At 42.4% G+C, this 288,358-nt stretch overlaps 2 protein-coding genes and 1 long non-coding RNA gene across 4 annotated transcripts; 2 read left to right on the forward strand and 1 right to left on the reverse strand.

Moving 5' to 3' along the window:
• Positions 1–25,589: 25,589 nt before the first annotated feature.
• On the reverse strand, positions 25,590–139,335 carry LOC149975494 (uncharacterized). Of its 2 annotated transcripts, none has more exons than XR_016488451.1 (5): positions 137,298–139,335; positions 136,868–136,929; positions 44,086–44,227; positions 40,566–40,746; positions 25,590–28,248 (listed from the first exon to the last, which is right to left on the reverse strand). It is a non-coding gene; the product is annotated as an uncharacterized LOC149975494 (long non-coding RNA). The 2 variants fall into 2 exon arrangements; XR_016488452.1 differs by lacking the exon at positions 25,590–28,248 and adding an exon at positions 36,559–40,087.
• Positions 139,336–151,520: 12,185 nt separating this feature from the next.
• On the forward strand, positions 151,521–155,672 carry LOC118941129 (uncharacterized). The gene is made up of 3 exons (XM_036952478.2): positions 151,521–151,878; positions 153,355–153,696; positions 153,873–155,672. Exons 1-3 carry the CDS (start codon positions 151,794–151,796, stop codon positions 153,998–154,000), a joined length of 555 nt encoding a protein of 184 aa, XP_036808373.2. The 5' UTR covers positions 151,521–151,793; the 3' UTR covers positions 154,001–155,672.
• A 34,964-nt stretch (positions 155,673–190,636) lies between these two features.
• Positions 190,637–234,835, forward strand: LOC110495978 (cholecystokinin receptor). Its single transcript, XM_021571548.3, has 5 exons — positions 190,637–191,008; positions 213,620–213,868; positions 229,791–230,052; positions 233,718–233,845; positions 234,267–234,835. Exons 1-5 carry the CDS (start codon positions 190,837–190,839, stop codon positions 234,833–234,835), a joined length of 1,380 nt encoding a protein of 459 aa, XP_021427223.2. The 5' UTR covers positions 190,637–190,836.
• Positions 234,836–288,358: the final 53,523 nt, after the last annotated feature.

Raw genomic sequence — 288,358 nt, forward strand, 5'->3', positions numbered from 1 at the left:
TCAGTTAACTAACCTCTAGTGACTCCCAAACCCGCATGCGGGAGCGTAATTAGCATAACGCAGCGGACATAAATATCCCTAGAAAATATTCCTATTCATGAAAATCACAAATGAAACATATTGAGACACAGCTTAGCCTTTTGTTAAAATCACCCTGTCATCTCAGATTTTCAAAATATGCTTTACAGCCAACGCTAGACAAGCATTTGTGTAAGTTCATCATAGCCTAGCATAGCATTATGCCTTGCTAGCAGTAGGTAACCTTGTCACGGAAATCAGAAAAGCAATCAAATTAAATTGTTTACTTTTGATGAACTTCGGATGTTTTCACTCACGAGACTCCCAGGTAGATAGCCAAAGTTAGTTTTTTCCCAAAATATTATTTTTGTAGGCGAAACAGCTCCGTTTGTTCTTCACGTTTGGCCTAGAAATCGCCCGGAAATTGCGGTCACCACAACGCTGAAAAATATTCCAAATTAGCTCCATAATATCGACAGAAACATGGCAAACGCTGTTTAGAATCCATCCTCAAGGTGTTCTTCTAATATCTATTTGATAATATATCCGTCGGGACAATTCGTTTTTGTCTAGGACCGATTGGAGTAATGGCTACCTCTGTATTTTACGCGAGAATCTCTCTCGGAGCCACCATGTGACCATTTATGCAATGTGGTAAAACTACGTCACAATGCTGTAGTCACCTTGGGGAATACGTAGAAAGCGTAAGCTCGTTGATGGTACATTCACAGCCAATAGGGAGTCATTGGAACGCAGCGCTTTCAAAACCTGGGGCACTTGCGGATTGGATTTTTCTCAGGCTTTCGTTTGCAACATCAGTTCGGTTATACTCACAGACAATATCTTTACAGTTTTGGAAACGTTCGAGTGTTTTCTATCGAAAGCTGTCAATTATATGCATATTCTAGCATCTTTTCCTGACAAAATATCCCGTTTAAAACGGGAAAGTTTTTTTCCAAAAATGAAAATACTGCCCCCTAGCACCAACGGGTTTTAAGAACAAATTCTTATTTACAATTACAGCCTAGGAACAGTGGGTTAACTGCCTTGTTCAGGGGCAGAACAAGATTTGTAGATTTGTACCTTGTCAGCTCGGAGATTTGATCTAGCAATCTTCCTGTTTTTGTCCCAACCCTCTAACCACTAGCCTACTTGCTGCCCCAGTGGTGCACATAGCTGCATATTTGTGACGTAGTACGCATTTTTCTGGGACCACTTTTGCAAAGGTGTCAGGCTTTGAAGAGTGATGGGTGTGGAGTCAGGTGCAAAGAGCAGAGGATTCGGAAAAAACACTTTATTCCGTACAATCACAGTGCACAAAGAGGGTGACGCCGAACACAGGTGTAAAACACTCCAAAATGTACTACACTGGTACATACGCTGTACAGCGGAAAATCCAAAAGACAGGAACACTCCTGGACCAAAAACAGCAAACAAGCCCGCACTAACACAGGCAGGCTAACTGAACTTAAATAACCCCAACCCAAAACCCCAAACAAGGAACAGGTGAAACCAATTAGACCAAACAAAACGAAAAGGGGAAAAGGGGTCGGTAGTAGCTAGTAGACCGGCGACGACGACCGCCGAGCGCCACCCGAACGGGAAGGGGAGCCACCTTCGGTGTTACTCGCTCTCGTTGGCTGGCCCTCACTTCATACTCGTCGCCAAACCCACTGGCTCCAGGTCATCTACAAGACCCTGCTCGGAAAGTCCCCCCTTATCTCAGTTCGCTGGTCACCATAGCAGCACCCACCTGTAGCACGCTCTCCAGCAGGTATATCTCTCTGGTCATCCCCAAAACCAATTCTTCCTTTGGCCGGCTCTCCTTCCAGTTCTCTGCTGCCAATGACTGGAATGAACTATAAAAATCTCTGAAACTGGAAACACTTATCTCCCTCACTAGCTTTAAGCACCAGCTGTCAGAGCAGCTCACAGATTACTGCACCTGTACATAGCCCATCTATAATTTAGCCCAAACAACTACCTCTCCCCCTACTGTATTTATTTATTTATTTATTTATTTTGCTCCTTTGCACCCCATTATTTCTATCTCTATCTACCTCTTCCACTGCAAATCTACCATTCCAGTGTTTTACTTGCTATATTGTATTTACTTCGCCACCATGGCCTTTTTTTTTGCCTTTACCTCCCTTATCTCACCTCATTTGCTCACATTGTATATAGACTTATTTTTCTACTGTATTATTGACTTTATGTTTGTTTTACTACATGTGTAACTCTGTGTTGTTGTATGTGTCGAACTGCTTTGCTTTATCTTGGCCAGGTCGCAATTGTATATGAGAACTTGTTCTCAACTTGCCTACCTGGTTAAATAAAGGTGAAATAAATGGTTAGTTTTTTTAATTATCCCCATCTGATAAACATGCACACACACAGGCAATCACGCACACATGCACTGCCATTCAAAGGCGCAGACATAAAACAGAGACACACCGACACCGATACACACACACACACACACACACACACACACAACAGTTTTTCTTTCTTGTCTTCTTGATGTCTGATATCTTTAGCTCTCCTGGAAAAGGGTTCAGGTTCCACTTAGGCTGTGATAGGCATCTCCAAACCCTGGTTCTCTTTGTAATAGAACTGTGTCTGTTTCTGTCATCCCCATCCAATACAGCATCCTCTTCGGCGACATATAGCCCACAACAATCAATTTCTCATTCATTACCGATAGAGACACGGAGGTGATAGCGTGCATTTCCCTCAAACATGTTTTTGAATTACTTTTCGAAAATCATATTCCCAGAAGGAAGAATGGATCATCAGAAGTTGAACACCGTATTGGAGAGGACAAAAAATATCTGAAAGGTTCAATGTAACAGCCTAGTTAAATATTGTGTGGGGGGGTGGTGGAGTCATCACTGGCATCAGGCTGGAGATACACAGCGTCAGCGCTGGTAGAAATGAGAGCCATGGAAAGTCTGCTCAAAAAAAATACAGTTTTATATCTTTTTGTTTGAAGACTGAAATGTGGCAAAAGGTCGCAAAGTTCAAGGGGGCCGAATACTTTCGCAAGGCACTGTATATAGGACACTAAGAGTGTTTAGGTCCACCCCAATCAAGGCAGAACAAAAAGCATCATAAGCCACTTTGGGTTCCTCCTGTCGTTAACAGCACATGGTGTTGTTCTAACCCCCAATCCTGGCTTAATTTCCGTGATGCCAGGATGTCTAGGACCCTTCGTTCCAGTCCATCTCTATCCCAGTTACAACCACCTCACATCCTGTCCATGGAATACATCTCCCCAGTGCACCACTGATCACAGAATGGAATGTGGCTGTAAAGTTTTATAGCCCTCTAGTAAAACCCCATTTCCTCAATGCACAGACTCTCGCGAACATGATGGTGTTCTCCATTCTGCGGCCCCCACAAGTGTCTAGGGACTCCTCTGAAGTCGGTACAGCCAATCTGCCAGTAGCGTCCGAACAGTTTGGGCTACACCCTAATATGACCCCTCAGTGCAAAGGTGAGACTCTCACACACACGTACATATCACAGGCCTCACAAGCCTCGTCTGAAGGTCTCCAGGAGCAGTAGAAAACATTTATGGAATTACAGTATACAGTACAGTATATGGAGACTGTTTAGAGACAAAAATAAAGGGTTAAATACATGTCATTTTTTATTACAATTGTTTTGTGATGTTTCTCATTCAGCTCAGATATACAGTGCCTCGTGAAAGTATTCGCCCCCCTTGAACTTTGCGACCTTTTGCCACATTTCAGGCTTCAAACATAAAGATATAAAACTGTATTTTTTTGTGAAGAATCAACAACAAGTGGGACACAATCATGAAGTGGAACGACATTTATTGGATATTTCAAACTTTTTAAACAAATCAAAAACTGAAAAATTGGGCGTGCAAAATTATTCAGCCCCTTTACTTTCAGTGCAGCAAACTCTCTCCAGAAGTTCAGTGAGGATCTCTGAATGATCCAATGTTGACCTAAATGACTAATGATGATAAATACAATCCACCTGTGTGTAATCAAGTCTCCGTATAAATGCACCTGCACTGTGATAGTCTCAGAGGTCCGTTAAAAGCGCAGAGAGCATCATGAAGAACAAGGAACACACCAGGCAGGTCCGAGATACTGTTGTGAATAAGTTTAAAGCCGGATTTGGATACAAAAAGATTTCCCAAGCTTTAAACATCCCAAGGAGCACTGTGCAAGCGATAATATTGAAATGGAAGGAGTATCAGACCACTGCAAATCTACCAAGACCTGGCCGTCCCTCTAAACTTTCAGCTCATACAAGGAGAAGACTGATCAGAGATGCAGCCAAGAGGCCCATGATCACTCTGGATGAACTGCAGAGATCTACAGCTGAGGTGGGAGACTCTGTCCATAGGACAACAATCAGTCGTATATTGCACAAATCTGGCCTTTATGGAAGAGTGGCAAGAAGAAAGACATTTCTTAAAGATATCCATGAAAAGTGTTGTTTAAAGTTTGCCACAAGCCACCTGGGAGACACACCAAACATGTGGAAGAAGGTGCTCTGGTCAGATGAAACCAAAATTGAACTTTTTGGCAACAATGCAAAACGTTGTGTTTGGCGTAAAAGCAACACAGCTCATCACCCTGAACACACCATGCCCACTGTCAAACATGGTGGTGGCAGCATCATGGTTTGGGCCTGCTTTTCTTCAGCAGGGACAGGGAAGATGGTTAAAATTGATGGGAAGATGGATGGAGCCAAATACAGGACCATTCTGGAAGAAAACCTGATGGAGTCTGCAAAAGACCTGAGACTGGGACGGAGATTTGTCTTCCAACAAGACAATGATCCAAAACATAAAGCAAAATCTACAATGGAATGGTTCAAAAATAAACATATCCAGGTGTTAGAATGGCCAAGTCAAAGTCCAGACCTGAATCCAATCGAGAATCTGTGGAAAGAACTGAAAACTGCTGTTCACAAATGCTCTCCATCCAACCTCACTGAGCTCGAGCTGTTTTGCAAGGAGGAATGGGAAAAAATGTCAGTCTCTCGATGTGCAAAACTGATAGAGACATACCCCAAGCGACTTACAGCTGTAATCGCAGCAAAAGGTGGCGCTACAAAGTATTAACTTAAGGGGGCTGAATAATTTTGCACGCCCAATTTTTCAGTTTTTGTTTTGTTAAAAAAGTTTGAAATATCCAATAAATGTCGTTCCACTTCATGATTGTGTCCCACTTGTTGTTGATTCTTCACAAAAAAATACAGTTTTATATCTTTATGTTTGAAGCCTGAAATGTGGCAAAAGGTCGCAAAGTTCAAGGGGGCCGAATACTTTCGCAAGGCACTGTAGATAGACACTTTTAGTCCCCCCCCCCATCTGTTGTTTCATGTGGTGAATATTTTATTCAATGAGTTTGTATGGGCTAATAGCAGCAAGGACAAATACCATTTTTCATAAATACTTTTCTAAAATATATTTTTTTGATACTGCAAGGGGTCTTAAAATTCAAACTCAAATAGCAAAATGATCCTTGGTATGACCTTCTCCCCCGGCTTAGACAGGGCTTGATAACTATGCTGTGCAGGATATATTAAACCACCCAGACACATCAAACATGCAGTCATCCTTCTGAACTGAGCTGCAGGACAGGAAGGAAACTGCTTAGGTATGTCACCATGAGGCCATTGTTGATTTTAAAACAGTTACAGAGTTCAATGGCTGTGATGGGAGAAAACTGAGGATGGATCAACAACGTTGTAGTGACAATAATAATTAGAAACATTGTGAGGAGACTCCTAGTGATGGGTCGTTCTTGAGCCGTTCATTTGGCTCCCTGAATTGCATACTTCTACTACTGCTTTTTGAACTTCAAACAATGATTATCTGCAAATAAGTTACAACATTTTCACGGAAGAAACAATAAACAGTAGGGAGAGCACGTCATTTTGATCTAAGCAATTGTTTGTTGTTTACGTGAATGTAATAATCTGACATGGTAGCCTACTTGTGGCTTTACATTACAGATGAGCACATTTTTCATGCATTTTGAATGAAGAGCCGTTTTTATCAAAATGATTCGGCTCTTTTACGTGAACGGGGCCAAATGATGCGGCACATCGGAAAGACCTGGAATGCCCATCACTAGAGTACCTAAGCCATTTAAACTGGAATAACCATTTCAGTAATGTCTGAAAAAAATCTAACTGATTGGAGTTCAGAAAAATATATGGTATTTATCTTTGTGTTGCATTAGATTAATCAATCATTCAAAAACACAGATATTAAAAAAGTTTTTTAAAAATCTACCTGGAGTAGAGTATGCTGGGAAATATGATGATGATAATAATTATGGTACAAATTTGCCTTTTTTAGGGTACCACCCCAGTGACAAAGCCGTTAGTTCCTTTTAGGTGTCAAAAATGTATCATTGTACCTTATTAAGGGTATTGAGGGTACACAAAATACGTTTGTACCCTGGGAAACAGAAAGGCATCTAAACATTCTGCCTCTTTTTTTGAGACTGAGAGTGTGATGACTATACCTCTATACTCAAAATATGAGGAACAAAAATGTACCATTATACTCTTTATCCACAGATGTAACCAAAAAGGTAGCAAACAGTACGCTGTGAGATTATGGTACATTATGTGTATTTTGATATTTTTGTACCCCAGGGAACAATACCGTACCCTTATTTCTAAGAGTGTGGTGTCACTATGACCTGCCACATGTTTCAAGAACCAAACTGGTAATTTCAAGTAATTACCACAGTTATATTTGCAGGAGAGATGAGGCAGAAACATGTGATATGAAGTGTTGTTTACACATCCGTAAAGCAGCTTCCTGTATCACTGTCCCCGTTTCGTTAAATGTCTAACTATTTTGAGGCAGAGACGGCGTATAAATATTGACAAATCTGATCTGAGAGCGAGAGGGATGAGATGGGAATCGTTAATGTGTTTTATACATTGTTGTGTTTGCTCATCAACAATGTACACACAGGGAGAGGAGCTGCAGAGGGAGATGGATAAAAAGGGAGGTAGCATTGAGCTCTAGTATGATCAAGATTATAGGCCAAGAGCGTATAGACCTTGTTTAGTCCTTGTAAGTAAAAATATATATTCAATCACTTGCAATCTGAAATGTGCTTTGTATCCCTATCAAGTATATATTGTGATGAGGAGGCTTATTATTATGACTCATTTCGGTTTGCATTGAACCTCAATTTTGTAAGCGAGAATGTTGAGAGTCTTCCTGCAAACATTTTCAGTGACTCTACTGAGTTATGACAAAACAAATGATAGCAAAAAATGTAATGGAGATTCTTTAGTGAGCATGCTTTTGAGTTCAGGACCAGTTTTTTTAATCTGTGTATGTTATATCAATGGCTCTGTGGGCCTGGTGACTTTTCATCTTAAACATTCCCTAATTGGCAGGAGGTCTTAGAAGACAATCTGCTGTAAATATCTGTTGTTTACAGACTGAGCACTCGAGTGGAGATACAGGAGTTCAAAGTGGGGAAAGAGGAGATATGTGGAGACAAGATAGATGGATCGATACTGGATATGCAGCAGAGGCCACAGACAAGAGAGCTGCGCGCGTGTGTGTGTGCGTGTGCGTGCGTGTGTGTCCTTGTGTGTGTGTGTGTCCTTGTGTGTTTGCATGTGCACGAGTGCGTACGTCTGTGTGTTTGTGTGTGTGACAGAGGGATACAGTATGGCAGTTTCTACGCAGTAGGATCAGACTTGGTTTGTTACTCAGGGGTTTTAGTTGTTTGTAACCAACCATCTCGCCAGGGCTTCTGCTGACACATTTTGAAATGGAAATGCTGCCACACTGTTGGTCAGTTGGGCCGCCGTATTCACTATCATTCATTATCATTCTGTTAAATGATTCCATAAATGTTGAATTCGCGCGGCAGTGTCACAATCTGTGGAGATTAAGCTCACGCTTAAAAAATGTTGTATCGCTAGAGTGGTCTCTACAATGACGTAACACCGAGAATGGTAAATATCACTGACCCTCCCCGCCCCCTCAGCCTAGAAATAACTGTGTCTGATACTGTTGTCCATGTCTGTTTTTTGTGACATTTATAAATGTTTCATCGGTGCAATATAAAACATTACAGATGCCACCCTCATGAATCATTTGTGTTATGGATCATCGCTTCCGAGTCATACCCTAGCAACTCCATAGCCCTAACAGAAAGTAAGAAACTCTCAGTCCCAGGTTGCATCCCAAATGGTACCCTATTCCCTATATGTTGCATTACTTTTGACCAGAGCCAGTTAACATTTTTTTTCAAGAGAAATAATCCACCCTTAGCACGTAAAAATCCAATACAGATCTATACAATCTGAACCATTAGTAAGCTAGTAATTCACACATTTATAAACATCTAATTCATTAGATAATTTATACAATTTTTATAAATTATCTTTAGAAAGTGTTCATACCACTTGATTTAATCCACATTTTGTTGTGTTACCGCCTGAATTCAAAATTAATTACATGTATTATTTTCTCTCACCCATCTACACACAATACCCCATTATGACAAAGTAAAAACTTTAGTTTTGAAATGTTTGCAATTTTTGGGAAAATGAAAGATACAGAAATATTTAAAAAATTCTTCAAGCTCTTTCAAATTGGTTGTTGATCATTGCTAGACAACCAATTTCAAGTAGATTTAAGTCAAAACTGTAACTCGGCCACCAAGGAACATTCATTGTCGTCTTGGTATTATATTTATTTTATTAAAGATCCCCATAAGCAACTCCAGTACATATTTGGCCTTGTGTTTTAGGTTATTGTTCTGCTGAAAGGTGAATTTGTCTCTCAGCGTCTGTTGTAAAGCAGACTGAACAATGTTTTCCTCTCGGATTTTGCCTATCCTTTACCTCCATTTACGTTTATTTTTTATCTTGAAAAACTCCACAGTCCATAACAATTACAAGCACACCCATAACATTATGTGTCACGTGTGCTCCCTCTCCGGCCTCTAGGTCACCAGGCTGCTCATTATGGCACACACCTGTTACGCGCATCTGTGCATAATGACACTCACCTGGACTCCATCACCTCCTTGATTACCTGCCGTTTGTATGTCACTCCCTTTGGTTTCTTCCCCAGTCGTCATTGTTTCTGTTTCAGTTTCATGTCTCTATGTTGTTCCTGTTTCTTGATTTGAATCATTTATTTATTAAATGATTCAAATCCTAGAATAAGTTTGCACGCCCAATTTTTCAGTTTTTGATTTGTTAAAAAAGTTTGAAATATCCAATAAATGTCGTTCCACTTCATGATTGTGTCCCACTTGTTGTTAATTCTTCACAAAAAAATACAGTTTCATATCTTTCTGTTTGAAGCCTGAAATGTGGCAAAAGGTCGCAAAGTTCAAGGGGGCCGAATACTTTCGCAAGGCACTGTATATTTCATCCAGCACAGGCTTCATAAAATCACAAAGAGCGATTAAATAATCACTTACTTTTTGAAAATCTTCCTCTGATTTTCAATCCAAATGAACCCAGCTACAACATGCATGGTCATTTTGTTGGATAAAATCCTTCTTTATATCCCAAAAAGTCTGTTTGGTTGGCGCCATCGATTTGAGTTCAACATGCAGACAAAGGAATCCAAACAGCTACCGCTAAACTTTGTGAAAACAAATCAAACTACGTTTCTATCCAATACCTAAAATTTTATTAAACAATAATATTTCATACGGAAAAAAGTATGTTCAATAGAAAAGTAAAATTAGCAAGTGCGCACACACAGACTGATTTTCAACTGTGACTCCCTGGATCAAAACTTTAAATTCTCTCTCATTTAGGAAGTAACAAGCCTGAAACCTTCATCAAATACTGTTGACATCTAGTGGAAGCCATGGGAATTGCAATCTGGGAGCTGGAGTTGCATAGGACCCATAGCTTTCCATTGTAGAAGCTTGGGATCTAAAAAAAAACAACATTCCGATTGGTTTTTCTTTGGATTTTCTCCTACCATATCAATTGTGTTATAGTCTCATATATTATTTCTACATCTTCAAAGTATTTTCTATCCAATGGTACCAATTAACTGCATATCCTGGCTTCTGGGCCTGAGTAACTGGCAGTTTTCTTTGGGCACGTCAGTCAGGCAGAAATTTTGAATAAAGGACTCTAGCGCTAACAAGTTTTAACAAAAAGGAAAAATAAGATATTCAAACACTGTTTAATTTACGTGTAGTAGCAGTAGCAATACGGAGAGAGGGTGGTTTATGGCCTATGGAGAGAGGGAGCCATGAGAGATTATGTGGGTTGTCAACAATAGCGATATTTGAGGAAGTACTGGAATAGGACATTAAGTCCTCTATATTCTCCAGTAATACATTTGCAGACGCTATGGTATCGGTTCTAATACAAGGTATTAAGTGCTGTGATGTCACGACTTCCACCGAGGTTGTTCCCTCTCCTTGTTCGGGCAGTGTTCGGCGGTCGACGTCACCGGCTTTCTAGCTGCCACCAATCCATGTTTCATTTTTCCTTTTGTTTTTTTCTGTTTTACACACCTGGTTCCATCTCATGATTATACTGTATTCCTTATTTAACCCTCTAGTTTCCCTTTCTGTTTTGTGCGTGATTGTCTTTCTTGTGTTGGAGTTCGTATCCTGTTTTGTATTTGTTTTATAACTGGATTTTTGTTCCGTTCTCGGATGGAGTAAATACAGTGGTTTTACTCTTACCTGTGTCCTGCGCCTGACTCCTTCGCTATCCGCTAGATAGACTCTGACACGTGTCCAATTAATTATTATCCGGGGAATTGTGTAGTGCTATCTTAGAAAATAGTTAAAAGAGGGTGTGCATTATAGACGGGAGTGAAGAAATCCAAAACACACTGAACATAATTGGGAGAGGTTAGGGAATAATAACTATTGATAAGGCAACAAACATACCTGTTTCTCCCTGTAATATGGAGCTAGAGGGTTTTAATAAAGCCATGGTGGCGCTGAAAGAAGCGCACCAGAATTCTAACGATTCGGCTCGAATATGGGAAAAATTTAGCAAACTGGATAAAATTTAGCAACATTTCCCTCCTGAGAATGCAAATCAAAAAAATAATTCAGGGAGGCAATTATGACTTGGCACAAAGACATAAAACCAGAAACAAAAGCTCAATATACTAGCGTTTTGATGTCAGCATTCTATCAACAAAAAATGCATCACGATAAAACCGGAATGAGTACCAGTACACTGCCACAGAACGGGAGTGTATTGATGCAATTTTCGCTTCTGCTTTGATGGCGGGTTTGAACCCTGTGCTCAAAACGGTAATTGCAGGGAGAGTGGAATATAATACCCCTCACTTCGCAGACGTGCAAGGGGTTAATAGGGCCATAGGGAAAATCAGTAACTATAGTTTCAATGGCCAAGATAAGACAAAGAAATGTAGTGGAAAAGCATCAAAGCGTAGGGAGACAGAGTCTTGTTTAGGTGTGGGGCTATTGGTCATTGGAAAAGGGAGTGTAAAGTGGGTATGGAGCCTGCTGTATTCACAGAAAATGCTGCCAGACAAGCATTTGCATCGTTTTCAAAAGAGCAACAACAAATCCTCCGGAAAGTAGCAGGAATGGAACTTTCACACAGCGGTGTATAGTCTCTGTTCGATCAATAAGTGGTTGATAGAGATTATAGTTTCTATGTGAAGGAAGACATATGAGATCAAGTCTTACCTAACTTTTTATTAGAGGCCAGGAGAAATTATGATTTATTATCATATTACCCTCTTCCTGTCCAACCCTAAAATGTAAGGATTGGAGAGACGGAGGGATACCAAAAGTGGAGAATATATACTTACATGTATATACTATATACACTATAATATATACATTGTCTGAATACAGCTGTGTCAACCTTTGGGAAGAATTAAACTTGGTTAAGCTTCTCTCGTGTCCGTAAGTTATTTATACTGAAAGATTAGAACCTAACAACATACTGTGTCTGGTTTCCTTTCCTCTTCTCCTGTCCTTGTTCAAAGTTAATCGATTTGAGAAGATGCAACATGTGAACACACGGATTTACATGACCAGAGTTTATGAGATCTGACTCGGCAAGGTCCCATGAGGCCACACAATCTCCCTTTCATAATTTCACCTGTCTGTACCATTTCCCAAGTGATCCCCTGTCACGGTTTTCTTCGTGAGAAGGAGAGTCAGACCAAAATGCGGCGTGTCTATTGCAATCCATGTTTAATGAAGTAACACACTAAACACAAACACTACCAAAACAATAAACTTAACGAAAACCGAAACAGCCTATACTTGTGTAACCTAACACAGAATAATGACATCAGGACACTAAGGACAATCACCCACCACAAACTCAAAGAATATGGCTGCCTAAATATGGTTCCCAATCAGAGACAACGATAAACACCTGCCTCTGATTGAGAACCACTTCAGACAGCCATAGACTTAGCTAGAACACCCCACTAGCTACAATCCCCATACATACACACCACATACACAAACCCATGCCACACCCTGGCCTGACCAAATAAATAAAGATAAACACAAAATACTTTGACCAGGGTGTGACATCCCCGCGTTCCAGGATGACTACATTGCAGGTGTTGCATTGCATCAACCACGTCATTGACTGCACAGTCGGGCATCAGATTGCTATTTCATATGATGTGATTAGCTGATATATTAAGTGTTGTGGGATCTGTTGTGCACATGCAATGTAGTCAGTATGGAAAGTAGACCAAAGCCTTTACCTTGCTCCAGAGGTGGGATTATGGAGAAGCCACCATTCGTTATGTGCATAGTCTTAAAACTGGTAATGATGTACAGCTTTTAAACAGGCCTCCCAACATTGAAGACAAATTGTGAATTCGTTTAGAGTAAAGCTGCCTGATGTAATATGAGTAAGACATGAGCTTTTGAAATGGCACCATTGGTCTATTATAGCCTCTCTAACTATTCTTGAAAGCTATGAAAAATACCCCTTGATATATATTTTTAAGGTTGTCACACACTGTTAAATCTGTCAGTATGTGACTGGAGTTTGTCTTTGCCTTACCTCTGCCAGTCTAATTTTGATTGATCAAAATTTGCAAGACTGTAGCAATCTGTCCAATGTCCATCTATGTTAGGGTCATCTTCAGACAGATCCCCAAGAATGCTAGACACTCCCCACCATTTTTTTAAACCTTTATTTAACTAAGCAAGTCAGTTAAGAACAAATTCTTATTTTCAATGACGGCCTAGGAACAGTGGGTTAACTGCCTGTTCAGGGGCAGAACGACAGATTTGTAACTTGTCAAGTCGGGGGGTTTTGAACTTGCAACGCCCGTTTGTGCAGAGTCAGTCTTCCTTTTTTATAAGCTCCAAATGTGGCGGCTTGTCCAACGGTTTAGAGTTTCTACAGAACCTTATTGGTGTCATACTGAGCCCACCAGAATGGCATTTTCAACCAATAAATTAAATGTACTCAGAAATCATCTTACAATAACATTAGCTATCAAATGTTTTATTGATTTACTGTGTGCCAGTAACTCTTGATTGTCTGCTTTTTGTTGCTCAGTCAGGAAAAAAATGGTGTTTTGATCCCTCTACTTTTCAATGGATTGAGGGCACAGCTCAACGCTTTGCCTACCTTAGTCAGTCAGAATGACCTGGTCATTATCAGACTCAACCTCACCATTGAAACGTATTTCACTACTTTTGAGAGCACTCCCTGAGGGACTGGTGTATGAAAACCATTAGCATTAAGGGAAATGCAAATGAAATAGACTTGCCTCTGACATTTCTACCCTTCGCTTAAGTGCATACATATGCAAGAACACAAACACACACCGGACCACGGATAACTATAGTTTTAACTCTGCTTCGTGGAATGTAACAGTTTTTCAAGGGGAACATATAGTTACTTTGGAGGTGACTACAACTTCTTGAATAAAGATCCCAAAAAATGGTGGAAGTGACTATTTTCTGGATTGGCTGCCTTCAACAAATGACAGGGGTGTATCTAGGGCTACTGCACATGATGAAGATAGATTGTGTGTGCTCTAGTCATTATATTTATAAGGTAACACTTTAGTTAACACCGGCGCCGACAGAGATGGCCGCCTCGCTTCGCGTTCCTAGGAAACTATGCAGTTTTTTGTTTTTTTACGTGTTATTTCTTACATTAGTACCCCAGGTCATCTTAGGTTTCATTACATACAGTCGAGAAGAACTACTGAATATAAGATCAGCGTCAACTCACCATCAGTACGACCAAGAATATGTTTTTCGCGACGCGGATCCTGTGTTCTGCCTCACAAACAGGACAACGGAGTGGATACTATGCAGCGACCCAAAAAAACGACTCCGAAAGAGACGAGGCGGTCTTCTGGTCAGACTCCGGAGACGGGCACACCGTGCACCACTCCCTAGCATTCTTCTTGCCAATGTCCAGTCTCTTGACAACAAGGTTGATGAAATCCGAGCAAGGGTAGCATTCCAGAGAGGGACATCAGAGACTGTAACGTCCTTTGCTTCACTGAAACATGGCTCACTGGAGAGACTCTATCCGAAGCGGTGCAGCCAACGGGTTTCTCCACGCATCGCGCTGACAGAAACAAACATCTTTCTGGTAAGAAGAGGGGCGGGCGCGTATGCCTCATGGCCAACGTGACATGGTGTGATGAAAGAAACATACAGGAACTCAAATCCTTCTGTTCACCTGATTTAGAATTCCTCACAATCAAATGTAGACCGCATTATCTACCAAGAGAATTCTCTTCGATTATAATCACAGCCGTATATATCCCCCCCCCAAGCAGACACATCGATGGCTCTGAACGAACTTCATTTAACTCTCTGCAAACTGGAAACGATTTATCCGGAGGCTGCATTCATTGTAGCTGGGGATTTTAACAAGGCTAATCTGAAAACAAGACTCCCTAAATTTTATCAGCATATCGATTGCGCAACCAGGGGTGGAAAGACCTTGGATCATTGTTACTCTAACTTCCGCGACGCATATAAGGCCCTGCCCCGCCCCCCTTTCGGAAAAGCTGACCACGACTCCATTTTGTTGATCCCTGCCTACAGACAGAAACTAAAACAAGAGGCTCCCACGCTGAGGTCTGTCCAACGCTGGTCCGACCAAGCTGACTCCACACTCCAAGATTGCTTCCATCACGTGGACTGGGAGATGTTTCGTATTGCGTCAGATAACAACATTGACGAATACGCTGATTCGGTGTGCGAGTTCATTAGAACGTGCGTTGAAGATGTCGTTCCGATAGCAACGATTAAAACATTCCCTAACCAGAAACCGTGGATTGATGGCAGCATTCGTGTGAAACTGAAAGCGCGAACCACTGCTTTTAATCAGGGCAAGGTGTCTGGTAACATGACCGAATACAAACAGTGCAGCTATTCCCTCCGCAAGGCTATCAAACAAGCTAAGCGCCAGTACAGAGACAAAGTAGAATCTCAATTCAACGGCTCAGACACAAGAGGCATGTGGCAGGGTCTACAGTCAATCACGGACTACAGGAAGAAATCCAGCCCAGTCACGGACCAGGATGTCTTGCTCCCAGGCAGACTAAATAACTTTTTTGCCCGCTTTGAGGACAATACAGTGCCACTGACACGGCCTGCAACAAAAACATGCGGTCTCTCCTTCACTGCAGCCGAGGTGAGTAAGACATTTAAACGTGTTAACCCTCGCAAGGCTGCAGGCCCAGACGGCATCCCCAGCCGCGCCCTCAGAGCATGCGCAGACCAGCTGGCCGGTGTGTTTACGGACATATTCAATCAATCCCTATACCAGTCTGCTGTTCCCACATGCTTCAAGAGGGCCACCATTGTTCCTGTTCCCAAGAAAGCTAAGGTAACTGAGCTAAACGACTACCGCCCCGTAGCACTCACATCCGTCATCATGAAGTGCTTTGAGAGACTAGTCAAGGACCATATCACCTCCACCCTACCTGACACCCTAGACCCACTCCAATTTGCTTACCGCCCAAATAGGTCCACAGACGATGCAATCTCAACCACACTGCACACTGCCCTAACCCATCTGGACAAGAGGAATACCTATGTGAGAATGCTGTTCATCGACTACAGCTCGGCATTTAACACCATAGTACCCTCCAAGCTCGTCATCAAGCTCGAGACCCTGGGTCTCGACCCCGCCCTGTGCAACTGGGTACTGGACTTCCTGACGGGCCGCCCCCAGGTGTTGAGGGTAGGCAACAACATCTCCTCCCCGCTGATCCTCAACACTGGGGCCCCACAAGGGTGCGTTCTGAGCCCTCTCCTGTACTCCCTGTTCACCCACGACTGCGTGGCCACGCACGCCTCCAACTCAATCATCAAGTTTGCGGACGACACAACAGTGGTAGGCTTGATTACCAACAACGACGAGACGGCCTACAGGGAGGAGGTGAGGGCCCTCGGAGTGTGGTGTCAGGAAAATAACCTCACACTCAACGTCAACAAAACTAAGGAGATGATTGTGGACTTCAGGAAACAGCAGAGGGAACACCCCCCTATCCACATTTATGGAACAGTAGTGGAGAGGGTAGCAAGTTTTAAGTTCCTCGGCATACACATCACAGACAAAATGAATTGGTCCACTCACACAGACAGCATCGTGAAGAAGGCGCAGCAGCGCCTCTTCAACCTCAGGAGGCTGAAGAAATTCGGCTTGTCACCAAAAGCACTCACAAACTTCTACAGATGCACAATCGAGAGCATCCTGGCGGGCTGTATCACCGCCTGGTATGGCAACTGCACCGCCCTCAACCGTAAGGCTCTCCAGAGGGTAGTGAGGTCTGCACAACGCATCACCGGGGGCAAACTACCTGCCCTCCAGGACACCTACAACACCCGATGTCACAGGAAGGCCATAAAGATCATCAAGGACATCAACCACCCGAGCCACTGCCTGTTCACCCCGCTATCATCCAGAAGGTGAGGTCAGTACAGGTGCATCAAAGCTGGGACCGAGAGACTGAAAAACAGCTTCTATCTCAAGGCCATCAGACTGTTAAACAGCCACCACTAACACTGAGTGGCTGCTGCCAACACACTGACACTGACTCAACTCCAGCCACTTTAATAATGGGAATTGATGGGAAATGATGTAAATATATCACTAGCCACTTTAAACAATGCTACCTTATATAATGTTACTTACCCTACATTATTCATCTCATATGCATACACGTATATACTGTACTCTATATCATCGACTGTATCCTTATGTAATACATGTATCACTAGCCACTTTAAACTATGCCACTTTGTTTACATACTCATCTCATTTGTACATACAGTACTCGATACCATCTACTGTATCTTGCCTATGCTGCTCTGTACCATCACTCATTCATATATCCTTATGTACATATTCTTTATCCCCTTACACTGTGTACAAGACAGTAGTTTTGGAATTGTTAGTTAGATTACTTGTTATTACTGCATTGTCGGAACTAGAAGCACAAGCATTTCGCTACACTCGCATTAACATCTGCTAACCATGTGTATGTGACAAATAACATTTGATTTGATTTGATTTGATATTTGACACATAGTGAGACATGGTCCATTCTGTTCTACTTTTCCCAAATCTCCCATTGTATTACCACTGTAATTGTACACACATTTATGTTAAACGTGCCTAGCCCAATGCTCTGTCGCTGATGACTGGGATGAATGTAGGAGCGGGACTTATGGTCATGTACATCATAGGTCTATCTGGCTTGTATTATTTATCACGGCTCAGGCTAAGACCCAGATGCAGACACAGAAGACAGATAGTTTGGGTCTCTAATCTTATTACAGTACAAGGGGCAGGCAAAAGGTAAGTCAAGGCAGGCAAAGAGTTGTAATCCAAATCATAGTCAGGCAGGTACAGGACGGGAGGCAATCAGTAGGTCAATGCAGGCAAAGAGTCGTAATCAAAATTAGAGTCAGGCAGGTACAGGACGGCAAGCAGGATCAGAGTCAGGACAAGCAGAAAGGTCAGAACTGGGAATACTAGGAAAAACAAAAACTAGAGCACAAGAAACACTGGAACATGCTGGACGAACTGGTAACAGAAAAACAGAAAACGCCCCCCCCACCTGGTGGGGGGTGGAGACAAGACACGTGAAGCAGATCTTTGCCTGCCTTGATCAGTGACATTATTACCCTTACAACAACAAAAATGTCCTGTGATAGATTGTGTAGATTTCCATATTTTGGAATCAAAGTTTGTTTGTTAACAACATTATGATTGTAGTACAGTGGTGGCCAATAGTTTAGAGAATGACACAAATATTAATTTCCACAAAGTTCGCTCCTTCACTGTCACGTTCTGACCTGAGATCCTTTGTTTTGTCTTTTGTTTTAGTATGGTCAGGGAGTGAGTTGGGTGGGTTGTCTATGTTAGTTTGTCTTTGATTTTCTATTTCTGTGTTTGGCCTGGTATGGTTCTCAATCAGAGGCAGCTGTCAATCGTTGTCCTTGATTGAGAACCATATTTAGGTAGCCTGTTTTGTATTGTTGGTTGTGGGTGATTGTTCCTGTTTCCACGTTACGGGACTGTTTCATCGTCTGTTATTTTGTCGGTTTATTGTTTTTTGTTCATTGTTAAAGTATTCTATTAAAATTGATAATAATCACGCTGCATTTTGGTCCTCCTCTCTTTCCCCAGACGACAAGCGTTACATTCAGTGTCTTTAGATATTTTTGTCAGATGTTATGTTTCTATGGAATGCTGAAGTATAATTACATGCATTTCATAAGTGTCAAAGGCTTTTATTGACAATTACATGAAGTTGATGCAGTGTTGACCCTTCTTTTTCAAGACCTCTGCAATCTGCCCTGGCATGATGTCAATTAACTTCTGGGCCACATCCTGACTGATGGCAGCCCATTCTTGCATAATCAATGCTTGGAGTTTGTCAGAATTTGTGGGGTTTTGTTTGTCCACCTGCCTCTTGAGGATTGACCACAAGTTCTCAATGTGATTAAGGTCTGGGAAGTTTCCTGGTCATGGACCCAAAATATCAATGTTTTGTTCCCCGGGCCACTTAGTTATCACTTTAGCCTTATGGAAAGGTGCTCCATCATGCTGTTGCTCTCGGAGGATGTGTTGGTACCATTCTTTATGGTAATCCGGGCTGTATTTTTTTGAAAAATTGTGAGTGAGACCATGCCCTTGGCTGAGAAGCAACCCCACACATGAATGGTCTCAAGATGCTTTACTGTTGGCATGACACAGGACTGATGGTAGCGCTCACCTTTTCTTCTCCGGACAAGCTTTTTTCCGGATGCCCCAAACAATCGGAAAGGGGATTCATCAGAGAAAACGAATTTATCCCAGTCCTCAGAATTCCAATCCCTGTACCTTTTGCAGAATATCAGTCTGTCCCTGATGTTTTTCCTGGAGAGTAGTGGCTTTTTTGCTGCCCTTCTTGACACCAGGCCATTCTGCTGCCATTCCTGAGCAAGCTCTGTGCTGGAGCAAGCTCTGTACTGGCTGTGCCCCGATCCCGCAGCTGAATTAACATTAGGAGACGGTCCTGGCGCTTGCTGGGCTTTCTTGGGCGCCCTAAAGCCTTCTTCACAACAATTGATCCACTATCCTTGAAGTTCTTGATGATCCGATAAATGGTTGATTTAGGTGCAATCTTACTGGCAGCAATATCCTTGCCTGTGAAGCCTTTTTTGTGCAAAGCAATGATGATGGCACGTGTTTCCTTGAAGGTAACCATGGTTGACAGAGGAAGAACAATGATTCCAAGCACCACCCTCCTTTTGAAGCTTCCAGTCTGTTATTCAAACTCAATCAGCATGACAGAGTGATCTCCAGCCTTGCCTTCGTCAACACTAACACCTGTGTTAACGAGAGAATAACTGACATGATGTCATATGAACTACGCTAATGATACGCATTTTAGAAGGTTACTTTTTATTAAATGTGTATCTAACGGTCGCATGCTAGCCATACATAGCGAACTAGTTGTTTTTAGCTGTTTATGGGTTTTTGTTATATTTAATACACAGGCCTCTTCTATAAGTAATTTGTACAATTAGCACAGTATATAGAGTGAATCCGATGTACTCTTGTTGCCTCAACAATACATGGGTATAAGTAGTTGTTTTGCACACCACCATCTTTAGGGATAGGGTAGCTAACGTTAGCTAGCTTGGTAGATAGATGATTAGTTGAGGGATAGCTTTAGCTGTGTTATGAAAACATAGAGAAAACAGGATTGAAACACATTTGAGAATGTGTGAAAGTGTTTGCTGTTGCCATAATATATGTAACTCGTTTCAGGAAACTAGTCATATGTTGCATGTCACAACTTCACAGAAGAGGGATTTAAACGTAAACATAGATTTTTTTTAATCAAAATGCATTTTTTGGGGCAGAAATGCCTTCTGGAACATGTGAACTTCCATGTGCCTTAAGAAAAACGTGTATTCCATCCTTAAATATTAATACAATTGTAAATTACGAGTCTAGTTGGTTTAGCCACAGAAAAAGACAGGCAACTTCCCACTAGCAGTGATTGGCTGAGATAATGAATGGGCTGGACATGCTGGGAGAGGAGTTTGGATTGGTCTGCCATGTATTTTTTTTATTTAACTAGGCAGCATGTTTCTGTCTAATGTGAGCTGTTCAGTATGTGTTGATAATCAAGTCAAATAAAATTTTATTTTTCACATACACATGGTTAGACGATGTTAAAACTTGTTGACGCCACCCCCCAACCGTTCAGCTCAAACCGTGGCGCAGGCAATGCAAAAATATTTTTAGAAATATTTAACCTCCACACATTAACAAGTCCAATAGCTCAAATGAAAGATAAACACCTTGTTCATCTACCCAGCATGTCAGATTTTTTAAATGTTTTACGGCGAAAACACAGCACATATTCATATTAGACCACCACCGAAACGAAGACAAGAGGCAGCCATTTTGTCCCAGAAAATATAAAATTATAAAAGCAGGACCTTTTGAAAATCTTCATCAGATGACAGTAATAGGACATGTTACACAGTACTTTTTTTTCAATAATATGCCAATTATATCCATAAATGTCCATTTACATTGAATTCATGTTCAGAAAATACTCAAAAATGTCCGCAGAAAATATAGGTAGCGCGGCAAGATAACGTAAATAGACATCATAAACTTTGACTAAATATACATGTTCTACATATAGTTAGAAAGATACACTGCTTCTAATGCAATCGCTTTGTTACATTTATTTTTAACGTTACAGAAATCGCTCACTATTCAATATTCTGAGACGGGGCTCAGATATAAGCTGTATTTCTCCGCTATGTTGGAGTCAACAGAAACACAGATTTCAGCATAAATATTCCCTCACCTTTGATGGTCTTCGTTCAGAATGTACTGGAAGGGTTCATACTTACCCAAAACATTGTTTGGTTTCAAGTCTTGTGTCTTTGTATTAGCTACTGCTAACAATATCAGCTGAAATGCACCCAAAATGTCCTCTGGTCCGGAAAAGTTGCGCATCAAAACTTCAAAATTACGTATTATATGTCGACTAAACAGGTCAAACTAAGTGCAGAATCAAGCTTTAGGATGTTGTAATCATAGAAAAAATGTTCTATTCAACCGGTCATTGTTAGCTCTCCCCCGGAGTGCTGGAACAAAGGAATGGCTGGGACCAATTCGCGCCCTAACGCACAGGTATTTTCTCGCGGCACTCACTCAATTCACTCCCATTGGGCCGATTCTCGCGGGATTTGAACGATTAAACGCTCTACTGAATGAGGACATCTAGTGGAAGACATAGAAAGTGTCCCCAGATCCTGGTTGGGATAGCTGATAGCTGGTTGGGAAGGGTGGGGGCGATGACGTCAAAGTTGCCCCAACTTTCATGACCACAAAACTAGTTTGGAAGAATGCCTGCCCTGTGAGTTCTGCTATACTTACAGACATAATTCCAACGGTTTTAGAAGCTTTAGAGTGTTTTCTATCCAATAATAATTATATGCATATATTAGCAATTTTTGACAGATTTTTTTTCAGTTTACTATGGGCACGCAATTCCTCCAAAGGGGGCAGTAGTCAGCCTTGTCTTTAACAGGTTTAATGCGAATGTAGCGAAATGCTTGTGCTTCTAGTTCCGAAAAATGATCTTGTCATTTTGCCAAGACCATGGACGTAGATAGAATACAGTCCAATTAGATGATTAAGGGGGCATAACTATATTTTGTTTTGTGTATGCTTTCATTAATTTTGTTTCATTTTCTCCGGTACGTAGAAAGTGATAGAGCCATAAACAACTTCCACATACAACCATCAGTTAGTGTCACAACGCCGCTCATTTGGGAGGAAATGTAATGATATATTTCATGAGTGTGTGTGCGTTGTTAACATCTTCCTAAGTTACTGCCCAGATCTTCCAGTATGGACGACCAGACGACGGGTCCGGAACGGCGATCCCAATCCGGACATCCACTGCCCAGCCATGGAGCGGACTTCTTAATTTGCAGACACCCTACCCGTGTCGACCACCTGAGGGGGGGACTGCAACGGCACTCCCAATCCGGACATCCGCTGCCAGGCCATGGAGCGGAATTCTTCATTTGCAGACATCCTACCCGGGTCGACCACACCAGAGGGGGGACTGCAACAGCGACCACCAACTGGACAGCTGCTGTCCAGCCATGGAGCGGACTTCATTCGCAGAAACCCTACCCGGATCGACCACCAGATGGGGACCAGAACGATGGTCCACAAACAGGACAACCCACGGTCATTTTTATTTTGGTTTGTAACATGCAGGTTAATCGCAAGATTGAACCCAACATGGGGGGACTGTCATGACGTTGGCCTGGGTGGTAGGTTTATGACAGTCATAAATACCTCTTTCCCCCTTTTTCCTCTCTCTACCCTACTGATGTTACATTTGCAAAACCCTTGGTTAACATAGAGATTCTGGGAACATCAGAAGGTGTTGGGAAATTAACTATATTCTGGTAACCCAACCAATGGAACATATGCGGTGGTACTTACTGAATATGATGTCAGTTCGGTTGTCATCTGAGACATTCTCATCAATGATCAGATGACATAAATTCTACAGTGGAAAGTCTACACACCAGAGTTATCGGATTCACATGGAATCGTTGTTTGAATATTAAATTATTTGTGATGGGATGAAATGTGATTTTGGGTTTTCACAAGATAGGGCTCTGCTCAATCAGTGGCCCGCCCCTGTGAAGGGACATGGGCTATAACACGCCCTCCTCTCCCTTCCTATATAAGCCCTTGGCCACAATGTTCCGAGGACGTGAGGACGACGGTCCTATGTCAGAATGGTTCAGATATTAACTACAGCACGAAGCCAGCATCAGCGTGAGCTTTGGTTGCAAATGGTATGAACTTTGAACTCTTATTCACTACTAAGTGATAAATCCTAGTAGTTGAGTTAGCAACAGCAGAGGCAAACAAGGGTTAGGAAGGAACAGACAGAGTATACAGTCTATCACCCAACGACGTTACTAAAATGTATCCAATTGACAACCAGAGACATTCTTCAAAGGACTCGGTTGGGCAACACGGCCTTCCATCTACCACCAACCTACCGAAGCGCAGCTCAGAGTAAAAATGTATTGCATTTTCCTTTTCCAAATGGGCGGTAATTTAGAATGCATAAGATACTGTATTTACGATACCACAGCTTCTTCCCTTTGTTCCTCAGTCTTCCCGCTCTTTCACTCAAACCCAGACCCTTTTCTTTTGTGTAACAAGCTGTCATATCTGTTCTTCCCGCCAGGGACATTTTCCTTTATGACGTAATTTGTAATCAAGTTATTATTTAATTATGTGTATGTGTAATTCTGTGTGATTAGTTAGGTATTTAGTAAATAAAGAATTAAACCCAATTTTGTATTGCTGATTCAACTTGTGAGCCAGGGTAACCAAGAATAACCAAGAATTTACAACTTTCAGATGAGACTGAATTAAGATGACGATTAATATTGACTGCTATTGATGTAAAATACTACTAGGTCTGTAAGAGTTTTTTCGGGAGATAACAGCTCTATAAATATTATTTTGTGGTGCACGACTCTTAATTACATTTACATGATTAGCTCAATCAGGTGATATTAATTACGGAGAAATTATTTTATAGAATGTCATATCACTTAATCCGGCATAGCCAAAGACACGCCAAAAGGTTGCGGCATTCCAAAATCATGGCCATTTATGTGGAGTTGGTCCACCTTTTGCTGCTATAACAGCCTCCACTCTTCTGGGAAGGCTTTCCACTAGATGTTGGAACATTGCTGAGGTGATTTTCTTACATTCAGCCACAAGTGCATTCGAGTGGTCGGGCACTGATGTTGGGCCTGGCTCGCAGTCAACGTTCCAATTCATCCCAAAGCTGTTCGGTGGAGTTGATGTTAGGGCTCTCTCAACAAACCATTTCTGCATGGACCTCACTTTGTGCATGGGGGCATTGTCATGCTAAAACAGGAATGGGCCTTCCTCAAACTGTTGCCAAAAAGTTGGAAGCACAGAATCATTATTTGCTGTAGCGTTAAGCTTTACCTTCACTGGAACCAAGGGGCCTAGACGAACCATGAAAAACAGCCCAAGAACATTATTCCTCTTCCACCAAACTTTACAGTTGGCACTCTACATTAGAGCAGGTAGCGTTCTCCTAGCATCCACAAAACCCAGATTCAACCGTCGTAATTGACAGATGGTGAAGTGTGATTCATCGCTCCAGAGTCCAATGGCGGTGAGCTTTACACCACTCCAGCCGACTCTTGGTATTGCGCACGGTAATCTTAGAGTTGTGTGCTGCCGCTCGGCCATGGCCATAGTTGGGGGCTCCCGAGTGGCGCTGCAGTCTAAGCCACTGCATCTCAGTGCTAGAGGCGTCACTACAGACACCCTGATTGGGAGACCAGTAGGGTGGTGCACAATTGGCCCAGCGTTGTCCGGGTTTGGCCGCTGTATGCTGTCATTGTAAAGAATAATTTGTTCTTAACTGACTTGCCTGGTTTGCTTCCAGAGGCATTTTGGAGTTTTGCAAGCAAGGACAGATGATTTGTATGATTTGTGATTCAGCACTCAGCGGCTGAGCTGTTGTTACTCCTAGACATTTCCACTTAAGTGTTAATGCCCGAGAAGTTGGTGCTTGGAGGATATGTTGGCACAGGTGTTGTTAGGAATCCACTAATTTGAAAGGGTCTCCACATACATATAGTGTATTTCTTGATTAGATAAGTATTCAACCCCCTATGTCAATACATGTAAGAATCACCTTTGTCAGCTTTTACATCTGTGAGTCTTTCTGGGTAAGTCTTTTCACACCTGGATTGTGCAACATTGCTAGACAACTGTTTTCAGGTCTTGCCATAGATTTTCAAGCATAGATGACCAGGAATGTTCTCTTGAATGTGATTTGGACCATGTTCCTGTCCTGCTAAGCATTCAAAACGTACTTTTAGGTGTCAGGGAAAATGTATGGAGTAAAAATTAAAAAAAATTTAGGAACGTAGTGAAGTAAAAGTTGTCAAAAAAATGTAATAATAGAGTAAAGTACAGATACCAAAAAACAGTACTTAAGTAGTACTTGAAAGTATTTTTACTCAAGTAAATTACACCACTGCATTGAACTGGTTTCACATTTGTCTCCAGTGATCATAAGATAAAATAGATCTAAAACACTTGTATTTTATATTTACAATCCCATTATCCAAACTGTTTACTCATTTACCTAGCTCTTATCAATAGCTTTTATCTATTTATAAATTACAGTGCATGGAGAACAGTGCTATTTCTACTGGGAAAAAATAAATTAGTGTGGCGCAGTGATTTAAGACACTGCATCTCAGTGATAGAGATGTCACTACAGTCCCTGGTTCGATTCCAGGCTGTATCACAACCAGCCATGATCAGGAGTCTCACAGGGTGATGCACAATTGCTCCGTTGTTGTTAGGTTTTGGCTGGGAAAAGTGTATTCACTCAAGCAGAAATTAACCCCTTAGAAAATATGTGACGGTAGAACTGTTCTTGGCAACCATTATTACATGCCTTTGTGCATTTTATGTTGTGTGTTTAAAAAATATTCAATTCGCTACAGAATATATGGGCGCAAAGTACGGTTGCACATTTGGGGGAATATTTGATACAGGAACAGAAGCCTTTTACCTTATAGTAAGTAGACATAATTGCAAATGATTAAATCCTTCCAATAGAAAAAAAAAACTATTTAGTTATTGAACTTTAATAAAATTAGTTGACTCTTCACATGGGATGATTTCACTGAACAACAAACGATAGGGAATATTGAATGATCCCCAATGATCCATTGTATCTCCCAAAAACTTTTTCAAAATACATTTGTAAAATGATAGTCTAGAAACTAAACCTTTGGTTGTCTTCCTCTCAGGATTCCATGTCTTCTCCATGGACCCCCTCAATATCCACCTCTTGAACATCAGACTCTGAGGCCTCATCTTCACTGTCACTTTCCAACCTTGTTGAGGATGGCTCGTTCTCAGGCTCAAAAAGCCTCAAATTTGCCCCGATGGCCACCAATTTTTCAACCCTTGTATTGGTCAGCCTGTTCCATGCTTTGGTGTGTGTTCCCGAAACAAGGACCAGTTGCGCTCTGAGGCGGCTGATGTTGGTGGGATTTGGAGGATGATGGAGGCAACAGGGGAAAGAGCCTCAGATCCACAAAGTCCCTTCCACCAGGTGGCTGATGAGATATGTTGGCACGACTGCCATACTGCATCTCCATCCCAAAGCCCTTGCTTGGAAGTGTATTTTGCCAGACTGCCAAGAACCTTGCCCTTATTCAGGCCAAGGTGGTGAGACACCATAGGCCTTGTTGATCTCTGCACAAGACAGGACGCTCTTTCCAGCATTCTTGGGGTCCAACATGTACGCTGTGGCATGTATGGGCTTCAGGCAGAAGTCTTCACGCTTTTTGATGTATGTCAGAACTGCAGTTTCCTCTGCTTGGAGCAACAGTGAAGTGGGCAGGGCAGTGCGGATTTCTTGTTTTACATCTGCAAGCAGAGTCTGAACATCAGACGGGATGGCATTGTCTCCCTCAATCCGTGCAATGGCTACTGCTATAGGTTTCAGGAGTTTCAGGCTGCTTACCACTTTCTCCAAAAATACATCATCTAGGAGGATCCTCTTGACGTGGCTGTCCATATCAGCAGACTGTGATATGGCCATTTCTTGGAGAGACTCCTTTCCCTCCAGGAGACTGTCAGACACGATAACAACACCACGCCAATGGGTGTTGCTGGGCAGCTTCAATGTGGTGCTCTTATTCTTCTCACTTTGCTTGGTGAGGTAGATTGCTGCTATAACTTGATGACCCTTCACAAACCTAACCATTTCCTTGGCTCTCTTCTAGAGTGTATCCATTGTTTTCAGTGCCATGATGTCCTTGAGGAGCAGATTCAATGCATGAATAGCACAGCCAATGGGTGTGATGTGAGGGTAGGACTCCTCCACTTTACACCAAGCAGCCTTCATGTTCGCAGCATTGTCTGTCACTGGTGAAAATACCTTCTGTGGTCCAAGGTCATTGATGGCTGCCTTTAGCTCATCTGCGATGTAGAGACCGGTGAGTCTGTTGTCCCTTGTGTCTGTGCTCTTGTAGAATACTGGTTGAGGGGTGGAGATGATGTAGTTAATGATTCCTTGCCCACGAACATTAGACCACCCATCAGAGATGATTGCAATACAGTCTGCTTTCTCTATGATTTGCTTGACCTTCAACAAGAACTCTGAGGAACTCTGCATCCAGTAAATGAGTAGATTAAGCATGTCTGGTTGTAGGGGTGTTTTCTGGACAAAGAACATTCAAAATTATCTTCCAATGCACATTGCCTGTGAGCATCAGAGGTGAACCAGTTGCAAACACAGCTCGAGCAAGACATTCATCAGCATTTCTCTGACTGCGTTCCTCCATTGAGTCAAAATAAATTCTGATTCCAGGAGGTCCATGAGCTGTTGCTATTGATAAGGTGTCTGATTCATCATTTTCACCTCGAATAGAAGTAGAGGGACTTTTGTCAGAGGTTGCTTGTTGTGAGCGCTGAGGGAACTTTATGGACTTGGCCAGATAATTCTGCATCTTTGTTGCCTTCTTCAAATATGATTTAGCACAGTATTTGCAAATGTACACCGCTTTTCCTTCTACATTAGCTGCAGTGAAATGTCTCCACACATCAGGTCGTGCCCGTGGCATTTTCCTGTAAAGATTAGAAAAAATAAAGTAAGTAGAGTAAAGAAAGAGTAAAAAAACAAGAAATACAATTCCCTGTACAGATAAATAGCTAAGCAGTTAGATTAAACAACACTTTTGTAAGATAAATGTTTTAAAATGAAACATGTATGGAAACAGTTGAATGAACACTCTTCAGTTAGCAGGCTCAAGCAAGCTAAAACCAACATGGTAGCAAAAACTAACAGGTAGAAATTGTTAACAACTTAGAAATGATTTAAACACACTTTGCTGTAGGCTGCTATTTACTAGTTAACAAAAAATCCTGTATGTCATGTAAAATATATTCACCCCAAACAGTGTAGTAATCACAACTTACCAGAAACCATGTAGTACTTGGCTCAGACAGTATAACAGTGTGGGCTCAGTAGCAATTTCATTAGTGTGCAAGATCTTGAAAATCAGCAGTATATGTGATGGAAGAGTGCCATGCACATGTGAAGAAAGAATGCACTGTGCATGCAGAGAGTTGCAATTCCATTGAATTGGGGATATTGGGGAACTGATATTGCAGGCGAAACCCTGAGAAAAATCCAACCAGGAAGCGGCTTCTATTTTGAAAACTCCATGTTTACATAGCCTCCCATTGCTCCATTTAAAGGGATATCAACCAGAATCTTTTTCCTATCGTTCCCCAAGGTGTCAACAGTCTTCAGACATAGTTTCAGGCTTTTATTTTGAAAAATGAGCCAGAACGATAACATCGCGTCAAGTGGTCACATGAGTTTTGCTCGCGCAACAGAATTTGGACAGCTATTGTTTTTCCCTCTCCTACTGTGAAAGACATTTGCGGTTGATATATTATCGATTGTATATTTTAAAAACAACCTGAGGATTGATTATAAAAAATGTTTGTCTGCGTTGTCGTGACCGCTCTTTCCTGTGAATTTCTGAACATAATGCGCCAAACAAACGGAGGTAGTTTGGAAGTAAAAATAATCTTTATGGAACAAAAGGAACATTTGTTGTGTAACTGGGAGTTTCGTGAGTGAAAACATCCGAAGATCATCAAAGGTAAACAATTCATTTGATTGCTTTTCTGATTTTCGTGACCAAGCTACCTGATGCTAAGTGTACTTAATGTTTTGTCATGCGATCGATAAACTTACACAAACATTTGGATTGCTTTCACTGTAAAGCATAATTTCTAAATCTGAGATGACATGTGGATTAACAAAAGGCTAAGCTGTGTTTTGCAATATTGCACTTGTGATTTCATGAATATGAATATTTGTAGTAATATTATTTGACTGAGGCGCTATGCTATTCAGCGGTTGCTGATAACAATTATCCCGCTTAAGGGATGGGTAGCACCAAGAAGTTAATTGAACAAAAGGACCGTTTGTGATGTTTATGGGACATATTGGAGTGCCAACAGAAGAAGCTTGTCAAAGGTAAGGAATTATTTTTATTTTTATTTATGCGTTTTGTGTCGCGCCTGCAGGGTTGAAATATGTTTTCTCTCTTTGTTTACTATGGTGCTATCCTCAGATAATAGCATTGTTTGCTTTCGCCATAAAGCCTTTTTGAAATCTGACATGTTGGCTGGATTCACAACACGTGAAGCTTTAATTTGGTATCTTACATGTGTGATTTCATTAGATGTTTATAGTAACTTATTTGAATTTGGCGCTCTGCGCTCTGCATTTTCTCTGGCTTTTGGCGCTAGCGTCCCACATATCCCAGAGAGGTTAACTATTTTCCAAGGTAGTGCTACCCACTGCCCCGGAGAATAGTTATGTTATTTGTGCCTATTAACTGGTCACTGCACTTAATACCTTGTATTAGAACCAAATCTATTACTGGAGAATATGGATGACCTAACCCTTTCATGCGTGAGTTCCAAATATCTGTAACTGTTACGTAACAGTACATTAAATCCGTGCTGCCTTCAAACCAAAGAACGCAGCCTGTTTTTATTTATAGGCTGTTTTCATCTTGTTAATTTTTTTTCTTCTAATAACAGTTTCAATTGAGGTGTGTTCCGCCCCATTCATTCACATAAAATTAGTCATCTTTACTTTTGCGGACCAATTACATTTTTTAGACATTTCTGACCCGGACAAAATACCCCAAACACTTCCCAATTGTTTGTGCAGTTGAAGTGTGCAGACATTTGCTCATTTTCTGTCTGTTCCTGCATTGCAATCAAAGTTGTTTTTGTTACCAATAATAACTTTGGAAATGTGTGTTTCTATCAAAGTAAGTGCCGTATTACATTATAATAGTTTCTGCATGTCATTTCTACTGTAGCATAATATTTTTGTGTATATTCTTTATTACCGCGGACACACGATGCAACGTTACTCATTTCATAACATTTATGGTTGTTATACTCAATGCTTAGGTATCTAGCTACATTCTTCTATTAGTTCTGGAAAACAATGCAAATTGCATCAGAAGTATGTTGTATTTTGAAGTTACCCTGGAAAAATGGAAAAATATCTTATACCACTTGGTTGTTTTCTGAGTGCATTCCACAAAGCTGTTCGTCAGCCTTTTCCACTGCCCCCATTTTGAGGTGATAGTCAAGCACGCAGTCTGGTTTGATGTTTCTCTGTCTGGTTTGTTTCTCTCTCCTGTCAGGGGGTCCACCTTCCCTGTGGCCTGACATGGTTGCTGTATGGACAGTGGAAAGGACATGGACGTCTCGTTTGTCATGGCACTTTACTGCCAGCTGTTGACATTTCTTATTTTGTATAACGGGTCATTTAGGGTGGCAGTAGCATTGTTTATGAAATGCAGTCAAAGCAGCAGAACTAGAAAGCAGTCTTGGGAAAAGAGGTTGGCAAAGAAGGGAGTTGCAAACATAGGATCTCTGCTCCAGTATTCTCTTAGGGAGTTCTTCTTTACTATCCCCATGAGAAGGACTGTCACGAGGAAGGTATACATTTCACAAATTGTGGTTATTTCAACTGAACACTAAACAAAACAACAAAAGGAATGTCACGTTCTGAAGGCTACACAGAGCTAACAAAAAACAACATCCCACAACCTAAGGTGGCAAAACAGGCTGCCTAAGTATGATTCCCAATCAGCGACAGTGATAGGCAGCTGTCCCTGATTAAGAACCATACCCGCCCAAAACATAGAAACACAAAACCTAGAAAAACAACATAGAATGCCCACCCCAACTCACTCAAACCAAAATAGAGACATTAAAAAGGAACTGAGGTCAGGGCGTGACAACGGTGATGTTTTTATTATGCTAATTTGATTCCCAAGGGGGAAAAGAACATCAACCTTAGGGGGGTTAAAGTTATCACTCAAACTGACCCTGAGTGTGTGTGTGTGTGTGTGTGGGGGGGGGGGGGGTCCATTAAGCATACCCCCATTAAGCCACACCGGCAAAATGATTTCCCAGTGTCCCTTGCCTTTTCGAATGAATTGTATAGTTACCACCCAAGACTGTATTTGTTAGTAACAGTGACATGGTTGTTGAATTCACTCATTTTCTGTCCTGTGGCCTTCACCAAGTGAGTTCCTAGGTGTATACCATCGTTATAATTAAACTCTTTATGACAATACATATCTCATAAGGCCTTATTTTGAACACAAGCTTTACCCTAATACAGTGGCCTGAAACTCATGCCATATTAGGCACAAAGCTGAATCCCAAATTTCCCAGGTACTCTCTAATATCTACTGTTTGCATGACTGTCACTGCTATCTCAATTCATTTCCATTGACTCCTTTCTAAAGAGATGCTTGTCCGCCGCCCATCTCCCATATGTCAGGACCTATGTGGGTACAGAGAGGCTGGATTTGCATCTCAAATGGCTCCCTATTCCCTATATAGTGCATTACCTTTGAACAGGGCCCATAGGGAACCTGATAAGGCTCTGGTCAACATTTGTGCACTATATAGGGAATAGGGTGGCATTTGTGGCTGAGTGTGATGAGGCCAGACCTTTGAACATTTCTGGAGAAATAAGAGAAGGCGTCGGTCCTGAAATGGGAATGCTAGAGAGTGGGACATCCTGTCTGCCTCATCTATGCCAAGATTATCACAGAGAAGAGACAGTGTTTTTATTGGTCTGTGTATTTTCTCTCTCTCTCTACATCTCTCTACCTCCTAGACTTTCAGTCTAATAACTCAGTGACACTATCTCACTCTCTTTCATTCCCTCTATTTTGTGCTCTTTTGCCACATTCTTTCTCTTTCCCCCTCTCTCTGTCTCAATTTTCTCTCTCTTTTCTTGCACACTGTGTCCCCTCTATCTCTGACAGCTGTCAAAGTTTCACCCCTTTCATTTCTCTGTTCATTTTCCTCCGGCTTAAAACTTGTTGGGGATAGGGGGCAGTATTTTCACTTTGGATGAATTGCATGCCCATAGTGAACTGCATCCTACTCTGTCCTAGATTGCTAATATATGCATATTATTATTACTATTGGATAGAAAACACTCTGAAGTTTCTAAAACTGTTTGAATTATGTCTGAGTATAACAGAACTCATAGGGCAGGCAATCTTCCAACCAGGAAGTGAACTTCTGAATGCGTGTCTAATTTTAAGTCATCGCCTCTTCCCTTCCAAATAAGATATGGATCTGTTAGCACTTCCTACGCCTTCCACGAGATGTCCTCATTCAGTAGAACGTGGAATGGAGCCTCTGAACTTTGACCGAATGGGAGGGGAAATAGTCACTGTCCTGGCAGAATGCAATTACCCTGTGGCACATTTGTCTGTGGATGTCACCATCGTTCCATTTGGCTGCAGATGAAAACGTATGCTCCGGTTGGAACGTTATTGGATATATGAAAATAACATCCTGAAGATTGATTCTCTACTTAGTTTGACCAGTTTATTCGACCTGGAATATGGAATATATCTTTTTGAAGTTTTCGTTCGAGTTGTCCTGGACTAGCGTCAGCTTTTGGGCACGTGAGCTGAAAGTGCTAGCAAATGCAGCTAATTGGACACAAGTATTGGACATTATGGAACAAAACAACGATTTATTGTGGAACTAGGACTCCTTGCACTGCATTCTGATGAAAGATCATCAAAGGTAAGGGAATATTTATGATGTAATTTCGTATTTCTGTTGACTCCAACATGGCGGAGAAATATATTTTTGTCTGAGCGCTGTCTCAGATTATTGCATGGTAGGCTTTTTTCGTAATGTTTTAAAAAAATCTGACACAGCCGTTGCATTAAGAACCAGTGTATCTTTAATTATATGTAGAACATGTATCTTTAGTCAAAGTTTATGATGAGTAATTTCTGTTATCTGGAGTCAACATGGGCCAGAATCCCTGTGGAACGATTTCTGTACTTTGTGGAGTCCATGCCCTTAAGAATCGAGGCTGTTCTGAGGGCTAAGGGGGTGCAACTCAATATTAGGAAGGTGTATATTACATATTCTGCATTATGACATAACATAATGCAGAAGAATACCTACCTACTGTACCTTCCTAAAAATAATTAACCACCTAGAAAGTGTCTCACCCTGGAATCCTTGACAACCTGACCTACCAATTTTTTTAATCAAAATGCGTTCTTTGGCAAAAATGCCTTTTTGAACATTTGAACTTAATAACAAACTTGGATGCCATCTGTAAATATGAAAACATTTGTTCAATTACAAGCCTAGTTGGTTTAGCCACAGAAAAATACAGGAACCTTCCTGCTAGCCATGATTTCCTGTGGCAGTAATAAAGCCTCTCTTGAAAAAGCCAAACCTTGACCCAGAAAATATAAAAAACTATCGGCCTATATCGAATCTTCCATTCCTCTCAAAAATTTTAGAAAAGGCTGTTGCGCAGCAACTCACTGCCTTCCTGAAGACAAACAATGTATACGAAATGCTTCAGTCTGGTTTTAGACCCCATCATAGCACTGAGACTGCATTTGTGAAGGTGGTAAATTACATTTTAATGGCATCGGACCGAGGCTCTGCATCTGTCCTCGTGCTCCTAGACCTTAGTGCTGCTTTTGATACCATCGATCACCACATTCTTTTGGAGAGATTGGAAACCCAAATTGGTCTACACGGACAAGTTCTGGCCTGGTTTAGATCTTATCTGTCGGAAAGATATCAGTTTGTCTCTGTGAATGTAAATTTCGGTGTTCCTCAAGGTTCCGTTTTAGGACCACTATTGTTTTCACTATATATTTTACCTCTTGGGGATGTCATTCGAAAACATAATGTTAACTTTCACTGCTATGCGGATGACACACAGCTGTACATTTCAATTAAACATGGTGAAGCCCCAAAATTGCCCTTGCTAGAAGCATGTGTTTCAGACATAAGGAAGTGGATGGCTGCAAACTTTCTACTTTTAAATTCGGACAAAACAGAGATGCTTGTTCTAGGTCCCAAGAAACAAAGAGATCTTCTGTTGAATCTGACAATTAATCTTAATGGTTGTACAGTCGTCTCAAATAACACTGTGAAGGACCTCGGCGTTACTCTGGACCCTGATCTCTCTTTTGAAGAACATATCAAGACCATTTCAAGGACAGCTTTTTTCCATCTACGTACAATTGTAAAAATCAGAAACTTTCTGTCCAAAAATGATGCAGAAAAATGAATCCATGCTTTCGTTACTTCTAGGTTAGACTACTGCAATGCTCTACTTTCCGGCTACCCGGATAAAGCACTAAATAAACTTCAGTTAGTGCTACATACGGCTGCTAGAATCCTGACTAGAACCAAACAAATTGATCATATTACTCCAGTGCTAGCCTCCCTACACTGGCTTCCTGTCAAAGCAAGGGCTGATTTCAAGGTTTTACTGCTAACCTACAAAGCATTATATGGGCTTGCTCCTACCTATCTCTCTGATTTGGTCCTGCCGTACATACCTACATGTACGCTGTGGTCACAAGACGCAGGCCTCCTAATTGTCCCTAGAATTTCTAAGCAAACAGCTGGAGGCAAGGCTTTCTCCTATAGAGCTCAATTTTATGGAATGGTCTGCCTACCCATGTCAGAGACGCAAACTCGGTCTCAACCTTTAAGTCTTTACTGAAGACATCTCTTCAGTGGGTCATATGATTGAGTGTAGTCTGGCCCAGGAGTGGGAAGGTGAATGGAAAGGCTCTGGAGCAACGAACCGCCCTTGCTGTCTCTGCTTGGCCGGTTCCCCTCTTTCCACTGGGATTCTCTGCCTCTAACCCTATCACAGGGGCTGAGTCACTGGCTTACTGGGGCTCTCTCATGCCGTCCCTGGAAGGGGTGCGTCACCTGAGTGTGTTAATTCACTGATGTGGTCATCCTGTCTGGGTTGGCGCCCCCTCTTGGGTTGTGCCATGGCGGAGATCTTTGTGGGCTATACTCAGCCTTGTCTCAGGATGGTAAGTTGGTGGTTGAAGATATCCTTCTAGTGGTGTTGGGGCTGTGCTTTGGCAAAGTGGGTGGGGTTATATCCTTCCTGTTTGGCCCTGTCCGGGGGTGTCCTCGGATGGGGCCACAGTGTCTCCTGACCCCTCCTGTCTCAGCCTCCAGTATTTATGCTGCAGTAGTTTATGTGTCGGGGGGCTAGGGTCAGTTTGTTATATCTGGAGTACTTCTCCTGTCCTATTCGGTGTCCTGTGTGAATTTAAGTGTGCTTTCTCTAATTCTCTCTTTCTCTCTTTCTTTCTCTCTCTCGGAGGACCTGAGCCCTAGGACCATGTCCCAGGACTACCTGACATGATGACTCCTTGCTGTCCCCAGTCCACCTGGCCGTGCTGCTGCTCCAGTTTCAACTGTTCTGCCTTATTATTATTCGACCATGCTGGTCATTTATAAACATTTGAACATCCTGGCCATGTTCTGTTATAATCTCCACCCGGCACAGCCAGAAGAGGACTGGCCACCCCACATAGCCTGGTTCCTCTCTAGGTTTCTTCCTAGGTTTTGGCCTTTCTAGGGAATTTTTCCTAGCCACCGTGCTTCTACACCTGCATTGCTTGCTGTTTGGGGTTTTAGGCTGGGTTTCTGTACAGCACTTTGAGATATCAGCTGATGTACGAAGGGCTATATAAATACATTTGATTTGATTCGATTTGCTGAGCTAATGAATGGGCTGGACATGCCGAGAGATGAGTTTCGGATTAATCTGCCGTGTAGCATCTTCTGTCTATAAAAGCTGCTATGTGTAGATATTTAGCTGTTATGTGTAGATAATCCTTTCTACTGTAGTTTTTGCAAAGATATAGTGTTAGCAATGGAGAACTGCAAATGTGTTGCTACTGCTCTCAATAACATTGCTGCCCTGAATTTTTCACGCGCTATCGACAAAGGAACCAGCATGACTTGATACAACAGGCCAAGTAAGCTGTACAAACAAAACAGAAACGACACAGGACATTTTATTTCATGAAAGGAGTTGGAGTCTACTGTGAAGCGTTCACCCATGTAAGACTCTAGATATAGTTTCAGATATTATACGTTTCTAATTTTGTGAAAAAGTTGTTTACATTGCAAGTTAACGCCTACTGTTAGCTAGCTAGCTGACGTTAAGTGTAGGATCTGTGTAATAATATTATCACAGAAAGCCATTTGCATTGCTCGTTATAGCCTAATGTTAGCTAGCTAACTGGCTAACATTGAACCTATTTGGCTAACTTTAGCTAGCTATGACAATCGGTATGGATTGGGATTATGGTTCATAGTTTAACTAGCTAGCTCCCTAGCTACATGTCTAAACAAAAGTCCCCAAGTTTTTATTTATTTATTTTATTTCACCTTTATTTAATCAGGTTGGCTAGTTGAGAACGAGTTCTCATTTACAACTGCGACCTGGCCAAGATAAAGATGTACAGATGGGCTATGTACAGGTGCCGTGATCGGTTAGCTGCTCTGAAAGCTGGTGCTTAAAGCTACTGAGGGAGATATGTGTCTCCAGCTTCAGTGATTTTTGCAGTTCGTTCCTGGGCAGCAGAGAACTGGAAGTAAATGCGGCCAAATTAGGAATTGGCTTTGGGGGTGACCAGTGAGCTATACTTGCTGGAGCGTTTGCTATGGGTGGGTGCTGCTATGGTGACCAGTGAGCTGAGATAAGGCAGGGCTTTACCTATAAAAAAGACTTGTAGATGACCTGGAGCCAGTGGGTTTGTCAACGAGTATGAAGCGAGGGCCAGCCAACGAGAGCATACAGGTCGCAGTGGTGAGTAGTATATGAGGCGTTGGTGATAAAACGGATGGCACTGTGATACACTGCATCCAATTTATTGAGTAGAGTGTTGGGGGCTATTTTGTAGATGACATCGCCAAAGTCGAGGATCGGTAGGATGGTCAGTTTTACGAGGGTATGTTTGGCAGCATGAGTGAAGGATGCTTTGTTGAGAAATAGGAAGCCGATTCTAGATTTAATTTTGGATTGGAGATGCTTAATGCGAGTCTGGAAGAAGAGTTTACAGTCTAGCCAGACAGCTAGGTATTTGTAGTTGTCCACATATTGTAGGTCAGAACCGTCTAGAGTAGTGAAGCTGGACGGGCGGGCAGGTGCGGGCAGCGATCGGTTTAAGAGCATGCATTTTGTGTTACTTGCATTTAATGAAGAAGTACGGCCATCTTGAACGAGGGTCACTTGAAGTGTACTGTTAGATAGAGGCGCGTGACCAGAAAGCTAGCTACAGTTTGTTTTACTCCTGTATTGAACACAGATCATCCCGTCTTCAATTTTAGATTATTTACGTTAAAAAATACCTAAAGTTGAATAACAAAAGTAGTTTGAAATATTTTGGCAAAGTTTACAGGTCACTTTTGAGATATTTTGTAGTCACGTTGCTCAAGTTGAACCAGTGTTTTTCTGGATCAAACGAGCCAAATAAATGGACATTTTGGATATATATCGACGGAATTGATCGAAAAAAAGGACCATTTGTGATGTTTATGGGACGTATTGGAGTGCCAAAAAAATGAGCTCGTCAAAGGTAAGGCATGAATTATATTTTTTTTTCTCCATTTTGTGTCAATATGCTTCTCTCTCTTTGTTTACGGAGGTGCTATCCTCAGATAATAGCATTGTTTGCTTTCGCCGAAAAGCCTTGAAATCTGCCTTGAAATCTGACATGTTGGCTGGATTCACAACATGTGTAGCTTTAATTTGCTATCTTGCATGTGTGATTTAATGAAAGTTTGAATTTTATAGTAATTTATTTGAATTTGGAGCTCTACATTTTCCTTGGCTTTTGGCCAGGTGGGACGCTAGCGTCCCACATATCCCAGAGAGGTTCCTGTTGGAACTAGGGGGCAGTATTTTCATTTTTGGAAAAATAACGTTCCCAAATTAAACGGGATATTTTGTCAGGACAAGATGCTAGAATATGCATATAATTGACAGCTTAGGATAGAAAACACTCTAAAGTTTCCAAAACTGTAAATATATTGTCTGTGAGTATAACAGAGCGGATGTTACAGGCGAAAGCCTGAGAAAAATCCAATCCGGAAGTGACTCATCTTTTGAAAGCCCTGCGTTCCGATGCGTCCCTATTGAGCTGTGAATGCCCTATCAACCAGATTACGCCTTCTACGTATTCCCCAAGGTGTCTACAACATTGTGTCGTAGTTTTACGCATTTATGTTGAAATATACCCGTAGGCGGCTTCATTGCGCAAGTGGTCACCTGATGCTCCCAGAGAAATTCTTGCGTAAAATACTGAGGTAGCCATTATTCCAATCGCTTCTACTGAGAAACCAATTGTCCCGGTTGATATATTATCAAATAGATATTTGAAAAACACCTTGAGGGTTGATTATAAACAACGTTTGCCATGTTTCTGTCGATATTATGGAGCTAATTTGGAATATTTTTCGGCGTTGTCGTGACCGCAATTTCCGGTAGATTTCTCAGCCAAACGTGAAGAACAAACGGAGCTATTTTGCCTACAAAAATAATATTTTGGGAAAAAATGAACTTTGGCTATCTACCTGGGAGTCTCGTGAGAGAAAATATCCGAAGTTCATCAAAGGTAAACGATTTAATTGGATTGCTTTTCTGATTTTCGTGACAAGGTTGCCTGCTGCTAGCAAGGCATAATGCTATGCTAGGCTATCGATAAACTTACACAAATGCTTGTCTAGCTTTGGCTGTAAAGCATATTTTGAAAATCTGAGATGACAGGGTGATTAACAAAAGGCTAAACTGTGTTCCAATATATTTCACTTGTGATTTTCATGAATAGGAATATTTTCTAGGAAGATTTATGTCCGTTGCGTTATGCTAATTAGTGTCAGATGATGACAACGGTCCCGTTCACGGGATGGGGTGTCACTAGAGGTTAAACAAAGGAAAAACCTCAACCAATTTCTAAAGACTGTTGACAACCAGTGGAATCGATAGGAACTGCAAGAAAGTCCCTTAGAAATCTGGATTCCCAATGAAAACTCATTGAAAAGAGAGTGATCTCAAATCAAAAGAGATCTGAATGGTTTGTCCTCTGGGTTTCGCCTGCTAAATAAGTTCTGTTATACTCACAGACATGTTTCAAACAGTTTTAGAGACTTCAGAGTATTTTCTATCCACATCTACTAATAATATGCATATCTTATCTTCTGGGGATGAGTAGCAGGCAGTTGAATTTGGGCATGCATTTCATCCGGACGTGAAAATACTGCCCCGTCACCAAGAAATTAAGAGCAGTTGGAGGCCACGGAAGGAGAGTTGTATGGCATTGAAGCTCATCTGGAGATTAGTTAACACAGTGTCCAAAGAAGGGCCTGAAGTATACAGACTGGTGTTGTCTGCATGGAGGTGGATCAGAGAATCACCTGCAGCAAGAGCGACATCATTGATGTATACAGAGAAGAGAGTCGGCCCGAGAATTGAACCCTTTGGCTTCCACATAGAGACTGCGAGAGGTCCGGACAACAGGCCCTAAAATTTGACACATTGATCTCTATCAGAGAAGTAGTTGGTGAACCAGGCGAGGCAGTCATTCACTATTTCTCTCTCTCAAGCATAGACACATCACATGAATGCACTCACATAGGAAGAATCTCAATTGCAAACTCTTCACATCCTCTCTCCTCGCCTCCTTCTAAAAACTCAATGGATGAGAAAGCCAGAGGACCTACCCCTCTGACCTTCTCCTCCATTGGGTTATGAGAAAGAGGCGAGGAGGGAGGACGGAAGGTGTATGCAATTGAGATTCCTCCATAGTACACACATACTCTCACATACACTCCTACATCTCCTCCAAATTCCCAAGATGCCCTCACTCAACTGTGCACGGTCCACATTATGTCTCCCTGTCCGAACACAAGAATACATGCACTCTCTCTTTTACACACTATCCTTCGCACGCACGCACGCACGCACGCACACACACACACACACACACACACATACACACCTCGGTGGCTCGAGGGTGTTGAGCGTGGGCTCCATCATGGTGCACATTGGAGGGAGACTGATGGAGGTTGGCAGACAGGTATTTAGGGAGGTGTCCGTCTGCTCCTCATGGCGAGGCAGCGCCAGCATCCATCCGTCTCCATTACAGCTGGCAACATGGCAGTGGTCAAGAGAAAACTCCACTGAGACAGGCAGACAGACAGGGGGAGGGAGAGAGGGGAGGAGAGACTGTCATAAACCCTGTTTCACTGCCTATGACTTCTGTTCCTCCATCTAAATGGTGCCATTGTAGAACAGAATGGGAGGAGAGAGTGCATCCACTGGGGCCCCCACTGGATGCGTGTTTTTTGCCCTAGCTCTACATAGCTGAGTAAAATAACCAACTCATCATCAAGCTTGGATTATTTGAATCAGACGTGTAGTGTTACAGAAAAAAAATAATTGTGCACCCAGGGCAAAACAGACCAAAAGGACATCGCAAAATGCTTAGCCATTTAAGGTTACAGACTTGCTTCCAGTGCAATCTGTCCCCTATACATTTTAAATTGATGGGGCACTATAACCTATGAGTTAAATTCAGTGGTATAAATAAATAAAATAAATAAAAAAACTTTAAAGTACTACTTAAGTCGTTTTTTGGGGTATCTGTACTTTGCTTTACTATTCATATTTTGGACAACTTTTACTTCACTACATTCCTAAAACAAATAATGTTATTTTTACTCCATACATTTTCCCTGACACACAAAAGTACTCGTTATATGTTGAGTGCTTAGCAGGACAGGATTCACGCACTTATCAAGAGAACAAGTGGTCATCCCTACTGCTTCTGATCTGGCAGACTCACTAAACGCATGCATCGTTTGTAAATTATGTCTCTTGGAGTGTTCCCCTGGCGATCAATACATTTTAAAAACAAGAAAATGGTGCCATCTAGTTTGCTTTATATAAGGAATTTGAAATGATTTATACTTTTACTTTAGATACATAAGTTTATTCTAGCAATTACATTTACTTTTGATACTTAGTGCCTTGTTAAAGTATTCACCCCCTGGCATGCTTCCTATTTTTTGCCTTACAACCTGGAATGAAATTAGATTTTTGGGGGGTTGTTTGTATCATTTGATGTATTCAACATGTCTACCACTTTGAAAATGCAAAATATTTTTTATTGTGAAACAAACAAGAAATAAGACAAAAAACTGAACTTGAGCATGCATAACTATTCTCCCCCCCCCCCAAGTCAATACTTTATAGAGCCACCTTTTGCAGCAATTTACAGCTGCAAGTCTCTTGGGGTATGTCTCTATAAGCGAGGCACATCTAGCCACTGGGATTTTTGTCCATTCTTCAAGACAAAACTGCTACAGCTCAAGATTCAAGCTCAGCTTCAAGATGAATGGGTTCCCGCTTATGTAAAGCAATATTTAAGTCATACCACAGATTCTCAGTTGGATTGAGGTATGGGCTTTGACTAGGCCATTCCAAGACAATTAAATGTTTCCCCTTAAACCACTCGAGTGTTGCTTTAGCGGTATGCTTAGGGTCATTGTCCTGCTGGGAGGTGAAGTCTCAAATCTCTGGAAGATTGAAACAGGTTTCCCCTCAAGACTTTCCTTGCATTTAGCGTCATCCATCATTCCTTCAATTCTGCCCAGTTTCCCAGTCCCAGTTTCCCAGTCCCTGCCGATTACACCCCCAAAGCATGATGCTGCCACCACCATGCTTCACTGTGGGGATGGTGTTCTTGGGGTGTTGAGAGGTGTTGGGTTTGCAACAGACATAGCGTTTTCCTTGATGGCCAAATGCTGAATTTTAGTCTCATCTGACAAGAGTACCTTCTTCCATACTTTTGGTGAGTCTCCCACATGCCTTTTGGCAAACACCAAACGTGTTTGATTATTCTTTTCTTTAACCTCTCTGGGATATGTGGGACGCTAGCGTCCCATCTGGTCAAAAGCCAGTGAAAATGCAGAGCGCCAGATTTCAAAAAGAGGATAGCACCTCCGTAAACAAAGAGAGAGAAGCATATTTCACCTGCAGGTGCGACACAAAACGTAGAAATAAAAAATATAATTCATGCCTTACCTTTGACGAGCTTCTTTTGTTGACACTCCAATAAACATCACAAATGGCCCTTTTGTTCGATTAATTCCGTCGATATATATCCAAAATGTCAATTTATTTGGCGCGTTTGATCCAGAAAAAAACAGCTTCCAAAAACCGGTTCCAACTTGCGCAACGTGACTACAAAATACATCAAAAGTTACCTGTAATCTTTGCCAAAACATTTCAAACTACTTTTGTAATACAACTTTAGGAATTGTGTAACGTAAATAATCAATAAAATGTAAGACTGGATGATCTGTGTTCAATACAGGAGTAGAACAAACTGTAGCTAGCTTTCTGGTCACGCGCCTATCTAACAGTACACTTCAAGTTACCCTCGTTCAAAATGGCCGTACTTCTTCATTAAACAAAGGAAAAACCTCAACCAATTTCTAAAGACTGGTGACATCCAGTGGAAGCGATAGGAACAGCAAGAAAGTCCTTTAGAAATCTGGATTCCCAATGAAAAATCAATGAAAAGAGTGACCTCAAAACAAAAAAAATCTGAATGGTTTGTCCTCGGGATTTCACCTGCTAAATAAGTTCTGTTATACTCACAGACATGATTCAAACAGTTTTAGAAACTTCAGAGTATTTTATATCCAAATCTACTAATAATATGCACATCATATCTTCTGGGGATGAGTAGCAGGCAGTTGAATTTGGGCATGCATTTAACCCGGAAGTGAAAATACTGCCCCCTGTCACCAAGAAGCAACATGTTTTTTCTGGCCAATCTTCCATAAAGCCCAGCTCTGTGGAGTGTACGGCTTAAAGTGGTCCTATGGACAGATACTCCAATTTCCGCTGTGTAGCTTTTCAGCTCCTTCAGGGTTATCGTTGGTCTCTTTGTTGCCTCTGATTAATGCCGTCCATTTCTTAATAATGGATTTAATGGTGCTCCGTGGGATGTTCAAAGTTTTTGATATTTTTTTATAACCCAACCCAATCTGTATTCCTCCACATTTTTGTCCCTGACTTGTTTGGAGAGCTTCTTGGTCTTCATGGTGCCGCTTTCCTGGTGGTGTCCCTTGCTTAGTGGTGTTGCAAAATCTGGGGCCTTTCAGAACAGGTGTATATATACTGAGATCATGATTGCACTGAGACACTTAGATTGCACAAAGGTGGTGTTTATTTCACTTCTTATGGCCAACATCCGGTGAAATTGCAAACTACAAACTACAAACTACAGAATTATCAATATTTAACTTTCATAAAATCATAAGTGTAACGCATCAAAATAAAGCTTAAATTCTTGTTAATCCAGCCTCTGTGTCAGATTTCAAAAATACTTTACAGCAAAAGCACACCATGCTGAGGACAGCGCCCCGCAACAAAACCCATGAAAAACATATTTCAACCAGGCAGGTGCGCCACGAAAGTCAGAAATAACAATATAATAAATGCCTTACTTCCGATGATCTTCATCTGTTGGCACTCCAAAAGGTTCCAGATACATCACATCAATGGTCCTTCTGTTTGATAATGTCCTTCTTTATATCCATAAAAACTCAGTTTAGCTGGCGCGCTTCAGTCAATAATCCACCCAGTTTCCTTCAATCAAAATGAATAAAAAAATTAGTCTCAAACGTCACTAATTAAATTTTCCAAACAAATCAAACAACGTTTATAATCAAACCGCAGGTACCCTAATACGTAAATAAACTATCAAATTTAAGACGGAGAATAGTATGTTCATTTCCGGTGATAAATGACAAAGATCACGCTTTCATCCATGCGCGTGGAAACACTACAGCCAAAATGGGAGCCACTTAGAAAAACTACAACTTCTAGCTCATTTTTCCAAACACTTTCTAAAGACTGTTGACAACATCTAGTGGAAGCCCTAGGAACTGCAATCTGGGAGGACTTTGCCTCATAATAAACATGAAAGCCATTGGAAACAGTGGTAGGCTGAATCTTTTTTTTTTGGATGGTTTGTCCTCGGGGTTTTGCCTGCCATATCAGTTCTGTTATACTCAAAGTCATAATGTTAACAGTTTTAGAAACTTTCGAGTGTTTTCGATCCACATCTACCAATTATATGCATATCCTAGCTCCTAGCTGGGACTGAGTGACAGGCAGTTTACTTTGGGCCAGCTTTTCATACGGACATGAAAATACTGCCTCCTACCCAAGAGAGGTCAAATTAGAGGTTGCAATGCAACAAAATAGGAAAAACACTAAAGGGGATGAATACTTTTGCAAGGCACTGTAAGTAAATTTAGACCCCAAAACATTTAGAAATTTACTCAAGTAGTACTTTACTGGCAGACTTTAACTTGAGTTACTTCCTATTAAAGTATCAATATTTTTACTCAAGTATGATAATTGGGTAGTTTTTCCATCACTGGTTAAATTGGTACAGCATTCCAGCTCACGGGTGTAACACACTCTTACAAAGTACACTTCGAAACAACAATACCATGCACCTATTAGTGGTCAAAATGTTTTTGGCGCTCTAAAGATACGGTATGGTTATGCATTCTGTGGGGTAGTATTACAGTACCATTCGAAATACAGTCATTCTTTCCCCACACACAAATGTTTCCCACAATGCACCATCATTAACAGTATCCTGCAGTTAAATGTTTCAGAGTATTTTACTGTTGATAATACAAATAAGTATTGCAAAATGTACAGTTTTCCATTATAGTGTGTTTGCCGAGTCAAATACAGTCGTTGACTCCCTTAAGGCAGTTTAGGCTGAGATTTGAATGATTGTGTCTTTTCCCTCATACACAATGCATGCCTACCCATGAAGATGCAGAAACGTTAAGTCTAAGTCTAGAGGTTCATTATACCACAAATATGCTAATTACCGTTCGTTTGATGGGATTAATGAACATCTCAGCGGGATAATCTTCTGGGAGAAAGTGTTGACAAAACAGATGCACTAAATCACTCTAAATGATCTGTTTCTGGGGCCTGTTGATAGCTTGTTACCACGGTAATGCAGTTGTTTTCATCAGCATCAGCTTTTCCTCTGTGACAATAATGACCACTTTGGATGAGGAGGGCTAACTGAAATAACAAGCAGAATTTTTTGCAATGATAAACGTCCTGATGATGCATCCTCAAAGTAAACACCCCTGCTCTCCACTCTCCGTCACAGTCAATTTTAGGCAATGTGCGGCGATTGCGGTGCCAGCCCAAAGTGGTGTGTGTGTGTACCTTTCTGTGTGTGTGAGTGTGTGCAATACCAACCCAAAGAGGTGTGTGTGTTTGTGGATGTATGTTCCTGTGTGTGTGTGTATGTGTGTGCATTTTCCCGTGTGTACCCTCCTGTATGCCTGTGTGTGTGTTTGTTTGTGTGTGTGAGTGCATGAAATAAGGAATGGGGGCAATGGTCTTCAAACTGGGCCGTCTTCTAGTCACTCTGCCTCATTACATCCATATTTCTCCCTCGGCAGCACCGCTGGAACTCTGTAAATCTCCCCTTAGTCTAGAAAAGCCTACTGAGACAGCCACTGTGTCTCACGACACCAAACGTCTATCTCCTCCCAATGGGTCATTGCTCGTCTGTAATTTTTTTGGGGAAAATACTTAATCCGACACCTTCCATCACATCAGCATGGGAAACACTTTGGCGTGGGAGATGCTGAAAAGGAAGTTGAGTGTTTGAGCTGGAATTACATTGCAGCAAATGTTTTATGTTGAAAGTCTGCTCTAAACTCTTCTAAGAAAATCAAATTAAAAGAGGTACAGCAAGGCCTGAGAAGTTGGATCTCCTTCCTCATATGAACTTCCTGTCAGACTAACCTTTAACCCTGTTGAGGCAGGAAGTGACTCAGGCTGCCATTTTCCTAACAAAAAAAATAGATACGTGCAAGAAGTAACATTAAACTAATTTATAATCTTCAGCACGATTTACTTTGAAACTTTGCTTCAATGATTATGAGGCAAGTATTGAACCCCAGTTAGCAAACTACATTCTGGTTGAAGCATCATGACTCAACAAAATTTGACCAGCTATAACAGCTGATACCCCTGAGTTAAAACCAGGAGGGGTCGATGGAGCTGGAGGTACAGTACTTCCAATGTGCATAGCCTGGCATGATATTGACCAGTCACAAAAGCTACAAGTGAGTGAAAACAGAAAACACTCTGGAGCCAGCGCTCTACGAAACTAACCCCCCCCCCCCCCCCCCCAAACATAGGCCTTGAGTGACTAGAGTGTAATTTGGAGGGAAACCTTTTGGGCACACAAGCAGAGTAATTGCTTATGAATCGCTCTCTGCGAGTGTTTCCTTGTGTTCTGACAGTCATAATACCCTCTCCTTATTTACTCTGAAAAGCTCCCTGAGAGGCAGTCGTCCCAAGTTTTCCAATTAGCCAAAGTAGTGAATCATTAATAATGGGTTGCGATGAAAACATCATAGAGTGGGTCATCATGGTAATAGGATGGAGACACTCTCCTACTGTAAGTACCATCAATCAAACAGATTGTTTGACAGACACCGTGTAGTACTGTAGTGCAGATATTTGATAGGATAGAACATGACAGTCTTTGAAGAGGATTAGCCTGTTGACAGTGGTTTAGTTAATTTATGTGATGGGAGAAGAGCTGGAAAAGGTATAGAGAGACAGAGAGGCCCCTTGAGCAAGGTTGAGGAACTGTCTATGTTGAATTATTCAACACCCTTTCCAGTGGCGATTAGCATTTAAATCTTTGTCGGGCAAACAAACCAAAAAATGTGGGATGCATGCCAGCAAAGCCACTACAGAACACAACACTAAACAATACATTAATTGCACTATAATGGTGACAAACGGTGCCCACAAACTGTTAGAGCCTACATAAAGCTCTCCCAACAGCAGAGTCCCAAGAGCAGTCCCAACACCTTACCACTGCTATACCTGGCTGAGCCTTGTCTGGCAGCGAAACAGTTCATTCAGACACATTTACTGCCTTTAAAAACATAGCTGATATGGCTGACTTGCTTAAGCAAATGTGATTTCTACTGACAATTGAGATGTACAAACTATGGCATAAGGGGACAACAAGCGGATAAGAGGCAATCCATAATTTTGATTAAGACATTAATGGATGAGCTAGGACGGACATAGTCAATATAACTATTTATTCAGCACTTTTGAAAAGTACAGCGACAAAATTCAGAACATGGTCATCAAAGTCTGCCATTCTCTGGATTTATGGTGCTTTCAAGACAATAAGGAACAATTATTTTTTTTTAACCATGATTATGTCAGTGATCTTCAGGTTGTAGCTCTAGAAAGAGGCACGATTTCCAGATTTACAATTCCGAGATAGATGAAAGTTAAAAACTTATTTTCCCACTCATTTTCCCCCAGTTCCCAGTTGTCTTGAACTCACTGAAGTCAGATTTTTCAGTTCTGAGGTTACAGTTGTTTTGAGCGCGGCACAAATCATGCTTCATTGACAGCATGGCCAATGTTAGGAAAAGAGATCCTTAATCTTAGACTTGGGACCACACAGCCATTCCATTGAATAGCATGCTAATGATTGCTTTGCAATGCTTGCAGTTAGCCACTGATTCTTTCCAAACCACTCATTGTTGAATTTGCGATTTCCAACTTGTGGTGTAATGTTTATGGCCAATGAGCACCGATACGTTTTATCTATAATTTCTCTCCATTATTTATCTTCATATAACAAGGATTAAAAAGGGTTTGCCTATAGATTGTCAACTTGATTCATGATTTTGAAAGTCCAATCAAAGATACTAGGTATAACGTGATTTGACGTTATTTTATCTGTGGCCAATGATCTTGTGCCTTCTTGGGTGGGCACTTCTAATGTAACTATGGCAGCACCCAAGAGGCTTGAATTTTCCAGCTCTATCCTTAGACTTAGTGGTGATGTTGTGTCCCCATGAGTGAGATAACACTGAGTCAATCAAGTTGCAAAGCTCCGTATTTTCTGCTGGCTTGCCCCACCACCACAGAAACACTGAGCTAGGCTGAAACACTTGCATTTTAGGGCTGCCTTACTCAAGTAAACAAAAAAGAGACCATGTTTGTATGCGTCTTTATTAACTCCATGAAATATATATATTTTTTACATTGTTTGCAATGTAAAAATGTGGGGTTCAAACAGGTGGGACTCTGCCCCACCTGCCCTGAATGATGGGTCGCCACTGACCCTTTGCATGGGCAAAGGCATCTACTGGAGATTGTGATGAAACATATGATGTTCAGAACATCAGCATGGTGTGATGGTTTGTGAGATACTGTCTTCCAAGATCTTCTATTGCCTATGTGGAGAGTAAGTCAGACAACAGGCGAAATGGCTGAGGATGCAACCAGCCCATAACAATTAGTTGTAAACATGTAGGTTTGAACTTGGACCTTCTCCAGCTTATATGACTGTGTTAGCCCTCTGATCTAAAGCCTACTCCCTAAGCATGATTACTCAGCATTTGAGCATGGTTCACTGAACCACCTCTGTTACACACACATAAACACATTAATATAAACTAAATGTAACTAACGATTAATCCAAATTTGAACATGGAATATGATTTTGGTGTATACGGAGCAAAAGTGAAGCAAAAGTCTTGATTTAATGGTAGAGCTTGTCCAATTGTATTTGTCGCCTATGTTGTAGACCACTCTTTCCCTGCAATTTCACTGATTACTTTCGAAGTGTAACTCTCCCGCTCACAATGTACCATTTTAGAGACATCTTGTCACTGATCAAATGAATAAATGCATTACCATGACAATAGCATTTGTCTTTTCTACTTTTGATTAGGAGCTGCTTGTGTAGTGACACTGGCCTTGGCAAAATGAGCTTATATAGGATATCAGGTCAAATTTCACATATTGTATCTGTATAAAGACTGCTTTCATGCAACAGTTGTGGAGTCATATACAACACAGTGTAACAATGTAATAAAGTGACATAGTATCTTAAATATACTGTGGGAACACCTATGGTCTACCATGAAAAAGCTGTTTTTAAGCACACTATGTAGATGTTTATTTGCAGATATTAGGCTTATGTTGTGCAATATAATGCATAGCTCATAAGGTGTTATAAATGTGCTTATAATGCTTTCTGAAGATCTCTCTCTCAGCAGATTTCCCCTAAGACACATGGGGTGGAGACTGTGTCGAGGAGAGATGGGGGAGTGGGGGAGCGAGAGGTTAGAACCAGAGGCTGCCATTTTAATCTCCTTCTGTTTTAACCTCCTTCTTTGTCATGAATCTTTGTCAGAGATTCCAGCATGGGCTCTACCACCCATGACAGTTCAAGGGAGTTTGGGACGTGATTCTTGCAGCCAATAGAATGTTATATAGTATATTGGGGATATAATCTTCCCAGCTCTGCAGATTTTGCTGCGAGGAGGCAGAGTCATGAGATCATTTAGTTTGGTACTGTCCGTATGTAGCTAATTTTTGGTCATAGGTCCAGGAATGGCTGAATAATTGTAACATTTACCTAGAACTAACGCTGCAGATAGTAATACTGGGTGATTTGAAAAGTCATAGTCAATCGATCAATAATATAATAATTATTTTAGCAAAAATGTTTCTCTTTAATTTACAATCTGTTGAAGCTATGGGGAAAGAAAGGTTCAGTACTTTTGTGAAGCATCACAGCACAGTTGAAACATGTATGGCAAATGGAAAAATGAAACAAATATGGTGTTAAAAGATAGATGGGAGCGTTTGAATGGAGCTGAAGGGTGGGACTAATAAAAACAAGAGAACAAATGTAAAACATACGGGGTCTGCAAAATGAATACAGGTTTAGAAATGTAGTGAAATAGCACAGTTACAAATAGAAATCAAACTGGATTAACATCAGAAATAGAGGAAGGCCAGAACTAAAAACAAACTAAATATAACTATTATAAAATAGATTGTGTCTGTAAAATGTTTATAGTATGTACAAACTGAAAGTAGAAGCCTAAGCGTTATTGTTTATTAGTTTACTCCAATTGGGGAAGGGGTGGTAGGGTTTGCAGGGAATAATAAAGGTATAATAAAAAAAAGTATGTATGTATGTTAGTGGCTTTTTCTTTGCAACTCTGCCAAAAAGGCCAGCATCCTGGAGTCGTCTCTTCCCTATTGACGTTGAGACTGGTGTTTTGCGGGTACTATTTAATGAAGCTGCCAGTTGAGGACTTGTGAGGAGTATGTTTCTCGAACTAGACACTCTATTGTACTTGTCCTCTTGCTCTGTTGTGCACTGGGGGCCTCCCACTCCTCTTTCGATTCTGGTTAGAGTCGGTTTGGCTATGTTCTGCGAAGGGAGTAGTACACAGCGTTGTACCAGATTTTCAGTTTCTTGGCAATTTATCACATGGAATAGCCTTAATTTCTCAAAACAAGAAAAGACTGACGAGTTTCAGAATAAAGTCTTTGTTTCTGGCCATTTTGAGCCTGTAATCAAACCCACAAATACTGATGCTCCAGATATTCAACAAGTCTAAAGAAGGCCTGTTTTATTGCTTCTTTAATCATAACAACAGTTTTTAGCTGTGCTAACATAATTGCAAAAAGGTTTTCTAATGATCAATTCGTTTTTTTGAAATGCTAAACTTGGATTAGCTAACACATCGTGCCATTGGAACACAGGAGTGATTTTAGCTGATAATGGGCCTCTGTACGCCTATTTAGATATTCCATTAATCCATAAAAAATCTGTCGTTTCCAGCTACAATAGTCATTTACAACATAAATGTCTACACTGTATTTCTGATCAATTTCATGTTATTTTAATGGACAACAAATTTGCTTTTCTTTCAAAAACAAGGACATTTCTAAGTGAAACCAAACTTTTGAACGGAAGTGTATGTATGTAAGGGAGGTATGTACAGTTGAAGTCGGAGGTTTACATACACTTAGGTTGAAGTCATTAAAACTTATTTTTCAACCACTCCACAAATTTCTTGTTAACAAACTATAGTTTTGGCAAATCAGTTAGGACATCGGCTTTGTGCATGACAAAAGTAATTTTTCCAACAATTGTTTACAGACAGATTATTTCACTTACAATTCACTGTATCACATGTCATGACTGTCCTGATCAGGTCAGGTTACAGGAGACGACAACCCTACATATTATCTATCAACCACAACAGAGGAGGAGAGATCTGAAGATGTGGGGGTTTTATGCCCCTCACGCCCCTGGTAAATCTCAGGCCACAGACAAATTCCTTTGTCCTGTTACTATGGAGAATCAGCCTCAGAACATTAAACATGAAATAAAGGGACTTTGTAACAATGGTTTCCGTCAGCCACAATGGTGGTCATGACAATAGATGGAATATGAAAATGTACTGTATGTCATTTTTGTTTTGTTATTAAAGTTTAATAGGTGATGTTATTACGAAAACATTGTAACGTCAACAGTTTACCTAGTATATGTTTGATGTTTATACATTGTACATTGTATGGAAAATGTCCAAATTAAAGAGAATGTTTTGGTAAAGATGAAATGTGAAGTTAGTTGTCTAAAAATAGATTTGAGTCAAATCTAGACCTTGCCTCATAACTTGGTACGCCCAGAGAATTGCCCTAAAGGTGGTTACGCCCACTTTTGACACGAGGGTATAAAACCTATGAGTAAAGAATTTACAGATGAGACTAATTGACCCCAGCTGTAGCCGAGGTCTAAAAAGTCAACGAACCCAGAACTCAATACAAGTTTGAAGACAAAGAAATCTTTTTCTACCCAAGCTACGGATGAGTAGCTGTGTCTAAGTGGGTAAATTCAAGCCGGACCACCTAGCATCCAATTCCAGCAAATCGTGGTATCTAAACGGTTTCATTTCTATGCTGTGAGCACTGTGATACAGAGCTGTCTGTCCTCAGAAGACCCCTTCCAGAGCAAGGGTGAGGGAACAGACTCCTAAGCCAAAAGGACACTGACATCATGAGGACGACCAGAAAGGTGCGCCGGAGAAGTGCGTCATCGAGCAGCCTGAACGGTCCACGCAGAGAATCCCCGGAGACCTTCCCCACGTAATTACATCAATATATTCTGACCCATAAGAGCGGCAGTTTGGGGCAAGGCTAGGGTTAGAATAGCATAGCTGACAAATTCACCCAATGTATATTTCTCTCGTGTACTTTCTATTTCTCTCCCTCTTTGACATCCCCAATTTGGGTAACATTCACCATAGTGTGTTGGCCCGTTATACTAAGTTTGAATCAATAGCCTATAATGTGTTTTGTCTATGTGTATCTTTTATCATCATTTTAGCTTTCTAGTAAATAAATAACCTTTACATTCGTAACAATATACGGGTTGAAAATGGCAGATTTGGAAACTGATAAGCACCTACATTGGAACGCAGTGGCTATACATTAATATGATACAAAATGCATTTGGAAATTATTCAGACCCCTTGACATTGTCCACATTTTGTTACGTTACAACCTTATTCTAAAATGGATTAAATAATCTACACACAATACTCATATTGACTAAGCAAAAACAGGTTTCTAGAAATGTTAGCACATTTATAAAAATGTAGAAACTGAAATATCACATTAACTTAAGTATTCAGACCCTTTACTCAGTACTTTGTTGAAGCACCTTTGGCAGCAATTACAGCCTCGTGCCTTCTTGGGTATGACACTATAAGCTGAATTTGGGGAGTTTCTCCCTTTCTTCTCTGCAGATCCTTACAGTACACTTGAAAAATCAACAAACACTAAGTCTCGAGAACTCATTCAGGAACCGACCACACAATTCAAACTTCTGCAAAGGACAACAGAAAACATCTCTTTTAACAGTGAAATCATAATGAGTAAGTTGGACAAAGCTGAGTGTCGTTGATGTCTCTAGGACGGTATCTGCAGCCCTCTGGTGACAGGTGGAACCATGACATCTACAGACAATTCCTTCAACTTCATGTCTTGTATTTTGCTCTGACATGCACTGTCAACTCTGGGACCTCATATAGACAGGTGTGTGCCCTTCCAAATCATGTCCAATCAATTGAATTTACCATAGGTGGACTCCTATCAAGTTGTAGAAACATCTCAATGATGATCAATGGAAACAGGATGCACCTGAGCTCAATTTCGAGTCTCATAGCAAAGGGTCTAAACAGTTATGTATATTACGTATCTGTTTTTGATTTTGTATACATTTGCAAAAAAAACAAACTGTTTTTGCATTGTAATTATCGGTTATTGTGTTTAGATTGACGAGAAACACATTTTATTTAATCCATTTTAGAAAAAGGCTGTAACGTAACAAAATGTGGAATTGCTGTAAATTACGAGCACTCTATTTATTTTGAAAGATGTAGTGTTGAGATTAAAGTAAGTACCTCTTTGATGTCATGCTAGCAAGTCAAGCGCACATAAGTCGAAATGTGCACTTCACATTTCCATAACAGAAAACTAATGTAATATACAGTGTCAACTTTTATGATCTTTACGTTTGACGTACAATTACAAGATGACGTGCCGTTATATACTGCGTTGTCCTGAACAGAATGAGCCTGTTTGTTGTATTGTGATGACATTTTGGCACTGACCAGGCATTTAAATGTTGTTCCCTGCCGTGGACCACGCATCATGACCAATGTTCCCTCAAAGAAATTTAGCAACTTCTGCTGAGCACAAACTTGAAAGTTGTGAAAATTCTGTAACTTCCAGCACACATACACAGTGAACACTGAGGCTGTACCCACTTTAAGTTACAGTTTTAACAGTGGCCAAGAAGGCTACTGTGTCTATTTGATCATAATGTAGGCATACCAGAGTGGTCTACCATCAAAAACTAAATGCAGAAAAGGGAAAGATACCAAGGGAGAAGGTTGGGAGGCCTTGTTAGGATTTATAGGCGAGTGAGTAAATCGCCATTACCATTGGTTCTATTGGCCAATCTACAATCACTGGAAAACAAACTTGATGATCTACGGTCGGGACTATCCTTCCAACGGAACATTAAAACCTGTAATATCTTATGTTTCACTGAGTCGTGGCTGAACGACGACACGGATAATATAGAGCTGGCTGGTTTTTCTGTGTATCGCCAGGACAGAGTAGCTATGTCTGGAAAGATGATGGGTGGGGGTGTGTGTCTATGTGTCAATATCTGCTGGTGCACAATGTCTAATGTTTAAAGAAGTCTCGAGGTATTGCTCACCTGAGGTAGAGTACCTCATGATAAGCTGTAGATAACACTACCTACCAAGAGAGTTCTCATCTATATTATTCATAATGTCTATATACCACCACAAACTGATGTTGTCACTGAGACCGCACTCAAAAAGCTATATAAGGAAATAAGCAAACAAGAAACTGTTCATCCAGAAGGGACTTTAATGCTCCGTGATTCATCCAATGGCATTGAGAAGAAAACCACCTCAGTCACTGGCTTCATCAATAAGTGCATTGAGAACGTTGTCCCCACAGTGACTGTACGTACATATTCTAACCAGAAGCCATGGATTACAGGCAACATACGCACCACACCGAGCTAAAGACTAGAGCTGCCACTTTCTAGAAGTGTGACAATAATCCGGACACTTATAAGAAATCCCAATATTCTCACAGACAAACCATCAAACAGGCAAAGTGTCAATACAGGACTAAGGCTTAATCCTACTACACTGGAATCCTACTACACTAAAAACTATTACGGACTACAAAGGGAAACCCAGCTGCGAGCTGCCCAGTGACACGAGTCTACCAGATGCCTTTTATGCTCGCTTCGAGGCTAGCAACATTGAAGCATGAATGAGAGCACCAGCTGTTCCGGACGACTGTGAGATCATACTCTCCGTAGCCGATGTAAGACCTTTAAACAGGTCAACATTCACACTCAGAGCATGCGCTGACCAACTGGCAAGTGTCTTCACTGACCTTTTCAATCGCTCCCTGGCAGATTCTGTAATACCCACGTTTCAAGTTGATGACCATAGTCCCTGTTTCCAAGAATGTGAAGGTGACCTGCCTAAATGACTACCTCCCCGTAGCACGTTGGTAGCCATGAAGTACTTGGAAAGTCTGGTCATGGCTCACGTCAACACCATCATACCGGAAACCCTAGACCCACTCCAATTTGCATACTGCCGGTACTAAACACAGGGACTAAACACCTCCCTCTGCAACTGGATTCTGGACTTCCTGACTGGACACCCCGAGGTGGTAAAGGTAGGCAACACCACATCTACCACGATGATCCTCAAAACCGGTCCCCCTCAGGAGTGCTTGCTTAGTCCCCTCCTGTACTCTCGGTTCACCCACGATTGCGTGGCCCCGCATGACTCCAACACTATCATTAAGTTTTCTGATGACACAACAGTGGTAGGCCTGATCCCTGACAACGTTGAGACAGTCTATAGGGTGGAGGTCAGAGACCTGGCACTTTTGCGCCAGGCCAACAACCTCTCCCTCAATGTGAACAAGACAAAGGAGATGACTGTGGACTACAGGAAAAGGAGGGCCAGTGCCGAACAGGCCACCATTTACATCGACAGGGCTGAAGTGGAGCGGGTCAAGTTTCTTGGTGTCCACATCACCAACAAACTATCATGGTCCAAACACACCAAGACAGACATGAAGAGGGCACAACACATTTTCCCCCTCAGGAGACTGAGACGATTTGGCATGGGTCCCCAGATCCTCAAAGTTTTACTACTGCACCATCGAGAGCATCCTGACCAGTTGCATCACCACCTGGTATGGCAAATGCTCGGTATCTGGCCATAAGGTGCTTCAGAGGGTAGATCATATTGTCCAATACATCACTGGGGCCAAGCTTCCTGCCATCCAGGACCTATCTACCAGGCGGGTTCAGAGGAAGGCCCAAAAACCTGTCAAAGACTCCAGTAACCCAGTCATAAACTGTTCTCTCTGCTACCGGATGGCAAGCGGTACTGGAGCGCCAAGTCAAGGTCCAAAATTCTCCTTGACAGCTTCTACCCCCAAGATACAAGACTGCTGAACAATGGCCACCCGGACGATGTACATTGACCCCCCCTTTTGTTTTTACACTGCTGCTACTGGTTGTTTATCATCTATGCGTAGTAACTTTACCCCTACCAAAACCCAGCAAAAAAATAAATGTCCCTTTTTCAGGACCCTGTCTTTCAAAGATAATTTGTAAAAATCCAAATAGATCATCAAATAACTTCACAGATCATTGTAAAGGGTTTAAACACTGTTTCCCATGCTTGTTCAATGAAACATAAACAATCAATGAACATGCACCTGTGGAACGGTCATTAAGACACTAATAGCTTTCAGACGGTAAGCAATTAAGGTCACAGTTATGAAATCTTAGGACACTAAAGAGGACTTTCTACTGACTCTAAAAAACACCAAAAGAAAGATGCCCAGGGTCCCTTCTCATCTGCGTGAACGTGCCTTAGGCATGCTGCATGGAGGCATGAGGACCGCAGATGTGGCCAGGGCAATAAATTGCAATGTCCGTACTGTGAGACACATAAGACAGCGCTACAGGGAGACAGGACAGACAGCTGATCAAAAAGTGCTCTTCACTGACAAGTCACGGTTTTGTCTCACCAGGGGTGATCGTGAGATTTGCGTTTATCGTCGACTAAATGAATGTTACACCGAGGCCGGTACTCTGGAGCTGGATTGATTTGGAGGTGGAGGGTCTGTCATGGTCTGGGGCGGTGTGTCACTTCCTGCCGTAATCCCTGGACCATTACTCCTGATCTTCACAGCTAGCTAGCACCCACCGAGTTACCCAGTACCGAAGCTATCCCTGAAGCCCACCTCCCGGCCTTCTCAGTTAGTCACCCAAACACGGCTAGAACCCACTACTCCACCGGATCCTTGCTGTAAGCTCTGGACCTTGACACCGGATCACCGCTGCTACCGAGGGGCTATAGTGGCTAACGCCCCTGCCCCGAAGCTAGCACCAGTTAGTCATGACCCAGGCGCATCTCCCGGCTAGCAAACTAAATTACTACAGCTACAATACCTCTTTTGCCATCTGGCTTGGATCCTTTGTCGACCCGGCGCCCCGCCGCACCACCATGACTGTTCTGCCGATGAATACTCCATCCGCTGCGCCTTCAACCGGCCTCCGTCGGAGCAGAAGCTTCTACTAGCCCCGGCTACTGACTCTAAATGCCGTGTCGCCCGCGTGCTAGCTACTTAGCTGATGCTTAGCTGATACATAGCTGGACTGTCCATTAATCACGGTACTCCATTCTGTTTATTTTTTGTTTATCTCTCGGACCCAGCCGCGAACTCAGGCTCTGTGTGTAGTTAACCGACCCTCTCTGCCCATTCATCACCATTTTACCTGTTGTTGTTTTAGCTGATTAGCTGTTGTTGTCTTACCCATTGTTGTCTTAGCTAGCTCTCCCATTTCAACACCTGTGATTACTTTATACCTCGCTGTATGTCTCTCAAATGTCAATATGCCTTGTATACTGTTGTTTAGGTTAGTTATCATTGTTTTGGTTTACAATGGAGCCCCTAGTTCCACTCATCATACCTCTGATTCCTCCTTTGTCCCACCTCCCACAAATGAGTTGGTCTCACCCATTATAACCAGCATGTCCAGAGATACAACCTCACTTATCATCACTCAGTGCCTGGGCATACATCCGCAGTACCCGCACCCCGCCATACCCATGTCTGCACATTATGCCCTGAATCTTTTTTACCATTCCCAGAAATCTGCTCCTTCTATTCTTTGTCGCCAACACTCCAGGCGACCTGTTTTCATATCCTTTAGCTGTACCCTCATCCTACTCCTCCTCTGTTCCTCGGGTGATATAGAGGTTAACCTGTTGAGTGTAGGGGGCAGTATTTTGATGTTTGGATGAAAAACGTACCCAAATTAAGCTACCTATTTCTCAGGCCCAGAATCTAAAATATATTTAGAATTGACAAATTAGGATGGAAAACACTCTAAAGTTTCCAAAACTGTCAAAATATTGTCTGTGAGTATAACAGAACTGATATTGCAGGCGAAAACCTGAGAAAAATCCAACCCGGAAGTGCTGTTATTCCTGAAAGCTCTCTGTTCCATAGCCTGCCTTCGCTCCATTTAAAGGGATATCAACCAGATTCCCTTTCTTATGGCTTCCCCATGGTGTGAATAGTCTTTAGACATAGTTTCAGGCTTTTATTTTAAAAAAATGAGCAAGAAAGATCACTTTGCGTCATTGGATGGCTGGGTGCCAGCAGCGTTTTCCATGCGCAACAGCTTGGAGAATAAATGTTTTCTCTCTCTCTCTCTCTCTCTCTCTCTCTCCTATTGAAGAAGCTTCAGTCCCAGTTGAAGTATTATCGATTATATATTGTAAAAACAACCTGAGGATTGAAAATAAAAAACGTTTGACATGTTTCTACGAACTTTACGGATACTATTTGGAATTTTTGTCTGCCCGGTCTTGACCGCTCGAGCATGTGGATATCTGAACATAACACGACAACCAAATGCAGGTATTTTGAATATAAAAATAATCTTTATGGAAAAAAAGGAACATTTATTGTGTAACTAGGAGTCTCGTGTGTGCAAACATTCGAAGATCATCAAAGGTAAGCAATTCATTTAGTTGCTTTTCTGACTTTCGTGACCAATCTACTTGACTGCTAGCTGTTTGTAATGTTTTGTCTACTGAGAGAGATGTCCTTACATAAACGCTTGGTATGCTTTCGCCGAAAAGCTTTTTTGAAATCTGACACGCCAGATGGATTAACAACAAACTAAGCTGTGTTTTGCTATATTGCACTTGTGATTTCATGAAAATTAAATATTTTTAGTATTTTAATATTTCATTTGAATTTGGCGCTCTGCAATTCAGCGGATGTTGACGAAAATGATCCCGGTAACGGGATGTGTGAATCAAGAAGTTAACCCAGATCCTGAGTGTCCCCAGGCATTTGTTGACTTCTGTAATCGAAAAAGCCTTGGTTCCATGCATGTTAATATCAGAAGTCTCCTCCCTAAGTTTGTTTTACTCACTGCTTTAGCAGACTCCACCAACCCTGATGTCCTTGCAGTGTCTGAATCCTGGATTAGGAAGGCCACCAAAAATTCTGAGATTTCCATACCCAACTACAACATTTTCCAAGATAGAACTGCCAAAGGGGTAGGAAGCATGCAAGGTTCTGTCATACTTTCCAGGTCAGGAACCAAGACACACAGTCAGTCAGTCAGGAAAGCAAAGGCTAGCTTTTTCAAGCAGAAATGTGCATCCTGTAGCTCTAACTCCCAAAAGTTTTGGGACACTTTAAAGTCCATGGAGAACAAGAGCACCTCCTCTTAGCTGCCCACTGCACTGAGGCTAGGTAACACAGTCACCACCGATAAATCCATGATAATCGAAAATGTCAATAAGCATTTCTCAACGGCTGGCCATGCCTTCCTCCTGGCTACTCCAACCCCGGCCAACAGCTCCGCCCCTCCTGCAGCTTCTCCTTCACCCAAATCCAGATAGCAGATGTTCTGAAAGAGCTGCAAAACCTGGACCCATACAAATCAGCTGGTCTAGACAATCTGGACCCTCTCTTTCTAAAACTATCCGCCGCCATTGTTGCAACCCCTATTACCAGCCTGTTCAACCTCTCTTTCACATCGTCCGAGATCCCTAAAGATTGGAAAGCTGCCGTGGTCATCCCCCTCTTCAAAGGGGGTGACACTCTAGACCCAAACTGTTACAGACCTATATCCATCCTGCCCTGCCTATCTAAAGTCTTCCAAGTTAATAAACAGATCACTGACCATTTCGAAATCCCACCATACCTTCTCCACTGTGCAATCTGGTTTCCGAGCCAGTCACGGGTGCACCTCAGCCACGCTCAAGGTACTGAACGATATCATAACCGCCATCGATAAAAGACAGTACTGTGCAGCCATCTTCATCAACCCGGCCAAGGCTTTCGACTCTGTCAATCACTGTATTCTTATCATTAGACTCAATAGCCTTGGTTTATCTAATGACTGCCTATCCTAGTTCACCAACTGCTTTGCAGACAGAGTTCAGTGTGTCAAATCGGAGGGCATGTGGTCCGGACCTCTGGCAGTCTATGGGGGTACCACACGGTTCAATTCTTGGGCCGACTCTTTTCTCAGTATATATCAATGTTGTCCCTCTTGCTGCCGGCGATTCCCTGATCCACCTACGCAGACACCATTCTGTATACTTCTGGCCCTTCCTTGGACACTGTGCTAACTAACCTCCAAACGAGCTTCAATGCCATACAACACTCCTTCCGTGGCCTCCAACTGCTTTTAAACGCTAGTAAAACCAAATGCATGCTTTTCAACCGTTCGCTGCCCGCACCCGCCCGCCCGACTAGCATCACCACCCTGGACGGTTCCGATCTAAAATATGTGGACAACTATAAATACCTAGGTGTCTGGTTAGACTGTAAACTCTCCTTCCAGACTCATATTAAACATCTCCAATCCAAAATCAAATCTAGAATCAGCTGTCAATTTCGCAAACAAAGCCTCCTTCACTCACGCCGCCAAACTTACCCTAGTAAAACTGACTATTCTACCGATCCTCTACTTTGGTGATGTCATCCACAAAATAGCTTACAATACTTTACTCAGCAAACTGTATGCAGTCTATCACAGTGCCATCACCTTATACCACCCACCACTGCGACCTGTATGCTCTAGTTGGCTGGCCCTCACTACATATTCATCGCCAGACCCACTGGCTCCAGGTCATCTAGAAGTCTATGCTATTTAAAGCTCAGCCTTATCTCAGTTCACTGGTCACGATAACAACACCCACCCGTAGCACACATTCCAGCAGCACTGATCATCCCCAAAGCCAGCACCTCATTTGGCTGCCTTTCCTTCCAGTTCTCTGCTGCCAGTGACTGGAACGGATTGCAAAAATCACTGAAGTTGGAGACTTTTATTTCCCTCTCCAACTTTAAACATCAGCTATCTGAGCAGCTAACCGATCGCTGCAGCTATTCATAGTCCATCTGTAAATAGCCCACCCAATCTACCTACCTCATCCCCATACTGTTTTTATTTACTTTTCTGCTCTTTTGCACACTAATATCTCTACTTGCACATCATCATCTGCTCATTTATCACCCCAGTGTTAATCTGCTAAATTGTAATTATTCGCTCCCATGGCCTATTTATTGCCTACCTCCTCATGCATTTTGCACACACTGTATATAGACTTAATTTTTTCTACTGTGTCATTGATTTGTTTATTGTGTTATTGGCTTGTTTATTGTTTATTCCATGTGTAACTCTGTGTTGTCGTCTGTGTCACACTGCTTTGCTTTATCTTGGCCAGGTCGCAGTTGTAATGAGAACTTGCTCTCAACTAGCCTACCTGGTTAAATAAAGGTAAGAAAAAATAAAAATATTAAAAATCCTGATCCAGATTGCAGGCCCTGGTTACAGTTTGAAGTTTTTTCCTGAGTAGCAGCTTGATGATAGCCAGTCAATATTAAAATCACCCAGAAAATATACTTATCTGTTAATATCACGTATATTATGTAGTATTTCACACATATTATCCAGATACTGACTGCTAGCACTTGGTGTTCTATAGCAGCTTCCCAGAAGAATGGGCTTTAGGTGAGGCAGATTAACCTATAGCCATTTTACTTCAATGGGCTTTAGGTGAGGCAGATGAACCTATAGCTATGTTACTTCAACAGTATTTATCATTAGATCGTCTCTAAGCTTTACAGGAATGTGGTTCTGAATATAGACCGCAACATCGCCTCCGTTGACATTTCTGTCTTTTCGGAAGATGTTGTAACCATCTATTGCTACCACTTTATCAAATGTATTATCTAAGTGAGTTTCAGAGATAGTCAGAGTGTGAATGTCATCTGTTACAAGCAAGTTGTTGACTTCATGGACCTTGTTTCTTAGGCTACATATGTTAATATGGGATATTTGTAGCACTTTTCTGGGTTGCTTGATTGTTTTAAATGCTAAGGAAAGCTTATCAGAGGTCGACTTACTCATGTTATTTACATTGGAGCTGATAGTGCAGGGTGAGCTGCATAAAGTGGTCTTCCTACTATTGCACACCGCCTCAGTGCTAATAGTGTAACTCTGGTTTATAGGCTCATGATTACTGCTTACAATAGCTGTAGGATAAACAGATGTATCCGGTGCAATTAGGGGTACATAAATTAAATTACTTACATTGTCTTTGCTGATGCCCCTAAGATGATGTACATTTGATGCAGCATTATGACAACTCATTGTCACAATGGCAGCGATTAACTGAGCTGGTCTTGAATCATTTACCAGTCATTGTTTCAACGCAGCCTTGAAATGTGTCCAGGAGCCAAGATGATTTGGATGGACTCTGTCATTCCTGTAAAGTATCTTCTGTTTCCAGAAGGTGTCAAAGTTATTCATAAAAGTGAATCCAGCAAAGCTACAGTAGTCTTTTAGCCAGATGTGTAATGCCAGCAGTCTGCTGAATCTTTCACACCCAACGATGGTACTGGACCTGAAATTATTGGCTATTTTTTGGAGTCTTTTAAATCAGTTCTTTAAAATCAATTTTCAGATGTGCTGAGCTAGCCCTCCTGATGTCGTTTGACCCCACATGGACTACGACAGTGTCAGCTCCTGGCATCTGTTGTAGAACAGTTGGAAGCATCCTTGTTATGTCCTGTACTCATGCTCCTGGGTAGCACAGGGTTTTTGCCTTGGGGACCGAGATGTTTCTCACCATAGAGCTGCCTATGATGAATGGGCCGGTCTCTCAGGTAGCCTCACGGTCTGGTGAGGCTGGAAGCTTTGAGGATCTAAACCCGAGGTAGAAGCCACCGGAGAGGGAGAGCCCGAGGATGAAGACACAGCTATCTCTGAATCCGATCTTGATTGGGTAGCCACCAAGGATGAACGCCCCGGAACCTCTGGATCCTTTGCGGAAAAGCTGTTTCTGGTGTCAGTTCCGGGCTCAACATTTCCATGGAGACCCCTGTTGCCAGAGAATTCCTTCTTCGACTTCCACAGCAAGTGACGGCCTATCCCGGTTTGGCTGGTGTAGGCCTTGTGAAAAGCTGAACACTGTAAGATTATATTTGATCATTTAGCTAGAAATGTTGGCGATATAGAATACGCGTTCAAATTATTCTCACCTGAACCAAATTTCGATGGACCTTTTTTTGATTTCATGAACGACAAAAGTAATTGTGTAAAGGTGGGGATGCAGGGCTGTGTTCCAAACAAAACAACTACAAGTGTTGTTGCTCCTAGTTCCTCAACCGAGAGCTAAAAAAAACATTATAGTTGAAGATTTTTCTTTGAGTCATGAAAGCACATTGAAATTATCTAAATTACTTTGCACACTTTGGAGAGGTGTGTGGCCTCTTGGAGACACCAGTTAGACCTCTCATTCATAGCCTTGTCATTTTTTTGTCTTTTGTTGCACCTACACCAAATATTTCAAGAATATTCTTATCATGTTACTGAATGTATCCAGAGGATTTTCAGATTTAGTTATCAGAAAATGCTGTGAAAAGTACAGTCAATTTAAAATGCACATAACATCAACAGTGTAATGTTTGGTTTCAGTCTTGTGTCAGGTGAACTGTTGTGTGGTGAATTGTTGTACCTTTAGGATAATAACTTCACCATAATATCCATAATATCCAAACCATAATATCCAAACAGCTTTCTTTTAATTGATACTATGGTTTAGCATATGCTTTCCATATATTTCAATTTAGCCCTATCCATATTGGTCAACTCCCACAAGTGTAAGAGGTAGCATTCCTTTCACAGTTCCTCCTCTGGAGGAGTTAATTATATGGTCTATCAGCGCTGTTCCAGATTGACCCTATAACATGAAACTCCGAAACCTGTTTAAAACAGTCCTGTTCAGCACTGTGCACTCTCTTCAATGGCCTTAATTAAGAGAACTCGTTAGAATTCTCAAAACGATAAAAATGGTGCAGTTCCCTTTGATTAACCTCTGTGACTACACTTCTGTGAACGACAAATAGAGTTCAGGAATAATGAGTGCAAATGAGAGAAGATAAAGAAATAAAAATAAATTAACAGCTGTAATTGTGCATATACCATCCTTTCAAGTTCACAGTCACCATGATGAGAAGTAAGAGAGATCGAACCAATTTGCAGCGTGGTAAGTGTCCATTTTAATAAGACAAACTGAACACTACAAAAATACAAAATAACAAAGTGAAACAAACAAAACAGTCCTGTCTGGTGTAGACACAAAACAGAAAACAATCACCCTCGTCTCAAAAGTAAACCAGGCTGCCTAAATAAGGTTCTCAATCAGGGACAAAGATAAACAGCTGCCTCTGATTGAGAACCATACCAGGCCAAACACAGAAATCCCAAAACATAGAAAAGGACGGGAGATTCCGGCAGCAGCGGATGGATGGGAGATTCCGGCAGCACTGGACGCGCGGGAGACTCCGGCAGCTCCGGAGTTAAGGGCGATTCCGGCAGCTCCTGGCTGACGGGCGGCTCTGGCAGCTCAGGCCAGAGGGGAGACTCTGGCAGCTCAGGCCAGAGGGGAGACTCTGGCAGCTCAGGCCAGAGGGGAGACTCTGGCAGCTCAGGCCAGAAGGGAGACTCTGGCAGCTCAGGCCAGAGGGGAGACTGGCAGCTCAGGACAGACAGGAGACTCTGGCAGCTCAGGACAGACGGGAGACTCTGGCAGCTCAGGACAGACGGGAGACTCTGGCAGCACTGGGCAGGAGGAAGGCTCTGGCAGCGCTGGACAGGCGGAGAGATAGCCTGTTGCGGGATTCTGTCACGTGGGACTAGGTGGGTGAGGAAGGAATCAGGCGCAGAGAGTTCCACTGGGAAAAAGTGCTCTTTTAATATGGGACAAAAATTAGACAAGCTCAACAACACAGTGCGCGGACAGTAAATGTGACTACCCAAAACACAGGGTGCCAAGTCCAGAAAATTATACACCTCTACCTAAACGTACACACGTAACACAAAGACAATCCCGCACAAAACAAGGGCGGGTACACGTACTTTAAATACGGAAGCTCATTAAGCACATACAACAGGACACAGGTGAAACTAATAAGACAAAAAAAAACAGACAAACGAAAAAGGGATCGGTGGCGGCTAGTAGGCCGGTGACGACGACCGCCGAGCACCGCCCGAACAGGCAGGGGAGCCAACTTCGGCGGAAGTCGTGACACACCATTATAGCTTCAAATCACCTAAAAACATCTCTCACTACCCTTATTACATGTATTGGACCCCACAATTGCATCCAATCTTTAGAATATTATAGAAATCCTCTCTGTAGTCAGTGTATTAATCTGTCTGTCAGGACCAGTATCTGGTCCTGTAGATAGATGCCCAACAAAGATGTCATCATCACAGAGGCACTGGATCAATGGGAGAGAGTAGATCAATCTGACTGCATTATTAGACAGTCAGCCTGGGGGATTAAATGATAGAAGTCACCATTATCCATCTGCAGGCGGTGTAATTTGTCATCATCTGTCGTGAGATTGCATATTTCATCAACACACAACCAAACGATTAGCTTTCGCAGCCGGGTTCCAAACTTGTCAATGGTACATCTGTTTTCACAGTAAATTAGCAACATTAGTCACCATTGCCATTCTCGAGTCCCTCCGTGACAGGCGGACACGTCCCATTTATTTCAGTTGTTCTTTATTTACTTGTCATCTTCTTGTGACTACTTTGGAAACGGGGACTCATTATCTAATAAAATGAAATGACGTCAGAGACAGATTGGGGGCTCCAAATGATAAACAGGCTCGATGCGATTGTGTGAAACACCGGGGAGGTATAATTTCATCTCCGACATCGCCTTGTTCATTAAGATGGAGGTTTCCTGTCGTTTGTCGTGATTTATTCTATTTAAGTACAGTCCACTAATCGAGCCAATCATTTATTTTCAATCAGCATTGTCTGTAAAAGTCAAAGTCAGTTCTAAACCATTACTAAATAATGCCCACTTGGTTAGGCTGAGGTAATGGCAGTTCACAGGTGTCATGTTTTTTACTATATAGTCATACAATATGATACGCATTATGGCAATAATGGCTCTATTATTATAATTGACATTACAGTGCCGTGGCTGTCAGAGACTGTTGATTTAGTCACGGTTATTGTCAACTCCAGGGTGATGCACATCAAAAGGCACGCAGATGCTCGACAGAGGAATAAACAGGCACAAAAGGAATGAAACGTTCTCTTTGTTGCCTTTGATGTCACTTTCTTCCAAGTCAGAATGACAGTGTGACATTTTTAAAAACACATTCTCACTCGGCACTGTGTGTGCAGAGTGCAGACCTTGAGGGTTCAACTGTGGGTCTGACGGACTGAAAAACTCTCAAGACTTTTTGTCATGGGTAGAGTGAGGCATTTTCAGGCACCTGCTTTTCTGAACCGATACCGAGACTTGGTGGCTGAACTTCGGATGAGTTTCATCAGGTTAAAAGAGAAAAACAGACAGTGAGAGAGTGAGATAACGAGGTAGAGAGAAATAGAGATTGGGAGACTGCAATAATAATAGCAAGAATGAAGTATACCACATGGTGCAGTTGTTGTTTCAAAACTATTCTTTCTCACCCCTCAGAGCACTCCACACTGGAAACACCACATCATTTCAACATGGTTAACTGGGCAATATTTATTTGAGATGTTTATCAATGAGATTACAACCTAAACTCATCAATAAAAGAAAAGTCCCTTTTTCAGGACCCTGTCTGTCAAAGATAATTCATAAAAATCCAAATAGCTTCACAGATCTTCATTGTAAAGGGTTTTAACACTGTTTCCCATGCTTGTTCAATAAACCATAAACAATCAATGAGCATGCACCTGTGGAACGGTCATTAAGAAACTAACAGCTTACAGGTATTAGGCAATTAAGGTCACAGTTATGAAAACTTAGGACACTAAAAGAGGCCTTTCTACTGACTCTGAAAAACACCAAAACAAAGATACCCAGGGTCCCTGCTCAGCTGCGTGAACGTGCCTTAGGCATGCTGCATGGAGACATGAGGACTGCAGATGTGGCCAGGGCAATAAATTGCAATGTCTGTGAGATGCCTAAGACAGTGCTACAGGGAGAGAGGACGGACAGCTGATCGTCCTTGCAGTGGCAGGACTGGCAAAAAGTGCTCTTCACTGACGAGTAGCGGTTTTGTCTCACCAGGGGTGATGGTCGGATTCGCGTTTATCGTAGAAGGAGTAGCGTTACACTGTACTCTGGAGCGGGATCGATTTGGAGGTGGATGTCTGTCATGGTCTGGGCAGTGTTTCACAGCATTGTCATTGCAACAATCTCAATGCTGTGCGTTACAGGGAAGACATCCTCGTCCTTCATGTGACATGACCCTCCAGCATGACAATGCCACCAGCCATACTGCTCATTCTGTGCATGATTTCCTGCAAGACAGGAGTGTTGATGGTATGCCATGGCCAGTGAAGAGCCCGGATCTCAATCCCATTGAGCACGTCTGGGACCTGTTGGATCGGAGGGTGAGGGCTAGGACCATTCCTCCCAGAAATGTCTGGGAACTTGCGGGTGCCTTGGTGGAAGAATGGGGTAACATCTCCCAGATAGATCTGGCAAATCGGGTGCAGTCCATGAGGAGGAGATGCACTGTAGCACTTAATGCAGCTGGTGGCCACACCAGATACTGACTGTTGCTTTTGATGTTGACCCCCCCTTTGTTCAGGGACACATTATTCCATTTCTGTTAGTCACATGTATTTGGAACTTATTCAGTTTATGTCTCAGTTGTTGAATCTTGTTTTGTTCATACAAACGTTTACACGTTACGTTTGCTGAAAATAAACCCAGTTGACAGTGAGAGGATATTTCTTTTTTTGCTGAGTTTATGCAGTGGAGCAAAAATGTATTTAGTCAGCCACCAATTGTGCAAGTTCTCCCACTTACAAATATGAGAGAGGCCTGTAATTTTCATCATAGGTACACTTCAACTATGACAGGACAAAATGAGAAGAAAAAAAATCCAGAAAATCAGTTTCTAGGATTTCTAATGAATTTATTTGCAGATTATAGTGGAAAATAAATATTTGGTCAATTACAAAAGTTTATCTCAATACTTTGTTATATACCCTTTGTTGGCAATGACAGAGGTCAAACGTTTTCTGTAAGTCTTCACAAGGTTTTCACACACTGTTGCTGGTATTTTGGACCATTCCTCCATGCAGATCTCTAGAGCAGTGATGTTTTGGGGCTGTTGCTGGGCAACACGGACTTTCAACTCCCTCCAAAGATGTTTTATGGGGTTGAGATCTGGAGACTGGCTAGGCCACTCCAGGACCTTGAAATGCTTCTTACGAAGCAACTCCTTCGTTGCCCGGGCGGTGTGTTTGGGATCATTGTCATGGTGAAAGACCCAGCCACGTTTCATCTTCAATGCCCTTGCTGATGGAAGGAGGTTTTCACTCAAAATCTCACGATACATGGCCCCATTCATTCTTTCCTTTACAAGAATCAGTCGTCCTGGTCCCTTTGCAGAAAAGCAGCCCCAAAGCATGATGTTTCCACCCCCATGCTTCACAGTAGGTATGGTGTTCTTTGGATGCAACTCAGCATTCTTTGTCCTCCAAACACGACGAGTTGAGTTTTTACCAAAAAGTTCTATTTTGGTTTCATCTGACCATATGACAGTCTCCCAATCTTCTTCTGGATCATCCAAATGCTCTCTAGCAAACTTCAGATGGGCCTGGACATGTACTGGCTTAAGCAGGGGGACACGTCTCGCACTGCAAGATTTGAGTCCCTGGCAGCGTAGTGTGTTACTGATGGTAGGCTTTGTTAATTTGGTCCCAGCTCTCTGCAGGTCATTCACTAGGTCCCCCCGTGTGGTTCTGGGATTTTTGCTCACCGTTCTTGTGATCATTTTGACCCCACGGGGTGAGATCTTGCGTGGAGCCCCAGATCGAGGGAGATTATCAGTGGTCTTGTATGTCTTCCATTCCTAATAATTGCTCCCACAGTTGATTTCTTCAAACCAAGCTGCTTACCTATTGCAGATTCACCCTTCCCAGCCTGGTGCAGGTCTACAATTTTCTTTCTGGTGTCCTTTGACAGCTCTTTGGTCTTGGCCATAGTGGAGTTTGGAGTATGATTGTTTGAGGTTGTGGACAGGTGTCTTTTATACTGATAACAAGTTCAAATAGGTGCCATTAATAAAGGTAACGAGTGGAGGACAGAGGAGCCTCTTAAAGGTCTGTGAGAGCCAGAAATCTTGCTTGTTTGTAGGTGACCAAATACTTATTTTCCACCATAATTTGCAAGTAAATTCATAAAAATCCTACAATGTGATTTTCTGGATTTTTTTCTTCTCATTCTGTCTGTCATAGTTGAAGTGTACCTATGATGAAAATTACAAGCTTTAAACAGAAGATGCTGTAAATTTTGGGCCTGCTCTGAAATATGTGATAGTTGGCTTCTAAACGAGTTGGAAAAAGTGGGTTTGATGTCAGTTTGTATCAGTTTGGTGTCAGATTGATATCTAATTCACTGATGGACGGTGACTATGCTGGCTGACTTTTGTCCTTTTGCAATATGTTTAAACAGTGAGGTACCATCACCAAAATGACATTCTGTATATTCATACAGTTCTTATACATGTGTAAATGACAAAATAATCAAAATAATTTCTAAAAACGGTCCAGAAAGCACTTTAATGGGGTGTTATGTTGTTTTTTAAATTTTCAAATTTTCAAAATGTTACTCTTGGGTCTTGACTTGTGTTACATTTGCAATATGAAAACAATTTACGGTGGAGCGCACTTGCCCTCTATTGGATTTTTGCAGTGTTACACTTGGCATTTGCGATATGACATTTATAGTCAGTTTTGAATGAAACGACGTCCAATTGAGTGGTATTGTACATCGTGTATATGTTTCGTACGGTGCCAATAACATCCCATTCATTTTTGTCCATTTCAGGGGGGGTTCCCTTACAGTTTGTAGAAACATGTCAGATGATGTTTACAATCAATTCTTAGGGTCTTTTTATAATAAATCTTCAATAATATTCCAACCGGACAATAGCGTATTTATTACAGAGGAAAAGAAGGAACGGCGCGCCCCCGTGACCGCGCAGTAAACAACTGATTGGCCTCAGCCCGGTCCACTTGTTGAAACAGCTCTTATTCGACACCCTTACACAAAATAAGCCTGAAACAACTTTCTAGACAGTTGACATCTGCTGGAAGCCTTGGGAAGTGCAATCTGGCCCCATAGACACAGCATATTGGATAGGCAATCACTTAAATGAAACAGCAAACCTCAGATTTCCCACTTCCTGGTTGGATTTGTCACAGGTTTTCTGTTACGGTGCGTGAATGAGGACCCAAAAGCGAATTAACGTAAACAGAGCTTCTTTAATAAGAAAACAAACGTAGGCTCAGATGGACCGGCAGGTTCCGACAGGACAGGACAAGGTTGCAGCAAACATGACGATAGTCTGGTTCAGGCATGAACAACACAAACAAGAATCCGACAAAGACAGGAGCAGAAACAGAGAGAGATATAGAGGACTAATCAGAGGGAAAAAGGGAACAGGTGGGAAAAGGGGTGACGAGGTAGTTAGGAGGAGACAAGGCACAGCTGGGGGAAAGAGGGGGAGAAAAGGTAACCTAATAACGACCAGCAGAGGGAGACAGGGTGAAGGGAAAGGACAGAAACAAGACACAACATGACAGTACATGACAGTACCCCCCCACTCACCGAGCGCCTCCTGGCGCACTCGAGGAGGAATCCTGGCGGCAACGGAGGAAATCATCGATCAGCGCACGGTCCAGCACGTCCCGAGAGGGAACCCAACTCCTCTCCTCAGGACCGTACCCCTCCCAATCTACTAGGTACTGATGACCACGGCCCCGAGGACGCATGTCCAAAATCCTACGGACCCTGTAGATGGGTGCGCCCTCGACAAGGATGGGGGGGGAGACGAGCGGGGGCGCGAATAACGGGCTTGACACAGGAGACATGGAAGACCGGGTGGACGCGACGAAGGTATCGCGGAAGAAGAAGTCGAACTGCGACAGGATTAATGACCTGAGAAATACGGAACGGACCAATGAACCGCGGGGTCAACTTGCGAGAAGCCGTCTTAAGGGGAAGGTTCTGAGTGGAGAGCCAAACTCTCTGACCGCGACAATATCTAGGACTCTTAGTTCTACGCTTATTAGCAGCCCTCACAGTCTGCGCCCTATAATGGCAAAGTGCAGACCTGACCCTCTTCCAGGTGCGCTCGCAACGTTGGACAAAAGCCTGAGCGGAGGGGACGCTGGACTCGGCGAACTGAGATGAGAACAGCGGAGGCTGGTACCCGAGGCTACTCTGAAAAGGAGATAGCCCGGTCGCAGACGAAGGAAGCGAGTTGTGGGCGTATTCTGCCCAGGGGAGCTGTTCTGACCAAGACGCAGGGTTGCGAAAAGAAAGACTGCGTAAGATGCGACCAATAGTCTGATTGGCCCGTTCTGCTTGACCGTTAGACTGGGGGTGAAAGCCGGAAGAGAGACTGACGGAAGCCCCAATCAAACGGCAAAACTCCCTCCAAAATTGAGACGTGAATTGCGGACCTCTGTCCGAAACGACGTCTGACGGAAGGCCATGAATTCTGAAAACATTCTCGATGATGATTTGTGCCGTCTCTTTAGCAGAAGGAAGCTTAGCAAGGGGAATAAAATGAGCCGCCTTAGAGAACCTGTCGACAACCGTAAGAATAACAGTCTTCCCCGCTGACGAAGGCAGTCCGGTGACAAAATCTAAGGCGATGTGAGACCACGGTCGAGAGGGAATGGGAAGCGGCCTGAGACGGCCGGCAGGAGGGGAGTTACCGGACTTAGTCTGCGCGCAGACCGAACAAGCAGCCACGAAGCGACGCGTGTCATGCTCCCGGGTGGGCCACCAAAAACGCTGGCGAATGGAAGCAAGCGTACCCCGAACGCCAGGGTGGCCGGCTAACTTGGCAGAGTGAGCCCACTGAAGAACGGCCAGACGAGTAGGAACAGGAACGAAAAGAAGGTTCCTAGGACAAGCGCGCGGCGACGGAGTTTGAGTGAGTGCTTGCTTTACCTGCCTCTCAATTCCCCAGACAGTCAACCCGACAACACGCCCCTCAGGGAGAATCCCCTCGGGGTCAGTGGAGGCTACTGAAGAACTGAAGAGACGAGATAAAGCATCAGGCTTGGTGTTCTTAGAGCCCGGACGATAAGAAATCACGAACTCGAAACGAGCGAAAAACAGCGCCCAGCGCGCCTGACGCGCATTAAGTCGTTTGGCAGAACGGATGTACTCAAGGTTCCTATGGTCAGTCCAAACGACAAAAGGAACGGTCGCCCCCTCCAACCACTGTCGCCATTCGCCTAGGGCTAAGCGGATGGCGAGCAGTTCGCGGTTTCCCACATCATAGTTACGTTCCGACGGCGACAGGCGATGAGAAAAATACGCGCAAGGGTGGACCTTGTCGTCAGAGAGGGAGCGCTGAGAAAGAATGGCTCCCACGCCCACCTCTGACGCGTCAACCTCGACAACGAACTGTCTAGTGACGTCAGGTGTAACAAGGATAGGTGCGGATGTAAAACGATTCTTGAGGAGATCAAAAGCTCCCTGGGCGGAAACGGACCACTTAAAGCACGTCTTGACAGAAGTAAGGGCTGTGAGAGGGGCTGCCACCTGACCGAAATTACGGATGAAACGACGATAGAAGTTCGCGAAGCCGAGAAAGCGCTGCAGCTCGACGCGTGACCTAGGAACGGGCCAATCAATGACAGCTTGGACCTTAGCGGGATCCATCTTAATGCCTTCAGCGGAAATAACAGAACCGAGAAATGTGACGGAGGAGGCATGAAAAGAGCACTTCTCAGCCTTCACAAAAAGACAATTCTCTAAAAGGCGCTGGAGGACACGTCGAACGTGCTGAACATGAATCTGGAGTGACGGTGAAAAAATCAGGATATCGTCAAGGTAAACGAAAACAAAGATGTTCAGCATGTCTCTCAGGACATCATTGACTAATGCCTGAAAGACAGCTGGAGCGTTAGCGAGGCCGAAAGGAAGAACCCGGTATTCAAAGTGCCCTAACGGAGTGTTAAACGCCGTCTTCCACTCGTCCCCCTCCCTGATGCGCACGAGATGGTAAGCGTTACGAAGGTCCAACTTAGTGAAAAACCTGGCTCCCTGCAGGATCTCGAAGGCTGAAGACATAAGAGGAAGCGGATAACGATTCTTCACTGTTATGTCATTCAGCCCTCGATAATCTATGCAGGGGCGCAGGGACCCGTCCTTCTTCTTAACAAAAAAAAACCCCGCTCCGGCGGGAGAGGAGGAGGGGACTATGGTACCGGCGGCAAGAGCTACAGACAAATAATCTTCGAGAGCCTTACGTTCGGGAGCCGACAGAGAGTATAGTCTACCCCGGGGGGGAGTGGTTCCCGGAAGGAGATCAATACTACAATCATACGACCGGTGTGGAGGAAGAGAGGTGGCCCTGGACCGACTGAACACCGTGCGCAGATCGTGATATTCCTCCGGCACCCCTGTCAAATCACCAGGCTCCTCCTGTGAAGAAGAGACAGAGGAAACAGGAGGGATAGCAGACATTAAACATTTCACATGACAAGAGACGTTCCAGGAGAGGATAGAATTACTAGACCAATTAATGGAAGGATTATGACAAACTAGCCAGGGATGGCCCAAAACAACAGGTGTAAAAGGTGAACGAAAAATTAAAAAAGAAATGGTTTCGCTATGATTACCAGAAACAGTGAGGGTTAAAGGTAGCGTCTCACGCTGAATCCTGGGGAGAGGACTACCATCCAGGGCGAACAAGGCCGTGGACTCCCTTAACTGTCTGAGAGGAATGTCATGTTCCCGAGCCCAGGTCTCGTCCATAAAACAGCCCTCCGCCCCAGAGTCTATTAAGGCACTGCAGGAAGCTGACGAACCGGTCCAGCGTAGATGGACCGACAAGGTAGTGCAGGATCTTGAAGGAGAGACAGGAGTAGTAGCGCTCACCAGTAGCCCTCCGCTTACTGATGAGCTCTGGCTTTTACTGGACATGAAGTGACAAAATGACCAGCAGAACCGCAATAGAGACAGAGGCGGTTGGTGATTCTCCGTTCCCTCTCCTTAGTCGAGATGCGGATACCTCCCAGCTGCATAGGCTCAGCACCCGAACCGGCAGAGGAAGATGGTAGTGATGCGGAGAGGGGGGCAACGGAGAACGCGAGCTCCTTTCCACGAGCTCGGTGACGAAGATCAACCCGTCGCTCAATGCGAATAGCGAGTTCAATCAAGGAATCCACGCTGGAAGGAACCTCCCGGGAGAGAATCTCATCCTTTACCTCTGCGCGGAGACCCTCCAGAAAACGAGCGAGCAAAGCCGGCTCGTTCCAGCCACTGGAGGCAGCAAGAGTGCGAAACTCAATAGAGTAGTCTGTTATGGATCGATTACCTTGACATAGGGAAGACAGGACCCTGGAAGCCTCCTCCCCAAAAACAGATCGATCAAAAACCCGTATCATCTCCTCCTTAAAGTCCTGATACTGGTTAGTACACTCAGCCCTTGCCTCCCAGATTGCCGTGCCCCACTCACGAGCCCGTCCAATAAGGAGAGATATGACGTAGGCGACACGAGCAGTGCTCCTGGAGTAAGTGTTGGGCTGGAGAGAAAACACAATATCACACTGGGTGAGGAACGAGCGGCATTCAGTGGGCTCCCCAGAGTAACACGGCGGGTTATTGATTCTGGGCTCCGGAGATTCGAAAGCCCTGGAAGTGGCCGGTGGATCGAGGCGGAGATGGTGAACCTGTTCTGTGAGGTTGGAGACTTGGGTGGCCAGGGTCTCAACGGCATGTCGAGCAGCAGACAATTCCTGCTCGTGTCTGCCTAGCATCGCTCCCTGGATCTCGACGGCTGAGTGGAGAGGATCCGAAGTCGCTGGGTCCATTCTTGGTCGGATTCTTCTGTTACGGTGCGTGAATGAGGACCCAAAAGCGAATTAACGTAAACAGAGCTTCTTTAATAAGAAAACAAACGTAGGCTCAGATGGACCGGCAGGTTCCGACAGGACAGGACAAGGTTGCAGCAAACATGACGATAGTCTGGTTCAGGCATGAACAACACAAACAAGAATCCGACAAAGACAGGAGCAGAAACAGAGAGAGATATAGAGGACTAATCAGAGGGAAAAAGGGAACAGGTGGGAAAAGGGGTGACGAGGTAGTTAGGAGGAGACAAGGCACAGCTGGGGGAAAGAGGGGGAGAAAAGGTAACCTAATAACGACCAGCAGAGGGAGACAGGGTGAAGGGAAAGGACAGAAACAAGACACAACATGACAGTACATGACATTTTCGCCTGCCATATGGGTTATATTACACTCACAGACATTCATTTAACAGTTTTGGAAACGTTAGATTGTTTTCTATCCAAATATACCAACTACAGTGGGGCAAAAAAGTATTTAGTCAGCCACCAATTGTGCAAGTTCTCCCACTTAAAAAGATGAGAGAGGCCTGTAATTTTCATCATAGGTACACTTCAACTATGACAGACAAAATGAGAAGAAAACAAATCCTGAAAATCACATTGTAGGATTTTTTATGAATTTATTTGCAAATTATGGTGGAAAATAAGTATTTGGTCAACTGCAAACAAGCAAGATTTCTGGCTCTCACAGACCTGTAACTTCTTCTTGAAAAGGCTCCTCTGTCCTCCACTCATTACCTTTATTAATGGCACCTGTTTGAACTTGTTATCAGTATAAAATACACCTGTCCACAACCTCAAACAATCATACTCCAAACTCCACTATGGCCAAGACCAAAGAGCTGTCAAAGGACACCAGAAACAAAATTGTAGACCTGCACAAGGCTGGGAAGACTGAATCTGCAATAGGTAAGCAACTTGGTTTGAAGAAATCAACTGTGGGAGCAATTATTAGGAAATGGAAGACATACAAGACCACTGATAGTCTCCCTCGATCTGGGGCTCCACGCAAGATCTCACCCCGTGGGGTCAAAATGATCACAAGAACGGTGAGCAAAAATCCCAGAACCACACGGGGGGACCTAGTGAATGGCCTGCAGAGAGCTGGGACCAAAGTAACAAAGCCTACCATCAGTAACACACTACGTCGCCAGGGACTCAAATCCTGCAGTGCCAGACGTGTCCCCCTGCTTAAGCCAGTACATGTCCAGGCCCATCTGAAGTTTGCTAGAGAGCATTTGGATGATCCAGAAGAAGATTGGGAGACAGTTATATGGTCAGATGAAACCAAAATTTAACTTTTTGGTAAAAACTCAACTCATCGTGTTTGGAAGACAAAGAATGTTGAGTTGCATTCAAAGAACACCATACCTACTGTGAAGCATGGGGGTGGAAACATCATGCTTCGGGGCTGTTTTTCTGCAAAGGGACCAGGACGACTGATCCATGTAAAGGAAAGAATGAATGGGGTCATGTATCGTGAGATTTTGAGTGAAAACCTCCTTCCATCAGCAAGGGCATTGAAGATGAAACGTGGCTGGGTCTTTCACCATGACAATGATCCCAAACACACCGCCCGGGCAACAAAGGAGTGGCTTCGTAAGAAGCATTTCAAGGTTCTGGATTGGTCTAGCCAGTCTCCAGATCTCAACCCCATAGAAAATCTTTGGAGGGAGTTGAAAGTCCGTGTTGCCCAGCAACAGCCCCAAAACATCACTGCTCTAGAGGAGATCTGCATGGAGGAATGGGCCAAAATGCCAGCAACAGTTTGTGAAAACCTTGTGAAGACTTACAGAAAACGTTTGACCTCTGTCTTTGCCAACAAAGGGTATATAACAAAGTGTTGAGAAACCTTTGTTATTGACCAAATACTTATTTTCCACCATAATTTGCAAATAAATTCATTCAAAATCCTACAATGTGATTTTCTGGATTTTTTTTCTCATTTTGTCTGTCATAGTTGAAGTGTACCTATGATGAATATTACAGGCCTCTCTCATCTTTTTAAGTGGGAGAACTTGCACAATTGGTGGCTGACTAAATACTTTTTTGCCCCACTGTATATGCATATCCTAGCTTCTGGGCCTGAGTGACAGGCAGTTTAATGACAGGCATGTAAATATATCACTAGCCACTTTAAACAATGCTACCTTATATAAATGTTACTTACCCTACATTATTCATCTCATATGCATACGTATATACTGTACTCTATATCATCGACGGTATCCTTATGTAATACATGTATCACTAGCCACTTTATACTATACTATGCCACTTTGTTTACATACTCATCTCATTTGTACATACTGTACCCGATACCATCTACTGTATCTTGCCTATGCTGCTCTGTACCATCACTCATTCATATATCCTTATGTACATATTCTTTATCCCCTTACACTGTGTACAAGACAGTAGTTTTGGAATTGTTAGTTAGATTACTTGTTATTACTGCATTGTCGGAACTAGAAGCACAAGCATTTCGCTACACTCGCATTAACATCTGCTAACCATGTGTATGTGACAAATAAAATTTGATTTGATTTGATTTATTTGGGCACGCTTTTCATCCAGAGGTGAAAATAGTGCCCCCTACCCTAGAGAAGTTAAACAGCTTGGAAAATTACAGAAAAGGATGTCATGGCTTTTGAAGCATTTTAATTTGAGTCAATTGTGTCAATTCAAACTCAGTGCCTCTTTGCTTGTCATCATGGGAAAAAAAATAAGAATCAGCCAATACCTCAGAAAAAAATGTGTAGACCTCCACAAGTCTGGTTCATCCTTGGGAGCAATTTCCAAACGCCTGAAGGTACCACGTTCATCTGTAAAAACAATAGCATGCAAGTATTAACACCATGGAACCATGCAGCCGTCATACAGGTCAGGAAGGAGAAGCGTTCTGAGTCCTAGAGATGAACGTACTTTGGTGCGAAAAGTGCAAATCAGTACCAGAACAACAGCAAATGACCATTTGAAGATGCTGTAGGAAACAGGTACAAAATTATTTATATTCACTGTAAAACAAGTCCTATATCGACATATCCTGAAAGTCCGCTCAGCAAGGAAGACGCCACTGCTCCAAAACCACCATAAAAAAAGGTTTTCAACTGCACATGGGGACAGAGATCGTACTTTTTGGATAAATGTCCTCTGGTCTGATGAAACAAAAATAGGACTGTTTGGCCATAATGACCATCGACATATTTGGAGGAAAAAGGAGGTGGCTTGCAAGCCGAAGGATACCATCCCAACCGTGAAGCACGGGGGTGGCAGCATCATGTTGTGGGGGTGCTTTGCTGAAGGACATTTGTGGACCGAACTGAAAAAAGGTATGCGAGCAAGGAGGCCTACAAACCTGACTCAGTTACACCAACTCTGTCAGGAGGTAAGGGCCAAAATTCACCCAACTTATTGTGGGAAGCTTGTGGAAGGCTTTCCAGAAACGTTTGACCCAAGTTAAACAATTAAAGGCAATCCTACCAAATAACAATTGACTGTATGTAAACACTGAAAACAGGGCCTGTTGAAATCCCATTAATCACAAAGAAAACTCTTCAATGACAAAAATCCCTATTTTGGGCTTGCAAAATTTCTGTAACTTTCCCCAAGTTTTCCAGAAATCCTGGTTAGAAGATTCCTGCAATCACGAGTGAATAAGCAAGAAATCCTGAATCTTCTAACCAGAATTTCAGAAAAAAAACTTGGAATTTAGGGGATATTTTGCATCCCTACCCCTTTCCTCAACTTTTTGGAACTTTCAATACCCTTCATATTGATGGAAATCATAATGTAGTTATTTAGCACATACTCCTTTCAAATTACAGGGGTGGATTCTTTATTAATGATAGAGCTCGTGAGGTCTTACATCATAATTCAAATTTTCATGCAGACACTACTATGCATAATGGCTTTCATGAAAATGTCAAAATGTTTGCACAATGGAACTTTTCAGTGAAAGCTAATTCAGGCCACTTAAATGTTTTTCTGTGTAAAACTATATGAACAGAGGCAACCAAGTGAAAGCAATTCAAATGTCTTATTTTGACAACATGGAATTAAAATATTAAAGTTGGCATATGCACTCGCTGAAATAGTACAAGCTCCCTTAGTTCACAGCCAAACACTGACTTGGAAAACATATCCGAAGAAGACAAATAATTGTTTGGTAGAGTAGGTCTTGACTGACTTTTGTTTCAATGAACATAGGCTGTGTGTCAGTTTCTTTTATGATTGATGCATTAAAAGGTTTCAATTATGGAAATTCCAGACTGATACATGATGTGAAGCAACCTGATCTCAAAGCATTTTGTATTATTCTGTATGTGCATTTAGTACAATCCATTTAGAATGCTATATTATGTGCTTTATTATTATTTTATTATTTTATTTAACCTTTATTTATCTAGGCAAGTCAGGTAATTAGGGCTGCAATCCCGTTAACGGGATCGATATGACAACAGCCAGTGAAAGTGCAGGGCGCTAAATTCAAAACAACAGAAATCTCATAATGAAAATTCCTCAAACATAAATGCATTTTATACCGTTTTAAAGGTAATCTTGTTGTTAATCCCAACACAGTGTCCGACTACCCAGCCGACAAAGATTAGGGGAGTCCGTGAGAATCACTCCCAGTCCTCCCTCAAGATAGGGAGACCCTGGGAAGTACTCTCAGTGGCCCCCAGCCAAGGTCGGCACCGAATCTTGCTCAGACAGTCTTTTTTTAAGATACTATGATAGACATTGTTACAATTATATTGTTTTACCCTAATTCTGACTAAAACTACACACATCATGTATTATACTTTTACTCACTATTAATCAATTTCATGCAATTATATGGCTTCAGGGTGGGATATTGTAGTCATTCATTTAAACCTCTAAATTCCATTAACAGTTATGAACTTGCAAAACTTACAATATGGGGGTATTAAGATTAGGGTTATGTTAAGAGATAGGGGAAGGGTTAGCTAACATGCTAAGTAGTTGCTAATTAGCTGAAGTTGTCCGTAATGAGATTTGAACTCACAAACTTTGGGTTGCTAGACATTGCTGTTATATATACTACCGGTCAAAAGTTTTAGAACACCTACTCATTTATTAAGGGTTTTTCTTTATTTTTACACATGTAGCACTCACATCGGTAGCCATGAATTTGCTTTGAAAGGATGGTCATGGCTCACATCAACAGGATCATTTCGGAAAACTTGGACCCACTCCAATTCACATTCAGCCCTAACAGATCCACAGATGACGCAATCTCTATCGCACTCCATACTGCCCTTTCCCACCTGGACAAAAGGAACACGTATGTGAGAATGCTGTTCATTGACTACAGATCAGCGTGCAACACTATAGTACCATCAAAGCTCATCACTAAGCTAAGTACCTGGGACTAAACACCTCCCTCAGCAACAGGATTCTGGACTTCCAGACGGGCTCCCCTCAGGTGGTAAGGGTGGGCAACAACACGTCTGCCACACTGATCCTCAAAACTTGCGCCCCTCAGACATGCATGCTTAATCCCCTCTTGTATTTCCTGTTCACCCACGATTGTGTGGCCAAACATGACTCCAGCACCATCATTACATTTGCTGACGAAACAACAGTGGTAGGCCTGATTACAGACAATGATGAGACAGCCTATAGGGAGGAAGTCAGAGTGGCAGTGTGGTGCAGGCCAACAACCTCTCCCTCACTGTGAGCAAGACAAAGGAGCTGATCATGGACTACAGGAAAAGATGGGCCGAACAGGCCCCCATTAACATCGATGTGGCTTTAGAGGAGCGGGTCGAGAGCTTCAGGTTCCTTGGTCTCTACATCAGCAAAGAACTATCATGGTCCAAACAGACCAATACAGTCGTGAAGAGGGCATGACAACACCTTTTCCCCCTCAGGAGACTTAAAAGATTTGGCATGGGTCCCCAGATCCTCAAAAAGTTCTGGTTTGGCAACTGCTCGGGATCTGACCGTAATGCGCTACAAAGGGTAGGACCTATATACTAGGCGGTGTAAGAGGAAAGCCCTCAAAATTGTCAGTCTCCAGTCACCAAAGTCATATACTGTTCTCTCTGCTACCGCACGGCAAGCAGTACCGGAGTGCCAAGTCTAGGGCCAAAAGGCTTCTTGATGCACCCATCCCGTTAGCGGGATCATTTTCTTCAACATCCGCTGAATTGCAGAGCGTCAAATTCAAATTAAATTGCTAAAAATATTAAATTTTCATGAAACCACAAGTGCAATATACCAAACACAGCTTATCTTGTTGTTAAATCCACCTGGCATGTCAGATTTCAAAAAAGCTTTTCGGTGAAAGCATACCAAGCGTTTATGTAAGGACATCTCTCTCAACAGACAAAACATTACAAACAGCTAGCAGCCAAGTAGATTGGTCACGACAGTCAGAAAAGCAATAAAATGAATCGCTTACCTTTGATGATCTTCGGGTGTTTGCACTCACGAGACTCCCAGTTACACCATACATTTTCCTTTTGTTCCATTAAGATTATTTTCGTATCCAAAATACCTCCATTTGGTTGGAGCATTATGTTCAGAAATCCACAGGCTCGAGTGGTCACGACCGGGCAAAAATTCCAAATAATATTCGTGAAGTTCGTAGAAACATGTCAGAGGTTTTTTATAATCAATCCTCAGGTTGTTTTTGCAATATATAATCGATAATATTTCAACCGGACTGTAGCTTCTTCAATAGGAGAGAGAGAGAAAATGTATGCTCCAAGCTGTTGCGTATGTAAAACGCTGCTGGTACCCAGCCATCCAATCATGTGATGTGACATTTCTTGCTAATTTTTCAAAATAAAAGCCTGAAACTATTTTATTTTTTTATTTTACCTTTATTTAACTAGGCAAGTCAGTTAAGAACAAATTCACATTTTCAATGACGGCTTAGGAACAGTGGGTTAACTTCTTGCGTCGAGCAATCCCGTATCCGGGAGCGTAATCATAACCTCAAGCTCATTACCATAACGCAACGTTAACTATTCATGAAAATCGCAAATGAAATGAAAGAAATATATTCACTCACAAGCTTAGCCTTTTGTTAACAACACTGTCATCTCAGATTTTCAAAATATGCTTTTCAACCATAGCTACACAAGCATTTGTGTAAGAGTATTGATAGCTAGCATAGCATTAAGCCTAACATTCAGCAGGCAACATTTTCACAAAAACAAGAAAAGCATTCAAATAAAATCATTTACCTTTGAAGAACTTCGGATGTTTTCAATGAGGAGACTTTCAGTTAGATAGCAAATGTTCAGTTTTTCCAGAAAGATTATTTGTGTAGGAGAAATCGCTCCGTATTTTTCATCACGTTTGGCTAAGAAAAACCCCGAAAATTCAGTCATTACAACGCTGAACTTTTTTCCAAAGGAGACATTGGAACACAGCGCCTTCAAAATCTGGGGCATTTCCTGTTTGAAATGTAATCTTTGTTTCGCCTGTAGCATCAGTTCTGTGGCACTCACAGATAATATCTTTGCAGTTTTGGAAACGTCAGTGTTTTCTTTCCAAAGCTGTCAATTATATGCATAGTCGAGCATCCTTTCGTGACAAAATATCTTGTTTTTTATCCAAAAATTATAAGAGCGCCCCCTAAATCGAAGAAGTTAACTGCCTGTTCAGGGGCAGAACGACAGATTTGTACCTTGTCAGCTCGGGGGTTTGAACTTGCAACCTTCCGGTTACTCGTCCAACGCTCTAACCACTAGGCTACGCTGCCTCCCCAACTATGTCTAAAGACTGTTTACAACATGTGGAAGACATAGGAAAAGGAATGTGGTTGATATCCCTTTAAATTGAGCGAAGGCAGGCAATGGAACAGAGAGCTTTCAGGAAAACAGCACTTCCGGATTGGATTTTCCTCAGGTTTTCGCCTGCAATATCAGTTCTGTTATACTCACAGACAATATTTTGACAGTTTTGGAAACTGTAGAGTGTTTTCTATCCTAATCTGACAATTATATGCATATTCTAGATTCTGGGCCTGAAAAATAGGCCCAGGTTTCATTTGCGTACGTTTTTCATCCAAACATTAAAATACTACCCCCTATACACATCAGGTTAATATTTGAAATGCAAGAGAAAGGCCATACTTTCAGGCCATACACAGTAGTGTGTGTGCAAAGTTACAGACTGATCCAGTGAAGAATTACATTACTGCACAATATTTTCTATCAAGTATGCCAGGAGTTTGCACAAATGTGCCGAATTGGTCAATTGATACATTTTCATGTACATAACTATAGAGAACATGCAAAAATGCTATGTTAAGAAAAAATGTAAGTGTACACACTTTCAGGAATGTCAGTTCCTTAGCTTTTACACTAACTTTCACACATCTAGATGATCGGATGAGGTGGGTGTGGAGCCAGAGACAGCAGTGGGGTCAAACTGTAGACCCCAGTTCCTACATTTGAACATAAAAATGCATTTTATCAAACAAAACAATGCTACATTTTATTTCTGGGACCCTCAGGATGACAGATCAGAGCAAGAATACTGAATGTAAGTACATTATTTACCTTCAGAGGGAATGTATCAAACCAGTTGCCAAGACAAAAGTGTTTTGTTGTGAACTCTACTCAAGCAATAGCATGGTGTTTTTTCACTGTAATAGCTGCTGCTAATTGTTGGACACTGCAGAATTTAAGCTTTTTGCCCACATAAAACAAGTCTATGTCCCAGAAAGTTGGCTGTTGTATACAACGTCATTCTACTCACAGTAGCGCAAGTTAGCAACAACCGTCCCGATTTAGGGACACCCATCCCGTAAAGGGAAAAACACGTAAAAAGGTTTTTTAAAAAAAGGTAAAAAGATGTTAAAAAAAAATCACAAATCCAGAGCTCCAATCACAATATGTTTTCTGGAAAGATGCAAACGTAGGCCAATATTTGTGAAAAATGTATTTTATTTAATTAACAGAAAATAAAAGTTCCTTGCCCTGTTTGTTATTATGGACGTTGCAATGGGTGCAGATTGGGTCGTCAGCGGCAGTCCCTCGCAGCCCAGACCCAATGTGGTGGTAGAGTATTCAAAACTGTCAATGCATAAATAATGAATCAACATTGTGTCCATATTGGAAGACAATCTTGTCATTTCACATGACCATACCACAAGGTAGCTACTCTACCTGCTTCATTCATGATGAGAGAACTAACTGGAACTAGCTAGCTAGGCAAGTTGGTAGTCAGTTAGTTAGCTAGCTAGTGTCGTGTCTTTGTCATCATAAAAAGTGAAAACTGTTATTTTATCAAATCGATTCTCTAGAATTATTATTACGTGATTAAACTAAGCAAGTAAATGTAATTAACTAGGACGTCATGGCACCACAGAACCCAGCCCAAACTATGAATCATCGAAACACCAATTGGCTTAATCATTTACAGGGCCTTGCGAAAGTATTCAGCCCCCTTGAACTTTGCGACCTTTTGCCACATTTCAGGCTTCAAACATAAAGATATAAAACTGTATTTTTTTGTGAAGAATCAACAACAAGTGGGACACAATCATGAAGTGGAACGACATTTATTGGATATTTCAAACTTTTTTAACAAATCAAAAACTGAAAAATTGGGCGTGCAAAATTATTCAGCCCCTTTACTTTCAGTGCAGCAAACTCTCTCCAGAAGTTCAGTGAGGATCTCTGAATGATCCAATGTTGACCTAAATGACTAATGATGATAAATACAATCCACCTGTGTGTAATCAAGTCTCCGTATAAATGCACCTGCACTGTGATAGTCTCAGAGGTCCGTTAAAAGCGCAGAGAGCATCATGAAGAACAAGGAACACACCAGGCAGGTCCGAGATACTGTTGTGAAGAAGTTTAAAGCCGGATTTGGATACAAAAAGATTTCCCAAGCTTTAAACATCCCAAGGAGCACTGTGAAATGGAAGGAGTATCAGACCACTGCAAATCTACCAAGACCTGGCCGTCCCTCTAAACTTTCAGCTCATACAAGGAGAAGACTGATCAGAGATGCAGCCAAGAGGCCCATGATCACTCTGGATGAACTGCAGAGATCTACAGCTGAGGTGGGAGACTCTGTCCATAGGACAACAATCAGTCGTATATTGCACAAATCTGGCCTTTATGGAAGAGTGGCAAGAAGAAAGACATTTCTTAAAGATATCCATAAAAAGTGTCGTTTAAAGTTTGCCACAAGCCACCTGGGAGACACACCAAACATGTGGAAGAAGGTGCTCTGGTCAGATGAAACCAAAATTGAACTTTTTGCCAACAATGCAAAACGTTATGTTTGGCGTAAAAGCAACACAGCTCATCACACTGAACACACCATCCCCAATGTCAAACATGGTGGTGGCAGCATCATGGTTTGGGCCTGCTTTTCTTCAGCAGGGACAGGGAAGATGGTTAAAATTGATGGGAAGATGGATGGAGCCAAATACAGGACCATTCTGGAAGAAACCCTGATGGAGTCTGCAAGAGACCTGAGACTGGGACGGAGATTTGTCTTCCAACAAGACAATGATCCAAAACATAAAGCAAAATCTACAATGGAATGGTTCAAAAATAAACATATCCAGGTGTTAGAATGGCCAAGTCAAAGTCCAGACCTGAATCCAATCGAGAATCTGTGGAAAGAACTGAAAACTGCTGTTCACAAATGCTCTCCATCCAACCTCACTGAGCTCGAGCTGTTTTGCAAGGTGGAATGGGAAAAAATGTCAGTCTCTCGATGTGCAAAACTGATAGAGACATACCCCAAGCGACTTACAGCTGTTATCGCAGCAAAAGGTGGCGCTACAAAGTATTAAGTTAAGGGGGCTGAATAATTTTGCACGCCCAATTTTTCAGTTTTTGATTTGTTAAAAAAGTTTGAAATATCCAATAAATGTCGTTCCACTTCATGATTGTGTCCCACTTGTTGTTGATTCTTCACAAAAAAATACAGTTTTATATCTTTATGTTTGAAGCCTGAAATGTGGCAAAAGGTCGCAAAGTTCAAGGGGGCCGAATACTTTCGCAAGGCACTGTATTTACTAACTAACTAAATAATTACAGAAATGCATAAACAAACAAACAGTAGATATTGGTTACTAACAAGGATAGGGAAGATTCCCTACTAGGCTAAGCCGATATGATGGCTTTGTGGACAAAGGGAAGTTGGTGTGGACTGAGAAAGAAGTGAGAAAGACAAAAGGGATCACTACACACAGTTAATAATTATATTAATTGAAATGCTAATCCTATGCACATGAACGCTCACTCATTCAGGAATAATTGCAATCAATATATATTTACGCCAATCTGTCATTGTGATCTTCTCTGTTTGAATCTGGTCCATCTGCTGGAGAGTTCTTTCGAGTCTCTCTCTCTCTTTCTATTTCCCTGAAGATCAACGTTGGTCGTGGTTAGAGTGGATACTTCAGAGTACAATTCAGAACTGTTCACATATAATAGATGTTTTGGCCGTTGTCGTTATTCTCGTCCCAGGTTTACATCATTTCTAGCTGCAGACTAGTAATTAGTATCTAAGATTTGCTATTATTCTGTAGGGATTGATAGTCTCAGAGTTGAACCATTTACAGCCGTGTAGCCAATGCTCCACGTGGTATGGATAGGAATTCAACTATTCACAATCATGCTGTGGGTTTGCTTAGTCTTGGTACTCAAACCTGTGCCACCTCAGTTTACACCGAGGTATGCATAGTCTGATGAGGATTTCCTCAGGAGGGGTTTTATTCGTAACAATAGGAAAGGCGGTTCTATGCTCACGGGGGCATTATTACTTGGGCATCACGGGGGCATTTAAACTTTAAAGGGAATAATTTCACAAATAGTTTCATCTTTACTCATTCATTTTATACAATAATTAGATGCAAACCTCATAATGGAGGCACCTGTATAAACAGAGTTAGGGTAATGTGGCTGTATCGTCTTTCATGAGCTCACATACATGAAAGAAATGGACCGGGTTGTAGCTGGCTTCTCCACCGACCGTTTACACATTCTCCAAAATATGAATATTGTTCAGTTCTCAAATTCTGTGATGTAGTAGAAGTACCTTTGTTCTACTGTGAAACAGTCTCCATACTGCATGGCCAGGGAGAGTCTCTTTAAGGAATTTATGACATAGGGGTTAAGTTGTAAAACTGCCCCCACCCTCTCCCCTCCTAACAGGAGAGGGGGTTGTTTACATATCTGCGAGCCAATTCACTGAAAGGGCTAGCGTCATGACACTAGTTAGCTTATATTAACAAGTGATACAAAATACAGCTAAACATTTTAAAACGTTATCTGTCATCTTGAGGCTTGATAGGGGGTAAAACAAAAATCGCTTTAGGCTATTTCAGCTTTTTTTCTAGGGAACAAGTTAGCTTTTACCACTCTATTAAGCCTAGCTAGCTAGCCCTACTGGCTACAAGTGTCGTGGCTGAATCAGAATTAGTTGGGTAACATAGATAGATAATATGTTTTTATTGACATAATAATGCCTATATGATATTTGGCATTAGAATGTCTTCTTTTGGACTATACTGTTGGCAGTTGCAGTTATCCCTTCTCAGCTCGGGCTTAGTCACTTGGGGCCCAGAGAGGGGAGAGGTCAGGCTTGTCTTCATATGTCAATGTATCTGTTAAATCTTGTGATGCTATGAAAGATATCAGAAGGGGAGGAGGACAGAATGGAGGCTTGTCTTCTTATGGGAATGTGTCTGTAACTATTGTACGTCCCCTCTGAGGTTGCCCTTATCTTGACCTAGTATATGACCTAAAAGGCTCAGTGTCTTTTCTGATCTTGTCCAGGAGGAGGTGTATTTGAGATGGGAGTATCTAGAATTGACAATTGATATATGCCATTGGATGAGGTAATGTTTTGGTCCTAAGTGGTACCAAGAACAAGATTAGAATCTCGTCTAAAGAGACCAAACTGAGCGATAATTTATAGCTGATGCTATCTGGATGGGATACTCTTTCAAGTAAAAGGCCCTCTGTAATGTTCCTAAGATCTGTTATTCGTCATGTGAGTTGAGAGGGGTGTGTCTTGGCTATAAATGATACTAAGAATTGTTTTGTAAGCACTCTCAGAGAATTCATTTATAGACACTGAATTGATCTGAGAGTCACAGGTCTGTGGTGAAGCTCATATATAATTAAAGATGGACTTTATAATATAACTCTTGACTTGTGTGTGGTTTGCTCTCTCAATGTTTAGTAATACAGGAAATTACCACGACACAAGACAAATTAGTTAACATTCTTGATTCTAGTTACCAAGATAAAACATCTCAAATTAGCTACTCACTTTAGCGTTAACTTCTTTGAGGTACTTTCTGAACAGCTTCTCACTCCTTTGTTTCTCCTGTTGTCAGTTCGACCAACCCGTTTATACTCATTTGTCGTGCCCACATAAAAACATGACAGTTGGTTTTTGTTGCTAGGCTACCAATTACAGTGCATTTAGCTAGCAGTTTGCCTGCGCCTTTATTCAGAGGGAATACAAAATTACAGTGTCTGAAAGAATGATATGGATTTAATATTAGTCAAATTATTGAACATGTCCTCAAAACTCAAATAAGCACCAGAAATGTTCCTTATTTAGCATATCAACATGCATGTTAAGATCCTGATTTAAATCTAAAATACTGTCAGCATTTGTCAACTTATAGAGTCTCAATATATCTAATGAGTCCATATCCGGCCATACCATGTGTGATATACGGAAGGAATACAAAAATATATATGTGCATGAAAGAAAAAATGGATTTCATATTTGTCAAATTATTCAGCATAGGCTGAAAATTCAGAAATGCATCAGAAATAGTCTTTATTTTCAGCATATCAAAAAGCATATAAAGATCTGAATATGGACCTTAGCCAAGAGATGGATAACGACTCAGGATGCAGACACAGGAGATGGAAGGTTCAGTTCTCAGATAGGCAAAGGACAGGTCAAGGAAAGGCAGAGGTTCATAACCAGGTCAGAGTCCAACAGGTACAGGCTGGCAGGCAAGCTCAGGGCAGGCAGAGGTCGACAATCCAAAACAGCGTCAATAAGGGACAGAAAGGCAGGCAGGGTCAGGGCAGGCAGAATGGTCAGAACCTGGTGGACGAGAAAACAGAAACTAGAGATACTGGAAAATGGGAAAACATGCTGGTAAGACTTGACAAGACAAGATGAACTGACAACAGACCAACAGAAAATGCAGGTACAAGTACACAGGGGAAAATGGGGGGAAATGGAAGACACCTGATGGGGGTTGGAGACCAGCACAAGACAGGTGAAACAGATCAGGGTTTGACAATATACATATTTGGACTCGATATATGTAGATCCTATATTGAAAGTGCTGAGACAACACAGATATGTTATGTATACAGTCACTATTTGTCAACATGAAGAGAGAAAATATGATGTCACATGCAACATCTCAGGATGGAGAATATCTTGCCATGTCCATGTGTGACATTTAGAGGCATCCCAATATCATATGTCTAAAAAACACATCTGGATTCAGAATTGTTCAGGAAATGGCACATACTGTATCCACAAAAATCCAAATATGCATTGGAAATAGTCTGTATTCTTTAGAATACTAAAAACGTGTCAATAAAATATATCCCCTGATATGGACCCTTTTCGCCCGGTGTTAGGGAATGATAGGAATTTAAGGTCACCTCTTTTTATCTTTAGTTGATGCGGAAAAACAAACATGGTGTTGAGCACAAACTCTACCCACCGTCGGATTTATTTAGACTATTATAGTGTTTTACTCAATTATTTAGGTCAAGGTTGAGATCACCCGTGAGCTCACTCTCTAACGCATGCCCACACACAGGCACACACAGGCTAACACACATACACACACGCACACACAAGGAGAGAGAGGGTCCATGTCCTGAGGGATTAATGGTTGTTCTCAGCTCCTCGGCACCCCACACTCTCCTGCAAGCACCTAGGTGATTGATGGGCCCGGGCTCCTGACAGGTCGATGGATGCAATGTGGCAGAAAATCAGCTTGAGTGACATCTCCACAGGCCTGCCATGATCTGTATAGGCTCTTCCTGATGAACATAGCTTGGAGAAAGAGAGATGGAGCATGGGAGGGAGATGGAGAGAGGGCGGTACAAAAAGAAAGAGATGGAGATAGATGAAGAGAAGGGGATGGAAAGAAAGAGAGAGAGAGAGAGTGTTAATCATAGATCCATACAGGCCCATCATGCCCATCGTTACTGATGCGTAGTATACATCGATGCAAAGTATAGACTATAATGATAATTATACTATACTCATCACTGATTGTATTGAGTATTGTTTCATGTTCCGAATACCAAGGTAAATGTTCAAACAACCTGATCCTGTGTTCTGCCTTCCACCCAGGACAACGGAATGGATCCCAGCCTGCGACCCAAAACAAAGACGTCATAAAATAGGGAAACGTAGCAGTCTTCTGGTCAGGCTCCGGAGACGGGCACATCGCGCACCACTCCCTAGCATACTACTCGCCAATGTCCAGTCTCTTGACAACAAGTTTGATGAAATCCGAGCAAGGGTAGCATTCCAGAGGGACATCAGAGACTGTAACGTTCTTTGCTCCACGGAAACATGGCTCACTCGAGAGACGCTAATGGAATCGGTGCAGCCAGCTGGTTTCTTCACGCATCGCGCTGACAGAAACAAACATCTTTCTGGTAAGAGGAGGGGCAGGGGCGTATGCCTTATGATTAACGAGACGTGGTGTGATCACAACAACATACAGGAACTCAAGTCCTTCTGTTCACCTGACTTAGAATTCCTCACAATCAAATGTCGTCCGCATTATCTACCAAGGGAATTCTCTTCGATTATAATCACAGCCGTATATATTCCCCCCCAAGCAGACACATCGATGGCCCTGAACTAACTTTATTTGACTATTTGCAAACTGGAAACCACATGTACTGAGGCTGCATTCATTGTACCTGGGGATTTTAACAAGGCTAATCTGAAAACAAGACTCCCTAAATTGTATCAGCATATCGATTGCGCAACTAGGGGTAGTAAAAACTTGGATCGTTGCTATTCTAACTTCCGCGACGCATATAAGGCCCTCCCCCGCCCTCCTTTCGGAAAAGGTGACCACGACTCCATTTTGTTGCTCCCTGCCTACAGACAGAAACTAAAACAAGAAGCTCCCGCGCTCAGGTCTGTTCAACGCTGGTCCGACCAATCTGATTCCACGCTTCAAGACTGCTTCGATCACGCGGACTGGGATAAGTTCCGCATTGCGTTCAACAACAACATTGACGAATACGCTGATTCGGTGAGCGAGTTCATTAGAAAGTGCATTGATGATGTCGTTCCGATAGCAACGATTAAAACAATCCCAAACCAGAAACCGTGGATTGATGGCAGCATTCGCGTGAAACTGAAAGCGCGATCCACTGCTTTTAACCAGGGAAAGGTGACCGGAAACATGACCGAATACAAACAGTGAAGCTATTCCCTCTGCAAGGCAATCAAACAAGCTAAGCGTCAGTATAGAGACAAAGTAGAGTCACAATTCAACGGCTCAGACACAAGAGGTATGTGGCAGGGTCTACAGTCAATCACGGATTACAAAAAGAAAACCAGCCCCATCACGGACCAGGATGTCTTGCTCCCAGGCAGACTAAATAACTTTTTTGCCCACTTTGAGGACAATACAGTGCCACTGACACGGCCCGCAACCAAAACCTGCGGACTCTCCTTCACTGCAGCCGACGTGAATGAAACATTTAAACGTGTTAACCCTCGCAAGGCTGCAGGCCCAGACGGCATCCCCAGCCGCGTCCTCAAAGCATGCGCAGACCGGCTGGCTGGTGTATTTACGGACATTATCAATCAATCCTTATCCCAGTCTGCGCTTCCCACATGCTTCAAGAGGGCCACCATTGTCCATGTTCCCAAGAAAGCTAAGGTAACTGAGCTAAACGACTACCGCCCCGTAGCACTCACTTCCATCATCATGAAGTGCTTTGAGAGACTAGTCAAGGACCATATCACCTCCACCCTAACTGACACCCTAGACCCACTCCAATTTGCTTACCGCCAAATAGGTCCACAGACGATGCAATCTCAACCACACTGCCCTAAAACATCTGGACAAGAGGAATACCTATGTGAGAATGCTGTTCATCGACTACAGCTCAGCATTTAACACCATAGTACCCTCCAAACTCGTCATCAAGCTCAAGACCCTGGGTCTCGACCCCGCCCTGTGCAACTGGGTACTGGACTTCCTGACGGGCCACCCCCAGGTGGTGAGGGTAGGTAACAACATCTCCACCCCGCTGATCCTCAACACTGGGGCCCCACAAGGGTGCGTTCTGAGCCCTGTCCTGTACTCCCTGTTCACCCACGACTTCGAGGCCATGCAAGCCTCCAACTCAATCATCAAGTTTGCGGACGACACTACAGTGGTAGGCTTGATTACCAACAACGACAAGAAGGCCTACAGGGAGGAGGTGAGGGCCCTCGGAGTGTGGTGTCATGAAAATAACCTCACACTCAACATCAACAAAACAAAGGAGATGATTGTGGACTTCAGGAAACAGCAGAGGGAGCACTCCCCTATCCACATCAATGGGACAGTAGTAGAGAGGGTAGTAAGTTTTAAGTTCCTCGGCGTACACATCACGGACAAACTGAATTGGTCCACCCACACAGCCAGCATCGTGAAGAAGGCTCAGCAGCGCCTCTTCAACCTCAGGAGGCTGAAGAAATTCAGCTTGTCACCAAAAGCACTCACAAACTTCTACAGATGCACAATCAAGAGCATCCTGTCGGGCTGTATCACCGCCTGGTACGGCAACTGCTCCGCCCACAACCGTAAGGCTTTCCAGAGGGTAGTGAGGTCTGCACAAAGCATCACCGGGGTTAAACTACCTGCCCTCCAGGACACCTACACCACCCGATGTCACAGGAAGGCCATAAAGATCATCAAGGACAACAACCACCCGAGCCACTGCCTGTTCACCCCGCTATCATCCAGAAGGCGAGGTCAGTACAGGTGCATCAAAGCAGGGACCGAGAGACTGAAAAACAGCTTCTATCTCAAGGCCATCAGACTGTTAAACAACACTAACATCGAGTGGCTACTGCCAACACACTGACTCAACTCCAGCCACTTTAAAAATGTGAATTGATGGAAATTGATGTAAAATATATCACTAGCCACTTTAAACAATGCTAGTTAATATAATGTTTACATACCCTACATTTCTCATATGTACAGTGGGGCAAAAAAGTATTTAGTCAGCCACCAATTGTGCAAGTTCTCCCAATTAAAAAGATGAGAGGCCTGTAATTAATATCACTTCAACTATGACAGACAAAATGAGAAAAAAAATCCTGAAAATCACATAGTAGGATTTTTTATGAATTTATTTGCAAATTATAAGTATTTGGAAAAATAAGTAATTGGTCACCTACAAAAGTTTCTCAATACTTTTTTATATACCCTTTGTTGGCAATGACAGAGGTCAAACGTTTTCTCTAAGTCTTCACAGGTTTTCACACACTGGTGCTGGTATTTTGGCCCAATCCTCCATGCAGATCTCCTCTAGAGCAGTTATGTTTTGGGGCTGTTGCTGGGCAACACAGACTTTCAACTCCCAGATTTTCTATGGGGTTGAGATCTGGAGACTGGCTAGGCCACTCCAGGACTTTGAAAAGCCACTCATTCGTTGCCCGGGCGGTGTGTTTGGGATCATTGTCATGCTGAAAGACCCAGCCATGTTTCATCTTCAATGCCCTTGCTGATGGAAGGAGGTTTTCACTCAAAATCTCACGATACATGGCCCAATTCATTCTTTCCTTTACACGGATCAGTCGTCAAGCCCCAAAGCATGATGTTTCCACCCCCATGCTTCACAGTAGGTATGGTGTTCTTTGGATGCAACTCAGCATTCTTTGTCCTCCAAACACGACGAGTTGAGTTTTTACCAAAAAGTTAAATTTTGGTTTCATCTGACCATATGACATTCTCCCAATCATCTTCAGATCATCCAAATGCTCTCTAGCAAACTTCAGACGGGCCTGGACATGTACTGGCTTAAGCAGGGGGACACGTCTGGCAATGCAGGATTTGAGTCCCTGGCGACGTAGTGTGTTACTGATGGTAGGCTTTGTTACTTTGGTCCCAGCTCTCTGCAGGTCATTCACTAGGTCCCCCCGTGTGGATCTGGGATTTTTGCTCACCGTTCTTGTGATCATTTTGACCCCACGGGTGAGATCTTGCGTGGAGCCCCAGATCGAGGGAGATTATCAGTGGTCTTGTATGTCTTCCATTTCCTAATAATTGCTCCCACAGTTGATTTCTTCAAACCAAACTGCTTACCTATTGCAGATTCAGTCTTCCCAGCGTGGTGCAGGTCTACAATTTTGTTTCTGGTGTCCTTTGACAGCTCTTTGGTCTTGGCCATAGTGGAGTTTGGAGTGTGACTGTTTGAGGTTGTGGACAGGTGTCTTTTATACTGATAACAAGTTCAAACAGGTGCCATTAATACAGGTAACGAGTGGAAGACAGAGGAGCCTCTTAAAGAAGATGATACAGGTCTGTGAGAGCCAGAAATCTTGCTTGTTTGTAGGTGACCAAATACTTTTTTTCCACCATAATTTGCAAATAAATTCATTAAAAATCCTACAATGTGATTTTCTGGATTTCTTTTTTTCTCATTTTGTCTGTCATAGTTGAAGTGTACCTATGATGAAATTTACAAGCCTCTCTCATCTTTTTAAGTGGGAGAACTTTTACAATTGGTGGCTGACTAAATACTTTTTTGCCCCACTGTATATGTATATACTGTACTCTATATCATCTTCTGCATCTTTATGTAATACATTTATAACTAGCTACTTTAAACTATGCCACGTTGTTTACATACCCTACATTACTCATCTCATATGTATATACTGTACTCAATACCATCTACTGCATCTTGCCTATGCCCTTCTATGCCATCACTCATTCAGATATCTTTATGTACATATTCTTTATCCCTTTACACTTGTGTGTATAAGGTATTAGTTTTGGAATTGTTAGGTTAGATTACTCGTTGGTTATTACTGCATTGTTGGAACTAGAAGCACAAGCATTTCGCTACACTGGCATTAACATCTACTAACCATGTGTATGTGACAAATACATTTGATTTGATTTTGATTTGATTTGAAACTCCATCTGTGTGCAATCTAATTCTCACATGATCTCAGTATATACATACATAAATTCTGAAAGGCCCCAGAGTCTGCAACACCACTAAGCAAGGGGCACCACCAAGCAAGGAACCACTAAGGACCACCAAGGAGCTCTCCAAACAGGTCAGGGACAAAGTTGTGGAGAAGTACAGATCAGGTTTGGGTTATTAAAAAGTATTCAAAACTTTGAATATCCCACCGGAGCACCATTAAATCCGTTATTGAAATATGGAAAGAATATGGCACCACTACAAACCTGCGCAGAGAGAGCCGCCCACCAAAACTCACGGACAAGGCAAGGACAGCATTAATCAGAGAGGCAGCAAAGAGACCAAAGATAACCCTGAAGGAGCTGCAAAGCTCCACAGCGAAGATTGGAGTATCTGTCCATAGGACCACTGTAAGTAGTACACTCCACAGAGCTGGGCTTTACGGAAGATTGGCCAGGAAAAAGCCATTGCTTAAAGAAAATAATAAACAACATGTTTGGTGTTCGCCAAAAGGCATGTGGGAGACTACCCAAACATATGAAAGAAGGTACTCTCGTCAGATGAGACTAAAATTCAGCATTTTGGAAATCAAGGAAAACGCTATGCCTGGCGCACATCTAACACCTCTCATCACTCCGAGAACACGATCCCCACAGTGAAGCATGGTGGTGACAGCATCATCCTGTGGGGATGTTTTACATCGGCAGGGACTGGGAAACTGGTCAGAATTTAAGTAATGGTGGATGGCGCTAAATACAGGGAAATTCTTGAGGGAAACCTGCTTCAGTCTTCCAGAAATTTGAGACTGGGATGGAGGTTCACCTTCCAGCAAGACATTGACCCTAAGCATACTGCTAAAGCAACACTTGAGTGGTTTAATTAGATGTCTTGAAATGGCCTGGTCAAAGCCCAGACCTCAATCCCATTGAGAATCTGTGGTATGACTTAAATATTGTGATTGGCAAAAATCCCAGCGCTAGATGTGCCAAGCTTATAGAGACATACCCGAAGAGATTTTAAGCTGTAATTGCTGCAAAAGGTGGCTCTTTAAAGAATTGTCTTTGAAGGGGTGAATAGTTACAGTGCCTTGCGAAAGTATTCGGCCCCCTTGAACTTTGCGACCTTTTGCCACATTTCAGGCTTCAAACATAAAGATATAAAACTGTATTTTTTTGTGAAGAATCAACAACAAGTGGGACACAATCATGAAGTGGAACGACATTTATTGGATATTTCAAACCTTTTTAACAAATCAAAAACTGAAAAATTGGGCGTGCAAAATTATTCAGCCCCTTTACTTTCAGTGCAGCAAACTCTCTCCAGAAGTTCAGTGAGGATCTCTGAATGATCCAATGTTGACCTAAATGACTAATGATGATAAATACAATCCACCTGTGTGTAATCAAGTCTCCGTATAAATGCACCTGCACTGTGATAGTCTCAGAGGTCCGTTAAAAGCGCAGAGAGCATCATAAAGAACAAGGAACACACCAGGCAGGTCCGAGATACTGTTGTGAAGAAGTTTAAAGCCGGATTTGGATACAAAAAGATTTCCCACGCTTTAAACATCCCAAGGAGCACTGTGCAAGCGATAATATTGAAATGGAAGGAGTATCGGACCACTGCAAATCTACCAAGACCTGGCCGTCCCTCTAAACTTTCAGCTCATACAAGGAGAAGACTGATCAGAGATGCAGCCAAGAGGCCCATGATCACTCTGGATGAACTGCAGAGATCTACAGCTGAGGTGGGAGACTCTGTCCATAGGACAACAATCAGTCGTATATTGCACAAATCTGGCCTTTATGGAAGAGTGGCAAGAAGAAAGCCATTTCTTAAAGATATCCATAAAAAGTGTTGTTTAATGTTCGCCACAAGCCACCTGGGAGACACACCAAACATGTGGAAGAAGGTGCTCTGGTCAGATGAAACCAAAATTGAACTTTTTGGCAACAATGCAAAACGTTATGTTTGGCGTAAAAGCAACACAGCTCATCACCCGGAACACACCATCCCCACTGTCAAACATGGTGGTGGCAGCATCATGGTTTGGGCCTGCTTTTCTTCAGCAGGGACAGGGAAGATGGTTAAAATTGATGGGAAGATGGATGGAGCCAAATACAGGACCATTCTGGAAGAAAACCTGATGGAGTCTGCAAAAGACCTGAGACTGGGACGGAGATTTGTCTTCCAACAAGAGAATGATCCATAACATAAAGCAAAATCTACAATGGAATGGTTCAAAAATAAACATATCCAGGTGTTAGAATGGCCAAGTCAAAGTCCAGACCTGAATCCAATCGTGAATCTGTGGAAATAACTGAAAACTGCTGTTCACAAATGCTCTCCATCCAACCTCACTGAGCTCGAGCTGTTTTGCAAGGAGGAATGGGGAAAAAATGTCAGTCTCTCGATGTGCAAAACTGATAGAGACATACCCCAAGCGACTTACAGCTGTAATCGCAGCAAAAGGTGGCGCTACAAAGTATTAACTTAAGGGGGCTGAATAATTTTGCACGCCCAATTTTTCATTTTTTGATTTGTTAAAAAAGTTTGAAATATCCAATAAATGTCGTTCCACTTCATGGTTGTGTCCCACTTGTTGTTGATTCTTCACAAAAAAATACAGTTTTATATCTTTATGTTTGAAGCCTGAAATGTGGTAAAAGGTCGCAAAGTTCAAGGGGGCCGAATACTTTCGCAAGGCACTGTATGTACGCTCAAGTTTTGAGTTTTTTTGTCTTATTTCTTGTTGACTTCACTATAAAAAATATTTAGCATCTTTAAAGTTGTAGGCATGTTGTATAATTCAAACTATACAACCCCCCCCCCCCCCCTCCAAAAAAAAAATACTATTTTAATTCCAGGTTGTAAGGCAACTAAATAGGGAAAATGCCAAGGGGGATGAACACTTTTGCAAGGCTCGGTATGCCCTGGAAGTCCATTTATCTGAATGTCAGGCTTCATGCATATTTTCTTTAATAACCTTTTAGAGCTCCCCCCCTACTTTGTGCAATTTCCGCCTGAAGACATACCCAAATCTAACAGCCTGTAGCTCAGGCACAGAAGCAAGGATATGAATATTCTTGGTACCATTTGAAAGAAAACACTCTGACGTTTGTGTAAATGTGAATTGAATGTAGGACAATAACACACAATAGATCTGGTTTAGATAAAACAATGGAAAAAAACTGTTTTTTTATTTTTATATCATCATCTTTAAAATGAACAAGATAAAACAAACATTCAGATACGATGATGGGGACAATTTCAGTGAAAAATATAAGAGGGCAACAGTACTTGTGCAAAGTTTCATAATGATAACTTCCCAAATGAGTGTGCTACATGACATTTCTCATGAAGTCACCCAGATGTCCCACACAAGTAGCCCAAATGTACCCAAGTGGCCAAATTGGTGAAGGTATACATTTTTGAAACAAATAACTACATACAAAATACCAAAATGGTATTCTAACACACCCATGTTATTTTATAAATGTATATATATTTTTTTCATTTTTTTTTTATCAATAATTCCATTTTGGGGGGGGGGACTACATAATTATTGATTTAAAAAAAATATATATACATTTACAAAACAACATGGGTAACTATTTACACACTTTCAATATTTGGAAGACCCTCAGTCCTCTATCAAATAAAATCTATTTATACAGCCCCAGCCTAAAACCCCAAACAGCAAGCAATGCAGGTGTAGAAGCACGGTGGCTAGGAAAAACTCCCTAGAAAGACCACAACCTAGGAAGAAACCTAGAGAGGAACCAGGCTATGAGGGATGGCCAGTCCTCTTCTGGCTGTGCCGGGTGGAGATCACAGTGGTTGTAGAGGGTGCAACAGGACAGCACCTAAAGAGTAAAAATGAACAGTTTAGGGTTCCATAGCCGAAGGCAGAACAGTTGAAACTGGAACAGCAGCAAGGCCAGGTGGACTGGGGACAGCAAGGGGTCATCATGCCAGGTAGTCCTGACGCATGGTCCTAGGGCTCAGGTCCTCCTCCGAGAGAAAGAGAGAATTAGAGAGAGCATACTTAAATTCACACAGGACACCGGATAAGACTCACATTCGGAGTCAGTGTCAGTGTGAAAGAAAATGTTCAGTTAGAATAGTTTCACATATGAGCCCTTGTTCAACAGGTATAATAAACAGATATATGCTGTATATGGAGTACAGGGAACATAAGGTTGAATATATTATTATGACCTGCTAGATCTACTGTCTCTATTATATTATGACAGACCAGCTAGATCTACTGTCTTTATTATATTACAACAGACCAGCTGTATCTACTGTCTCCATTTCACTTTGGTCATTGTTGTGGGCCTGCCCTCCCCTCAACAGCCTCAAGTAGGCTATTTCATGTGGGTTGGGGTGGGGCGGCAGACACACGCATCTCACATTTCATGACATTACATGTTTATATATAGCTTCTAAAATAAAATACAAGTCACAAATAAAATGTTATATTATTAATTTCAAACAAGGGCATTTGCATGATAAGAACTTACCAGTCCAAAATGATGTCTTCTCCCGTTCAAAAATTATTCCTCCACAATCGCTAAATGAATCGTCCTACAACAATCTCTTTCACTTTCCCAATCAATTTATTCTAAATTGTGTGTACATCTGTATATCTAGACTTAGATTTAGCTTTCCCTGACTTGGTCGCCAAACTGATTGATATATAAACAGCTGAATCTGCGCGTTTACCAAACAATGCAGTGCGTAATATGTGTTTCTCCTTCCGGTATGAAACTTCAATAGCGAATGACTCTCTTTACGCTGGAGCTTACTACATGGTTAGGTCTTGCAACACACAAACTTGACCTATTGCCGTTTACCTCAGCTCATTGGCTATCTACCCAGCTAGATTTCAAGACGATCAGTGGTCATTGGGTTAATAGACAGTCAATCAACGAAACAGCGGGCAAATTATTGGTGCACAATGATGTCATGACTTGTTGTCTTCAAATTGGTTTCTTTCAGTCAATTTGTCCCGTGAAATGGCCCATCACGTTTGATCGTGTTACAAACAAACCAGTTGATTGCAGTGAAACCAAACATGACTGGAAAAGTCACGTTCTGTGTGGGTTATTTACCTGGAATGTGTCATCGAAAATGGAATGAGACGGAATTCACACACAAGCGGTTCACAAAATGTTTTGTGTTAGGCTATAAAAATTGATTTTATTAAACAAAAGATCATTCATTGTGTAACAATGAGCATTGGAATTGCAAACAGACGAAGACCGTCAAAGGTAAACAATTTATTTTAATGCAGTTTGTGATTATGTTACGCCTGTGCTGGTAAAATGTTTTGTTTTTTATGGGGCTCTATGTAAATCCTTTTTTAAATCTGACCATGCAGTTGGATTAGCAAGATTCTAGGCTTTGGATACATGTGAGACACTTGTATTTTCATGAATGTTTAATATGACTGTTTATGTAGCGATCACCGTATGTTGTGGACTTTCAGCCCGCTAGCGGGTTCCGTGCGCAAAGGGGTTAATAAACCAGTGGGCTTTCAAGTTTAGTCTAGCATGTGGTCAAATATACAGCCTAATTCAGTGCTTGAGATGAACTGCGTGACAAGACATAAAAATATGAAGGTTTGATTTTCAATATAAAAGTCAAACTTAGAAACTCCTTCAACATAATATTTGGTTGAGGAAAATAAACATTTTTGGACAGACACTTATGGCTCTGTATTGATACACATTATTTGAGCATAAACAGGATTTGGGAGAGAAAAAGGAAGTAGTGGCTGGAAATGTTTGGGGGGGGGGGGGTTGAGATGTACACATGGATACTGTAGGTAGCCTAGTGGTTAGAGTATTGGGCCACTAACTGAAAGGTTGCTGGATCAAATCCCCGAGCTGACAAGGTAAAGATTTTTCTTCTACCCGTGAACAAGGCAGTTAATCCACTGTTCCTTATAAATAAGAATGTGTTCTTAACTGACTTGCCTAGTTCAGTACTGGTTACAGTACCCAAGCAAGAGGAGTTGCATGGGCATCAATACATCAAATATCTACATTAGAAACACTGTTGTTGTGGAAAAAAATTGTCTTCAGAAGCTACCAGATGATACTCTACCCTACACATTAGAGACTGTTGCCCTATGTACATAGAGTCATTGGTAATTTTAATAATGTTTACATACTTTTTTGCCCACTTGTATACAGTGCATTCTAAAAGTATGCAAACCTGTTGACTTCATCCACATTTTGTTATATTACAGCCTTATTCTAAAATGGATGAAAAAAGATGACTCATTAATCTACGTACAATACCCCATAAGGACAAAGCGAAAACAAAAAACATAAATACTTTATTTACATAAGTATTCAGACCCTTTGCTATGAGACTCTAAATTGATCTCAGGGGCATCATGTTTCCATTGATCATCCTTGAGATGTTTCTACAACTTGATTGGAGTCCACCAGTGTTAAATTCATTTGATTGGACATTATTTGGAAAGGCGTACAGCCGTCTATATAAGGTCCCACAGTTGACAGTGCATGTCAGAGCAAAAACCAAGCCATGAGGTCAAAGGAATTGTCTCAGAGAGAACTCAGAGACAGGATTATGTCGAGGCATCGATCGGGGGATGGGTACCAAAAAATTTCTGCAGCATTGAAGGTCCCCAAGAACATAGTAGCCGCCATCGTTCTTAAATGGAAGGACTTTGGAAGCGTCAGGATTCTTCCTGACGCTTCCAAAGCTGGCCCCCCGGGCAAACTGAGCAATCGGGGGAGAAGGGCCTTGGTCAGGAGGTGACCAAGAATCTGATGGTCACTCTGACAGAGCTCCAGAGTTCCTCTGTGGAGGTGGGAGAAACTTCCAGAATGACAACCATCTCTGCAGCACTTCAACCATCAGGCCTTTATGGTAGTGGCCAGACAGACGCCACTCCTCAGTAAAATGCATATGACAGCCCACTTGGAGTTGGCAAGAAGCACCTTAAGGACTCTCAGACCATGAGAAACAAGATTCCCTGGTCTAATGAAAACAACATTGAACTATTTGGCCTGAATGCCAAGCATCATGTCTGGAGGAACCCTGGCACCATCCCTACGGTGAAGCATCATGCTGTGGATCGAGGATCGAGGGAAAGATGAACGGAGCAAAGTACAGAAAGATCCTTGATGAAAGCACTCAGGACCTCAGACTTGGGTGAAGGTTCACCTTTCCACAGGATAACGACCCTAAGCACACAGCCAAGACAACACAGTAGTGGCCTCGGGAGAAGTCTCTCAATGTCCTTGAGTAGCCCAACCAGAGTCCAGGCTTGAACAGCATCTAACGTCTCTGGAGAGACCTGAAAATAGCTGTGCAGCGATGCTCCCCATCCAACCTGACAGAGATTGAGAGGATCTGCAAAGAAGAATGGGAGAAACTCCACAAATACTGGTGTACCAGGCTTGTAGCGTCATACCCAAGAAGACTCGAGGCTGTAATCGCTGCCAAAGGTGCTTCAACAAAGTACTGAGTAAATGTTCTGAATACTTATGTAAATGTGATATTTCCATTGTTTTAAAAAATATATAAAGTAGCAACAATATCTAGAAACATGTTTTTGCTTTGTCATTATGGGATATTGTGTATAGATTAATGAGGGGAAAAAACTATTTAATCCATTTTAGAATAAGGCTGTAATGTAATGTTCTTTTTTTTTCTAAGTCATGGGGTTTGAATAATTTCCGAACGCACTGTATCAGTGCTCTACATATCATTCTTAGTATATAAGAATGATTTGTTTACTTGTTTGTCATATTACTGCATGTTTAGAAGTAACATAAGCATTTCGCTGAACAGTGACGCTTATATCTTCTGCATTTATATCATCTGCTAAACAGTGTACTCTACCAATAAACTTTTATTTGATTTGAAAGTGTCTGATAATACCTTTCAACAGTGACTACAGTGACTTGTTGTCTTCCCTGAAAATCACCCTGTGTGTGGATAGATTACCAGTGAGACATCTTCTACATGGTCACAAAATGCAACATTAATCAGGGGATAATAAAATGGTTGCCAGGACCTAAATCAGTTCCTAAATCACAACATGCTGTTTCCAGAGACAGGATTTATCCCAAACGGCACCTTATTCCTTATACAGTGCACTATTTCTGAACAAAAGTAGTGCACTACACAGGCAATAGATGGCCATTTGGGACAAAGGCTGAGACAGAGGGGTGCTGAGAGACCCCCGTATACAGACTGTGTTCTGAACCAATTCTAGATCAGGGAGTTTGAAATAAAAAATACGAGTGTGTATCAATTTCTTTCACACTTTCTGCCTAATGTTGAATATGCAAGAGTATGTACCTTAGAAATGTAATGGAAATGTATTCATTTATGCCAACATGTATAGGCACATTTGTTGTTATTATCAAACACATATACAGGCCATATGCAGTATATCACAATGTTGGCATGTGTCATTTCAAAAAGGAAACATGTTGATATTTGAATACCTGAATGACAATCCAAACTGCCTGAATTCCATTGATTATCAAAAAAACATGTTTTCATTATTTAATGGATTATTAAAAAAAAAAAAAAAAATTGGAGCACTGCACTGTTGTGCTGTAGGGCAGTAAACTCTGTCTTGGAATATCTAATCAAAGGGAAGAGAGACTGCAGATTCTTTCAAAAAACACATTATTATAAGATTTGCAAAAATTAAGCAAATCAACCATCACCAAGAATGGCTCAGAGTTGAAAGCTCAAACATAGCCGGGTCTCTGCTTTTACAGAGAAAATACAACCCCTTTCTGTATACGTGGCTGTCAGCAGATACTGTGCAAAACGTAATTAGTTGTATGTACAGACTTAAGACAGCACAAGGTTGATAGCCCGAGGGCTCGACTGTATAACTGCATTCACAACAGCAAAACACTATAATGTGCTCCTTTCTGCAAGTTCCATATATGTGACTTTCGGTAGATAGTAAACCCACGGGGTGTCACATACTGTGGTCACAGCCAAGCGGACCTTAGCAATACGCCCAGTCTTTTGACTAAGTCCCACAATGACAAGTTTGTATCAGGTTAGAGAAAATCCTAGCATATGACAAGAGACAATTCTTTAAACAGTAAAACACGGGATAGCATGACTAATTATGATATTTTCCACGATAGCTCACGTGTGATGTGATTCGGCCGCTAACGGAACGAGTGGAGTAAAAGACCAGCAACAACACCGTATTATTCAGAGCCGCATGAAATGACACCATACATGTGACATTCTAGACATTAGACATTCTACAGACCCTATTGTGATGAGACCCTCATGTGATGAGGTCACAAATCCAATTTGTTATTTCTTTTTTATTTCACCAGGTAGGCCATTTGAGAACAAGTTCTCATTTACAACTGGGACCTGGCCAAGATAAAGCAAACCAGTGAGACAAAAATAACAGAGTTACACAAAGGATAAACAAACGTCAATAACACAATAGAAAATCTGCATACAGTGTGTGCAAATGAAGTAAGGAGGTAAGGCAATAAATATGCGATAGTGGCAAAGTAATTACAATTTAGAAATGAACACTGGTGTGACAGATGTACAGATGAGGATGTGCAAGTAGAAATATTGGTGTGCAAAATACTTATGTCATGCAATAAAATGCAAATGAATTACTTAAAAATCATACAATGTGATTTCCTGGATTTTTGTTTTAGATTCCGTCTCTCACAGTTGAAGTGTACCTATGATAAATTACAGACCAAAATATTGACTATTTTGTAAATGACATCGCAGAAGTCAAGGATCGGCAGGATATTCAGTTTTATGAGGATATATCTGGCAGCGTGAGTGAAGGAGGCTTTGTTGCGAAACAGGAAGCCAATTCTAGATTTAACTTTGGATTGGAGATGCTTACTGTGAGTCTGGAAGGAGAGTTTACAGTCTAGCCAGAAACCTAGGTATTTGTAGTTGTCCACACATTCTAAGTCAGAACCGTCCAGAGTAGTGATGCTAGGCAGGCTGGCGGGTGCGGGCAGCGATTGGTTGAAGAGCATGCATTTGGAGCAGTTGGAGGCCACGGAAGGGGTGTTGTATGGCATTGAATGTTTGTTAACCTTTTTTGGATAGGGGGCAGAATTTTCACTTTTGGATGAATAGCGTGCCCAGAGTGAACTGCCTCCTACTCCATCCCAGATGCTAATATATGCATATTATTAGTAGTATTGGATAGAAAAGACTCTGAAGTTTCTAAAACTGTTTGAATGATGCCTGTGAGTATAACAGAACTCATATGGTGAAAACCTGAGAAAAAAAATCCAACCAGGAAGTGGGAAATCAGATGTTGGTCGTTTTTCAACTCATTCCCTATTGAAGAAACAGTGGGATATTGGTCATGTTGCACTTCCTATGGCTTCCACTAGATGTCAACAGTCTTTAGAACCAAGTTTGATGCTTCTACTGTAAAGTGGGGGCGAATGAGAGGGGAATGAGTCAGAGGTAGATACAGCCATGTCTCATAGTGACATCGTGAGATTTGCCAATGAAAGAGGAATATACAGAATACAGTAATAATACAAATTGAGTGGAGTTTCCCATCTTCCCTTTGTGAGTTTCCTAACTTTCTTTGTTGTTACTTTAAGGTTGGATCCAACATGCAGTACCTCCAGCAGGAAGAGAGGGAAGAACCATTTGTCCACTAGCTCAGGGAAAAGCTACACTATTCACAGCCCTGTGTAATGTTCAATGTAATTGTATTGTTCAAATAAAAGGAAATGTATGGTTTAAACACGTCTTTAATGTTTGTTTGTTTAAGCTGTTATTGATAATTCCCTAATTATTAAGACATGTGTTTACATCATTATGCCTTTATGTATGTATTATGAATGACCAAAGGTGTCTGACTTATATTAAGTATAGCGTCATATGATAAAAATAATTTATGTATGTGTTATAAATTACCAAATGGGTCTGACTTCATAGTAAGTACAACATCATATGAGATAAGGCATTAAAATATGTGTTATAAATGACCAAAGGGGTCTGACTTTTAAAGTAAGTACAGCATCAAGTGGTATAGAGTCTTCATGGATGTGAAATGAATGACCAAAGGTGTCTCACTTCAAACTAAATATTAGGACTACAGGACTCTACATAAAGTGTCAATAAATAGGTTATTAATGATTTAGGATAGTTCTCTGATTATCCTTAGGTTTCTGTAGGGTGTGATAGGTATTTAAATGTGTGGATGCAAATATTGCATTTGTGTGTGTGTTTGGGTGTGTGTGGGTATGTGTGTCAGAACAAAGATGATTTGGCATAGTCGAACCTGAGACCATCACACTAGGTATTCCTCTAATGTTGCCAAGCTGGAGACCGGGGCTTGATTACAACCTTTTGCAATGGTACCATCCTTTTGTGGCTGATCTTTCAGCAGATTTTCGGGGTGTGAATATGTCAAAGACCTGGTGGGCCCAACACCACGCGGCATGGCTCGTGTTTGCTCTGTGTGTGTTTGTTAACTGAGGAACATGTAACTTAGTTTCAGAAGAAAGCCACTTTCACTTTCTTTAGTTAGGGTGCTTTCATCAAAGTAAGTGTTTCTTGGTGTAACGTCGTCCCTATGCTATTGCACACACAGCACATATAAGCCTGGAATATCAACCATTCAAAGTTGGCCTTATTGGGAGTGACCATAGAATTCTATAGGAGTGACCTTACTAAGTAAAGTATATGCAGTGTCACTACTTAACACAGTCACGAAGTTATAATTCTTGCTAAACCCTGCCCATTTCCAAAATGTATCTTGTTCAAATTTGATTTCAAACCTAACCCTAACTAATAAATGCCAAGTTTGATGCGTTGGTCAACCAGACTTTCCACATATTTGGGTGGAAGTGTTTGGTAACGGGATTAGGTGTAATGTGACTAACATGACATCACTTTAGAGCATATGCCATCCTTCAGCACAAGTCACCCTTTAAAAAGCACATGCTTATAGTTAGCTATGTCACATTTGACATTGGTGATTACATAACACAATTATGCCACATTTATGAACATTTTATAAAGCATGACAGATGGTTATAGATACTTTGTAACACATCTATGTAGTGGTTATAACGTCTCTATAAGCTGATTGTCATTTAAAGCGGGAACCAAACGTGTGTGAGCGTAAATTTGTGAGTTCAGTTCAGTCAATTTATCCAACAAAAGAAAAAGAGAGGTAACCCCTGTTTCTGCTCTGGGAAATATTCAGTCTCCAGTCCAGAATGGTCCATTAGAACATTTACTTTGTGCATGACACAAGTAATCTTTCCAACAATTGTTTACATACAGTTTATATTGCTTATAATTCACTGTATCACAATTCCAGTGGGGCAGAAGTTTACATCCACTAAGTCGACTGTGCCTTTAAACAGCTTGGAAAATTCCAGAAAATTATGTCATGTCTTTAGAAGCTTCTGATAGGCTACTTGACATCATTTGAGTCAATTGGAAGTGTACCTGTGGATATATTTCAAGGCCTACCTTCAAACTCAGTGCATCTTTGCTTGACATGGGAAAATCAAAAGAAATCAGCCAAGACCTCAGAAAAAAAATTGTGGACCCCCACAAGTCTGGTTCATTCTTGGGAGCAATTTCCAAATGCCTGAAGGTACTACGTTCATCTGTACAAACAATAGTACGCAAGTAATAACACCATGGAACCACGCAGCCATTATACCGGGCAGGAAGGAGACGCATTCTGTCTCCTTGAGATGAACGTACTTTGGTGAGAAAAAATGCAAATCAATCCCAGAACAACAGCAAAGGACCTTGTGAAGATGCTGGGGGAAACAGGTACAACCGTATCTATATCCACAGTAAAACGAGTCCTATATCGACATAACCTGAAAGGCCACTCAGCAAGGAAGATGCCACTGCTCCAAAACCGCCATAAAAAGCCAGACTAAGGTTTGCAACTTCACGTGGGGACAAAGATCGTGTCACGTCCTGATCTGTGTCCCCTCTTCCTGTGATTGTCTCCACCCTCTCCAGGTATTGCTTATTTTCCCAAGTTTTGTTTATCCCTGTCTTTCCTGTCTCTCTCTGCCAGTTCATCTTGTATGTAAGTCAAGTCAACCAGGGTGTTTTTCCCATACTCCTTTTGCTAGTCTCTTCTTGCTAGTCTTCCCCGGTTTTGACCCCTGCCTGACTCTGGACTACTTTCCCGTCTGCCTGATCATCCTGCCTACCCTGACCTTGATTCTGCCTGTCCTTGAGTACCTTTTGGTTTTGACCCTTTTGCCTGTCCACGGCCAATCTCTTGCCTTAACCTATTGGATTAATACATATTGTAAGACTCCAACCATCTGCCTCTAGTGTCTGCATCTGGGTCTTACCTTGTGTCATGATAGTATGAACTGGACATGACAAACCAAGCAGACTTGGACCCGCTCCGCCAAGCTGTCCCTGCAGGGAGCAACCATTGGGAGACATCAGGAATTGCTACAGGGCCTTTTGGAAGGGCTCAGTACCTTGACGGAATGCCACGTCCATGGGTTAAAGGCTATTACGGAGCAAATCAGGGAGTTAGTTCAGAGACTGTCTGCCACCTCTGAAAAACCGCAATCACTCAGTCATTTTTTCCTTATCTGTGGTGAGTTTATACAGCCTATCCCGACTCCCCGTGAGCCCCGTTTCGTTCCTCCTGAGCGATATTTGAGGAATCCTGGTACCTGCCGGGGGTTTCTTTCTCAGTGCTCACATATTTTTGAGCTATAGCCATCTTCGTTTTCTTCAGACCGATCAAAGATAGTATAATTAATTACGCTAATGTCGTGACGGGCTCGCTCATGGGCTATGGAAGTTTGGGAACAACAATCTGCCATTTGTGGTCATTTAGTGGAATTCGTGGCAGAGGTGAGAAAAGTTTTGGAGTCTCCGGTATCCGGGAGAAAGGCGGCCAGCAAACTGCTTGACTTATGTCAAAACTCTCGTAGTGTGGCAGACTACGCAATGGATTTCGCACGTTGGTCGCTGAGAGTGCCTGGAATCCGGAGTCTCTTTTCGATACTTTTCTGCACGGATTATCTGAGGTGGTAAAGGATGAGCTAGCTGCTCGGGAACTGCCTGCGAACCTCAACTCCCTTTTCGCCTTAACCATTAAAACCTCTTAGGGATCCCTTAAAGCACCAATCCTGTTTCTAAAACTGTTGACATAATGTCTGTGAGTATAACAGAACTTAAATGGCAGGCAAAAACCTGAGAAAAATCCATCCAGGAAGTGGGATTTTTTTTATGTTTGTGGTTTACCATTGACTGCCTATTCAGATTCCATTGATTTAGGACTCAAATTGCACTTCCTATGGCTTCCACTAGATGTCAACAGTCTTTAGAAATTGTTTCAGGCTTGTATTCTGAGAAATTAGGAAGTAAGACCACTCTGAATGAGTGGACACTGCAGTGTACCAGAGGTTTTTCATGCGCGCGACCGAGAGTGCGTCTTTCTTTGTTTTCATTTTATATTGACAAAGCTTTTGTACGGTTGAAATGTTCTTTAATTTTATGATTAAAAACAACCTGAGGATTGATTACAAACATCGTTTGACATGTTTCTACGAACTTTACGTCTGATTTTTCGTCTGCCTGTTGCCTTTGAGCCTCTGGATTACTGAACAAAATGTGCGAACAAAACTGAGGTTTTTGGATAGATAGAGGGACTTAATAAACAAAACAAACATTTATTGAGTAAATGGGAGTCTTGTGAGTGCAACTATATGAAGATCATAAAATATAAGTGATTCATTTTATTGCTATTTCTGACTTGTGTAACTCGTCTATTTGGCTGGTAACTGTTTTGTAATGATTTGTCTGCTGGGCGCTGTTCTCAGATAATCGCATGGCATGCTTTTGCCATAAAGCCTTTTTGAAATCTGTCACCATGGTTGGATTCACAAGAAGTTAATCTATAACCTCTAGCGTGGAGCAATCCCGTATCCGGGAGCATAATCATAGCCTCAAGCTCATTACCATAACGCAACGTTTCCTATTCATGAAAATCGCAAATTAAATTAAATACATATATTCAAACACAAGCTTAGCCTTTTGTTAACAACACTGTCATCTCAGATTTTCAAAATATGCTTTTCATCCAAAGCTACTCAAGCATTTGTGTAAGAGTATTGATAGCCTAGCATAGCAGTAAGCCTAGCATTCAGCAGGCAACATTTTCACAAAAACAAGAAAAGCATTCAAATAAAATCATTTACCTTTCAAGAACTTCGGATGTTTTCAATGACGAGACTCTTAGTTAGATAGCAAATGTTCATTTTTTCCAAAAATATTATTTGTGTAGACGAAATAGCTCCGTTTTGTTCATCACGTTTGACTAAGAAAAAGACCGGAAAATGCAGTCACTTACAATATATAATATCGACAGAAACATGGCAAACGTTGTTTAGAATCAATCCTCAAGGTGTTTTTCACAGATCTATTCGATAATCTATCAGTGCTGGCAGTTGGCTTGTCATCAGAACCAAATGGAAAAATACTGCAGCTGGAGATTACGCAATAATTGCGACGGAGTACACCAAGCGACCACCTGGTAGATGCAGTCTCTTATGGTCAATCTTCCAATGATATGCCTACAAATACGTCACAATGCTGCAGACACCTTGGGGAAAACGTGGAAAACGTAAGCTGACTCCTAGCTCCTTTACAGCCATATAAGGAGTCATTGCCATGAGGCGGTTTCAAAAAATGCGGCACTTCCTGATTGGATTTTTATCTGGGTTTTTTCTGTAACATCAGTTCTGTGGCACTCACAGACAATATCTTTGCAGTTTTGGAAACGTCAGAGTGTTTTCTTTCCAAAGCTGTCAATTATATGCATAGTCATGACAAAATATCTTGTCTAAAACGGGAACGTTTTTCATCCAAAAATGTAAATAGAGCCCCCTATAGCCAAGAAGTTAAACCAATGTATTACACTTGTATGTTTTATGAATTTTATGAGTATATCTGTTTTTAAATTTGGTGCTCTGCAATTTCAGTCGATGTTGGCCAGGTGGGACCGTCCCACACGCACTAGAGAGGTTAACTTCTTGTTAACCTCTAGTAACTACCCATCCCGGGTCCGGGAGCGTAATCATCGACTAACACTAATTAGCATAACGCAACGGACATAAATATTCCTAGAAAATATTCCTATTCATGAAATCACAAGTGAAATATATTGAGACACAGCTTAGCCTTTTGTTAATAACCCTGTCATCTCAGATTTTCTAAATATGCTTACAGCCAAAGCTAGACAAGCATTTGTGTAAGTTTATCGATAGCCTAGCATAGCATTTTGTCCAGCTAGAAGCAGGTAACTTGGTCACGGAAATCAGAAAAGCAATCAAATTAAATAGTTTACCTTTGATGAGCTACGGATGTTTTCACTCACGAGACTCCCAGTTAGATAGCGAATGTTCCTTTTTTCCCAAAATATTATTTTTGTAGGCAAAATAGCTCCGTTTGTTCTATACGTTTGGCTGAGAAATCGCCCGGAAATTGCAGTCACGAAAATGCCGAAAAATATTCAAAATTAGCTCCATAATAGCGACAGAAACATGGCAAACGTTGTTTTTCAAGGTGTTTCTCAAATATCTATTCGATAATATATATTGTTTTTTCAGTAGGACCAATTGGAATAATGGCTACCTCTGTATTTTACGCGAGAATCACTCTGGGAGCCATCAGGTGACCAGTTGCGCAATGTAGCCGCTTACGGGTATTCTTCAATATAAATGCGTAAAACTCGTCACAATGCTGTAGACACCTTGGGGAATACGGAGAAAAAGTAATCTGGTTGATAGCCCATTCACTGCTCAATAGGGACGCATTGGAACGCAGAGCTTTCAAACGATGGGTCACTTCCGGATTGGATTTTTCTCAGGCTTTCGCCTGCAATATCAGTTCTGTTATACTCAGACAATATTTTTACAGTTTTGGAAACTTTAGAGTGTTTTCTATCCTAAGCTGTCAATTATATGCATATTCTAGCATCTTGTCCTGACCAAATATCCTGTTTACTTTGGGAACGTTATTTTTCCAAAAATGAAAATACTGCCCCCTAGTCACAAAAGATTAATCCAGCCGCCGTGTCAGAATTATAAAAGGCTTTACAGCGAAATCAAACTACACGATTATCCGAGGATAGCACCCCACATACAAAAACATGAAAATCATTTTTCAACCAGGCAGTGTCACTTTCTGACCTTAGTTCTTTTATCATGTCTTTGTGTAGTCCAGGATGCTGCTGAGTGTTTGTGTGCTGACTGAGTGGAATGGATGTACCAGTATAAATGCCTCAGACACTGCATGAGGAAAACTGTATCCAGAATGAGCAATGCCCTCTCCATCTGTTGTTATCCTTCCTTCTCTTACAGGGATATCCCTCTTTAGTGGCTCACATTCATTTTTTTATAAAACAATATTGTAACGTGGAGCATATTTCCTCCTGTAAAAACAAACAATGCCGCCAAAACAATCATATGTTACCTTGTTGCTGGCACATAGTGCCTGGTAACACTCTGCCTCAAAGTGGGACTTGTAAGGAGTGTGGTTAAAATTTAGGCAGGAGAGGGAGCAAGCCTGCTGTATTAGATGGGCATTTTATAAAATGACAAAATTAATCAATCTAATATCATGGTGACATTATTATTTTTGGAGAGCTCAATTGATTCTGAGTTCGGGCATATAAAGTTTATATCTGAAAACAATTTGTTAGATGCATACTTTCCGAATTCCCAAACTCACATCCTTATTTAGCCCATTACTCAGCCAATTAAAACCTGTGAGATGTCTTTGCCACTCCTGCCCACAGACTGCCATTCAAGTCTGCCATTCAAGGCGTTCTTAAACCATACGTCTCGACAGAGAGAGAGCCAGCTGGTAGGAGAGATTAAATAATATGTGACGATGTGCATAGGTGTACTGTACAGTGCACTCGGAAAGTATTCAGACCCCTTGACACTTTCCACATTTTATTACATTACAGCCTTATTCTAAAATTGATTAAATATATATTTTGCTCATCAATTTACACATAATACCCAAAAATGACAAAGCAGAAACAGAAATACATTATTTACATAAGTATTCAGACCCTTTGCTATGAGACTCAAAATTCAGCTCAGGTGTATCCTGTTTCTATTGAGTCCATCTGTGGTAAATTCAATTGATTGGACATGATTTGAAAAGGCATACACCTGTCTATAGGTCCCAAAAGTTGACAGTGCATGTCAGAGCAAAAGCCATGAGGTCTAATTAATTGTCTGCAGAGCTCAGAGACAGGATTGTGTCAAGGCACAGATCTGAGGAAGGGTACAAAAACATTTCTGTAGCATTGAAGTTCCGCAAGAACACAGTGGCCTCCACGATTCTTAAATGTAGTTTGGAACCACCAAAACTCTTCCTGGTGCTGGGAGCCCAGCCAAGCTGAGCAATCGGGGGAGAAGGGCCTTGGTCAGGGAGGTGAAAGACCTCCAGAGTTAATTGAGAACTAATCTAGGCAACCATAGACATACATAAACACCTAGAATGTAAACAACCCCATAAACCTACAAACCCCTAGACAGTACAAAAACACATACATCACCCACGTCACACCCTGACCTAACCAAAACAATAAAGAAAACTAAGACAACTAAGATCAGGGCGTGACAGTACCCCCCCCCCCCCCCCCCCCAAACCTATATGGGAGGGTGTGGGTGGGTATGACTCCGAGGTGGCGGTTCTGGTTCAGGACGTGGACCCCGCTCCACTTCACCCTTACTTAATGTCTCTGGATCGGGAACCCTCACCGCCGACCACAAACTAGAGGACGCCACTGGACTGATGGTCGAGTCTGGAGTGAGTGGCGCCTCTGGATTGGAGGGAGACTCTGACCCGTCGTGGTAGGTTCCGGACTGCGACCCGTCGTAGGAGGTTCCGGACTGCGACCCGTCGTGGTAGGTTCTGGACTGCGACCCGTCGTGGTAGGTTCCGGACTGCGACCCGTCGTGGTAGGTTCTGGACTGTGACCCGTCGTGGTAGGTTCCGGACTGCCGTGGTAGGTTCCGGTCTGCGGCCCGTCGTAGGAGGTTCCGGTCTGTAGACTGTAGCCGGACGCTCTGGACTGGGTACTGTAGCCGGACGCTCTGGACTGGGTACTGCAGCCGGACGCTCTGGACTGGGTACTGTAGCCGGACACTCTGGACTGGGTACTGTAGCCGGACGCTCTGGACTGGCGAGGCGCACTGTAGGCCTGGTGCGTGGTGCCGGTACTGGTGGTACTGAGCCGAGGACACGCACCTCAGGGCGAGTGCGAGGAGCAGGAACAGGGAGTACTGGACCCTGGTCTTGTCCCCTGCCACTACCTCCTCCCAGGTCCTGGATATTTTACCGTCCAGTATTTCGGCCCAAGTCCTCGATACCACAAAGCGCTGTTCCTCCTTATCACGCTGCTTGGTCCTTTTATGGTGGGTTATTCTGTCACGTTCGTCATAAAGAGGAGACCAAGGCGCAGCGTGATTCGAATACATAATTTATTAACAATGAAACACTTAACCAAACTACAAAAACAACAAAACGAACGTGAAGCTATATAATAATGAGTGCATATACAGGCAACTAAACATACACATAGATAATAACCGACGAAATACCCAAAGAAGATGGCTGCCTAAATATGGTTCCCAATCAGAGACAACGATAAACAGCTGCCTCTAATTGAGAACCAATCTAGGCAACCATAGACATACATAAACACCTAGAATGTAAACAACCCCATAAACATACAATGTCACACCCTGACCTAACCAAAACAAAGAAAACAAAGAATACTAAGGTCAGGGCGTGACATGGAGTTTGCCAAAAGGCACCTAAAGGACTCTCAGACCATGAGAAACAAGATTCTCTGGTCTGATGAAACCAAGACAAAAGTCTTTGGCCTGAATGCCAAGCGTCATGTCTGGAGGAAACAGTGGCAGAGACTGGGAGACTAGTCAGGATCGAGGGAAAGATGAATGGAGCAAAGTACTGAGAGATCCTTGGTGAAAACCTGCTCCAGAGTTACTTGGACCTCAGACTGGGCCAAGGATTCACCTTCCAACATGATAATGACCCTAAGCACACAGCCAAGACAACACAGGAGTGGCTTTGGGACAAGTCTCTGTATGTCCTTGAGTGTCCCAGTCAGAGCCGAACTTGAACCCTGATCGAATAACTCTGGAGAGGCCTGAAAATAGCTGTGCAGCGACACTCCCCATCCAACCTGACAGAGCTTGAGAGGATCTGCAGAGAAGATTGGGGAACACTTCCCAAATACAGGGGTTCCATGCTTGTAGCTTCATACCCAAGAAGACTCAAAGCTGTAATCGTTGCCAAAGGTGCTTCAACAAAGTACTGAGTAAAGAGTCTGAATACTTATGTAAATGTATATTTCAAAAATGTAAAAAAAAAAAAAAGGTCATTGTGTGTCGATTGATGAGGATAAAAAACTATTTAATCCATTTTAGAATAAGGCTGTAGCATAACATGTTAACATAACATACTTTCCGAAAGCACCGTAAGTAGGGGTGAAACCTAAGTCACATTTTGTCATTGTCTCTATTGACATCAATGCATTACTCAGTGGAAGTTAATTCTTGCACCATGAGTACGCAAAACAGTGAAAATAATGTTATTCTCTAGTTCTTAATGATGGAGAGCCATTATTTAAGAATCCTCCCATCAAACGATGGCGGTGCAGACAAACTATTAGTCTGGAAGCATTCATCACATTACACACACATACTGTACATACACACGTCTGCGTATCTATACAACCTCTGGTGCTCTGAACCCAAACATTGTCTTAGAAGTGTCATTAGTAGTGTCCATTATCTTAATAAGATTGGAAAACTTTGAGGGGTCGCTGTCGCAGTCAGACTGAACACTCAGTTATATCTGCAGCTTTGTAAGCGAAACATTAATGAATTATGATCACACCAGCTTGCTGTCCCGTTTAGCCCAATTGCCATCGATACATTGAGGTGGAGTCGGTCAGGGTAATTTCCATAAAACCGAAAATGTGATGCGCTAATAGTCCTTTAATAATGACCTTACTGATTGTGGTAGATGTACCACTCATCCCGTCCAACGGGGGCTTCTGACAGCTGCTGTGGCATGTTTTAGCGAGACGAATGAATGTGCCGCATGCAGCCTTGGGAGGAGACGAATGACATTGTCAGATAAACGGGTCCCTTTCTAGTTTGGACAAAACAGCAGTTTAAATGTCATCAGCAAGGTCTAACAGGCTGATTGGGGTTGTGTTTGATGCACCTTCTGCCTGATTACCAGGACTGTGTTTGATGTGCAACACGATATACACACACACAAACGCACGCAAATGTGTGTACACACACACACAGAAATTAAGTTGTCTGTTGTCGAAAGTTCCAACTGCTCCCTGCTTTGGAAGGCCCTCACACAGAGTGGCATCAAATGGATATGACGAGGGCGTAATAGGGAAAGAAACCACCTCTCTCTTTTCTCTGTCTGCACATCAAAGTTTGCCTGCCTGCTGCATTTATCAATGTTGGAATCTTATCTCCATTGTTAAGCTGGTTTAATGCACTTCTACAGCCATTATATTACATGTCAAAGATGTAGGCATTGTGAGAAATGGGACAAAAGAGTCTAACAGCGCTTAGACACACATCAATGTTCCAGTCAAACAACTTCTGCCATTGTACAATGTACATGTCAGTCAAAGGAAAGAACAGCAAGATTATTATATCTTGAATGGAAATCACAAGTTTCAGGCAAATGTTTTCTGAGTAAATCATGGAAATTATTTTAATGTCGCTCAAACTTAAAATGGCACAGCCCAATTTCTAACAAATTAACCTGATATGTGATATGGCCTGGTCCAGGGTGTGAATTCCAGGGGAGCATATCCCCCCTGAATGAGACCAAATAAAACTTTGTGTGAGGGTCTCTAAATGGTGCAAATTAAACCTTGCTTCTATTTCTATAAAATGCAGTGGTAAATATGTTTTACAGTGGTACAAAAGCTTCCAAATGAAACACACACCACCTCTCTGTCATGGTTTAAACCATTTATTGCTATGTGGCTGCACACACCGCCTCCCAGTCCACTGCACTGTCCACTCAGTAGTGCTAGATTTGGCCTCAGCTGAGCTCCTTGAAATGCCTAGATTTTCCTTTGTAGTTTCTAATTTGTGCCATTTGTTTGCCATGCACCCTGGATAAAAATAGCCTATGCCTTTATTCCAATTAATTTGATTTATCATTTGCTTTTGTCAGTCAGTTGTTTAGAGTGCTCATTGCTTTGTTTCAGGTGCGCACGAGTATTGGTGTTCTTTGTGCTGTCGGTGGCCAGAAGAACTATACCATTCATTTATTTATTTTCTGTCAATATTTGTTTTCTTTCCTGGATCAGCTGACTGATGGTTGCCAATATCACTAGATAACTAGCCTACAGCTAGACACCAATGCGTATATAATCCATCCAACATTAATGACAGTGGGCCTATAGTTGACTCTTTCCGTTAGAAGTGTTCAATTTTGCAATTGCGTAGTCCTACATTATTTTGGATTTGTGTGCCCATCAGAAATGTTTTCACGGCGAAACAAAATGAAATGTTATGTAGACAGTTACACTTACAATGTATTCTGAGATCGCCAAGATCCAGGAAACATTCAGGGTCAAAAAAATTACTTATTTCACCGCGACCGGCAATCAGAGTTTACACACCTATTTTTTTTTTTTTTAATCGCTACATCACTGGCCTCCGGTAGGCCTATTTGAAGTTCATGGTAATAGGCCTACACATTGTAGCTTAGTCTACTAAATTGATCTGTGTGTTAGGATGACCATCCTGTTTTTCACAGGATAGTTTCAGCCCCATTTCTGGTGTCACTTAAAAAAGTAGGCTAGTTGTGCATCAATTAATGTACTGTATGCCTAATCAATGGCAATTGCAGAATGTCATTAAGCACACTTTTTGGTGTGCTGTAAACAGTCTATTTCCATTCATCAAATGGCACGAGTGTATGCATTGTATTATTTGGATTATTTTGTGTGGACGAACATGCACAAGTAACCTACTTTTTTAAGTGATTTTTTTGACAATCAGATAAAAGGATCATGACTGGTTCTGTTCATGCCACATTAAATGGTAATTAATTTTTACTGTTAAATTACGTCTTCTTTATTAGGCCCATAATTGCACCAAATAGATACCCCCTCGGACATCACGGTATAATTCGAACTCTGGCCTCATCTATAACCTATTCACACGTCAAGCAGCAAATCCTTGGTCAAATGTCAAGGTAGAAATTCCCTGCCCAGTTCAATAGTTATAGTGATGCTGGTTTGTTGACAGTAAGAGAGAACCAGCGCCTCATCTGTACACAATTCCATCTTGAGTACAGATGAGGCACAATCGGCATTGATCAACACATATTAAGGCTTCTTGAGCTTGATCGCATTCACATTCCCTTGCCACTCACTTCCTGTGGCATAGCTGTGGTATTTGATGTGCTTGTCTGCATCCACTGACTCATAGCTGGGCCATCGAGCTCTCTCTCTCTCTCTCTCTCTCTCTCTCTCTGTAGCAGATTTTAGTGTGGTTTGTGTCTGTAAGCAGGAAGTATCCCACCGTGTATGAAAATGCCATATTACTGAGTCTACCGTTTAAGGTGTAAACTTGGATCAGATAGGGTATCAAAACCGAAATAGTCTATGGTCCTCAAGGTTTCTTTAAAAAAAAATTATCAGTTCTGTTAAGGGGTCCCCATTGTGGTTCTGCAAACTTTGATGTCTTTTCAGACGTCTCAAACATGCAACTTGCTTAAATAACAGATCTTTCAAAGAATGCCACACTTTTATAATGATGTATCTGGAAATTCTTTCCCTCATGCAGTTGGAGTCCAGAATGTTGAGAAAGTATGGAGCACATGCAGGGAGGTTGTTTAATTGTGTCTTTTAATCCGGTGTTGCAGTGGAATCCTTGGCTGCAATTTCAGAGAGGTAACAGACAGAGCAATAAATCATATGTCTACTGATGGCAGTTCCAAACGAGCTCTCTCATTGGGCGAGACAAGTACATCGCTTTGTGTGTTACTTACTCCAGGCTCCGCCGCACCATCTGTCTGTGCACTCCAAAACCAGTTGAGCGTACTGTGCGTGTGTGTTTGTGTTCGTGTGTGGCCCCCATATTCATTTCTAAGGACTGGCTTGCAATTTATTTTAATTATCTAAAATCAAGTTGAATTCTGTCATGTTTTAAAAGCTTTAAATGTATGTATCATCTTTAATCATCATTCCCCTTCTCTTTTATATCATATTTCACACATATCTTCTTTCTCTCCCCCTCTTTTTCTGATCCAGTCCCTTTCTTTTTTATCTGTCTTTCTTCTTTTTCATATTCCGGAACCCTGGTGCGATAGTCTTACGGCCAGTTGAACATTGCTTACTTGGCTACATACTAATATCTGCATGGGGGCAGGCGACTAGAAGGGTCTCTGATGTATGCTGGGTAGAACAGTAGCAGAAACCAATTGCGTCCCAAAAGGCCCTATGGGCCCTGATCAAAAGCAGCGCACCATATAGGGAATAGAATGCCATTTGGGATACAAGCCTTCATCTATAGCCCCTCTCGGGAGTGCACTCACATGAAGTCCAATCCCCTGGAGGGAATAGTGTAGAACTTGATGACTGATCTATTCGTGCTATATCTAAAAAAAAAAAAAATGACTCAGGTCTGAATACATTTTCTGTCATAGAATTGAATTCCAGCTGTAGGATAGTTTAAGATGTGAGAGTATCAGATTATGGGTAGTATTGGTAAAGGATAAAGTAGGTATTGTTTGAAGTCTGTGTAATGACTAGGGTTGCAAAGCTACCGGTAATTTATCAAAGTTACATGGATCTTCGGTAAAGTTACAGGTAATCTATGGTAACTTTTGTCAATTAAACTTGAATAACTTTCAAATAAATAGTAATATTCATAGAGTGTGGTGAAAAAGTATTTGCCCTCTTTCTGATTTGTTACTATGTTTGAAGATACATCCAGTATCAAAAATATGCAATCAAAACATAATATGAGATAAAGGGAACCTGAGTGAACAAATAACAAAAAAATATACTTATTTAATTAACTAAATTATGCAACATCCAATTCCCCTGTGTGAAAACATAATTGCCCCATTACACTCAAGAACTGGTTGTGCCACCTTTAGCTGCAATAACTCAAACCAAATGCTTCCTAATTGCCCCCTTAGAGAATTTGAGAAAATTAGAAAGGGTGGAAATCATTTTCAAAGCACTGTATATTTTTTTTAGATCTCTGTCCATATTGTCCTTGAGTTTGTAGTGGATAGACCATACGGTTCAAAGAGAAAATATCCGAATGAATGAAAAAGGAATCTTATCGACAATGGAATAAATTTCAATTAACTCTGCAACTCTTCCAACGATTCACTTTTTTTTTTTTTACAATGCCCAAAAGATTTACGTCAAATAAATAAGTGTGTAAAAAAATAGCATATTTCATGTTGAAACCCTCAAATTAAATACCAATGGTATTCACCAAGATGATTGTTTATATTTAGGATAACGTTTTACATATTTGTATTCACATTTTTGCTATTATTTGATTATTTTATATATTTGACATGTGATAAGGCCACACAAGTCGGAAGTTTAAATACATTTAAACTAAGTTTGACAATTCCTGACATTTAATCTTGGTAAAAATTCCCTGTCTTAGGTCAATTAGGATCACCACTTTTTTTAAATTTAGGGATAGGCGTCCCGCTAGCGGGACACAAGCGGGACACAAGCTGACAACATCCGGTGAAATTGGATGGTGCACAATTCAAATAAATAATCGTAATATTAAACATTCATGAACATACAAGTGACTTATATAATTTAAAAGCTTACATGCTTAATATAACTGCATTGTCCGATTTCAAAAATGCTTTATGGCGAAAGCCTACCATGCAATTGTCTGAGGCTTCATAAAATCACAAGTAGCGATGAAATAAATAACTTACTTATGAAGATCTTCCTCTGTTTGCAATCGCAAGGGTCCCAGCTACCACAAGAATGGTCAATCCTTCTTTGTCGCAAAAAGTCAGTTTAGTTGCCGCCATCGATTTTAGTAATCCACTCGTTCAACACGCAGACAAAGGAGTCCAAAAAGCTATCACTAAACTTCCTCCAAACAAGTCCTCAGGTACTCTAAAATGTAAATAAACTATAATATTTCATACGGAAAGTAGTATGTTCAATGGGAAAGGAACATTTGCAAGCACGCGCCCTCTCTCTACGCCCAAAGACTGATATTGTTCCGGTGCTCTTCTCACAAAAACTCCAAATACTTGTTTATTTTTCAAAAAACAAGCCTGATACTTTGAATAAACTGTTGACATCTAGTGGAAGCCATAGGAATTGCAATCTGGGAGACATATTTACAAAGAAACAATAGGTTCCCATTATAAGAGCCTGGGGGCTCAAAATGAAAAGGCTCCGGTTGGATTTTCACCTGCCATATCAATTTTCTTATAGTCTCAGACATTATTTTAACAGTTTTAGAAACTTTTAAGTGTTTTCTATCCAATGCTGCCAATTATATGAAAATTAGCAATTATATGCATATGCTAGCTTCTGGGCCTGAGTAACAGGCAGTTTACTTTGGGCACGTCAGTCAGGCAAAATACACCCTCTCTCTAAGAAGTTTTTAAGAATGTGAAATGTCAGAATAATAGTAGAGAGAATGATTCATTTCACCTTTTATTTCTTCCATCACATTCCCAGTGGGTCAGAAGTTTATATACACTCAATTAGTATTTCGTAGCATTGCCTTTAAATTGTTTAACTTGGGTCAAACATTTCAGGTAGCCATCCACAAGCTTCCCACAATAAGTTGGGTGATTTTTCTCCTGACAGAGATGGTGTAACAGTCAGGTTTGTAGGCCTTCTTGCCCACACATGCTTTTTCAGTTCTGCCCACACATTTTCTATAGGATTGAGGTCAGGGCTTTATGATGACCACTCCAAATTAAATCAAATTTATTTTTATAGCCCTTCGTACATCAGCTGATATCTCAAAGTGCTGTACAGAAACCCAGCCTAAAACCCCAAACAGCAAGCAATGCAGGTGTAGAAGCACGGTGGCTAGGAAAAACTCCCTAGAAAGGCCAAAACCTAGGAAGAAACTTAGAGAGGAACCAGGCTATGTGGGGTGGCCAGTCCTCTTCTGGCTGTGCCGGGTGGAGATTATAACAGAACATGGCCAAGATGTTCAAATGTTCTTAAATGACCAGCATGGTCGAATAATAATAAGGCAGAACAGTTGAAAATGGAGCAGCAGCACGGCCAGGTGGACTGGGGACAGAAAGGAGTCATCATGTCAGGTAGTCCTGGGGCATGGTCCTAGGGCTCAGGTCCTCCGAGAGAGAGAAAGAAAGAGAGAAGGAGAGAATTAGAGAACGCACACTTAGATTCACACAGGACACCTAATAGGACAGGAGAAGTACTCCAGATATAACAAACTGACCCTAGCCCCCCCGACACATAAACTACTGCAGCATAAATACTGGAGGCTGAGACAGGAGGGGTCAGGAGACACTGTGGCCCCATCCGAGGACACCCCCGGACAGGGCCAAACAGGAAGGATATAACCCCACCCACTTTGCCAAAGCACAGCCCCCACACCGCTAGAGGGATATCTTCAACCACCAACTTACCATCCTGAGACAAGGCTGAGTATAGCCCACAAAGACCTCCGCCACGGCACAACCCAAGGGGGGGGGGGGGGGGGCAACCCAGACAGGATGACCACATCAGTGAATCAACCCACTCAGGTGACGCACCCCCTCCAGGGACGGCATGAGAGAGCCCCAGTAAGCCAGTGACTCAGCCCCTGTAATAGGGTTAGAGGCAGAGAATCGCAGTGGAAAGAGGGGAACCGGCCAGGCAGACAGCAAGGGCGGTTCGTTGCTCCAGAGCCTTTCCGTTCACCTTCCCACTCCTGGGCCAGACTACACTCAATCATATGACCCACTGAAGAGATGAGTCTTCAGTAAAGACTTAAAGGTTGAGACCGAGTTTGCGTCTCTGACATGGGTAGGCAGACCGTTCCATAAAAATGGAGCTCTATAGGAGAAAGCCCTGCCTCCAGCTGTTTGCTTAGAAATTCTAGGGACAATTAGGTGGCCTGCGTCTTGTGACCGTAGCGTACGTGTAGGTATGTACGGACCAAATCAGAGAGATAGGTAGGAGCAAGCCCATGTAATGCTTTGCAGGTTAGCAGTAAAACCTTGAAATCAGCCCTTGCTTTGACAGGAAGCCAGTTTAGAGAGGCTAGCACTGGAGTAATATGATCAAATTTTTTGGTTCTAGTCAGGATTCTAGCAGCCGTATTTAGCACTAACTGAAGTTTATTTAGTGCTTTATCCGGGTAGCCGGAAAGTAGAGCATTGCAGTAGTCTAACCTAGAAGTGACAAAAGCATGGATTAATTTTTCTGCATCATTTTTGGACAGAAAGTTTCTGATTTTTGCAATGTTACGTAGATGGAAAAAAGCTGTCCCTGAAATGGTCTTGATATGTTCTTCAAAAGAGAGATCAGGGTCCAGAGTAACGCCGAGGTCCTTCACAGTTTTATTTGAGACGACTGTACAACCATTAAGATTAATTGTCAGATTCAACAGAAGATCTCTTTGTTTCTTGGGACCTAGAACAAGCATCTCTGTTTTGTCCGAGTTTAAAAGTAGAAAGTTTGCAGCCATCCACTTCCTTATGTCTGAAACACATGCTTCTAGCAAGGGCAATTCTGGGGCTTCACCATGTTTCATTGAAATGTACAGCTGTGTGTCATCCGCATAGCAGTGAAAGTTAACATAATGTTTTCGAATAACATCCCCAAGAGGTAAAATATATAGTGAAAACAATAGTGGTCCTAAAACGGAACCTTGAGGAACACCGACATTTACATTCACAGAGACAAACTGATATCTTTCCGACAGATAAGATCTAAACCAGGCCAGAACTTGTCCGTGTAGACCAATTTGGGTTTCCAATCTCTCCAAAAGAATGTGGTGATCGATGGTATCAAAAGCAGCACTAAGGTCTAGGAGCACGAGGACAGATGCAGAGCCTCGGTCCGATGCCATTAAAATGTAATTTACCACCTTCACAAGTGCCGTCTCAATACTATGATGGGGTCTAAAACCAGACTGAAGCATTTTGTATACATTGTTTGTCTTCAGGAAGGCATTGAGTTGCTGCGCAAAAGCCTTTTCTAAAATTTGAGAGGAATGGAAGATTAGATATAGGCCGATAGTTTTTTATATTTTATGGGTCAAGGTTTGGCTTTTTCAAGAGAGGTTTTATTACTGCCACTTTTGGTGAGTTTGGTACACATCCGGTGGATAGAGAGCCTTTTATTATGTTCAACATAGTAGGGCCAAGCACAGGAAGCAGCTCTTTCAGTAGTTTAGTTGGAATATGGTCCAGTATGCAGCTTGAAGGTTTAGAGGCCATGATTATTTTCATCATTGTGTCAAGAGATATAGTACTAAAACACTTGAACGTCTCTTGATCCTAGGTCCTGGCAGAGTTGTGCAGACTCAGGACAACTGAGCTTTGAAGGAATACGCAGATTTAAGGAGGAGTCCATCATTTGCTTTCTAATAATCATAATCTTTTCCTCAAAGAAGTTCATGAATTTATCACTGCTAAAGTGAAAGTCATCCTCTCTTGGGGAATGCTGCTTTTTAGCTTTGCGACAGTATCAAAAAGGAATTTCGGATTGTTCTTATTTTCCTCAATTAAGTTAGAAAAATAGGATGATCGAGCAGCAGTAAGGGCTCTTCGGTACTGCACAGTAAAGTCTTTCCAAGCTAGTCGAAGACTTCCAGTTGGTGTGGCGCCATTTCCGTTCCAATTTTCTGGAAGCTTGTTTCAGAGCTCGGGTATTTTCTGTGTACTCATTTCTTATGAGAAATGTTTTTAGTATTTAGGGGTGCAACTGCATCTAGGGTATTGCGCAAGGTTAAATTGAGTTCCTCAGTTAGGTGGTTAACTGATTTTTGTCCTCTGGCGTCCTTGGGTAGACTGGAAGGACATCAAGGAATCTTTGTGTTGTCTGTGAATTTATAGCGCGACTTTTGATGATCCTTGGTTGGGGTCTGAGCAGATTATTTGTTGCAATTGCAAACGTAATAAAATGGTGGTCCGATAGTCCAGGATTATGAGGAAAAACATTAAGATCCACAACAGTTATTCCATGGGACAAAACTAGGTCCAGTGTATGACTGTGACAGTGAGTGGGTCCAGAGACATGTTGGACAAAACCCACTGTGTCGATGATGGCTCCGAAAGCCTTTTGGAGTGGGTCTGTGGACTTTTCCATGTGAATATTAAAGTCACCAAAGATTACAATATTATCTGCTATGACTACAAGGTCCGATAGGAATTCAGGTTACTCATTGAGGAACGCTGTATATGGCCCAGGAGGCCTGTAAACAGTAGCTATAAAAAGTGATTAAGTAGGCTGCATAGATTTCATGACTAGAAGCTCAAAAGACGAAAACAGCATATTTTTTTTTGGTAAATTGAAATTTGCTATCTTAAATGTTAGCAACACTTCTGCCTTTGCGGGATGCACGGGGGATATGGTCACTAGTGTAGCCAGGAGGTGAGGCCTCATTTAACACAGTAAATTCATCAGGCTTAAGCCATGTTTCAGTCAGGCCAATCACATCAAAATGATGATCAGTGATTAGTTCATTGACTATAATTGCCTTTGAAGTAAGGGATCTAACATTAAGTAGCCCTATTTTGAGATGTGAGGTATCATGATCTCTTTCAATAATGACAGGAATGGAGGTGGTCTTTATCCTAGTGAGATTGCTAAGGCGAACACCGCCATGTTTAGTTTTGCCCAACCTAGGTCGAGGCACAGACACGGTCTCAATGGTGATAGCTGAGCTGACTACACTGACTGTGCTAGTGGCAGACTCCACTATGCTGGCAGGCTGGCTAACAGCCTGCTGCCTGGCCTGCACCCTATTTCATTGTGGAGCTAGAGGAGTTAGAGCCCTGTCTATGTTGGTAGATAAAATGAGAGCACCCCTCCAGCTAAGATGGAGTCCGTCACTCCTCAGCAGGTCAGGCTTGGTCCTGTTTGTGGGTGAGTCCCAGAAAGAGGGCCAATTATCTACAAATTCTATCTTTTGGGAGGGGCAGAAAACAGTTTTCAACCAGCGATTGAGTTGTGAGACTCTGCTGTAGAGCTCATCACTCCCCCTAACTGGGATGGGGCCAGAGACAATTACTTGATGCCGACACATCTTTCTAGCTGATTTACACGCAGAAGCTATGTGATTGGTGATCTCTGACTGTTTCATCCTAACATCGTTGGTGCCGACGTGGATAACAATATCTCTATACTCTCTACACTCGCCAGTTTTAGCTTTAGCCAGCACCATCTTCAGATTAACCTTAACGTCGGTAGCCCTGCCCCCCGGTAAACAGTGTATGATCGCTGGATGATTCATTTTAAGTCTAATACTGCGGGTAATGGAGTCGCCAATGACTAGAGTTTTCAATTTGTCAGAGCTAATGGTGGGAAGCTTCGGCATCTCAGACCCCGTAACGGGAGGAGTAGAGACCAGAGAAGACTCGGCCTCTGACTTAATGGGGAAAACCGGTTGAAAGTTTCTGTCGGCTGAATGAGCGACACCGGTTGAGCGTTCCTACAGCGTTCCTACAGCATTTCCTTCCAGAAACCGTGAGAAAGTTGTCCGGCTGTTGTCCTAAAGCAATTTTGCCACAACTTTGTAAGTATGCTTGAGGTCATTGTCCATTTGGAAGACCCATTTGCGACCAAGCTTTAACTTCCTGACATGTCTTGGGATGTTGCTTCAATATATCCACATAATTTTCCCTCCTCATGATGCAATCTATTTTGTGAAGTGCACCATATCCTCCTGCAGCAAAGCACCCCCACAACATGATGCTGCCACCCCCGTGCTTCACAGTTGGCATGGTGTTCTTCGGCTTGCAAGCCTCCCCCTTTTTCCTCCAAACATAGCGATTGTCATTATGGCCAAACAGTTCTATTTTTGTTTCATCAGACCAAAGGACATTTCTCCAAAAAGTACAATCTTTGTACCCATGTGCAGTTGCAAACCGTAGTCTGACGTTTTTATGGCGGTTTTGGAGCAGTAACAAATGGTTAATTTGATCAGTCTAAAACTTTGCACATACATTGCTGCCATCTAGTGGACAAAATGAAATTTGCACATGGGCTGGAATAATATGTTATGGCCTTTCTCTTGTATTTCAAAGATGATGGTACAAAAAAAAATACAAAAGAAAATTTGATTTTTTCTTTGTATTATCTCTATTCTGTTATATTCTCCTACATTCCTTTCACATTTCCAGAGACTTCAAAGTATTTTCTTTCAAATGGTACCAAGAATATGCATATCCATGCTTCAGGGCCTGAGCTACAGGCAGTTGGATTTGGGTATGTCATTTTAGGCGAAAATTGAAAAAAAGGGGTGTATCCTCTAACCTCTCTAGGTTATGTGGGACGCTAGCGTCGCATAACCCTTACCTTTGATGATCTTCATATGGTGGCAATCAGAAGACATTAATTTACTCAATAAATGTTCCTTTTGTTCGATGAAGTCTCTTTATTTCCAAAAACCTCCATTTTGTTAGTGCGTTTTCTTCAGTAATCCACAGGCTCAAACTCAGTCAAAACAATCAGACAAAAAAAATCTAAATTGTATCCGTAAAGTTCATAGAAACATGTCAATCGATGTTTATATTTAATCCTCAGGTTGTTGTTTTTTTGCCTGAATGATCTATAATATTTCAACCGGACAATAACGTTGTCAATATAAAAGGTAAACAAGAAATGCACATGGGCCTGAAAAAAACTCTGCGACAAGTTAGGGTCCACGCGTTCAGACTGGTCTTACTCCCTCATTCATAAGAATACAAGCCTGAAACGATTTCTAAAGACTGTTGACATCTAGTGGAAGGCGTAGGAACTGCAAATGGAGTCCTAAGTCAATGGATACTGTAATGGCATTTAATAGAAAACTACAAAACCAACAAAAAAAACGACTTCCTGAATGGATTTCTCTCAGGTTTTCTCCTGCTAAATCAGTTCTGTTATACACAGACACTATTTTAACAGTTTTGGAAACTTTAGAGTGTTTTCTATCCAAATCTACCAGTTATATGCATATCATATCTTCTGGGCCCGAGTAGCAGGCCGTTTAGTGTGGGCATGCTTTTCATCCAAAATTCCGAATGCTGCCCCCTACCCTAGAGAGGTTAACGAAGGATTTTTAAGCCTTAAGATAATTGAGACATGGATTGTGTATCTGTGCCATTCAGAAGGTGAATGGGCAAGACAAATTACCAAAGCGCCCTCTAATGGCCTTATTGGTGGAATGTTTTTTTAAATTTTCATAATTTCATAATAAAAAAATATATATTTTAAATAAACTGCCAAAAAATCTGGTGTTTTTATGTCAAACGGTTTTGTTATTTAATCTTCTGTGATGTATATAAAGTGTAATATTGGGATGAAAACATGAAATTGAATACATTTAAACTGCTGTCTTTTTTTAAGCCCATGACCATGTGTTTTAGCTGTGTACATTTGTTTCAATGTAGATCTGTTTGACTATGAAGAATCACTTTGTGACCCTGTCCGCTGCAGTGAAAAGTTATTAAGTGCCTTTGAACAGGGTATGGCAGTAAGTGCTGGGCGTTTGAGGGTGTCAAGAACTGCAACGCAATAGTCCACCACCCAAAGGACATCCAGCCAACTTGACACAACTATGGGAAGCATGGAACAGGATCTCTCAACAACCTTGTGGAGTTCATACCCCAACAAATTGAGGCTGTTCTGAGGGCAGAAGGGGGTGCAAAGCAATATTAAGAAGGTGTTCCTAATGTTTTGTACACTCACTGTATATTACTTGAATGCGTCCAACTATCTGTCAAGTGGTATCAATGCCTCAAGACGCTGTTTTAAATCATGGCACAAATAATACAGAAATAATCAAATCTGTATTTTCTTAGTGCTTTCCCCCAATTTTCTACGCTACGTTTAGATGATATTACAAGCCAGTCTCTGGAGGGTTCAGAAACCTGTCTCCTTAGTCCTCAACAATGAATCACAAACTTTGAATGTTGTTTCTTTGTTCTATTTTGGCAAGCCCACAATGGGTTTGGTGGGTGAAGAGTGTGTGCCTCTCTCAGACAACGGCCTGAATGGACAAGCAAGTAATTACCAAACCTGTCTAAACGACAATAGCTGACCGCCTTTCTTCCCCCAGTGCTCCGACAGTAGTGCACAGACAGGAAGTCATGTTGCATTGTTGGAGAATAAAATCTGCCTTTGTGTGAGCAGTGACTCACACTCAAGAGATTGAGGGTGGGTTTGCGGTTGAGGAGAAAGAGTGTTTAGATTTTGTTTTACACACACACACACACACACACACACACACACACACACACACACACACACACACACTGTTGGAACAACAATAATTGGTAAGTAAACTGGACAAAGAAATGTGAAAAAGTTGAGTTAAACTGTTAAAACTAATTGGCCCAACCATTTTCCCTAATATTTTGGATCATTATTGTTTTTTTTATGTGTTGGCTAAATGTGCACACCCAAGTTTCACTACAGAGGGAGGCTTTTCAACTCATTGCTCATTGATAATCTTTGTATGCACGTGTTGTGGTTGTTGCCCTGCTTCTCTGAGACTGGGTTTCCTGAACATTTGTCCGGGGTCTTCCCTTTACTAACTTGCACATTTCATACAGAACAACGTGTTTTTGCATATATTATTCAAATGATAACATTAGCTTGTGTGTCTGGAGTGGGCTGGCAAGTAATAGCTAGCACTAGCTAGCCTGTTCCGAATTGTGGAAGCGCTAACTAGCTAACTAGCTATGCATCATGGCATTTGCATCTTTCCACATTTCTCCATCTATGTGAAAGATCCAAAGGTTAGATACAAAGCTAGCAATTCCACAGTTCGTCACTGAGCTATCTAGCTAGCCAGCCCACTCCAGACATACCTAGCTAACATTAGCTAGCTAGCGGCTGAACATCAAGTGGTAACTAACTAGCTAAGCCTCTTATGCATTATTTTCTATAACATAACCAAAGGTGACAATGTAGGCCAACATGTTATGAGTGTAGTCACTAGCTAGATAACTACAGTATAATGTGCAATGGCTGAAGTGGCTAGGCTAGCTAGAATGACGAAATGATTTGAGGTTATGATGAATATATTTACTTTTTTGTGGATGTAATAGGTAAAGATGTATAGAGTTTAATTCGGTAGATGGTAACTCTTTAAAAACCTCTCGTGGTGCCTGAAATCCTAATGAGTTAATTGTTACATGAATCATTTAAAATCGGGTAACAATTAAACATAGGTAGTTGATTAGATAAATAACTGTCATCAGATTAATGAAAGTAAAATCACGACACAACATATGTGTTGTGATAATTGCGTTGTTTGCTCTATAACCTGTTAGTTCATGACCTTACGACTGTGATATGTAGGCCTAAGGCCGAGACAATAAGAAGACAAAACCGGAGAGCAACATCTGTCCGGCGGAGTCAACGAAACATGTGTTGGGGTAGGATCCTTTTTCCTTGTCAATTATTTGCTTATTGGTGAAATCAGCAATCAGACAATATCTTTAAGTAAATCAATCAAAAACCTTAATTAATGCAACTGCAGACAGAAGTTGACAACGGGAACATAGCACCCATGTTTCCGAGTAAGTTCTTCAAAATAGGCAACGGTCCTTGTTGCTTTAATATGCTTGCAGTCAACCCCTAGTGATGTAACTGCCTATGTCAACACCTTCTACTCATGAGACCAAGCCCATACATATACAGTTATACAAACCTGCAGGAGATACAATAGTTCCACAATAGTGTTTAAGGGATCAGCAGTAATGTTCAACTCCAAGTTGTTTATAGTGGTATATCTGACTAGTCTCTTTTAGCCTTGAGACTCTCTCACAGACACTCTGTTTTGACTGCAATAACGCACGCATCTCTCAGACCGTTTCTTATAAGAAGCAGAGACTAGAACAGAACTATGGAACAATATTAAACCTTATATATATATATATATAATCTGTAGTCCAGGACCCTATAGATGTAGTGAGGGAGGGGTCTTATAGCCCTCCCCCTTCTATTAACACAGCATAAACATAATCAATTATTATACATTAATACATAAAATATTTGGTGCAGCCCCTATCATGATCCCAAGGTGACCCCCCATCACATGTAACATACAGTTACATAACCTACAGTATGGTCAATCAAGTTCATGTTTCCAACATTTTCAGACTACTAAACAAATAATGATTTAGAACACTGGAGAGTTACTTTACATCAAAGAAAACAGCAGCTGGATCCATTATTCCAGCACCATTTCAACTTCAACATTTCAACATCATCAAATCACCTATGCTTAGTCTAATACAGTTACAATTGAACGAGTCCAACAACTATTTTGTGCAATTAATGTAAGCTAAAAATCATGTGCCTGTCCATTGGTACTGATTTGTGTGTGTGTGTTTGTGTGTGTGTGTGTGTGTGTGTGTGTGTGTGTGTGTGCGTGCATTAGTATAAAAAAACATGCTGACTCACTCTACTTGTAGAGAAACGCAATGGAATCCTCCTCTTTCATGTTGCCGAAACGGTCTATGACTCTGTCATACAGTACACACTTTTAGTTTTATGTCCTAGGCTACAGTGCCTTGCAAAAGTATTCATCCCCTTTGCATTTTCCCTATTTTGTTGCCTTACAACCTGATTTTGGGGGATTTTAATCATTTAATCATCAATCACACAACATGCCTACCAATTTGAAGATGCAAAATATTTTTATTGTGAAACAATAAAAGCGTGCATAACTATTCACCCACCCAAAGTCAATACTTTATAGAGCCACCTTTTGCAGCAATTACAGCTGCAAATCTCTTGGGGTATGTCTCTATAAGCTTGGCACATCTAGCCACTGGGATTTTTGCTCATTATTCAAGGCACAACTGCTCCAGCTCCTTCAAGTTGGATGGGTTCCACTGGTGTACAGCGGTCCTTAAGTCATACCACAGATTCTCAATTGGATTGAGGTCTGGGCTATGACTAGGCCATTCCAAGATATTTAAATGTTTCCCCTTAAACCACTCGAGTGTTGCTTTAGCAATATGCTTAGGATCAATGTCCTGCTGGAAGGTGATCCTCGGTCCCAGTCTCAAATCTCTGGAAGACTGAAACAGGTTTCCCTCAAGAATTCCCCTGTATTAAGCTTTAGTTTCCCAGTCCCTGCCGATGAAAAAAATCCCCACAGCATGATGCTGCCATGGTGTTCTCGAGGTGCGTTTGCCTTGATTGTCAAAAAACAGAATTTTAGTCTCATCTGACAGGAGTACCTTCTTCCGGTCACGATCGTCGTTAGAATCATCGGACCAAGGTGCAGCGTGATATGGTTTCCACATATTTAATTAGTGAAATGCACAAAAACAATAAAGAAAGAACGAAACGTGAAGTCAATGAAGTGCTAACAGGCAACAAAACATAAACAAGATCCCACACACACAGTTGGGAAAAATAACGACTTAAATATGATCCCCAATTAGAGACAATGATTACCAGCTGCCTCTAATTGGGAATCATACAAAACACCAACATAAAAAAGAAATTAGAACACAACATAGAAATACTAGATCACCCCCTATTCACGCCCTGACCTACTACACCATAGAGAAACAATGGCTCTCTATGGTCCGTGCATGACAGTACCCCCCCCCCCCCCCCCAAAGGTGCGGACTCCAGCCGCAAAACCTGAAACCAAATGGGGAGGTGATTAGTGTCGGTGGTGCCTCTGGTGCGGGACGAAGAACCCGCTCATCCCACGGATCTGCCAGCATCGGGGGGGGGGCTCATACCGCGGATCCATCCATGGACCCAGGCTGGACTGGACCTTGGTGCCGAGGAAGACTCCTGCCATGGAGCGGGACTGGACACCGGCCCTGACCTGGACATCGGCGCAGAGGAGGGCTCCTGGACGTCTCAGGAGGTTCCGGACTGTGGTCCGTCTCAGGAGGTTCTGGACCGTGGTCCGTCTCAGGAGGTTCTGGACTGTCGCCGGAAGCTCTGGACTCATTTTTCCAAAAACCAGCCTGAAACTCTTTCTGAAGACAGTTGAAATCTAGTGGAAGCCCTAGGAACTGCAAATTGGCTTATAATAAAAGTGATAATCATTGAAAATAGTGGTAGGCTGAGGAGGAGGGGGTGGTTTGACTTCTGGGTTTCGTCCTGCCATATCTGTTCTGCTATTCTCACAGAAATATTGTTAACAGTTTTTGAAACATTAGAGTTTTTTCTATCCACATCTAGCAATTATATGCATATCCTAGCTTCTGGGCCTGAGTAACAGGCAGTTTACTTTGGGCACACTTTTCATCCGGACACCAAAATACTGCCCACTACCCGAGAGAGGTTAAGCCATTTTGCCACAACTTTGGAAGTATGCTTGGGGTCATTGACCAATGGGAAGACACATGTGACCAAGCTTTAACTTCCTGACTGTCTTGAGATGTTGCTTCAATATATCCACAAAATGTTTCTACCTCATGATGCCATCTATTTTGTGAAGTGCACCAGTCCCTCCTGCAGCAAAGCACCCCCACAACATGACGCCACCCCCGTGCTTCATGGTTGGGATGGTGTTCTTTGGCTTGCAAGCCCCCCCCCTTTTACCTCCAAATGAAATGATTGTCATTACGGCCAAACAGTTCTAATTTTGTTTTATCAGACCAGAGGACATTTCTCCAATTTGTATGACCTTTGTCCCCGTGTCCAGTTGCAAACCGTAGTCTTTCTTTTTTATGGCGGTTTTGGAGAGGTGGCTTTTTCCTTGCTGAGCGGCCTTTCAGGTTGTTGATATAGGACTCGTTTGACTGTGGATATAGACACTTTTGTACCCGTTTCCTCCATCATCTTCACAGGGTCCTTTTCACACCAAAGTACGTTCATCAGATGAACGTGGTACCTTCAGGCATTTGAAATTGCTCCCAAGTATGAACCAGTGGTTCACTTTATTGAACTTGTGGTTTAATAAAGAATTCTGAGGTCCTGGCTGATTTATTTTGATTTTCCCATGATGTCAATTTTCTAAGCTGTTTTTAAAGGCACATTCAACTTAGTGTGTAAACGTCTGACCCACTGGAATTGTGATATAGTAAATTATAAGTGAAACAATCTGTCTCTAAACAATTTTTGGAAGAATTGCTTGTGTCTTGCAATGTAGATGTCCTAACCGACTTGCCAAAACTATAGTTTGTTAACAAGACATTTGTGCAGTGGCTGTTTAATAAGGCCCCTTTAAAAAATGTTTGCCTAAAATGACATACCCAAATCTAACTGCCTGTAGCTCAGGACCTGAAGAAAGGATATGCATATTCTTGATACCATTTGAAAAGAAACACTTTGACGTTTGTGGAAATTAGATCTGGTAAAAAGACAGTACAAAGAAAAAGGTTTTGTATTTTATTTAGTATCATCATCTTTGAAATGCAAGAGAAATGCCATAATGTATTATTCCAGGCCAGGCGTAATTTGGATTTTATCAGTGTATGTGCAAAGTTTTAGACTGCTCCAATGAACGATTGCATTTCTGTTATTTGTATAAATTTTGTGATTTTGTATCAAGACTGCCAGTCAATCCGTAACATGTCAAGAACTTTGAAAGTTTCTTTAAGTGCAGTCTCAAAAAACCATCAAGCGCTATAATGAAACTGGCTCTCATGAGGACTGCAATAGGAAAGGAAAACCCAGAGTTACCTCTGCTGCAGGGGATAAGTTCATTAGATTTAACTGCAACTCAGATTGCAACATCAACTGTTCAGAGGAGACTGCGTGAATCAGGTCTTATTGCTGCAAAGAAACCACTACTAAAAGGACACCAATAATAAGAAGAGACTTGCTTGGACCAAGAAACACGAGCAATGGAAATTAGCCTGGTGGAAATCTGTCCTTGGTCTGATGAGTACAAATTTCAGATTTTTGGTTCCAACCGCCATATCTTTGTGAGACGCAGAGTAGGTGAACAGATGATCTCCGCATGTGTAATTCCCACCATGAAGCATGAAAGAGGTGGTGTGGGGTTGCTTTGCTTGTGACACTGTCTGTGATTTATTTAGAATTGTATGTACACTTAACCAGCATTGCTACCACAGGATATGCAACCAACAAGTGCTCAGTATATGTGGAAACTCCTTCAAGACTGTTGGAAAAGCATTCCTCATGAAGTTGGTTGAGAGATTGCCAAGAGTGTGCTAAGCTATCATCAAGGCAAAAGTTGGCTACTTTGAGGAATCTCAAATATAAAAATGTTTTGATTTGTTTAACACTTTTTTTGGTTACTACATGATTCCATATGTGTTACTTCATAGTTTTGATGTCTTCACTATTATTCTAAAATGTAGAAAATAGTAAAAAAATAAGAAATACTCTTGAATGAGTAGGTGTGTCCAAACTTTGGACTGGTTTTGTACATTGTTATGGGTGTTTTGTAGCTAATATATTATGATATTTGTCCATGAGAGTGAGAAGATAGACAATTTACAAATACACGTGAAAGACACTTCAAATATAATATTTGCCTCTATTATGCTTGACATTTGTTGATTAACCTTTCTGATCTCCCCATCCCGGATCCGGGATCGTGAATACAGACTCAAGCTCATTACCATAACGCAACGTTAACTATTCATGAAAATCGCAAATGAAATGAAATAAATATGCTAGCTCTCAAGCTTAGCCTTTTGTTAACAACACTGTCATCTCAGATTTTCAAAATATGCTTCTCAACCATTGCAAAACAAGCATTTGTGTAACAGTATTGTAGGCTAACATAGCATTTAGCATTAGCATTCAGCTGGCAACATTTACACAAAAAAACAGAAAAGCATTCAAATAAAATCATTTACCTTTGAAGAACTTCAGATGTTTTCAATGAGGAGACTCTCAGATAGCAAATGTTCAGTTTTTCCTGAAAGATTATTTGTTTAGGACAAATCGCTCCGTTTTCTGCGTCACGTTTAGCTATGAAAAAACCCCTGTATCCAGGATTGTGTAAATCTATCAGCAAGCTCATTAGCATAACACAACGTTAACTATTTATGAAAATCGCAAATGAAATGAAATAAATATGCCATCTCTCAAGCTTAGCCTTTTGTAAACAACACTGTCATCTCAGATTTTCAAAATATGCTTCTCAACCATAGGAAAACAATCATTTGTGTAAAAGTAGCTAGCTAGCGTTAGCATTTCGCGTTAGCATTTAGCGTTAGCATTAGCGTTAGCATCCAGCACGCAACATTAACAAAAACATAAAAGCCTTCAAATAAAATCATTTACCTTTGAAGAACTTCTGATGTTTTCAATGAGGATACTCTCAGTTAGATAGCAGATGCTCAGTTTTTCCAAAAAGATTCCTTGTGTATTAGAAATAGCTCCGTTTTATACATCACATTTGGTTACCAAAAAAAATCCGAAAATTCAGTCCTCAAAACGCGAACTTTTTTCCAAATTAACTCCATAATATCGACTGAAAACATGGCAAACGTTGTTTAGAATCAATCATCAAGGTGTTTTTCACATATCTCTTCATTGATACATCGTTCTTGGACACATGCTTTCTCCCCTGAATCAAATGGTAAAGTAGAAGCAGCTGGCAATTGCGCACCGAATTCGACGCAGGACACCAGGCGGACACTTGGAAAATGTAGTCTCTTATGGTCAATCTTCCAATGATATGCCTACAAATACGTCACAATGCTGCTAAGACCTTGGGCGAACGACAGAAAGTGTAGGCTCATTCGTTGCGCAATCACAGCCATATAAGGAGAGAATGGAAAACAGAGCTTCAGAAATTCTGCTAATTCCTGGGTGTTGCATCATCTTGGTTTCGCCTGTAGAATGAGTTCTGGGGCACTTACAGACAAAATCTTTGCAGATTCTGAAACTTCAGAGTGTTTTCTTTCCAAAACTGTCAAGAATATGCATAGTCGAGCATCTTTTCGTGACAAAATATCGCGCTTAAAACGGGAACGTTTTTTATCCAAAAATGAAATAGCGCCCCTAGAGCTCTAACAGGTTAAATTGACTGAGAATGAGACAAAGACAGAATGCAAAATAAATAAAATAGGAATATAACACCCACATTTTCAGTATGAGTCAGAATAGAGTATTTGAAACCATACTGTCCCCAGGCACAATAGTCATCCTAAATCCGCACAGATGAAATGTAAAAAAATTAAAATGTTACCAACTATAATGTTTATGCTCACTGGCAGTAATATGGCAGATTGCGACTTTTTGAAAGGAACTTTTACAAAACAGGTGTAGGATCTTAATTTGAACCAGTTTGATCACCCGGTTGCAGCATTTGAGCCAGTCTGATCACCTGGTTCCAGGGTAACTTTTAAACGTGTGGTGTGTTTGAGGTTTAAAAGGCTTATGAAGTTTCTAATTTCCTCTTTGAAATGTCATACTTGATTAAAAGGTCAATGTAAAAATGTCTAAACGAGAAGAATACAATTCATACTATATGAAAAATGAAGCTGTAACAATACTGATCTAATTCATTTTGTAAGACATTCCTTCCCTTACCGGAAAACAAATAACAATTCCGTACATAGCAACTGGTCACCTTGTACAACCATCAAGAATTCTCACAAGCTTACATTCCAGTAATCCGTCTGGTAATTATGAGGTCAGGTAACTGGTATAAATATGTACAATTCCCTAAGTGTCCCATTGCAAATGAGTCTCTTTCAATGGGGTAATCTGGGATTGGTACATCCATTTTTGGAATCATACCGAATCATCAATAATTTAAAAGTCCTCAAATGGATGTATCAATTACAGATTTCCCCTTTAAAGGCATTCTGAATAACTAATTTCTCATTTCAAACTGTGTGAAGACATGTGTATAACACAGTATGATACTTCTCTCCTAAATATTCACCCTTTCCACTGCCTGCTGTGGAGTCTGATTCATTTGTGTGAATGGTGTGTGTGGGCGTGTACCCAATACAGTGCCACGATGTGAATGGCAATGGTAGTACAGTACCAATGTATCTCAGACACATACACACATGCACACAGACACACAAGCACACAGTTACACACTATCTGGGGCAGTTAGTGGCAGATTTAACTGACTCTTCTCCATGTGACATGCGGTGACATTCAAAGCGGTGAATCTGTGAATCGTGTGACATCGTACGTTTAACATCTCTGCGCTGGAGGAGATAGGCAAGAGATTACTCGTTCACCTTCACAAATCGAGAGGCAAATTACACTTGAATTTGAGATGACCAATCTCTCTCCATCTCGCTCTTTCTTTCTAAACGAGTGAAGTAAAATAATGGCCTGTGTGGGTAAATGTCCCGGGGTCTCCAGAAGATGACTGACGGGGGGAGAGATAGCGAATGAGAGAAAGATAGCGAGAGAGACAGAGACGATAATAAAAGAGACAGGAGGAAGGGTGGGGGAGGAGTGGGATAGAGGACAAATGTAGAGTGGGTGAACAGAGGCAGTGATCATATACCCATGCCAAAGATAGACTTTTTGGTTATGTGAAGAGATACATGTAGTTTAGTGTAGGAGAACCATAAGGCGGATTAGAGGAGAACACACAGAGAGAGAGAGAGAGAGAGAGAGAGAGACGGAGAGAGTGTCAGAAAGAGTACGTTAAAGAAACAGAAGATGAGAGAGAAGTGTGAGAAGGCATGAAAGAGCACGGAAAAGAGAAATAGTTCTGTCCTTCTGCCCTTACCAACTTGAATTACTACTGGAACAGTTTCTCCATCAATCACTTACTTCCTGTCAAAGTGTGCTCAGTGAAGAGGTTGCTGGAGGTCACAAATCTCCCAGGTTAAGTGAAGAACACTGGTCACTTTAATAATGTTTATATATCATTTTTCCCTATTTACAGTGGGGCAAAAAAGTATTTAGTCAGCCACCAATTGTGCAAGTTCTCCTACTTAAAAAGATGAGAGAGGCCTGTAATTTTCATCATAGGTACACTTCAACTATGACAGACAAAATGGGAGAAAAATATATCCAGAAAATCACATTGTAGGATTTTTAATGAATGTATTTGCAAATTAAGGTATTTGGTCACCTACAAACAAGCAAGATTTCTGCTCTCACAGACCTAAGAGGCTCCTCTGTCCTCCACTCGTTACCTGTAGTAATGGCACCTGTTTGAACTTGTTATCAGTATAAAAGACACCTGTCCACAACCTCAAACAGTCACACTCCAAACTCCACTATGGCCAAGACCAAAGAGCTGTCAAAGGACACCAGAAACAAAATTGTAGACCTGCACCGGGCTGGGAAGACTGAATCTCCAATAGGTAAGCAGCTTGGTTTGAATAAATCAACTGTGGGAGCAATTATTAGGAAATGGAAGACATACAAGACCACTGATAATCTCCCTCGATCTGGGGCTCCATGCAAGATCTCACCCCCTGGGGTCAAAATGATCACAAGAACGGTGAGCAAAAATCCCAGAACCACACGGGGGGACCTAGTGAATGACCTGCAGAGAGCTGGGACCAAAGTAACAAAGCCTACCATCAGTAACACACTACGCCGCCAGGGACTCAAATCCTGTAGTGCCAGACGTTTCCCCCTGTTCATGTCCAGGCCCGTCTGAAGTTTGCTAGAGAGCATTTGGATGATCCAGAAGAAGATTATGACATTCTCCCATGGTCAGATGAAACCAAAATAGAGCTTTTTGGTAAAAACTCAACTAGTCGTGTTTGGAGGACAAAGAATGTTGAGTTTCATCCAAAGAACACCATACCTACTGTGAAGCATGGGGGTGGAAACATCATGCTTTGGGGCTGTTTTTCTGCAAAGGGACCAGGACGACTGATCCGTGTAAAGGAAAGAATGAATGGGGCCATGTATCGTGAGATTTTGATAGAAAACCTCCTTCCATCAGCAAGGGCATTGAAGATGAAACGTGGCTGGGTCTTTCAGCATGACAATGATCCCAAACACACCGCCCGGGCAACGAAGGAGTGGCTTCGTAAGAAGCATTTCAAGGTTCTGGAGTGGCCTAGCCAGTCTCCAGATCTCAACCCCATAGAAAATCTTTGGAGGGAGTTAAAAGTCCGTGTTGCCCAGCAACAGCCCCAAAACATCACTGCTCTAGAGGAGATCTGCATGGAAGAATGGGCCAAAATACCAGCAACAGTGTGTGAAAACTTGTGAAGACTTACAGAAAATGTTTGACCTCTGTCATTGCCAACAAAGGGTATATAACAAAGTATTGAGATAAACTTTTGTTATTGACCAAATACTTATTTTCCAGCATAATTTGCAAATAAATTCATAAAAAATCCTACAATGTGATTTTCTGGATTTTTTTTTCTCATTCTACATACAGTAGTTATTTAAATTCTAGACTTTGGTCCTGAAGATAATTTCCTGCAATTCTATCCATTTTGCCATGTGGTTTTGTACCGTGTCTTTAAATACTGCAATCTCGATCTCATTCTAATTTTATACTACTGTACATTGCATTTTAGTTACACTGTTTATACACACCCCATATTTATTTATATACTGGATTCTTGACATACAGTAGCTCACTCTACTATCTACTGCTGTACATGTCATTCTTAGATATCTTGTGTAAATGTATCCAGTTTATATACGTATAGATTGCATTTGGATTACTGTTACAGTGCTATTTGGTTTGTTAATTGGCTTCAATCATGCTGCCAAACATACCCTTGTAAAACTGACCATCCTACTGATCCTCGACTTTGGCGATGTAGCCAAAATAGCCTCCAATACCCTACTCAATAAATTGGATGCAGTCAATCACAGTGCCATCCATTTTGTCACCAAAGCCCCATATACTACTCACCACTGTGACCTGTACGCTCTCGTTGGCTGGCCCTCGCTTCATACTCGTCGCCAAACCCACTGGCTCCAGGTCATCTACAAGACCCTGCTAGGTAAAGTCCCCCCTTTCTTCTGCCACTGTGTACTCCCTGTTTAGGGCCAAATAGCATTCTAGTTTGCTTCTAGTTTTTTTTTGTTAATTCTTTCCAATGTGTCAAGTAATTATCTTTTGTTTTCTCATGATTTGTTTGGGTTGATACACTGCTACAGTGGGTAATTTACCGGAAAAGGCCAATAAGGTCTGACCATTGGAAACTGTAAAAATGTGGTCTAGAGACCCCCCACATAAAACCCCACACTGTAACAGTTCAATATTCACCCTTGTGCAATGCCTCTTCTGAAATTCACTTTGGGGAATTTATATGTTTATATAACAAAACCTATTCAGAGTCCAGGAGGTACAGAGTGGCAGGCAGGCTCGAGGTCAGGGCAGGCGAGAATGGAGTCCAGAAAACAGGCAAGGGTCAAAACCCGATGGATTAGCAAAAGAGAAATAGAAAGCAGGAGCACAGGAAAACACACTGGTTGAACACACTTGAAAACATACAAGACGAACTGGCACAGAGAGACAGGAAACATAAGGATAAATACACTGGGGAAAATAAGCGACAACTGGAGGGGGTTGAGACAAACACAAGAAACAGGTGAAACAGATCAAGGCGTGACACTTCACCTCTTCCCCGAATATTATTATGTACCACGCCGGCATCGCAGCGTGCACCTCTTTATCTGCCGGTCAACTCTTTAGCCCTGGTTTTGCTGAGCACAGACACATGCTCCTACCCTCCCAAACATGGTCTCTCAGACACACGCTATCCATCTCTCACTCTCTCTTCACCTTCTCTTCTCCCCATGGCAAAATGTGTAGAACTATAGAGAACCTTCTTTAGAATTGCAAAAATGTATCTCTGCCCCATGGCAAAATAAGTAAAATTGCATGAAATTTGTTATAATTTAGAATGAATACTCCTCACATGACAAAATGTGTAGAACTGCAGGAAATGTACTGTGTGTGTGTGTGTGTGTGTGTGTGTGTGTGTGTGTGTGTGTGTGTGTGTGTGTGTGTGCGTGCATGCATGAATTGCGTGTGCGTGCGTGTTACATAAAGAGGGAGAAAGAGAGATGGAGGGAAAAAAGTGAGAAGAAGAGAAGCCAGATAGAGGTGCAGATTGAGATAGAGGGGAATTGGAGGGGTTTAAATGTCTGATCTTTTCATCCACTGAGAGAAAAGGTGCCTCCTCTGGCCTCAGTTGCCTGGTTGTTTAATTCCCGAAGGAAGGGTGAGGGGATCGAGACTTACTTTAACTGTGTCTGTGTCTGAGTAGTTGAGGAAATGTAATCTCCTCTGGCTGCCTGGGGTCAAGCTTATTGTAGACACAGTTTTGGGAGTGTTAGACCAGATGCCGATATAGTAAGAGTGAGATTATGTAATCAGAAGTACCTCTCCATTCACACTCAAGCACATCAATGTCACAATCCTGTGTCACAACTTAGTAATGGGAGCTGTCAATGTTAAGGACACATCATCCAAAGGGAAAAGTGACAGATATTTTCAGTTTTGCAGATTTATGTAGTTGCCTGTGATTAAATGTAGGGCTGTACTGCCCTCTGGGGGATTTACTGAATAACTGCAAAATGGAAGGTCCAGGACCATCTGCACACAGGTAAAAGGTTTTAACTTTGTGTGGCAGATGCTGAAGTGACAAATGAGTTCACTCCAGTGTTGACCTGTCATTCAGGATGGTTTTGAGCCCCACATTTTTAGCCAATGTTTTTTTTGGGTGGTCTGTCCTGTTTTGTATGTTATTTTGGCGTTAATATATGTCACATATCAGTTTGCAAACCATGTAAAAATATATATATATCAATGAGTTAATAAAGCCGCAAAAAAACATGGTCTATATACATATTTTTTGTTATTTATTTAATTTTTACCCCCCTTTTTCTCCCCAATTTTGTGGTATCCAATTGTTGTAGTAGCTACTATCTTGTCTCATCGCTACAACTCCCGTATGGGCTCAGGAGAGACGAAGGTTGGAAGTCATGCATCCTCCAATACACAACCCAACCAGCCGCACTGCTTCTTAACACAGCGCGCATCCAACCTGGAAGCCAGCCGCACCAATGTGTCAGAGGCTACACCGTGCACCTGGCAACCTTGGTTAGCACGCACTGTGCCCGGCCCGCCACAGGAGTCGATGGTGCGCGATGAGACAAGGACATCCCTACCGACCAAGCCCTCCCTAACCCGGACGACGCTAGGCCAATTGTGCATCACCCCACAGACCTCCCGGTCGCGGCCAGTTATGACAGAGCCTGGGCACGAACCCAGGGACTCTGATGGCACAGCTGGCGCTGCAGTACAGCGCCCTTAACCACTGCGCCACCCGGGAGGCCTCTTTGCCATATTTTTACGTCATTTGTAAATTGCAGTACTCTCTTTGACAGACCTCTTTGACAGACCTGTCCAATGCCAAACCCCCCCTCCCCTCTACCCCTAGTTCCTAGTCACTGTCCCCTACATCACTGGGACAGTGCTTCCACTTATCTAGGAAATCTACTTGAAATGGTGCCTGAGGGAGGAAGGCACGCATCATCATCAAGGACCCCACACACCCAAGCACAAGCTGTTCTCTCCCTTACCGTCGGGGAGACGGTATCAGAGCATGAGGTCTGATACCAACTAGACTGACCACTTGCTCTTATTCTTCGCACCTTAGCATACATGCACTCACTCATGCACACACCCACACAGACATAGACACACACGCACATATACATTCATGCTACACACACACATCACAACTGCAGCTATCTGAATCTTATTATACTGCTCAGTTTATACACTGCCCCCCATTTCCCCAATACACATGTAAATATTAAACAATACATTTTGCCTTCCTGTATTATACCGCTAAAATGTTTCTTCTATTTTACTGAGCCATTTACTTTATGTTCGTATTCTTATAATTTCTTATTGTTGTTGCATTGTCAAGAATAAATCTTTGGACGATGTATACCATGCGTATCCCATACATATGACTAATATAACTAGAAACTACCCCTTACTCCTAAGCCCCTACCCAGTGTAGATGTAGACCAACTAGAACAGTGGTCTCCAACCTTTTCTAGCATTCTACTTTTGAAAAATGTAACATGTTGCAAGCTACTCATTTGCATTTTCTAGCTTTCAAGTAGGCACATTATTCTCTTCTCCTTTCCCCTGCAATTTTTCCCCAGGTCCTTACTGTACAAGATATGTGTTTTCTGTCAATATACCTGTTCAAATAATGGTGAATAAATAACTCTGAACACTGGAAAAAGCTAACAATTTTGGATTTCTTTGTGAAATTCCCCTTCACTTCAAGTGCACACCTCGCGAGAGAGGAATGTGATTGACTAGCAATGTTTCTGTACTGCTACTGCAACTGTACATGTGATGGCAACAAATTGATACAAAGAATAATTTTATCATTATCATTCTGTCAGGTAGGCTTACTTTGAAGTAAACATTTATTTGAGAAGGTTGAGGAAAACCTTTGTCTACCCACAAGACGTTAATCATGAGCATTGCTAACTTGTTACACATAATGATAGACAGACTTACGCATCACACAGGCAGGGGCAATATTGCTGGACATTAATTGGTAGATATTATGCTTTTTAAGCCAATTGTGGCTAACCATTGGTAGTAGTGTCAATGTGGCTTTGATTGGATAGTGTCGTGTCTGGACTATCATTAAATGTGACGACTTATTTTTCTCAAATCAGTTCTCTAGGTTTAATTATTACATAATTAAACTAATCATGTAAACATTAATTGACTAGGAAGTCAGTGGCACCAGGGAAAATGTTGAGATTACAAAGCTATACATTTTCCAAATATAACACTTCAGATATTTTATTATCTGATCAATTAGTCTGTTAATTATTAATTGCCTTGTCAGCTCTCATTACTGAAAGTCACAAACCCTTGTACTGTATATCTGCACAAACCCTAGCGAAAATCATGAATCAGTGATATACAAATTGGCTTAATTATTTACTAACTAACTAATCACACAGAGTTACATAACAAACAAACAGCAGATATTGGTTACTAACAATGATAGAAAATGTCCCTTTTACGCTAAGCCGATATGATGGCTTGGTAGACATAGGAAATGGGTGGTGACTGAGAAAGAGACAAAAGACAAAACACACAGTGGATAATTATAATACTTGAAATGTCTATCCTTTGCACATGAGCGGCAGCTCATTCTGAAAGAAATTGCAATGTACATATTTACGCTTGGATGTCGTTGTTGTCTCTCCGTTGAAAACACTCGATCGGCCTGTAGAGTTCATCAGAGTCTCTGGGTAACTTTCCCAGAAGTCACAATGTCTTTCGTGGTAAGAATGGATACTTCAGAGTACCATTCGGAAATGTTCTCATAGATTAGATGCTTCGGCAGTTGTCTGTATTCTCGTTCTAGACTTACATCATTTCTAGCTGCAGACTAGTAATTGTACATCTATTGTACATCTAAGATTTGCTCTTATTCTGTAGTGATCAATAGTCTCAGATTTTAACCATTTTCAGCCATGTAACCAAAACTGCAGCTGTATGGTCTCCGTGGCCTATAGAATTGTAGCCGTTCCAACGTGGGGGACGACGTCCCGGCATTCTCTGACTTCTTAACCATTCGAGACGTCCGGCTTACCATGGGTCTCTTTGGCATAAAATGTAAATTGTCACGGGTGGTTTTATACTCTGGAGTAGAAAAGGGTGGTTCCATGACACAAACATAATGTCTATGCTCATGTGCGCATGGCCACTGACTAGTTCATCTTTATATGAAAATCCAAACTCTAATTTATAAGGTTAAAATCACATGACATCTTTTCACAAATAGTTTTATGTTTAATCACATACATTTCACAATATTTAGATGTAAACCTGACAACTGGGAAATGTACACTTTAACTTCTTATGGCTGCAATCCCGTTAACGGGAGCGATATGACAACAGCCAGTCAAAACATCAAAAATCTCATAATTAAAACTCATACCATTTTAAAGCTATACTCGTTGTTAATCCCACCACAGTGTCCGATTTCAAATATGCTTTACAGCAAAAGCACCACAAACGATTATGTTAGGTCACCACATAGCCACAGAAAAACACAGACATTTTTTTCCAGCCAAAGAGAGGAGTTTCAAAAAGCACAGAGATAAAATGAATCACTAACCTTTGATGAGCTTCATCAGATGACACTAATAGGACTTCATGTTACTGTCAGAGTCGTGTGTATAGGTGGCAGGGAAGGCGCAGGAGAGTCAAATGGAGTGTAAATGGAGTCTTTTAATATAAGTCCACTTAACATGCTCCAAACACTAAATACGTACATACATAAACGAACATGGGTACGAGGACCCGTCGCGCACCTATACAATATAAAACACTTGACATAAAACAATCTCTGACAAAGACGTGAGGGGAAACAGAGGGTTAAATATACAACAGGTAATGAATGGGATTGAAAACAGGTGTGTGAGAAGACAAGACAAAACCAATGGAAAATGAAAAATGGATCAATGATGGCTAGAAGGCCGGTGACGTCGACCGCCGAGCACGGCCCGAACAAGGAGAGGCAACGACTTCGGTTGAAGTCGTGACAGTTACACAATACATGTATGTTTTGTTTGATAAAGTTCATATTTATCAAAATATGAGTTTGCATTGGCGCGTTACATTCACTAGTTCCAAAAACATCCAGTGATTTTGCATAGCCATATCATTCATCAGAAATACTCATCATAAATGTATACACATGGAATTATAGATACACCTCTCCTTAATGCAACCGCTGTGTCTGATTTCAAAAAAACTTTACGGAATAAACCAGCAATTCAATAATCTGAGACGGCGCTCAGAAAATCTGTCACAATAGTCGTCATGTTGACGTCAACATAAACAAGAAATGTCATGATACATATTCCTTACCTTTGATGATCAACATCAGAAAGCACTCCAGGAATCCCAGGTCCACAATAAATATTTGTTTTGTTCGATAATGTCCGTTATTTATGTCCAAATAGCTTCTTTTGTTAGTGCCTTTTGTATACATATTCAAACGCTCATTCTGGTCAGCATTACATCGGACAAAAACTTCAAAAAGTTATATTACAGGTCGAAGAAACATTTCAAACTAAGTACAGAATCAATCATTAGGATGTTTTTAACATATAAAGTTCCAACCGGAGTATTCCTTCTTGTCTTCATGAGCAATAGAACGCAAGTGAATACCATGAGGAATGCGCATGATCAGAAAAATGGCTGACTGCCAGACATCTGATTGATTCTGCTATCATTCACTCCCACAACACCATAGAAGTCTCATTAAAATTTCAATTGATGGTTGACATCTAGTGGAACCCATAGGCAGTGCAACATCATTAATATCTCAAGGGGATTTCTTCGGAGACTCTGGTGAATACATACAAAGCACTTCCTGTTTTCATTTCTCCTCAGGATTTTGCCTGCCATATGAGTTCTGTTATACTCACAGACATCATTCAAACAGTTTTGGAAACTTTAGAGTGTTTTCTATCCAATACTAATAATAATATGCATATATTAGCAACTGAGACTGAGGAGCAGGCCGTTTACTTCGGGCAACTTATTCATCCAAGCTACTCAATACTGCCCCCGAACCATAAGAAGTTAATAGTGAGCAACATAAAGGCACTGTTATTACACATCGATGCCAAAAAAATGCAATTAAACCTCTTTTTATTGTCTGATACTCAGAAAGCCTTCAACTGCCTTCTTCCACACCATATGTAAAGCCACCAAAGAGCACAGGTGTGACTTTAGGAAACTTCCCAGTTGCCATGGAAATTATAAATTCAGAGTGATGACAGAGTTAGAGGGAAATACCTCCAGTTGGGCTGAAACTCCAGACTTCCCTCCTAAGAAAGGAAGTGAGTACCAATATGCACTTTTGTGAGATTGTTCTTTGTAGCTCTCTCATTCTTGACATCCTATCTTTTGACTTCCTGTATTGTGTCCCCTCAGCAGTCATTGGTCCTTCAAACGTAACCTTGGTCACCAAGGGAGGAGCTATAGGTGATGTAGAGGTAAACATTCAGAATCGGGTGCTAAAGATCTCATCGCTGAAAGAAGCCTATAGCAAAGTGGAATACAATATCAGATACTGGAAGAAAACTGACAAGAAGGATGTAAGAGCAACATATAATAGTCAAACACACACATAAACAGACATACTGTGTACACTGAGTTTACAAAACATTAGGAACACCTTTGTAATCTTGCACCACCTTTTGCCCTCAGAACAGCCTGAATTCATCGGGACATAGACTCTACAAGGTATCGAAAGTGTTCCACGGGGATGCTGGCCCAAGTTGACTCCAATGCTTCCCACAGTTGTGTCAAGTTGGTTGGACGTCCTTTGGGCGGTGGAACATTCTTGATACACACGGGAAACTGTTGAGCATGAAAACCCTAGCAGCATTGCAGTTCTTGACACTCAAACCGGTGCGCCTGGCACCTAGTACCATACCCCGTTCAAAGGCACTTAAATCTGACATCTTGCCCATTCAAACTCTGAATGGCACACATACACAATCCATGTCTCAATTGTCTCAAGGCTTAAAAATACCTTTTCACCTTTCATTCAGAACCTGCAGTGCATTCGGTATGTAATCAGACACCTTGACTTTTTCCATATTTTGTTACGTTACAGTCTTATTCTAAAATTGATGAAATCATTTTTCCCTCATCAATCTACACACTCTACCCCATAATGACAAAGGAAAAACATTTGTTCATTGGTTTACTCCAATTAGGGGAGGGGTGGTAGGTTTTTGGGAAAAAATGAAGGAAAATATTTTTTACAAAGATATGCATATATGTATGTGCATTATTATGTATGTATATATGTATGCATGTTTTTATATATATATATATATATATATATATATATATATATATATATATATATATATGTGTGGGTATGTGTATGTGTATATATATATATATATACAAATATATACATTGCCGTTCAAAAGTTTGGGGTCACGTAGAAATGTCCTTGTTTTTAAAGAAAATCACATTTTTTGTCCATTAAAATAATATCAAATTTATCAGAAATACAGTGTATTCATTGTTAATGTTGTAAATGACTATTGTAGCTGGAACGGCTGATTTTTTCAAATGTAATATCTATATAGGCGTACAGAGGCCCATTATCAGCAACCATCACTCCTGTGTTCCAACGGCACTTTGTGTTAGCTAATCCAAGTGTATCATTTTAAAAGGCTAATTGATCATTAGCAACACTATCAACAAGGCAGGTCCTACAGGCCCTAGTTTTTTCGCACCTTGACAACTGTTCAGGAACTTGGATGTACACAGAGATATAATATGAATAATAAGCATGTCAATCTCTTCTGGCTCAAAGTGGAGGAGAGATTGACTTCATCACTATTTGTCTTTATGAGAGGTTGAATGCACCGAGCTGTCTGTCTAAACTACTGGCACACAGCTCAAACACCCATGCACAACCCACAAGACATGCCAGAAGAGAGCTCTTCACAGTCCCCAAGTCCAGGAGTCTATGGGAGGCACACAGTACTACATAGAGCCATGACTACATGGAACTCTATTCCACATCAAGTAACTGATGCAAGCAGTGAAATTTGATTTTAAAAACAGCTAAGGCTTAAGAGGGTGTAGATGATGCTGAATGGATGTAGACAAAGTATTTGTGCTTTGTTCTTGAGCTATGTCTGTTTGTTTGAAAGGTGTGAGAAAATTAGCTATATTTGGAAAATTCTCAGTAATCTACAATAGCATTCTCTAATTATTTTCGGGTCTAAAGGATAAATGTGTCTAACAACATTTAAATGATGGTGAAAATAATTGACCCATTGGCAAATGCCCTTTTAATTGATGTGAACCATTTATGAACACGTTTGTGAACATGTTTTTGCAATTGGGCCTGGGCATCAGATGCCAGAGCCCTTTATTGCAGAATTGTGTCAATGAGGTGGTCGGTTTTAAAATGGCTAACACTTATCACATGAAATGTACAGGCTGAAATATGGTGCATTCGGATATATGGTTGGGATACTATCTGAAACATAACATTTGCAACATGCATGGTAACAAGCATTCATTCTTGCAGGTCTGTAATTACATACTTCAATTACCACCAGTTACATGTTTTTACAGTGTAAGTACGTACTATTACAATTAATCACAATACAGTGTAATAACATATGTAATTACATTGTGATGAGGACCCATTATCATTAAATGTTACCGAAAGATGTTTTGATTATTTTGAAAATAGAAAATACCTTTCTCTGAAATACCATCATCTTGTTCCAAATTAGAGGATGATTTTGTTCAGGCCTTTCAAATACAAATGACAAGAAACTCAAAATCAATTGAAATAATGTATTTCAAATACATGCAACAGAAATACTGCCCATCTTTGTGCGTATACTGAAATGTTAGCGTTAGCATATAACATATGTTTTTGCACAATCAGATTTGGAAGATTACTCAAAACTGGAATTGCTGGACTTGAGAAAATATACCACAGTTTCCTCAAACAAAGAAACGTGCACTAGATGAGCCCCATACACTGCTGTTCTGCTGGTTGTCAGACAGCCTCTTTCTCTCCACTGGAACTTATATCTACTCTACGCCTACACACACCCACAAGCAAGACACACACACGCTCTAACTTGCTCTATAGCCTCTTCGGTGGACAAATCTAGCAGACTGCAGATGAGAGCTTAGTTATTGTGTGTCTATGATGGTACTTTAAACTGTTGGTCATCTATAACATATAGCTCACGTGGTGTACATCAGTTTAAGAAACTTTCAGTTTCGAGAGCTTGTGTTTGGAAATGGTTTGGCTCCGTGGATCTAAAGTGCTGTCCCTGCTGTTGACAGTGTCTCTCTGTCTCTGTGTGTCACCTTCTCTAGACACAGGTGAGTACTCATGGTGCTACTAGTGGGTAATAAACAAACAAGTGTCTTGACTCAAAAGTGGGACAGGGTAAAACCCTAGGTATGATAGTTGTGTTTAGATTGGATAGTATTCAATGCTTTTAATACCCAGATATACTCAGAAATAATCCCTAATAAACTAGGAAATGTGCACTAGATGAGCCCCATGAGCCCCATTTTTCAGTCAATTTTTATTAGCAGTTACTCTAACCCACCCTTAATGAACTAGCTTGCTTACAAAAACAAAGTAGTTACAGTGAGGGGGGAAAGTATTTGATCCCCTGCTGATTTTGTACGTTTGCCCACTGACAAAGAAATGATCAGTCTAAAATGGTAGGTTTATTTGAACAGTGAGAGACAGAATAACAACAGAAAAAAACAGAAAAATGCATGTCAAAAATGTTATAAATTGATTTGCATTTTAATGAGGGAAATAAGTATTTGACCCCTCTGATGTGGTGAAGTTGTCCTGTCCCCTTAGCAGAAAAACACCCCCAAAGCATAATGTTTCCACCTCCATGTTTGACGGTGGGGATGGTGTTCTTGGGGTCATGGGCAGTATTCCTCCTCCTCCTCCAAACACGGCGAGTTGAGTTGAAAGAGCTCCATTTCGGTCTCATCTGACCACAACACTTTCATCCAGTTGTCCTCTGAATCATTCAGATGTTCATTGGAAAACTTCAGACAGGCATGTATATGTGCTTTCTTGAGCAGGAGGATCTTGCGGGTGCTGCAGGATTTCAGTCCTTCACGGCGTAGTGTGTTACCAATTGTTTTCTTGGTGACTATGGTCCCAGCTGCCTTGAGATCATTGGCAAGATCCTCCCGTGTAGTTCTGGGCTGATTCCTTACCGTTCTCATGATCAATGCAACTCCACGAGGTGAGATCTTGCATGGAGCCCCAGGCCGAGAGAGATTGACAGTTCTTTTGTGTTTCTTATATTTGCGAATAATCGCCCCAACTGTTCTCACCTTCTCACCAAGCTGCTTGGCGATGGTCTTGTAGCCATTCCAGCCTCCTTGGAGAGCTCTTTGGTCTTGGCCATGGTGAAGAGTTTGGAATCTGATTGATCGATTGCTTCTGTGGACAGGTGTCTTTTATACAGGTAACAAGCTGAGATTAGGAGCACTCCCTTTAAGAGTGTGTAAAAGTATAACCAGTATAAAAGACACCTGGGAGCCAGAAATCTTTCTGATTGAGAGGGGGTCAAATACTTATTTCCCTCATTAAAATGCAAATCAATTTGTAACATATTTGACATGCGTTTTTCTGGATTTTGTTGTTGTTATTCTGTCTCTCACTGTTCAAATAAACCTACCATTAAAATTATAGACTGATCATGTCTTTGTCAGTGGGCAAACGTACAAAATCAGCAGAGGATCAAATAGTTTTTCCCTCACTGTATATGTAGATCTGCTTTGGAGCTGAGTTATATACTTTTTCCATAAAAACTTCAGGTGCCGTAGAGTTGAAGTACACCAAGACTCCTATGGTTGGGACTGAGGGCATGCCCTTGAGGCTCACCTGTAAGGCAGTGTATGACACAAAACAATGTGGTCGTATTGATGCCTTTTGGTGTCATCACACTTTGGAAGAGTGTCCCAAGCTCATTGACCTCGGCAAGTACCTCACTGTTGTCAACGAGATGGTTATGGATGACCACAGTGTCAGACATAGACATGTTGTAACAGACTTCATAGAACTGACCCCTGCTGACCGAGGAGTCTATCAGTGCAATGCAGTATGTGAAATGGGAGGCCATACTGCCATGGGACACTACATAAATATCACAGTCAAAGGTACCATTACATTTTTCAGTTAATTTTTGTTAGCAGTTACTCTAACCCGCAGTGACTTACAATAACAACGTCCAACTAAGGTGAAACAACCATGTAGCATGATCCTCAGTCAATCAATTAAACAATCAACAAACCAACCAATTAATCACTAATTTTGATTTCTAACCCTATAACAGCAGCTCCAATAGTTGATCAAAGAAAGGCCAACAATGGTGGACTGAACTGGACATACAGCACTGGAACAATACTGTGGTCCCTTCTCCTAATACTGGAGTTACTTGAGGCAAGATCAATAACAAAGTAACACAGAAAAAATGCACTTGTACATTTATACTTCGCAGCCAATCATAACTTAATGTAGATCTTTTGGGGTGAAGTCTCTTGTCTATTAATTATTATTTGTGTTTAACAGGTTAATCATTGAGCTGGTCTGGTAGCTGATGGCAGATGGCGTCAAAAAAAAAATCAATTTCATGGAATTTCAATGGAATGGAATGCTCATTTGTTCGCTCGATCACAATTTTTTTCCAGTTGGCATGCGTGCCTATTTCTGTTTAGTTTTGTTCTCTCCCCTGTTCTTGTCACGGTGTGCTATCTCTCTACACTTCTCAGGTCTGTGTCTGTTAGAGGAAATGCCCATACAGGACAGGAAACCACACATAGCATTTGCACAAACGGAGGACTGAAGCAATGTGAACAGAGGTAGTCGCAGTCCATGTGGTTGGAAGGGTGAGGGGGAGTAAAAGGGTCTGGTAGTCTTGTGATGTTCATTATATCTCAGTTTAATTTGAAGGCGCAGGAGTGCACTGTCATACTTTTTGTTCTAGTTGTCCATACATGCCTTTTTTTTGTTTGTTTGTTTGTTCTCTCCCCTGTTCTTGTCATGGTGGGTTATCGCTCTACACCTTTCAGGTCTGGCGTCTGTTAGAATAAATGCCAATACAGGACAGGAAACCACACATAGCATTTGCAAAAACAAACGGAGGCCTGAAGCTATGTGAACAGTGCTATAGTAGCGGTCTATGTGGTTGGAAAGGTGAGGAGGAGTAAAGGGATATGCATTTCTTGTGATGTTTATCCTAAACTCAGTTAGATTTGAAGGCTCAGGAGTGCACTGTAATACTATATACTGTAGGTTTACAGTATTTTGAAAGAAGTTATTATGAATTGCGAAACTGAGCGATATTCCGTGTTGGCTAAACCACTAGGTCAGAGCTTCCTCAAATACATTTTGGTTGTATAGAGGTGTTCCCCCAGAGTTATTTTATGTGTACCCCAAAAAACACCAGATAAGAAAAGCATGGTGTGTCATACAATATATGGAAATTAGCCATTTGACCATTATAAACTGACAAACTACATAAACATTTGTGCACTATATCTGCAATCTTATAAAACAATCAAACATTATTTTGATGATTACAACTGCAATTATCAAAGCGCTTTATAAGTTTACATGTATTAATGTCTCAGCAAAACCATATCTACACATTTAAATGAGTGGAAATGACCACTTCTGCCGTAGGGTAAACTTTAAAGGTATGGAGATTTAAGGAGGAGACTACCATGCACCAGTTGTTGCCACAAAACAAGTGAAGACCGTTTTATTAGCCTCCCTTCCCAGGCTAAAGACACAAGTCTTTGAACGAGTTCTTATCACATGACAGCAAGCGCCCAGGTACTTGGAGAATTGATTATGGTTCATGTTAATATTGGTTAAGCCTTGTTTGGTATCACCATGCTGATATTAGACAAACTACTTTATTTTTCTATAATGTATTTGATGCTCATGTGTTAATTGTGTATTGGTCTTACATTAATTTCTCATGAAAGCAACAGCATATTGGCTTTTCTCTAACAATTCCTTCTTATGAGGGAACGCAAACCTTGTTACACATTTTGTTTAACATCTATTACAGATCTGTGCTTTTTTATTGTTGTTTACTGATATTAAATAGTATTTATAAAAATCTAAATCATCAGTGAGCATTGTCTTTCCTCCAGATGCTTTGGAGATGGGGTGCCCAAGGGTAGCTATCACTGGGAGAGAGGGCACGCCAATGAATCTCACTTGTAACATAAAGTATGATCCGAGAAAATGTGGTCATATTGAAACTTCCTGGTACCATCGCTTTTCAGTTGAAAAATCCTAAGCTTAGGTACTCCACTCACTAGGTACTCCACTGTCAACGAGGCAGCTATGGAGAACCCCAACATCAAAAGCAGGGAAGTCGTCACAGAGATCAAACAGCTGAATGAAAATGACCAAGGACTCTATCAGTGTCAAGAGCATTGTGAGAGCAGAAATTCTGCTATGGGACACTATAGTAGTATTACAATCAAAGGTCATTTGTGGGTCAGCTATGAGTATAAGTCAGTTAGAAGAACAAATTCTTATTTACAATGAAGGCCTACCAAATGGGAAAAGACCTCCTGCGGGGACGTGGGCTGGGATTAAAAATAAAAATAAATGTAAAAAATATATAAGACAAAACACACATCATGACAAGAGAGACAACACAACACTACATAAAGAAAGACCTAAGACAACAACATAGCATGGCAGCAACACATGGCAACACAGCATGGTAACAACACAACATGACAACAACATGGTAGCAACAAAACATGGCAGCAGTACACCATGGTAGCAGCACAAAACAGGGTACAAACATTATTGGGCACAGACAACAGCACAAAGGACAAGAAGGTAAAGACAACAATACATCACACAAAGCAGCCACAACTGTCAGTAAGAGTGTCCATGATTGAGTCTTTGAATGAAGAGATTGAGATAAAACTGTCCAGTTTGAGTGGTTGATGCAGCTCGTTCCAGTCGCTAGCTGCAGCGAACTGAAAAGACAAGCGACCCAGGGATGTGTATACTTTGGGGACCTTACCCAGAATGTGACTGGCAGAACGGTTCTTGTATGTGGAGGATGAGGGCTGCAGTAGATATCTCAGATGGGGGAGTGAGGCCTAAGAGGGTTTAATAAAAAAGTATCAACCAGTGTGTCTTGCAACGAGTATACAGAGATGACCAATTTACAGAGGAGTACAGAGTGCAGTGATGTGTCCTATAAGGCGTATTGGTGGCAAATCTTGTGGCCGAATGGACGACTAGGAGATTGATCTTCAATCTCTGAACTCTATTTTTAGCAAGAGAAAATTAACCAGTCGTAGAGCATGGTGAAGAGGATGAGTGTATGCCTTGGTACGTTATTACACATTCACTCACTCCTATATTACAAATCACCTATTCATAAAATGACAATGTACTTTTTCGATCTCACTCACGCTGGAGACTCCAGCTAAAATAATCTTAACAAACAGATGACAATATCCACAATCTTCATGTTTTACATTTCCTTTTATGTTTTGTTGTGATATTGTTTTGGAGACTTTGGCCCAATCCCAAATGGATTCCTAGACTCTATGCCCTACGCACTTGTGGAGATCTTAGATGACTTGATTGCAATAAGCAAAATTATGAAACTTCCACCTAACCTATTTGAGTGAAAGGTGAAGCTGTTACCATATTGGTTGCAAAATCTATAGGATGTAGGGTCTAGGCCTAGGCGTCCATTTGGACCCATTATGTTACTGAAAGTCACCCATGTGATCTGCAGGAAAATGCTGTCCTATGTGCATCAAACCACCAGAGGGCACCCTCTTTCCTCTGTCCTTTCTCCTCAGTGAAATCTCATGTTTATTGAATATACATTCTGTGTGTTACAGGTTCATCAAGGCAGAACATGACCTGTCAATTATCATGGAGAGACCATCTACAATACAGATTTATATTAAATCCAAACATATTGCTGAAACATTTCACATACAGTAAGGTGTTGTTACGTGGCTCAAAAGAGTAGAGTTTGTTTTCTATGGATAATAGTTCAACCCAAATTTAAGAAAAAAATACATTACTATTGACATTGTGTTATTTCCAATTTCAATCATCAATATGTACGTAGGAAAGATGGTTCGGTTTGAGCAAACAATCTTGTTGACTTGTCATTCTTACTTATTTATTTGCTCTTGTTCTCATGCGTGCTTGTTTCTTTTTTTCCCGTTCTCTCTTCTTTTCCGATCTTTTCTTGTCATGGTGGTCTCTCTAAACCTCTCAAGTCTATTTCTGTGAGAAGAAATACACATACTGAGGGTAGAGAGGTCTGCACAACGCATCACCGGAGGCAAACTACCTGCCCTCCAGGACACCTACACCACCCGATGTCCAGGAAGGACATAAAGATCATCAAGAACAACAACCACCCGAGACACTGCCTGTTCACCCTGCTATCATCCAGAAGGCGAGGTCAGTACAGGTGCATCAAAGCAGGGACCAAGAGACTGAAAAATAGCTTCTATCTCAAGGCATCAGACTGTTAAACAGCTACTACTAACATTGAGTGGCTGCTGCCAACATAATGGCTCAACTCCAGCCTTTAATAATGGAAAATTTATGTAAAACATGTATCACTAGCCACTTTAAACAATGCCACTTAATATAATGTTTACATACCCTACATTACTCATCTCATACAGTGGGGAGAATAATTATTTGATACACTGCCGATTTTGCAGGTTTTCCTACTTGCAAACCATGTAGAGGTCTGTAATTTTTTTATCATAGGTACACTTCAACTGTGAGAGACGGAATCTAAAACAAAAATCCAGAAAATCACATTGTATGATTTAAGCTCTTACAGCCACCGAGACGCCAGCGTCTCACCTAGCCAACAGGAAATGGAAATGCGCAATGCCAAATGCTAATAGTACTCGATAAAACTCAAACTTTCATTAAAACACACATGCAGGTTACTGAATTAAAGCTACACTCGTTGTGAATCTAGCCAACATGTCAGATTTTTAAAATGCTTTTCGGCGAAAGCATGAGAAGCTATTATCTGATAGCATGCAACCCCCCGAAATACCTGAAGGGGACGTAAACAAAATAATTAGCGTAGCCGGCGCTACACAAAACGCAGAAATAAAATATAAAACATTCATTACCTTTGACGAGCTTCTTTGTTGGCACTACTATATGTCCCATAAACATCACAATTGGGTCTTTTTTTCGATTAAATCCGTCCATGTATACCCAAAATGTCCATTTAGATAGCCCGTCTGATCCAGGAAAAAACTGCTTTCCAAAACGCAATGTCATTTTTTTGAATTAAAAAAGTTGCCTATAAACTTTGACAAAATGCGTCTCCTTGGGCCGGCTTACATGGCATCAGCCTTGCGCACGGTGTCCCAGGTTCGCCTGCATAGCCCAGTGCAGGCTATTCCACCTCGCCGCACTGGCAGGGCAACCGGGAGCATTCAACCAGGTAAGGTTGGGCAGGCTCGGTGCTCAAGAGCTCCAGTGCGCCTGCACGGTCCGGTCTATCCAGTACCACCTCCACGCACCAGCCCTCCGGTGGCAGCTCCAGGCTTCCTGTGCGTGTCCTCGGCCCAGTACCACCAGTGCCAGCACCACGCATCAGGCCTACAGTGCGCCTTGCCTGTCCAGCGCTGCCAGAGTCTTCCTCCTCTCCAGCGCTGCCGGAGTCTCCCACCTGTTCAACTCTGCCAGAGTCTCCCGCCTGTTCAACGCTGCCAGAGTCTCCCGCCTGTCGAGCGCTGCCCAGAGCTGCCAGTCTGCAAGGAGCCGCCAGAGCTGCCAGACTGCAAGGAGCCGCCAGATCTGCCAGTCTGCAAGGAGCCGCCAGAGCTGCCAGTCTGCAAGGAGCCGCCAGACCTGCCAGTCTGCAAGGAGCCGCCAGAGCTGCCAATCTGCAAGGAGCCGCCAGAGCTGCCAGTCTGCATGGAGCAGCCAGAGCCGCCAGTCAGCATGGAGCAGCCAGAGCCGGCAGTTAGCATGGAGCAGCCAGAGCCGCCAGTCAGCATGGAGCAGCCAGAGCCGGCAGTTAGCATGGAGCAGCCAGAGCCGCCAGTTAGCATGGAGCAGCCAGAGCCGCCAGTCAGAATGGAGCAGCCAGAGCCGCCAGTCAGCATGGAGCAGCCAGAGCCGCCAGTCAGCCAGGATCCGCCAGATCCGCCAGTCTGCCAGGATCCGCCAGTCTGCTAGGATCCGCCAGAGCCGCCAGTCTGCCAGGTTCCGCCAGAGCCGCCAGTCAGCCAGGATCCGCCATTCAGCCAGGATCCGCCAGTCAGCCAGGATCTGCCTGAGCCGACAGTCAGCCAGGATCTGCCAGAGCCGCCAGTCAGCCAGGATCTGCCAGAGCCACCAGTCAGACAGGATCTGCCAGAGCCATCAACTCGCCTGAGCTTCCTCTCAGTCCTGAGCTTTCTCTCTGTCTTGAGCTACCCTTCAGTCTTGAGCTACCCTTCAGTCTTGAGCTACCCCTCAGTCGCGAGCTACCCCTCAGTCTCGAGCTACCCCTCAGTCCCGAGCTACCCCTCAGTCCCGAGCTATCCCTCAGTCCGGAGCTACCTCAGTCCCGAGCTACCCCTCAGTCCCGAGCTATCCCTCAGTCCGGAGCTACCTCAGTCCCGAGCTGTCCCTCAGTCCGGAGCTGCCCCTCAGTCCAGTGGGCCCTTTGTTAGGGTTACTAGGCCAAGGTCGGAGGCGAGGGTCGCCAATCTAAGGACGCAAATTAAGCGGACTAATACTTTGTTGGAGTGGGGTCCACGTCCCGCGCCGGAGCCGCCACCGTGTACAGACGCCCACCCGGATCCTCCCCTATGGGTTTAGGTGTGCGGCTGGGAGTCCGCACCTTAGGGGGGGGGGGTTCTGTCACGCCCTGGTCTTAGTATTTTGTGTTTTCTTTATTATTTTGGTCAGGCCAGGGTGTGACATGGGTTATTTATGTGGTGTGTTTTGTCTTGGGGTTTTTGTAGGTTATGGGATTGTGGTATAGTATAGTAGTCTAGGAAGGTCTATGGTTGCATGGAGTGGTTCTCAATCAGAGGCAGGTGTTTATCGTTGTCTCTGATTGGGAACCATATTTAGGCAGCTATATTCTTTGTGTTTCGTGGGTGATTGTTCCTGTCTCTGTGTTTGTTTGCACCAGATAGGGCTGTTTCGGTTTTTCACGTTACGTTTAGTGTCTTTGTATTGTTCGTTATTATCTTTATTAAAGATGTATCGAAATAACCACGCTGCAGTTTGGTCCTCCTCTCCTTCGCCGGAAGAAGGAGAACTAAGCACCTTAACAGCGTGCTTAGTCCCCTCCTGTACTCCTGGTTCCCCCACGACTGTGTGGCCATGCATGACTCCAACATCATCATTAAGTTTGCCGACGACACAACAGTGGTATGCCTGAACACCAAATACGATGAGACAGCCTATAGGGAGAAGGTCAGAGACCTGGCAGTGTGGTACCAGGACAACAACCTCTCCCTCATTGTGAGCAAGACAAAGGAGCTATTGTTGACTACAGGAAAAGGAGGGCTGAACATGCCCCCATTCACATCAACAGGGCTGTAGTGGAGCAGGTCAAGGGCACAACAATGTCTATTCCCCCTCCAGGAGACTGAAAAAATGTGGCATCGGTTCCCAAATCCTCAAAAAGTTCAATAGCTGCACCCTCGAGAGCTGCACCCTGGTTGCACCCTGGTTGCATCACCCCCGTCAATGGGACAGTTGTAAATCATGCAGCACCTTGTGTCATGATCACAGATTGTAGAGAAACAACAATTATCGGTATATGTGTCTTATATCGGCTTAAAACTTCAATTCTTGTTAACATAACTGCACTGTCCAATTTATAGCAGCTATCACTGCAAAAAACATGACATTCTATTGTTTGAGGAGAATTTTAATAAATTCACCTCTGAAGGTGAAATGTGTATGTTCATTCTAAGATCTTGCTCTGATTTTATCATCCAAAGGGTCCCAGAGATAACACAAAGTGTCGTTTTGTTAGATTTACAATCCTTTTTCATATCCTAAAAATCCTTTGAATTTCTACTCGTTCAATTTGTAAAGAAAGGAATGTGTGAAAATCTAACCCTAAACATTGTTTCAACGAGTCCACCCCATTTGTATTTATTCCTCAGAGATCCTAGAACGTAACCAGACTTCACTATATCATTGGGGGTGTAGTATATCCTATAGGACACCACATTTGGTCAGAAAGCGACACCTTCATGGCACGCCGATAACGCGGGCGGTCTTCACTTGATCGACTGTAACAAAGCTAGTTCGATAGCTAATGAGCTGGGCTTTAAGGGAGTATCCGGAAAACCCATTTCTGTCACAAGATGTAGCTGCTAACCTTGTGAGATAGCAAGACTTCAAACATTATAAGAATATGGAGAGTTATGAAGTTTAAAAAACTGGTTGTTTTGCAAATGCTTAACTTATAATACGGCTTCTAATACTGGAAAAGCTGAATCAAAGTCCAAGTATACAGATTTGATGATATTCTTCCAGAAAAATGTAATGTGAATGCAAATGTCTCCTTCACGATTTGCCCAAATGTACCTGGGTGACTTCAAACTAAATGTCATGTAGTTTTCTCATACTTCAAGTTATCCATCTGAAACATGACATACGCTGCTGCCATCTTGTGGACACCATCAGAATTTCGACCAGAGTGATGGCTTGACGTGGAACCTTTCTGTTGCATTTCAAAGATGGTAGTAGAAATAAAATAGAAAAACTGTAGTTTTTTTCTTTGTATTTTCTTCTACCAGATCTATTGTGTTATATTCGTTTACATTCAATTCACATTTCCACAAATTATAAAGTGTTTTCTTTCAAATGGTACCAAGAAGATGCATATCCTTGCCTCAGGGCCAGAGTTACAAAAAAACTAATCGCATAATACGTTACATAGACTCACTCTTTGTGAAATAACATGGGTTGACATGATTTTCAAATGACTAATTCTTCCTATATCTTCCTTACATGCAACATATGTACGGTCCCTCAGTCAAGTATTGAATTTCAAAAAGATGGTGGCGTACTGGATGGCCGCAGTTTTTGCAAGCTCTGACCCAACTTTGCTATTTTTCTTACAACCAACAACGTCTTTTGAACATCACATACGCAGTTACTTACCTCAATTCCAGGTTCAAATTAGAATTCCGAACAAATTTTTGGCCTCCAAAGAGGCAAGAGAGGTGGGGGTCCTGGGGAGATTATGGCGTAGGAAAAATGTGGCACCTCCTCTCCATCCAACTAGCCAATGTACTTGAAAATAAGATGGATGACCTCCGATTGCGGATATTCTACCATCGGGATATGTCAAAACTGCAATATTCTCTGCTTTTCTGAAACATGGCTCTCGGACAAGATACCCCCATGAATGTCTAACTCGATGGATTCTCCATTCACCGTGTGAACTGGACAGTGGAGTCAGGGAAATTGAGAGGGGGAGGGGTTCGGCCTTTTCATTAACAACAGCTGGTGTGATAACTCGAGCGCGGTGAAAGTGTTGACCCATTGTTCACCAGTCTTGGAATACCTGATTGTCATATGCTGACCCTTCTACCTCCGAAGGGAGTTTTCAGCTGTTATCGTGACCCTTTGCATACATTCCACTCCAGGACAAGAAAAATAATAACCTGTCACTTACTGTACGAGAGTATAAACAAGTAGGAAACTACTTTTCTGGTTGCGGGTGATTTTAATTCCACGTCATTGACACGTGATGCCCAACTTCCATCAATACATCTCCTTTACCACTAGGGGTGATAGAGTCATAGACCACTGTTATTCTGCACACAAGCAAGCATACAATGTTACGGTGCGTGAATGAGGACCCAAAAGCGAATTAACAAACAGAGTTTCTTTAATGATGAACACACGTGGGCTCAGATGGACAGGTAGATTCCGACAGGACAGGACAAGGTTGCAGCAAACACGATGATAGTCTGGTTCAGGCATGAGACACACAAACAAGAATCCGACAAGGACAGGAGCAGAAACAGAGAGAGATATAGGGACCTAATCAGAGGGAAAAAGGGAACAGGTGGGAAAAGGGGTGAATGAGGTAGTCAGAGAAGACAAGGAACAGCTGGGGGAAAGAGGGACAGAAACGGTAACCTAGTACGACCAGCAGAGGGAGACAGGGTGAAAGGAAAGGACAGAAAGACACAACATGACAATACATGACAGTACCCCCCCACTCACCGAGCGCCTCCTGGCGCACTCGAGGAGGAAACCTGGCGGCAACGGAGGAAATCCTCGATCAGCGCACGGTCCAGCACGTCCCGAGAGGGAACCCAACTCCTCTCCTCAGGACCGTACCCCTCCCAATCTACGAGGTACTGGTGACCACGGCCCCGAGGACGCATGTCCAAAATCCTACGGACCCTGTAGATGGGTGCGCCCTCGACAAGGATGGGGGGGGGGGGGAGACGAGCGGGGGCGCGAAGAACGGGCTTGATACAGGAGACATGGAAGACCGGGTGGACGCGACGAAGGTATCGCGGAAGAAGAAGTCGAACTGCGACAGGATTAATGACCCGAGAAATACGGAACGGACCAATGAACCGCGGGGTCAACTTGCGAGAAGCCGTCTTAAGGGGAAGGTTCTGAGTGGAGAGCCAAACTCTCTGACCGCGACAATATCTAGGACTCTTAGTTCTACGCTTATTAGCAGCCCTCACAGTCTGCGTCCTATAACGGCAAAGTGCAGACCTGACCCTCTTCCAGGTGCGCTCGCAGCGTTGGACAAAAGCCTGAGCGGAGGGGACGCTGGACTCGGCGAACTGAGATGAGAACAGTGGAGGCTGGTACCCGAGGCTACTCTGAAAAGGAGATAGCCCGGTCGCAGACGAAGGAAGCGAGTTGTGGGCGTATTCTGCCCAGGGGAGCTGTTCTGACCAAGACGCAGGGTTGCGAAAAGAAAGACTGCGTAAGATGCGACCAATAGTCTGATTGGCCCGTTCTGCTTGACCGTTAGACTGGGGGTGAAAGCCGGAAGAGAGACTGACGGAAGCCCCAATCAAACGGCAAAACTCCCTCCAAAATTGAGACGTGAATTGCGGACCTCTGTCCGAAACGACGTCTGACGGAAGGCCATGAATTCTGAAAACATTCTCGATGATGATTTGTGCCGTCTCTTTAGCAGAAGGAAGCTTAGCAAGGGGAATGAAATGAGCCGCCTTAGAGAACCTATCGACAACCGTAAGAATAACAGTCTTCCCCGCTGACGAAGGCAGTCCGGTGACAAAATCTAAGGCGATGTGAGACCACGGTCGAGAGGGAATGGGAAGCGGCCTGAGACGGCCGGCAGGAGGGGAGTTACCGGACTTAGTCTGCGCGCAGACCGAACAAGCAGCCACGAAACGACGCGTGTCATGCTCCCGGGTGGGCCACCAAAAACGCTGGCGAATGGAAGCAAGCGTACCCCGAACGCCAGGGTGGCCGGCTAACTTGGCAGAGTGAGCCCACTGAAGAACGGCCAGACGAGTAGGAACGGGAACGAAAAGAAGGTTCCTAGGACAAGCGCGCGGCGACGGAGTGTGAGTGAGCGCTTGCTTTACCTGCCTCTCAATTCCCCAGACAGTCAACCCGACAACACGCCCCTCAGGGAGAATCCCCTCGGGGTCAGTGGAGGCTACTGAAGAACTGAAGAGACGAGATAAAGCATCAGGCTTGGTGTTCTTAGAGCCCGGACGATAAGAAATCACGAACTCGAAACGAGCGAAAAACAGCGCCCAACGCGCCTGACGCGCATTAAGTCGTTTGGCAGAACGGATGTACTCAAGGTTCCTATGGTCAGTCCAAACGACAAAAGGAACGGTCGCCCCCTCCAACCACTGTCGCCATTCGCCTAGGGCTAACCGGATGGCGAGCAGTTCGCGGTTTCCCACATCATAGTTACGTTCCGACGGCGACAGGCGATGAGAAAAATACGCGCATGGGTGGACCTTGTCGTCAGAGAGGGAGCGCTGAGAAAGAATGGCTCCCACGCCCACCTCTGACGCGTCAACCTCGACAACGAACTGTCTAGAGACGTCAGGTGTAACAAGGATAGGAGCGGATGTAAAACGATTCTTGAGGAGATCAAAAGCTCCCTGGGCGGAAACGGACCACTTAAAGCACGTCTTGACAGAAGTAAGGGCTGTGAGAGGAGCTGCCACCTGACCGAAATTACGGATGAAACGACGATAGAAGTTCGCGAAGCCGAGAAAGCGCTGCAGCTCGACGCGTGACTTAGGGGCGGGCCAATCAATGACAGCTTGGACCTTAGCGGGATCCATCTTAATGCCTTCAGCGGAAATAACAGAACCGAGAAATGTGACGGAGGAGGCATGAAAAGTGCACTTCTCAGCCTTCACAAAAAGACAATTCTCTAAAAGGCGCTGGAGGACACGTCGAACGTGCTGAACATGAATCTGGAGTGACGGTGAAAAAATCAGGATATCGTCAAGGTAAACGAAAACAAAGATGTTCAGCATGTCTCTCAGGACATCATTGACTAATGCCTGAAAGACAGCTGGAGCGTTAGCGAGGCCGAAAGGAAGAACCCGGTATTCAAAGTGCCCTAACGGGGTGTTAAACGCCGTCTTCCACTCGTCCCCCTCCCTGATGCGCACGAGATGGTAAGCGTTACGAAGGTCCAACTTAGTGAAAAACCTGGCTCCCTGCAGGATCTCGAAGGCTGAAGACATAAGAGGAAGCGGATAACGATTCTTCACTGTTATGTCATTCAGCCCTCGATAATCTATGCAGGGGCGCAGAGACCCGTCCTTCTTCTTGACAAAAAAAACCCCCGCTCCGGCGGGAGAGGAGGAGGGGACTATGGTACCGGCGTCAAGAGCTACAGACAAATAATCCTCGAGAGCCTTACGTTCGGGAGCCGACAGAGAGTATAGTCTACCCCGGGGGGGAGTGGTTCCCGGAAGGAGATCAATACTACAATCATACGACCGGTGTGGAGGAAGAGAAGTGGCCCTGGACCGACTGAACACCGTGCGCAGATCGTGATATTCCTCCGGCACCCCTGTCAAATCACCAGGCTCCTCCTGTGAAGAAGAGACAGAGGAAACAGGAGGGATAGCAGACATTAAACATTTCACATGACAAGAGACGTTCCAGGAGAGGATAGAATTACTAGACCAATTAATGGAAGGATTATGACAAACTAGCCAGGGATGGCCCAAAACAACAGGTGTAAAAGGTGAACGAAAAATTAAAAAAGAAATGGTTTCGCTATGATTACCAGAAACAGTGAGGGTTAAAGGTAGCGTCTCACGCTGAATCCTGGGGAGAGGACTACCATCCAGGGCGAACAAGGCCGTGGACTCCCTTAACTGTCTGAGAGGAATGTCATGTTCCCGAGCCCAGGTCTCGTCCATAAAACAGCCCTCCGCCCCAGAGTCTATTAAGGCACTGCAGGAAGCTGACGAACCGGTCCAGCGTAGATGGACCGACAAGGTAGTGCAGGATCTTGAAGGAGAGACAGGAGTAGTAGCGCTCACCAGTAGCCCTCCGCTTACTGATGAGCTCTGGCTTTTACTGGACATGAAGTGACAAAATGACCAGCAGAACCGCAATAGAGACAGAGGCGGTTGGTGATTCTCCGTTCCCTCTCCTTAGTCGAGATGCGGATACCTCCCAGCTGCATAGGCTCAGCTCCCGAGCCGGCAGAGGAAGATGGTAGTGATGCGGAGAGGGGGGCAACGGAGAACGCGAGCTCCTTTCCACGAGCTCGGTGACGAAGATCAACCCGTCGCTCAATGCGAATAGCGAGTTCAATCAAGGAATCCACGCTGGAAGGAACCTCCCGGGAGAGAATCTCATCCTTTACCTCTGCGCGGAGACCCTCCAGAAGACGAGCGAGCAAAGCCGGCTCGTTCCAGCCACTGGAGGCAGCAAGAGTGCGAAACTCAATAGAGTAGTCTGTTATGGATCGATTGCCTTGACATAGGGAAGACAGGGCCCTGGAAGCCTCCTCCCCAAAAACAGATCGATCAAAAACCCGTATCATCTCCTCCTTAAAGTCCTGATACTGGTTAGTACACTCAGCCCTTGCCTCCCAGATTGCCGTGCCCCACTCACGAGCCCGTCCAGTAAGGAGAGATATGACGTAGGCGACACGAGCAGTGCTCCTGGCGTAAGTGTTGGGCTGGAGAGAAAACACAATATCACACTGGGTGAGGAACGAGCGGCATTCAGTGGGCTCCCCAGAGTAACACGGCGGGTTATTGATTCTGGGCTCCGGAGATTCGAAAGCCCTGGAAGTGGCCGGTGGATCGAGGCGGAGATGGTGAACCTGTTCTGTGAGGTTGGAGACTTGGGTGGCCAGGGTCTCAACGGCATGTCGAGCAGCAGACAATTCCTGCTCGTGTCTGCCTAGCATCGCTCCCTGGATCTCGACGGCTGAGTGGAGAGGATCCGAAGTCGCTGGGTCCATTCTTGGTCGGATTCTTCTGTTACGGTGCGTGAATGAGGACCCAAAAGCGAATTAACAAACAGAGTTTCTTTAATGATGAACACACGTGGGCTCAGATGGACAGGTAGATTCCGACAGGACAGGACAAGGTTGCAGCAAACACGATGATAGTCTGGTTCAGGCATGAGACACACAAACAAGAATCCGACAAGGACAGGAGCAGAAACAGAGAGAGATATAGGGACCTAATCAGAGGGAAAAAGGGAACAGGTGGGAAAAGGGGTGAATGAGGTAGTCAGAGAAGACAAGGAACAGCTGGGGGAAAGAGGGACAGAAACGGTAACCTAGTACGACCAGCAGAGGGAGACAGGGTGAAAGGAAAGGACAGAAAGACACAACATGACAATACATGACATACAAGGCCCTCGCACACAAACACTCTCCCTCTACCTCTCTGCACACACTCACAATCTCTTTCGCGCTCACTCTCGCTTGCATGCACTTTCTCGCACTCTCTACCCCTCTTTCTCCCTCTCTCTCTTCATGTCCTCTCTCGCTTCTGATGATGCAGTTGACCACATCTATTCATTTATTTTCCTCCGAGTTGTGGAGGCCGGAAGTTTCAAAGTAGAGTTAGCAGACATGGTAAATACCACACATGAAAACAAGATGCTTACTGCTGATGGAAAGGGGTGGTTGGTTTTAAACTTTGTGTCCTGAAGATTCTCCATATTTTAATCCTAATGATGCTTTCACACACACATTTACATCACGCAGTACTACTTGGCATTTGATTTAGTGTTCATCTGTGTTTCTTTGTTTTATTAAACCTTACCAACACCAATGCACTACCACTTCTACTACTACCACTGTCTATGGGTTGCGGTCCAAACACTTAAAAGACACACCCTATCCCATCAGCCCTCAAATTAAGGGCTGATGACGTATCATGGCGTCTGACGAGAATACACTTGCAGGGAAAGGGGCGAGGGAGGAAGGAATGATTTTTAAATGGACCACTCTTGGAAGGAAATTCATCACTCGCTCATCCCGCAATAATTGTGATTTCACCGGTAGATTGTGGTTACTTTATATGCGCTACAGTCAATTATGAGTGCATGTCTACTTGTGTTAAATATATAGTTATTATATATGCCTACTGTATGATAGCTAGCAAATTAATTAGCTAACTAACATTGCCTAGCTGGAACTTCTGAAAAAGGAAAATGTTTATTTATACAATTTCTAAAAGATAACCAAACAAAAACATTTACTTTTTTATTTAAAAAAATAAATAGTATTTCATCTTTATTTAACCAGGTAGGCTAGTTGAGAACAAGTTCTCATTTACAACTGAGACTTGGCCAAGATAAAGCAAAGCAGTGCGACACAAACAACAACACAGAGTTACACATGGAATAAACAAACATACAGTCAATAATACAATTGAAAAAGTCTATATAGAGTGTGTGCAAATGAGGTAGGATAAGGGAGGTAAGGCAATAAACAGGCCATAGTGGCGAAATAATTACAATTAAACACTGGAGTGATAGATGTGCAAAAGATGAGTGTGCACGTAGAGATACTGGGGTGCAAAGGACCAAAATAAATAAAATAAATAACAGTATGGGGATGAGGTAGTTGGGCTAATTACAGATGGGCTATGTACAGGTGCAGTGATCTGTGAGCTGCTCTGACAGCTGGTGCTTAAAGTTAGTGAGGGAGATATGAGTCGTGTTTGTGCCGTCATGTGCATTAGTAGCACAATTTTGAACTTATTTGCATTCGCATGTTGACTTCACCATTAATGTTATTTTTATGTTTTCGCAGACTTTTTCTTAGCGGATGTACAATTGAATTATGGGGAGTTTCAGGCCCGGGAGTGAACATAATTGTACACTCGCAAATCCGACTAAAAACGAGGACTGAGGGGCTTAGGTTGCAAACTTCCCATGCTTGGCTAATCATTTGGACCACCGTCCAAGATGGCGACAGTGATTCCCCCGAGGACATAAGGCGAGGGTAAGTGGACAATGTCATGTCTTTTAATTGTTTGGACTGCAGCCTATGATTAATTTAAGTGATAATGCCCAAAAAGCCTGTGTTTAGAGGATATATTGGAATGGGTGTTGTATTGTCGCAGCAAACCGTGCCAATATATCCTGTAAAGACCGGGTTCGAGGGCATTATCACTTTCATACAACGGGTTACCAACATCTTCAAATAATGATTTACATATTTACATTAAAAACGTTATTTTGATGAATTTATTCATACTATTTCATCCTTCCACAAGATACAGTTTCGACACAAATCTAGTGTTGCCACCCAAGCCGGCTGGTCGTTCGTTCTATCGGTTTGTTTCCTAGAGACGAGATCCAGTCGTTTAGTGTTTTTACTCTGTATCTATGGACGCGACCCAGACGTTCGTTCTAAATGTTCTATTGCCATGCTGGCTGGCTGGCAACATTCTTGTCTCTTCCTTGCTAGCTAGGCAACTACAGCTAACTTACAGTCATGTCAAACAGTGCAGCTAGAATAAGAACAAAGTAGCTGCATTCGCATTTGTTTCAGCCGTTTTCTAGTGACTTTTATTTGGATACATCCATAAAAACAAGCTTATGAAGAGCCAACAACACAGCTAACACATTCACTTCTAACTGAATCTGGAAAAACTGAAAACTAGCTGCACTTAATTTCATTTTACCTGTTTTCTATTGATATTTCTTAGTATATATCCATAAAAATTATGCTGATTCGTGATTTCGACTGGCTGAGAAAAGCTGCCTGCCTGTCTTTTTCATCCCGTCTCCTGACACATTCATTTCTATGTGATAGCTGGAGATCGAATTGGAACATCGAATTGGAACATTGAAACAATGTTGCAAATGTAAGATAGACAGACAGCAAGGTTCACACAAATCTCCTCTGTTGAAAACTAAATGTTAGTCTAAAAGAAATGTGAGATAATGTCTACATGTTTTTATATTGGAGATCAAGTTGATAAGTTGCCTGGCTGGGCTGATGAGACAGTGTATTGCGCTGTCAGATGGAACAGAGTAAATAGGCATTTTAACATCATAGATTTAGCTGGAAAAGACACTAGCTGGAATGAGGTTTTAACCAATCAGCATTCAGGATTTGTCACACCCTGATCTGTTTCACCTGTTATTGTGATTGTCTTCACACTCCTCCAGGTTTCTCCCTTCTTCCCCATTGTCCCCTGTGTATTTATACCTGTGTTCTCTGTTTGTCTGTTGCCACTTCATTGCTCCAGACCAGCGCAAGGGGGAGTTAGAGCACTGATTATGCTTTTGGGTCCTACTGTATCTCTAACTGACAGTGAATGGGCGACATAAACCTAAATAGAAACTGATCATTGTGCACAAATTCACTATTACTTACTAAAACTGTTGTTACACTAAGGTTTTTATTATTTTATTTTGTTAGGATTATTTTTCTCTTACTGTAGTACTGTAGCACACTCTCGATCGGTCATGTTGTACAGCGCCTGAGTGGTGCAATGGTCTAAGACACTGCATAGCAATGCAAGCTGTGTTGCTACAGATGCAGGTTCTGTGCTGGCCTTGACTGGGAGACCCATGAGATGACTGTAGGTTTTAGGTTTCTCTCCCTCTAAAAACAGAAATTAATCATTCTAAATAACCGACTGGCTTTATTTACAAATTGGTAACAATGTCTCACCCATGTTCAAGAATTGCCTTTTTCTCGCTCATTTTATGTTATTTGAAAACAATATAATCTCCAAAATATTGTTATTTTTTAAACAAAGCGATTATTATTATTATTATACATTTAAAATGATATTGTCACAGCTATAAAATTTACCCTGTTATTAGCAGGACACTATATAGACCTGAGCCAACTCCCCGTGCTTATCGTGGGGGTAAGCGTGGTACTGGTCAGGCACCATGTTATGCGGTGGAGTGCACGGTGTCTCCAAGTGTGCCCCACGCACCAGGCCTCCTGTGTATCTCTCCAGTCCGGTGAGTCTTGTGCCTGCTTGCACAAAATAAGCCTCCAGTGATGATCCATGGCACGAAGCCTCCAGTGATGATCCATGGCAAGAAGCCTCCAGTGATGAACCATGACATGAAGCCTCCAGTGATGATCCATGGCAAGAAGCCTCCAGTGATGATCCATGGCACGAAGCCTCCAGTGATGATCCATGGCACGAAGCCTCCAGTGATGATCCATGGCACGAAGCCTCCAGTGAGGAGTCATAGCACGAAGCCTCCAACAACAGCCTCCAGTCCGGAGCCTCCAGCAACAGCCTCCAGTCTGGAGCCTCCAGCGATGGCCTCCAGTCTGGAGCCTCCCGCGACGGTCCGCACACCCCTTTTTGTTCTTGTGCTGTCTCTCCGAGTGCTCATTGACTCTGGGGGTGATGAATGTCTTATGAATGCCACGATAGCTTCGGAGTTTGGTATTCCCACTCAGCCTCTATCTGTGCCCATGGATACTAGGGCACTGGACGGCCGCTCTATAGGGGAAGTCACCCATAGTACTGTGCCCGTTCAATTACGGGTTTCTGGTAACCACAGTGAGACCATACAGTTCATCCTCATTGCTTCTCCCCATGTTCCGGTTGTGTTGTGTTGGGATTTTCCTGGCTACAAAAACACAATCCTGTGATTGACTGGACCACAAGCTCAATCCTGGGTTGGTCCTTTTTGCCATTCCCACTGCCTTCAAGCAGCATAGCCTTCCCCAAGTCGTCCTCCCCAGGATGTTAGCAAGATTGCGGATGTCTCTGCTATTCCTATTGAATACCAAGACCTCCTGGAAGTGTTCAGTAAGACACGTGCTACTTCCCTTCCCATGCACCGTCTTTATAATTGTGCCATCGATTACACCAGCTCGGGGTTGGTTTTAGTCTCTGTCAAGACCAGAGACCAAAGCTATGGAGGAGTATATAGAAGTGTCTCTGGCCACTGGGGTCGTCCGTCCTTCTGCATCTCCTGCTTGCGGAGGGGTTTTCTTGTGGAGAAGAAGGACAAGACCCTGTGCCAGTGCATTGACTACAGGAGACTTATTAACGATGTCACTGTCAAAAATCGTTATCTCTCCTCTCCTCAGCGTTTGAACCTCTCCAGGGAGCTACCATGTTTTCCAAGTTGAACCTTTGGAATGCCTACCACCTGGTTCAGATACGTGAGGGGGATGAGTGGAGGACAGCCTTCAACACAGCCGGTGGACATCATGAGTACCAGGTCATGTCATTTGGACTCACCAACGCCCCCGCTGTCTTCCAGGCTTTGGTCAATGATGTGCTTCGGGACATGCTCAAATGGTTTGTGTTCTACCTGAACGACATCCTGTTTTTTTTTCCCAATATGCCCAAGAACATGTACTCTTTGTCAGACAGGTCCTTCAGTGACTCCTGGAGATCAAATTGTTTGTGAAAGCCGAGAAGTGTGAGTTCCAACGCTCTTCTATCACCTTTCTGGTATATGTCATTGCTGAGGGCAATGTTCAGATGGATTCTGAAAAGGTCAAAGCAGTGGTGGATTGGCCTCAACCAACGTCCAAGATGCAGTTGCAACGGTTTCTGGATTTGCAAACGTCTACCTCCGTTTCATTTGGGATTACAGCACCCTGGCGGCTACCCTCTCGGCACTCCCCTTCCCTAAAAGGTACCGTTCAAATGGTCTTCAGCTGTCAACAAGGTCTTTGTGGACCTGAAGCATCGGTTCACAACAGCACCCATCCTCATCCATAAGGACCCCTCTCGTCAATTTGTGGTGGAAGTGGATGCTTCGGATGTGTGAGTGGGGGCCATCCTGTCCCAGCGATCTGCCCAGGACCAGAAGCTTCATCCCTGTGCCTTCCTGTCCCATCGTCTCAATCCTGCTGAGATCAACTACGATGTTGGCAACCGAGAACTCCTGGCGGTGAAGATGGCGTGGAGTGTAGGCACTGGCTGGAAGGAGCAGAACAGCCATTCCTGGTCTGGACCAACCATAAAACCTGGAATATCTCTGTTCAGCCAAGCACCTCAACTGAAGGCAGGCCCGGTGGGCCCTCCTGTTAACCAGATTCAACTTGACCATTTCCTACCATGCTGGGTCTAAAAATGTGAAGCATATTGCTCTCTCCCACCTACACAATTCCTCTGCCACACCCTCGACCTCTGAAACCATTCTCACTACCTCATGGCTTACTGCCACTGTGGATTGAGGTATTGAGAACCTGGTTCGCAAGGCGCAACGCTCCCAACCTGGACCTGAAGGTGGCCCGGCTAACCGGCTGTTTGTCCCTAACCCAGTCTGGTCCCGTGTCCTGGACTGGGCTCATTCCTCCAGGCTGACCTGTAATCCAGGGTCCCGTCGTACCCTAGCCTTCCTTCAACAACGTTTCCGGTGGCCTACAATGGTCCCTGACATCTCTGCCTTCATCACCGCATGTACTGTGTGTGCTCAAAACAAGACTCCACGGCAAGCTCCTTCTGGCCTCCTGCAGCCACTACCAGTTCCTCATCATCCCTGGTCTCAAATATCTCTGGACTTTGTCACTGGGCTCCCTCCGTCTGATGGCAACACTGTCATTCTAACGGTAGTCGACCGGTTCTCCAAGGCCGCCCATTTCATCCCTCTCCCCAAACTACAAGGAGACGGCCCAGCTTATTGTGCAGCATGTCTTCTGGATCCATGGACTCCCGGTAGACATGGTCTCCGCTCAGAGTTCTTGTCTCAGTTCTGGAAGGCATTCTGCACCCTTATTGTGTCGGCGACAGTCACCAGACCCAAGCTCCCTGCTACTGCATTGGGCAGAGGGTATGGCTTTCAACTCGGGATCTGCCCCTTCGGGTAGAGTCCCGCAAGCTGTCTTCCCGGGTTCATTGGTCCTTTTCCCATCTCCAGAGTCCTGAGTACCGCTGCTGTCCATCTTCTGTTACTCCGTAACCTCCGTATTCACCTTAACTTCCATGTTTCTAGGATTAAGCCTGTGTCTCACTGTCCTTTGTCTTCTGTCTCCAGGCCCATCTCTCCCCCCGGGTTATCGGTGGCCAGTAAGCGTATACGGTGAGACGCCTCCTGAAGGTTTGACCACGGGGCAGGGGTTTCCAGTACCTGGTTGACTGGGAGGGATATGGCCCGGAGGAGAGGTACTGGATTTCTGCTAAAGACATCTTGGACCCAGTCTCGAACCATCTACCTCCTGTGTCTGCATTTGGGTCTCGCCTTGATACTCATATTTGTCTTTAGGAGAAGATTATGACTGTTTCTCAGAGATTAGAGTGAAACAGAACACTGTGTGGAAGACTTCACCAGGGGATCACCTGAAGATTAACTGTGCTGTTGCTTTCTGTCCCAACTCATTATCATCATCTGTCTCATGGTGTAAATATGATGAATCAAATATATATATATATATATATATATTTTTTTACCTTTAGGCAAGTCAGTTAAGAACAAATTCTTATTTTCAATGACGGCCTAGGAACAGTGGGTTAACTGCCTGTTCAGGGGCAGAACGACAGATTTCTATGATTACCTTGTCAGCTCGGGGTTTGAACTTGCAACCTTCCGGTTCCTAGTCCAACTCTCTAACCACTAGGCTACCCTGCATTACTGCATTAATGCATTACTCTCAACATTAATGCTCCTTCCTATTCCATCATGGTGGTGAGATTTGACAAACAGTACGAGGTTGGTATTTCTAGTTTTTAGCAACATATCCAAGGCAGATGCTGGTCTATACAGGTGTGAATTTCACACAACTGTAAGTCATGCCATCAGTGTTACTGTCTCAGGTAAGTAATTCATTAATCACTGCTCTCAGCTTGTAATACATATTGCATCAGTCAAAGAAATTATGATCTTTAACTTATTTTGTCGCACACAACCTCAGCTTTACTATGGCACCATTATTTGATCCATGAGTGAGTGTTGAGTTGGTCACACTGGGCACACCATGTCAATCAACATGGAAATGTGGGTAATATTTGCTTGAGACATTGTTCAATGAGATTTCAACATTTATTAACCCGCTCAAAAAGATAGCTAGAAGTGTATGAAATTCCCAATGTGTTGTCACACTTTTAAACATCTAAAAATACAACCAAATTCGAAAAATGATGGGGGGGGGGGGGGGGGGGGGTTGCTAGTGCAAGTGATCAATGGTGTTTCAGATTCTGCACATATTGTTATAACATGATCTCCACAGAGGAGCGACCTTTGCATGCTTTCTTGAACATGCAAGCTTTCTATGATTACATAAGAAAACAGGTACAGTTGAAGTCGGAAGTTTACATTCACATATGTTGAAGTCATTAAAACTTGTTTTTCAACCACTCAACAAATGTCTTGTTAACAAACTATAGTTTTGGCAAGTCAGTTAGGACATCTGCATGACACAAGTAATTTTTCCAACAATTGTTTACAGACAGATTATATCACTTATAATTCACTGTATCACAATTCCAGTGGGTCAGAAGTTTACATACACTAAGTTGACTGTGCCTTTAAACAGCTTGGACAATTCCAGAAAATTATGTCAGGGCTTTACAAGCTTCTGATATGCTAATTTACATCATTTTGAGTCAATTGGAGATGCACCTGTGGATGTATTTAAAGGTCTACCTTCAAACTCAGTGCCTCTTTGCTTGACATCATTGGAACATCAAAGGAAATCAGCCAAGACCTCAGAAAAAAAATTGTAGGCCTCCACATGTCTGGTTCATCCTTAGGAGCAATTTCAAAAATGCCTGAAGATACCACATTCATCTGTACAAACAATAGTACGCAAGTATAAACATCATGGGACCATGCAGCCGTCATACCGCTCAGGAAGGAGACGCATTCTGTTCTCCTAGAGATGAACGTACTTTGGTGCGAAAAGTGCAAATCATTCCCAGAACAACAGCAAAGGACCTTGTGAAGATGCTGGAGGAAACAGGTACAACAATTTCTGTATCCACAGTAAAACGAGTCCCATATCGACATAACCTGAACACCATGCCAACCGTGAAGCACGGGGATGGCAGCATCATGTTGTGGGGGTGCTTTGCTGCAGGACGGACTGGTGCACTTCACAAAATAAATGGCATCATGAGAAAGGAAAATTTGGTGGATATTATGAAGCAACATCTCAAGACATCAGTCAGTAAGTTAAAGCTTGGTCGCAAATGGGTCTTCCAAATGGACAATGACCCCAAGCATTCTTCCAAAGTTGTGGCAAATTGCCTTAAGGACAACAAAGTCAAAGTATTGGAGTTGCCATCCCAAAGCCCTGCCCTCAATCCTATAGAACATTTGTGGGCAGAACTAAAAATGTGTGTGCGAGCAAGGAGGCCTACAAACCTGACTCAGTTAGACCAGAACTGTCAGGAGAAATGGGCCAAAAATGTTGACTCAAGTTAAACAATTTAAAGGCAATGTTACCAAATACTAATTGATTGTATGTAAACTTCTGACCCACTGGGAAAGTTATGAAAGAAATAAAAGCTGAAATAAATAATTCTCTCTACTATGATTCTGACATTTCACATTCTTGTTTCTCTGATTAAATGTCAGGAATTGAGAAAAAACTGAGTTTAAATATATGCACACTTCCGACCAACTGTATAACTAAACATTAACCTCAAAATGTGGCCATTGATGTGTTATTCATTTTAAGGTTGAATAAACACTGTTCAATTCGTTTTTAAGATCGCCTTATTTACTGTATTACAAAAGTAATATTGAATTCTTTGGTTGACATCGCAACCAAATCTTAACATTTAAAGGTGATGTATCTAATGACCGATCGTTTCTCCGCTGACCTTACTGAACCCATTATCTTTCTCAACCTTCATTCTCAACCTTGACTGTGATTACTCATAATTATTAATTATGTTGTTTTATTTTGCTTGTTTTTTGTTGTTGCTGTACAGCCCTTTGAGATGTTTGATTGTTATGAATAGCACTATAAAAGTCAAATCAATTGTTATTATTATTCATTTTATCTGAACCACTCTCTTAATCTTATTCTTTAACTTTTATTTTTGGTTTAGTTGGAGATGTGAATCCAACATATAATATCTTAACAAGTTAATAGGCTGTGTATTGTATTGCAATAGTGATATTGAATTGTTTTTTGTTATCAACGCAACCGAATATGTACATTTGAAGGGGACTTATGACTTAGTCTGGCTATAATTCCAGTTTGTCTACAAATAAATAATGTATATGGTGGATTCATGCCTTCATCTTAACCATACATGTAAGTTAAATAACATGACTAAATCAAATCAAACTTTACAGAAAGTGCTTGGGGGAAAAAGAAGGAAGGGAAGCGCTGCAAAGGTATACAATAGTAGGTTTTTGTAGACAGAAGGTGCTCTTTGGTAAAAGGGGTAAATTGATCAACGAAAGGAGAACCATGGCACACTTCATATAATTACTTAAAATGTATTTATTTGTATTGCATGTGGTTACAGAATTCATTGGACAACACCTAGTAAGCAATACCATACACATTAAAAAAGTATAATAGATACAGTGGTGGAAAAAGTACCCAATGTTCATTCTTGAGTCAAAGTAAAGATACCTTAAAAGAAAATGACTCAAGTAAATGTAAAAGTCACCTAGTAAAATCCCACTTGAGTAAAATCTAAAACTATTTGGTTTTTAATGTACTTAAGTATCAAATTTAAAGTATAAATAATTTAAAATTCCCTATATTAAGCAAACCAGACAGCATGATTTTCTTGTTTTGTCACGTCCTGACCTTAGTTCCTTTTTTATGTCTCTGTTTTAGTTTGGTCAGGGCGTGAGTTGGGGTGGGCATTCTATGTTGTGTTTTCTAGGTTTCTATTTCACTGTGTCTGGCCTGGTATGGTTCCCAATCAGAGGCAGCTGGCAGTCGTTGTCTCTGATTGAGAACCATACTTAGGCAGCCTGTTTTTCCACTATGATTTCTGGGTAGTTGTTTTCTGTCTCTGTGTCTGCACCAGACAGAACTGTTTCGTTATTTTTGTGATTTCATTGAATAATATGGACATATACAACGCTGCACCTTGGTCCTCTCCTTCCAACAGCCGTTACAGTTTGTTAAATTTACGGATGGATAGTCAGGGGCACAGTAAAACACACAGACATCATTTACAAACGAAGCATTTGTGTTTAGTGAGTCTGCCATATCAGAGGCAGTAGGGATGACCAGCAATGTTCTATATTAATAAGTGTGTGAATTGGCAATTTTCCTGTCCTGCTTAGCATTCAAAATATAACAAGTACTTTTGGGTGTCACGGAGTAAAAAGTACATTATTATCTGTGTTCGGCCTAGTATGGTTCTCAAACAGAGGCAGCTGTCAATCGTTGTCCCTGATTGAGAATCATACTTAGGTAGCCTGGTTTCACTTTTGAGTTGTGGGTGTTTATTTTCTGTTTAGTGTTTGTGTGACTAGTGTGTACGTTAACCTCTAATGTGTTTTCCTGTTCGTGGGTTTTTTGCTGGACTGTTTTAGTCCCCGTGTTTGGAAAAACATTTTTTTATGTGCGCCCTGTGTTTTCGTGGTGTGGCTTAAGTTCGCCGTTTGTGCATTAAATAGCATCACCCTGAACTCTCTGCTTCCTGCACCTGACTTCGCACCCACTACACCCAGATCGTTACAGTAGACTAGTGTTGAGATATGTCAACAAACCCATAAGTTGTGTAGATCCAGCTATAGGCCTCAATCACCAATGAATGGTAAAAATAAATAACTAATTTCCTAGGTTAATTTGGTGCTCATCTTTTCCATTTGTTTGGGGGTTGAGGAATATAGCTGGATCGACACAACCAATGGTCTGGGAATAGGATATTCTGTATTTTAACACTAGTTACCCTATTGACTTTGATAAACATCTGCATTCTACATGGAGCTGTATTTCTATATTGATACTTTCAACAGGAAATCTGTCTAAGGTCAAGTGTATGAAAATTACCAGTTAATCCCTGCTTATATGTCCCTGCTTTACTCATGTGCTTTTATCCATATTAAAGATTAATTAGATACATTGTCAGTTAAAATCAAATTGTTAAAGTGGTGCAGCAGAGCTTTTGTATCATTTCAGCCAGTAGTTTTGAAGTAGTGTTCACGAGTCAAAACGTGTTCACGGAAATTGTACACAATTGTGTACAACATCAACCATTTCATATGATATGTTACATACCACAAAAATATTCTATAAAATCCTGCAATTCGTATATATTACGGATTTGTAAGTGCTTAAGACCCGTTTCAATCTCTTTATTTAATAACAAGGCAACAGTAAAGGTGTCATCCCTTACGAATGATGCAGAGCCTCACCTTTGGCCACAAAGGCCACCTAGTCACAACAATTCAAGCTCAAAATGGAATAGGAGATATGCTTGTTCACAGTTTGGAATTACTAACGTACGAACAGACGGAGACAAGAGCCATAGTCTCCCCTCCAATTTCTTCGTGGTGCCAATTTACACACGAGCGAAAAGCAAGACCGATGTGCGAGTTAAATATACTCCCTTTTCACTTTTAGTATTTGTCAAAATTTGAATCCACTAGGGAAGACAGAACCTGCAAAGGAAGAAATCAACTAGGGAAGAAAGAGAAAAAGCTCAATTTGACCAGGGTGATCGCTTTGCTGTTGTCTGAATCTCAGATTGACCCTTTAATTCTGTGCTCATACATCAACTATTAATAGGTAGCTATTTATTCATGAAATCATGATTATTCAATTACATCAGAGGGATTCATTACCTTTTGCTCAAACAGCTTTTGCCACCAACAGAAAATAAGTACTCAGAAACGAACAAAGACAATCTATCCCTTCATCCACATGATAGATGGATGAATCACAGACACACAGGCGCACACACACTGCTGTGATTTACAAGGCTTCTCCGTCAGACTCCCACTCAGATTGGTCCTAAAAATGGTACAAATCAATGGCTTTCCCTTTTCATTGCTGTCACTCACCATCATTCCCCAAGATGCTTAGTGCCCTCTCTGAGTGGTCACTGAATCAACACAAAGTAGTACACAATTGGACAGACAGCAGAGTCTGTACATTCCAAATGGCACCCTATTCCCTAGACTAGTGCACCACTTTTGACCAGAGCCCTATAGGCCCTGGTCACAAGTAGTGCTCTAAATATCCATCAATCAATCAAATGTATTTATTAAGCCCTTTTTACATCAGCAGATGTCACAAAGTGGTTATACAGAAACACAGCTAAAACCCCAAACAGCAAGCAATGCAGATGTAGAAGCATAGTGGCTAGCAAAAACTCCCTAGAAGTGTAGGAACCTAAAGAGGAACCAGGCTCTTAGGGCTGGCCAGTCCTCTTCTGGCTGTTCTGGGTGGAGATTATAAGAGTATATGGCCATTAAGGTCAGCTCATTCTTCAAGATGTTAAAATGTTCATAGAATCAAGCAGAATCAAACAATAATCACAGTGGTTATAGAGGGTGCAATAGGTCATCACTTCAGGAGTAAAGGTCGGTTGGCTTTTCATAACCGAGCATTCTGAGGTTGAGACAGCAGGTACGGTAAAGAGCGAGAGAGAGATGGAGAAAGAGAGGAAAAGAGAGTCGAAAACAGCAGGATCAGGGCAAGGTAGAATGTCCGGTGAACAGGCCAGGGTTCCATGGCCGCAGGCAGAACAGTTCAAAGTGGAACAGCAGCACGACCAAGTGGAATGGGAACAGGGACAGCCAGGAGTCATCAGGCCTGGTAGTCCTGAGGCATGGTCACAGGGCTCAGGTCCTCTGGGAGAAGAGTGAGAGAGAGAGATGTACAAATTTGAGGGAGCATAGGACACCAGATAAGACAGGAGAATTACACCAGATAGTACAGACTGGTCCAAGCCCCCCTGAACATAGACTATTGCAGCATAGATACTGGAGGCTGACAGGGTGGGTTGGGGACACTGTGGCACTGTCCGATGATACCCCTGAAAAGGACCAACCAGACAGGATAAAACCCTACCCACTTTGCCAAAGCACTGCCCCCACACCACTAGAGGGATATCAACAGACCATCAGTTACTCAACCCACTCAAGTCGAGTATAGCAAAAAAAACGGCATGTGAGCACTAGTAAGCCAGTGACTCAGCCCCAGTAATAGTGTCAGAGGAAGAGAATCCCAGTAGAGAGAAGGGAGCCATCCAGAAAGAGACAGCAAGGGTGCTTCGTTACCCTGGTACCTTGCCTTTCACCTTCACACCCCTGGGCCAGACTACACTCAATCATAGGACCCACTGAAGAGATGAGGCTTCAGTAAAGATTTAAAAGTCAAGACCAGGTCTGCGTCTCTCAAATGAATAGGCAGACCGTTCCATAAAAATATAGATAAATAGGAGAAAGCACTGCTTCCAGCTGTTTGCTTACAAATTCTAGGGACAATAGGGAGGCCTACGTCTTCCTACTGTAGTGTATGTGTAGGTACAGTATGTACCGCAGAACCAAATCAGAGAACAAGTTTGGAGCAAGTCCATGTAATGCTTTATAGGTTAGCAATGAAACATTGAAATCATTCCTAGCCTTAACAGGAAGGCAGTGTAGAGAGGCTAGCACTGGAATAATATGATAGATTTTTTTGGTTCTAGTCAATATTCCATCAGCCGTATTTAGCACTAATTTAAGTGTATTTAGTGCTTGATCCAGGTAGCCGGAGAGTAGAGCATTGTAGTAGACTAATCTAGAAGTGAAAAAAAGAGTGGATTAGATTTTCTACAGAATTATTGGTGGAAAGATGGAAAAAAGCTGCCCTAGAAATATTCTTCATACTGTATGTTCGTCTAAAGAGATATCAGGGTACAGAGTAACACCGAGGTACTTCCATGTGTTATTTTAGACAACTGTACAACCATCAAGTTTAATTGTCAGATCAATTGTCTGATTATATCTTGCGACCTAGAACTATCATCTCTGTTTTGTCCGAGTTTAAAAGTAAAAAATGTGCCTCCATCCACATCCTTATGTCTGAAACACAGGTTTCCAGGGTCGGCAATTTTTTTGCCATCACTATGTTTCATCTATGTTTCATTTAAATCTGTGTGTTATCTGCATAGCAGTGAAAGTTGACATTGTATTTCCGAATGACATCACCAAGAGGTAAAATATATAGTGAAAACAATAGTGATCTTTAAACGGAACCTTGAGGAACACCAAAACCTACCATTGATTTGTCAGAGAACAAACCATCCACAGATGGAGTCAAAAGCGGCATCGATGGCGCCACCGTGTATACATTTATTTTGTCCCCCTACACAAAACGCGATCACGACACACAGGTCAAAATATCAAAACAAACTCTGAACCAATGACATTAATTTTGGGACAGGTCGAAAAAAAGCATTAAACATTTATGGCAATTTAGCTAGCTAGCTTGCTGTTGCTAGCTAATTTCTCCTGGGATATAAACATTAAGTTGTTATTTTACCTGAAATGCACAAGGTCCTCTACTCCGACAATTAATCCACACATAAAAACTGTAAACCGAATTGTTTATATTCATCTCTCCTCCTTCCAGGCATTTTCATCTTTTAACTTTAACTTTCATAGTATTAACACAATAACTGGCAACAGTTCGTCTTTCAATCACCCACGTGGGTATAACCAATGAGGAGATGGCACGTGGGTACCTGCTTCTATAAACCAATGAGGAGATGGGAGAGGCAGGAATTGCAGCATTGAGATCTGCGTCAAAAATTACAATTCTATTTTAATCCTTGGAAACGCAGACGCTCGTTGGCGCGTGCGATCAGTGTGGGTGCAATAATTGAATAACATAGATTTCTAAATGTATTTTGCTAATGCTCACACACCGTTGCGAGCGGTGTGATCAGCCTATAAGAGCACAAGGACAGACAAACCTTGGTTTGACGCCATTAAAATGTAATTTACCAACTTCACGAGTGCAGTCTCTGTACTTTGAGGGGGTCTAACACTTTTGGATACATTATTTGTCTTCAGGAAGGCAGTGAGTTGCTGCACAACAGCTTTTTCAAACAATTTTGAGAGGAATGGGAGATTCGATACAGGCTGATTGTTTTTATACATTTAAGGAGAGGCTTTATTACTGCCAATTTTAGTCAGCTTAGGAAATAGCTCTTTCAGTAGCTTTGTTGGAATAGGGTCCGGTAGACAGCTGGAAGGTTTAGAGGCCATTGTTATTTTTGTGAATGTGATGAGAGGTGAAAAAACTTGTGTCTCAATTGATCCTAGGTCCTGGCAGTTCTGTGCAGACTCAGGACAACGGAGTTTGAGAAATACGAATATTCAAAGAGGAGTCCATCATTTTATTTCTAATGATAATTATATCTTTGTTGAAGAAGTATCTTTGCGACAGTATAAAAACAACATTTTTGATTGTTTTTATTCTCCTTAATCAGGTTGGAAAAGCAGCAACGATACTGTACGTTGCTGTCTTTCCAAACTAGTCGGAAGACTTCCAATTTGGTGGAACGCCACTTCCGTTCCAATTTTCTGGAAGCTTGCTTCAGGGCTCATGTATTTTCTGTATGCCAGGGAGCAAATTTCTATTGACAAAGTTTTTTGGTTTTCAGAGGTGCGACTGCATCCAGGGTATTATGGATTCCATCGTGCCATCATGATGCACAAAACAACCATTTGATGCAATATCAGTATTATAACATATTTTTGTAATTTCTCTCACAGCCCTTGGGAAGGTGGAGGGAGTCTGAAAGGGAATCTAGGAATCTATGGGTTGTCTGAGATAGTGCGGCTTTTGATAATCCTTGCTTGGGGACTGAGCAGATTATTGGTTGCTATTGCAGACGTTAAAGATGGTGGTCCGATAGTCCAGGAGGAAAAACCTTTAGATCCACAATATGTATTCCACTGGACAAAACTAGATCCAGAGTATGATTGTGGCAATAAGTAGGTTCGGAGACAGGTTGGACAAAACCTACTGAGTTGATAATGGCTTCGAAAGCCTTTTGGAGTGAGTCTATGGACTTTACCATGTGAATATTGAAGTAACCAAAAAGTAGGATATTACCTGCCATGACTACGAGGTCCAATAGGAATTCAGGGAATTCAGTAAGAGACGCTGTATACGGCCCAGGAGGCTGAATATGGCCCAGGAGGCCTGTAAACAGTAGCTATAAAAAGTGATTGAGCAGGCTGTATAGATTGTATGACTAGAAGCTCAAAAGACAAAAACGCAGTCTTTTTTTTGTAAATTGAGATTTGCTTTCATAAATGTTAGCAACACCTCCACCTTTGTGGGATGTGAGGGAGATATGGTCACTAGTAAACCAGGAAGAGAGGCCTTAGTTAACACAGGATCTAACATTAAGTGGTCCTCTTTTGATATGTGAGATATTTTCAAATTCTCTTTCAATAATGACAGGAATGGAGTTCTTTATTCCAGTGAGATTGTTAAAGCGAACACCGCCTTGTTAAGTTTTGCCCGACCTAGAACGAGGAACAGAAACTGTCTCAATGGAGAAAGCTGAGCTGTTCTATTTATTTTATGGGCTCTTAACCAACCATGCTATTTCGTTTTTTCGCATTGTTTGTAACTTATTTTGTACATAATGTTGCTGCTACCGACTCTTATGACCAGAAAGAGTTTCTGTGGACATGAGAACAGCGATTACTCACCTTGAACTGGACAAATAATTTTCCTGTAATGTGTCGGACAAGAGGGATTAACTCCAGACACCTGAACAGGCCCTCATGCCCGTCATTCGCAGGAGAAAGAGACTGAGGTTTCGCAGAAGGAGATCGGGGTTCCTGGTGACGAGCCGGCGACGAGTGGCTAATCTGCCTTTGCCATCGGTACTATTGGCCAACGTACAATCGCTGGAAAAAGGGGATGAACTACAAGTATGTATATCCTACCAACGAGACATTAAAAACTGTAATATCCTAAGTTTCAGCGAGTTGTATCTGAACGACGACATGAAAAAGATACAGCTGGTGGGTTATACAATGTATTGGCAGGATAGAACAGCAGCCTCTGGTAAGACAATGGGTGTGGGTCTATGTATATTTGTAAACAACAGCTGGTGCATGATATCTAAGGAAGTCTCAAGGTTTTGCTTGCCTGAAGTAGAGTATCTCATGATAAGCTTTAGACCACACGATCAACCTAGAGAGTTTCCATCTATATTTTTCGTAGCTGTTTAGTTACCACCACAAACCGATGCAGGCACTAAGACCACACTCAATGATCTTTATACGGCCATAAACAAACAGGAAAATGCTCATCCAGAGGCTGCGCTCCTAGTGGCCGGGGACTTTAATGCAAGGAAACTTAAATCACCTCATTTCTACCAGCATGTTAAACGTGCATCCAGAGGGAAAAAAACTAGACCACCTTTACTCCACATACAGAGATGTGTACAAAGCTATCCCTCGCCCTCCATTTGGCAAATCTGACCACACTTCTATCCTCCTGATTCCTGCTTATAAGCAAAAATTAAAGCAGGAAGCACCAATAACTCTGTCAATAACAAAGTGGTCAGATGAAGCAGATGCTAAGCTACAGGACTGTTTTGCTAGCACAGACTGAAATATGTTCTGGGATTCTTCCTATGGCATTGAGGAGTACATCACATCAGTCACTGGCTTCATCAATAAGTGTATCGATGACGTCATCCCCACAGTGACTGTACGTCACCAGAAGCCATGAATTGCAGGCAACATCCGCACTGAGCTAAAGGGTACAGCTGCCGCTTTCAAGTAGAGGGAATCTAACCCAGAAGCTAATAAGAAATTCCACTATGACTTCCGACGGAAAGCATCAATACAGGACTAAGATCGAATTGTACTACACCGGCTCCGATGCTCGTCGAATGTGGCAGGGCTTGCAAACTATTACAGACCACAAAGGGAAGCACAGACAAGAGCTGCCCAGTGACACAAGCCTACCAGATGAGCTAAATCACTTCTATGCTGTCTTGCAAGAGAGCATCAGCTGTTTTGGATGACTGTGTGATCACGCTCTCCGTAGCCGATGTGAGTAAGATCTTTCAACAGGTTAACATTCACAAGGAAGCAGGGCCAGACGGATTACCAGGACGTGTACTCTGAACTCACACTGACCAACTGGCATGTGTCTTCAATGACATTTTCAACCTCTCCCTGTCTGTAATACCAACATGTTTCAAGCAGACCAACATAGTCCCTGTGCCGAAGAACACCAAGTTAACCTGCCTAAATGACTACCAACCCATAGCACTCACGTCTGTAGTCATGAAGTGCTTTGACAGGCTGGTCATGGCTCACATCAACACCATTATCCCAGAAACCCTAGACCAGGCCTGGGAAATTCTAGTCCTCTGGGGCCTGATTGGTGTCACACTTTTTCCCCATCTATAGCAAACACAGCTGATTTTAAACTAATTGCATTTTTAACTGAAGATCATGATTAGTCGATTATTGGAGTCAGGTGTGTTAGCTAGGGCTGGAACAAAAGTGTGACACCAATCAGGCCCCCGAGGACAGGAGTTGCCCAGGCCTGCCCTAGACCCACTTCAATTTACATACCGCCCCAACAGATCCACAGATTATGCAATCTCTATTGATCTCCACACTGCCCTTTCAAAAATGGACAAAGGGAACACCTGAGAGAATGTGAGAATGCTATTCATTGACTACAGCTCAGCGTTCAACACCATAGTTTCCTCAAAGATCATCACAAAGCTAAGGACTCTGGGACTAAACACTTCCCTCTGCGACTGGATCCAGGACTTCCTGATGGGCCGCCCCCAGGTGATAAGGGTAGGTAACAACACATCCGCCATGCTGGGTCCCCTCAGAGGTGTGTTTTCAGTCCCCTCCTGTAATCCCTGACTGCACGGCCAGGCACGACTCCAACACCATCATTAAGTTTGCCGATGACACAACAGTGGTAGGCCTGATCATCGACAACGATGAGACAGCCTATAGGGAGGAGGTCATAGACCTGGCGATGTGGTGCCAGGACAACAACCTTTCCCTCAACGTGATCAAAACAAAGGGTGATTTTGGACTACAGGAAAAGGAGGACCAAGCACGCCCTCATTCTCATCAACGGAGCTGAAGAGCTAGTGGCAGGTTGAGAGCTTCAAGTTCCTTGGCGTCCACATCAAAACAAATTAACATGGTCCAAGCACACCAAGACAGTCGTGAAGAGGGCACAACAAAACCTATTCCACCAAAGATTTGGCATGGGTCCTCAGATCCTCAAATGTTTCTAGAGCTCCACCATCGAGAGCATCCTGACAGGTTGCATCACTGCCTGGTTGCATCAACTGCTCAGCCTCCGACCGCAAGGCACTACAGACGATAGCGCACACTGCCCAGTAGATCACTGGGGCCAAGCTTCCTGCCATCCAGGACCTCTATTCCAGGCGGTGTCAGGAAGGCCCTAAAAAGTGTGACCCGATTCAGGAAACTAAGCGTATGTCGCAAGTCATGACATCACAGGAGAGCGTTTTGAACGAAAAAAAATATTTTCTTTATCAAATTGCGTTTTTTTGAAGGCTGCTGTCTATATGAGCTCCTCAGTCTGTGTTGGTATTAAAATAAAATCTAATTGTATTATTCACATGCGCCTGTAGACCTTAGAATGAAATGCTTACTTACGAGCTATTAACCAACAATTCAATTTAAAAATATGCAGATAAGAATAAGAAATAATAATATTAATCCTGTCGAACACGGCTTTACATTTTTTTTTATTGTGTACTGGAGCTGCATAAGTGTTGCTCTACACTTTCTGGAGGATCAAGTTTTGAAATCAGTGGAATTAGAGTATGATAGCTAAAGAGATGGAGAAAACACCTGTCTCCGGATTACACTTATGGCAACAATGGTATGGCGTTCATGACAGGGAGACTCATCCATCATGCAAGGGTAAGATTGTCTAGTGTTAGCTAGCTACATTTTCAGATATTACATGTTTCTAATTTTGACAGAAAGTGGTTTCATTTCAAGCAAGTGTACTGTTAGCTAGCTAGCTAACATTAGCTGGCTGGCTACCTAGCGGACATTACTATTCGTTTCCCAGAGCTGTTTGCTTTTCTAATTAGAGCCTAATGTTAGGCATTGTTGGCACATTGTTCGTTGTTAACGTTAGCTAACTAGCTAACGTTAGCTGGCTGGCTCGTTAGCTAACGTTATGTGACGTGTGTACAACACCCCTTGAATATGGTTGGTGTCAGTAAACATCTGAAAAAAGACATAATGGAATTGTTGCCAACAGAGCTGATTAGGCTGTTTTCTTGTTATCCAAAGGTAAACAAATCATCGGTCAGAGCATCAACTGTGCACTACTAGAGCGAAATGAGATGGGTGGGGCTAAAGCTTAAGAGGGTGTGAACGATGCTGAATAGTTGTAGACAAAGAAGAGCACTTCACTAGATACCAAAACATTCAAATGCGATTTTCTCAAAAGTGAGTTAACAGGTTGATCAAGTTTCAAAGCTAAATTACTTTCCATTGTTCCTCAAATGCAGTGTATGATATACAATTTTGTAGCTCTGAGTCTCTACTTTTATCCAATGTAAAAAAAAACAATTTCACATTTTACTACATAGGACCGAATCCAAGTGGTGAGTCACAATTGTAAAAGACTCCAGCCACCCTAGTCATAGACTATTCTCTCTACTCTGCTCTGTAATATTTCTAAACTTTTAAAACCATGACTAGAGAGAGACAGCAAAAAGCTGCTGTTTATGTAAGTAAGTTAATGTTTAAGTTGTTATTCAGCACTGTCAACAATTTGTTCAACACTTTTATAAGCCATAAAATGCGAGTTCTACCTACTTGCACTCACATTACAACCAGCACTGCAGCTGCAGTGAATGAGTATATAAAAGTGCTTAGATAAGCTTGCATTATTATTATTACCGGCTTGTGTCTTTTTTAATATCAAGGAATATTTCCCTGTCTCTGTTTATAGGAGGAACAATATGATTTGGTGCATGAGGCAGAATTAATGCAGTGGAGCTTGAGTTTTGCCATCAGCTGGAAGACTGTGTCCCCTTTTCTCAACAAAGGTAGGGAGAGCAGAGGGACGGTGAGTTGGATGAGTGGCAGCCTCACCACTGCTCGCTCCCTCCCCTCAGACTGACAATCAGATGCAGACCATCAGTCCAGTAACATTTAAAAAGCTAATTATTATGCTTACTCAGCTGTGCCTCACAAGAAATACAACAAATTATATTTTATCAGTGTGATCATATACCTCCAATTTTGAAATATTATTTGGCAGGGCAATTTAAGCATAGGCAATATGCCATGAAAATATATTGCGCCTATAGCCTACTGCACAAACCTCATTGCTACTTAACTGTTTTTAAGGTTTTTTAAGAAATGTTTTTTTTTTATCTGAATGGAAGATCTCGGCTTGCTTTTGGACTCAGAAAGTGATGTTGAGAAAAGGTTGGTGACCACTAGGCTAAGGTGTTATATCTTCCACTGGGAGGCAGTGTCAAGCTACAGTATATGCTACTGTGCTGCAGTTTAGTAACTGCATTGCCCCTCATCCCAAACACCCCTCCCCAACGTGTGTTTATAAAGTGATGCATTCTCTCTTACATGCCAGAAAATCTCTCCAGTCTCCACGCAACAATGATGCCAGTGTGCTCTCGTTGACTCTACGCACAAATCTGCATCTTTCTGCGGACTGTCAGTGGATTGACATATACGACAGCTCGCCTACAGAACAATTCGATGTCAAAACGACAGGAGTGTAAATTGGAAATAATCCTCTGGACCAGACTTGCTACCATGGGCATTTTTGTGATGCTCTCCACAACTGTATAATTATTTCATAGAGATACAACTGATAAGGGTGAAAAGATATTGATCTGATTAATTGTAATAGTTTGAAGAACAGAGAAAAAAACATGGCTTTACAAACTTCTAATGACACTTCTTTGTCAACATTCCTGGACTGTCTGCCACACCTGCAGAGCAACTCATCCGTGAATGCATCTGGAAATATGAGCAAGGAAGTTACCAATACCACCTGTAGCAATGCGTCTGTCATCACAAAAGCCCCATCCGTGCGGCAAAAAGGTAATACTGGAAGATTCCTAAAGATTCTCTATAACAATCTCAGTTCTTTTGAGGTTCTTGAAACCTTTTCCTATCATTAAATTAATTACATGAGATTAATTCCTACATTAAATGACATGATGGGTTGCGATTGGCACAGCAGCATAGGATTTAATTAAGTGAGAAATGCAGGTTGTTCACACCACATTGAACAATAGGGTAACTTGGAGGAAATGTATATTCTCTGACAGAAAAAAAGTTATGTTTGGTAAGATTTAGATATATTGCAAAATGCCCCCTGACGATTAGTGTGTTAATTGACTCTTAAAAGCTAAAGTCTAGGTATCTTATTTTAATTAAATAAATCAAATTTTGGAAAACAAAATGACATTGCATACGTAAACGACGTCATGTTGCTTGCTTAGAGATTACCACTTCCTCCCGATTTGGGGCATGCCTTGCACGAACTCAGGTGCTCTGCCTTGCTAGCACAGGTGACACCCTCCTGAAGTGTTTTACCAGTCAGCACCACACAAAGCTAGTTATTCAATTACGCAAGTGGGGTAACTAGTACAAAAAACTGTTTATATACAGTACCACTCAAAAGCTTGGACACGCCTAATAAAAAAGTGTTAAAGAAGTGAGATTATTCAAAGTGGCCATCCTTTGCATTGATGACAGCTTTGCACACTCTTGGCATTCTCTCAACCAGATTCCCCTGGAATGCTTTTCCATCAGTCTTGAAGGAGTTCCCACATATGCTGAGCACTTGTTGGCTGCTTTTCATTCACTCTGCGGTCCAACTGATCCCAAACCATCTTAATTTGGTTGAGGTCGGGTGATTGTGGAGGCCAGGTCATCTGATGTAGCACTCCATCACGGTCCTTCTTGGAGGTGTGATGAAAAACAAATGATAGTCCCACTAAGTGCAAACCAGATGGGATGGCGTATCGCTGCAGAATGATGAGGTAGCCATGCTGGTTAAGTGTGCCTTGAATTTAAAAAAGAATCATAGACAGTGTCACCAGCAAAGCACCCATACACCATCACACCTCCTCCACCTTGCTTCACGGTGGCAACCAAACATGTGGAGATCATCCATTCACCTACTCCTGTAGTAGTTGTTTCTTTGCAGCAATTCGACCATGAAGGCCTGATTCACACAGTCTCCTCTGAACAGTTGATGTTGAGATGTGTCTGTTACTTGAACTCTGTGAAACATTTATTTGGGCTGCAATTTCTGAGGCTGGTAACTCTATAGAACTTATGCTCTGCAGCTGAGGTAACTCTGGGTCTTCCTTTCCTGTGGCGGTCCTTATGAGAGCCAGTTTCATCATAGTGCTTGCTGGTTTTTGCAGCTGCACTTGAAGGAATGTTCTACATTGACTGACATTGATTTTAAAGTAATGATGGACTGTCATTTCTCTTTGCTTATTTGAGCTATTTTTACCATAATATGTACTTGGTATTTTACCAAATAGGTCTATCTTCTGTATACCACCCCTACCTTGTCACAACACAACTGATTGGCTCAAACGCATTAAGAAGGAAAGAAATTCCACGAATTAACTTTTAACAAGGCACACCTGTTTGATTGAAATGCATTCCACCTCATGAATTTGGTAGAGAGAACACCAAGAGCTTTCATTAATGCAAAGGGTGGGTGGCTACGTTGAAGAATCTCAAACTGTTTTCTATTGATACCCCAACCACATCGATCTCAACACATTCAAATTATATTATTCAATTAAATACATATTTATTCACACATGTACGGAAACAAGCGCGCGCACACACACACATACAGCACTGACATACCTAATGTAGACTTCATCTGCAGACTCCATGGCTAAAAGGATTTTAGTTGACTTGGCTGTCTCTGAGACAGTGTCACTAGTTCCACCAAAGTCGGCTCCTCTCCTTGTTCGGGCGGCGTTCGGCGGTCGACGTCACCGGCCTTCTAGCCATCGCCGCTCCATTTTTCATTTTTCCATTTGTTTTGTCTTGTTCCCCGCACACATGGTTTAATTCAATGTAGCAACAGGTTCCTGGAAGAACCATGGAGTGGAGGCTTGGCTTATTAGGGGCGTTGCTTTAATATATATATATTTTTTGTGCCACCCGTTAGAGTAAACATCATTCATGTAAATATTTTCTGTTATATTGTCATCAAGGTTGAATACTGACATTTTTGTAGCGTCAATGAAGCTAAAAGTGGTTTCTGAGTTCCTCAGGAGCCTATGAAAATCCCAAAGTTGGTTTAGTTACCACTTTATTACTGCATGTAATCAGCAATGTTAATATTATATTTTAATAATTGCATAAATATTCAAGGATTATTTTGTTGTTGCAGTGTACACATTTTTTAGCAGAAATGACATTTACGCTAACAGGGAACCGAAAATAACTATCTTAAAGCCACATCCTCTATATTAAAACGGTTCAACATTGAACTCCTCCATCACAAAAGGTTCTGGTTTGAACCTTTACACAGGGTTTCCTCAAATACCCTTCTCAGAGGGGTTCCTCAAGAAACCTTTTTCAACTGGAAAGGTTCCGCCAGTGTGGCAACACATAATATTCTTCCAGACAACTTTACTTCTAAGAGTGTACTTTTAACAAACCTGTTTGAAAAACTAAAACTATAATGAAACTATTATTTTTGACTCCAAAACGAACTAAAATAAAATAAAATAAAGACCATCATGAATTATGTTCAGTTTATTTTTTTTAAATGCGACACCGTCATGTATAATATCAGTCTGACAGTATTTTTGACAGTATTTCAATATGAAGACAGTATGGTTTGAAGTGACTGAAATGCATCAGAAAGGTATTGGGAAGTTCAAAAGATCATGATGTGATCCTGTGTAGAAAAGAACATTACTAACCACATTTCCATCCCACAGTTTTAATGCAAGTAATTTTATACAGTATAAACTAAAATCATGACAGCTGTGATAGAAACATTAAGTTTCAGTACAATTTTATAAATGCCGACAGATCATTTGTTAATTTGAAATGGTGGGATTTTTTTGTGTCTGTAAAATTAACTATGCACAAATTGGCTGTGGAAACTCCTTAATGTGTAAATATTGATATACTAACCATCATATTGAAGTAAACTTTGAGTCACGTGATGATATTGTGTGTGGTCTTCCCACAACTACTTGGGAAAGCATACAGTTTATTAGGCTATTACAACTGCAACCAGAGGTTACCAGAGGTTACCGTGGCAACCAGAGGTTACTGGTTACACATTTTCACTTGGGAACCAATTTTCAAATCAGGCGACTCCTAATTTGATTAACCCTGATTTTAAGGTAGACTAGGAGCAAGGACATTGCCACAAGCAGCATCGCAGTTATTGAGAGTTTTTGAGGGGTAAGGCTAAGACTAAAGCAACTAACTGTAGATGAAAGTTGAGGAATGAAGTCGGAGGAGGTGCATCTGTGACAGCCGAAAGTCGGACACTAATGTGGTTTTCCAACAGCAGGGCTCAGATTAACATGGCAGTGTTGCCATTGTTTATAAAATGTTTTCTTTATAATGTCGAAATTAACATGTATCTATGCCTCATATCACACACTCACAAACTAAAATTATAATATAATATTATACAATCACTTAGTGAGAGCCTCATATCACATTTATTTGTATATCCACTGTTGTACATATACATCTTGGCAAATTGGTTCCTGTTTGAGTTATGTCTTTGGTCACGTTCGCGTTAGTCAAACAAAACACCCTAATGATTTGTTGACAATAGATACTCCCACAATGCATGCAAAGGCTGCAGGATGAAGTTGGTGAAGGGCAACTGCAGAAGCTCAAAGTCCACTGCAGTCAAAATGTAATGAACTTTGATTACAGGATTCTTGTAAAATTCATGCAGTTGACATGTAGGTGCAAGGGGAAATTGCCCTGCGTAAGGTGCCATCTTTCGGATGGGATGTTAAACGGGTGTCCTGACTCTCTGTGGCCATTAATTATGGCAAGGCGATCCCCTAGGGGAACCACCCCCCCACCCCCCATTCAGCTGAAAAGGTGGCGCAGGGAATTCAAACATATTCTTTAGAAATATTTAACTTTCACACATTAACAAGTCCAATACAGCAAATGAAAGATAAACATCTTGTTCATCTACCCATCATGTCCGATTTTTAAAATGTTTTTCAGCGAAAACAACATATATTTATGTTAGACCACCACCAAATTAAAAAAAAAACACAGCCTTTTTTCCCAGCCAAAGATAAAGTCACAAAAGCAGGATTAGAGATCAAATGAATCACTAATCTTTTGAAAATCTTCATTAGATGACACTCATATGACATGTTACACAATACATTTATGTTTTGTTCGATAATATGCATATTTATATCCACAAATCTCGGTTTACATTGACGCCATGTTCAGAAATGCCTCCAAAATATCCGGAGGAGTTATAGAAAGCTACGCCAGATAATAGAAATACTCATCATAAACTTTGACTAAAGATACATGTTCTACATATAATTAAAGATACACTGGTTCTGAAAGCAACCGCTGTGTCAGATTTTTTAAAAACGTTACGAAAAAAGTCTACCATGCAATAATCTGAGACAGCGTTCAGACATATATATATTTCTCCGCCATGTTGGAGTCAACAGAAATATGAAATTACATCATAAATATTCCCTTACCTTTGATGATCTTTCATCAGAATGCAGAACTAGGAGTCCTAGTTCCACAATAAATCGTTGTTTTGTTCCATAATGTCCAATACTAGTGTCCAATTAGCTGCATTTGCTAGCACTTTCAGTTCACGTGCCCAAAAGCTGACCTGGAAAACCCGGACGAAAACTTCAAAAATATATATTCCAGGTTGAATAAACTGGTCAAACTAAGTAGAGAATCAATCTTCAGGATGTTATTTTCATATATCCAATAACGTTCCAACCGGATCATACGTTTTCATCTGCAGCCAAATGGAACGACGGTGACACCCACAGACAAATGCGCCACAGGGATATGGCATTCTGCTAAGACAGTGACTATTTCCCCTCCCATTCGGTCAAAGTTCACACCAGAGGCTCCATTCCACGTTCTACTGAATGAGGAAATCTAGTGGAAGGCGTAGGAAGTGCTACCAGATCCATATCTTGTTTGGAATGGAAGGGGCGATGATGTCAAATTTGACCCACATTCAGAATTTCACTTCTTGTTTGGAAGATTGCCTGCCCTATGAGTTCTGTTATACTCACAGACATAATTCAAACAGTTTTAGAAACTTCAGAGTGTTTTCTATCCAATAGTAGTAATAATAATATGCATATATTAGCAATCTAGGACAGAGTGGGATGCAGTTCACTATGGGCACGCAATTCATCCAAAGTGAAAATACTGCCCCGTATCCCCAACAAGTTAAAAATCCCATGGCACTTATCGTAAGAGTACAGGTGTTAACCCCAGTGTCATGGCTAAATTCCCAACCTTGTCCAATTCCATAATGCCCATCTAATCACCCCCCTCATCCCTACAATGCATATATCACTCCTCACCTCTCCACCTGATAGCTGATGTGTGGTGAGCGTTCTGGCACAAAAAATGAATGCCGTACATCACAGAGGTGGGTGCTGCACATTGGTGGTGGATGAGGTGAGTTTCCCCCTTACTATGTAAGCTCTTTGAGTACCTCAGTTGGTAGAAAAGCGCTATATACTGTAAATCCAATCCATTTTTATTACTAATCAAGTCTGACAGTTTTCATCCCCAGAATTCAACACACTATGAAAAGCGGTGACCAATGATGGTCCCCATCTTGACAAAAGTGATCCGCTCGAACGCGGCCGTTGAGATGAGCACAATGCAAGACTTTGCTTTCACACAGTCACACAGAGTATCTGCACATGTGCATGGGTACGACTCACACGCTGCTACAACGTCGTAACGATGTGACCAGAACAGCTGAGAGAACTAAATCATCTAAAAATGAAATATAGATATTTTTATAAAACTAGTCAAATGCATCTAAAAACTAACTGAAACTAAACTCAATTTTAAATAAAAACTGTTGAACTAATATAAATAAGTCTTACAGTATTTATTAATCCATAGGGGTAGGCAAGAGAATGGTCGTGGACAGGCAAAAAGGTCAAAACCAGATCAGAGTCCAGGCGGTACAGAGTGGCAGACAGGCTCGTGGTCAAGGCAGGTACAAAGTCCAGAAACAGGCAAGGGTCAAAACTGGGAGGACTAGAAAAAGGTGAATGCAAAAAGCATGAGAACAGGAAAAACACTGGTTGACTTGGAAACATACAAGACGAATTGGCACAGAGAGACAGGAAACACAGGGATAAATACACTGGGGAAAATAAGCGACACCTGTAGGGGGTGGAGACAAATCACAAGGACAGGTGAAACAGATCAGGGCATGACACATATAGTTAGGGAAAAAGTGACTAGGCAACAAGATAGATAATAAACTGTAGCAGCAGCAAATATGATGAGTCAAAATAGTTAGTGCAAAAAGGGTCATTGCAGATAGTTAATGTATAGCTAACTATCAGTAATATGGCTGGGGGGTAGAAGCTCTTCAGGGTCCTTTTCGTTCCAGACTTGGTGCATCGGTACCGCTTGCCGTGCGACAGCAGATAGAACAGTTTATGACGAGTGGCTGGAGTCTGACAATTTTTGGGGCCTTCCTCTCACACCGCCTGGTAAAGAGGTCCATGCGCAAAACCCTCTGTAGAGCCTTTCGGTCAGATGTCAAGCAGTTGCCATACCAACCAGTGATTCAGCCAGTCAAGATGCTCTCAATGGTGTGGCTGTATAACGTTTTGAGGATCTGAGGGCCCATGAATCATCTTTTCAGCCTTCTTAGGGGGAAGAGGCATTGCCATGCCTTCTTCACGACTGTGTTGGTGTGTGTGGACCATGATAATACCTTAATGATGGGGTGGCAGAGTAGCCTAGTGGTTAGAGTGTTGGACTAGTAACTGAAAGGTTGCAAGTTCATATCCCCGAGCTGACAAGGTACAAATCTAGCATTCTGCCCCAGGCAGTTAACCCATTGTTCCTAGGCTGTCATTGAAAATAAGAATTTGTTCTTAACTGACTTGCCTAGTCAAATAAAACAAAAATTATTTGGACACAGAGGAATTTGAAGCTCTCGACCTGCTCCACTACAGCCCTGTGGATGGGGTCATGAAGGGCGCTCCGTTTCCTGTAGTCCACGATCAGTGGTTGTCCTGGCACCACACTGCCAGGTCACTGATCAGTTTTTCACAATTCCTAAAATGTAATCCTAGTAAAAATTCCCTGTCTTTGGTCAGCTAGGATAATTAATATTAAAAATGTGAAATGTCAGAATAATAGTAGAGAGTATTTCAGAGAGTATTTCAGCTTATATTTCTTTCATCACTTTCCAAGTGGGTCAGAAGTGTACATACACTCAATTAGTATTTGGTAGCATTACCTTTAAATTGTTTAACCTGGGTCAAATGTTTCGGGTAGCCTTCCACAAGCTTCCCACAATAAGTTGTGTGAATTTTGGCCCATTCCTCCTGACAGAGCTGGTGTAACTGAGTCAGGTTTGTAGGCCTCCTTGCTTGAACACGCTTTTTCAGTTCTGCCCACAACATTTCTATAGGAGTGAGGTCAGGGCTTTATGATGGCCATTCCAACACCTTGACATTGTTGTCCCTAAGCCATTTTACCACAACTTTGGAAGTATGCTTGGGGTCATTGTCCACTTGGAAGACCCATTTGCGGCCAAGCTTTAACTTCCTGACTGATATCTTGAAATGTTGCAACAATATATCCACATAATTTCCCTCACTCCTGAAGCCATCTATTTTGTGAAGTGCACCAGTCCCTCCTGCAGCAAAGCATCCACACAACATGATGCTGCAATCCCCATTCTTTACTGTTGGGATGGTGTTCTTCGGGCTGCAAGTCTCCCCCTTTTTCCTCCAAACATAACGATGGTCATTATGGCCAAACAATTCTATTTTTGTTTCATCAGACCAGAGGTAATTTCTCCAAAAAGTATGATCTTTGTCCCCATGTGCAGTTGCAAACCGTAGTCTGGCTTTTTTATGGCGGTTTTGCAACAGTGGCTTCTTCCTTGCTGAGCGGCCTTTCAGTTTATGTCGATATAGGACTTTGTTTTACTGTGGATATAGATACTTTTGTACCTGTTTCCTCCAGCATCTTCACAAGGTTCAATCCCTGTTCTGGGATTGATTTGCACTTTTCTCGCCAAAGTACGTTCATCTCTCGGTGACAGACTGGGTCTCCTTCCTGAGCGGTATAACGTCTGTGTGGTCCCATGGTGTTAATACTTGCGTACTATTGTTTGTACAGATGAACGTGGTACCTTCAGGCTTTTGGAAATTGCTCACAAGGATGAACCAGGCTTGTGGAGGTCTACAATAATTTTTCTGAGGTCTTAGCTGATTTATTTTGATTTTCCCATGATGTCAAGCAAAGAGGCACTGAGGTTGATGGTAGGCCTTGAAATACATCCACAGGTACACTTCCAATTGACTCAAATGATGTCAATTAGCATATCAGAAGCTTGTAAAGCCATGACATCATTTACTGGAATTTTCCAAGCTGTTTAAAGGCACAGTTAACTTAGTGTATGTAAACTTCTGACCCACTGGAATTGTGATATAGTGAATTATAAGTTAAATAATCTGTCTGTAAACAATTGTTGGAAAATTACGAAGTAGATGTCCTAACCGACTTGCCAAAACTATAGTTTGTTAACAAGAAATGTGTGCAGTGGTTGAAAAACAAGTTTTAATGATTCAAACGTATGTGTATGTACATTTCCGACATCAACTGTAAGTACCTTACTTTGATTGTGTTAAATTAAAATGGCCCCAAAAAGAATAGTTTCTCAGGACAAATGCAATTTCTCAAGCAAAAATGCTGCAAGGACTGTCTGGGAGTGGTCTGAGAGAGAGGCCTAATTGGAAGAGCCTAATAGGAGGGAAGTATAACATGAAAACTAACTTTTAGAAACCTCTCTTTGTTATTGGTAAATTAACTTATACCACTTGCTGATGTCACCAGGCAGTCCAAAAAACCCAACCAGGAAAACAAGCAGACATTTTCAGGCTGTCTTTTCAAAAAAAGTTACACTAAAAGTGCATTATGATAATTTTCTCAATTTCACAGTATTATTCCAACCTCATAGTGTGGAAATATAAAACACAGAAAAATCATATTTTTACTGCACTGGAAGTCAGGATTTGTTCCGTACATTAAATAACCATGATCTGTTTACATTACAAATATACAATGCATTCTGAAAGTATTCAGACCACTTGACTTTTTCCACATTTTATTACGTTTCAGCCTCATTCTAAATTGGATGGGAAAAAAAACACATAATACCCCATAATTACAAAGCAAATACAGGTTTTTAGAAGAAAAATACCAGATTTACATAAGTATTCAAATAAAGCAGCTTTAGTATAGATGGCAGCCTCGTGTCTTCTTGGCTATGACGCTACAAGCTTGGCACACCTGTATGTGGGGAGTTTCTCCCATTCTTCTCTGTAGTTCCTCTCAAGCTCTGTTGGTTGAATGGGGAGCGTCGCTGCACAGCTATTTTCAAGTCTGTCCAGAGAATTTAGATCGGGCTCTGAATACTTTCCGAATGCACTGTTATCGATAAGGTTTTGTTTCTATTGTTTGGATATACAGTACAGCCTAGTGTACATCATATAATAATATATACCATTTAGCAGATGCTTTTATTCAAAGCAACCTACAGCAGTTTACAACAATGCATTTCAGTACATGTGGCCCCATCAGGAATCGAACACGTGCTTATGTCATTGCTAGCTCCACGCTCTTATCTACTGCGTTAAACAGGACCGGTCAAGTGTAGATTACTTTGCATTATTTGACCTTTTAAAATGTATCTAGATTCAGCTCAGTTCATTATAGAGTAGCCAGGTTTTCTTCGTGTGTTTAGCAAGCCTCATGGGTAATTGTAACGGTCTGAGTGAAGTGGGTGAGGAGTCAGGCGCAGGAAGCAGAGAGTTCAGGGGAGTGCTATTTTAATGCACTGAATAAACGCTGAACATAAGCCAACCCTCACAAAAACACAGGGCGTACTGAACAAACAAATGCCCCAAACAGGGGGACTTAAACTGTCCAGGGAAAAACCCACAAAATGGGAAACCACAAAACCCAATAGACGTGCACACAAGTACACCAAACAGACGATCACAATAATTAATCCCGCACAAGGAACCCTGCGGGCCGGCTGACTAATAAAGCCTACTACCTAACTCAAAACAGGTGCACACAATCAACACATAAGGAGGGGGAGGAAATAATCAGTAGCAGCTAGTAGGCCGGCGACGACGACCGCCGAGCGCCACCCGAACGGGAAGGGGAGTGTCCTTCGGTCGGAGTCGTGACAGTACCCCCCCCTTGACGCGTGGCTCCCGCAGCGCGCCGACACCGGCCTCGAGGTCGACCCGGAGGACGAGGCGCAGGGCGATCCGGATGGAGGCGATGGAAATCCCTCAACATTGACGGATCCAAAATGTCCCTGGTGGGTACCCAGCACCTCTCCTCCGGACCGTACCCCTCCCAGTCCACGAGGTACTGCAGGCCCCTCACCCGGCGTCTCGAGTCCAGAATGGCCCGTATCGTATACGCCGGGGACCCCTCGATGTCCAGAGGGGGAGGAGGGACCTCCAGCACCTCACCGTCCTGTAGGGGACCAGCTACCACCGGCCTGAGGAGAGACACATGAAACGAGGGGTTAATACGATAATAGGAAGGGAGTTGTAATCGATAACACACCTCGTTTATTCTCCTCAGGACTTTGAACGGCCCTACACACTGCGGCCCAAGCTTCCGGCAGGGCACGCGGAGGGGTAGGTTTCGGGTCGAGAGCCAGACCCTGTCCCCTGGTACAAACACGGGGGCCTCACTGCGGTGGCGGTCAGCACTCCTTTTCTGCCGTCCACTAGCCTGTTGAAGGGATTCCTGGACGGCCCTCCAGGTTTCTTTGGAGCGCTGCACCCATTCCTCCACCGCAGGAGCCTCGGTCTGGCTCGGATGCCACGGTGCCAGGACCGGCTGGTACCCCAACACACACTGAAAGGGGGACACATTAGTAGAGGAGTGGCGTAATGAGTTCTGGGCCATTTCCGCCCAGGGGATGTATCTCGCCCACTCCCCTGGCCGGTCCTGGCAGTACGACCGCAGAAACCTACCCACCTCCTGGTTTACTCTCTCCACCTGCCCATTACTTTCAGGGTGATAACCGGAGGTCAGGCTGACCGAGATCCCCAGACGCTCCATGAACGCCCTCCATACTCGGGACGTGAACTGGGGACCCCGATCAGAAACGATGTCCTCCGGCACCCCGTAGTGCCGGAAGACATGGGTGAATAATGCCTCCGCAGTCTGTAGGGCTGTTGGGATACCGGGCAACGGGAGGAGACGGCAGGACTTAGAGAACCGATCCACAATCACCAGAACCGTGGTGTTGCCCTGAGACAGGGGAAGGTCGGTCAGGAAATCTACGGATAGATGTGACCATGGCCGTTGTGGAACGGGGAGGGGTTGTAACTTCCCTCTAGGAAGGTGCCTAGGAGCCTTACTCTGGGCGCATACCGAACAGGAGGAGACATAAACCTTAACGTCCCTAGCCAAGGTAGGCCACCAATACCTCCCCCGAAGGCTCCCTACTGTCCTCCTCACCCCAGGGTGACCCGAGGAGGGTAGGACGTGAGCCCACCGAATCAGTTGGTCCCGAACACCAAGCGGCACGTACCTCCGCCCCGCCGGACACTGAGGAGGCGCTGGTTCAGCCCGTAACGCCCGCTCGATGTCCGAGTCCACCTCCCACACCACCGGTGCCATCAGCTTTGAGGCCGGAAGGATGGGAGTAGGTTCGGTGGACCTATCCTCCGTGTCGTAAAAGTGGGACAGTGCGTCCGCCTTCACGTTCTGGGAGCCTGGTCTATATGATAAAGTGAACCGGAATCGGGTGAAGAACATGGCCCACCTTGCCTGCCGCGGGTTCAGTCTCCTAGCTGCCCGAATATACTCCAGATTTTGGTGGTCGGTCCAGATGAGAAAGGGGTGCTTAGCCCCCTCAAGCCAGTGTCTCCACACCTTCAGAGCCCTGACCACCGCTAACAACTCCCGGTCCCCCACATCATAGTTACGCTCCGCTGGGCTGAGCTTACTCGAGAAGAAAGCGCAGGGGCGGAGTTTTGGTGGCGTACCCGAGCGCTGTGATAGCACGGCACCCACCCCAGCCTCGGACGCGTCCACCTCCACTATGAATGCTAGAGAGGGGTCCGGATGCGCCAACACGGGTGCATCCGTGAACAGCACCTTCAGCCTGTTGAAAGCTCTGTCCGCCTCTGCTGACCACTGCAACCGCACCGGGCCCCCCTTTAGCAGTGAGGTAATTGGAGCCGCTACCTGGCCAAAACCCCGGATAAACCTCCGGTAGTAGTTGGAAAAACCCAAAAACCGCTGCACCTCTTTTACCGTGGTTGGAGTCGGCCAATTACGCACGGCCTTACTGCGGTCACCCTCCATCTCCACCCCCGAGGTGGAAATGCGATAACCCAGAAAGGAGACGGCTCGTTTGGAGAACACACACTTCTCAGCCTTGACGTAGAGGTCATGCTCCAGCAGTCTACCAAGCACCTTGCGTACCAGAGACACATGCGCGGCGTGAGTGGCTGAGTAGATCAGAATGTCATCGATATAAACAACCACTCCCTGCCCGTGCAGGTCCCTGAGAATATCGTCTACAAAGGATTGAAAAATGGCTGGAGCATTTTTTAACCCATACGGCATGACGCAGTACTCATAGTGGCCCGATGTGGTACTAAATGCGGTTTTCCACTCGTCTCCCTTCCGAATACGCACCAGGCTATACGCGCTCCTGAGATCCAATTTTGTGAAGAACTGCGCTCCCTGAAAGGATTCCACTGCCGTAGCAATGAGAGGTAGTGGGTAGCTGAACCCCACTGTGATGGCATTTAGACCTCTATAATCAATACAAGGACGCAAACCTCCCTCCTTTTTCTTCACAAAAAAGAAACTCGAGGAGACGGGTGAAATGGAGGACCGAATGTACCCCTGTCCCAGAGACTCCGTGATATATGTTTCCATAGCCAACGTCTCCTCTTGGGACAATGGGTACACGTGACTCTTGGGAAGCGCAGCGTTTACCTGGAGATCTATCGCACAATCTCTTCCCGGTCGATGTGGTGGTAATTTAGTCGCCTTCTTTTTACTAAAAGCGATTGCCAAATCGGCATACTCGGGGGGAATGCACACTGTGGGACCCTGATCTGGACTTTCCACCGAGGTGGCACCGACGGAAACTCCCAGACACCTTCCAGAACACTCCTCTGACCACCCCTTGAGAACCCCCTGTCTCCACAAAATTTTAGGATTGTGCCGGGCCAGCCAGGGAATCCCCAACACCACTGGAAACGCAGGCGAATCAATAATATAGAGACTGATACGCTCCCTATGGTTCCCCTGCGTTACCATGTCCAGTGGGATTGTGGTCTCCCTGACCACCCCTGACCCTAATGGCCGGCTATCTAGGGAGTGCACGGGAAAGGGAGAATCTATCGGCACAAGCGGAACACCTAATTTAATAGCTAGTCCGCGATCCATAAAGTTCCCAGCTGCGCCTGAATCGACTAGCGCCCTATGCTGGGAAGAGGGGAAAAATTTAAGGAAAAAAATCAAGACAAACATGTGACCAACAGGGGGTTCTGGGTGAGTTTGGTGCTGACTCACCTGGGGTGATCGAGAAATGTTCCGCCTACCATCTCGACTCCCAGACGGACCCCCCCAGCACCGATCGGCCGTGTGTCCTCTCCGACCACAGTTGGTGCAGAGGGAGCCTCCTCCTCCGGTACCCCTCGGCAAAGCCCCTCCCAACTCCATCGTAACAGGAGTGGAGGTGCTGGGTGGTGGAACACACAGGACCCTCTCCGAACGCCCGCGGGCAGCCAGCAGATTGTCCAGTCGGATGGACATGTCAATTAGCTCATCCAAGGAAAGAGCGGTGTCCCGACACGCTAGCTCCCTGCGGACGTCCTCCCGGAGACTACACCTGTAGTGGTCGATAAGGGCCCTGTCGTTCCACCCGGATCCTGCTGCCAAGGTACGGAACTCCAACGCGTAATCCTGGGCGCTCCTTTTCTCCTGCCGGAGATGGAATAGTCGTTCTCCCGCCGCTCGGCCATCTGGAGGATGGTCAAACACGGCGCGGAAACGGCGAGAAAACTCGGGGTAGTGCTCCTTCGCTGAGTCTGGGCCGTTCCAAACTGCATTTGCCCACTCCAGAGCACGACCCGTGAGGCAGGAGATGAGGACATTCACCCTCTCCGCTCCCGAGGGAGTAGGTCTGACGGTGGCCAGGTACAGTTCTAGCTGGAGTAAGAACCCCTGGCACCCTGCTGCCGCTCCATCATAGACCCTTGGAAGCGTAAGACGGAGGGTGCTGGAGTCGGGAGATGGGGAGTCCTGAGGAGGGGGGGCCGAAGGTGGAGAGAGGGGGGCCGAAGGTGGAGAGAGGAGACCGCTTCTCTCCCATCGGTCCATTCTCTCCATCACCAGATCCATCGCCGTTCCGATCCGATGGAGAACGGTGGTGTGATGTAGAACCCTCTCTTCCATCGATGGGAGGGGAGTGGCTGTTGCTCCTGCTGACTCCATTCCAGGCGGTGCGGGATTCTGTAACGGTCTGAGTGAAGTGGGTGAGGAGTCAGGCGCAGGAAGCAGAGAGTTCAGGGGAGTGCTATTTTAATGCACTGAATAAACGCTGAACATAAGCCAACCCTCACAAAAACACAGGGCGTACTGAACAAACAAATGCCCCAAACAGGGGGACTTAAACTGTCCAGGGAAAAACCCACAAAATGGGAAACCACAAAACCCAATAGACGTGCACACAAGTACACCAAACAGACGATCACAATAATTAATCCCGCACAAGGAACCCTGCGGGCCGGCTGACTAATAAAGCCTACTACCTAACTCAAAACAGGTGCACACAATCAACACATAAGGAGGGGGAGGAAATAATCAGTAGCAGCTAGTAGGCCGGCGACGACGACCGCCGAGCGCCACCCGAACGGGAAGGGGAGTGTCCTTCGGTCGGAGTCGTGACAGTAATTTTATGCATTTTTGGCATGGTGCACAACAAGCAGACATTTTAAAAGTGCCAGCAATAAGACAGCAAAAAATGTTTGGGTTAGTCTTGGCCCCTCTAGGGTTTGCATCGCTCAAACACCAATTCACTTGAATACTGCTGTTTATTCTAACTTATCTTGTTAAAAAGTAGACTATAAAGATAGTTGTTTTTTTCTTCGGTGTGTTAAGCTACAGCACATTTTTTAATACTTCATCAATTAACTTAATTGTCAAATGTTGTTGTTGGCGGGCTGTCAGGCTGGCTGGCTGTAGATCAGTATATATTTATATAAACTACTGTATACTCCAAGATCGCATAGCAGTTCAGACGTCTTTTGTCCTCGTCTTGTCGTGTGTATATATATATATATATATACACATATATATATATATATATATATATATATACACATATATATATATATATATATATATACATATATATACATATATATACATACATATATATATACATATACACACACACACACACCACACACACATACATACATACATACATACATACACACACACACACATACATACATACATAGCTTCTGATTAGCTTCTGGATTAGCTTCTGGGCTAGCTCCTGGCTGCAGTCACCTATCCGGACCCGTTTTACTGCCTACGCGGAGCCCCACCGGGCCTTCACAACTGGACTGCCGACGTTATCTACCTGAAGGAGATCCGGCTGGCTCCTCCGTCGCGACGTTACCTGAACGGCCATCTGCGGCCCGCTAACCGTTAGCTGTTTTACCGGCTGCTATCTGAATAGACAATCGGACAATTTCTTTATTTTTATTATTATTATGTTTTCTTCTCAGGCCTCTATAACTATATCTATTGTTCTTATTTTTGTTGTTGTTGTGTGATTTGGATTAATCCCCTCTACCACACGGAACCCCACTAATCTACTGACCGAACGCAAGAGGTGGCTAACAACATACCTCCATCCTATGCTAGCTTGCTACCGATGGCCTGGCTAGCTGTCTAAATCGCTGTGACCCTCAACCAACCTCTCCACTCACTGGACCCTTTTGATCACTCGACTAAGCATGCCTCTCCTTAATGTCAATATGTCTTGTCCATTGCTGTTCTGGTTAGTGTTTATTGGCTTATTTCACTGTAGAGCCTCTAGTCCTGCTCACTATACCTTATCCAACCTATTAGTTCCACCACCCACACATGCAATGACATCTCCTGGTTTCAATTATGTTTCTAGAGACAATATCTCTCTCTTCATCACTCAATACCTAGGTTTACCTCCACTGTATTCACATCCTACCTTACCTTTGTCTGTACATTATACCTTGATGCTATTTTATCGCCCCCAGAAACCTCCTTTTACTCTCTGTTCCAGACGTTCTAGACGACCAATTCTTATTGCTTTTAGCCGCACCCTTATTCTACTCCTCCTATGTTCCTCTGGCGATGTAGAGGTGAATCCAGGCCCTGCAGTGCCTAGCTCCACTCCTATTCCCCAGGCGCTCTCTTTTGACGACTTCTGTAACCGTAATAGCCTTGTTTTCATGCATGTTAACATTAGAAGCCTCCTCCCTAAGTTTGTTCCATTCACCGCTTTAGCACACTCTGCCAACCCGGATGTTCTAGCTGTGTCTGAATCCTGGCTTAAGAAGACCACCAACAATTCAGACATTTTAATTCCAAACTACAACATTTTCAGACAAGATAGAACTGCCAAAGGGGGCAGGGGTGTTGCAATCTACTGCAAAGATAGCCTGCAGAGTTCTGTCCTACTATCCAGGTCTGTACCCAAACAATTTGAACTTCTACTTTTAAAAATCCAACTCTCTAAAAACAAGTCTCTCACCGTTGCCGCCTGCTATAGACCACCCTCTGCCCCCAGCTGTGCTCTGGACACCATATGTGAACTGATTGCCCCCCATCTATCTTCAGAGCTCGTGCTGCTAGGCGACCTAAACTGGAACATGCTTAACACCCCAGCCATCCTACAATCTAAACTTGATGCCCTCAATCTCACACAAATGTTCAATGAACCTACCAGGTACCTCCCCAAAGCCTTAAACACGGGCACCCTCATAGATATCATCCTAACCAACTTCCCCTCTAAATACACCTCTGCTGTCTTCAACCAAGATCTCAGCAATCACTGCCTCATTGCCTGCATCCGTAATGGGTCAGCGGTCAAACTACCTCCTCTCATCACTGTAAAACGCTCCCTGAAACACTTCAGCGAGCAGGCCTTTCTAATCGACCTGGACAGGGGTATCCTGGAAGGATATTGACCTCATCCCGTCAGTAGAGGATGCCTGGATATTTTTTTAAAATGCCTTCCTAACCATCTTAAATAAACATGCCCCATTAAAGAAATTTAGAACCAGGAACAGATATAGCCCTTGGTTCTCCCCAGACCTGACTGCCCTTAACCAACACAAAAACATCCTATGGCGTTCTGCATTAGCATCGAACAGCCCCCTTGATATGCAGCTGTTCAGGGAAGCTCTGGACCCCTACAAATCAGCCGGGCTAGACAATCTGGACCCTTTCTTTCTAAAAATTATCTGCCGAAATTGTTGCCACCCCTATTACTAGCCTGTTCAACCTCTCTTTCGTGTCGTCTGAGATTCCCAAAGATTGGAAAGCAGCTGCGGTCATCCCCCTCTTCAAAGGGGGGGACACTCTTGACCCAAACTGCTACAGACCTATATCTATCCTACCATGCCTTTCTAAGGTCTTCGAAAGCCAAGTCAACAAACAGATTACCGACCATTTCGAATCTCACCATACCTTCTCTGCTATGCAATCTGGTTTCAGAGCTGGTCATGGGTGCACCTCAGCCACGCTCAAGGTCCTAAACGATATCTTAACCGCCATCGATAAGAAACATTACTGTGCAGCCGTATTCATTGATCTGGCCAAGGCTTTCGACTCTGTCAATCACCACATCCTCATCGGCAGACTCAACAGCCTTGGTTTCTCAAATGATTGCCTCGCCTGGTTCACCAACTACTTCTCTGATAGAGTACAGTGTGTCAAATCGGAGGGTCTGTTGTCCGGACCTCTGGCAGTCTCTATGGGGGTGCCACAGGGTTCAATTCTTGGACCGACTCTCTTCTCTGTATACATCAATGAGGTTGCTCTTGCTGCTGGTGAGTCTCTGATCCACCTCTACGCAGACGACACCATTCTGTATACTTCCGGCCCTTCTTTGGACACTGTGTTAACAACCCTCCAGGCAAGCTTCAATGCCATACAACTCTCCTTCCGTGGCCTCCAATTGCTCTTAAATACAAGTAAAACTAAATGCATGCTCTTCAACCGATCGCTACCTGCACCTACCCGCCTGTCCAACATCACTACTCTGGACGGCTCTGACTTAGAATACGTGGACAACTACAAATACTTAGGTGTCTGGTTAGACTGTAAACTCTCCTTCCAGACCCATATCAAACATCTCCAATCGAAAGTTAGATCTAGAATTGGCTTCCTATTTCTCAACAAAGCATCCTTCACTCATGCTGCCAAACATACCCTTGTAAAACTGACCATTCTACCAATCCTCGACTTTGGCGATGTCATTTAAAAAATAGCCTTCAATACCCTACTCAACAAATTGGATGCAGTCTATCACAGTGCAATCCGTTTTGTCACCAAAGCCCCATATACTACCCACCATTGCGACCTGTACGCTCTCGTTGGCTGGCCCTCGCTTCATACTCGTCGCCAAACCCACTGGCTCCATGTCATCTACAAGACCCTGCTAGGTAAAGTCCCCCCTTATCTCAGCTCGCTGGTCACCATAGCATCTCCCACCTGTAGCACACGCTCCAGCAGGTATCTCTCTAGTCACCCCCAAAACCAATTCTTTCTTTGGCCGCCTCTCTTTCCAGTTCTCTGCTGCCAATGACTGTAACGAACTACAAAAATCTCTGAAACTGGAAACACTTATCTCCCTCACTAGCTTTAAGCACCAACTGTCAGAGCAGCTCACAGATTACTGCACCTGTACATAGCCCACCTATAATTTAGCCCAAGCAACTACCTCTTCCCCAACTGTATTTAATTTATTTATTTATTTTGCTCCTTTGCACCCCATTATTTTTATTTCTACTTTGCACATTCTTCCATTGCAAAACTACCATTCCAGTGTTTTACTTGCTATATTGTATTTACCTTGCCACCATGGCCTTTTTTGCCTTTACCTCCCTTCTCACCTCATTTGCTCACATTGTGTATAGACTTGTTTATACTGTATTATTGACTGTATGTTTGTTTTAATCCATGTGTAACTCTGTGTCGTTGTATCTGTCGAACTGCTTTGCTTTATCTTGGCCAGGTCGCAATTGTAAATGAGAACTTGTTCTCAACTTGCCTACCTGGTTAAATAAAGGTAAAATAAAAATAAATAAATAAATATGCAGTACCAGTCAAAAGTTGACAAACCTATTCAATCAAAGTTTTAGTTTTATTCTTACTATTTTCTACATTGCAGAATAATAGTGAAGACATCAAAACTATGAAATAATGCATATGGTATCATGTAGTAACCAAAAAAATGTTTTTTATTTTAGATTCTTCAAAGTAGCCATCCTTTGCCTTGATGACAGTTGAAGATATATGGACAGAACCTGTAACCACTACTAGTGTAGGCTACCTGCTACTTTTCCCCAATAATTTCTTATGAACAGAATTGCAAAGCGGGGCAGTATTGGTATTTCCAAGCACAAGTGGGGCATTTCGATTTGTTGTGAGCATTATGGTCGAGGAGCTTTGATTTTAGCACAGAAGTCTATTGATTGGTGAGAGAGTGTAGTGTCCATGCTGAAAGCCTTACTGGCGTAGCACCAGAGCAACGGGGAGCAGCTGGGGAGCATAAGAGCAGGTAGAGACTGATTAACTGTGGCAGCACTAACGCAGCAATTCTGAAACGGTGTAACCCTTCATTTCCACACACACCGGTTCTATTAACCCTGTGGTTCCCCCCATCACAGCCACAGACCTTACCGCAGACCAGTCTGATAGGTTACTTGTTTATTTATTTATTCATCCCATGCCTAAGGTGCAAGGAAACTAAAGTCTGATTTACCTAGCTCTCTAGCCACCAATGGAGTCTCCAGAGTTAACCAATGCATTTTAATTTTAAATCTTAACGGTAATGTTACGTAAGTCGGACGTTTGTGGCTTTGTAAACAAACAGTGCATAATAATGTCATCTATGATTTCAAAGCAGTCCAGCCAAACTTTTTGTAAAAGAATAAATTGATGAGTAACAAACTGTCTCCTTTGATAAAATGAATTGTGCCCTGAAAAACAGCATCCAAAGGTTTAGGAGTAGAGGCAGCTGCACTTTGCTAAATTGTATTACAATAATCAAGAACAGGTATACAGTGTGTGCGGAAAGTATTTACACCCCTTCAAATTATCCACATTTTGTTACGTTACAGCCTTATTTTAAAATGGAGTCAATTGTTTCCCCCCCCCCGCTTCTCAACAATCTGCACACAAAATTGCATAATAAAAAAGAGATATCACATTTAAATAAGTATTCAGCCACTTTACTCAGTACTTTGTTGAAGCACCTTTGGCAGCGATTACAGCCTCAAGTCTTCTTAGGTATGGCGCTACAAGCTTGGCTCGCCTGTATTTGTGGAGTTTTTCCTATTCTTCTCTGTAGTTCCTCTAAAGCATTGTCAGGTTGGATGGGGAGCGTCGCTGCACAGCTATTTTCAGGTCTGTCCAGAGATGTTAGATCGGGTTCAAGACCCGGCTCTGGCTGGGCCATTCAAGGACATTCATAGACTTGTCCCGAAGCCACTCCTGTGTTGTCTTGTCTGTGTGCTTAGGGACGTTATCCTGTTGGAAGGTGAACCTTTGCACCACTCTGAGGTCCTGAGCACTCTGGATACAGCTTTTCATCAATGATCTCTCTGTTCTTTTCTGCGTTCATCTTTCCTTTGATCCTGACTAGTCTCCCAGTCCCTGACGCTGAAAAACATCCCCACAGCATGATTCTGCCACCCCCATGCTTCTCCGGAAGTGGCTTCCATCTGGCCACTCGACCCTATATATATGTATATATTTTTTTAAATTTAACCTTTATATAACTAGGCAAGTCAGTTAAGAACAAATTCTGTTTACAATGACAACCTACCCCAGCCAAACACGGACGACGCTGGGCCAATTCTGCGTCCAGCGCTCCCAATCACGGCCGGATGTGACGCAGCCTGGATTCGAACCAGGGACTGTAGTGACGTCTCTTGCACTGAGATGCAGGGCCTGCTGCGCCACACATAAAGGCCTGATTGGTGGAGTGCTGCAGAGATGGTTGTCCTTCTGGAAGGTTCTCCCATCGCCATAGAGGAATTTTGGAGCTCTGTGAGAGTGACCATCGGGTTCTTGGCCCTTCTCCAACCCTTAAAAAAATAAATAATTGTAAAAATAATTTTAAAAGGCCCTTCTCTCCCGATTGCTCAGTTTGGCCCGGGAGGCCAGCTCTAGGAAGAGTCTTGGTGGTTCCAAACTTCTTCCACTTAATAATAATGGAGGCCCCTGTGTTCTTGGGGACCTTCAATGCTGCAGAAATGTTTTGGTACTTTTCCCCAGAACTGTGCCTCGACGCAATTCTGTCTCAGAGCTCTACGAACAATTCCTTCGACCTCTTGGCTTGGTTATTAATCTGACATTCACTGTCAACTGTGGGACCATATATAGACAGGGTTGTGCTTTTTCAAATTATGTCCAAACAATTGAATTTACCACAGGTGTAATCCAATCAAGTTATAGAAACATCTCAAGGATGATCAATGGAAACAAGATGCACCTGAGCTTGAAAAAAAAAAACTGTTTTCACTTTGTCATTATGGGTTATTGTGTGTAGATTGATGAGAATTTTTTAAATAACGGAACAAAATGTGGAAAAAGTGAAAGGGGCTGAATACTTTCTGAATGCACTGTAAAGGTTGATTGCACAATCTGCTTCCTGCTGACTAGAGAGAAACAAGACATGTTTCTGTAAAAAACGGCCACTTTAAATCTTAGTTTCTCAACAAGCTCATTCGTATGCTTTATAAACTATAAGTCATCGTCAAACAATAAGTATTTGAAGTATGAGTATGCATCCTGCAGACATTAACCCTTGACTTTGGGGGTGACATTACTCTTGTAATCACTCAGCTCAGCAGATTGTCAATGGTGACCTTGTCCCGTCACATGCTGTCAGCTTCAAGCACAGGGTCCGTGACAGTGTAATGACTAGCATCGACTTCACTGGCATCCTTGGAGCTCTCTGTCCTTGCAGTCATAGATGCTCAGTTGCAGACTAGCAGATTGTCTAGATGTATAGAATGTAGAATATATTCCAACTATGGTGTGTTGTGATTATGCTCCGTATAAAATGATATAATACTGATATGTTTTCTCTCTCTCTCTCTCTCTCTCTCTCTCTCTCAGAGATGGACTCGGTGCGGATCCTGCTTTACTCTCTCATCTTCCTGCTCAGCGTCTTTGGCAACCTTCTGATCATTGTGGTCCTGACGGTCAACAAGCGCATGCGCACGGTCACCAACTCCTTCCTGCTTTCACTGGCGGTCAGTGACCTGATGATGGCTGTCTTCTGCATGCCCTTCACACTCATCCCCAACATGCTGGAGGACTTCATCTTTGGAGCCGCCATGTGTAAAACGGTCACCTACTTCATGGGTAAGATTGTGGCTGTGTTCCAGACGGTCTGCAAAGCAGTTGCACTGGACAAATTCACCAATGATTGAATAGCATGTAATCTACATTGCAGCCGAGCATCAGATTGCAATATTATATTGGTGTAGTTACTGACATGGACAACACTTATCCAGGCATTATGAGATTTGGTGCAATAACAGCTTTGTAGACAGGCTGGATATTACTGGCCTGGAACTGTCACATAGCTCTGAAAGCAACGCATTACATATTTTCAGTATTCTTACTAGATATCAGAGCATAATTAGGTTCTGGAGTCAATCATCTTTAAACAGTGGTTTAAGAAGTCTCTTCCTAGTGACATCCTGTTTTGGAGTCGTAACAACAGCCAAAGGGGAATTAACTGTAGCTCATTTATGCTGAGGTCAGGGCGGACACAACCCATCATGCCAGAGCCAGTTGGACTGTCATATGTCCGCAGGAGTGTGACTGATGAGCTGGCCTTTCATCAGGCTGAGCCCAATTGACCACAATGCCTCCCTGAGTCAGAGAGAGAAAAAAGAGAGGAGAGTGAGTAAGAGGGAGTGAGAGTGAGAGAGAGGGGGGAGAGGGGCAGACAGAGAACAAGAGAGAGAGAACACGAGAGAGAGAACGCGAGAGAGAGAACGTGAGAGAGAGAGGAAGTTTCAAATTTCACATTTTATTTGTCATGTAAGGGATAAACATGGTATACACTGTCCAAGAAAATGCTTATTTGCAGATTCCTTCCTGACAATTCAACAACAATAAGAAATAAAAAATATATAATAATACGAACATGAAGTAAATGGCTCCGTAAAATATATTTTTTAAATGTATAGTACAGGACGAAACATTTTACAGTCCAACATGTGTTTTGGGGAAGGGGGGATTGGGGGGCAAGTATTTAATTGTGAATAATTTAGCAATCATAATAAGAGTCTGGTAGCAGCAGTTGTGATGTTTGTGTAGCATGAATGTGTGTTGTCGTAGAAATTCATTCTGAGAGACTGCCATTTCTTCAAACAATCAAGTTCAAGTTCAAATCCTCGAGCTGACAAGGCACAAATCTGTGGTTTTACCCCTGAACAGGCAGTTAACCCACTGTTCCTAGGCCATCATTGAAAATAAGAATTTGTTCATAACTGACTTGCCTAGTTAAATAAAGGTACAATAAAATTTAAAAAAAATGTAAACTTGTTTTTCAACACTCCACAAATGTCTTGTTAATAAACTATTGTTTTGGCAAGTCGGTTAGGACATCTACTTTGGGCATGACACAAGTAATTTTTCCAACAGTTGTTTACAGGCAGATTTTTACACTTATAAATCACTGTATCACAATTCCAGTGGATCAGAAGTTTACATACACTAAATTGACTGTGCCTTTAAACAGCTTGGAAAATTCCAGAAAATGATTCCATGGCTTTAGAAGCTTCTAATAGGCTAATTTATGTCATTTGAGTAAATTGGAAGTGTACCTGTGGATGTATTTCAAGGCCTACCTTCAAACGCAGTGCCTCTTTGCTTGACATCATGGGAAAATCATAAGAAATTGGCCAAGACCTCAGAAAAAAAATTGTAGACCTCCACAAGTCTGGTTCATCCTTGTGAGCAATTTCCAAACGCCTGAAGGTATCACGTTCATCTGTACAAACAAATGTACGCAAGTATAAACACCATGGGACCATGCAGCCGTCACACCACTCAGGAAGGAGACACGTTCTGTCTCCTAGAGATGAACGTACTTTGGTGCGAAAAGTGCAAATCAATCCCAGAACAACAGCAAAGGACCTTGTGAAGATGCTGGAGGAAACGGGTACAAAAGTATCTATATCCAAGGTAAAACAAGTCTTATATCAACATAAACTGAAAGTCCGCTCAGCAAGGAAGAAGCCACTGCTCCAAAACCGCCATTAAAAGGCCATACTACTGATTGAAACTGCACATGGGGACAAAGATCATACTTTTTGGAGAAATTACCTCTGGTCTGATGAAACAAAAATAGAATTGTTTGGCCATAATGACCATTGTTATGTTTGGAGGAGAAAGGGGAGGCTTGCAAGCCGAAGAACACCATCCCAACCATGAAGCACGGGGGTGGCAGCATCATGTTGGGGGGTGATTTACTGCATGAGGGACTGGTGCACATATATGTCAATCATGAGGGAGTAAAGTGAAGTGGCTGTATTAAAGGAACATCTCAAGATATCAGTCAGGATGTTAAAGCTTGGTCGCAAATGGGGTTTCCAAATGGACAATGACCCCAAGCATTCTTCCAAACTTGTGGCAAAATGGCTTAAGGACAACAAAGTCAAGGTATTGGAGTGGCCATCACAAAGCCCTGACCTCATTCCCATAGAAAATGTGTGAGCAGAACTGAAAAAGTGTGCGCAAGCAAGGAGGCCTACAAACCTGACTCAGTTACACCAGCTCTGTCAGGAGGAATGGGCCAAAGTTGTCCCCAACCTATTGTGAGAGGCTTGTGGAAGGCTACCCAAAAAGTTTGACCCAAGTTAAATAATTTAAAGGCAATGTTGCCAAATACTAATTGAGTGTATGTACACTTCTGACCCACTGTGAATGTGATGAAAGAAATAAAAAGCTGAAATAAATCATTCTCTCTACTATTATTCTGACATTTCACATTCTTAAAATTAAGTGGTGATCCTAGCTGACCTAAAACAGGGAATTGTTGCTAGGATTAAATGTCAGGAATTGTGAAACACTGAGTTTAAATGTATTTGACTAAGGTGTATGTAAACTTCCGACTTCAACTGTATCTATTTGTGTGATCTGCCTTATTCATATCATGCAGTTAGAAACATCACTCTGAAGCAGACAAGAAAAAGCAATGGGCAAAAGTTTCATCAGCCAAAAGCAATCAATGCATAGGGCTATTATGACTTTCTTTCTTCAGACATTGATTTTGTGCCTAGGCACAGCAAAATTGCTCATTAATGCCTGCACATAAAGAGTCGTACCATCAGTCCCAATGACTGGCTAAAGGTAGATGATTTACATTATATAGATTTCCTGTATATATTGATGAAGTGTGTTGTTAACCTCTTGATGTGTAAGTTTAAATATGAATAACGGCCCTTACAATGTGAGTTCTTCTTGCACGCAATACCATAATTCTATGTTGCATTTTGCCATTATTCTCTGCACCCCTCACTGCATCAAGACCACATTTTCCGCTTAATATTAGGCTTTACATAACCATTCAATCCCTTATCCCTTCTGCATATGGTAGTAGCAGTGAGTATATATATTATTATTGATAAATCTCTTATCATTATAATCTATATTATGTTATTATCTGAAAGAGGCTTTGGTGTTAGCCTGTCTGAGTGCGGGGACTTTGGCATGAGTGAGGCAAGTTTGTAGATATAATGAGTTATCTATGGAGCTAGACAGGATTATCTAGATTTATATTTTGGCGTCATCTATGGGCTGAATGTTATGTGGGTGGACCAGTTATCGATCTCCTTCCAAAACATGGTTACATTTGTATTAACTTAAAGTATTACTAACTACAAACCGCCCTAAAATGGTTTCACCCGAATCTGGCAACCCCATTTAGCTTTCGCACTACAGCTAGGCTAGGCAGTAGGCTTGTATTTGAGGTGATAATCTGTGAGGTGAAAACATTCATTTGCTTTGTGATTTGTTAGAAACTATAAACGACTTGTCAAGTCATGTGCCCCGGTTCTTGTATTTACTGTAACAAGCACATCTAAGATTTGTACTATGCTGAAAAGTGGCCAAACTAAATGAATCTTATTCAGGCAATGGGCGCAGCCATCTTTGACTTTGTTAATTTGTGTCTTATAATCAATGGCATTTTGGGGTTAGGGAGTTTTCATTGGTCAAACATAAACAAACATGTCTGCAATCATGAAGATTTTAGCCGCTGTTAGCTTAGTTGACACGTACCTCTATAATATTACATTTCTCCCTTGTGCTCACCAGAGATGTGGTACATTGTAAACCAGTCTAGCTGTTAGGTTGCAAATTTATGTTTCGTTTTTTTGTCAGCGCAACTTGTTTTTTTGACTGGTTTATGGAATGAGTTTGGCTGTGGATGTGTTCCGTGTGATGCTTGGATGCTAAAGTTTGCACTTACAATAAAAGGTAAAATTGAGGAATAAAGTTGTGAAAGCCTTTATTTTCCATCAGTAAGTAACATTGTTTAGATGCTTTTCAGACAACAACGCCATTTAGATATGTTTGTTATATGTAGATGTTCTGTTACTTCTGTTCCAATCACATATTTGCGATGGTACGCTGCAGGGACCAATCAAAAAATATCACAAATATGTGACCGTACGCTTGACAAGGTTAAGGGTCCAAGGAGCCATTTTTATCTCAATATCAAATAATTTCCTGGTAAGAATGAAGAAGTATCTTAATGTAATTGTTTCCAATTAAAATGAACAAAAATTCTTAGCAAAGAGCAATTTGTCAAGAAATAATTTAGCTCGGACTGTCTGGGAGTGGTCTGAATTGTGAGGGGAAAACTAAATGCAGTGGCTGCGAATACAGAGTTTTCTGTCACCTGCCGCCCCTCCGGAAACCTTTTAATCAAAGCTAAGGCTACGTATGACATTCTGTGCATGTGTTATTTTACATACACTACATAGCTGCTGCTCATACTTCCCCATTTTCTGTAGCCTACAGTACGTATGCCTCATATTCCTGAACATTTTAAATAAACAAAAACATGCAGCGATTTGAATGAACTTTCACAAAAATATATATCGAAGGCTATACAACCTCTGTCTGTTGTAATGGATATTGCAGTTGAACAAGCAGGACACAGTCCCTTAACATCGCATTGGAGCAAAAACAATCACTGATGATGTAGGCTAATCTTATAGTTTCTGCCATATTGCAGCCACTAACCAGAGTTCCTGAAAAAAGAATACTACCACTTTGGACTGTCTGTCTGTCTCCAGCTTAGCCAATGTTTGGAATGATGATGAAAATATAGCATTAAATCGCTTGTGATTGATATGCTACCTAGTTTAGAGGAGCATCAAATTAATACATCCACGCTAGACATCAAAAACAATTAGAATACACAAGGACCTCTCTTGTTTAGGATGGCGACCAGCCACTCGGTAGCTATCAATTTATGAACTACAAACCAATTCAAGGCCACCCGTGAGGGGATCTTGCAAGAATTCTACTTGGACTGCTGAAATCCCTTGTTGTGGAGAGTTGAAGACCGTTGGTTCCAGACATGATGTACGTAAGAGAATCCATTTCGATCTCACCTATCTTTACCCTGATTGTGTGTAATCTGTATCTGTTGCGTTATTATTACTATCTACACTGAAAAAAAATATAAACGCAACATATAAAGTGTTGGTTCCATGTTTAATGAGCTGAAATAAAAGATTCCTGAAATGTTCCATATGCACAAAAAGTGTATTTCTCTAAAATGTTGTGCAGAAATGTAATTTCATCTAACTCAGCAATAAAATAAGTGTCCTCTCTCACTGTCAACTGTGTTTATTTTCAGCAAACTTAACATGTGTAACATAACAAGATTCAACAACCGAGACATAAACTGAACAAGTTCCACAGACATGTGACTAACAGAAATGGAATAATGTGTCCCTGAACAAAGGGGGAGTCAAAATCAAAAGTAACAGTCAGTATCTGGTGTGGCCACCAGCTGCATTAAGTACTGCAGTGCATCTCCTCCTCATGGACTGCAGATTTGCCTCATCTTGCTGTGAGATGTTACCCCACTCTTCCACCAAGGCACCTGCAAGTTGCCAGACATTTCTGCAGGGAATGGCCCTAGCCCTCACCCTCCGATCCAACAGGTCCCATATGTGCTCAATGGGATTGAGATCCGGGCTCTTCGCTGGCCATGGCAGAACACTGACATTCCTGTCTTGCAGGAAATCACACACAGAACGAGCAATATGGCTGGTGGATTTGTACAGGCCAGAGTCCAGAGTACAGGCCTCGGTGTAACGCTCATTTCTTCGACGATAAACGCGAATCAGACCATCACCCCTGGTGAGACAGAACTGCGACTCGTCAGTGAAAAGCACTTTTTGCCAGCGAGGGTGGGTTTGTGCCTATAGTCGACCTTGTTGCCGATGATGTCTGCTGAGGACCTGCCTTACAGAAAGCCTACAAGCCTTCAGTCCAGCCTCTCTCAGCCTATTGCGAACAGTCTGAGCATTGATGGAGGGATTGTGTGTTCCTGGTGTAATTCGGGCAGTTGTTCCCATCCTGTACCTATCCCGCAGGTGTGATGTTCAGATGTACCGATTCTGTGCAGGTGTTGTTACACCTGGTCTGCCATTGCATGGATGATCAGCTGTTCATCCTGTCTCCCTGTAGAGCTGTCGTTGGCGTCTCACAGTACAGACATTGCAATTTATTGCCTTGGCCACATTTGCAGTCCTCATGCCTCCTTGCAGCATGCCTAAGGCACATTCACGCAGATGACCAGGGACCCTGGGGATCTTTCTTTTGGGGTTTTTCAGAGTCCGTAGAAAGGCCTCTTTAGTGTCTCACAGTACAGTAGTTTCCATAACTGTGACCTTAATTTCCTACCATCTGTAAGCTGTTAGTGTCTTCACGACCGTTCCACAGTTGCATGTTCATTAATTGTTCATGGTTCATTGAACAAGCATGGACAACAGTGTTTAAACCCTTTACAATGAAGGACAGGATCCTGAAAAAGGGACGTTTCTTTTTTGCTGAGTTTATGTTAGTGAGGATTTCTCCTTTGCCAAGATAATCCATCCACCTGACAAGGTGTGGCATGTCAAGAAAGTGCATGATCATTACATAGGTGCACCTAGTGCTGGATACAATAAAAGGCCACTGTAAAATATGCGGTATTGTCACACAACACAATGCTACAGATGTCTAAAGTTGAGGGAGCATGCAATTGGCATGCTGACGGCAGGAATGTCCACCAGAGCTATTGGCAGGGAATTGAATGTTAATTTCTCTACCGTAAGCCGCCTCCAACGTCGTTTTAGAGAATTTGTGACTCGTTTCAGGAAACTAGTGTCACGACTACCACCGAAGGTGGCTCCTCTTCCTGTTCGGGCGGCGCTCAGCGGTCGTCGTCACCGGTCTAACTAGCTGCCACCGATCCCCTTTTCCTTTTCTGTTAGTTTTGTCTTATTGGTTGCACCTGTTCCTCTATTTGTTTTGTGGTTGTGCCTTTTCCTTTTTCCGGACTGTGTGGTCCTGTGTTTGGGCCGGTCTTTTGTATGCGCCTGGCTTTTGGTGTGACCGTTTTATACCGGAATAAATATTAAGATTATCCTAAAACCTCTGCTCTCTGCGCTTGACTCCGCCCCCACTACTCCTAGAAGATGTGACTCCATGGAGTCAGCAGGAGCAGCGACCACCCCCCTTCCATCTTTGGAGGAGCGCCTCCTCCATCATACGGCCATCCTCCATCGTATCGGTGTCAGCGATGGACCAAATGATGGAGAGAATGGACCGATGGGAGAGGAGTGGTCTCCCTACCTCTCCTCCAGCTCTTCCTTCGACGACTCAACCCACTCCTCCAGTGGCGTCCGGCCCCAGCGCACTCCATCTCGCGCCCCCGAGGGGGTATGATGGAGCTGCTGAAGGGTGCCGGGGATTTTTGCTCCAGCTCGAGCTACACCTGGCTACCGTTCGGCCGACACCTTCGGGTTAGGAGAGTGTGAGCGTCCTCGTCTCCTGCCTGACGGGCAGAGCCCTGGAGTGGGCCAACGCTGTTTGGAATAGCCCACACTCTGCCAGGGACCACTACCAAGAGTTCACCCGCCGTTTCCGGGCCGTGTTCGACCATCTTCCAGAGGGCCGAGCGGCGGGTGAACGGCTGTTCCACCTTAGGCAGGAGAAGAGGAGCACGCAGGACTTTGCGCTGGAGTTCCGGACCTTGGCCACTGGAGCGGGGTGGAATGACAGGGCCCTGATGGACCACTACCGGTGTAGTCTCCGGGAGGACGTCCGCAGGGAGCTAAGTTGTCGGGACGCCACTCTCTCCCTCGTTGAACTCATAGACATGTCGATCCGACTGGACCACCTGCTAGCTGCTCGCGGGCGTTCAGAAAGGGTCCTGTCAGTTCCACATTCTGGCCCTCCCGCTTTCACACCTATGGAGTTAGGGGGGGCCGCATCGAGTGGGACCGGAGGAGGCTCCTCCTGCACCAGCTGTGGTCGGAGAGGACACACTTCCGATCGGTGCTGGAGGAGCTCGTCTGGGAGTTGAGAGGACAGGCGCAACACTTCTCGGTCACCCCAGGTGAGTCAGCACCAAACTCACCCAGAGCTCCCTGTTGGTCACCTGTTTGTATATAAAAAAATGTTTGTGTTTTCTCCCTCTCTCCAGCATAAGGCGCTAGTCGATTCAGGCCCAGCTAGGAACTTTATGGATCGCGGACTCGCTCATAGGTTTGGGATTCCGTTGGTGCCGATAGATCCACCCTTCCCCGTGCACTCCTTAGATAGTCAACCTTTAGAGTCAGGGCTGGTCAGGGAGGCCACGGTTCCATTGGACATGGTAACGCAGGGGGATCATAGGGAGCGGATTAGTCTCTTCCTTATCGATTCACCTGCGTTTCCAGTGGTGCTGTGGGTTCCCTGGCTGGCTTGTCACAATCCCAGGATTTCATGGAAATGGGGCTCTCCAGGGGTGGTCAGAGGAGTGTTGAGGTAGGTGTATAGGAGTTTCCATATGTGCCACATCGGTGGAAAGTCCAGACCAGGTTTCGACTGTGCACATCCACTCAGAATATGCCGATTTGGCTATCGCCTTCTGTAAGAAGAGGGCGACCAAATTACCACCTCATCGACGGGGGGATTGCGCGATAAACCTCCAGGTAAACTCTACACTTCCCAGGAGTCACGTGTACCCATTGTCACAGGAGCAGACGTTGGCTATGGAGACATATGTCACTGAATCTCTGGGGCAGGGGTACATTCGGCCCTCCCGTCACCCGTCTCCTCGAGTTAATTTTTTGTGAAAAAAAGGAGGGAGGTCTGCGTCCGTGCATTGATTATCAAGGTCTCAATTCCATCACAGTGGGGTTTAGTTACCCGCTACCGCTCATCGCTGCGGCGGTAGAATCCTTTCACTGAGCGCATTTTTTCACAAAACTGGACCTCAGGAGCGTGTATAATCTGGTGCGTATTCGGGGAGGAGATGAGTGGAAAACCGCGTTTAGTGCCACATCTGGCCATTATGAGTACCTCATGCCGTATGGGTTAAAGAATGCACGCGCATGTGTCTCTGGTGCGCAAGGTACTTGGGCGACTGCTGGAGCATGACCTGTACGTTAAGGCTGAGAAATGTATGTTCTCCAAACGAGCCGTTTCCTTCCTGGGTTATCGCATTTCCACCTCAGGGGTGGTGATGGAGTGTGACCACGTTAAGGCCGTGCACAATTGGTCGACTCCGACCACGGGAAAGGTTGGTGCAGCGGTTTTTAGGGTTTGCCAATTACTACCGGAGGTTTATCCAGGGTTTTGGCCAGGTGGCGGCTCCCATTACCTCACTGCTGAAGGGGGGGCCGTCGCGTTTACGGTGGTCGGCAGAGGCGGACAGAGCTTTCAATCGGTTGAAGGCGCTGTTTATCGATGCTCCCGTGTTGGCACATCCGGACCCCTCTTTGGCGTTCATAGTGGAGGTGTCTGGGTTGGGACTGTTCTCTCACAGCACTCGGGCACGCCACCAAAGCTCCACCTGCGCTTTCTTTTCGAAGAGGCACGGTCCGGCGGAGTGAAACTATGATGTGGGGACCGGGAGTTGTTAGCTGTGGTAAAGGCCCTGAAGGTTTTGAGACACTTTCTTGAGGGGGCCAAGCACCATTTCCTCATCTGGACTGACCACCGTAATCTGGAGTAAATCCAGGCAGCGAGGAGACTGAATCCGCGTCAGGCAAGGTGGGCCATGTTTTTTACCCGATTTAGGTTCACTCTCTCTTACAGACCAGGTTCCCTCAGCACGAAGGCTCGGTCCTACTCCCATCATTCCAGCTTCATGGCTGGTGGCACCGGTGGTATGGGAGGTGGACGTGGACATCGAGCGGGCGTTACGGTTGGAACCTGCGCCTCCACAGTGTCCCACGGGTTGTAAGTACGTGCCGCTTGTTGTCCGTGATCAATTGATTTGGTGGGCTCTTACACTACCCTCATCGGGTTCCTGGTATTGCTAGGACAGTGCGGGGTCTTAGGGGGAAGTACTGGTGGCCCACCTTAGCTAAGGACGTTAGGCTCTATGCCTCCTCCTGTTCAGTGTGCGTTCAGAGTAAGGCTCCTAGGCACCTGCCTAGAGGGAAGTTACAGCCCCTCCCCGTTCCACAACGGCCATGGTCTCATCTGTCGGTGGACTTTCTTACAGATCTTCCCCCATCTCAGGGCAACATTACTATTCTGGTCATTGTGGATTGGTTTTCCTGCCGTCTCCTCCCGTTGCCGATTATCCTAAAACCTCTGCTCTCTGCGCCTGACTCCGCACCCACTAGTCCTAGAAGACGTGACAACTAGGCGTATTTCGTGCATCACTACTTCACAGGAGAGCCATTTGAACGTAAACTTTTTTTTTATCAAAATGCATTTTTTTGGCAGAAATCCCTTCTGGAACATTGGAACTTTAATGTGCCGTAATAACAAACTTGTATGCCATCTGTAAATGCAAATTAGAGTATTACATTTCAAACCTAGCTGGTTTAGCCACAGAAAAAGGCAGCAACTTTCTCTCTAGCCATGATTGACTGAGATAAATCAAATTTGTCACATACACATGGTTAGCAGATGTTAATGCGAGTGTAGCGAAATGCTTGTGCTTCTAGTTCCGACAATGCAGTAATAACCAACGAGTAATCTAACCTAACAATTCCACAACTACTACCTTAAACACACAAGTGTAAAGGGATAAAGAATATGTACATAAAGATATATGAATGAGTGATGGTACAGAACGGCATAGGCAAGATACAGTAGGTGGTATATAGTACAGTATATACAAATGAGATGAGTAATGTAGGGTATATAATCATAAAGTGGCATAGTTTAAAGTGGCTAGTGATACATGTATTACATAAAGATGGCAAGATGCAGTAGATATAGAGTACAGTATATACATATGCATATGAGATGAGTAATGTAGGGTATGTAAACATTATATTAAGTGGCATTGTTTAAATTGGCTAGTGATGAATTTTTACATCAATTCCCATCAATTTCCATTATTAAAGTGGCTGGAGTTGAGTCAGTATGTTGGCAGCAGCCACCCAATATTAGTGGTGGCTGTTTAACAGTCTGATGGCCTTGAGATAGAAGCTGTTTTTCAGTCTCTCGGTCCCTGCTTTGATGCACCTGTACTGACCTCGCCTTCTGGATGATAGCGGGTGAACAGGCAATGGCTCGGGTGGTTGTTGTCCTTGATGATATTTATGGCCTTCCTGTGACATCAGGTGGTGTAGGTGTCCTGGAGGGCAGGTAGTTTGCCCCCGGTGATGCGTTGTGCAGACCTCACTACCCTCTTACGGTTGTGGGCGGAGCAGTTGCCGTACCAGGCGGTGATACAGCCCGACAGGATGCTCTCGATCGGGCATCTGTAGAAGTTTGTGAGTGCTTTTGGTGACAAGCTGAATTTCTTCAGCCTCCTGAGGTTGAAGAGGCGCTGCTGCGCCTTCTTCACCACGCTGTCTGTGTGGGTGGACCAATTCAGTTTGACCGTGATGTGTACACTGAGGAACTTGAAACTTACTACCCTCTCCACTACTGTCCCGTCAATGTGGATAGTGGAGTTCTCCCTCTGCTGTTTCCTGAAGTCCACAATCATCTCCTTTGTTTTGTTGACGTTGAGTGTGAGGTTATTTTCCTGACACCACACTCCGAGGGCCCTCACCTCCTCCCTGTAGCCGCATCGTCGTTGTTGGTAATCAAGCCTACCACTCTAGTGTCGTCCGCAAACTTGATGATTGAGTTGGAGGCGTGCATGGCCACGCAGTCGTGGGTGAACAGGGAGTACAGGAGAGGGCTCAGAGCGCACCCTTGTGGGGCCCCAGAGTTGAGGATCAGTGGGGTGGAGATGTTGTTACCTACCCTCACCACCTGGGCGCGGCCTGAAGTCCAGTACCCAGTTGCACAGGGCGGGGTCGAGACCCAGAGTCTCGAGCTTGATGACGAGTTTGGAGGGTACTATGGTGTTAAATGCTGAGCTGTAGTCGATGAGCAGCATTCTCACATAGGTATTCCTCTTGTCCAGATGGGTTAGGGCAGTGTGCAGTGTGTTTGCGATTGTGTCGTCTGTGAACCTATTGGGGCGGTAAGCAAATTGGAGTGGGTCTAGGGTGTCAGGTAGGGTGGAGTTGATATGGTCCTTGACTAGTCTCTCAAAGCACTTCATGATGACGTAAGTGAGTGCTACGGGGCGGTAGTCGTTTAGCTCAGTTACCCTAGCTTTCTTGGGAACAGGAACAATGGTGGCCCTCTGAAGCATGTGGGAACAGCAGACTGGGATAAGGATTGATTGAATATGTCCGTAAACACACCAGCCAGCTGGTCTGCGAAATCTGAGGACGCGGCTGGGGATGCCGTCTGGGCCTGCAGCCTTGCGATGATTAACACATTTAAATGTTTTACTCACGTCGGCCACGGAGAAGGAGGAGGGGCCCATAGTCCTTGGTAGCAGGCCACGTCGGTGGCACTGTATTATCCTCAAAGCGGGCAAAAAAGGTGTTTAGTTTGTCTGGAAGCAAGACGTACAGTATGTGTCCGTGACGTGTCTGGTTTTCTATTTGTAGTCCGTGATTGCCTGTAGACCCTGTCACATACGTCTCGTGTCTGAGCCGTTGAATTGCGACTCCACTTTGACCCTAAACTGACATTTAGCTTGTTTGATTGCCTTGGAGGGAATTTGCACTGTTTGTATTCGGCCGTATTCCCGGTCATCTTTCCATTGTTAAATGCGGTGGTTCGCGCTTTCAGTTTTGCGCGAATGCCGCCATCTATCCACAGTTTCTGGTTAGGGTAGGTTTTAATGGTCACAGTGGGAACAACCTCTCACTTGCTGATCCTTATAAACTCACACAGTGAATCAGCGTAGACATCTATTTTATTCTCTGGGGCTGCCCGGAACATGTCCCAGTCCACGTGATCAAAACAGTCTTGAAGCGTGGATTCTGATTGGTCAGACCAGCATTGAATGGTTCTTGTCACGGGTACATCCTGTTTGAATTTCTGCCTATAGGAGGGGAGAAGCAAAATGGAGTCGAGGTCAGATTTGCCAAATGAAGGGCAGAGGAGGGCATGGCAGAAGTTAGAGAAGCAGTGATCCAGTGTTTTGCCAGCCCGGGTACTACAATCGATATGCTGATAGAATTTAGGTAGCCTTGTTCTCAAATTTGCTTTGTTAAAATCCTCAGCTACAATAAATGCAGCCTCTGGATACATGGTTTCCAGTTTGCATGGAGTCCAGTGGAGTTCCTCGAGGGCCGTCGTGGTGTCGACTCGGGGGGGATATACAGTGCCTTGCGAAAATATTCGGCCCCCTTGAACTTTGCGACCTTTTGCCACATTTCAGGCTTCAAATATAAAGATATAAAACTGTATTTTTTTGTGAAGAATCAACAAGTGGGACACAATCATGAAGTGGAACGACATTTATTGGATATTTCAAACTTTTTTAACAAATCAAAAACTGAAAAATTGGGCGTGCAAAATTATTCAGCCCCTTTACTTTCAGTGCAGCAAACTCTCTCCAGAAGTTCAGTGAGGATCTCTGAATGATCCAATGTTGACCTAAATGACTAATGATGATAAATACAATCCACCTGTGTGTAATCAAGTCTCCGTATAAATGCACCTGCACTGTGATAGTCTCAGAGGTCCGTTAAAAGCGCAGAGAGCATCATGAAGAACAAGGAACACACCAGGCAGGTCCGAGATACTGTTGTAAAGAAGTTCAATGCCCGATTTGGATACAAAAAGATTTCCCAAGCTTTAAACATCCCAAGGAGCACTGTGCAAGCGATAATATTGAAATGGAAGGAGTATCAGACCACTGCAAATCTACCAAGACCTGGCCGTCCCTCTAAACTTTCAGCTCATACAAGGAGAAGACTGATCAGAGATGCAGCCAAGAGGCCCATGATCACTCTGGATGAACTGCAGAGATCTACAGCTGAGGTGGGAGACTCTGTCCATAGGACAACAATCAGTCGTATATTGCACAAATCTGGCCTTTATGGAAGAGTGGCAAGAAGAAAGACATTTCTTAAAGATATCCATAAAAAGTGTTGTTTAAAGTTTGCCACAAGCCACCTGGGAGACACACCAAACATGTGGAAGAAGGTGCTCTGGTCAGATGAAACCAAAATTGAACTTTTTGCCAACAATGCAAAACGTTATGTTTGGCGTAAAAGCAACACAGCTCATCACACTGAACACACCATCCCCAATGTCAAACATGGTGGTGGCAGCATCATGGTTTGGGCCTGATTTTCTTCAGCAGGGACAGGGAAGATGGTTAAAATTGATGGGAAGATGGATGGAGCCAAATACAGGACCATTCTGGAAGAAAACCTTATGGAGTCTGCAAAAGACCTGAGACTGGGACGGAGATTTGTCTTCCAACAAGACAATGATCCAAAACATAAAGCAAAATCTACAATGGAATGGTTCAAAAATAAACATATCCAGGTGTTAGAATGGCCAAGTCAAAGTCCATACCTGAATCCAATCGAGAATCTGTGGAAAGAACTGAAAACTGCTGTTCACAAATGCTCTCCATCCAACCTCACTGAGCTCGAGCTGTTTTGCAAGGAATGGGAAAAAATGTCAGTCTCTCGATGTGCAAAACTGATAGAGACATACCCCAAGCGACTTACAGCTGTAATCGCAGCAAAAGTTGGCGCTACAAAGTATTAACTTAAGGGGGCTGAATAATTTTGCACGCCCAATTTTTCAGTTTTTGATTTGTTAAAAAAGTTTGAAATATCCAATAAATGTCGTTCCACTTCATGATTGTGTCCCACTTGTTGTTGATTCTTCACAAAAAAATACAGTTTTATATCTTTATGTTTGAAGCCTGAAATGTGGCAAAAGGTCGCAAAGTTCAAGGGGGCCGAATACTTTCGCAAGGCACTGTACATCGCAGTGACAATGACCGACGTGAATTCTCGTGGGAGATAATAGGGACGACATTTGATTTTGAGGAATTCTAGGTCCGGTGAACAGAAGGACTTGTGTTCCTGTATATTGTTATTTTTGAATGAGCAGTCGTTCATGTGCAAAGTATTTATTTTCATGAGCATAGTTTCTTCATGTATGTACCAGCCCACTCTCTTTGTCTCTCCCGCTCTCTTTATCTTGCCCCTCCCTTTCATTGTGTAACAAGCCATCATACTGGGTTAGTCCACCATGGACTTTTCATTGAATTATTGAAGTAATCAACCTATAATCTATCCTGTGTGTGTGTTTATGTAATTCTGTGTGATTATTTAGTTAATTTAGAGATCTAACATTGAGCAGGACAGAACGACAATGGTGTGATTCCATCAGTGTGGGGCTATTTGTCAGAAATGTAATGCTCTTCGTGCCTTTACTTAATTATAAGCTAAAGAGGCTTTACCATTTGTCTTTACTTTTTTGGTGGTCTATGAGCATCTCTGATGTGGCAAGCCTGCTCAAATACATAGAAGATGTTTACCACTATCAGACCTGGTAAAATAGTATTTGTTTTCTTTAATTTAAATATTTTTCCTGCTTAATTGAACTTCCCTTGCTCAATGGAGACAATGTAATTGTCTCACAAGTTTAAACCCCGTCCATCAGGCACTCCAGACATAAAACAAGTACCATTTGAACCCAGGTCTGATCACTGTTGATAGTCATTTTAATCTCTCTTATTGACCCCTACCCCTTCCCTGCATTCCTATAGGGCTCTCCGTCAGCATCTCCACCTTCAGCCTGGTCGCCATAGCAATCGAGAGGTACAGCGCCATCTGCAACCCGCTGAAGTCGCGAGTGTGGCAGACTCGTTCCCATGCCTACCGGGTCATCGCCGCCATCTGGGTGTTGTCGTTGGTCATGATGGTGCCCTACCCAGTGTTCAGCCACCTCAAGTCCTTCCCCAAACCCGACCGAACTACGGGACACATGTGCCGCCTGGAATGGCCAAGCGGTGGGGTGGAACAGACGTGGTGAGTAAGTTTCTGACTGGAGACCTCTAGTGCAGTGGTCAGAACTGGTTTTTGACCGTTTCCTGACGCTAATTAAGTCAGTTCTCGAGTGGTATTTTCAAAGTAAGCCGTTATCAAAGGAACATAGATTGCCAGTCCATTGTACAAAAAGTATCTTGAGTTTGTTCGGTCTGTTTTTATGTTTGATTGCTTTTATTGAATAGATTTGTTTCAAAATAAATGTTTTTTTCCCCACATTTCTGATCAGGGAAGCAATGAAACGTTTCATGCTGTTTTCATTATATTTCCACTTTTCAGTCTCTCGGTCCCTGCTTTGATGCACCTGTACTGACCTCGCCTTCTGGATGATAGCGGGTGAACAGGCAGTGGCTCGGGTGGTTGTTGTCCTTGATGATATTTATGGCCTTCCTGTGACATCGGGGGGTGTAGGTGTCCTGGAGGGCAGGTAGTTTGCCCCCGGTGATGCATTGTGCAGACCTCACTACCCTCTGGAGAGCCTTACGGTTGTGGGCGGAGCAGTTGCCGTACCAGGCGGTGATACAGCCCGACAGGATGCTCTCGATCGGGCATCTGTAGAAGTTTGTGAGTGCTTTTGGTGACAAGCTGAATTTCTTCAGCCTCCTGAGGTTGAAGAGGCGCTTTGCCTTCCCCCTGCAAGACTGGACAGAATCGTCATAGCCGGACATTTCGGAGCACCACAGCAACATCTAAGGCAAAGCAATTATATTATTAGGCGGATTAGTTCGCATTGACTCAGGGCCACCGAAGCAGTTTTAGAAGGTAATTACACTCTAAAGACCAGCAGTTTGTTAAACACTGGTCGACGATTAGTAATATCGCTAGAATATATCTGCATCTGCAGTTCAAGTTTAGGCTTTTTCTGTAGAAACTGTTGCGGTTAAGTTTGGGCACAGAGGACTATTCATCAATTTGCCCATAAACAAACAGAGAGACTGTGGAGTAGAGCAATTAAAGGAAGATTGACATTCTCCAGGGGTTCTCCTAAGCCTTATACAGCTCTCTCGTCTCTCTCCTCCAGACCATACTTCTTATCTTTTACACTAAATAAGCTCTCTCTCTGCAGACCTTACTACTTGAATTGTAGTTGTTCACTGATTGCAGCCTGTTAAAACCTTTCCAGACTTTACTTGTTTTTCTTTTACACTACAACCCTAAGAGTCCTTTGGGGATCTACAGTGCATTCTGAAAGTATTCAGACATCTTGAATTTTTCCACATTTTGTTGCATTACAGCCTTATTCTAAAATTGATTAAATAATTTTTCCCCCTCAGCATTCTACACACAATACCCCATAATAACAAAGCAAAAAAATTGTATTTTTTGTATAAATAAATAAAAACGTAAATATCACATTTACGTAAGTATTTAGACCCTTTACTCAGTACTTTTTTGAAGCACCTTTGGCAGCTATTACAGCCTTGAGTGTTCTTGGGTATGGTGCTACAAACTTGGCACACCTATATGAGGAGTTTCTCCCATTCTTCTCTTCAGATCCTCTCAAGATCTGTGATGTTGCTGCCCAGCTAAGCCACTCCTGCATTGCCTTGGTTGTGTGCTCAAAGTCGTTGTCCGGTTGGAAGGTGAACCTTCGCCCCAGTCTGAGGTTCTAAGCACTCTGGAGCAGGCTTTCATCAAGGATCTCTCTTTACTTTGCTCCGTTCATCTTTCCCTCGATCCTGACTAGTCTCCCAGTCCCTGCCCGTGAAAAACATCTCCACAGCATGATGCTGCCACCACCATGCTTGACTGTAGGGATGGTGCCAGGTTCCCTTCAGACTTGACGCTTGGCATTCAGGCCATTGAGTTCAATCTTGGTTTCATCAGACCAGAGATTCTTGTTTCTCATGGTCTGAGAGTCATTTAGGTGCCTTTTGTCAAACTCCAAGCGGACTGTCTTTTGCCTTTTACTGAGGAGTGGCTTCCATCTGGCCACTCTACCATAAAGGCCTGATTGGTGGAGTGCCGCAGAGATAGTTGTCCATTTGAAAGGTTCTCCCATCTCCACAGAGGAACTCTGGAGAGCTGGCAGAGTGACCATCGGGTTCTTGGTCACCTCTCTGACCAAGGCCCTACTCCCACTATTCTTCAGTTTGACCGGGCAGCCAAATTTCTTCAATTTCTTTGTGGTTCCAAACTTCTTCCATTTCAGAATGATGGAGGCCACTGTGTTCTTGGGAACCTTCAATGCTACAGAAAGTTTTGGTATCCTCGATACAATCATGTCTCGGGGATCTACGGACAATTCCTTTGACCTCATGGCTTGGTTTTTGCTCTGACATGCACTGTCAACTGTTGGACCTCACCTAGACAGGTGTGGGCCTTTCCAAATCATGTCCAATCAATTTAATTTACCACAGGTGGAATCAAGTTGTCATCTTAAGGATGATGAATGGATGCACCTGAGGTCAATTTCAAGTCTCATAGCAAAGGGTCTGAATATTTTTTTTTATATAGATTTGCAAACATTTCTGAGGATTTATTGTTATTTGAGTATTTTTTGTTATTTAATCCATTTTAAAATAAGGCTGTAACCTAACAAAATGTGTAAAAAGGGAAGGAGTCTGAATACTTTCTGAATGCACTATTTCTCTTAACAATGGCAGGCACAATCATTTTAATAGGATTTATGTTCTAATTTGTATTGATATTCAAAAAATGATCAAAGCAGCGGTGACAGTAGATGTAATCAACAAGCACACACAATATAATACCTATCATTTTTGAATTATTACAATATTCTTCAGAAAAGATGCTATTGAAATATAACTTGTGACCTTAGTACTTTTGTACTTTTGGTGACCTCTTTGAGGCCAAGCATCTTGGTGTAATGGCTAAGGTGTTGGACTGACAGTCACAGGGACTATTTGAGTCCATTACGGGCTACTCCCCAAATTGGCTATTGAATCAGCGTGTCTAATTATGCTTACTAATGATGCCGGCCATGAAGAATTGTCAAATAATGTGAAACAGAAGTATTAGTGTAGCACCTGCTCCTCGCCTCTTTCCATGTTCTTCTCTGACAATAGAGAATAAGGATCAAAGACTAAACAAAAGATGAACCATCTTTTATTTACTGCCTCTCTGTATTTCCTTCCTTCCTGACACCTTTTGTCCCCCAATCCCTGATGTGTGACCCACTATCAAACAGAGTACTGATGAAAAGCTTTGAGTATCAGAGGCTGCATTAATGAATGAATGAATGAATGAATGAGAGCCTAACCTGCTGCAAAGGCTGATGGGATTAAAAATGAACCATCCATGGAGGATGTTCAGAGGAAAACACCCACGCACCCATTAGAATTTCACACAACGCAAAATAAAGGCTTCCTCTCTACTAATTCTCAAAGTGTGTGGAATGAACAATAGTGGATTTGTACTTTTTTTTGTACACGGCCAAGTTGATAGTATCCGCATTGATGTGAAGATAATTGGAAAAATGTTAATTACCACCATAGAAATATTATTTTCTTTTATGACCACAATGATCAAAGTAACTTTTTTCTCTTCCTGTCTGGCTTCCTGTCCCTCTTTACCTCTGTCTTTCTCTCCCTCTTTCTTTCCCTCCCTTTTTCTCTCAATTTCCCTCTTTCTTTCACTCCATGTTTCCCGCTCTTTCCCTCTTTCTTTCTCTCCTTTTTTCTCAGGTACATGCTGTTGCTTTTAATCTTGTTCTTCATCCCTGGGGTTGTGATGATCGTTGCCTATGGACTCATCTCCAGAGAGCTGTACCGGGGGATGAAGTTTGAGCTGGACCAAAACAGAGAGAACAGTTGTGAGACTCCTACACCACATGTATCTCCTGCCATGGATATGATTGAACAACTAATTTGTTTCTCACAAATAGAAAGTTATGTAAATTAAGTTGAGGTTTTGGGTTAGGGATTGGGGTTGGGGTTTTGAAATAGGGCGGTGCTGGGCAGAAGCAATGAGGGCAAGGACTAGGATTAGGGTTTTTAAAACAGGCAATGGTAAGGCTGGGCCCAGAATAAGGGTTTTGCATTCATACAGTAACTATTTTCTCATAAGGCCTGTTTATTTGTGAATGCATGTTCCCCACAATGCAGGCTTATGTCACCAACTCTTTTCTCATCCTATTATTAGTAATGTGCTCTGTCTTCAACCTACACACTTACTCACCTACACACTTACACCCAATTCAGACCCACTTACACACTTCAATGTACATTCCACAGCACTGAAGAATGGCGTAAACACCACTGTGACCACCAGCAACAACGACACAGACGATGATGGCTGCTACATCCAGATACCGAAGAAGCCACCGTCCATGGAGCTGTCCACCCTCACCACCCCTACTCCGGCCCCTCCTAAACCCAGAGTGTCCGCCGAGCACCCTCGAAGCAATACCTCGGAGGCTAAACTCTTGGCCAAGAAGCGTGTGATCCGCATGCTTATTATCACTGCCATTCTCTTCTTCCTCTGCTGGATGCCCCTGTACACGGCCAACACGTGGAAGGCATTTCACATCAGCTCAGCCCACAGGCTCCTCTCGGGGGCACCCATCTCGTTCATTCACCTATTGAGCTACACATCGGTGTGCGTCAACCCCGTTATCTATTGTTTTATGAATACACGCTTCCGCAAGGCGTTGCTCACCACCTTCGCCCACAGCCGTCCGCCCTGCTGTCGGCGGGAGAGGCGGAACGGCGGGGATGATGAGATGACAGTGACGGGGACTATGGGTCCTTTGTCCATGTCCAAGATCAGTTATACCACAGTGAGCACCGCGGGGACCTACTGATTCTTTGTGAAGGGGGCTAGGGGTACAGTGTCCATATTAGGACAGCCTCATTCTCAGCAGGACTTCTTCCTAATATGGACCCTGTATAGGGGAACACAGGGGGCTGTAGCAGTGGGTACACAGGTAATTGTGACCAAGGATTGGCAACCGACAGAATGCTTGTGCATTTTCTCTGCTTGTTCGCTCCTGATTTCTTCACATTTTATTGTGTTACATACTGGGATTAAAATGTATCTACTCAAAGCACTCTAATGTCAAAGTGGAAGAAAATGTCTAATGAAAAATAAAACACAAATATATATTGAGTTGATAAGTATTCACCCTCCTGAGTCAATACATGTTAGAAACACCTTTGGGGATCATGACTAGACATCAATTTAAAGTCTTGCCATACATCTTCAAGCAGATTTAAGTCAACTGTAACTTGGCCACTCAGGGACATTCACTGTCTTCATGGTAAGCAACTCCAGTGTAGATTTGGCCTTGTGTTGTAGGTTATTGTTCCACGGAAAGGTGAATTCCTCTCCCAGTGTCTGGTATAAAGCAGACTTAAGCAGGTTTTCCTCTAGGATTTTGCCCGTGCTCAGCTCCATCCCATTTATTTTTGTCTTGGCCAATATCAATCATACCTATACCATGATGAAGCCAACAACATACTTGAAAATAAGGTGGCAGTTAGTCAATGATGTGTTTTATTGGATTTACCCCTAACATAAGGCTTTGCATTTAGGTCAAAAAGTGTATCCCTGTGCCATGTTTTTTTTCCAGTATTACTTTAGTGCCTCGTTGCATATGTATGCATGTTTTATTCTGTATGTTTGTATTCTTCTTTTCACGCTGCCATTTAGGTTGTTATTGTGGAGTCACTGCAATGTTTTTGATCCATCCTCCGTTTTCTCCCATCACAGCCATTTAAATCTGTAGCTGTTTTAAAATCATCAATGGTTTTATCATGGTGACATCCTTGAGCAGTTTTCTTCCTGTTCTGCAGCTCATTTCATTAGGGCAACTGTATCTTTGATGTGTCTGGGTGGTTTAAAACATAATCAACAGCATAATTGTAAACTTTTTTTATTTGACGTATTTAACCTTTACATAACCAGGCAAGTCAGTTAAGAATACATTCTAATTTACAAGGCAAAAGGCCTACTGCAGGGACGGAGGCTATGTCAGATAGGGGGAGTGAGGCCTAAGAAGGTTTTATAAATAAGCATCAAGCAGTGGGTCTTGCAACGGTTATACAGATATAACCAGTTTACAGAGGAGTATAGAGTGCAGTGATGTGTAAGGAGCATTGGTGGCATTTCTGATGGCCGAATGGTAAAGAACATCTAGCCGCTCGAGAGCACCCTTAACTGCCGATCTATAAATTACATCTCCGTAATCTGGCAATGGTAAAATGGTCATCTGAATCAGGGTTAGTTTGGCAGTTGGGATGAAGAGGAGCGAGTCTAGATTTAACTTTAGCCTGCAGCTTTGATATGCACTGAGAGAGGGGCAGTGTACTGTCTAGCCATGCTCCAAAGTACTTGTATGAGGTGACTACCTCAAGCTCTAAACCCTCAGCGGTAGTAATCACACCTGTCGGGAGAGGGGCCTTCTTCTTCTTACCAAACCATATGACCTTTGCTGGGAAAATATAGGATAAGGCCGCATACACTGAGTGTACAAAACATTGTGTATGTGTGCCGTTCAGAACAAGGATAAGGGCAGAGAAAGCATGTTGGACACTAAGAAAGCTTTGTTTTAGAGTGTTTAACACAAAATCAGAGGAGGGCCAGCTGAGTATAAGACTGTATCATCTGCATATACAGTACATGGATGAAAGAGCTTCCTACTGCCTGACCTATGTTGTTGATGTAAATTGAGAAGAGGCCTAAGATCGAGCCTTGGAGTACTCCCTTGGTGACAGGCAGCGGCTGAGACCGCAGATGTTCTGACATTATACACTGCACTCTTTGAGAACTTGATTAAGCTTAAATGTCAGACTTGTTATTGTTACCCATCTATCAATCACTGCCCTTCTTTATGAGGCTTTCAAAAAGCTCCCTGGTCTTTGTAGTTGAATTTGTGCTAAATTCAATACTTGACTGAGGGGCCTTACAGATGTTGTATGTATGGGGGACAGAGTAAGGGAAAAATAATGCCAACCCCTGTTATTTCACACAGTTAGTCCATATATTTTACTACTGAACTGATTTAGGTTTGCCTAAACAAAGGTGGTGAATACTTATGCAACAAATATATTTTAGTTATTTAGGTTTTCCGTTGTACACACAGTTCATTTGTACACATTTGTAGAATTCTCTTTTCACTTTAACAATATGGAGTATTATGTGTAGATCAACGACAAAAAATTACAAGTAATGCCAGAAAAAAAAATCCAAGGGGTGTGAATACTTATGATACCCACTGTATGTGTGGTTTATTTATAGGACTGATTACCTGAACATATAAGGTATTTCAAATACAAAATGGAATGTTGATATTTTATGTAGTGCTTAAATGTGTGTGTGCTGTATATGTAATGTAAATGTTTCTGTATTTTTTATTGTTTTTATCAATCAATGCCAACTGTATCACACAGTGAGGAAAAGAGAGCATACGGCCGCATACACTGAGTGTACAAAACATTGTGTATGTGTGCCATTCAGAGGGTGAATGGGCAAGACAAAATATTTAAGTGCCTTGTGTGAAGAACTGCAAAGCTGTTGGGTTTTTCACGCTCAACAGTTTCCCGTGTGTATCAAGAATCGTCCACCACCCAAAGGACATCCAGCCAACTTGACACAACTGTGGGAAGCATTGGAGTCAACATGGGGCAGCCTCCCTTTGGAATGCTTTCAACACCTTGTAGTGTCCATGCCCCAAAGAGTTGAGGGTGTTCTGAGGGCAAAAGGGGGTGCAACTCAATAGGAAGGTGTTCCTAATGTGTTATACACTCAGTGTAGAAGTTGTCTGATTACTCATCCTGAATTGAATTTTGCTGGTCTATCAATCGCTCCGTACATCAGTCTGTACCTACTACTTTGGAAGTCGTTTGTGCTGACGTGAAGATACAGTGCCTTGCGAAAGTATTCGGCCCCCTTGAACTTTGCGACCTTTTGCCACATTTCAGGCTTCAAACATAAAGATATAAAACTGTATTTTTTTGTGAAGAATCAACAACAAGTGGGACACAATCATGAAGTGGAACGACATTTATTGGATATTTCAAACTTTTTAAATTAATAATCCTGTTATGGATGATGCGAATTTTCGCAGCTTTTTGTTAAAAATCGCGCAACATTTCAAAGTCCTGCTACTCATGCCAGGTATATAGTATATGCATATGATAAGTATGTGTGGATATGTGTGGTTTCTAAAACTGGTTAAATCGGGTCTGTGGCTATAACAGAACGTGTTTAGGAGTAAAAATCCCTGGTAAAACTGTTCACCAAAAACAAAAACAAAAATATTCATCCGCCATTCAATCAATTGTTTAAGACGAGAGAAAATATATGCGAAACGCCTACAGCTTCCACACGATGTCACCATTGCTATCAATATCAGAATCATTTATCCCTAGTTGCAACACAAATAGACCCCTCCCTTCTTCTGACGCACCACAGGATGTTGTGAAACTGAAAAAAATGGACGATGTTTTCCAGACTTGCTGCTATCGAATACAGATCGCCCCGTGATCAATTTGATACATAATTAACGTTTATTAATACCTAAAGTTGGTTTAGAAACGTCGTTTGAAGTGATTTGTAAAAGTTTATAGGCGACTTTTGTAATTTTAAAAAGTGACGTTGCGTCTTGTAAATTGACTTTTTGCAGCATCAGACTGGCCTTCAGCAAATGCCATTTTGGGTATACAATGACGGATTTAAATCGGGAAAAAGACCCAATTGTGATGTTTATGGGACATATAGGAGTGCCAACAAAGAAGCTCGTCCAAGGTAATGAATGTTTTATATTTTATTTCTGCGTTTTGGGTAGCGCCGGCTACCGCAAAGTCTGTTGTTTACGTGTCGTGCTGGTATTTTGGGGGGTGCATGCTATCAGATAATAGCTTCTCATGCTTTCGCCGAAAAGCATTTTACAAATCTGACTTGGTGGCTAGATTCACAACGAGTGTAGCTTTAATTCAGTACCTGGCATGTGTATTTTAATGAAAGTTTGAGATTTAACGAGTACTAAGTAAAGTACTATAGGTGGCGCTCTGAAAATTCCGCTGAGCTATCCCTCTGCAGGGATCACCTCCATAAGAAGTTTTAACAAATCAAAAACTGAAAAATTGGGCGTGCAAAATTATTCAGCCCCTTTACTTTCAGTGCAGCAAACTCTCTCCAGAAGTTCAGTGAGGATCTCTGAATGATCCAGTGTTGACCTAAATGACTAATGATGATAAATACAATCCACCTGTGTGTAATCAAGTCTCCGTATAAATGCACCTGCACTGTGATAGTCTCAGAGGTCCGTTAAAAGTGCAGAGAGCATCATGAAGAACAAGGAACACACCAGGCAGGTCCGAGATACTGTTGTGAAGAAGTTTAAAGCCGGATTTTGATACAAAAAGATTTCCCAAGCTTTAAACATCCCAAGGAGCACTGTGCAAGCGATAATATTGAAATGGAAGGAGTATCAGACCACTGCAAATCTACCAAGACCTGGCCGTCCCTCTAAACTTTCAGCTCATACAAGGAGAAGACTGATCAGAGATGCAGCCAAGAGGCCCATGATCACTCTGGATGAACTGCAGAGATCTACAGCTGAGGTGGGAGACTCTGTCCATAGGACAACAATCAGTCGTATATTGCACAAATCTGGCCTTTATGGAAGAGTGGCAAGAAGAAAGCCATTTCTTAAAGATATCCATAAAAAGTGTCGTTTAAAGTTTGCCACAAGCCACCTGGGAGACACACCAAACATGTGGAAGAAGGTGCTCTGGTCAGATGAAACCAAAATTGAACTTTTTGGCAACAATGCAAAACGTTATGTTTGGCGTAAAAGCAATACAGCAACACAGCAACACACCATCCCCACTGTCAAACATGGTGGTGGCAGCATCATGGTTTGGGCCTGCTTTTCTTCAGCAGGGACAGGGAAGATGGTTAAAATTGATGGGAAGATGGATGGAGCCAAATACAGGACCATTCTGGAAGAAAACCTGATGGAGTCTGCAAAAGACCTGAGACTGGGATGGAGATTTGTCTTCCAACAAGACAATGATCCAAAACATAAAGCAAAATCTACAATGGAATGGTTCAAAAATAAACATATCCAGGTGTTAGAATGGCCAAGTCAAAGTCCAGACCTGAATTCAATCGAGAATCTGTGGAAAGAACTGAAAACTGCTGTTCACAAATGCTCTCCATCCAACCTCACTGAGTTCGAGCTGTTTTGCAAGGAGGAATGGGAAAAAATGTCAGTCTCTCGATGTGCAAAACTGATAGAGACATACCCCAAGCGACTTACAGCTGTAATCGCAGCAAAAGTGAAGCTACAAAGTATTAACGTAAGGGGGCTGAATAATTTTGCACGCCCAATTTTTCAGTTTTTGATTTGTTAAAAAAGTTTTAAATATCCAATAAATGTCGTTCCACTTCATGATTGTGTCCCACTTGTTGTTGATTCTTCACAAAAAAATACAGTTTTATATCTTTATGTTTGAAGCCTGAAATGTGGCAATAGGTCGCAAAGTTCAAGAGGACCGAATACTTTCGCAAGGCACTTTATGTATAGGCCCAACTCATCGGTTTCCAGAACGGTTCGACTTTGTTCGCATTTAAGAAGGCAAAATTCCAAAACTTTAGTGGGTGTGGCATTTGGCCGGAGATGTGGATGGGTAACCAGGCAAACATAGAAGATCTGTCACCCAAAGACTATTGATACAGTAGCTTGGTGGTTGGTGTTTTATAGCTCCCTACTGGAAATGTACAGTATATGTTTAAAATTAGTTGGAAATACTATAATTACACAATAGCACATTTAATTTTAACACAAATTAAATTATTACATATTTTTGTATTTTACCCCCTTTTACTCCCAATTACAATCTTGCCTCATCGCTGCAACTCCCCAAAGGGCTCGGGAGAGGCGAAGGTCGAGTCATACATCCTCCAAAACATGACCCGCCAAAGTGCCCTCCTTAACACCCACCTGCTTAACCCTGAAGCCAGCTGAACCAATGTGTCGGAGGAAACACTGAGGTCAGCCTGCAGGCGCACAGCCCACCACAAAAATCATTAGAGCATGATGAGCCAAGTAATGCGCCCTCGGTCAAACCCTCCCCTAACCTGGACGACGCTGAGACAATTGTGTGCCGCTCTATGGGACTCCCGGTCACAGCTGGTTGTGACACAGCCTGCGATGCAGGGCCTTAGACCGCTGCGGCACTCAGGAGGCCCCGAATTGTACCATGTTACATGCATTCTATTCCGCCTTCGCTTTCACAAACAGCTAAAACGCTTGTTTGGAGTGCAGTTTTTTTTTCCCGAAATACATTTCAAATGTATTGGAAAGAGGTTATCAAGTCCATTCAAATACATGGAACATGTTACAATTACAAACGTGTAAATCTTGTGTGAAATATCCAGTAAAGCTGTTTCCCACAGATAGTTATTACCTCCTCTGAAATGCTGTTGAAGCTTTTTATTGAGGGAAGATACCACAGCCACAGTGTATCTACCATCCTCGCGTTGAACATATGAAAAACCATGTTGTACCTGCTGTAGCAATTTTTGCTTTGTTATTTCATGGTCCAAAGGAAAATGACTGCTAAAAATATGTTTCAATGTACCTGTTTGCAAATTGCAATGTTTCAGATCCATCCATGCATTATGTGATTGGTCTGTATACCGCAGGTGGACTTGCTCTTTGCTCAACGGTGTTCTGGCTATACATGGTACAGAAAAGCTGTTTTAGTCCAAGTCAACCTTCATGCTTGAGTTTCTCTGCAGTGTACTCACCCACCAACCGTAGCAGAGGCAAATTGATCGTGCTCAGCTTTAGACATGCTCAAAACTTCCATTTTATGGTTATAGATAAACAGCTGTGTTTTGGAGAGCTCCTGCAATGCTTATCTCATTGCTTCCTCGTCTTAAAAATGTTTACAAATAGCTGTATACTGATATATCTCTGTATTATTGACTGTGCCATGGAAAGGACTAAATCCTCCTTTTAGTGTGTGGTAATACACTATACTTTCCAACAATCCACAGTGTAGCAAAGAACTGACACCATTTAGATGATGCTGCTTTACGGTGTCCATTTTAGGACACCCTCTGTCTCAGAAGAACTGCTTAGGATAATCATAACACAGTCAAATGAAGTAATGAACCGATGAAACCCAAAATGTGCAGAAACCCCATGAAATCCAAAATGCACAGAAGGCCACACACATTACATGCTTATTTATTTCCACGCAAGCACACACACACGCACAGACACACACATACAGACACACACAACACACACACAAAGGATCAGAGCTAAATCCTTTGCAGGATTACACAATTATACAATTTCAATGCCCTCGCTGTTTCACCTTTACTTTTCCTCCCCTTAGGAAATGAAAATAGGCCTCTTTCCATGTCCTAACCTTATCCCCCTTAGACCTTTTCTCTCTCAGCAGAGAGGCGTTGAATATATGAACGGCAATAGAGACACTGCTGTGATATGCTTATGGTCCGTGTTCAATAACAGTATGTCACAGAGTCTTTAGGGGATTATTTGACTCCAATGGGCACATGCATAAACTCGCACATGCCTTGTAAAAGACATTGTTCAATCGAGGTGTCTCTTAATCTTGGTATGACAAACGCCTGGGAGGGAATTCGGTAACACTCTACCTATAGCCTGTTGGTGTAATGCTTTATAAGTATTATGAGCCCTACAATGCATTATAACTATTGGCTTAAAGCAAAGTGTTACTGGGAATTCATCACTTGTCTCTCTCTCTCTTCGTTGATCAGCGTGGAGTAGCATGCACCACACTTAGCATCGTTTGCTGCTCTCCCTGGCCTCAATTTGACCTTGTTTATCTACAATCTGTTCATATTGTTATGATCCTCTGTCCCGGTTACAAAAAGCCAATATCCATTTTAATACTCTGTTTAATTAGTGTTAATCTAAACGTCATCCCTACACACAATATGATTAGCAAACATATCATTGTGTGGTGTGTCTCTCACTTTGTGGTGTCAGCTTCACGAATGTTGTATGTATGAGGACCATAAAGAAGAACAACCATTCACAACAACGTTATGACTAAAAATCTGTCTTTCTTTAAAAAACATCTTTATTTCTTTATTTTTTTTCCCCAAATTACAATTGTTTATTGCTAGATATGGTTGGAGCTAAGAGGGCAAAGCCAACAATAACTACAAGTAACATTTTAATGATTGAGTTTTTATATCTTGGAGGATAAGAACCTAACACAATTCTCTAATGTAGTTGAAGAAATGGCTCCTGGTAATCGGAAATGGGACCGAGAATAAGACCCTGGTGTTAAAATGTCTGTGGCTGATTCCAGAAACTCTAAAGTCAACATGGCACGCTTAATGGAAATGTAAAATTGAAATGGACCTAGACGAGGTGAACATGTCACTTGTTCCTGTGAGAGCATTTATTCAGGATAAACTCCATGTCTCTCTTCTTTAAATAGGTGTTAAAATAAGAAAAATACAGGCGCCATGGACAAACAATCTTGGTCTCGCCTCGTTTTCCAATAATTGTCTTGTACGTTTCAAGGTACCACGTGGCACCAACTAAATTACCTAGGGGACTTTATTAATTTACAATACATGATTAAACTGCCTTGTTGTCTTTGTCTATCATTTGTTCTTAGTCTGGTGATGCATGCTTTTTTATTTAGTTAAGGATCTATCGCTGTTTTTCTTTGCTCTATTCCTTCTTGTTATTCGCATTGACAGAGTAATGCATGCAATGTAGTCCAAATGAGAACTTGATTTAAGACAGTATTAAATGATAGTGGCTTTACTGATAGTTCACTCAGAGGTATCTTGGTTTTGCACAAGCAGTGCCAGTGTGTCTTGGATGGAGGGAGAATGGGAGATACAAAACCTGATTGAAAACTAATCTTGCACACAAAACCAGACTGACAATTTATACATCAAGTGACAACTATATTCTTCATCCAGGACATGCTGCTTTGCAAACCAAAGGGACAAGACAGACCAACACAAATGTCGGACGTGCGCAATTGATCACTTCCTGGCAGACGACAAACGGTGACGATTCAATATGCAGAATCGTCTGGAAATTAAAGGAAAACGATGGCTGATGTTCTGTGGTTAGAGGCGATAGGATGGCCTCTCACTTTACACGACGCCCACCCACTTAAACACACTTCTGAAAGTATCATCTGAAATCTAATTAACTGCAATTGATTTAATACAGGATAAATGTGATTTGATGTATAATTTCTGCCAAATAATAGTAAGCCAAGAGCATATTTTCGAAAGATGCTGACATATCATGTGCATTATATGATTCCTTCTATGGTTCTGTTTACTGTATAAACGTTTCTGTGCTTAATCTTGGGAAGTCATGTTTACATTATTTCAAATGACACATTTTTCAAAAACAATTTTCACACAATCTTCCCATATTTCGGGGGATTTTGAATTATTGAGATAGGAGTAAGAGCGGATCATCCATCATCTTGCTCTCTGATGAGTAGAGAAACGCATGATGAATGTTTGAGCCCAAGTTCTAGTGGATGACACACCATCAACCCATTTTTGGAATGGTAAGGTTATGTTATAGCGAGCCAAATTGTTCTGGGATAAAACAAACACAGCATGTAAAGTGTTGGTCCCATGTTTCATGAGATTAAATAAAATATCCCAGATTTTTTCCATATGCACTAAAAGCTTATTTCTCTAAAATATTGCACAAAAATGTGTTTACATCCCTGCTGGTGAACATTTCTCCTTTGCCAAGATAATCCATCCACCTGACAGATGTGGCATATCAAGAAGCTGATTAAAACCTGTTAAGGATATGGCAGACATACGCCCCCTTTGGAGAGATTGGGTACCCCTAGTAAACTGGAAAAAAAATCTGTCAAAAATTGCTAATATATGCAAATAGAAAACACTCTAAAGATTCTAAAACCGTTGGAATTATGTCTGTAAGTATAGCAGAACTCACAGGGCAGGCATTCTTCCAAACTAGTTTTTGTGGCCATGAAAGTTGGAGCAACTTTGACGTCATGGCCCCCACCCTTCCCAACCAGTTATGATTCTGGGGACACTTTCTATCTCTTCCGCTAGATGTCCTCTTTCAGTAGAGCTTTGAATCGTTCAAATCCCGCGAGAATTGACCCTATGGGAGTGAAATTAGTGCTTGCCACGAGAGAATAGGCTGTGCGTATGGGCGCGAATTGGTCCCAGCCATTCCTTTGTTCCAGCACTCAAGAGAAGGGCAGACGATGGCCGATTGAATTGAAGTTTGTTTTGCGTGTCTAAAACATCATAAAGCTTGCTTCTGCACTTAGTTTGACCTGTTTAGTCGACATATAATATGTAATTTTGAAGTTTTGATGCGCAACTTTTCCGGACCAGAGGACGTTTTGGGTGCATTTCAGCTGATGTTATTAGCAGTAGCTAATACAAAGACGCAAGACTTGAAACCAAACGATGTATTGGGTAAGTATGAAGCCTTCCAGAACATTCTGAACGAAGACCATCGAAGGTAAGGGAATATTTATGCTTAAATCTGTGTTTCTGTTGACTCCAACATTACGTGGAAATGTAGCTTGGAACTGAGCGCTGTCTCAGCATATGGAATAGTGTGCGATTTCTGTAACGTTAAAAATAAATCTAACACAGCGGTTGCATAAAGAAGCAGTGTATCTTTCTAACTATATGTAGAACATGTATATTTAGTCAAAGTTTATGATGTCTATTTACGTTATCTTGCCGCGCTACATAGATTTCCTGCGGGCATTTTTGAGTAATTTCTGAACGTGAACTCACTGTAAATGGACATTTATGGATATAAATGGCATATTATTGAAAAAAAAAAATATGTACTGTGTAACATGTCATATTACTGTCATCTGATGAAGATTTTCAAAAGGTTAGTGAGCGATTTATTTTTTAATCCTGCGTTTGTTGATTGCATGTTTTGGCTATTCAAATGAGCTGTGTCTGGTGGTGGTTTTACATATATATGTGCTATGTTTTCGCCGTAAAACATTTTAGAAATCTGACTTGCTGGCTAGATGGAGGGTTGATCCCCAATTGGGAACCAGTATCGTAGACAGGTTAAACAGCATGATCATTACACAGGTACAACTTGTACTGAGGACAATAAAATACCACTCTAAAATGTACAATTTTGTCACACAACACAATGCCACAGACATCTCAAGTTTTGAGGGAGCATGCAATTGGCATGTTGACTGCCAGAATGTCCCCCAGAGCTGTTGCCAGAGAATTGAATGTTCATTTATCTACCATAAGCCACCAAGGTCGTTTTAATGAATTTGGCAGTACTTCCAACCTGCCTCACAACTGCAGACCACGTGTAACCACGCCAGTCCCGGACCTCCATATCTTCACCTGTAGGATGGTCTAAGACCAGCCACCCAGACAGGAGTATTTCTGTCTGTAATTAAGCTATTTTGTAAGGAAAAACGAATTCTGATTGGCTGGGCCTGGCTCCCCAGTGGGTGTGCCTGGCTCTCCAGTGGGAGGGCCTATGCCCTTCCAGGCCCACCCATGGCTGTGCCCCTGCCAAGTCATGTGAAATCCATAGATTAGGACCTTATGCATGTATTTCAATTGACTGATTTCCTTATATGAACTGTAACTCAGTTGAATCATTGAAATTCTTGCATGTTGTGTTTATAATTTTGTTCAGTATATCTTCATTGCAATTTCCAACCGTCGACTAGGGGCAACGCGAGTGCCTGCTAATTTGGTCGGATCGCAACAAGCTAGGGCATTGGGGAGGAGGATAAGCTAAAACTATGCGCTATATCTCCAAGAAATCACAGGTTCAATCCCAGCGTTAGGCATTTCTTTTGTGTTTTAACCCTTTCCCAAACCTTAACCATTCAGAATTAATGCCTAAGCTTAACCCTAATGCCTAAACTTAACCTAGACCTTAACACTTACTCAGTTAATGCCTAAACAAATGTTTCCCTTTCGTGCAGTTTGACTGACAGCTAACAGATGTGGATAAATAAGATACTTTTGTACATGGTTCAGTTCTTACTTGGTTGAATCCTTGAAGTCTTTTTCAGACAGAAAGAGTTTGTGTCTGTGTTGTAAACTGCAACCATCAAGTCTGAACAACTGACTGCCATTAACTTTTGATAGCGTTATACTGCATTCTTTTCTGTATCAATCTGATTTGTCCATGCCAGGCCAGCTTTTGGTGTAAATTATTTGGTGTAAATTATTATCTGTAAAATGTTAATGTCGCCACTTTGCAATTTGTTTTCAGGATTCTGGTTAGTTTCCCCACTTTGTAATGTTTTCAGGTTTCTGTGTTTATTTGTGTTTCATGTAAAATTATATTTAAAAAACAATAAATGTTTGGGCAACTCAGATAGGCGGTCTGTCATTAAATGTACACTGTGTTTTTTTGTGTGTGTGTCTCTGTCTGTGTGTGTGTGTGCATACGTACACACGTCTGTGGCTGTGTGTACCATAGTGTGCATGCATAGACCTACGAGTGTGTACATGTTCATGGGAATTTGAATTCCACCAGCACTGAACAGTATCTCCTCATTTGATGTAACTTCTCTGGTTGCTGCTACCATAAAACAGGTTCTCTCGTGTGTCCGTTTATAGGCCTGTGAAATATTTTGCGTGAGGTCAACACTAAATAGAGCTCATTGGTTCCACTCTATAGAGGCTGGTCTTTCATGCTAACATCAGGGCCAGGTCTCAAAGCTCCTGACGTGGTACCCCCTCAGGTGAAGGGCATAAACACTCGGTTTGTACAACTGATACCTATAATTATAGGTATAGGAGAAGAAGGGATAACAAAATAAAAAAAGAACAAAAAAAACGCTATAGAATTTATTGCCATAGTAACAAACTTTTTTCCTCAGACTTCTTTACTCATAAAACTGGAGCAATATATTTCTAAAAGACACTGGTCCCATCACAATAAAAGCAATTCCCAAAGAGAGTGCCAGAGATGGTATCGGGATGCAACTAGTCATAGCTTGTCTGTCAGCAGGTGTTTGAAATTGTGTTTCGTTATTTGAGCAGAGTATGTTAAGGTATTGAGTGCGGCATAAAGTTTAAAGAATAAATACGTTTTGTCAAAGCACATGGCATATTAACACTAGGCTGATATTTGCCATATTCTTAAACCTGTCAAATCTTCCAGAGTAGATTCAGGTGTAATGCACAATGGATTTCAATAGCGACAGTATATGACATGATGTCAATAATGAAGCATATGAACCTTTTTCCTCATTACCTCTAAAAACTGTAAATAGTATGTATTTTTCTATAATGTTACACAAACAAAACACGTTTGGAATAGATGCATAGTGTCCATTATTAGTCCCCTGCCTCCATCCCCATGTGTTATGTCTGTGGGGCCGCTACAGGGTACATTACTAACGTCAGATCCAGCACTCCAAGCAAATAGACTCTCACTCTCCCAATCAGCCTACCTAGACAGACAGAAAGGCTCATTCATCTCTCTCTGGGCCCTGACCCACTCTCAGGTGTACTCCACTCTCCTTTTCTATATAAATTGTTCTCCCCTCTCTTCTTCTCTAATTTCTGTATATACAGTGAATTGCAAAAGTATTCAGCCCTTTGGTGTTTTTCCTATTTTGTTGCATAACAACCTGTAATTTAAATAGATGTTTTATTTGGATTTCATGTAATGGACTGTTAGGAATTTTATGAATAATGACTAAACAATATCTACATTTTAAATAGAACTATAACTAATTAATCTCTACTCTGTTTTATTATATCTGATTAATAATATTAATTCATAAGGAAGGGATTGTGGAGCATGAAACAGGGGGTAATTAAATCAAATAAATACCATTCCAGCCAGGTTGAGGACTGGAGTTGTGGGTTTTTAAGTAAGCAAAAAGGATCGTTAACCTATGGTTGAACCGACTCAACTTTAGCTCTGGGATGTTTCGATAAGGCAGTGTGTGTTTTCTTAGGTTTTCCATTAGCTGGGACTGTCTGCTGAATGGTGATGGATGAAGACTTCAGAAGTTTAATCTCAATTTAATTGTGTGTCTGGGGTGAGAGAGAGAAGGGGTGGGAATAAACTTTTGAACTGTTGGGAGAAAGGACAATTTATAACCTATGACATCATATTTTGTATATAAACTGTTGTTCGTGGTTACATGGCAGCGCACTCCGAGAATAAATACTATTATCTAATTTTGATTAGACTGGTCTCTGTCTATTTTATGCAAATAAGAATCTTACAAATTCTCATAGAATAGACTAAGAGAATTAAATTAATGAAAACATATTGGAATTATGAAATTACATTAACATGGACATGCACAAAATAGTCCAAATTAGTGAAGTGAAATGAAAAAATAACATGTTTCAAATAATTCAAAAAAATGAAAAACAGAAAGGTGGTGCAAGCATATGTATTCACCCCCTTTGAAATGAAGCCACTAAATAACATACGGTGCAACTAATTACCTTCAGAAGTCACATAATTAGTTAAATAAATTCCACCTGTGTGCAAGTGTCAATTTATCTGTCACATGATCTCAGTATATATACACCTGTTCTGAAAGGCCCCAGAGTCTGCAACACCACTAAGCAAGGGGTACCACCAAGCAAGTGGCACTATGAAGACCAAGGAGCTCTCCAAACAGGTCAGAGACAAAGTTGTGGAGAAGTACAGATCTGAGTTGGGTTATAAAAAATTATTCAAAACTTTCAACATCCCACAAGCACCATTAAATCCATTATTAAAAAATGGAAAGAATATGGCACTACAACAAACCTGCCAAGAAAGGGCCGCCCACCAAAACTCACATTCCATAAGGACCACTTTAAGCCGTACACTCCACAGAGCTGGATTTTATGGAAGAGTGGCCAGAAAAAAATAAGCAAACATGTTTGGTGTTCGCCAAAAGGCATGTGGGAGACTCCCTAAACATATGGAAGAAGGTACTCTGGTCAGATCAAGGAATTTGGCCATCAGCAGGGACTTGGAAACTGGTTAGAATTGAAGGAATGATGGATGGCACTAAATACAGGGAAATTCTTGAGGGAAACCTGTTTCAGTCTTCCAGAGATTGCAGACTAGGACAGAGGTTCACTTTCCAGCAGGACAATGACCCTAAGCATACTGCTAAAGCAACAGTTGAGTGGTTTAATGGAAAACATTTAAATGTCTTGGAATGGCCTAGTCAAAGCCCAGACCTCAATCCAATTGAGAATATGTGGTATGACTTAAAGATTGCTGTACACCAGCAGAACCCATCCAACTTGAAGGAGCTGGAGCAGTTTTGCCTTGAAGAATGGGCAAAAATCCCAGTGGCTAGATGTGCCAAGCTTATAGAGACATACCCCAAGATACTTGCAGCTGTAATTGCTACAAAAGGTGTCTCTTCAATGTATTGACTTTGGGGGGGTGAATTGTTATGCGCGCTCAAGTTCTCATTTTTTTGTCTAATTTCTTGTTTGTTTCACAATAAAAATATGTTGCATCTTCAAAGTGGTAGGCATGTTGTGTAATTTAAATTATACAAACCCCCCAACAATCAATTTAATTCCAGGTTGTAAGGCAACAAAATAGGAAACATACTTTCGCAAGCCACTGTATTCCCCTCTCTCTCTGTCTCTCTCTCTTTCTTATTTAGATTTCCTCCTCCCTCTATTTTTCTGAAAATGTTTGCTCTTCTCTCTCTTTCCCTCTCCGTCTTTCTAAGGTTCTCGATTCAATCTGTATTGCTCAAGTTCAGCGCTGCAATGTTCGCAGAGGCTGCATTGACGATAAACGCTCCATATTTCGGCTCAGTCGGAATTTACTTTAGTGACGTGGTTTGGAGAACAGAAAGCAGGAGAACAAGAGGTACTATACATTAGATGCTAAAAAGGTTTGTTAGTATAGTGTTTGTGGAGCTGAATTCAACCAGATTTGATGTGTTATTTAAGTATGTGTAAAACAACTGCTGATTTAAGGGATATATCAGTGATGTTAAAATGAATTATAAAATAACTGTAATAAAAATTATTAATTTGATCAATCATTTTGTCATCTTCATGTCTTTTCTGCATGAAAAAATAGATTTCTGAACTAGTACTTCCAAATTTGCGATGGTCTGGAACAAAATGCTTAAGGAGGCCAGGGGAAAGACAGCCTCGCCCTGTGCCTTTCTCCCACCCTTCAAACTCCAAACTCAATGTAAATCATTGACATGACTTGTGCATGCGTTTTTCTACCTTATACTGCCAGCTAACAGACGGTAAAAGGCAGAGAGCTTCGAAGCCTTTCGTTTGTCAGCATTGTCTCATTTATTTTCCTTGCACTCAAATAATGTGTGCAGGTATATTGGCGTGAAACAAATAATGGGATAGGCAGGAGGATAGGCAGGATGGCTAACATATTGTATCTGAAACCATTTTCAACGTTGGATTTTCTAGCAAAATAGGGCCAGGGGTGATAAAGGATGAAAGAACAACAACTGTGCTTGGGGACCTACATCAAGGAAGGGACAGAAAATACAAAATTATTTCAATCTTAGTGGTAACAATGGAAAGACTGGCTCTGTGGCTGCGCTGCGAGCAGCCAACTCTACTGCTTCCCCTGCCTTCTTTTCCCCACCAGCAACAGTGTGTGGACAAGAACCGGTTACTGCATCTTGAACAACTTGCCTATAGCACTCAACAAGCAATGACAAAGAAATGTGTGTCTCACATCCGAAGGCAGATAGCTCTTAAGACATTTGGCAGCTCACAGATAGATCTGGCATTGAATGAATAACATAGACTGAACATCAGCATGCACAATGCAAAGGTAAATGAGAATTGTGAGATTTTGAAAGATCAAATTAAATAATGCCACCTGCTACCGAAGTAAACATGAGTTGGCATTTTGTGGCAACGATGAGAGTGCCAGCTCATCAAACAGGCCAAGGGAAAGAGGCCCAGGGGCAACCACAGTGAGTGTACAAAATATTATGAACACCTGCTCTTTCCATGACATAGACTGACCAGGTGAATCCAGGTGAAAGCTATGATCCCTTATTGATCACTGTAGATGAAGGGGAGGAAACAGGTTAAAGAAGGATTTTTAAGCCTTAAGACTATTGAGACACGGATCGTGTATGTGTGCCATTCCGAAGGTGAATGGGAAAGACCAGTACCATTGAACGGGGTATGGCAGTAGGTGCCAGGTGCAGGAACTTCAATGCTGCTGGGTTTCCTGTGGGTATCAAGAATGGTCCACCATCCAGCCAACTTGACACAACTGTGGGAAGCATTGGAGTCAACATGATCTTGTCAGATTGTACAGTTCACAAATGGTACGAGACATTCACCTGGACAGGTCCTCAGCTTGTTGTTCCAGAATGACCTCACACACACACTCTTCCCTAGGCGACAGTTACTGCAGTTGGTCCTCACTATACCAGCTGTAACAGCATCCGTTGAGAGGTTATTTTCTGAGCTGAAACAAATATAAATTTATAGTCAAAACTGGACCGATAAAGGACGACTCTCATCCCTTGACATTTTCTCCATCGAGACTTCTAAAATTTATGGCCAAACAGGGAGGAGTTTTATAGTCCAGTCACTGATGTCTTTACTCAGAAGGATAAATGAATGACTTTACGTTTACAAGTAAACGTAAGTGCAAGCAGGTATTTATTTGCAGTAGAGCCGTCTGCTATTATTACATTACAAATCTACCAGTCAAAAGTTTTGGACACACCTACTCATTACAGGGCTTTTCTTTATTTTTACTTTTTTTTTTACATTGTAGCATAATAGTGAAGACATGAAAACTATGAAACAACACATATGGAATCATGTAGTAACCAAAAAGGCGTTAAATAAATCCCAAATATATTTTATATTTGAGATTCTTCAAAGTAGCCACCCTCTTCCATGATGACAGCTTTGCACACTCTTGGCATTCTCTCAACCTGCTGCATGCGGTAGTCCCCTGGAATGCAATTCAGTTAACAGGTGTGCCTTATTAAAAGTTAATTTGTGGAATTTATTTCCTTCTTAATGCGTTTGAGCCAATCAGTTGTGTTGTGACAAGGTAGGGATGGTATACAGAAGATATACCTATTTAGTAAAAGATCAAATCCATATTATGGCAAGAAAAGCTCAAATAAGCAAAGAGAAACAACAGTACTTCATTATTTAAAGACATGAAGTTCAGTCAATTAGGAACATTTTAAGAACTTTCAAAGTTTCTTCAAGTGCAGTCGCAAAAACCATCAAGCGCTATTATTAAACTGGCTCTTATGAGGACGGCCACAGGAAAGGAAGACCCAGAGTTAGCTTTTCTCAAGAGGATAAGTTCATTTGAGTTACCAGCCTCAGAAATTTCAGCCAAAATAAATGCTTCAGAGTTCAAGTAACAGACACATCTCAACATTATCTGTTTCGAGGAGACTGTGTGAATCAGGGTTTCATGGTTGAATTGCTGCAAAGAAAACACTACTAAAGGACACCAATAAGAAGAATAGACCTGGTGGAAATCTGTCCTTTGGTCTAATGAGTCCAAATTAGAGATTTTTGGTTCCAACCACCGTGTCTTTGTGAGACGCAGAGTAGGTGAATGGATGATCACTACATGTGTGGTTCCCACCATGAGGAATGGAGGAGGAGGTGTGATGGTGTGGGGGTGCTTTGCTGGTGACCTTGTCAGTGATTTATTTAGAATTCAAGGCACACTTAACTTCTTTGAGATAGGGGGCGCTCTTAATTTTTGGATAAAAAACGTTCCCGTTTTAAACAAGATATTTTGTCACGAAAAGATGCTCGACTATGCATGTAATTGACAGCTTTGGAAAGAAAAAACTCTGACGTTTCCAAAACTGCAAAGATATTATCTGTGAGTGCCCCAGAACTAATGCTACAGGCGAAACCAAGATGAAGTTTCATATAGGAAATGCCCCAGATTTTGAAGGCCCTGTGTTCCAATGTCTCCTTATATGGCTGTGAATGCGCCAGGAATGAGCCTGCCCTTTCTGTCGTTTCTCCAAGGTGTCTGCAGCATTGTGACGTATTTGTAGGCATATCATTGGAAGATTGACCATAAGAGACTACATTTACCAGGTGTCCGCCCGGTGTCCTGTGTCGAAATTATTGCGTAATCTCTAGGTCCATGCGCGTTCCATTTCTTCAGAAGAGAAAGTCAACTGCCACGAAGGATTTATCATCGATAGATATGTGAAAAACACCTTGAGGATTGATTCTAAACATCGTTTGCCATGTTTCTGTCGATATTATGGAGTTAATTTGGAAAAAAGTTAGCGTTTTAATGACTTAATTTATTTTATTATTATTTTTTCTTTTTTCTTACCTAAACGTGATGAAGAAAACGATTTGTCAACACAAATAATATTTTTGTAAAAACTGAACATTTGCTATCTATCTGAGAGTCTCCTCATTGAAAACATCTGAAGTTCTTCAAAAGGTAAATTATTTTATTTGAATGCTTTTCTGGTTTTTGTGAAAATGTTGCATGCTGAATGCCAGGGATAATCCTATGCTAGGCTATCAATACTGTTACACAAATGCTTGTTTAGCTATGGTTCAAAAGCATATTTTGAAAATCTGAGATGACAGTGTTGTTAACCAGTTGAAGCTAGGGGGCGCTATTTCATTATTGGATAAAAAAAGTGCCCGTTTTAAGCGCAATATTTTGTCACAAAAAGATGCTCGACTATGCATGGAATTGCCAGCTTTGGAAAGAAAACACTGACGTTTTCAAAACTGCAAAGATATTATCTTTCAGTGCCCCAGAACTGATCTTACAGGCGAAACCAAGATGCAACTTCAACCAGGAAATGAGCAGGATTTTTGAGGCTCTATTTCCCGTTGTCTCCTTATATGGCTGTGAATATGCTGTGAACGAGCTTATGCGCTCTGCCGTTCCTCCAAGATGTCTGCAGCATTGTGATGTATTTGTAGGCATATCATTGGAAGATTGGCCATAAGAGACTACATTTGCCAGGGGCCCGTCCGGTGTCCTTTGTCTACGTTGGTGCGTAACTCTCAGCGGCAAAAATTTTACCATGCGATACAGACAGCGAAGTATCGTTCCTGGAAGTGTGCATCATTGAAGAGATATGTGTGAAAAACACCTTGAGGATTGGTTCTAAACAACGTTTGCCATGTTTCAGTCGATATTATGGAGTTAATTTGGAAAAAAGTTTGACGTTTGGATAACTGAATTTTCGTTTTTTTTGGTAGCCAAACGTGACGCCCCAAACGGACCGATTTCTCCTGCACAAAAAATATTTCAGGAAAAACTGAGCATTGCTATCTAACTGCGAGTCTCCTCATTGAAAACATCCGAAGTTCTTCAAAGGTAAAAGATTTATTTGAATGTTTTTGCTGGTTTTTGTGAAAATGTTTCCTGCTGATGCTAATGCTAAATGCTACGCTAGTTATCAGTACTGTTACACAAATGCTAGTTTTCTATGCTTGAGAAGCATATTTTTGAAAATCTGAGATGACAGTGTTGTTAACAAAAGGCTAAGCTTGAGAGTTAGTATATTAATTTCATTTCATTTGCGATTTTCATGAATAGTTAACGTTGCGTTATGGTATTGAGCTTGAGGCTATGATTACGCTACCGGATCCGGCATGGCTCAGCGCAAGAGGTTAACAAAAGGCTAAGCTTGAGAGCAAATAGATTTATTTAATTTCATTTGCGATTTTCATGAATAGTTAACGTTGCGTTATGCTAATGAGCTTGCGGATAGATTTACACAATCCTGGATACAGGTTTTTTTCGTAGCTAAACGTGACGCAGAAAACGGAGCGATTTGTCCTGAACAAATAATCTTTCAGGAAAAACTGAACATTTGCTATCTAACTGAGAGTCTCCTCATTGAAAACATCTGAAGTTCTTCAAAGGTAAATTATTTTATTTGAATGCTTTTCTGTTTTTTGTGAAAATGTTGCCTGCTGAATGCTAACGCTAAATGCTACGCTAAATGCTACGCTAGCTATCAATACTGTTACACAAATGCTTGTTTTGCTATGGTTGAGAAGCATATTTTGAAAATCTAAGATGACAGTGTTGTTAACAAAAGGCTAAGCTTGAGAGCTAGCATATTGATTTCATTTCAATTGCGATTTTCATGAATAGTTAACATTGCGTTATGGTAATGGACTTGAGGCTGTAGTCACGATCCCGGATCCGGGATGGCTCGACGCAAGAAGTTAACCAGCATGGCTACCACAGCATTCTGCAGCGATACGCCATCCCATCTGGTTTGCGCTTAGTGTGACTATCATTTGTTTTTCAACAGGACAATGACACAAAACACACATCCAGTCTGATATAAGGGCTATTTGACCAAGAAGGAGAGGAATGCAGTGCTGCATCAGATTGCCTGACCTCCACAATCACCTGACCTCAACCCAATTGAGATGGCTTGGGATGAGTTGGACCGCAGACTGAAGTAAAAGCAGCCAACAAGTGCTCAACATATGTGTGAACTCCTTTAATACTGTTGTAAAAGCCTTCCTCATGAAGCTGGTTGATGGAATTCCAAGAATGTGCAAAGCTGTCATCAAGGCAAAGCTTGGCTACTTGGAATAATTTTTGTTTTGGTTACTTCATGATTCCATATGTGTTATTTCATAGTTTGGATGTCTTCACTGTTCTTTTACAATGCAGAACATTTTAAAAAAGAAAGAAAAACCTTTGAATGAGTACGTGTTCCCAAACCTTTGACTGGTTCTGTATGTTTTTTTTACCCCATTTTTCTCCCCAATTCCATGATATCCCATTGGTAGTTACAATCTTGTCCCATCGTTTCAACTTCCGTATGTGTCCCGAGTGGCACAGCGGTCTAAGGCACTGCATCTCAGTGCAAGAGGCGTCACTACAGTCCGTGGTTTGAATGCAGGCTGTATCACATCTGGCCATGATTGGGAGTCTCATGGGGTGGCGCACAATTGACCCAGTGTCATCCAGATTTGGCCGGGTAGGTGGTCATTGTAAATAAGAATTTGTTCTTAACTGACTTGCCTAGTTAAATAAAGGTAAAATATGTATGTATATATATCAATATATATAAATATATTTACCAAAAAAGATTGGAAATTATGCAGACAATTACATTAAAGCAAACCCTAAGAAAAAAATACTCCCGTATGGACTCAGGAGAGGCAAAGGTGTGTGTCCTCTGAAACACAACCCTGCCAAGCCGAACTGCTTCTTGACACACTGCTCACTGCAGCCACACCAATGTGTCAGAGGAAACACTGTACAACTGGTGACAGGCATCATGCAACTGGCCTGCCACAGCAGTTGCTAGAGAGCAATGGGACAAGGACATCCCAGCTAGCCAAACCCTCCTCTAACCCAGACAATGCTGGGCAAATTGTGCACTGCCTCATGGGTCTCTCAGTCGTGGCCAGCTGCGACACAGCCAAGGTTTGAACCCAGGTCTGTAGTGACTTCAATGCAGTGCCTTAGACCACTGTGCCACTAAAGGCCCTAAAATGAAGTGTATTTAACATGAAATAATGTATATTTACTTCACAATTCTAAAAACAAAATGATACTTAGTATTAAAATGCATATTTACATGCATAAATTGAAATAGAAAACGGTTAAATGAAAATTGGAAATGGTAAACAAAAATGATATTACAAATCCTAAATGGTAAATGGAAAGAGACAAAACCATGTAATAGTAAACAGAAAATCATGAACACAATGTGCATAGCGGAAATGAAAACTATAACGCCACAGGATGAGACACATGGTTTGAGTCTCTGAAATGCATTAGAATACAAGAGGCAGGCAATAGGCAGGTCGAGGACAGGCAGAAGTTCATTATCAGCTCAGAGTCCGAAAGGCACAGTGTGGCAGGCTTGAGGTCTGGGTAGGCAGAAAAGGTCGGGACCGGGAAGGCTAGAAAACAGAGACTAGGAAAAACAGGAGCACGGACAAAACACGCTGGTAGGCTTGACGAGACAAGACGAACTGACAACAGACAAACAGAGAACATGGGTATAAATGCACGGGGGATAATGTGGAATGTGGACGACACCTGGAGGTGGGTGGAGACCAGCACAAAGACAGGTGAAACAGATCAGGGTGTGACAAGTGTTTGCTTTCATTTTCCAACTTCCCAATAAGCATTTTCTTTTTTTAATTTTTAAAGGGTAAATTGCTTCTTGGAGGCATGAACCAGGTGAGCAACACCACATCCGAGCCATCGTTACTATCTGTATAGTAATTTTAGACTAGTGTAACAACCGCACAGGGTGCAAAACCAGGTCTCCTGTGCACAAGAAAAGCATAGGTCTGCTAAACTGAAGCCTAAGCATTGACTCGAGCTAATGTAACTCTTCAGGTCTCATGCAAGGTTAGGCCTAGTCATGACGCATGTCTGGTAACTAAACCACCTCAGTTACAATTCATCATCCTTTGAACTCCTCCTCACAAACACCCATCTGAGCCATGGCACAAATATGACTGACAGGGTTCGAACAAGGGTCTTCTGCACATCAGAAAAGCACATTAGTCCGCTAAACCAAAGCCGATAGCCAAATGCAACTAACCAGTAAGAAGTGGTTCGGTGACTATGCACACGTGATGAGTAACTTCACCTGAGACCAGAAAAATTGCATTGGCTCCCCAAGCTAAATTGCCTAGGCTTTGGTTTAGCAGGCTAATACGTTCTTCTGGTGTACAGAACACCAGATTTGAACCCTGTAGGTTACACTGCATGGTGGTGTTGTGTTTCTCTCCTGGCTCACTCCTCAAGGAAGCAATTTGCATACACTTTGAAAATGAATACAGCCACTTTGCACATTGCATTTACCATTTTATGTTTACCATTCACTACTTTATGTTTACCATTTACCATTTTCATTTATAATTTATGTTTGGGCGATTCCATGCCAGCGTAGCCCGACATTTTTTGAGGGGTATCTCAATTTGTCCTGGAAATTCTCACATATAAACTCAATTTGCAGGAAAGATGTTTGACATGCCTTTTAAATTTGTATCACAAACAATTTTTGTGAAATTCATGATGAAATTGGCCATTTTCTACCCTTTTTAGACCTATACATGACTCCTTTAAGACCCTATGATCCATGAACTGTACATGATACATACAACATCTTGGTGTCATTATAATCCATATAGTGTGTTCTCAAATATGGAATATGTCTATATTCTGAGATAAAATGTCACATTCATTTATTCAACATATACAAATGCTTGAGACTATGAGGCTCTGTCGGCAAAAAGATAAATTGGAGATAATTGGCTTTAAAGTGCCGAACCCGCATTGGATTGAATAGTGTCAGGGCTATGTTAAAACCAAGCTAATAACAATATTTTGACAAAAATGCAAATAGAACCTTATAGTCCCAAGCTCTCTATGTCTAAAAATGAACAATATTCATATTAATAATGTTTTATGTTGAATAAATTCATGTTAAAATGTGTATTTCAGAATCTAGACATTCTCTGTATGTTAAAGCACACTATGAAGAGTACAATGATACCAAGATTATCTGTATCATGTACGGTTTACAGATCATATGGTCTAACAGGCAACTTGGTAACTTTCATCATGATTTTCTCAAAAATGGTTTGTGATACAAGATGGTAACAGAATTTCAAACATAACTCCTCTCTTTGAATTCCCAGAGCAATCTGAGATACCAAAAATGTTATTTACTATATCACCTGTTAACTGTTTCCAATTTCCAATCAACCATTTTCGATTTTCATTTTAACATTGCAATTTCAGTGTGGCATTAATCATATGCACTGATATGAAAATATACAGTGCCTTGCGAAAGTATTCGGCCCCCTTGAACTTTGCGACCTTTTGCCATATTTCAGGCTTCAAACATAAAGATATAAAACTGTATTTTTTTGTGAAGAATCAACAACAAGTGGGACACAATCATGAAGTGGAACGACATTTATTGGATATTTCAAACTTTTTTAACAAATCAAAAACTGAAAAATTGGGCGTGCAAAATTATCCTGCCCCTTTACTTTCAGTGCAGCAAACTCTCTCCAGAAGTTCAGTGAGGATCTCTGAATAATCCAATGTTGACCTAAATGACTAATGATGATAAATACAATCCACCTGTGTGTAATCAAGTCTCCGTATAAATGCACCTGCACTGTGATAGTCTCAGAGGTACGTTAAAAGCGCAGAGAGCATCATGAAGAACAAGGAACACACCAGGCAGGTCCGAGATACTGTTGTGAAGAAGTTTAAAGCCGGATTTGGATATAAAAAGATTTCCCAAGCTTTAAACATCCCAATGAGCACTGTGCAAGCGATAATATTGAAATAGAAGGAGTATCAGACCACTGCAAATCTACCAAGACCTGGCCGTCCCTCTAAACTTTCAGCTCATACAAGGAGAAGACTGATCAGAGATGCAGCCAAGAGGCCCATGATCACTCTGGATGAACTGCAGAGATCTACAGCTGAGGTGGAATACTCTGTCCATAGGACAACAATCAGTCGTATATTGCACAAATCTGGCCTTTATGGAAGAGTGGCAAGAAGAAAGCCATTTCTTAAAGATATCCATAAAAAGTGTTGGTTAAAGTTTGCCACAAGCCACCTAGGAGACACACCAAACATGTGGAAGAAGGTGCTCTGGTCAGATGAAGCCAAAATTGAACTTTTTGGCAACAATGCAAAACGTTATGTTTGGCGTAAAAGCAACACAGCTCATCACAGCTGAACACACCATACCCACTGTAAAACATGGTGGTGGCAGCATCATGGTTTGGGCCTGCTTTTCTTCAGCAGGGACAGGGAAGATGGTTAAAATTGATGGGAAGATGGATGGAGCCAAATACAGGACCATTCTGGAAGAAAACCTGATGGAGTCTGCAAGAGACCTGAGACTGGGACGGAGATTTGTCTTCCAACAAGACAATGATCCAAAACATAAAGCAAAATCTACAATGGAATGGTTCAAAAATAAACATATCCAGGTGTTAGAATGGCCAAGTCAAAGTCCAGACCTGAATCCAATCGAGAATCTGTGGAAAGAACTGAAAACTGCTGTTCACAAATGCTCTCCATCCAACCTCACTGAGCTCGAGCTGTTTTGCAAGGAGGAATGGGAAAAAATTTCAGTCTCTCGATGTGCAAAACTGATAGAGACATACCCCAAGCGACTTACAGCTGTAATCGCAGCAAAAGGTGGCGCTACAAAGTATTAACTTAAGGGGGCTGAATAATTTTGCACGCTAAATTTTTCAGTTTTTGATTTGTTAAAAAAGTTTTAAATATCCAATAAATGTTGTTCCACTTCATGATTGTGTCCCACTTGTTGTTGATTCTTCACAAAAAAATACAGTTTTTTGTCTTTATATTTGAAGCCTGAAATGTGGCAAAAGGTCGCAAAGTTCAAGGGGGCCGAATACTTTCGCAAGGCACTGTAAATGCATTTATTATTTTCACATTTCAATTGAGCATTTACATACTCAAGGATGTTGTATGTTTAAAATGTTTTCTTTACATTTAAGACATAACGATAATTAACATAAATTGAGGGACAATAATATAGTAATAATATTAGTTTTTTGGTTATTGTAACGCTTTTGGCATTCAAAATAATATACTGTATACAGTATATTTCTGTTGATCTACTCAAAACATGTCCCGACACCTTGACACATGAGCATTGGGAAAAGCCCATTTGCTTCCCCCCAGTATTTTCTGCAATGCATACACAGATATGTTTTACAGTATGAAGGACTGACATATGTTCTCATTAAATAACAGTTTCATAAAATAAACTATGTATTATTTGTATTTTTTAAGTGTTTTACATGGTGCCAAAGTCCATGGACAGCATTACAGTACAATTCAAAAATAACCCAAATAAATATATTTTCAGCCTTTGTCTTCTTTAGTTGCTAAGGAACTAAATTAAATTGACCTAAAAAAGTATTTCATGGATTTAATTTAACCTCAGGAAAAGTTAATCTGTCAATCTTGTGGGTATACAACTCTTCTTGACTCGACATGCTAATTACTTGGCCTCGGCTAAGTGTGGAAACTGAACGCAAGATTATTGGCTTCATCTTCGTTGACAGCTTGTAGAAGATATCACATATTTGGCCAGTTTTGCAGGGTTCCTTTCCTGTCCCCAAAGTTACAGACCAGAAGTTTGCAAAGCATGCCACATCATTAGCCATTACCACAGTTTTGCTGGTTAATTTCCTGTTCCACAGCATTAGTGCTGTTAAGTGTCCCTCCAGCTTCTCCCACTCTGATTTAACACCAATTTGTCTTTACTCCCACGACTTGCCAGCTTGAGAGTGTTTTACTTTAGGAGTGCCATGTGAAAATAGCCAACTAGCAGAAGAGAAGGGAGCCTTTAAAATGACAACGGGTGTTAAGATACATTTTATTGGCATCATCCTTGGATCATGTTTAATAGTGCCAGGCGTCATAGGAACAGATGCTACAAGTATAGGGGAAATACTTAGCAGTGATCTAAAACAGATTGAGTTTGGCTACAGTATGTAAGTATGTGTGATATCTGCTAGACGTCACCTTGTTTACATATACCTATTATTTTCCTCCATCTTTTCTCTTATTTTGTTTTAAGGAGACTACTGGGATCATTGGATTATGTCCATAGTTGGAGGTGTTATAGCAACAGTGTCACGCCCTGACCTTAGAGAGCTTTTTATGTCTCTAGTTTGGTTTGGTCAGGGTGTCAGGGGCAATCTATGTTCTATTTTCTATGTTTTTGTATTTCTTTGTTTTGACCGGGTATGGCTGTCAATCAGGGACAGCTGTCATTCGTTGTTACTGATTGGGAATCATACTTAGGCATCCTTTTTCCCTGTTGTCATTGTGGGAAATTCTTTGTTAGTGGCACTTAGCCCTGTAAGGGGGGGGGGGGGGGTCACAGTTGTTGTTCGTTTCTTGTTTTGTTGGCAACATTTTAAATTAAAAAGAGAAATGTACACTCACCACGCCGCACTTTGGTCCTTTCTACGGCTGTGACAAACAGATGATAGTCCTAGCATTAGTTTAGCTTACAAGTTGTGATAAAGATGAAGTTGACTGATATAAAAAGTTTTAAAAACGAATTAAAAAGTAGAATTACCTGTGTAAGAGCCTTTTTTGTCCTCCAATCTCAGACAAGGAAAGAAAAGCTTCACTGTCTGAGCTTTCATAATCACAATGCTCTTGTCCTCTGAGATGAAAAAGAGTGGAATAGTGTACAGTCATAGTACTGTACAGTATCTCTGGCCCTCTCAACACTTATTATTTTTTATAGAAATACTCCTTTTGTATAAAAGATCTCTCAGAAGTGCCATTACTGTACTTGAGCTTATTCATTTGGAGAAAAAACACTACTTCAACAATGGTCCATTCACCTCTGCAACACTTCACATCACTTACTCTTCCCAATTCATGAAGTGTTTGGTTTCTATTTGATTCTCCTCCTTTTCTTCCAATCCTCCACTTTTCTAACGAACATAAGATTCACATGGAGCGACAGTAGTCTGCATTTTTCAGTAATTCTTTCCTTTCTGCACCGTAGTGTGACAGCCTATGGTCTGTGAACCAAGCGGGTAGAATTAATTAAATATTTGTGTGAGGACAATGCTTTTAGCTAACACTTCGCTAAACCTTCTTACGGCTTCGAACATTGTCAATCTATGTGCAGTTCGAGGTATCAGAGCCTATTTTGACTTCATTTGAATGAGCCTGCAATACCCAAACCAAATCTCAAATTCACAGGCAAATTCACAGTTGGAGTATTTCTAAGATGTTTTATTCATTTTGGTTTTGCAGCCTTTCATATACTTTCATTCTCTAATGCAAGTATTTGCCTTCAGTTCCAGTAAGTCTGCACCTGTACCCTTGCTTCTTTCTATTAGAAGACCTTCATGGCTTAAGACATTACATCTCGGTCAATACATTATAATGGGACATGCTTTTGTTATAAAATCTGTAAGACTTGTGGCTACCAAACAGTGCTTCCACAGTGACGTCTAGTTTGCTATGAGAATTGCAAATGTGTATTTTACCTGCTTCCTCAGTGGAGCATCACTAAGCCATTTTGTGTGCATGCCTTCATGTTTGCTGAAAATAGGTGTCATTATGGGTGTCTTCCAAAAAATTAACTAATCCCTTTGAAAACAAACATTTATTCTAGTGTCAACATGTATTACAAGTGTTAATTTTGGTCATAAAGTCCGTCTCGTCTAAAATGGAGTTTGGAATCCGTGTGTCACAACTACTGAAATAAGGTTGGGTTTGGATTACAGTTATGTCAACAAATCATGCCCCCTTTTGCTAAACTCACGTCAAATAAAATAAAATAAAATGTTATTGGTCACATACACATGGTGAACAGATGTTAATGCGAGTGTAGCAAAATGATGGTGCTTCTAGTTCCGACCATGCAGTAATATCTAACAAGAAATCCAGCAACTACTGTTGTGTCGTCTACAAACTAGATGATTGAGTTGGAGGCGTGCATGGCCACGCAGTCGTGGGTGAACAGGGAGTACAGGAGAGGGCTGAGCACGCACCCTTGTGGCGCACCAGTGTTGAGGGTCAGCAAAGTGGAGATGTTGTTTCCTACCTTCACCACCTGGGGGCAGCCCGTCAGAAAGTCCAGGACCAAATTGCACAGGGCGGGGTTGAGACCCATGGCCTCCAGCTTGATGATGAGCTTGGAGGGTACTATGGTGTTGAATGCTGAGCTGTAGTCAATGAACAGCATTCTAAAATAGGTATTGTCCAGATGGGATAGGGCAGTGTGCAGTGTGATGGCAGCAGACTGGATAGGGAGCGATTGAATATGTCTGTGAACACACCAGCCAGATGGTTTGCGGATGCTCTGAGGACACGGCTAGGGATACCGTCTGGGCCAGCATCTTTGCAAGGGTTAACACGTTTAGATGTTTTACTCACCTCGGCTGCAAAAGGGGAGTCCGCAGGTTTTGGTAGCGGGCTGTGTCAGTTGCACTGTATTGTCCTCAAAGCGAGCAAAGAAGTTGTTTAGTCTGTCTGGGAGCAAGACATCCTGGTCCGCGACAGGGCTTGTTTTCTTTTTGTAATCCGTGATTGACATACCTCGTGTCTGAGCCGTTGAATTGCGACTCTACTTTGTCTCTATACTGACGCTTTGCTTGTTTGATTGCCTTGCGGAGGGAATAGCTACACTGTTTATATTTGGTCATGTTTCTGGTCACCTTGTCCTGGTTAAAAGCAGTGGTTCGTGCAGTGGTTTCGCACGAATGCTGCCATGAATCCACGGTTTCTGGTTTGGGAATGTTTTAATAATTGCTGTGGGTACGACATCGCCGATGCACTTGCTAATAAACTCGCTCACCGAATCAGCGTATTCGTCAATGTTGTTGTTTGACGCAGTGCGGAACATATCCCAATCCATGTGATCGAAGCAATCTTGAAGCATGGAATCAGATTGGTCGGACCAGCAAATTTGTCTCTCAACCTGTGTGCACCTACGCTGTAAACTTTCATTCATCGGATAGGTTGTAGCAACCTCATGATGGGTATAGGGAAAATTTGAGTATCATGTAGTAGCCTAACCTATCGCTGTTTCATTGAACTGGGTGACTGGAATATGAATGAGAGTCATCCAATATGCTGTAATAGAAATAAGGCCATGCTCCTGAAAAAAATGTTTTGTCCTCCCTCATCTTAAACTGCACTGATGCATATAATGTCCTGGGCATAACCAAGCCTGGTGTAACCAGCCTGATTATTGTGTTCACCATTCTACTTCACTTCACATTTTACGCAGCGATCAGGTTAGTTCCAACAAGCTAATCCCATACCTACAATTGATAATGTAATCAGTGTGTGTGTGTGTGTGTGTGTGTGTGCGCGCGCACGCGTGTGCATGAGAGAGAGTAACTTTAATGAGGGGATGTGCTTATCAATGGGGCTCTGACAAAGATCTCACCTCCAGCCTCACCTCTTACCTGCTCACCAACGGTCGTTAATGGGGAGAACAGAATTAAGTAGGTTTGGTCAGAACTGTTCAAACTCCAACATAGTATATGTTTGTGTGCCAAATATGACCTATTCTAACTGGCATTGGTAAAAGAACAGTGTATGTGTTCACAGAATCACGTATGGAGCCAACACATGGAGACTTGCAAGATGATGTGGTAAAGTCCAGACTGATAGACGGGCTTGATACTAATGTCTCTGAATGGAGAAAGACCTGGCACTCAGCATAAACATTTTACTAGTCCTAACTTTTACTTGTATTGTCTCAGAAACACTGTATATTCTGCACCAGGATCAGGGAACTCCTGTTGCATACGGGGTGGATCTGCCGCTTAAAAGGAGCGGGACTCTAAAACGGACGCTTATAAGAAATCCCGCTATGCCCTCAGACGAACCATCAAACATAGAAAAGCGTCAATACAGGACTAAGACTGAATTGTACTACATCGGCTCCGATGCTCGTCGGCTGTGACAGGGCTTGTAAATTATTACAGACTAGAAAGGGAAGCACAGCTGTTAGCTGCCCAGTGACAAGCCTACCAGATGAGCTAAATTAATTGTATGTTCGTTTCGAGGCAAGAAACACTGAAGCATGCATGAGAGCATCAGCTGTTCCGGATGACTGTGTGATCACCGCTCTCCATAGCCAATGTGACTAAGACCTTCAAACAGGTCAACATTCACAAGGTCACGGGGCCAGACAGATTACCAGAACGTCTACTCAACAAACTGGCAAGTGTCTTCACTGACATTTTCAACATGTCCCTGACTGAGTCTGTATAACAACAGATTTCAAGCAGACCACCATAGTACCTATGCCAAAGAACACTAAGGTAGTCTAAATGACTACCGACCCTCATGTTTCTAGCCATGAAGTGCTTTGAAAGGCTGATCTTCCTGTCTAGGTTGGCGCACCCTCTTGGGTTGTGCCGTGGCGAAGATCTTTGTGGGCTATACTCGGCCTTGTCTCAGGATGGTAAGTTGGTGGTTGAAGATATCCCTCTAGTGGTGTGGGGGCTGTGCTTTGGCAAAGTGGGTGGGCTATATCCTTCCTGTTTGGCCCTGTCCGTGGGTATCATCGGATGGGGCCACAGTGTCTCCTGACCCTTCCTGTCTCAGCCTCCAGTATTTATGCTGCAGTAGTTTATGTGTCGGGGGGCTAGGGTCAGTTTGTTATATCTGGAGTATTTCTCCTGTCTTATCCGGTGTCCTGTGTGAATTTAAGTATGCTCTCTCTAATTCTCTCTCTCTCTTTCTTTCCCTCTCTCGGAGGACCTGAGCCCTAGGACCATGCCTCAGGACTACCTGGCATGATGACTCCTTGCTGTCCCCAGTCCACCTGGCCGTGCTGCTGCTCCAGTTTCAACTGTTCTGCCTGCGGCTATGGTATCATGACCTGTTCACCGGACGTGCTACCTGTCCCAGACCTATTATTTGACCATGCTGGTCATTTATGAACATTTGAACATCTTGGCCATGTTCTATTATATTCTCCACCCGGCACAGCCAGAAGAGGACTGGCCACCCCTCATAGCCTGGTTCCTCTCTAGGTTTCTTCCTAGGTTCTGCCAATTCTACTGAGTTTTTCCTAGCCAACGTGCTCCAACACCTGCATTGCTTGCTGTTTGTGGTTTTAGGCTGGGTTTCTGTACAGCACTTTGAGAAATAAGCTGATGTATGAAGGGCTATATAAATACATTTTATTTTATTTTATTTGGCCATGGCTCACATCAACACCATTATCCCAGAAAGCCTAGACCCACCCCAATTTGCATACCGCCCCAACAGACCCACAGATGATCCCATCTCTGTTGCACTCCACACTGCCCTTTCGCACCTGGACAAAAGGAACACCTATGTGAGAATGCTACTCATTGACTAAGCTCAGCATTCAGCACTATAGTGTCCTCAAAGCTCATTACTAAGCTAAGGACCCTGGGACTAAACACCTCCCTCTACAACTGGATCCTGGACTTACTGACAGGCCGCCCCCAGGTGGAAAGGGTAGGTACCAACTCTGCCACGCTGATCCTCAACACGGGGGCCCCTCAGGGGTGCGTGCTCAGTCCCCTCCTGTACTCCCTGTTCACCCATGACTGCATGGCCAGGCACAACTCCAACACCATCATTAAGTTTGGTAGGACTGATCACTGACAACGACAAGACAGCCTATAGGGATGAAGTCAGAGACCTGGCTGTGTGGTGTGGTGCCAGGATAATAACCTCTCGCTCAATGTGATCAAGACAAATGAGATGATTGGGGACGACAGGAAAAGGACAACCGAGCATGCCCCCATTCTCATCAACGGGGATATAGAGGAGCAGGTTGAGAGGCACCTGGCTCGATGCCCACTCTTGCCCGGCCGATACGAGGTGCTGCTATGTATCGCACCGGGCTATGACTGCGCACCGGGGACACCGTGTGCCTCACGGCATAACACGGTGCCTGCCCGGTCCCTCTCTCTTCACAGTAAGCATGGGGAGTTGGCTCAGGTCTTCTACCTGACTTAGCCACACTCCCCGTGTGGCCCCTCCCAAGACATTTTTGGGGCTGCCTCTCGGCATCCAGTCGCGCTGCCGTGCAGCCTCCTCATAACGCCGCCTCTCGGCTTTCGCTGCCTCCAGCTCTGCCCTGGGGCGGCGATAATCTCCAGCCTGTGCCCAAGGTCTCCTGCCATCCAGAATCTCCTCCCATGTCCAGGAGTCCTGAGATCGCTGCTGCTGCTGCTGCTGCCCGTTACCACGCTCCCTGGTCCTTTGGTGGTAGGTGTTTCTGTATGCACCGTACAGGACTGTTTCGGTTTAATTTAGTTATCTTTGTTGTTTTATTATTTAGTGTTCTGAGTTATAAATAAATTTAATGACAGCTTACCACGCTGCGCATTGGTCCTCCGATCCTTCCTACTACTACTCCTCGTCAGAGGAGGAAGACTAAAACCCTTAAACCTTGGTGTCCACATCACCAACAAACTGTCATGGTACAAACACAACAAGACAGTCGTGAAGAGGGCACGACAAAGCCTATTCTCCCTCAGTAGACTGAAAAGATGTGCCATGGGTTCACAGATCCTCTACAAGTTCTACAGCTGCACCCTCGAGAGCATGGTTGCATCACTGCCTGGTATGGCAACTGCTCAGCCTCTAACCGCAAGTTAATACAGACGGTAGTGCGTACAGCCCAGTACATCACTGGGGCCCAGCTTCCTGCCATCCAGGATCTCTTTACCAGTCGGTGTCAGAGGAAGGCCCTAAAAATTGTCAAAGACTCCAGCCAGTCATAGTCATAGACTGTTCTCCTTGCTACCGCACGTCAAGCGGTACAGGAGTTCCAAGTCTAGATCTAAAAGGCTTCTTAATAACAGCTTCTACCCCCAAGCCATAAGACTCTTGAAGAGCTAATCAAATGGCTACCCAGACAATTTGTTCTTTTAGTTTTTAAATGATCTATTTTTTACTTTTTCTTAACTGCATTGTTGGTTAACGGCTTGTAAGAAAGCATTTCACTGTAAAGTCTACACCTGTTGTATTCAGCGCATGTGACAAATAACATTTGAGTTGATATCACACAAGAAGACATGACTTCTCTGACGTGTTTGCAAAGGTTGCCCCATTACCAAAAGACAAAATGCAGAGAGGCACAGTATCTGTTTCGGCTGGGAATGACAATGAAAGATGAAAGGTGTACATTGTTATATTAACACTGCTTCTATGCTATTATGTAAAGGGTTGTTTATTCTACATGATCTGATGGACTGGAATATGTTCCTGGTCAGCCTCAGAGAACAACATTGACCTAAACGCTGACTTGGTGAGTGTGTTTATAAATGAGTCCATGGAAATGTTGTACCCACCGTGACCATTAAAACCTACCCTAACCAGAAACCGTGGATGGATGGCAACATTTGTGCAAAACTGAAAGCGCGATCCACCGCATTTAACAAGGGAAAGAGGTCTGGAAAAATGTCTGATTATATAAACAGCATAGTTATTCCCCCCGCAAGTCAACCAAACAAGCGAAATGCCGGAATAGGGACCAGGTGGAGTCGCAATTCAATGGCTCAGACATGAGACGTATGTGGCAGGGTCTAGAGGAAATCACGGACTACAAAGACAAAAACAGCCATGTCACGGACACCGACGTCATGCTTCCAGGCAAACTAGTGTTTGTGCCACCGTCACGGCTCACTAACAAAGACCCCCCCTTCTCAGTGGCAAATGTGAGTAAAACATTTAAACTTGTTAACCCTCACAAAGCTGCTGGCCCCTAGCCGCGTCCTCAGAGCATGCACGGACCAGCTGGCTGGTGTGTTTACAGACATATTTAATCGCTCCTTATCCCAGTCTGTTGTCCCCACATGCATCAAGATGGCTAACATTGTTCCTGTACCCAAAGAAGGCAAAGTAAACTGAACTAAATGACTAACTAAATCACTTCTGTCATCATGAAGTGCTTTGACAGGCTAGTCAAGGATCATATATATTACTGCACTGTCTGAACTTGAAGCACAAACTTTTCCCTACACTGGCATTAACATCTGCTAACTATGTGTATGTGACCAACAAAATTTGAGTTAATTTTGATTTGATAGGTCAAACTACATTTTTAACCTTTCTGATCTCCCCATCCCGGATCCGGGTTCGTGAATACAGACTCAAGCTCATTACCATAACGCAACGTTAACTATTCATGAAAATCGCAAATGAAATGAAATAAATATGCTAGCTCTCAAGCTTAGCCTTTTGTTAACAACACTGTCATCTCAGATTTTCAAAATATGCTTCTCAACCATTGCAAAACAAGCATTTGTGTAACAGTATTGATGGCTAACGTAGCATTTAGCATTAGCATTCAGCTGGCAACATTTACACAAAAAAACAGAAAAGCATTCAAAAAAATCATTTACCTTTGAAGAACTTCAGATGTTTTCAATGAGGAGACTCTCAGATAGCAAATGTTCAGTTTTTCCTGAAAGATTATTTGTTTAGGACAAATCGCTCCGTTTTCTGCGTCACGTTTAGCTATGAAAAAACCCCTGTATCCAGGATTGTGTAAATCTATCAGCAAGCTCATTAGCATAACACAACGTTAACTATTTATGAAAATCGCAAATGAAATGAAATAAATATGCCATCTCTCAAGCCTAGCCTTTTGTAAACAACACTGTCATCTCAGATTTTCAAAATATGCTTCTCAACCATAGGAAAACAATAATTTGTGTAAAAGTAGCTAGCTAGAGTTAGCATTTCGCGTTAGCATTTAGCGTTAGCATTAGCGTTAGCATCCAGCACGCAACATTAACAAAAACATAAAAGCCTTCAAATAAAATCATTTACCTTTGAAGAACTTCTGATGTTTTCAATGAGGATACTCTCAGTTAGATAGCAGATGCTCAGTTTTTCCAAAAAGATTCCTTGTGTATTAGAAATACCTCCGTTTTATACATCACATTTGGCTACCAAAAAAAATCCATAAATTCAGTCCTCAAAACGCAAACTTTTTTCCAAATTAACTCCATAATATCGACTGAAAACATGGCAAACGTTGTTTAGAATCAATCCTCAAGGTGTTTTTCACATATCTCTTCATTGATACATCGTTCTTGGAAAAATGCTTTCTCTCCTGAATCCCAGGAGAAAATGCCCGCACCTGAAGATTACGCACAAATTTAGACAAAGGACACCGGGCGGACCTCTGGAAAATGTAGTCTCTTATGGCCAATCTTCCAATGATATGCCTACAAATACGTCACAATGCTGCTAAGACCTTGGGCGAACGACAGAAAGTGTAGGCTCATTCCTTGCGCAATCACAGCCATATAAGGAGAGAATGGAAAACAGAGCTTCAGAAATTCTGCTAATTCCTGGGTGATGCATCATCTTGGTTTCGCCTGTAGAATGAGTTCTGGGGCACTTACAGACAAAATCTTTGCAGATTCTGAAACTTCAGAGTGTTTTCTTTCCAAAACTGTCAAGAATATGCATAGTCGAGCATCTTTTCGTGACAAAATATCGCGCTTAAAACGGGAACGTTTTTTATCCAAAAATGAAATAGCGCCCCTAGAGCTCTAAGAGGTTATTAAGTTATCGAAACACTTACTTTAGCATATCTATATAAATTCAGCAATTGCATTCTTCTCATATTACTCGGTAGGCTACTGACCCTATTCAATGCTTATTCTGACATCTCAACCTGAAAGAAGTTTGTTTGTTATGACTGGGGAAAAAGAGCTGCGGACAAGGTTCTGACAGAAGCCAACTCACATTTGGCCTTTGTCATGGCCCGCCAGCATTTCTTGAGGAGCAAGTCAAAAACTTGGCAAAATCACACACCCATTTCAGTGGGTGTGTACAGGCACATATAGAAAATCCAGAACAAAGGTTGCAAGCTGTTCTAACACCGTGACTGCATGTTTTTTTTTGCTCTGGATGTCTATTCTAAAGATAAACAATTAAGCACTCAGCCTGGAGACAAACTTTCCATCTCTTTTTGTGAAATTATCAAAATGCAAAGTACGCTCGAGGAGCTGAGGAGGAAGGTAATTGCAATGCATACATTTTTCATGAATTTTGAAAAATCTTCACTGAAAACGATGGGCTATTTTCCATTCAATTGAATTTCAATTTACAATCTGAATTTACAGAATTTGAATCCCCAACCCTGATACCCATACCATATGCCTGAAAGCAATGTATTTTTAGCTGAAAACAGATGCCAAGTTCACTGTTCAAATGCACTTCTATTGGTTTTGGAAAACATGGAAAATCTTAATTCAGCCAAAGGTAGGCCAAACAGACTATGACATAAACCTCCTCACGAAGTGTTCTTTCCCAGGCAAATTTCTTCAAGGAACACATTTTCTTTGTTATTTCAGGACTGTAAAATGACTCAAATCACTGAGTCATGAAAATCCTGAAAATTGAAGGATTTACAGGTCTGAGCCAATGAATGTCCTAATGTCCTCAGATGCTACATTAGCATGGCAGTGAAATTAAGCAAGTCTATCTCCTTAGTTCTCACCATAGTGTCACCATGAATCAACTTTGATGAGAGATAACGGTTCCTAGGCAACGTGTCTACCGACTGTAGGTTTACAATAATACAGCTGTTAACCCTCAAGACTAGTTTTTGCATTTCTGACTCCATAAATGTAAGTCTAATTCAATTTTGTGTTCAAAAAAGGAAAATACCACTCAAAAACAATATTTTGGTATTTGTTTCATTAGTCCACTGTTACAGTTCCACATGTTTAGCATGAAAGAAATCAAATTTTCAAGATAAAGAACTTCCAAAATACAGAAAGTGTCACAGTATGATGCGTTTTGCATTTTGCAAAACCTTTAATTTAGCTTCAAGATTAACATATGTTTGGATTCGTGGTTGATTAAAATGCATTAATTCTCCTTGGTAACCCCTCATTTGAGTGACAGCATCTAGTTCTTTGTTGCTGCAGCATGCTTTGGCTGTAAAGGTTGGATTAGATGTTGTATACACACACACACACACACACACACACACACACACACACACACACACACACACACACACACACACTTTTCCCCAATCCATATTCTCCATGCAGTAACTCCCTCTGGCTGATTATGATGTACAATGTGTCTGATAAGAACAGTCCTGGGTGTTTTAGAGTGCTGGCCGCCACCCCTCGTCTCTTCACCTCTCAGGTAATCACGCTCTGTCTGAGCACCCTTTCCATCTCACAGGCTGGAAACAAGGGGGCTCCATTACTAGCCTACTAGGGGGCAGTGGACAGCATGAGTGGCATTGATGAAAGGTCTGTGTGTGTGTGTGTGTGTGTGTGTGTGTGTGTGTGACAACAAAAAAAATGCTATCTAGAACCTAAAAGGGTTCTTCGCCTGTCCCCATAGGAGAACCCCTTGAAGAACCCTTTTTGGTTGCAGGTAAACCCTTTTCGCTTCAATGTAGAACCTTGGAGAACCCAAAAAGGTTCTACCTGGAATCATAAAGGGTCCTACCTGAACCCAAACAGGGTTCCCCTATGGGGACAGCCAAATAACTATTTTTGTGCCTAGAAGAACCTTTTGGGTTACCACACATTCGGAACCTTTCCAATTGAATAAGTTTCCTCTAGGAACCCCTCTGAAAAGGGTATTCAAGGAACCCCTATGTAAAGGTTCAAACCAGAAACTTTTTGTGATGGGGGAACTTTTTTTAAACCTTTTTAATAATATATTGTACCCTGTCAGATTGGAGGTGTGGCTTATTGGAGCCACGGCTTTCAGATAGTTACTTTTGACACACAAATATCATTCTTGTTCATCATTTTAAAATGTTCATTGAATATTTATGCGTATTTCATATTCTAATATAATATCAACAGTGCTGATTACATACAGTAATAAAGTGATAACTTTGGGATTTGCATATGCTCTTCTGGAACTCACACACATCTGTTAACCACATTGAAGCTACAACCTTAACATGTCATGAGAATACAACAGAACAGACGAACAGGAATTACATTTACTCTAATACTCTAAAATATCTAACTTAAAGCCACACCGCTTTTAAGCCATGCCTCCACTCCACGGTTCCTCCAAGAACCCTTTGCTACAATGATCCATTAAAGGTTCCTCCAAGAACCCCTCAACTAATCACTGGTGCAAATATGAACCATTGAATAGCAATGGTTCCTTGAGGATCTCCAGGGTTCTTCGAGTCACTACTAATTCTAAGAGTGTATGTTTGCTTGCGTTCGTCTTTTGTGGGTGCATTCTTGCGTGTGTACTCTTCTGAGAGAGTGTGTGGGTGGCTGGCTAGCATAGCCTTCACAGGCTCTATCTTCAGAACCACAGATGTATGACGTCTGTCTGTTGGACAGATGGGGGTTGAGTCAGCCACAAAGCTATGGTGGCATACTGTGGCACACAACTAATGACAGTCGACGTATCAATACACTAATCGTGGCACAGCTAAAAAGCCTCCAGAACTAAAATTACATTTTTTACAGAATTAAAAAATTCCATCATTTTTCTATATCTTTCTTTTGAAAGAGACCAAAGAATGTGTTTCTTTGTTGTGTAATAAAATAAATGCCCTATACTGCTTGCAAGTAAGACAAATCACCACAGAGGCCACAGAAGCTGGTGTGCGTACACATTTCAAAAGACTCATGAAAAATAGAGAACCCTGCAATAACATCAATATATCAGTGTAGCTACACCTCTTTCAGAGGAGCTATTTTCCTGAGGGAGACCTACACAGCAAATTGGCCAGTGTAAAATTTTCAGTGTTACATTTATAGTGTGGATTCAGAAATTAAAGTGGAACTGACAGCATTTTAGCAACATGTCTTCTTGTTAAAATCTGTTCATATACACCTCTAGGAAGAATATGACATGTTTTTTTATTTTGGGGACAAGCGAGCTCTTAGATGTGATAATTTTCATGTTTCCATGAATTCATAGAAATTCATAGAATGTTTGGGAATGACGTAAGGCATTTTTGAAAATTCTATAGCAATATAGAGTGGGAAAGTGGCCGTGCTCCTGGACAATTAATAGATGTTGCAGTAAATAAAACAAATAAAAACATATGTCCTGTCCAGGACCGGAGTCTATACCATATTCCATAGCCAACCAGATCTACAGTAGGCCTATATGCAAATAAGCTATTTGCCACATAGGCCTGCCATCATCCACTTTGAACTAGACTGTGTATTTACAGGCAGAAATCAGAGCAAGAATTAAGAATGTAAGTACATATTTCTCCTTCTGAGGTGAATTTATCAAACCTTTTGCGTTGAAAAAACTGTTTTGTTGTTAGGAGCTCTCCTCAAACAATAGCATGGCATTTTTTCGCAGTAATAGCTACTCTCAATTGGATAGTGCGGTTATATTAACAAGAATTTAGCTTTCGATATAAGATACTTCTATGTACCGACCATTTGTTGTTACTCTAAAATCTGCAATCTTGACATAACCCGCTGAATATTTCACAACTGTCCCGTTGATAGGAAATAGACCCCTTTTTTAAATTTTTGCCTAAATGACATACCCAATCAAACCGCCGAAACCTCAGGCCTTGAAGCAAGGATATGCATTTTCTTGGTACCATTTTGAAAGGAAACACTTTGAAGTTTGTGGAAATGTGAATTGAATGTAAGTTAACATTAGAAGCCTCCTCTCTAAGTTTATTTTATTCACTGCTTTAGCACACTCCGACAACCCTGATATCATGGCTAAGGAAGGCCACCAAAACTCCTGAAATTTCCATCCCAAACTATAACATCTTCCGACAAGATAGAACTGCCAAAGGGAGAGGAGTTGCAATCTACTGCAGAGATTGCCAGTAGAGTTCTGTCATACTATCCAGGTCTGTGCTCAAACAATTCCAGCTTCTACTTTTTTTTAAAATCCACCTTTCCAGAAACAAGTCTCTCACTGTTGCTGCTTGTTATAGACCCCCTTCAGCCCCCAGCTGTGCCCTGGAAACCATATGTGAATTGATTGATTTGATATCTTCAGAGTTCGTACTGTTAGGTGACCTAAACTGGGATATGCTTAACAGCCCGTCCGTCCAACAATCTAAGCTAGATGCCCTCAATCTCACACAAATTATTAAGGAACCTACCAAGTACAACCCTAAATCTGTAACTATGGGCACCCTCTGAAATATCCTCCTGAACAACTTACCTTCTAAATACACCTCTGCTGTCTTTTACCAGGATCTCAGCAATCATTGCCTCATTGCCTGCGTGCGTAATGGGTACGCAGTCAAACGACCACCCCTCATCACTGTCAAAAGCTCCCTAAAACACTTCAGCGAGCAGCCTTTCTAATCGACTTGGCTCGGGTATCCTGGAAGGATATTGACCTCATCCCGTCAGCAGAGGATGCCTGGTTGCTCTTTAAAAGTGCTTTCCTCGCTATCTTAAATAAGCATGCCCAATTCAAAAAATGTAGAACTAAGAACAGATATAACCCTTGGTTCACCCCAGACTTGACTGCCCTTGACCAGCAGAAAAACATCCTGTGGCTTTCTGCATTAGCATCGAATAGCCCCTGCGATATGCAACTTTTCAGCGAAGTCAGGTACCAATACATTAGGAAAGCTAAGGCTGGCAAAGTTATTGTTTTACACTGTGGAGAGTAAAAAGTGTTGATTATTATAATATATCCCAGTGTGGGATTATTTTTAACGTATGGTTTGATGCTACGCAATGATATAACAACTTTTTTATAAACGAATCAAATCAGTTAGTTAGATTTATTGCACCTGTTACTTAAATGGTTGTTCAAGTTTAAATGGTTTAGGTAGTATCCTCTATCAATTTCCATTATTCTGACAGTCATTCTGAATGCGGGTTGCTAGTGAATAAAAGTGCAAACTATTGGATATTTTAACTCTGTCTCTAATAAAATTAAATCAAAGTTTATTTGTCACGTGCGCCGAATAAAACAGTGAAATGCTTACTTACAGGCTCTAACCAATGGTGCGAAAAAAAATGTATTTGTGTGTGTGTGTGTGTAGGTAAGTAAAGAAATAAAACAGTAAAAAGACATGAAAAAGAGTAGCAAGGCTATATACAGACACCTGTTAGTCAGGCTATTTGAGGTAGTATGTACATGTAGGTATCATTAAAGTGACTATGCATATATGATGAATAGAGAGTAGCAGAAGTGTAAAAAGAGGGTTTGACGGGTGGTGGAACACAATGCAGATAGCCAGGTTAGCCAATGTGCGGGAGCACTGGTTGGTTGGGCCATTTAGGTAGTATGTACATGAATGTAGAGTTAAAGTGACTATGCATATAAGATAAACAGAGAATAGCAGCAGCGTAAAATAGGTGTTGGAGGGGGGCACACAATGCAAATAGTCTGGGTAACCATTCGGTTACTTGTTCAGGAGTCTTATGGCTTGGGGGTAAAAACTGTTGAGAAGCCTTTTTGTCCTAGACTTGGCCGTTCGGTACCATGCGGAAGTAGAGAGAACAGTCTATGACTGGGGTGGCTGGGGTCTTTGACAATTTTTAGGGCCTTCCTCTGACATCGCCTGGTGTAGAGGTCCTGGATGGCAGGCAGCTTTGCCCCAGTGATGTACTGGGCCGTACACACTACCCTCTGAAGTGCCTTGCGGTCGGAGGCCGAGCAATTGCCGTACCAGGCAGTGATGCAACTGGTCAGGATGCTCTCGAACCTAAACCCATAGGGGGAGGGTCTGGGTGGGCATCTGTCCGCAGTGGCGGCTCCGGCGCGGGACGTGGACCCCACTCCACCTTAGTCTTGGCCCACTTAGGTGGCGCCTTTGGAGCGGCGACCCTCGCCGGGGACCTGTACAGAGGACAAACAGGCGGGAGGATCTGGCAGCTCCTGACTGATGGGCGGCTCTGGACTGACGGGCGGCTCTGGTGGCTCCGGACTGACAGGCGGTTCTGGCGGATCCGGACATGAGGGAGACTCTGGAGGCACCGGACAGGCGAGGGAACCTGGAGGGAGGAGACGGAGAGACAGGCTGGTGCGTGGGGCTGCCACAGGACCCACCAGGCTGGGGAGATCTACAGGAGGCCTGGTGCGTGGAGGAGGCACCGGATGGACCGGGCTGTGGGGGAGCACTGGAGCTCTGGTGCGCAGCCTTGGCACCACTCCTCCAGGCTGGATGACCACTATAGCCCAGACCCTCCAGAGTGCAGGCACAGGTTGAACTGGGCTGTGGGGGAGCACTGGAGATCTGGTGCATACCACTCGCACCTCTCCCTTAGGCTCAATGCCCACATTCGCACGGGCGGAGCGCAGGCATAGGGCGAACTGCACCCTCCCAGCGCCCCGGAGACACAGCAGGATACCCTGGGCCGGAACGGCGTACCGGAGACCAAACACGCTGAGCCGGCACAATAAGCCCTGGCTGGATGTCCACTCTCGCATGGCACTTGCGGGGGGCTGGCCTATAGCGCACCGGGCTATGAGCGCATACTGCCGACACCGTGCACTTGCCTGCATAACACGTTGCCCGACCAGTACTACGCTTCTTTCCGGTGTGTCCCCCCAAAATGTTTTTTGGTGCTGCCTCTCGTGCCTGTTGCGCTGCCTTACCTCATATCGCCGTCTCTCAGCTTTCGCTGCCTCCAGTTCTTCTTTAGGGCAGCGATATTCCCCAGCCTGTGCCCAGGGTCCCTTACCGTCTCTCCTCCCAAGTCCAGGAGTCCAGAACCCTCTGCTCCTTGTTACCACGCTGCTTGGTCCTTTTTTGGTGGGTAGTTCTGTAATGATCGTCTTCATCTGATGAGGAGTAGGAAAGATTGGACCAAAACGCAGCGTGGTAAGTGTCCATTTTAATGAAATATAACTGAACACTGAATACAAAATAACCAAAGTGAAACAATGAATATCGAAACAGTTCTGTATGGTGAAACACAGACACAGAAAACAACTACCCACAAACCATAGTGGGAAAACAGGCTGCCTAAGTATGGTTCTCAATCAGAGACAACGATTGACAGCTGCCTCTGATTGGGAACCATACCAGGCCAAACACATAGAACTATAACACATAGAACAAAAACATAGAATGCCCACCCCAACTCACGCCCTGACCAAACTAAAATAGAGACCTAAAAAAGGAACTAAGGTCAGGACGTGACAATATTTTATTTGTTTTATTTAACCTTAATTTAACTAGGCAAATCAGTTATGAACCAATTCTTGTTCTACAATGATGGCCTAACATGGACAAATCCTCTCCTAACCCAGATGATGCTGGGCAAATTGTGTGCCACCCTTTTGGACTCCTGATCACAGCTGGATGTAATACAGCCCAGCATCAAACCAGGGTCTTAGTGATGCCTCTAGCACTGAGATGCAGTGCCTTAGACTGCTGCACCACTCGAGAGCAATTAGTAAAGTGTTACCATGTTTTCTTTATTGCACACAGCCTCATTGTTGTGGTAGAAAAAAATCACAGCAATTCCATTATGAAGATAGAGAGCATCAACCCTATAATATGACTATTATATTCACAATCAATTTACCAAGCAAAACTAAACTTCCTGAAGGTTATAGTTATAGTGATTGCAGATATTGTAATTTTGACTTCATTGTTAAATCAATAGATACTTTGGGAAATTGTTTTGTCAAGTCCCTCATGCTTTTTAGAACAAAGCATAACAATGTCATGTCGAGCTGAGAACTCTCTTTGACAAAGTGACAGAATATCAATTTGTCTGCCTTTTGGTCAACACACAGCAAAATTGGATGTGTTTAACTAAATCCCTGTAGTGTTCATTTGAACTCTTTCAGGTGTATATATGTATCCACTCTTAACAGAGTGAACTTCATACCTTCAAAAGTGTTTAAATGTTAACATTTAGACAGTGCTTCTGTAACCCAACCTATTTTTCCGTCAATGATTCTAGTGGTTTTTATGCAAATTGCTAATACCGCATCAAAAGCTCAGAGTGTCGCCAGGGTATGTGTCATCGACCTGTGCCAACTTTCCCATGATTGAAATCCATTCAAATTGTTGGCGCACGCATTCCTGGCTCCAGTCACTGTTAATGAACAGGTGAAGCATGGGGCTTTACTGCATACCCTACAGGCGCTACCTTTATTAATGTCATTGAGTGGAATCCATATTTTGTGCATACTGTGGTATCCCTGGGGGATGGTAATAGAGGGGCGACGTTGGCTCCCTCTGCTGGGGATACGGGAGCTGGGCACCCCAACACGGACAGATATCAGTGGAGGTAATTAGAGGAAAGTACCAACCAGCCGTGGAGGCTAAATAAAAGGAGCACAATGGCACACCGCAAGGGAGAAGGTGGAGAGATGGACACCAGTTAAGAAAGACCGAGCAAAACCGAAGTGATTTCTTTGATATATTTATTTTCCGTCTTCGTAAAGTTGTTTTGTGGACTAAAGCCTCTCTGTCTCTGTGTCAATCTCTGCATGCTCAACGCAACACAATACGTACAGGCTTAATGTTGTGGGAGAGTCATACAGTGCCTTTGAGAATTTAGGCATGTCTACCAGTGGAGGCTCTTTAGAGGAAAAAGGTGAGGACCATACTCCTCAGTAAATTTCATACAAATAAAAGTAGTGAAACAAACGTTATCCTTTTTAAATAAAACTATACTAAATATATTAATGTCACCAAATAATTGATTAAAACACACTGTTTTGCAATGAAGGACTACATTAGTCTCATTAGCCTCTGTAGGGTAGCACCATGGTGTAGCCGGAGGACAGCTCGTTTCTGTCCTCCTCAGGGTACATTGACTGCAGTACATAAGCTAGCAGGCTCGTGGTTCTTACCCCCTTCCATAGACTTACACAATATTTATGACCACTCCCGTAGGACGTCCTCCAACCTATCAGAGCTCTTGCAGCATAAACTGACATGTTGTCCACCCAATCAAAGGATCAAAGATTTAATCTAGTACTGAGAGCATAAGCTACAGTTTAGCTAGCACTGCAGTGCATAAAATGTGGTGAGTATTTGACTCAAAGAGAGAGAAAGATAACAGTTGAACAGTTTTGAACAAATTAATTTCTTAACAATTTAAGGAGAAGCAAGAGAGAGAGAGCTAGTAATTTTGTATTTTTCTTAAATGCAGCTTGCTAGCTAGTTTATCCTACTCAAACATCCAGCTCAAAAAGAGAGGGATACTACTGTATGTTAACTAACTGACTATGGCTATCCAACACTGGAACTCTTCCAAGTCGAGGTAAGCTTTTGGTTGTATTCATTTATTGTCACTAGCGCCCACCGGTGTAACTGCTAAACTGCTTACTATACTGTCCTGCACGATTGTAGCTGGTTTACTAATGCGTTAGTTCAATTAGCTATGTTGTTGACGTTGTAGCGGTATTTATTAGAGAGGGGTAAAGAAAGCTTTTGTTTTCGGGCGCCAGGCAGGTATTAACCATGCTGAAAGGAAAAGAGTAGAATAGAGAGAACCACTACCAGACCCACACACATCAGCAGAAGAGACTGCCTAGAGTGTAGCCTGTTTACCAGATAGCCAGTGGAGAGAAAAAAGAATACACACCATATAAAACCCACATCACAGCACAGGGGTAACCCCAACAAGAATACCTCATACAATAATACTAATAAATGGCAGAGCAATTCAACGCAACTTCATACAAGAATGAACCCAGTCATCAACATAGGATTTGCAATAATCTGTATTATTTTCTAGTGGATGAGTGCAGAGGGTATGAATGTGGGGGGTGTTCATCGACACAACAAAGGCCTTAAAAATGTCCAGTCTTCTCGGCCACATGTCATTAGTACATCTCCATACAGTTCACATAACAATACACAATTTGCAAGCAACCTCCCTTTTAACTGAAATGTCCAAATACTTCTGGCAGGGCAATAATAGTCCAGCTCTAATGAACTTCAATGGGAAGTGCATTGGAAAAATAGAGAGTCTGTTTCAGGGTAAAGCACTGGAACGATAGAGGGAAGAGAAAAAGAGAAAGAGAAAAAGAGAAATCTTAGCTGTGGTCTTCAGGCGTGCAGGTGTACTGTCTAACTGTCCGATGGTTTGTATGTTAAAGCTTCGCAACAATGTTGCTACTAATCCATGCGATCCATAACGGGCGCGGTCCCAAACGAAAACAACCACGACCTAGAGCGATTACACCGATGATTGAGTTAAACACTCTATAAACTACACACGCTGAAAACAAACAAAATTCTGCAGCACAGCACACACAATCAAACTGTCGCGCCACCAAAGAGCCCCTCCCCAAAGAGCTGAACGAGCTCTCTTTATTTTCTCCTTCCTTACTGCTCATGCGCTCTTAAAGTGGCAGTGCACGGTGAAGGCTCCGTGCAGATTTCGCCACAACGTGACCTTAGCCTACATTGTTGTCACCATATTAGCTATGTGTAGCGGTTATGATATGAAGGTTTGTCTTGGTCACAGACAGCAGATGTGCACTGAAGTCCACAAGTGAAGGGTAAAGGTGAGAGGAGGAAAGCGCATAGATGCGCTTAATGATCTGGCTGGTATGAAAGTGAAATGAAATGTCTGATCAGGGGTGTATTCATTCCGACTATTCTGTTGAAAAGTGTTTCTTAAACGTAAGCAAATGGAACTAAATCGGGATAAACATACCTGAATTTGTCCCCCAAAATATATTGTTTGCAACTATTGGACTAATGATTACACCCTGGATCAGCTAGATCCAGGCAAGATTGTGCAAGGCGGTATTGGATGTGTCAAGGTCTGTCACCTTGATTACTAAAATTTTACTCAACCTGCGCACCTGCGTTGTAAACTTTCATTCAAAGGCTAGGTTGTAGCAACCTCATGATGGGTATAGGGAAAATTTGAGTATCATGTAGTAAGTAGCCTAAACATATCCATGTTACATTGAGCTGGCTAAATGGAATATGAATGACAGTCATCCAGTACGCTGCAATAGGAAGAAGGCCATGCTCATAAATAATAATTGTCCTTCCCATCTTAAATTACACCGACCACCACTGGTGTCTACAAACTTTGGTGCTCCAATAACTTACCCTTATATTCACCTAGCCAGCTAAGAATATGGATATTATGCACCTCAAACAATTTTCCACAAGGATAGACAAGGTAGGCCTAAATGCATTTTTCCTTTGAAATTAGCGCGTCACTGTTGGATGGTAATATTTATTACAAACGTGTAACACATATGTGACTTTGAAAAAATGTAGCAGGTTAGGAGAATGTGAAGAGTTTTATTCCAAAACGCTATATCCACAAAAAAATATATATTTGTGTTTTCACATATGACTTCAACTGGGTGCGCTATATACATAAAGTGCTTTCATTTCTAAATCGTAAGAGTGTATGAAAATACACTCTTAGAATTAGTGGTGACTTGAGGAACCCTGGAGATCCTCAAGTAACCCCTGGAGTTCCTCAATTGCTAGTCAATGGTTCATATTTGCACCTTTGGTTAGTTCAGATGTTTATGGAGGAACATTTTATGTTTCAATGTAGCAAAGGGTTCCTAGAGCAACCCAGGACTGTAAGCATGGCTTAATAGGGATGTGGCTTTCAGATATATATATATTTTTGGCCACCCGTGGAAGTAAATGTCATTCCTGTTCATCTGTTTTGTTGTATTACCATCACATGTTGAGGTTGAACATTGACAGTTTTGTAGCTTCAATGAGGCTTATAGCGGTGTTCCTCAAGAGCAAATCCTGAAGTTGGAATAGTTACCACTGTATTACTATAGTTACTATATGTAATAAATGTAATACTACTATATGAACACAAATTACATTTACTCAGCGGGTGGACAAAAATAACTATCTGAAAGCCACCCCTCCAATAAGCAACGCCTCCAATCTTCAAAAAGCTTCTAGTTTGAATCTTTAAACAGGGGTTCCTCAAAGGCCCTTTTCAGAACTGGAATGGTTCTCCCTCTGTGGCAATTTTTTTTTAACCCCAAAAGGTTCTTCCAGGCTCCTTTGCTTCTAAAAGTGTACCCTCAAATAAAAGGTACTGTCACCTCATATGAAACATTTGATCTCAAATACAAAAGGCTATAGCGCCAAGTTTAAAATGTTGGCTCACTGTCCAAATGCATGTTGTGTGTAGTGAAGTGCATGTCACTCTGGTTGTTGGAGCTATATGTTGTATGGTGAACTTGGGCTGCATCAGGGTTTATTTGTGAGTAAATCTGGCTTTGATAATAGATAGTTCCCACATCACTATACCTTTATGAGCCATAACACCTTTACCATCTTTGTTTGTGTTGTTGAAACACAAATGTGTTAAACTGCACTGTAACACAATATTGATACAACAAATGCAGTAAAAACAAATTGGGGATGGAGTAGATTAGTTAAGCAGCCACATAAAGATGTGTTCCCAGAGTGGAAAAACACATTCAACATGTACTTTTCTGAACCACCCAGCAGAAAAGCTGTTGGTGTAAGGAATACCATCATGTTATTTTTCTCGTTATTGTTATTCGTTAATCACTGTGTATTTATTCCTTTATTCCTTCACATTTTTATTGTCATTTTTTTATCTTTAACTCTGCATTTAGGAAAATAACCCATAAGTAAGCAATTCACTGTTAGTGTATACCTGCTGTTTGTGAAGCATGTGACATATAACATTTGATTTGAAATACAGTGTTTCAGAAAGGTTATGAGATTATCCGTGTAATACTCCTATTATCTTGTTAGATTTTGCCACTGCTGTATAGCAGTTAGACATTAGAGGGATTTTAAACACATAAAATACTGTGTATCCCTCTTGCATTCAGAATTCTAGAGTTTGCCCCACAGTTCTCTCTGACTCGGAACTAAATCCAGAGATCTGTTGCTATGTGCTATGAATAATTATTTCTCTCACACACACTCTTTCACAAACCGACTGACGCACAACTGCACAGACAAACATACGCTCACATACACAGAACGCAAGCTCATACGGATGAACGCACATATGCAAACACACTCACGCTCACACACTCACGCATACATATACGCACACGCACACTGACAGCATGTTTGGATTTCTCATTGATTTTCAAACAGTACCCGTGGAGCAAATCTTTGAAACCAAATCTTCTGTGAACCAACACTGTATACCAGGGTTGAGAGCATCATTGTCCCTTGCAATACCGTTGCAATACTCTGAAGTTAATAGTCTGCCCTTAAGAGAGATGCATTGTGTTCTACTCTAATACACTGGACTCATACCTCAGGCCCAGGGGTATATGGTGAAAGAGACTGGAGAGGGGATGTGGTTAGAATATAGTATTGGCATTGGCAGCAGTTGCAGTGTATATATTGACAGCCATGCATAGAGAGGGGACGATAAACCGTATGGATCACTTATTGCAGGCATTTTGCTGATATTGTTCATTACGATAAGAAGCCTATACTAGAGAAATGTGAAGTTTGAAATGGAATACATTTTATAATATGGGTGATCGTTAAAGTGACAATTGATGGCTACAACCATCAAATTACAAGTAGTAGTTTAATTAAAGGATAATAAAATCAAACTGTAGAGCACATTAATGTTATAAACGTATTGTTCATTTTATCATTATTGCATCAATTCAGGCAATTTATCATGATGTGGATTTTTGTACATATTGCCCAGCTCTACCCATGCACTTTTCTTAAATAATTCACAATGTATGCTGATTTCATGATGCCTTATACACGTTCAAGGCCCTCACTACCAGAGGCAGCAAAGCAACCTTACAGCATTATCAAACCTCCCCAATTTTTGATTGTAAGGAGGGTTATTTTCTTTGAATACTTCATTTAGTCGTAGGTCAAGCATTCAGAGAAAAGAAGACCCTCCCTACAATCAAACATGGTGGAGGTTCGATAACGCTGTGGGGTTGCTTTTCTGCCTCTAGTACTCTGGGGCTTGAACATGTGCAAAACATGAAATCAGTAGCTTATCAAGGTGTTTCGGAGTGCAGTGTCCCAAAACTGGGACTCCGTTAAAGATTGTTGGTTTTCCAAGTTCCACTGACATGTGGGGGGATTCAAAATCAAAGTAACAGTCAGTATCTGGTGTGGCCACCAGCTTCATTAAGCACTACAGTGCATCTCCTCCACATGGACTGCACCAGATTTGCCAGTTCTTGCTGTGAGATGTTACCCCACTCTTCCACCAAGGCACCTGCAAGTTCCCTGACATTTCTGGGAGGAATGGCCCTGGCCCTCACCCTTCGATCCAACAGGTCCCAGACGTGCTCAATGTGATTGAGATCCGGGCTGTTCACTGGCCATGGCAGAACACTGACATTCCTGTCTTGCAGGAAATCATGCACAGAACGTGCAGTATGGCTGGTGGCATTGTCATGCTGGAGGGTCATGTCAGGATGAGCCTCCAGGAAGGGTACCACATGAGGGAGGATGTCTTCCCTGTAAACGCACAGCGTTGAGATTGCCTGCAATGACAATAATCTCAGTCCGATGATGCTTTGACACACCGCCCCAGACCATGACTGACCCTCCACCTCCAAATATATCCCACTCCAGAGTACAGGCCTCGGTGTTACGCTCATTCCTTCGATGATAAACGCGAATCCGACCATCACCTCTGGTGAGACAAAACCGTGACTCGTCAGTGAAGAGCACTTTTTGCCAGCCCTGTCTGGTCCAGCGACGGTGGGTTTGTGCTCATAGACGGTGTTGTTGCCGTTGATGTCTGGTGAGGACCTGCCTTACAACAGGCCTACAAGCCCTCAGCCCAGCCTCTCTCAGTCTATTGCGGACAGTCTGAGCACTGATGGAGGGATTGTGCATTCCTGGTGTAAATCGGGCTGTTGTTGCCATCCTGTACCTGTCCCGGAGGTGTGATGTTCGGATGTACCGATCCTGTGCAGGTATTGTTACACATGGTCTGCCACTGCGAGGACGATCAGCTGTCCATCCTGTCTCCCTGTGGTGCTGTCTTAGGCGTCTCACAGTGCGGACATTACAATTTATTGCCCTGGCCACATCTGCAGTCCTCGTGCCTCCTTGCAGCATGCCTAAGGTACATTCACGCAGATGAGAAGGGACCCTGGACATCTTTCTTTTGGTGTTTTTCAGAGTCAGTAGAAAGGCCTCTTTAGTAGAAAGGCCTCTTTCATAACTGTGACCTTAATTGCCTATGGTCTGTAAGCTGTTAGTGTCTTAACGACCGTTCCACAGGTGCATGTTCATTAATTGTTTATGGTTCATTGAACAAGCATGGGAAACATTGTTTAAACCCTTAATACTGAAGATTGTGAAGTAATTTGGATTTTTACGAAATATCTTTTAAAGACAGGGTCCTGAAAAGTGGTGTTTCTTTTATTGCTGAGTTTGTATTCGTATGTCCCCAAATAACTGATTAAACAACATGCAACATGCAACATGAAACAATTTCAAAGATTTTACTGAATTACAGTTCATAGGTGGAAATCAGTCAATTGAAATAAATGAATTAGGCACTAATCTATGGATCGCACATTACTGGGCAGGGGCGCAGCCATAGGTGGGCCTGGGAGAGCATAGGCCCACCCACTTGGGAGCCAGGTCCACCCACTGAGGAGTCAGTTCCACCCAATCAGAATTAGTTTTTCCCACAAAAGTACTTTACTAAATACAGACATACTCCGTGGTTACACGTGGTATGCGGTTGTGAGGCAGTTAGGATGTACTGTCAAATTCTAAAATGTCACACTCCCTCAAAGCTTGAGACATCCATGGCATTGTGTTGTATGACACAACTGCACATTTTAGAGTGGCCTTTTATTGTCCACAGCACAAGGTGCACCTGTGTAATGATAATGCTGTTTAATCAGATTCTTGATATGCCACACCTGTCAGGTGGATAG

This window comes from Oncorhynchus mykiss, chromosome 18 (assembly GCF_057628025.1).
Source record: "Oncorhynchus mykiss isolate SJ-2025 chromosome 18, ASM5762802v1, whole genome shotgun sequence".
Classification (NCBI taxonomy): Eukaryota; Metazoa; Chordata; class Actinopteri; order Salmoniformes; family Salmonidae; genus Oncorhynchus; species Oncorhynchus mykiss.

Bases quoted from the DNA above. Each gene is read 5' to 3' on its own strand.
- LOC110495978 (XM_021571548.3), top strand. From the start codon at position 190,837: ATGGCTTTACAAACTTCTAATGACACTTCTTTGTCAACATTCCTGGAC. The intron at 230,053-233,717 runs GTGAGTAAGTTT...CTTTTTTCTCAG, and splicing joins GGTGGGGTGGAACAGACGTG to GTACATGCTGTTGCTTTTAA. The intron at 233,846-234,266 runs GTGAGACTCCTA...TACATTCCACAG, and splicing joins CCAAAACAGAGAGAACAGTT to CACTGAAGAATGGCGTAAAC.
- LOC118941129 (XM_036952478.2), top strand. From the start codon at position 151,794: ATGGTTTGGCTCCGTGGATCTAAAGTGCTGTCCCTGCTGTTGACAGTG. The intron at 151,879-153,354 runs GTGAGTACTCAT...TAAAAACTTCAG, and splicing joins GTCACCTTCTCTAGACACAG to GTGCCGTAGAGTTGAAGTAC. The intron at 153,697-153,872 runs GTACCATTACAT...ACCCTATAACAG, and splicing joins CATAAATATCACAGTCAAAG to CAGCTCCAATAGTTGATCAA.